The sequence below is a fragment of the Cotesia glomerata genome, linkage group LG4 (assembly GCF_020080835.1).
Source record: "Cotesia glomerata isolate CgM1 linkage group LG4, MPM_Cglom_v2.3, whole genome shotgun sequence".
Lineage (NCBI taxonomy): Eukaryota > Metazoa > Arthropoda > Insecta > Hymenoptera > Braconidae > Cotesia > Cotesia glomerata.
In genome coordinates this window covers 8,199,183-8,460,301 of record NC_058161.1, presented here as the reverse complement: position 1 = coordinate 8,460,301, position 261,119 = coordinate 8,199,183, and the positions used below count along the sequence as shown (strand labels likewise).

The 261,119-nt window shown below is 28.9% G+C and overlaps 31 protein-coding genes, 3 long non-coding RNA genes and 1 other non-coding gene across 64 annotated transcripts; 13 read left to right on the top strand and 22 right to left on the bottom strand.

Annotated features, from left to right (window-relative positions):
* Positions 1-31,619: 31,619 nt before the first annotated feature.
* Positions 31,620-72,983, bottom strand: LOC123264121 (cell adhesion molecule 3-like). 2 transcript variants are annotated; one of them, XM_044727231.1, is made up of 6 exons: positions 72,618-72,983; positions 64,930-65,138; positions 44,445-44,580; positions 43,242-43,375; positions 37,797-38,103; positions 31,620-31,914 (listed from the first exon to the last, which is right to left on the bottom strand). In XM_044727231.1, the coding sequence occupies exons 1-6, from the start codon at positions 72,652-72,654 to the stop codon at positions 31,796-31,798; spliced, it is 942 nt and encodes a 313-aa protein (XP_044583166.1). In that variant the 5' UTR covers positions 72,655-72,983; the 3' UTR covers positions 31,620-31,795. The 2 variants fall into 2 exon arrangements, with proteins under 2 accessions (XP_044583166.1, XP_044583167.1); XM_044727232.1 differs by lacking the exon at positions 72,618-72,983 and adding an exon at positions 65,441-65,572.
* A 9,688-nt stretch (positions 72,984-82,671) lies between these two features.
* On the top strand, positions 82,672-92,957 carry LOC123262657 (probable Na(+)/H(+) antiporter nhx-9). 6 transcript variants are annotated; one of them, XM_044724972.1, is made up of 16 exons: positions 82,694-83,981; positions 84,632-84,895; positions 85,808-86,004; positions 87,325-87,581; positions 87,809-88,026; positions 88,219-88,421; positions 88,617-88,706; positions 88,793-88,863; positions 88,967-89,182; positions 89,285-89,420; positions 89,684-89,824; positions 90,259-90,334; positions 90,478-90,582; positions 90,711-90,827; positions 90,906-91,229; positions 91,401-92,957. In XM_044724972.1, exons 1-16 carry the CDS (start codon positions 83,504-83,506, stop codon positions 91,640-91,642), a joined length of 3,135 nt encoding a protein of 1,044 aa, XP_044580907.1. In that variant the 5' UTR covers positions 82,694-83,503; the 3' UTR covers positions 91,643-92,957. The 6 variants fall into 6 exon arrangements, with proteins under 6 accessions (XP_044580908.1, XP_044580905.1, XP_044580904.1 ...); XM_044724971.1 differs by having other exon boundaries at positions 89,669-89,824; XM_044724973.1 differs by lacking the exon at positions 91,401-92,957 and adding an exon at positions 91,311-91,347 and having other exon boundaries at positions 82,672-83,981; positions 88,967-89,420; positions 89,669-89,824.
* A 2,451-nt stretch (positions 92,958-95,408) lies between these two features.
* On the bottom strand, positions 95,409-97,451 carry LOC123263792. Its single transcript, XM_044726762.1, has 5 exons — positions 96,646-97,451; positions 96,289-96,568; positions 96,155-96,223; positions 95,990-96,079; positions 95,409-95,899 (listed from the first exon to the last, which is right to left on the bottom strand). Exons 1-5 carry the CDS (start codon positions 97,311-97,313, stop codon positions 95,816-95,818), a joined length of 1,191 nt encoding a protein of 396 aa, XP_044582697.1. The 5' UTR covers positions 97,314-97,451; the 3' UTR covers positions 95,409-95,815.
* Positions 97,452-102,032: 4,581 nt separating this feature from the next.
* LOC123262959 (40S ribosomal protein S29) lies at positions 102,033-103,335 on the top strand. The gene is made up of 3 exons (XM_044725471.1): positions 102,033-102,183; positions 102,473-102,572; positions 103,147-103,335. Exons 1-3 carry the CDS (start codon positions 102,122-102,124, stop codon positions 103,153-103,155), a joined length of 171 nt encoding a protein of 56 aa, XP_044581406.1. The 5' UTR covers positions 102,033-102,121; the 3' UTR covers positions 103,156-103,335.
* A 1,333-nt stretch (positions 103,336-104,668) lies between these two features.
* Positions 104,669-104,789, bottom strand: Trnal-caa. Its single transcript has 2 exons — positions 104,752-104,789; positions 104,669-104,713 (listed from the first exon to the last, which is right to left on the bottom strand). It is a non-coding gene; the product is annotated as a tRNA-Leu (tRNA).
* Positions 104,790-104,983: 194 nt separating this feature from the next.
* Positions 104,984-109,068, bottom strand: LOC123262958 (mitogen-activated protein kinase p38b-like). 3 transcript variants are annotated; one of them, XM_044725470.1, is made up of 10 exons: positions 108,766-109,068; positions 108,376-108,671; positions 108,040-108,169; positions 107,881-107,939; positions 107,638-107,779; positions 107,391-107,553; positions 107,232-107,303; positions 106,302-106,381; positions 105,964-106,042; positions 104,984-105,797 (listed from the first exon to the last, which is right to left on the bottom strand). In XM_044725470.1, the coding sequence occupies exons 3-10, from the start codon at positions 108,064-108,066 to the stop codon at positions 105,541-105,543; spliced, it is 879 nt and encodes a 292-aa protein (XP_044581405.1). In that variant the 5' UTR covers positions 108,067-108,169; positions 108,376-108,671; positions 108,766-109,068; the 3' UTR covers positions 104,984-105,540. The 3 variants fall into 3 exon arrangements, with proteins under 3 accessions (XP_044581405.1, XP_044581404.1, XP_044581402.1); XM_044725469.1 differs by lacking the exons at positions 106,302-106,381; positions 108,376-108,671 and adding an exon at positions 106,743-106,822 and having other exon boundaries at positions 108,766-109,067; XM_044725467.1 differs by lacking the exon at positions 108,376-108,671 and having other exon boundaries at positions 108,766-109,067.
* Positions 109,069-110,817: 1,749 nt separating this feature from the next.
* LOC123262730 lies at positions 110,818-112,593 on the bottom strand. The gene is made up of 3 exons (XR_006509035.1): positions 112,506-112,593; positions 111,096-111,198; positions 110,818-111,011 (listed from the first exon to the last, which is right to left on the bottom strand). It is a non-coding gene; the product is annotated as an uncharacterized LOC123262730 (long non-coding RNA).
* A 30-nt stretch (positions 112,594-112,623) lies between these two features.
* Positions 112,624-122,263, top strand: LOC123262728 (activating transcription factor 3). The gene is made up of 4 exons (XM_044725100.1): positions 112,624-112,729; positions 119,912-120,184; positions 120,291-120,427; positions 120,604-122,263. The coding sequence occupies exons 2-4, from the start codon at positions 119,944-119,946 to the stop codon at positions 121,057-121,059; spliced, it is 834 nt and encodes a 277-aa protein (XP_044581035.1). The 5' UTR covers positions 112,624-112,729; positions 119,912-119,943; the 3' UTR covers positions 121,060-122,263.
* LOC123262729 lies at positions 113,438-117,058 on the bottom strand. 4 transcript variants are annotated; one of them, XR_006509033.1, is made up of 8 exons: positions 116,531-117,058; positions 116,360-116,443; positions 116,070-116,188; positions 115,591-115,988; positions 115,186-115,528; positions 114,894-115,103; positions 113,811-114,115; positions 113,438-113,724 (listed from the first exon to the last, which is right to left on the bottom strand). It is a non-coding gene; the product is annotated as an uncharacterized LOC123262729 (long non-coding RNA). The 4 variants fall into 4 exon arrangements; XR_006509032.1 differs by having other exon boundaries at positions 115,186-115,470; XR_006509031.1 differs by having other exon boundaries at positions 115,186-115,988.
* A 1,156-nt stretch (positions 122,264-123,419) lies between the features above and the next one.
* On the bottom strand, positions 123,420-124,931 carry LOC123264327 (protein transport protein Sec61 subunit gamma). Its single transcript, XM_044727563.1, has 4 exons — positions 124,790-124,931; positions 124,390-124,496; positions 123,895-123,997; positions 123,420-123,666 (listed from the first exon to the last, which is right to left on the bottom strand). Exons 2-4 carry the CDS (start codon positions 124,481-124,483, stop codon positions 123,657-123,659), a joined length of 207 nt encoding a protein of 68 aa, XP_044583498.1. The 5' UTR covers positions 124,484-124,496; positions 124,790-124,931; the 3' UTR covers positions 123,420-123,656.
* A 1,401-nt stretch (positions 124,932-126,332) lies between these two features.
* Positions 126,333-137,674, top strand: LOC123264326 (NPC intracellular cholesterol transporter 2 homolog a). 3 transcript variants are annotated; one of them, XM_044727561.1, is made up of 4 exons: positions 126,333-126,488; positions 129,556-129,669; positions 129,776-129,954; positions 137,590-137,674. In XM_044727561.1, the coding sequence occupies exons 1-4, from the start codon at positions 126,419-126,421 to the stop codon at positions 137,671-137,673; spliced, it is 447 nt and encodes a 148-aa protein (XP_044583496.1). In that variant the 5' UTR covers positions 126,333-126,418; the 3' UTR covers position 137,674. The 3 variants fall into 3 exon arrangements, with proteins under 3 accessions (XP_044583496.1, XP_044583497.1, XP_044583495.1); XM_044727562.1 differs by lacking the exon at positions 137,590-137,674 and adding an exon at positions 130,057-130,278 and having other exon boundaries at positions 129,824-129,954; XM_044727560.1 differs by lacking the exon at positions 137,590-137,674 and adding an exon at positions 130,057-130,278.
* On the bottom strand, positions 131,107-140,129 carry LOC123264325 (serine/threonine/tyrosine-interacting protein-like). 3 transcript variants are annotated; one of them, XM_044727557.1, is made up of 6 exons: positions 139,952-140,128; positions 139,699-139,806; positions 139,441-139,592; positions 139,056-139,244; positions 138,858-138,970; positions 134,109-134,224 (listed from the first exon to the last, which is right to left on the bottom strand). In XM_044727557.1, exons 1-6 carry the CDS (start codon positions 139,979-139,981, stop codon positions 134,124-134,126), a joined length of 693 nt encoding a protein of 230 aa, XP_044583492.1. In that variant the 5' UTR covers positions 139,982-140,128; the 3' UTR covers positions 134,109-134,123. The 3 variants fall into 3 exon arrangements, with proteins under 3 accessions (XP_044583494.1, XP_044583492.1, XP_044583493.1); XM_044727559.1 differs by lacking the exons at positions 134,109-134,224; positions 138,858-138,970 and adding an exon at positions 131,107-131,214 and having other exon boundaries at positions 139,952-140,129; XM_044727558.1 differs by lacking the exon at positions 134,109-134,224 and having other exon boundaries at positions 137,963-138,970; positions 139,952-140,127.
* A 614-nt stretch (positions 140,130-140,743) lies between these two features.
* Positions 140,744-146,088, bottom strand: LOC123264324 (probable serine/threonine-protein kinase nek3). The gene is made up of 5 exons (XM_044727556.1): positions 145,958-146,088; positions 145,761-145,875; positions 145,570-145,634; positions 145,336-145,440; positions 140,744-143,512 (listed from the first exon to the last, which is right to left on the bottom strand). Exons 1-5 carry the CDS (start codon positions 145,974-145,976, stop codon positions 140,877-140,879), a joined length of 2,940 nt encoding a protein of 979 aa, XP_044583491.1. The 5' UTR covers positions 145,977-146,088; the 3' UTR covers positions 140,744-140,876.
* LOC123264329 lies at positions 143,425-147,864 on the top strand. 2 transcript variants are annotated; one of them, XR_006509307.1, is made up of 8 exons: positions 143,425-143,515; positions 143,605-143,759; positions 144,376-144,646; positions 145,197-145,413; positions 145,514-145,620; positions 145,753-145,889; positions 145,960-146,254; positions 146,731-147,864. It is a non-coding gene; the product is annotated as an uncharacterized LOC123264329 (long non-coding RNA). The 2 variants fall into 2 exon arrangements; XR_006509308.1 differs by lacking the exons at positions 143,425-143,515; positions 143,605-143,759; positions 146,731-147,864 and adding an exon at positions 143,808-144,259 and having other exon boundaries at positions 145,960-146,047.
* A 1,101-nt stretch (positions 147,865-148,965) lies between these two features.
* Positions 148,966-151,278, bottom strand: LOC123264322 (type 2 phosphatidylinositol 4,5-bisphosphate 4-phosphatase). The gene is made up of 6 exons (XM_044727555.1): positions 150,964-151,278; positions 150,630-150,814; positions 150,289-150,498; positions 149,949-150,089; positions 149,806-149,860; positions 148,966-149,718 (listed from the first exon to the last, which is right to left on the bottom strand). The coding sequence occupies exons 1-6, from the start codon at positions 151,046-151,048 to the stop codon at positions 149,633-149,635; spliced, it is 762 nt and encodes a 253-aa protein (XP_044583490.1). The 5' UTR covers positions 151,049-151,278; the 3' UTR covers positions 148,966-149,632.
* A 744-nt stretch (positions 151,279-152,022) lies between these two features.
* Positions 152,023-154,412, top strand: LOC123264321 (major facilitator superfamily domain-containing protein 1-like). Its single transcript, XM_044727554.1, has 7 exons — positions 152,023-152,354; positions 152,428-152,704; positions 152,799-153,215; positions 153,290-153,601; positions 153,684-153,796; positions 153,885-154,123; positions 154,187-154,412. The coding sequence occupies exons 1-7, from the start codon at positions 152,213-152,215 to the stop codon at positions 154,229-154,231; spliced, it is 1,545 nt and encodes a 514-aa protein (XP_044583489.1). The 5' UTR covers positions 152,023-152,212; the 3' UTR covers positions 154,232-154,412.
* A 238-nt stretch (positions 154,413-154,650) lies between these two features.
* LOC123263289 (ATP-dependent RNA helicase DHX33) lies at positions 154,651-160,805 on the top strand. The gene is made up of 7 exons (XM_044725917.1): positions 154,651-154,981; positions 158,468-159,085; positions 159,171-159,403; positions 159,466-159,816; positions 159,889-160,087; positions 160,155-160,437; positions 160,518-160,805. Exons 1-7 carry the CDS (start codon positions 154,758-154,760, stop codon positions 160,668-160,670), a joined length of 2,061 nt encoding a protein of 686 aa, XP_044581852.1. The 5' UTR covers positions 154,651-154,757; the 3' UTR covers positions 160,671-160,805.
* Positions 160,806-166,250: 5,445 nt separating this feature from the next.
* On the top strand, positions 166,251-171,412 carry LOC123262987 (neuroligin-1). Its single transcript, XM_044725494.1, has 6 exons — positions 166,251-166,824; positions 167,706-167,852; positions 167,952-168,394; positions 168,463-168,609; positions 168,706-169,127; positions 169,212-171,412. Exons 1-6 carry the CDS (start codon positions 166,257-166,259, stop codon positions 170,329-170,331), a joined length of 2,847 nt encoding a protein of 948 aa, XP_044581429.1. The 5' UTR covers positions 166,251-166,256; the 3' UTR covers positions 170,332-171,412.
* Positions 171,413-172,661: 1,249 nt separating this feature from the next.
* Positions 172,662-180,601, top strand: LOC123263885 (sodium/hydrogen exchanger 9B2). 2 transcript variants are annotated; one of them, XM_044726918.1, is made up of 6 exons: positions 172,662-173,947; positions 174,027-174,416; positions 177,283-177,547; positions 178,074-178,274; positions 178,365-178,529; positions 179,956-180,601. In XM_044726918.1, exons 1-6 carry the CDS (start codon positions 173,637-173,639, stop codon positions 180,478-180,480), a joined length of 1,857 nt encoding a protein of 618 aa, XP_044582853.1. In that variant the 5' UTR covers positions 172,662-173,636; the 3' UTR covers positions 180,481-180,601. The 2 variants fall into 2 exon arrangements, with proteins under 2 accessions (XP_044582853.1, XP_044582855.1); XM_044726920.1 differs by having other exon boundaries at positions 172,665-173,947; positions 174,042-174,416.
* A 693-nt stretch (positions 180,602-181,294) lies between these two features.
* Positions 181,295-185,739, bottom strand: LOC123263884 (probable G-protein coupled receptor Mth-like 10). Its single transcript, XM_044726917.1, has 7 exons — positions 185,113-185,739; positions 183,245-183,542; positions 182,885-183,125; positions 182,465-182,773; positions 182,210-182,397; positions 181,961-182,138; positions 181,295-181,885 (listed from the first exon to the last, which is right to left on the bottom strand). The coding sequence occupies exons 1-7, from the start codon at positions 185,698-185,700 to the stop codon at positions 181,543-181,545; spliced, it is 2,145 nt and encodes a 714-aa protein (XP_044582852.1). The 5' UTR covers positions 185,701-185,739; the 3' UTR covers positions 181,295-181,542.
* Positions 185,740-187,342: 1,603 nt separating this feature from the next.
* Positions 187,343-189,540, bottom strand: LOC123263889 (deoxycytidylate deaminase). The gene is made up of 6 exons (XM_044726930.1): positions 189,408-189,540; positions 189,226-189,308; positions 188,778-189,022; positions 188,304-188,514; positions 187,778-187,909; positions 187,343-187,696 (listed from the first exon to the last, which is right to left on the bottom strand). Exons 2-5 carry the CDS (start codon positions 189,249-189,251, stop codon positions 187,855-187,857), a joined length of 537 nt encoding a protein of 178 aa, XP_044582865.1. The 5' UTR covers positions 189,252-189,308; positions 189,408-189,540; the 3' UTR covers positions 187,343-187,696; positions 187,778-187,854.
* A 2,438-nt stretch (positions 189,541-191,978) lies between these two features.
* On the top strand, positions 191,979-195,693 carry LOC123263881 (TBC1 domain family member 25). Of its 3 annotated transcripts, none has more exons than XM_044726914.1 (6): positions 191,979-192,361; positions 192,433-192,542; positions 192,629-192,724; positions 192,806-193,993; positions 194,067-194,798; positions 195,103-195,693. In XM_044726914.1, exons 1-6 carry the CDS (start codon positions 192,311-192,313, stop codon positions 195,470-195,472), a joined length of 2,547 nt encoding a protein of 848 aa, XP_044582849.1. In that variant the 5' UTR covers positions 191,979-192,310; the 3' UTR covers positions 195,473-195,693. The 3 variants fall into 3 exon arrangements, with proteins under 3 accessions (XP_044582849.1, XP_044582848.1, XP_044582847.1); XM_044726913.1 differs by having other exon boundaries at positions 191,984-192,361; positions 192,436-192,542; positions 195,067-195,693; XM_044726912.1 differs by having other exon boundaries at positions 191,985-192,361; positions 195,067-195,693.
* Positions 195,694-195,890: 197 nt separating this feature from the next.
* Positions 195,891-198,110, bottom strand: LOC123263887 (growth hormone-inducible transmembrane protein-like). Its single transcript, XM_044726926.1, has 5 exons — positions 197,973-198,110; positions 197,305-197,523; positions 197,096-197,207; positions 196,106-196,744; positions 195,891-196,017 (listed from the first exon to the last, which is right to left on the bottom strand). Exons 2-5 carry the CDS (start codon positions 197,498-197,500, stop codon positions 195,933-195,935), a joined length of 1,032 nt encoding a protein of 343 aa, XP_044582861.1. The 5' UTR covers positions 197,501-197,523; positions 197,973-198,110; the 3' UTR covers positions 195,891-195,932.
* An 824-nt stretch (positions 198,111-198,934) lies between these two features.
* Positions 198,935-201,238, top strand: LOC123263888 (ras-related protein RABF2b). Of its 2 annotated transcripts, none has more exons than XM_044726927.1 (5): positions 198,935-199,083; positions 199,206-199,329; positions 200,153-200,280; positions 200,350-200,681; positions 200,795-201,238. In XM_044726927.1, the coding sequence occupies exons 2-5, from the start codon at positions 199,287-199,289 to the stop codon at positions 200,946-200,948; spliced, it is 657 nt and encodes a 218-aa protein (XP_044582862.1). In that variant the 5' UTR covers positions 198,935-199,083; positions 199,206-199,286; the 3' UTR covers positions 200,949-201,238. The 2 variants fall into 2 exon arrangements, with proteins under 2 accessions (XP_044582862.1, XP_044582863.1); XM_044726928.1 differs by lacking the exon at positions 198,935-199,083 and adding an exon at positions 199,098-199,116.
* A 1,299-nt stretch (positions 201,239-202,537) lies between these two features.
* On the top strand, positions 202,538-219,616 carry LOC123263880. Of its 2 annotated transcripts, XM_044726910.1 has the most exons (13): positions 202,538-203,793; positions 203,870-204,152; positions 206,733-206,868; positions 207,003-207,719; positions 207,794-207,876; positions 211,295-211,433; positions 213,424-214,142; positions 214,229-214,658; positions 216,732-216,919; positions 217,148-217,286; positions 217,396-217,610; positions 217,691-217,841; positions 217,925-219,616. In XM_044726910.1, the coding sequence occupies exons 2-13, from the start codon at positions 204,008-204,010 to the stop codon at positions 219,405-219,407; spliced, it is 4,545 nt and encodes a 1,514-aa protein (XP_044582845.1). In that variant the 5' UTR covers positions 202,538-203,793; positions 203,870-204,007; the 3' UTR covers positions 219,408-219,616. The 2 variants fall into 2 exon arrangements, with proteins under 2 accessions (XP_044582845.1, XP_044582846.1); XM_044726911.1 differs by lacking the exons at positions 202,538-203,793; positions 203,870-204,152; positions 206,733-206,868; positions 207,003-207,719; positions 207,794-207,876 and adding an exon at positions 210,704-211,213 and having other exon boundaries at positions 217,925-219,613.
* A 1,448-nt stretch (positions 219,617-221,064) lies between these two features.
* LOC123263886 (DNA-directed RNA polymerase II subunit RPB1-like) lies at positions 221,065-223,182 on the bottom strand. 4 transcript variants are annotated; one of them, XM_044726923.1, is made up of 6 exons: positions 222,481-223,182; positions 222,380-222,438; positions 222,114-222,205; positions 221,865-222,050; positions 221,480-221,807; positions 221,065-221,245 (listed from the first exon to the last, which is right to left on the bottom strand). In XM_044726923.1, the coding sequence occupies exons 1-6, from the start codon at positions 222,967-222,969 to the stop codon at positions 221,149-221,151; spliced, it is 1,251 nt and encodes a 416-aa protein (XP_044582858.1). In that variant the 5' UTR covers positions 222,970-223,182; the 3' UTR covers positions 221,065-221,148. The 4 variants fall into 4 exon arrangements, with proteins under 4 accessions (XP_044582858.1, XP_044582859.1, XP_044582856.1 ...); XM_044726924.1 differs by lacking the exon at positions 222,114-222,205 and having other exon boundaries at positions 221,066-221,245; positions 221,865-222,012; positions 222,379-222,438; XM_044726921.1 differs by having other exon boundaries at positions 221,067-221,245; positions 221,865-222,205.
* A 1,113-nt stretch (positions 223,183-224,295) lies between these two features.
* On the bottom strand, positions 224,296-228,751 carry LOC123263882 (piwi-like protein Siwi). 2 transcript variants are annotated; one of them, XM_044726915.1, is made up of 10 exons: positions 228,606-228,751; positions 228,149-228,220; positions 227,876-228,071; positions 227,575-227,798; positions 226,692-226,877; positions 226,433-226,606; positions 226,060-226,342; positions 225,632-225,984; positions 225,064-225,472; positions 224,296-224,971 (listed from the first exon to the last, which is right to left on the bottom strand). In XM_044726915.1, the coding sequence occupies exons 2-10, from the start codon at positions 228,215-228,217 to the stop codon at positions 224,322-224,324; spliced, it is 2,544 nt and encodes an 847-aa protein (XP_044582850.1). In that variant the 5' UTR covers positions 228,218-228,220; positions 228,606-228,751; the 3' UTR covers positions 224,296-224,321. The 2 variants fall into 2 exon arrangements, with proteins under 2 accessions (XP_044582850.1, XP_044582851.1); XM_044726916.1 differs by having other exon boundaries at positions 228,681-228,713.
* A 328-nt stretch (positions 228,752-229,079) lies between these two features.
* LOC123263254 (ESF1 homolog) lies at positions 229,080-232,245 on the bottom strand. Its single transcript, XM_044725863.1, has 3 exons — positions 231,962-232,245; positions 229,360-231,574; positions 229,080-229,277 (listed from the first exon to the last, which is right to left on the bottom strand). The coding sequence occupies exons 2-3, from the start codon at positions 231,571-231,573 to the stop codon at positions 229,167-229,169; spliced, it is 2,325 nt and encodes a 774-aa protein (XP_044581798.1). The 5' UTR covers position 231,574; positions 231,962-232,245; the 3' UTR covers positions 229,080-229,166.
* A 731-nt stretch (positions 232,246-232,976) lies between these two features.
* LOC123264441 (putative uncharacterized protein DDB_G0277255) lies at positions 232,977-236,251 on the bottom strand. Its single transcript, XM_044727741.1, has 4 exons — positions 235,922-236,251; positions 235,710-235,827; positions 233,349-235,626; positions 232,977-233,182 (listed from the first exon to the last, which is right to left on the bottom strand). The coding sequence occupies exons 1-4, from the start codon at positions 235,922-235,924 to the stop codon at positions 233,047-233,049; spliced, it is 2,535 nt and encodes an 844-aa protein (XP_044583676.1). The 5' UTR covers positions 235,925-236,251; the 3' UTR covers positions 232,977-233,046.
* Positions 236,252-236,705: 454 nt separating this feature from the next.
* LOC123264445 (probable palmitoyltransferase ZDHHC24) lies at positions 236,706-237,905 on the top strand. The gene has a single exon (XM_044727748.1). The coding sequence runs from the start codon at positions 236,740-236,742 to the stop codon at positions 237,592-237,594; it is 855 nt and encodes a 284-aa protein (XP_044583683.1). The 5' UTR covers positions 236,706-236,739; the 3' UTR covers positions 237,595-237,905.
* An 853-nt stretch (positions 237,906-238,758) lies between these two features.
* Positions 238,759-244,582, bottom strand: LOC123263014 (hydrocephalus-inducing protein homolog). Its single transcript, XM_044725527.1, has 6 exons — positions 244,467-244,582; positions 244,343-244,410; positions 244,066-244,271; positions 242,073-243,987; positions 239,718-241,976; positions 238,759-239,543 (listed from the first exon to the last, which is right to left on the bottom strand). The coding sequence occupies exons 1-6, from the start codon at positions 244,517-244,519 to the stop codon at positions 238,759-238,761; spliced, it is 5,286 nt and encodes a 1,761-aa protein (XP_044581462.1). The 5' UTR covers positions 244,520-244,582.
* Positions 244,583-245,664: 1,082 nt separating this feature from the next.
* LOC123264447 (hydrocephalus-inducing protein-like) lies at positions 245,665-246,594 on the bottom strand. The gene is made up of 4 exons (XM_044727751.1): positions 246,407-246,594; positions 246,129-246,327; positions 245,922-246,060; positions 245,665-245,865 (listed from the first exon to the last, which is right to left on the bottom strand). Exons 2-4 carry the CDS (start codon positions 246,262-246,264, stop codon positions 245,730-245,732), a joined length of 411 nt encoding a protein of 136 aa, XP_044583686.1. The 5' UTR covers positions 246,265-246,327; positions 246,407-246,594; the 3' UTR covers positions 245,665-245,729.
* Positions 246,595-248,804: 2,210 nt separating this feature from the next.
* LOC123264443 (TPR-containing protein DDB_G0280363-like) lies at positions 248,805-251,347 on the bottom strand. Of its 4 annotated transcripts, none has more exons than XM_044727744.1 (3): positions 251,138-251,346; positions 250,961-250,983; positions 248,805-250,906 (listed from the first exon to the last, which is right to left on the bottom strand). In XM_044727744.1, exons 1-3 carry the CDS (start codon positions 251,200-251,202, stop codon positions 248,928-248,930), a joined length of 2,067 nt encoding a protein of 688 aa, XP_044583679.1. In that variant the 5' UTR covers positions 251,203-251,346; the 3' UTR covers positions 248,805-248,927. The 4 variants fall into 4 exon arrangements, with proteins under 4 accessions (XP_044583679.1, XP_044583680.1, XP_044583677.1 ...); XM_044727745.1 differs by having other exon boundaries at positions 251,068-251,336; XM_044727742.1 differs by having other exon boundaries at positions 248,805-250,983; positions 251,138-251,347.
* A 157-nt stretch (positions 251,348-251,504) lies between these two features.
* LOC123264444 (speckle targeted PIP5K1A-regulated poly(A) polymerase-like) lies at positions 251,505-254,265 on the bottom strand. Its single transcript, XM_044727747.1, has 4 exons — positions 254,009-254,265; positions 253,833-253,921; positions 253,445-253,753; positions 251,505-253,108 (listed from the first exon to the last, which is right to left on the bottom strand). Exons 1-4 carry the CDS (start codon positions 254,263-254,265, stop codon positions 251,658-251,660), a joined length of 2,106 nt encoding a protein of 701 aa, XP_044583682.1. The 3' UTR covers positions 251,505-251,657.
* On the bottom strand, positions 254,159-255,969 carry LOC123264446 (tRNA 2'-phosphotransferase 1). Of its 2 annotated transcripts, none has more exons than XM_044727749.1 (2): positions 255,681-255,969; positions 254,159-254,913 (listed from the first exon to the last, which is right to left on the bottom strand). In XM_044727749.1, the coding sequence occupies exons 1-2, from the start codon at positions 255,714-255,716 to the stop codon at positions 254,332-254,334; spliced, it is 618 nt and encodes a 205-aa protein (XP_044583684.1). In that variant the 5' UTR covers positions 255,717-255,969; the 3' UTR covers positions 254,159-254,331. The 2 variants fall into 2 exon arrangements, with proteins under 2 accessions (XP_044583684.1, XP_044583685.1); XM_044727750.1 differs by having other exon boundaries at positions 255,705-255,967.
* Positions 255,970-261,119: the final 5,150 nt, after the last annotated feature.

Sequence of the window (261,119 nt, the reverse complement as noted above, 5' to 3'; positions counted from 1 at the left end):
TCATTTGCAATTAAATGAATTAATGTAAAAAAAATTTTTTTTTAATTAGTATTACAAATAAATTAATCGTTTAAATGTCTCACACATTTATAGCTATAAAAACCGAAAATTGATGGTACCATAATGGTTTTGTTTTTTTTTTTTTTGGTTAATATAAAGTAATTTAGCCTCCGGTGAATAGATAAAAAATGTGAACATTTTAAAGCACAATTATTTCAATAAGCAGTTTTGACAATTTATTTATCTACGATAAAAATTTGTTATCACTACAGTGACCTAATAATTTTAAGATTAAGACCACTTTTTCGGAGAATTATTTTTTTTTTCGTATTTTGTATATTATATATGAACTTAAATGATTTTATAAAGATGAAGTTTCTACGATTATTAGTAAAAATTATTCTTAATTATTGATAATTTCACCAAAATGTAATCGAGGGTTGCGCATATTTTTAGAATGAAATTTATTCATGAGAAAAAAAAATGACCAATTTTACACATTATGTTAACATGAAATTTTTTTGGTGTTTTTTTTTTTTTTTTTTCGTAAGCAACACGTAATTTTTCAAAATATTTTGAAAGAAATGATTGTTTTCTCAATTATTTATTGGTCTCCGATGCAAATTAAATTCGTTTTAAATATTTGTATCACTTAAAAAAAAAAGAAGTTACATAATAAAATATATCAAACAAATGATTTATTAAAAATATCAATAAATCATAAATAATGCATCGGTAAATATTAGTGATGCAAAAGAAAAACTCTCGACTGTCCATGAATATTTATTTGTGTACACTCGTTAATGAACCATTTCTTAATCATTAAAAAACCTGCTTAAATCTTATCAATCTAAAACAACGACCTTTTTTCAGTAAATAAATTCGCATCGGAATTAATTTTGCCCCTCCTTTTTTCTGGGATATAAACATACATAGAGTAAAACAGAACAGAATAGAATAGAATACATTGAATACACTTGTTCATGAGTGGTTCTATTTGGTCTTCATGTTACATTACACTTTTCACTCGTATTGTTCGTAGAGTATCCTCAATCCTTGATTTTTTTCGGTTGACTAGAAGTAAACTCTTGTCTGGCTATTACTGATGTAACTTTAGCTATCCTGATTTATCCGTTTATTGATTTAAGTTTAAGTGGAATTTACGTTTATTTAAACCTGAGCACACATTTATGTTAGTTTGCTACGGTCATGCAGAAGAGAAAGAGAAAGAGGAATAGAAATAGAGAAATATAAATATAAATATAACGAGGACTAGCCATTGCAGCCAGTAATTTATCAGATCAACATAAAAAGAAATCCAAATATGTACGATTGTTTTATTTCCGTACTCACTACTCACCATTTTATTGTTTAAATAAACACGTTGATGCAAATTTAATTGAAGGGCAATCTGTGGAAGATTTTTATATGTTGTTAATTTTTTTGTCCTTGATCATCTGCTGTGCTAACGTTACGTATGGTATAATTTTCTCGTTGGTTTCTGCTCTGACACATGCTGAGAGACACTTAGCGATGCATAACCTACAACACACGTGTCGTTTGACAAAAAATCAACACGATCGATCTGTTGAAATTATTATTATTATTATTATTATTATTATTATTATTATTATTGTTATTATTATTATTATTGTTATTATTTAAAAGTTTTCAATTGATATCGTGTTTTAAAGTATTTTTTCTTCTTAATTGGACAGGAAGATCGTTTGTTTTTCAGTAATTACCACACTGATAGAAGGATTTATTTGTATTAAAAAAATATTTGTTAATAGTTAACAAATCATTTATTAGAGACCATTTTTTAGTATCAAACAAATATTTCTTAGTATTTAAAATGATTTGTTTGTATTTAATAAATCTGATATTCATTTATTAAATATTAATAAATCTTTTTAAATACTAAGAAATATTTGTTAAGGACTAAAAAGTGGTCTCTAATAAATGATTTGTTAAATATTAACAAATATTTTTAACTATAAACAAATCCTTTTATCAGTGCAGTGATTGTTTTTTTGTTTTTTAATTGCCATCAGTTACTATATACATGTAAAATGATTTGATTTCAATAAATAAATAAGTAAATAAAGTCAATAGTATCAGTAATTAGTGTAATCCCGAGAAAAAATATTTATATGTAAGCAACGCTATTCTTATTGCCGAGGCTGAAGGCTGTCGAGTATCGTGAGGCCCGAGGTCTGTGACGTAAGGTCTTACCCCCAGCCCGTGACAAGACTCGCCCCCACTCAACGAGGGTTGAGAGGACTACGAGAGAGATTGTTAGGGGCATTCCGACGCCACTTTTCAAGAGGACCTCACGCGATGGGTCCTAGTACAACGTCACCCAGTCATTGTCATCCCTTAATTATATTGGCTTTCATTGGCTGTCTCATTCCGTAGTCATTGTCGGGTTATTACTTGTAGATGTATAAATAAATATGAGTGGTATACAAAATATAAACCTCGAGTCTTACATATATATTAGGGTGTGCCAATTTTAGGCGACTTTTTTTTTTCAACGAAAAAACAGGCTGAAAAGATAAGTTTAGAAAATCAGATAAGTGCACGTTTCATAACGCTTATTTATCACAAAAAAATCTGGAAAATGGTTGACCCTAAAGGCCATCCCTTCAACTTCCGCTAATTCCATATCTAAGCGCTTAAAATTGCACTTATGAGGTTTTTGAGCACTTCAAGTCAAAAGTCTGATAAAAGTTTCATAGAACACTATTTTTTAAACTTCCGAAGTTCAATAACTCTTAAATGAATCAACAAATAATCGAAAAAAATGTTTTTTTTTTACATAACGTCGACATTTCTTTTGGATTGTTATTGATGAAATAAAATAATTTTCGGTGTCTAAAAAACCACGTCGATTGTTGCCAAGAACATGAAAATCGGTTGATTGATCGGTTCGAAAGTTCAAAAAATAGTGTTCTTTGAAACTTTTATCAGACTTTTGACTTGAAGTGCTCAAAAACCTCATAAGTGCAATTTTAAGCGCTTACATATGGAATTAGCGGAAGTTGCAGGGATGGCCTTTAGGGTTAACCGTTTTCCAGATTTTTTTGTGATAAATCAGCGTTATGAGACGTGCACTTTTCTGATTTTCCAAACTTATTTTTTCTCTCCGTGTAGAGTAATAAATTGATAATTCCGTGAAACTTTTTAAAAATTTAATTCATTCAACTCGGGTCATGATTTTCTTACAGTAAATGAAATAAAGAAGAAAAAAATTTGATACATGAGTAATTTTTTTTTTAGCTTTATGGAAATGTTAGCGCAATAGAACCAATTTTACATATAAAAATAATTTTTAAGACAGTAATAAATTAATTTGTATCAGTTTAATACTTGAAAAATCAAAATTTTATACATTTAGAAGTTTACGTCTGAATAACTTTAGAACGGCTGTCTTTATGATAAAAGTGTAAGAGACCTTTTTTGTAGAGCGTTTAATTCTCTACAAGAATATGCTATAGACTTATTTATATGAAGTGCGTATGCCGAGCTAGAAAAATAAAGAAAAGAAAGAATTTTTTTTCCTATGTTATTTAAATGGGAAATGAAAAATTAGGGACAGACACCTCTAAATATTAATATTAAGAGCTCCGCTTTAAACAGGCTTCTGTTCTCACCTTCATGCAAGTTTTTAGCCTGTTTTTTCGTTGAAAAAAAAAGTCACCTAAAATTGGCACACCCTAATATATATAATTATTTATATTTATATACAAATTGGTTATATATATATATATTATATATATATATATATATATATATATATATAGGAGACTTTCTATAGATATAGTCACTCATCACGATATCTCTGGAACTATAAGACCTAGAGACTTGAAATTTGGTAGGAATATTCCTTTCGCCGAGTAGAGGTCAGCTAAGAACAATGAAAAATTCCCGTTTTTAAACTATAGCTCCTATCGACTCTAAATTTGGTAAGAATATTCTGTAAGAGATATAGAAATAATCTATAAACAAATATTACGATATCTCACCCCAGAAAGGGTTACGGAGGTGGGTACTAACATTGAAAATTTTTAATTTTCAAGCTATAGCTCCTGCAGACTCTAAATTTTGTAGGAATTTTCTGTAAGAGATGTAGAAATAATATACGAACGGATTTTAAGATAGCTCATCTCACAGGAGTTTGCGGGGGTGGGTGTTAACAATTAAGATTTTTAATTTCCAAGTTACAGCTCTTATAAACTCCAAATTTAGGAAAAGTCTTCTATATGTGATATAGAAATGATCTAAGAATGTATTTTACAACGAATCAACTCCAATGATGATCGTGGGGGTGGGTGTTAACAATAAAAAATCTTAATTTCCAAAATATAGCTTCTAAAAATTCTAAATTTGGTAGGAATCTTTTATTTCTCATGTAGAGATCATCTCAAAATGGATTTCAATAAATTCTATTTCCGATAGGAATTGCGGAGGTGGGTGTTAAAATTTAAAATTTTCATTTTCAAATTGTAACTTCTACAGACTTCAAATTCGGTGAGAATCTTCGTGTATGATGTTAAATTTCAACTTCAAAAGAGATTGCGGGGGCGTTGATAATGAAAAATTCCCGTTTGTAAAATATAGCTCTTAGAGACTCCAAATTCGGTAAGAATCTTCTATATGTGATGTAGAAATAATCTAAGAGTGGATCTTACGACGAATCACCCCCAATAAGGATTGCAGGAGTGAGTGTTGACAATAAAAAATCTTAATCCGCCCTTAACCTTGAAAAACCACGTCGATCACCGCTAATCCGGTGAAAATCGGTTGATTCGTTCGAGAGATAGCGTGACCGAAAGAAAAGCGAAAAAAGTGTTTTTTTCATATAACTTCGACATTTCTCATCGGATCGTTTTTGATAAGATAGAATAATTTTTAGAGCTTAAAAAACTGCATCGATCGCTGCCTAAAACGTAAAAATCGGTTGATTGGTTCGAGAGATATCAACATAACTCCGACATTTTTTGGAATAACTTTTAAACGGCTTCACTGATCAATTCCAAAAACTAATCAGCTCTTAACATAAAAAAAAAACCACGTTGATCGCCGCCAACCGCGTAAAAATCGGTTCATTCATTCAAAAGTTATTGCGGCTTAAAAATTTGAAAAATTGTGTTTTATCAAACTTCTATCAGACCTTTGAGCTCGAAGAGCTCAAAAACATAAAAAGTTATCTCTTTAAGCTCAGAGAGCTCAAAATAACATATAAATAGTATCTTTGAGCTCGGAGAGCTCAAAAACATCATTAGTGCAATTTTAAGCAACTAGGTATGAAATGAGCGGGAAGTTGCACGGATGGCCTTCAGGGTCTACCGTTTTTCTAATTTTTTATACTGAATACATAATAAAAAAAATTCAAAATATAAAACAAGTAAGAAACATATTGAGTTTTTTGGGGGGCCCGTTTTACCCCACCTTTCTCAATTTTTTAATTTTGATATACACAAAAAAATTAATACCATAAACTCAGTAAAAGGCAAAAAAAAGTAAAACGAGCTGAAAAACTCATATTATAAAAATTTTCTGAAGGAGGCCCATTTTGCCCCACATTTTCAATTTTTCATTTTTAATGAACAGAGCAAATTGAGATCGAATACTTGGCAAGGGACTAAAAAAAAGTAAAACCAGAGAAAAACACTAAGGATATCAACATTTTTTTCTTAAGGGGCCTATTTTGCCCCCCTCCCCCTTCCCCTATATGACCTCATATGGAATTCCATATATAATCATGTATGATTATATATAACTATATATAATTATATATGGAACTATATATAATCTTACTTGGCTGTATATTGCTCCATATATAGTCATATATAATTATATATAATCTTATATACAATTCCATATATAATCATGTATGATTATATATGATTATATATAATTGTATATAATTATATATGTGATTCCAAATATAATCATGTATGATTATATACAATTATATATGATTATATAGAAACATTTTTTCTCGGGATTTTTGTTTTGTCTATCAATCGGGCAGCACAGTAAATAATCTCTTAAAAATAATATTAATTGTGAGTTTTTATTATGGAATTGCTGCATAGCAGACAAATGTAAAAACTTTCAAGCGAAATATCGTGACGGATAAAATAATTAAAATATACCGTGACATTAATAGAAGCTATGAATAATATATAACTAACAATCTCAATATACAATGTATTAAGATTATTTGTAAAGTTATACACTTTAGAGAGGTAAGGAAAAAAAATCAAAAGAAAATAAAACTTTTTTACGTACTGACAGCAGTTGAATTGTTGCTTTTTATAATTACTTCACTAATACTTGAACAGGGTAGTAAGAAAAATTATAAACTTTATTAAAATAAAAAGAAAGAGCGATGGATGATTAAAAAGTTTACAGTTTATAATTTCTATTTTAATTTTATCAATTACTTCAATCCAAAGTTTTATATTATTTTATTATGTGCATTGATATTTAAATTTGGAAATTTCGCTGGGATATTGAATAAGGAATTTTAAATTATGAAAAGACAGAACTGAATTTAGGATTGTGTGAATATTTTATTTTTGCCAATAGTTAACGACACTTCATATTTTTGTTTATCTGAATTGTCATATAAACGGTTTCATCGACTTAAACACCAATCGTTTTATGTTTTTTTTTTTTTTTTTTTTTGGTTAGATACTGTCATCATTGCATATGCAGATGTAAATAAAACGTTTATAAAGTCAGAGAGAACACGGAAATAACTCGGCTATAATTGATTGATAGAAACTAAATATTCCATCTAATTATCAGATAGTTATAAATATAGGTTTTTTTTTCATTCATACCTTGGTTAAATAACGTAAAATCAACTTTCAAAAACGTCAAATGAAAGCTGATATTTGTTAGAATAGTTGTTAATATTTATAATCATTTATTTAATTTGTGCAGCATGAATGATAATTGAGCTGTCAACATTTGTTTTGTACCAATCGATATAATTTTTCACTCGTTCTCTGTTCAATTAAAGAGTTTTTATACGAAATGTAAACGAAACTTTGAAAATCAAGTGATTTCTTTCTCTCTCGACTCAAGAAATGTGACAAACTTTAAATAATTTAATGTTCAGTTGAATTTTATTAAAGTTTCCTAGTACTAAATTTAAAAGACGAAATATTTTTACAGCTTCAAGTTAATTTTATCGCGGTAGTTAAGCTGTAATAATTATGTTAATTAACGCCATAACTTTTCAATGTTCTGTTGAAGATTTACAACACGCTTTTATTGATAATTATTTAGTGTTAATAACGTTGAAAATATGCATCAGAAAATTGATAATTGTGAAAATAATTTTATAATTTCAACTATCGAAATAATATTTTACTTAATTAATATTGACTTTCAAATCAGGGCGCCGGAAGAATCTGATTGAAAAAACACAACAAGAATTGAGGGCAAGTAAATATAAATTAGTTTTGTTTTATTTGCTATTCCCTTTTGGTTAAAATAATCGATAGAGCACATTTTACTCTTCAATCGAGTAATATTTATTAGAAACGAAGGAAGAATTATTCTCAGTGACCTGGATTTACTTGACATTGTAGAAAAATATTTATTCTAAAATTCTCTCCACTTTAGTTGGTTATTAGTTTTTTATCCGAAAAAAACTCATACGAAATAAATATATGCGAGTCAATGAATTTGTTCAATACGGATTGGATATTTATCTACATTCAAGTTCACGAAATTTTTTTATCACCTGTAATTTGAAAAAATAAGAAATACCGATGTCTATTTTTACGCGGATATGGATGATTTAATAAATAATCTTAATTGTGATGAAAAAAGTTCTCTTCAAAAAGTTTAAACTCAAAAAACTGTATTTTTGGAAAATATTAATTTAATGAGCTTTTGAATATTTTATTCATTAAAATTTCGAAGAATAAGAAGATAAAAATATGTTGTTCCAAAGCAACCTTTAAAAATTTGAAAAAAAAAAAAAGATATTATTGATAAGTCTGAGTTAATTTCTGATCAACAAAAATTTGTACAAAAATACTAAAACTGAACTGTGATGACAACAAAATTTCAATAATATAATTTGTATTTAAAAATTTTTTCTCAACATTTCTGTTTAAAATAGGGCATCATATTTCTAATCAGAATTTAGTCACAAAAAGCAAAATTATTCGTAACATTTTGAGTACACGAAAAAATAAAACTTAAGTGTCTCTTGACAAAGTTTGATATTTGAATCAGCAGTTTACACTATTCTCAAATCGATCAATACAGTTTGATATCATATTGCACACTCAAGTTCGAAGCGCTAAAGTGTTTTATGACCGTTGAGAATTTTAAACCTTATACAGGGATTTTTACGGTATAAATATTTTTTTCAATTTTTTTGTAATACGTATCACGCATAAAATTCATCTTTTTAAATAAAAATAGCTGATCAATTCCGTTAAATGCTCCTGAATAGAAGAATTACTAAGCCTCCAATAAACCTAGACCTAATTTTAGAAACAAAAAGAAATCATCTTTTTAATATTTCAATAACTATCGATTTATAAATCGTGTCAAAAACATATGAATACAGTATCAAGAAAATTGCAATATTCAAGAGTGCACATCGAAAATGCTCATTCTTTAACAAAAGATGTAGTTCCTCCATATGTACATCAGAAAATCTTTTCAACTCAAATTTGATTTATGATAAAAAGTTGACAAATGTAACGGAAATGATATTCAATAGCGTCCTATTTCTCATAAATCCGAATACCATAAATAAAAATTAGTCCAAATCAGGGCGTAATTCGAGCTTAATCGTAATTACTTTCGTTTGTTCGAATTATAGATCAGATGACGTCATTATCACAATATTTCAATTGTATGTTTTGTAACATAATTTCTACCAAAAAACTCTTTACACTTAATAATTGTCCAGTTTTTTAACTTTCTTTTTATTTGTAATCATTTAGGTTCTGGTCAAACATATTTTATTTTCAAATTATTCTATTTTACGGCGAAATCGCGATAATGATCGTGGCAATTTTTCAATTAGTTTTAAAACTTTTAATTTAGTGTCTCTAATATTATTATTAAAGATATTTTCATGACCGATTGTATATATATGTAATAGCTTCCCTATTTGGGAATGTTATTTCCCCGCGGTTTCCCGCTTCGTTATACGGGGTAAACTCCTATTCTTTCCCGCTTCACAGCATTATTTATATTTGTAAAAATGCTTGCCGTAAGATGGACGGTGTGGCTTAATGTATATAGAATAAGCGAAAGGAAATTTAGTGTAGACCGGATAGCTCAAATGGTAGAGTAGCCGACTTGTCTTCGGAAAGTTCTGGGTTCGAATCCCAGTCCGAGCTATCTAATAATTTTTTCTCGCATATTCTATAAACTCACATTAAGATGATCCTCTCCTTATTCCTTTCTCAATCCTTTCCTACCAATATCCTGTTACGTGAATGTGGAACGCTTCACGTAATAATTACGGTAACTCCTATTCTTTCCCGCTTCACAGCATTATTTATATTTGTATTATGAAATATTTAGTGAAAGTTTACGTATTAAGCTAGTATCTACTTTAATAATTCCTCTTTTTGATTATTGTTTTGCGGCGTATACGAATATGTCAAACAAATTATTATTAAAGATGCAGCGTAAATTGAATTCATGTGTTAGATTTATCTATAAAGTACCAAAATATGAACATGTTACTCCATATTTCAAAAAGTTAGGTTGGCTAAAGCTTGCAGCGAGAAGAGATTGTTTCATTGCTTGTCTGTTTTATAAGGAAATTCGACTAAATTATCGGCAGCTATTCGGCTCAAAACTAGACTTTTTGCCTGTAGCACTGCGTAGAGGTGATGTCCGACAAGACTATCTTCGTATACCGCAGGCTAATTGTGTCATGTATGATAATTCATTCTTAATTCATGGCATACGTATCTGGAATGCACTGCCAGCTGAGACTGTGGCTGTAGATAATTTGGTTGAATTTAAAAATGCTTGCTTCAATCACTTTTTTGAACATGACAATTAACAATTGCAATCTTTATTTTTGATCTTATTTAAATATTTTTTCTTGTAGAATTATTATGACTTTAAATTAAGTTATTTGTTTGTATTAAATAATCTATTTGGATTTTATAACATTTGAAATTAAATCTAATTGTAAACCTTTAATTAGTTAAGTAATCTTGTAACCTATGTAAACCAATGTAATTTAAATATTGATGGCTTTGAGGGAGCTTAGGTTCCAGAGCCAAATAAATTTTTTATCTATCTATCTATCTATTATTAGATAGCTCGGACTGGGATTCGAACCCAGAACCTTCCGAAGACATGTCGGCTACTCTACCATTTGAGCTATCCGGTCTATACTAAATTTCCTTTCGCTTATTCTATATACATTAAGCCACACCGCCCATCTTACGGCAAGCATTTTTACAAATATAAATAATGCTGTGAAGCGGGAAACCCCGTAACGTAAAATACGTAAGCGATATAAAGCGGTAGAATGTAAAGGGGAAGGTGGGATCCGAATAGCATATATATGGTCTCTCGACCAATAGGGAAGATGGAAGTGTCCATCTCTTGGCTTGAATTAGATCCACTAGTCATTTGACCAAGATGGCAGAAAACTTTTAATGTTAACAAAAATTTTATTTTCACCGAAATCGTTCATAAAATGTGTCAACCTAGGTTTATTGTAATTTTCAGTATTTTTTCCGAATTTTAGATTAAATAATTTTTTTAAATGTCAATTTGTGTGTGTTTACATGTATGTATGTATGTATGTACGTACGTGACCCTCTTATAACTTTTGAACGGCTCGACCGATTTCATCGCGGTTAGTGCCATTTGAAAGAGCTTAACCAAACTTAGTTTTTGAATATACTTTGGACCGATTCGAACCAGTAGATTTTGAGAAATCTCAAAAAAACTACAAAAAAAAATTTTTAGAAATGTGGTTTTTTTGGAATTACTTTTAAATAGCTTCACCGATCAATTCCAAAATCTAATCAGCTCTTGAGATAAAAAAAAACCACGTCGATCACCGCAGGCCCGGTCAAAATCGGTTGATTCATTCATGAGTTATCGTTGTCGAAAGAAAACCGAAAAAAGTGTTTTATAGAATTAATTCGAAATTCCTGACTCGATCGACTTAAACTTGAGGATTCTTCATGGGGCTTCAAAAAGTGCACCGCATGCCACCAAACGCGTTAAAATCGGTCCATTCATTCAAAAGTTATTGCAGTTTTAAAATTCAAAAAATGCTGTTTTATTAAACTTCTATCCGACTTTTGAGCTCGGAGAGCTCAAAATGACACGAAAATTATATTTGAGCATGTACAGAATTAGCGGGAAGTTGCAAGGATGGCCTTTAAGGTCGACCGTTTTCCTAACTTTTTTATTCATGATCATTTAGAATTTTTTTTTTTAACTTCCCGCTAAGAAAATTGAAAATTTTCGAAAATCGAGAAGTTATTGGTTCTACCCGGTTTTTCGAGAATCGAGTTTTCATCGAATGACGACGTTTTGAGGTCCTAGAAAGCTTTCCTGACGATTTTTACGATGGTGTGTGTGTGTGTGTGTGTGTGTAAGTATGTAAACTTCCTATAACTTTTGAACGGTTTGACCGATTTCATCGCGGTTGGTGCCATTCAAAAGGACTTGGCCAAACTTAGATTTTGAATACAATTTGGACCGATTCGGATCGATAGATTTCGAGAAATCTCAAAAAAACTGTGAAAAAAAAATTTTTTTAAGGTGGTTTTTTTTAATAACTTTTAAACGGCTTTATCGATCAACTCCTAAAACTAATCAGCTCTTAACACCAAAAAACCATATCAATCGTCGCCGGGCCGGTCAAAATCGGTTGATTCGTTCGTGAGTTATCGTTGACGAAAAAAATCGAAAAAAAGTTATTTTTTCGAATTACTCCAACATTTTCGGTCTGATCAATTGTGATGATAGTGATGAGAGGTTTACATTCATCTATCCAAGCACACACACACACACACACAAACACACACACACACACACACACACACACACACACACACACAGATATCATCGTAAAAATCATCGGGGAAACTTTCTAGGACCTCAAAATGTCGAGATCTAATTAAAATTTTTAATTTTCTTAGCGGGAAGTTGAAAAAAGTTATTTTCTCGAATCACTCTAAAATTTGTAGTCTGATAAATTTGTGTTTAAAAGTAAATTATAGGATACAAAAAACTGCGTTGAATGCTGCCAACCGCGTGAACATCTAATGTAGAACAGCTAACTTTTTGAGCTCGGGGAGCTTAAAATATCACGTAAATTATATTTTTGAGCTCTTCGAGTTCAAAAACGTCGTAAGTGCTATTTTAAGCGTTTACGTAGAATTAGTGATAAGTTGTAGGGGTGGCCATTAGGGTCAACCGTTTTCCTAATTTTTTTGATCGAAAAATTGATTCTTTGGGAATTTTTTATCAGTTCTATTTTTGATCTATTTTAAGAAAAAATACAAAATATCATTTTTATCGACTGGTTTACTGTAGGCTGTGAAACTAAACAATTTCTACTTTTTAAATCAGTCGAATCGTTAAAAATAATGAGTCAATTTGATGTCTAAAAAGATATTTCGCTTATTTTGAAAGTCCGGAAGATCTAAATGAAGTCATATGTTGAACTCCAAAGTGGAAACATTAATAAACATTAAAAAATAATACAAATATTAAAATTTAAGTTAAAAAGTAAGTAGCTAGAGAAATAAATCAGTAAAAAGTGACTATGAAGTAGCCGTGATGATGCTCACTTCCCGTCCATCATTTTACATGCATTGTGTAATTTAAACTGGTACTATACCTTTACTTCTCGGACAATAAATTCAAAGTAGTGGGCTAACCGCCAAGTGGATGATTGAAGGTATTATGTCGAAATATCAGATGTAAAGTACTCTAGCTGAAAATAATATTCTCTCGGTAGTATACGCCTCAAGCCTAAGCTTTTAATATTTTTATCTTTTGCATTTATCATTTAATACCGACGCAAATTAAATTTTAATATTAAACTATTTTGTATGTATAACTATATGTATACTCGAGCGGTATACTCGAGCACGTAAAGTGGTTTATACCCTACAAAATATCTCCAGACTAGACTGTATATCGTTTCGCAATATCAAATTAATTACTTTTATTCATAGTTTGATCCATCAGTTAATTAAAAATCATAATAATATTTTCTTGAAATTTAATTTAACAATTACCTACTCTGAATTTTATTTCTATACGGAGAAAATAAAATAGTAATATTTATCATCCTACATAGTAACTAATAACTAGCATATATATATATATATATATGTAATCGTAAATAATACTATATAAAATAGGATTCATTACTTTTCTGTGAATAATTATGATGTTACATCGTAACCACAGAGAAGGAAGATATTCTTTACAGGAGAACTAATTTTTTTTGCTTCGAAAAAATATTTACCCTTATTAAATAAAAGGCCATAAAAGCATTTTAAAGAATTTGATTTTCAATTATTTCGAATTCCTTCTTATCTTTCGAATTATTTTGAATGCTTCCTCTTATTGGTGTTTAATTTAAAATATAAGGAATAATTTTTAATTATTTTGTTTTTCCAAGATAGAATTTCTTTTAGCTGAAATAAAGTTTTATTATAAGTAAAAAAATGTTTTTATTTTAAGAGGAAATTTCTTTTTATTGCAAAACAACCTAGGTCTTCCGGAAAATTTTCTTTATTCGAGTAAACATTTTTTTCTGTGTATAAGTAAAGAGTAAATAGTACTGTAATGAATAGAATTTGAAGCTTTGTAGAGTGCTTTTCAGTACTATATCACATAGATATCATGTTCATTATGATGAATAATTGAACTACGACATAACCATAAAATATTGATAATTGTAGAATATTATTTATTGATCGAGACAACATCATAAAAATGAATAATTACATCAAAATTAATATTTTAATTCTATATTTTGAAAATAACTAATTTACATACTGTTGAGTTTTTATTGCGATCAATTACTCAAAATTGTTTATTTCATTTAATTTGTTTTGAGTCTATGCATGATAAAGTTTATTACTTTTCAGAGTTCTCATTATCAAAATGTGGTAGCAATAAATAAAAAAATTGTTTGTTACGTTTCGATTTAATGAGTTTATGATTATTGTCAGTTTCTTTTTGTCAAAATTTTGTAAATAATTGAATTTCTATAAATACATCCATGATTAATTTATTTGTTTATTTATGTATAATTTTACTAATTGAATTATAACTATACAGAGTATAATAAATTCAGCTTGTGGAATTTTTACGATGATGTCCGTACGTCTGTATGTGTGTGTGTGTGTGTGTGTGTGTATGTGTGTGTGTGTGTGTGTGTGTGTGTGTGTGTGTGTGTGTGTGTGTGTGTGTGTGTGTAAACCTCTTATAACTTCTAAACGGCTTGACCGATTTGATCGCAGTTGGTATCATTCGAAAAGTCTTCGCCAAACTTAAATTTCCTGTCAGTTGGAACCGATTCGGACCAGTAGATTTCGAGGAATTGCAAAAAAGTGAAAAAAAAAAAGTTGTTTTTTTTTTCATTTTTTTTAAATATCTCCGAATTGGCTGAACCGATCGCCCTCAAAAACTAATCAGCTCTTAACCTTGAAAACCCTCATCGATCGCCACCAAAAGCGTCAAAATCGGTTGATGTGTTCGTGAGATCGGTTGATTCATTCAAAAGTTATAGCAGTTTGAAAATTTTAAAAATCGTGTTTCATCGAACTTTGACAACCCGGGAAAAAAAGTTTAGATCTGCTCTGGTCAAATCAGATCAAATTCATCAGATCGGAGCAGATCTGCATTTTGGCCAGATCTGTCCAGATCAAATTTGATCTGATTTGATCAAATCTGATCTGTTCAGATCTGTTTCGATTGAAACAGAATCAATTTATAAAAAAGTTTATAAAATAAAAATAATAGTAAAATTTTTTTTATTTTTACTTGCAAATTAAAAATTATGTATCTTATATTAATTTTCCGTGATTTGAAGTCGAATTATCGTTGAAAAACAATTTGCGATGTTGGGGAATTCGAACCTGGATCCTCCTGCATGTCAGTTCCAGAGCGTACCCTTCACCTACTATAAGTACCTGACTGAGTTACTCTTCAGATAATAGTGTAGGCGGTGTATTATCTTTTCGTAAAATTTTGAGGTCGGTGTACAAAATATGATTACTATATGTATTTTGACCCCCTGAAACGGAATATCGCAGTCATTTTTGTGAAATCCCGGGCCATCTATTGTTTATAGCCATTTGTTTAAACAATTATTTGAGAAATAATTTTTTTTGAGATTGGATATTTTTTTTTCAATATTTTAGGCAATTTTAAGATGAAAATTACTCTTATAAAATTTGCCGTAAGTTGATAGTTTCTGAGTTATAAATTTTTGAATATTGAAAATTCTTGATCTTTAACAATTTTGATGATTAATTGCAAATAAATAAATTACTTAACACAGGTTTCATGCACGTGATTGTAAAGAAGTATACTCAAAGTTTCTATTGAAACAATAACATCCGGTTATAATTTGTATTAAATAAAAAAAACGTGATCAAAGTTAGTGCATTTGTAAGAGCTATTTATTAGAACATAAAGTATATAGCTATTTATTAGAACATAAAGTATAAAAAGTCGTACCTAAGTAGATCTGATCAGAGTAGATCTAATTAGATCTATCCATATCACCTTTATGATTACATATATTCATTAAGCTTGATCTGATTTGATCTAACTTGATCTGATCATATCTAAACTTTTTTTCCCGCGTAATAATCAGATTAAATTAGATCTGCATAGATCAAGGCAAATCTATTTATATCTAATTTTTAATTTAATTTTGATCAAACTTGATCTGGATCAAATTTGATCAACTTGATCAGAGCAGATCTAAACTTTTTTTCCCGAGAAGAGTTTTAAGCTCGGAGAGCTCAAAAGCGTAGGAAAGCTATCTCTTTGAGCTCGGCGAGCGCAAAATAACACATAAATTGTTTTTTTGAGCTCGAAGAGCTCAAAAACGTCATAAGTGCAATTTTAAGCGCCTAGGTATGGAATTAGCGGGAAGTTGCAGGGATGGCCTTCAGGGTCAACCGTTTTCCTAATTTTTTTAAGTTTCTTTTATAACTTAATTTAATAACTTTCGAATGTAACATCTTATCGAATTTCTGATAATTGTATCTAAAAGCTCTCTAAATAAGCTTCAATGAGAGTATTATAATGTATATTTAGTATCAAAATTGCGTCTTGTTTTACTATAAGCCTATTATAAAAATTTGCTGTGGCACTGATTGCTTGGCAAGAGAATCTGTGAAAGTGAATAAAGTATTTCATTGAGTAGCAAATCTACTTCCATTTCGGCAGTCGAATAACACTTTTTAAAGTTAGATTTAATAATCCAGAATTTAACATTCTTTATTCCACACGGAAAAAGAAATATTGCGACTGGACCCATCTACTAGAGAGCTACTCGTAGAGCACTACGACAGCAAAACGTTTTCCTACGGTAGCAATAGTTAGCTAGAATCGCTAACTACAATTTTCAACGGCGCGTCAAACATAACCACATACACACGTACCAATATCTATTAACTGAACAACAATATTTATAAATAATGATTTCAATAAATAATAATATTTATAAAAAATTAGAAAAACGATTCACCCTAAAGGCCATCTCTGCAACTTCCCGCTAATTCCATTCCTGATGGGCGCTTAAAATTGTACTTATGACCTTTTTGAGATTTTTGAGCTCAAAATATAATTTATGTGATATTTTGAGCTCGCTGAGTTCAAAGAAATAATATTTCTATGCATTTGAGCTCTCCCAGCTCAAAAGTCTGATAGAAGTTTCATAGAACACTATTTTTGGAATTTTCAAACAGCAATAACTTTTGAATTGATCAACCAATTTTCAAGCGGTTGGCGGCATTCGACGCAGTTTTATCATCCTCATAAGTTATTTTCAGGTTTTAATTGATCGAACCAAAAATTTCGGAGTAATCCTAAAAAAACACTTTATTCGGTTTTCTTCGTTCACGATATCTCTCGAACGAATCAACCGATTTCGACCAGCTTGGTGGCGATCGACGTGGTTTTTCAAGCTTAAGGGCGGATTAATTTTTAAAGTTGATCGATAGAGCCGCTTAAAAGTTATTCCAAAAAAACTACTTTCAAAAAAAAATTTTTTATTATTTTTTTTGAGATTTTTCAAAATTTCTCAAAATCTATAGGTCCAAATTCACAGGAAATCTAAGGAAACACTTTAGAACGCCGTTTAGTAGATTCCGATCGGTTTAGTCGTTCAAAACTTATAAGCGAGTCACATAGTCTCACACACACACACACACACACACACACACACACACACACACACACACAGACACACCTCGTGTCGGGCTTGCTGGGTCCCGCATCGGGCGCCTCCCCAGGTGGCGGATAGGGCAATGCCCGGCATATCTGCACGTCAGATGCGTCGGGTACCGAGGAAATAGAATACTCGGGGTGGACCAAAACCTAGCAAAAGATGGTATGGAAATGTCAGAACAATTTCAAACATCGTCTACGGTGCAGAGGAAGGATACCTCAGTGCCGGCGAGGGAAGGCGTACAAACGGGCCTGAACTCGTCGTTATCAAGCGACCGTTTGAACAGTGGAGTAGACCCCATGGCTCTGCTGTCTAGCAATGCTACAGGGAGTAAAGAAACAGCTCTGATGGAAGTAGACGCACAGCAAACAAACTTTCCTCCAATAGGTGGAAGACCTGTTGCTCCCGTCAACACTCACACATGCCGAGGGAGGATAAACTCTCTACCGACTGTCACCGGTCAACAATCGCCAATGGAACGGCTCGGTAGCAAGATCGAAGAATTAGCTGAGTTCATAAAGGATAAACGAAATCTCCACCATGAACTCAGAAAAATAGTAGCGTCCATTGCCACGGCATATAAGTTGGCCAACAAACCAGCAACGAAGTCGGCGAGAACCACGCAAACATCTCCGGATCTGAACAAAAAATCCCAGACGTTTTCGGTCACTCCTGAGAAAACACAGCATAGAGAAGAGAAAAACAAGAAGAGGCCGCTATCCACGCCCAGCCCTTCCTCGGAAATCGATAAGCCAGCACATAAGAAGACAGCCCGGGGTGATACCTGGACCAAAGTGACTCGGAAAAACAAGAAAAAGGAAGAACAGGAGCCAGTGGCTCAATCTGCTACAGCCCAAAACCAGCCAAGCAATGTTGGCTCCAAGAAACCGAGGAGGAAGAAGATAAAAACTAAAGCTGTGCTTGTCCAACCTGCTGAAGGGCAAACATACGCCGATCTCCTGGAAATCAAAGCCAAGGTTAATCCGACAGAGACTGGAGTAGACATAAAGTCTATCAAACAAACGAAGCGAGGAGGCGTTCTTCTAGAAATAGGTCGCAAGACTGAAGACACTACCGCTTTCACGGCTGCGATAAAAACAGCAGCTGCTAACATCGGTACAGTCAGAACGCTTACACCAAAAGCAACGATCGAGATCCTGGACTTGGATGCCATCACTACTGAGAACGACGTCCGCGAAGCACTCAAACGTGACTTCACCGACAGCCTGGAGATCAAACGGGTAAATTTGACAAAGCCTACTCGACGGGGCAACCGGGCAGCCTTCTGCGAGATAGACGAGGCTAGCGCGTTCAAAATCCTTGACAAGGCTCGTATAATGATCGGATGGGTCAACTGCCGCATTCGACCAGTTGTAAAAGTAACACGCTGTATCAGATGCCTCGGATACGGGCACGCGACGAACTCTTGCAAGGGGCCTGACAGAAGCAAGTGCTGCTTTAAATGCGGGGGAGGAAACCACAAAGCTGCAGACTGCGTTGAACAGCCAAAGTGCTTCCTCTGTACACAGGAACAAGAAGCTCCAGATAGCTTATGTCATATTCCAGGCTCCGGGGCTTGTAAGGTATTCCGCACCGCACTTGCCGAAGCTACGAAAGGGCAGAAATGTCACGCATACTTCAAGGAAACCTGAATAGATGTGCGTTGGCGCAAAATTTACTTCGCCAGCGAGTCTTTGAAGAGAGGATCGACGTTTGCTTCATCTGTGAGCAATATCTAAACCTCCAAGATAGAGCATGGTTCGCAGACAAAACTGGCACGGCGGCAATCTGGATTGCAAATACAAAGAACGTTACCACCATCAACAGCGGAAGTGGAGCAGGTTTTGTCTGGATTCAAACCCCATAACCTACTTCATGAGCGTCTATCTCTCACCTAACGAAGGGATTAGTGTGTTCCGACAGAAACTGGCAAATATAGAGGATGTGATCACCAAGTTCGACGGCGAAGTTATCGTAGCTGGTGACTTCAATGCTAAATCGGCTGAATGGGGCGCTGATTTCTCCGACACCAGAGGCAACGAGGTCGCTGACGTCGTGGCTAGACTCGACCTCATAGTGCTAAATACTGGGAGCACCACGACTTTCAGAAGACCGGGGTACCAAGAGTCCATCCTCGACATTTCGTTGGCGACTCCAAAAATTGCCAACATGATTGAAAACTGGACAGTATCCGAAAAATACAGTGGCAGTGATCACCAGTTCGTGACATTTAACGTTGGATTGGCATCTGCTCTGGTACCACAACACGACCTTTCTAAGCGAAAGTGGAATGTCAGGAAGCTTGATCCAGAGGCACTGCGAGCTTCACTTGCACGGAGCTGGTCTACCCTTCAGAACAACCCGACTCCGGATACTTGCAGCGAGACAGAAAGGACAGTACTAAATACGATGAAGGAGATTTCCGCCGCATGTGACGCCTCTATGCCGCGGTTGAAAAACCGGAGTTTTCGCAGGCCGGCGTACTGGTGGTCAACAGACATAGCGGAACTTCGCAAAATGTGCCATCAACTACGTCGCCGCGCAACGAGAGCCGCCAAACGCTCCTCAAGCCAGGACTTGTATTCAAAAGAGTACAAGCAGGCCAAAAAGACGCTAAATCGAGCCATCAAAGCAAGTAAAGCAAAGTTGTGGAAAGAGATCTGCAACGATCTCGACAATGACATCTGGGGTAAAGCCTACCAAATTGTCGCCAAACGACTTGGAAAGGCTTCACCAGAGGCGCCGAAGTCTCCAGCCTTAATGGATAGCATCGTAGCGGAGCTTTTCCCCAAACACCCGCCGCGGGAGAAGAAACACTACACTAAAAACAACGAAGTAACGTCCTTTACAACTAAGGAACTACAAGACGCGGCCAAGTCACTCAAAACAGGAAAGGCACCTGGACCTGATGGCATCCCGGCATCGGTGATCAAGATTATAGCCCTGGAATACCCAGACTTACTCCTGAACACCTACAACGCATGCTTGGCAACTGGCACCTTTTCCGCGGTCTGGAAACGGCAAAGGTTGGTTCTCTTAGACAAAGGTAAGGGAACCCCCATAACACCTTCGTCGTTTAGACCACTCTGTATGCTAGACATTGCTGGAAAACTGCTCGAGAAGCTCATACAAGGGAGACTTCGCGACGACATCTACCGTGCTGGAGGTTTTGCCACCAACCAGTATGGCTTCCGGAAAGGGCATTCGACAGTCGGAGCGATCAAGAAAGTCATAAAGACAGCAACACAAGCATGGTCTGGTAGCCTCAAAGCTCGTAAAGTATGTCTTCTCCTCACGCTAGATGTCAAAAACGCATTTAACAGCGCAAATTGGGGAGACATTTTAGACGCTCTGGAGCACAAGTTTGACGCGGAGCCAGAAAATCTGGCACTAGTCGACAACTACCTTGACGATAGAAAGCTAATAGTGGAAACTACTGAAGGCCCACAAGAATACGCCATAACGGCTGGCGTGCCGCAAGGCTCAATAATGGGGCCTGATCTATGGAACGCAGACTACGACGAGCTTCTTGAAATCCCGTTGCCAGAGCAAGTAGAGCTAACAGGCTTTGCAGACGACGTTGCAGCCACTATAGTGGCGGACAGCGTGGAAGAGGCCGAACTGCTAGTTCGGGAAACCATCGACACCGTCGAGACTTGGCTCGATAAGCATCACCTGAAACTCGCCAAACAGAAAACCGAGATGGTCGTTTTGACCCGTCAAAAATGGTTTCCAAAACCATTCGCTGTGGACATGGGAGGAACAACGCTGACGTCAACAAGGGCCCTGCGGTATCTAGGGGTAATGATAGACGAGAAACTATCTTTCCGTGAACACCTCGACAGTGCATGCAAGAAGGCCAGCAAGACTGTGTCTAGCCTAGCACGAATTATGACCAACACCATGGGACCAAGAACAAAAAAGAGAAGAGTTCTTCTAGAAGCAGTCCACTCGGTACTGCTTTATGGAGCGGAGATATGGGCAGATATATTAAAGCCGAAGACCTACCGGCGAAAGATCGCAGCAGTACAGCGGCGAGGCGCTCTCAGGGTTGCCTGCGCCTACCGCACAGTTTCCGAAGCGGCTGTATTGGTCATTGCAGGAGCCGCGCCCATCGACATATTAGCGTTCGAAAGAGCAAAACTCTATGGCGCTAAAGACAGTGATGATAACATGAAGGACGCAAGAACGAGGATAAAGGCGGAAACGCAGCAAGAGTGGCAGGACCGATGGACATCGGGAGAGACGGGCAGATGGACGGCGCGCCTGATCCCAAACATCAATGTCTGGCTCTCTCGGAAGCACGGGGATACAGACTTCTTCCTGACCCAGCTATTGACAGAACATGGGCAGTTCAATGCCTATCTTTTCAAGATGGGTTTGCACAGCACACCAACGTGCAAATACTGCCCGGATAAAATCGACGACGCCGAACACACATTCTTCGAGTGTGCTCGATGGAAGGACTACAGAAGAAGCACCGAAGAGATCATAGGCACCAGGCTCTCCCCCTCAAGCCTGGTGACCTATATGATCAAACAAGAGGAAAACTGGTCTGCTGTTGCAGTTTATGCACAGCACCTCCTGAAAGACAAAATCGCAGAAAGGGACCAGTAGCCAGGAGTAGGCGTCGTGAGACGCAGCACGACTGGATTGAAGTAATGCTAACGCGGTTCCAATCCAGTCCTCTCCGTACCATCTAGGGGAGAGGGGAAGAGGAATGTTTTTTTTAGTGGGTAAAAATCTCCACACTACCGACTATCGATATCTGCCGGAAGATGGGCGGCAGAGTTAACGATACCGGTGTCTTTTGAATATCTTTTTTCGTACCTCTTTACAAAAAAAAAAAACATACAGACATAGTGACAACCTCGCGGGGATAGTCAGGGAAGCTTCCTGTGACCTTTAAACGTCGAGATCTGAGGAAAACTCGATTTTTGCAAAACGGGGTGAAAACAATAACTTCCCGATTTTTGAAAATCTTCGATTTTCTTAGCGAGAAGTTAATAATAATTTCAAAAATTAAATTTATTAATTGATGAATTTGAAATTATTTATTTAATTTTGATTGAATAAAAAAATTAAATTAAAAGACAAAAAAGGTCAATAAAAAATGTTGACAATTATCATAATAAATTATAATTTAAATAAATACATGGTTCCATATTATTTATCACTAATAAATATAATTGAAAATTAATTTAGCAGATATTTAATAATTTTTAGAATTTTTTTAATAAATAAATTATGGTAAAAAAAATGAAAAAAAAAAAATTGACATCTAGAAATTTTAAAAAATCGTAAATGCAATTTTTTTAAAATAATTTTTCAGAAAAAATTTATTTGTTTAATAAAATTAAAAAATTATCAAGTGACTGTTAACTTTAACCTCATTAAATAAAATTATAATCGGAAGTTTGACAATTTAAAAAAAATAATAAATAAATATACGAAAATAGCAATTAAAAAAAAAATGTCTAAAAATTAGAAAACAAACTTTCAGTATATTTTTTTCTTTTTAACTCAGTTTAAATTTGTTTAAAAATAAAATAAAAAACATAAGCTATGCACTAATTTATTAGTTATCCATTACTATAAAATTGATTTATTACTCGATATAATAAATAAATTTGCATTAATCCATAAATAATATTTTATTTGGTAGTCATTAGTAAATTCACGATTAACAAATATTTTTGAGGTTATGAAATATGTCAACACACAAGACTGCGCGCGAAATCTGAGACTACAGCGAGGCGTTTACCGCTCTCGGCAATCCCGTTTGGCTCTCCCAGTAATACGGTTTAGCTACAGTCAACGCTCTCTGTATTTGACTCGCCCGTACAGGACCATTCTCTGTATTTGAATCGTCCTTGTCCATAAGAGCTGTGTAAAATCGTCAAATACAGAGGAAGAATGTGGTCAAATACAGAGAGTGGTCAAATACAGAGAGTGGTCAAATACAGAGAGGTCCAATACAGAGAGCGTTGACTGTATTTTAGCTAACTAATGTATTCCTGTCAGAGCGATCTACTAGATGGCTCCAGTAAGAATCTAACAGTTAGTAAAGTGGAAATAGCTACAGTAGCATTACAGTATGGCTCTGAGAGCGATATTTTTTTTCCGTGGCATGCATTATTTGATTTTCATTAATTATTATGAAAATTACTTTAGTTTACTTTCTGGCTATAAATCTTAAAATTTTTATTAGAGCGTTTTATATTACTTTAGAAAAGAATTTTTAAACTAAAGCAAAAGAATATTCGAAATTACAAATCGATAAAACTTGAAACATCGACTTGTTCCGTATAATACTTCAGCTGCTCTGGCAGCTGGCGAGCTTGGTAAGTTGGATATGATAGATGTTTTCAAATTTTGTTTTGATAATTAACTCTAAAAATAAGGTTATAATTTACTATTTGGATTAAATCTAATATCGTGTGATGTGAAGAATTATTAAGACCATTTATCATAACTCATGACCATCACGATTGTTGAAACTTTCATAAAATTTATTGTGTTTTTTTTTTTTATCGATAAGGAGTGCTGACATTAATCAGTGAAACGTCATAAATATTTTATGGATCATTATATGAAAGAAACATTATTATATTATGCGTAAATAATAATCAGTGTTATTCAAAGTTGCTTACAACAATATTATCGACACTTTCTTGTGATATATTGTTCGTTTTAATATTTTAATAGTTGTATAATTGAAAAGCATCAAAGTTAGTAGCATTTTAAAAATATTTTTTAGAAACCTGAATAACCCTCAATTAACTTGATATAAAATTTTTAATTTATTTATTTGACCTAAAATTGAATTTTATCTAACAACTTTTCGGTTATTAGTACATAACTAAGATAAATGATCATAAAAATTTGAAATTAAAATGAAATTTGTATAACTGTCTACTTAAAAAATTTTAAGATTTTACTACACTTTGTAACGAAATTTGACCCTAAAATTAGTGTTAAAAGTAACTGATACACTGTGAAAAATTGATAGTGCATTCGAACTGAAAAAATACCACACTCTGCGTACAGAGTAATTTTGCAGTTTTTTTTTTTTTTTCAATCAAGTGATCACAAAATAAATATGAATTTTAATTCGAAAAACATCGAGGTAAGAAGTTTTTTACATTAAAATAAATTTTCATTATAGCTGAAACAAGTTTCATATGCAAAATTACTAACAAATATTTCAAACAATTTATCTCAAGTTTAAGTTTGTTAATATTAATAACATTCTTCTAAAAAATTTGACTTTGGAACATTGAACCAAATTTTCATAAAGGTTATTTTTTTTTTTTTTTACTTTGATTTTTTACCAAATAAAATATTATAAAAAGAATTCATTAAAAAAATGATGCAATTTTTTCAGGTATTATAATTTAATTGCTACATCAAACTTAAGGAAAAAGGTTATATTAAATTTAAAAATCTCTACATGTACACAAATTTAGTAACATTTTAACAAATAGCAACTATTTTTTATTTTCATTCGATAAGTGAAAAATATATCATCCACTCTGAAAATTTTTTATAGTGCATTGCAGAGTATGAAAATATTCATCAGTTTATCAGGGATGCACGTATATGTACATAAAAAACCACTACTTACCTTTTTAACATAGCTTTCTTCATCTGCTATAAAGTTATTTCTTAAATAATAAAATTCGTAAATCATTCGCTTAATAAAGCTAAATTTACAATCGAATAAAAAATTAACCAGCTCTGTAAGTATAGCTATAACCAATTTGATATTACCAATTTGACGGTAAAACATAAATAAAATATTGATGTAAAAGTTTTAGCTCCCTAAAATAGCATTACACCCCGAAATAGAGTGTGTCATCCCCTATTGGATGCAGCAGAGCAGCAGCAGCAGTCACTACACTACACAAGAACACAGTGATGAATTATTGCTCCGACAAGACTTTAATACTGTAGAGTTGTACCGATCAATGAATGACTCGGGATCGGAATTGGGATGTAACATCATGTCCAACGTAAAAGGGCGTGCTTTTAGGGGCAAGAAAAGTTAACCCACCGAGTAAAAAGTTAAGTAAGGAAAAAAGATAAATTTATCTTTAGTGTCGAGAACAGTAGATTTTTAGCGGACCCTCTTAACAACTTGGCCAACTACGCCGATATTGAGTCAAACGACATGCTAAATCCTCCGTTTATCTTATATTCTATGATTCCTATTCTTATACTTATAACTTATAATATAACTATAACTATATAAATCTATATAAAAGGACTAAGGACTAAGGACAATATACAACGTAGAGTAAGAGATGTTCCTGTAATGTAGAAAGATGATTCACACCCGAGATGGATTCATACAACCCGGTTGGAGGGACCAAAGAAGGACTGCAATAAAACTTTGTGGTATTGACCCCGTATTCGGATAAGCGGCGCATGGATTCTTTATGCTTATACTTATACTTATACGGTTTATATTACATTATATATGACTATACCTTAGATTGAGCTTTATTCCTTTCCTTTCCTTTTCTTTTCCCCATGTCAACACTTAGATCATCCACTCGGTTTTATATTTAAGGGATTTATATACTACCCGTCGCCCGTCAAGCTTTTCCATTTTCATTTATATTATTTTCATTCTCTTGTGTTACTCCATCTACAAAATGAATAAAGCGTCGACGCTCTGTACCAGTGGTTCAAAAAGACAAAGGAAAAAACAAGTAAAAATAAAATGAACGGTTGCATTATTCAAGTTCACCCGTATTTTTTCTTCACTCGAAAACCTGTCGAAAAATAACACCGTGATTTTATTTCATCTCCTTTTCTTATTTTTTCTTATATACTTATTCTTCTTCTTCTTCTCAACTAACCTAATACTACTACTACTACTCCTACTACTACTACTACTACTACTACTACTACTACTACTACTACTACTACTATTACTGTTACTATTACTATGACTATTACTACCACAACAATTTCTCTGACTTGAACAGCTATTGAAGAATTGAGAGTACTTTGAACTCAACTAAAAATGGGCTTTGATACTACCCCTCACGTGCTCATTTCCCATTTTCACCCTCCAAACTCGGGTTCATTCTGATATCGTATTAATTCAAACGTCACCATTTTCTTACTATAAAACCTTATATACATATACATATACATTTATATAAATGTATAAATTTATCCGACAAACCAAAACCAAAGTCAGAGAAATCGGACCGCACTAGACTGAAACTGTCGCGATGATTCATCAAGTTAAGTAATAGATTTTATCCCTCGCTGTACGTTTTCCCGTGTCGATCTGTTCATCGGTTCGTACACACCTACTACATCCCTCGAGATTTATCTGTGAAACTCCTACACGAGTGTGCATGGATTTGCGGTCGAGTGTTGACTCAAAGTCTCGTCACAAATTTGTTTTATTTATTTTTATATCTATTTACCTAAATAATTGAATAAAGCCGTACGAAAACACGATAAACTTTTTCAATTTATCCCCTGCAAGCATTAGGCAATAGGCGAACATCCTACCTTCGCACACACATCTGGGTATTATCAAAATAACAATAAATGTGCAGACAGGATGTGTATAAGCGGTTGGAAATGTTAAATTTTAATTGATTCAATGGACACTTGTATTTTAAATGTGAATTCTTTTCCTTCGTTTTAGTGTATTTAACATTCTTTCCAGGCTTCGTTTAATTTTTTTACTTCCACTACAAGGTCATTAGTGTTTTATTTATCAAAGAATTTCATTCTTTTGGATGTTTTGGTATTTCTCAGGCAATCCTGAGTAGTTCTTCGAATTCCTGCTGATGGTTCAATGAGAGGCATTCGATTCATCAGGAGTATTCAGGTGCATTTTTTAAATTTCTCAAGAGTATTAAATTATTGTTAAGATATTTAATTTGAACATTAATGACATGTTTTGCCTGAAAAAAATTTTTCTTTAACCGAGAGCAAAAAATATTACTCAATTAGTTTAATTTGCAATATCAAAAACTAAAGAAAGAAAAACAGAGAAAAAAAAATCATTTTTGAAAATTTTTTATTTAAATAATGTCTACATGCTCTGAATCTGTATTTTAAATTATGAAAATATTGAATGTGTAATCTTTCCGCATTACCTCAATTTCCATTAAAATTTAAACGGTATTATTTGTAAAATAAAACAAAAACTGATTTCTCAGATAATACTCAATGTTAAATATAAAAAGTTCATAAGTTCAATATTTTTAACTTCCCGCTAAAAAAATCGAAGATTTTCAAAAATCGGGAAGTTATTGTTTTCACCCCGTTTTGCAAAAATCGAGTTTTCCTCAGATTTCGACGTTTAAAGGTCACAGGAAGCTTCCCTGACTATCCCCGCGAGGTTGTCACTAGGTCTGTATGAATGTGTGTGTGTGTGTGTGTGTGTGTGTGTGTGTGTGTGTGTGTGTGTGTGTGTGTGTGTGTGTGTGTGTGTGTGTGTAAGTATGTGAATCGCTTATAACTTTTGAACGGCTAAACCGATCGGAACCAACCAAACGGCGTTCTAAAGAGTTCCCTCAAACTTAGATTTCCTGAGAATTTGAACCGATTCGGACCGATAGATTTTGAGAAATTTTGAAAAATCTAAAAAAAAATAAGAAAAAAATCATTTTTGAAAGTGGTTTTTTCGGAATAACTTTTAAACGGGTCGATCGATCAACTTCAAAAACTAATCCGCTCTTAACCTTGAAAAACCACGTCGATCACCGCTAATCCGGTCAAAATCGGTTAATTCGTTCCAGAGATATCGTGAACGAAAGAAAACCGAAAAAAGTGTTTTTTCCTCCTAACTTCGACATTTCTTATCGGATCGTTTTTGATAAAATAACATATACTAATATTAATATACTATATAATAATTTTTAAAGCTTAAAAAACTGCGTCGATCGCCGCCAAGATAGTAAAAATCGGTTGATTGGTTCGAGAGATATCCTCGACAAAATATTTGAAAACAAGTGTTTTTTCAACATAACTCCGAAATTTTTTGGAATAACTTTCAAACGGCTTCACTGATCAATTCCAAAAACTAATCAGCTCTTAACATAAAAAAACCACGTCGATCGCCGCCAACCGCGTAAAAATCGGTTCATTCATTCAAAAGTTATTGCGGTTTAAAAATTTGAAAAATTGTGTTTTATCAAACTTCTATTAAGAGCTCAAAAGCATAAAAAAGTTATCTCTTTAAGCTCATAGAGCTCAAAATAATACATAAATGGTATTTCTGAGCTCGGATAGCTCAAAAACATCATTAGTCCAATTTTAAGCACCTGGGTATGAAATGAGCGGGAAGTTGCACGGATGGCCTTCAGGGTCTACCGTTTTTCTAATTTTTTTTACTGATTCTTTGCAGCTCTTTAAAAATTTAACTAGGTTATTATATTACCATAATCTACTAATATATCAAATTGAACTGAACTCTGATCTGTAATTCTATGACAGACAATACTATCTTAAGTCAATCAATCGAAAAATCAATTAGAAAATTATCATACAATAATTTCATAGTCTTCAATATAAACTATATCATATTGGCTGCGATCAAGTTTACTAAGTTCTTAGCAGATCTGAGCATATCTTGTAGTAACAACTTAAAATAACTATATTATTTTTTTTTTAAATCTATAATAAAACAATGCAAGGTATATTTATTTAAGTGTATCTAAAATTAATTTTTTTGGTAGATAAAGTCAGCCCTGCTCAGAACTTAGTAAACCTGAACGCAGCCATTCTTTATTGTTTTATTTTTTATATGAAATTAGTTATATACATTCAGGATATTGTATAAAAACAAACGCAAGAAAGGCAAAAAAATTACAACGAATAATACTAGCTCTTTTGACTGTAAAAACAATCATGGATAAAATTCAAGAACTCCTTGAATATACATTACCCATCATTACATTCTGAATTATAAAATTTCAATAAAACATTTTTGACTTCAATACAATGACTACCGTACATAATAGTTTATCATTTACATCTCTTATTTTTAAAAAATCTATTCATTACTAAATTTCACAATTTTTTTGATCAAATTACTTACAAGATCCAAATTTAATGAAACCGCGTCAAATTTGCATCAAAAAATTTTTAAATCCTAACCATAGCTTTAAAAATACCATCTCCCCTTAAAAATTTTAAATCTCCAGAACCCTTGATCCCGTATAAAAAAGCATAAAAAATCCTGATCAAGAATCCCGCCGCAATCCTCCTTAATTTACCATGAAAATTTATCCCGGAACAACACATCCACGAAAATCGATTTGTTGTTCATTCACTGTTGTATCAGCATCAACATCAGCATCACCGATGCAGGAATCTCTTAGGAGCGTGTTTTTCTCTCCGTTCAGAATCCCCCAATGGCTGTATCGACGCGCATGACTCTGTCGAGTCATTCCCGACGATTTGAGAAAGGGATGATTCACTTGGTTCCACTGGGTGCTCTCGCCTCCCGACAAATCGTCTACAGAAAAGTCATAGCAGTCTTTTTCCAAGGGGTGGAATATTTCTCTTCTCGCCACTCTTGCACTCTTCCACTGCACCCCTCCACTTCTATCTTCCAATCTTCATCTACTATTTCCTATCCTCTGTTCTATTTCCCGCATTCATTCTCTTACTTTCTAAAATCCAAACTCTCCCCATCCCTAGCTTCTACTTTGGAGTATGAGATTCTCATGCATCTCAATCCATCTTTCCACTATCTGGGAATAGTTTGGTTAGTGTGCGCGCATCTCCACACATGTATGTCCTCCATCCAGAACCCTCTCGACTCCGGTCCTTCTTCTTCTTCTTCACATCTATATACACAACATATAATACAACATACTACTTATATTACTCATACTTATGCTGATGCTTACGTGCTAGTACATATATGCACATAAATACATAGATACACTGGTAGACGGTCTACGTCACCGTAAAGTAACTCTCATAAAGTTTACCCGCGGATATAACATACGCACGGTAATCGCGTGGTATACGAGCTGAGCACATACACGTCGCTTAAGCCAACATCGATTAGCCATCAGAGCTTCTGCGCTTGGACCCGCGAATCAACGCGACTGAAACCCAACCTCTATCTGCTATTTAAACTGGCACTCGTGCTGAAATTCATCTCTTCCACTGCATGGAGTCACCTCTACTCATCCAGAGCATAAATTCCTATCCTTGATCCCATCCGCTCTAGTTTTTGGTTGCTGCCCATCAAAAAATATCCAGCCCAGTCCGGTCCAGTTATAGTTACTTCACTCAGTGAAGAGAACATCTCTCACAAAATTTTTTATCACACCCACACCAAAATTCTTTTTTTTTACAATATAGTTTTATACGTCGTTTCATCAATTTGGGTGTTTATCGATTATCGGGTACACGTCGATCTGATGGACAAGCTAATGTAATACGCTCGCAATGGGTGTCTGACAATGCGTAAACTTACTCGGTGTATCCGTGACAGATATATTTTCCCTAAACTCTATTGGTCTGTTCTGTATGGAACATAGTATCGCATCACATATCAGTTCTTACTAACTTTGAATGAGTGGAAATGACGGGCTGATGTGCCGCTGATGGATACGCCACACGAGAAATCGACCCTGCAAATTTAAACTTTTTAAACTTGTAGTTTTTTATTATTATTATTATTTTTTTCATTGTTTTTCATCCATATCAAACTTTCATTTATGTTCAAATAAAAGTAACCTAAAAGTAACTTGGCTATTTGCTGAGTGGATAACCGAAGTATTATGCTTACTCAACCACCGTAAATCCATTGTAATCCGTTATGTGTTGGATAAAAAGGAAGTGTTAGATTTTTTGAATATATATATATATATATATATATATATATATATATATATATATATATATATTTATATTTATAATTTACTATTTTTTCCGAAGATCGGTGTTTTTACTAATTAAAGAGTTCTATATTTCAAAGCCATTATCCCCGATCCAAATTGATGTTAGACATATATATATATATATATATATATATATATATATATATATATATATATATATATGTATATATATATATATATGTGTGTGTGTGTGTGTGTGTATACATATTTAAAAAAAAAAAGAAAGAATGAATAATCAACACGTTAAATTGTACGAGAACTTTTCTTACAAGCACGTCAATTTATATAAAGAGCTCCAAAGCACGCATATAATACAGAAGTTTTTTTTATTTTATTTTATATTTTATTATTTAATTATTTATTAATTTTATTTGTTTTTCTTTTTTTTGGTTTTTTTATTTTTTTTACGAAGTAGGGGTATTAATCATTAATGGATGACGTTGATAGCCAGTCGTAGGAATACGAGCAATTCAAAAATAAATTGCCAGGACCCTCGTAGTCTTGCTTGGGATGACGGCGACGATGACGACGAGGAAGATTCGATGTCTGAAAATAGATTAAATCGTGTTGTACTTTGGATGTAATAGGATTTATTATGAGTGCTTTATTAATTATGAAGGTGCAGAATTTAAATTAACTTAGTATATTGTTTGAATTAAATAATAGCGCAAAAATAAATTAGACTTTATAATGCATTTTTGGTGATTGAAATAAAACATTTCGTTAAGAGAAAAGTTAAGGAAATAAGAAAAATTTCGCCTCCCCGATGTATTTTTAAGATAAAATTAATTTTATTAGTTAAATTTAGTATCATTGTGAAAGTCTTGATGTTAATTTGTCGCTTTTATGGATTTATATCATTTTCAGCAATAGTTAATTTATTTTGATAATTTTTCAGAGTTATTATATTTGAATTCGAATTTCGTCGGAGATAAAATTTGTTTATTTATTTATTCTGTTATTATATATTTAGTTGTGAATGTAATTATATATCAAATAATAATCCATATAATTAAGAGAATAAAGAAAATATTGTGACAGGCATGTGTTTATTTCAAAAGGAATTTTTTTAGCGAAATTTATTATTATCAAAAAAATCTTGACCTGAATTTGTGTTTTTCTACAGTTTTTTTTTTACTTTTTTGTGATAGTCAATTTTTCCTGTTATATTTCTGGAGGTGTTTTTAATAGTTTGTGGGTTCTCTAAGTTTATTTCGTGATATTTTTTCATTAAATAAATGGTAATTAATCCTGTCATAGCAACATTATAAATTCAATTTGTTTAAAAAGTACCCGAACCATGAATATTTTGATTATAAATATCGAAAAATTATTAAAGTAAAGTTCTTTTTTGTCATCAGATTGTGACTGCAAAAAGTTAGAATTCGTTAAAGTCAATTTTAAATAAAAGAATTGTTAAATATTAATCAGATTTTTTTTTAATTTTAATTTCTTTAAAATAAGAAAACATTTTTGGTATTGTAATTTTTATAAATATTTTATGTATTTCTATTATGAAATTTCTTGTGAAGACAGGTACAGGTAATCCTTTTGTATTGTATTGGAGGTTATTTCAAAGTAACATCTTATCCTATAAAATAACAAGATACTGAAAATAACTGACATTCGACAATTCTGTATGTTTATAAGTTTACTGATATAATTCTCGAAGAGGAATATTGAAATAATTCTATTACAGGCGACTTAAATATTTCTGTAGGGAAGGGGGGGGGGGTAAAATGGGGTACTTAAGAAACCGTTATGATTTTAAGGACTTAAATATGCTGATTTTTCTCGTTTTCAGTCGTAATTGAAGGAAAATAATCAAATTTCAAGTTGCCGTAGAAAAAATTTTTTTTTTTTTTGCGGGCAAAATGGGGTATCCCTTGAAAAAGTGAAAAAAAATATCATTATCCGAAAATGAAATGTCGTTAAAAAAATAACATTGTCTTATCGATAAGTCTACGAAAGAACCCAGAGAGATGAACAAATCACCCAAAAAAGAAACATTGTTATAGTTGACGCAATATACTCCTAACAAAAATTGAGGTAGCAAAAAAAAATTTTTAATTTTGTAGTAATTTTTGACGGGTTTCGCTTGAGTAAAAATAATATCAAAATAAAAAAAAGAGTTCCCTTGAGAAGATTCTAATTTTTGGATCTCCCGGTGAAAAATTTTTTAGACATAGTTCTCACGCAATTCCAAGCAATAGCACGAAAAAAAACATTCGTAATTTTTTTGCACTCTCTTTCTTGGTTTAAGGATTCAGGAAAATTTTTTCAAGTTGAATAATCTTGTAGGCCTGAAGATCTTACTTTTTAAATTAAATATCTTACAAGCCCACCAAATGATTTTGAAGAAATTGGCGGCCTCTGACACAGTTTTCTGAGCATTGATAGTTAAATTATGACATCAAAAATTATCCGAGAATAAATTTCGGAGTTAATTTGAAAAAGACATTCTTTTAGAATGGTTAGTTTACACAGAAAAAAAGGTTCACTTGAGCCAAGAAAATATTTTTCTTCCTAATTATTTCCTTGAGCGAAAAAAAAATTTTCTTTTTGACACAAGAAATTTCACTTATTCCAACAAAATTAACTCTCTTGTTTTAAGAAATATGTATCTTGATCCAAGAAAATTTATTTAAGTCAAGAAAATCTTCTAGTTTTGAGAAAATTCAGCCTCTTGCTCCAAAAAATTAAATATAAAGATAGAAGTAAATTTTCATTAATATTTTTATTGATTAACATATCAAATGGGAAGATCAAATAATGTTGAATCATTTTTTTTCATTCAATATGTATAATTGCACGCTAAAATAATATAAAATGGGTATCAAATATTCGAGAAAAATTTTCTCAAGGTGAGAAAATTTTTTTCTCAGCTGAAGTAGGTAGCACTGCTTCCCTAAAGTATCTAAAAATCTTGATCAAATGTAAAAATTTATTGCATCAAGTATTTATGATAATTTGAATTAAGAAAAAATTACTTCCACCAAGAATAGAATTTCAAGAAAAATTTTTATTTCGGGCAACACAACTTCAGTCTTCCTTCAGGGACCTGAAAATTTTCTTGAGCCAAGAATTTTGTTCTCCAGTCATGAAATTTTTCTTTCTGTGTAAGATTTTTCTTCGACACATTAGAGGTTTACACTCACATACACACACGCCGACAGATATCCTCGTAGGAATATTAAGAACTAGTTCCTAGGACCTTAAAGATGTGAAGATCAGATTAGAACTTGATTTTTGAAAACTGGCATGGAACCAATGACTGCCCGATTTTTTTTTTTTTTTTTAATCATTAATTTGTAAAGCGAAAACTTAAAAATTTAGAAAAAGTAATCGTAGATGTGAAAAAAAATTTAATACGATGCACAATGACGATAAAAATTACTGTAAGAAGTTAGAAAAAAAAAATTTTTTTTGTTTTTTTAATTAAAATTTTTTTTTTCTTTTAAATTGTAGGAAATGACGTTAAAATATATTTTAGGAAGCTGAAAGAGCTTTTTGGAAAAAAAAAAATTTTCTTACAAAATTTTGGAGGTACCCCATTTTGCCCCCCCCCCCCCTCCTCCCCTATATCTTCGAATAATCTATACTAATAAATGGAGAGCCCCTTTTTTTGTCCGGTTATACTGCGAAAACTACTGAACCGATCGGAATAATACTTATACCATAAGATGCAGCGTATTTCAGAGAAGGTTTTAGTATATGATATGTTGGTGATTACTTATCCGGAATCTATATTTTTTTGACTTAGAAATAATGAATTTTTATTGTAACTAAATTTATTCTGTTCGATTGTCATTTGTTTAAAATAAATTTTTTAATTCTGTTGGTTATGTTTATATACTAGGCAGATTTCTTCACTTATGAGACCTGCAATTTCTTTAACTAAAACTTTCAATGCTCATTAAAAATTTTTTTTTTCATATCAATATTATTCATTTTCGTAAGAAAGTCACGGGAATGTTATAATGATTGCACATGAAAGTTACAATGAATATTAGCTATAATAATTACATGGATAAAAGGTGCATGCCAATTCGATAGAATTGGAAATCTGTGCAAGTCAAAACAATACGCTAATTAAATTTCAAGTCTAGAGCTAAAAATCCAATTCTATAAAGCGCCCAGCGAAGCGGGCGAGTAACAGCTAGTTTCTTAATATAAAATAGTATTTTATATTTATATACTTTTAATAATTATCAGAAAGCTATTTCCAGTATTATGAAGCAACGAAAATATTTTTCCGATAGATGTACTTGCTATTAATAAAAGAGATTAATAATGCGATTATTGTCGATGGAAATATTTCAAGTTTTTTTTTTCTTTTAGACAATGAAAGGAAAATTTCAATCGTATAATGCTCGAAAAAAGTGACCGTGCATTTCAAAAATATCTTAACAAAAATTTGATGTTACTTTTTTATCGCTGATTTGTCGGTATAAATTTTGTGATAACACTAAACGAATATTTTGAATATTTTTTCGAGTAGAAAACAAATGAATGTTTGAGAGAAAACAAATAAATATTTCACAAAGCAAATGAAACTGTATCCGAAACAAATGGCTTATTTTGATTGAAAACAAATGTTTACTTGATAAAAAAATAATGGTATTGACTTGAGACAAAAAAAAAAGATATTAAAAAAAAAAATTTATTTTCAAAAATTCAACAGTGTTGACAACATTTTTAAATAATTCTGCCCATATTTTCATTAGAAATATATAAAGGTGAACTCAAAAAAATGATTCCGCGTTCAGCTGTTAAATTTTATCATAAAAACATTAATGAAGAAATATCGATAAAATAAAAAAATTCGTAGCTTTTTGCTACCGTTAGCAATCGATAAATGAACCCTAACCTCAATAAATTTATACATATATCTGCAAATCGGACTCTGATAAAGAGGATTAAATATCAACCGTTCAATCATGTATTTCATGTTTTTTTTAATCAGATGAAATATTATTAAATTTCTATCCGAAAATTGCTGAATTTTTCAATAATAAACAGTTTAAAAAATAAATTGTATTTTCGAGTCAGGATTTCTTAAATAATAGACAACACTATCGAATTCAATATTAACAATTTGACGGAGAAATTCGCGTGATCGGTCACGACATCATTGATTTCTGACACATAGTGTTTCAAATATTTTATTAACTTTCCACTGTGTCATTTTTTTGTAAAACTACGGAAGCATCTGTACAACAAAACAATATATTTTTCGAGTCCCGAAGTTCCAATGTCTTAGCCCACTGAAATATTGGAGAATAAAGTAGGGCAACTAGCTTCTAAAATTGCCTACTGAGCCGAAGGCGATACCCTGCTCCCTGTCATATATCCACAGAAAATTTTAAATTTTTTCATTGTCATCAGGAAGTTGTTTTAGCCATTTAATTTCATTTGTGTTCTCATAAGTCATAAGAGAAACATGGCATCTCTTCCCCATAATTAGGTAAGAAATTAAACTTTCAGTGCAAATAAGGTGAGAAGACAATTTCAGAACAATGCGAATGCTAGCAAGCAGAAACTGAATAGTTGCTTTTATTCCTTAGGGAAGAAACTGACTGGTTTCAGCCCACTGCATTAGTTTCTGAGTTAATTTCAGTTCCGGTGGAATCACGTTTCTTTATTGCAAACCTCAAAATATCCAAGTTGACAGCTAAAAAATTCGCTATCGATCTCGCATTGTCGTCATTCAACTGGACAGATATATTAAACCTCCAAGTTTCAATGCAATTCAAGTAGTTTTTTTTCTTGAAAACTATTATTGAACAATCGTTAATTTTATTTTTTTTTTCATAAATATCAAAGATAAAATAATTCAGAACAAAAATTTTTCTTATAAGCTGTAAGAAAAAAAATTAACTAAGTTGATTTTTCGATTTTTATAGCCGAAGAAAAACTTAAGAATCGAAGCGGACAGTTTTTTAAATTTGAAAATCTTTAAGCAATTATTTGCACGAGGTTAGTCATAGCTGAAAGTTTCGAACTGGCCTGCGGGGTTGACTGTTTTTCAGATACTTTTTAAAGTGATAATGACAATAAAAAAAATGTAGGAACTTCTGAGTGAAGAGAGTATTTATTTTCTATCATCAATATTTTCCGCGCAGATATTTTAAGAATATTTCCAATTAAAAAAGCAATATTAAATTACAATTATAAAACAAGTGATTCCATAAAAACCAATAGAATTTAATTGCCCTCATTCTTCATTTCTTATTAAATAGATTGCAATTTAAATAGAATCATTGTGTAATTGTGTAATTGCAAATGGTATTTCTGAAGGATAAAATAATAATAGTGGAATAGAATAAATAATAAAAATATAAATGGATAATTTGATAAGAAAACATGCAGACAGGGTGTGGTCACGTGGATAGTTCCATTGGATAAAATATAATAGGGTCATTTACCTTTAACGTCAAGATGTCCATCGGGTTTTCGTTGGCCAGTCTGAAAGTTCGGGGGAGGTTGAAGATAATTGATGCCCACTATAGTTGCCGCTGGCTCCAATTGTATAACTCTCGGTCTCTCTTCTTCCGCGCTCACCTCAGTACTTTGCCAATATATATCGTATATTGAGGCGCTGCACCGGATCTTGAGCTTCCCCGACATAAAGTGGTCCGGCGTTACGAGAAATTGCAAGCTAGTTTGTGCGATCTGCCACTCTGAATCATTTGTATCAAGTGGACTGTACGTGCGCACGTGAGATTGTAATGGCTGAAAATTATATTTACTTTATATTACCCACTTTTATAACAATATATATTTACTTATTTATTTACTTTTAATTATATTTATTTTTTTTTCATTGTTCAACATTTTTCTACATTCTTTCCATATTGAAAAAAAAAAAATAATAATTGATGAAGAAAAATTTTCTCTTTAAAATTTTATTTTTGCATCAAGAAAATAAAACTCGAGGATTAATAAAAAAAATTCCTTAATCGGAGAATTTTTACTACTTTCAAGAATACCAACTTTCAAATTTCTCTCACTTTGTACACTGATAAAAGAATAAATTTGATGAAAGAAAAAAATAAAATTTGAAAAATCCAAAAGTGTACGACGGATAATGCTCATTTAATTATAAAATAAAATTTTTCGATCGTAAAGCACTCTCTGATGCTTCGCATCATGAGTCGTGCAATTCTTGAACTAAGAATATCATTTTGAAGAGCTTAATTATATTAATTAAGTTCAAAAAATTTTTGAATCAAGAAATTGTTCTTAGATTAAGGAAATTCTACTTGATTCAAAAATTTTTTGATTGATTCAAGATAATCAAACTCTTCAAAATTATGTTCTTGGTTGAAAAATTTTTTTCTTGATTCAAGTTCATTTTATTATATATCATCAAAAATTAATCTCAAAGACGTTTAAAAATGAGTTCAAATACAAAATTAATGTTTTTTTTTTTCTATTTTGAACAAAGAAACTATTTCATAAAAAAAGAATATAAAATTTTCGGAAGAAACGAAAATTTTTGCTCATTTTGAAAATGATCGTTTTCCAAAGTAGAATTCGATTTATATATCTGACCTGTTCGTCAGTCGGTATGTATACGTCTCGACTTGCACGTATAATGATGATTATTTTCAAGAAGTGGAAGCAGATTTATTATCTGGATTGTAAAAATTACATTCTCGATCGTAAAAGTCACTAACTACACTACATTTTTCACCGCTCGCTTAAAAATATTCACTAAGTTGAGTCGTAAAAATTATCAAATATGTGTTAATTTATACTTGGATGACTATAAATTTTAATGAGGTGCAGTATTTGTTGTTATTAAAATTCTTAAATAACGTTCGTTCACGGAAAATAAACTGTAGTGGGAGCAACAGCGGTTGTAGTTCCATTTATATCGAGAAAAAGAATGTCTTGCGCCAAAAAAATTTTGACCAAAATTATTGTAAAACATTAAAAAATTTTCTTGGCTGAAGAAAATTTGACTTCGTTTAAAAAATTTTTAGTCTTCCTTAATAATTTTTTGAGCCAAGAAAATTTACCTTCGAGTCAAAAATTTTTTGTTTCTGTTTACAAAATGGAATATAGCAGGGAGACTTAAATTGAAATTTCCAAAGTGTAGTAAATGGAATTACAGCCGCTGTTACACCTACACTGTAAAAAATCCGGAGTGAATCGGGAGTGAATTTCACTCCCATCACTCGGAGTTCCGGAGTGAAGTAATTAATCATCCCGCGTAGGGAGTGAATCCGGAGTTTTTATTTGCGGAGTGATTTCAGAGTGATTTCGAATTTCACTCCGAAAAACATCCGCGTTCGGAGTTTTTAAAATAAATAAAATACGGATGAATTTTCGTTCTACAAAAAAAATCTCAAAATTAATCTTTATAGATATATTTCTTCTGTGCGTGTGGTTGTCACTGAACTCCTCCTAAACTAAAGTCCACTTGAAACAAAAAAAAAATTTTTCCTGTGTTATTTAAATGGGAAATCGAATTTTTTGATGAGCTAAGCCGCTATTGGACTTAAAACCTTTAGCTCAGCGGCATAATTTTTTATTTTCTTTATACTACCAGATTTTCTGGTATAGCAGTAAAAAAACAATATCGCCTAAAAATGACACACCCTAATATATATATATATACAGAGTGTCCCAGAAGTAACGGACGCCATTGTAGCATCTGATAAACAAAATAATTCTGAGACGAAAAGTCCTTAGCCATTTTTTAATCAGACGCATAGATAATTAATTATTAATTAAAATAACGTCCTTTTATGCGTTAGAGAGAGAGCACTAGTGTCAAGTCAAGTGCGTTCCAACGAAGACGCTTGTACATGTGAATGTGTAAGTAAATATGTGTGACTACGTTAGCTATAGCAACTAGTTAGTCATACAGTTAGTTATTAATAATTAACTATCTATGCGGTTAATTGAAAAATGGCTAAGGACTTTTTGTCTCAGAATTATTTTTTTCATCAGATGCTACAATGGCGTCCGTGACTTTTGGGACACCCTGTATATATATATATATATAGATATGCAGTCTTTTGGCTTTTATTAATTTTATTAATTGCAAATAAACGATTCTGAGTTACCTAGCCATTCGCATTCGGTGACCTACAATTCTTTCAAAGAATTAACGAAAAAAATTCGGCTCAATCAATGAATTTTTTCGTAAGTTACGGTGTTTTCAGAGTTTCTTACATGACGGACAGGAAAATTTTTTAAACTTTTTTAATGTTTTTTTCCGTTTCTATTACTCTTAATAAATTTTTGAAACGTATAGAGTTAATCTCCATTAAATTATCTTGACAAAATATCTTGATTCCGAGAGCTAACAAGGCTATAATAATAAAAATAGTTGCCGAAATGAGGCAAAAAAAGTTTTTCGATCGTAAAACACTCTCTGATGCTTCGCATCATGAGTCCTGCAAAATTCATATGAGTACCTAAATAAAAGTTCTCAATGATGTAATATCAAAATGAGCTTATATCATTAGTTGACAAGATACATTTTTCATTATTTAATTATTGATATTTTCAAAGATATAAACTCTTTAAATACCCACGTAAATCTTTCAAATTTTTCATATATATGATATTTGTGAAATATATAAAATAATATAATTAATATCATGATAGTAATCATTTCTATCGTGATGGTACTGATTGTAATAGTTGTTATTGCAAGATTTTTACCAATAACATGAAAGTGAATAATATTTCAATTATCATCGGGAATTGTAATCATGAAATATGAACGATGGTAATCGTTACCATAAACTCCTCAGCGTGTATATTATTAAAATGTTCAACAAACTATTTTATATACAAATAATATTAATATAATTAATTCAGAATAAAAATTAAGTAATTAGAAACATTCAATGATCAATTGTAGCTCATTAAATAAAAATATATCGAATAACAAGCAATGGTGTAAAAAAAGTAGATTGCACCGTGTTAAAATTACACGGATGAAAAATTTATACCGAGAGAATTTTACACCGTTATTTCATACTGCACGGCCGTGTAAAGTGCTCCGTATCTATATTTACACCGAAATTTTCTACAATGAATGATGTAAGGTAAAAGCCCCAATAGATGATCACGTACCAGTATTTGATCACTTCATGTATTTGTATATCTACATTCACAAATATAGGTATACAAATACATGGAGTGATCATATACTGGTACATGATCATCTATTGGGGCTTTTACCTTAAATGAATATTGTAATTTTTTTTTTTTTTTTTTTTTTTTTTTTTTTTTTAATAACTTCAATGGACGAATTGTTTTTTAGTTTTTTCTTTTCATTATTTTTAAAGACAAAGAAGAAAACTTGAAAATTAATATAACGCATAATAGTTATACGAGGTACAGCAACCTCTAAGAGAAAATTACCGCTTTAGATAACATTCTTATTAGATACTTCTAAGTAGTAATTTTTACCGTTTCAACGAAAATTTCTAGCCGCACAAAAATTAAATACACGAAATAAATAAAACCTTAATTTTTACAATCCAGAATGTATCTACCCGTAACTTTTTTAAATTCTTGCATTTTTATTATAAATTTCATCAATTACTGACTAAAACCACAATATTACTATTTTATTTTTCGTATTTTTTTAACATCACACATCTGATTAAACCGAGAGTTTTCATCTGTTTAATTTAATTCAAATAAATTTTTTTCCGAGAAATAAAAACTGACACAAACATTACAAATTAGCGGTGAAAGTAAATAATGCGGATTAAAATAAAATCCACATTGACTGAAATGATTTAATCAAAAAGAGCTTTCTGTATATATTACTCATTCATGGAATTCCAGAGTATTACAGTGAGCTACTTTGTTGAAAAAACATAATACACTTTTATCCTAATTAACAATTCCGTAGGTACAATTTACGGATTTCCGTGATAAATTTTTTTGATATTGCCTAGTTTTGGTCATGTATGGCCATATGAGGCTATATACAGAGTGTCCCAGAAGTAACGGACGCCATTGTAGCATCTGATGAAAAAAAAATTCTGAGACGAAAAGTCCTAAACCATTTTTCAATAAGACGTATAGATAATTAATTATTAATTAAAATAACGTTCCTATATGTGTTAGCGCCAGTGTCCAGTAAAGCACGTGCCAAACAAAGATACAACAAATTGTATGACTAACTAGCTACTATAGCTAACGTAGTCACACACATTTACTTATTCATTTACGTGTGCAAACGTCTTCGTTTAAAACGCACTTTACTGGACACTGGCGCTCTCTCTTTAACACATAAAAGGACGGTATTTTAATTAATAATTAATTATCTATGCATCAGATTAAAAAATGGCCAAGGACTTTTCGTTTCAGAACTTTTTTTTAATCAGATGCTACAATGGTGTCCGTTACTTTTGGGACAACCTGTATAATAATCAAACTAAGAATAAAAAAGTAACTTATTATAATTTTTTATTTATTTTAGACATTAAGCTAATAATTAATTAATATCAGATAAGCTTCTCAAGAGAGTAAAAAAAAATAGTTTTTATTTTATAACACCTCAGACTTGACTTTCTTCTAAGGAGAAGATTCAGCGATCATGCGCTCACCGTCAGAGATTTTTAACACTAAAATCGGTCGAAAAGCTATAAAAAAGCTAATTGGAAAATTTTTTTACGGAAAGCTTATCTGTCATTCGTTTTTAGTTTAATTAACTACCACAGCAATTTTTGTTTAATAATAAATTTTAACTGACAAAAAAATTTCTATATGGAAAAAATATGAAATTGAACGTTTATAATGAGTTTTTTTTTTATTCACATATTTAGTCTTTTTGGTTAAAAAATAATTGACACAGCCAAAAAATGTAAAAACAAAAAAAGTAAACTAACCTGTCTGTCATTGACGTACCACGTCAAATTAGCAGCAGGTTTACTTCTTCCTAAAGTACAATTAACCCTAAGTGTATCGTCAATCCTGTACTTTCTCCTCAGTCCATGTATTTCAGGTCTCTGAGTGGGTAATTCTGTAACAAAATAAATCACTAAATAGGTAACAACCCGGTGTACACCAGGAAATAATGTTTCTGCATTTAAAAGAGCTTATGTTATTTTAAAAATGCATCCGGACGAACAGAAACCAACTACAATACGAAATAAAATAAAATAAACAAAATAAAATGAAATAAAATAGAATACAGCGTACATCATAGTAACTACTGCCAGAGCGTAAAGTGTAAAGGAAATGAAGTTTATACCGGCATAAATAAATAACCAACAACGTAATGATGGTGTATTTAAGTTTGTTTAGACTTTAGCAGCATCATCAAGGCAATCTTTCCCTATCTCCCCATTTCGAGTCGGTATCTGTGCTAGGACTAGCAGCTTAGTACAGAATGTAGTCTAGGGAGGATACAATAGGATAGGACAAGATGAGTGTTCCCTGCGGATCAATTATAAACGAACAACCCGACGATAAACTCGCCACAAAGCTAATCACATTTCCGTACTCATCAATCTCCGTTTCGCCGCATTACCAATGTACGTGGCAAGTGGTGGTTGCGGTGTGTGTACACACATCAACCCCTTCGAAAATCCCGCATAATAACATTTTACCGTTCATTAATTACAACTTCAGGTTGCCCAGGAGGTGGTGCACCTAGAGCGTTTCATTAATTAGGCACTACTGTATTATACTCCACTACACTATACTGTGCTGTATTATATACCTACGGTATTTTCATTAATTAATTACACCGTCAGATGCCCTTTTTTATAGAATGCCTTTGAGCTCTTAACCATGATACTCGCTTACATTTATTCACCGAGATTAAAAAGAAATATATAGTCTTTATTTATTTTATTTGACATATTTTTAACTATTAACATTTTTATTATTTTTGTTCGCGAGGAGTTGGTTGTTATTTATACCATATTCAGAACTTCTTTATTGTTTTCCGCAGGTTTATTATTATTATTTTTTTTATTTTTGTTTATATTTATAACCGGAATTGTTTGTTTTTAAATACCTTCCCTTTATTTCAATGCAAGATGTATATAAATATAAATATTTAATATTTTTAATTCTTTACTCACCAGCGACATTCATTGTCGCGTATACAATGGCGGTGTGAAAGGATGGTGCGTCAGCCGATACCTCACAGCTGTATTCACCAGCAGCGTCGAGCTCCAGATTCTCCAGAGTGACCTGTGTCGCATTGCTCTCGGTCTTCTGTTAACACAACGTAACATAATGCATAACAACACTACCTATTATCCATACTTGACAATGTATTACATTTATATTATATTATGCACGGGCTTGTTTGTTCCCGAGATATTAGATACATCTAACATCTATACTGTGTATTATATTGCTTATTATATTAGGCTTCAGGACACTCGATACATCCTACATCGGACCAATAACAATATGTATTTATGCCAAATTTAATATTTATTTTCTTTATTAGAGAAACTTTATAATTACTGTTAAAAAATACTTTTAATTATATATTGAGCATAACAACGAAGTGATCGATCTATTGAATTAATAAAAAATTCAACCAAGTGCAGTGGCTTAGTTTGGAATATTAAAAGCCGCTGTTGAAATTATAAGCAAGAATAGACATGATTCTCTAAATGCATTATCAATGATAATGTCAATGACAGTAAACTAAAAATAGAAGAATGAGCGGAAGAGACGATAAAGATGGAGGAGAGGATATGGAATAAGAGAAAAAAAGAACGATTAAACTATACTTCTTTATAAAGAAGCATTTAATAAAATTATTAAACACTTAGAACCATCGAGATGTTGATTATTTATTTTTTCTATAGAATTGAATTAAAGAAAAGTAGATAAGAAAGAGACTCACGTTATCAAAATAGACCAAAGTTTACGATTATTTTTGTTAATAACTAAAAATGCGTTATCTTAAATGATTTCTTCTCTACACGGAAAGAACAATAACCCACTATACATCCTCGTATAGTATACTCCGTGGTATTTGTAGTGAAAAAAAATTTCAGACTATAGTCAATATCCTTCTAAGTATACTAAATTATTTTTGGACTGTACTCAGTGAAGTCTCCGATTTAATCGATTAATTTTTCTGGTTATATCGCGTAAAACTTCATGGGATATAATCTGAAAAATTATTTCGTGTAAATTAAATTATACTCTGTTGAAATTTGGATTATGCCCACGGTGACTCCGCCAATTTTTTTTCTAGCGCCTGCGCACTTAGCATTATCATATCTATTATGTATTTTAAATATTAGGTTAGTCAAATATTGTTTTAAATAATTATTACATACATCAAAAACGTTTAAGGAGCATTAAAGCACAATTTTTTCGATAATTTGGGGTTAAAAAATTTTTTTTTCTTTTCTTAGACTCTTCGAACTTAAAAATGTTAGGCTAAGAAAAAAATATTTTTACATATCAAAATATATAAATAGTCACACACTCATATAATTCACTGATTATATTTTAATTAATGTCCAATATGCTGATTGACTATAATTCACAAATTATAAACAGCACTAAAAAATTTGTTGGTGAGTAAAAAATTGATTTTTTTTATCTTTTTACGTGACTTTTATTGAATGAAAAATATTGTTTACTGATCAAAAATATTTATTATAGTGAAATGAGTTTCTTTTTCAACTTAAATAAATATTTTAAATGCAAACAAAGCTTTTTTTTGTTAAAATAAATATTCCCGTTCCAAATGCCAAAAGAGCGTACAACATACTTTTTTGCCAATCACTTTGCAAACATATTCTAACCCTAAAAATGAAAAAAAAAAAAAAAAAAATCCAAAGTCAAAAGAACGTAAGTCGCAAATTATACGCCCTTTTGGCTTTAGGAATTTAAAAATTTTTGTGATCTAAAGCTAAAAGAGCATTTATATTTTTCGTGCCATCTCAGTTTGCATTAATCCGTTGTGTACGTTCTCTCTACAGTTGATTTTCATATCCTTCAGTATTTGTGTTTGATCTAGCTTTATTTGTAGAGCTGTTTAAAAACCTGATAAAAAGCTGTTTTATCAAATAAATACGCCGTAGACAAAATTTTCTTTATTTTCTTATTTATACATTAGAATATTTGACTCTTGCATTGTCTTACTAAAGTAAGTTTATACTACTTGCGTTGTAAAATGTGTCGTACGATAAATCGGGAAATATACAATATTATTTAGACTTTGTGGATTACGATGTATGAGTTATTTTTTCTTAAATTTACCTGAAAAATTAACTACTGTGAGAGACAGAATGGTTAACTAAGTTTTTTTAAAATAGACTATTTCTGATAAGAGTGTATATTGGTTATTCAATAACTTTTTATTTTTAATTCTGTTTTTGAAATAAAATTTAGGTGTAACTTTTTTAAAAGCTGACCTGTTTAATAGTCTATAATTCACTTAAATATTCATATACTAAAATATAAAAGACCAAAAAAATTCACTTGAATCAAGAGAAAATTCGTGAACAAAGACCGTCATTTTGAAGAATTTACTTATCTTATATCAAAAAGAAAAAGTTCTACTTGGATAGCATTTTTTTGATTTAACTAAACTTTTTTTTAGTTAGAGAATTTTTCTTTTTGAATGGAGACGAATAAAATCTTCAAAATATTATTCTAAGTTCAAATTGTTTTTTTCTAAATCAAGCTATTTTTTATCGATGGATTCTTATAAAAAATTACGTATGAGGATAATATTGATTACCGATAAAAGTTAATGTTTAAGTAAATTCATGGATAAATAATTTTGTTATTATTATTTTTATTATTATCATCATTAAAAATTTTTTTTATACCAAAAATACCTTTGCTTAATGATCTAATTAATTAATTAAATTGAAAAAATCTATATTAGACCGGTCAATGTACTCCCAATGATATCTGACAGTTTATCAGACGGCTTAGGATAATACCTCTTACGTCTCCATTCTTGTTCTTGTTATATGTTATATATACATATGCATTAATACGTTATATGTACCTTGTGTATAGATATAATATGAACCGGTACTTAAGGCTATTCAATGTCGTCACGCAACTACCCCCGTTGTGTGCACTTTGGCCTATACTACTTGTGTATGCCACGGGATCGAGAATAATACACCTGCCCGAAGACGCGTGTATTAACCCTCTCATACTCCGAGGTAAGTTATCAATGATTACATCCGACCATTTATTTAATTAAAATTTTTTTGGTTTCAGTAATTTCAGCAATTTTATTGATAAGACGCTAGTTTGTATATTACTTCAATACTCAGGTAAATATGTACATAAATAAAATATTATTAAGAAGAAAATAATTAAATAAAAAAAAAACGAATGATTTAAAAAATTTTAACTCATCTGAATGTTTTATATTTCATACTGCCGATGTTTATGCACTAAATTGTTGACTGATCAAGTTTCTAATTAATTTATTATCATTATATGTTCATGAATATAAAATTATAACTAAAATAACTTTTAGCAAGAAATGATGAATGTAGTACCTACTTTATAAATTTGGTTCGTTAAACTCGAAGAAAAAAAATATAACGTCTAAAAAATTTTTCAATGTACATCTAAACATATATATTTCAATTTAATCAATTAAAAGTTTTTTATTGATAGAACTCTTGTGATAAAAGAGATACTTGTATACGGACGGTAATAAATAACATCTTTAAAAATATATTTTATAACATTTTGAGGTATGCAATTATTAATTAGGAAAATTATTGTTTATAAAAAATTATTATCACTATTATAGTGTATAATTATTAAATATTTGATAGCGAGTAATATTAAAAAAGTATCGATTCATTACAGATAAATTATTTAGTTAAGATTGCAAGGTAAGAATCTTGTTAAAGTTTTTATGAGACTAGAGACTGAACGTAGTCTTTAACATTTGTTCTCGGCTATGAATATTCAATGAATTGTTTTACGTATTAGAAAGACCAAGAAATATTTTTTAAATTATTTCACCCGGAGGTAATTATTTTATTAATGTGGTCTGTATTCGGTGAATATGGGTCATTTTCGGTTAAAACTAGTCATTAATACCTCTTTGAAAGTTCAATATCCGAGCGTTGTGGTGCAAGTAGTGTCACATTGTTGCGATAGTTGACCAAACTATAGAAAAAGTTCATTTGCTGTAAAGAGTATATAGAAATTGTATATGTAGTTGAATTATAACGTTTGATATGAATTTTTTTATCGATTTAGCGACTGTAAATAACAACAGAGTAAGAAACGATGTTTTTGCATCCATTGAATAAATTCTGACGTTAATTTATAGTCTTTAAACTCTATTGACGTTAATTCATAATCTTTAAACTCTACTGACACTCAAGTGGAGAATTAAAACGGAAATCGTGTAAATATATATGTAATTTAAATACTTATGATTTGAGCGAGAAACCATTGTTGCATGCACTGAAAGATAAATTTTATATGTACCCAAAAAAGACTAATTGAATCAAGACGTTCTCTTTGTTGAAACAATATTATTACATTGAAGATAATTTCAAGTCTTCTTAATGTTTTTTCGAAGCAGATCATTAATGTTACAAAAGGATTTTAATGGAATTTAAACTGAAATCTGTGAGTTCAAAACTTATCACCTCAAATAATTCATGCAGAAACTCATTAAAGCTCAAACAATTAGTGATAATGAATGGAAAAGTGAAGTTGAATACTGAATAGAAAACGCATGAAGTGTAACCGATGCAAAAACATTTTTATTACCCTGACTCATTAATTGTAGAGAGAAAAAACTTTTCAATGAATTGTAATTCTACGGAACAATAAGATCAAATATTTTTCAATGCACTCAGAATAGATAGTAATATTCACGGTACTACATGGTACTCAGCCTCACTTTTTATTAAATCGTAAATAATGCTTTAAAATAGGATTAATTACTTTTTTTCTGGTAATAATGACTATGTCATATTGTGACTGAGTAAATAGTAAATAGCTCTGTAACAAATAAAAATTGAAGCTTTGTAGAGTGCTACTCTGTACCATGTTACATAGATTTCATTATGATGAATAAATGAGTTACGACATAACCATAAAATATTGATAATTAACGTAGAGTATTGGTTATTAATTGAGACAATATCATAAAAATGAGTAATTACGTCAAAAATAATATTTTAATGATGTATTTTGCAAATAAATGGTTTAAATACTGTTGAGTTTTTATTGCAATAAATTGTTCAAAATTGTTTGTTTCATTTAATTTATTTTAATTTTATAACAAAGCTTACTACTTTTTAAAGTTTTCATTATCAAGATTTAATTGCAATAAATACAAAAATTGTTTGTTACATTTCAATTTAATAAGTTTATGATAAATTTACTTACTTTTTTATGTATAACTTAACTAATTGAATTATAAATATAAAGAGTATGACGAATTCAACTGTGTAGAATAGGAATTAGTTGCATATATATTAGGGTGCTTCATTTGAAACGAAAAAAATTTTTTTTTCGCTGATACATGAAAATTTTGTTCCTTTTATCGAAAAAAAAAATTCCCTGAAAATTTGAGCCCCAAATTTTAATTTTAAGTGGTTCCTTTCGATCGATGTATATTTCTCATTTAAATACCATACACGGAAAAAAATAAATAGTGAATGCAACATGATGCAGACTTGGTAAATAAACATGATTAAATCATGTTGCATCCACATGATTTGTCATGTTCCGGCTACATGACAATCATGTTGCGGTAACATGAGAAAATCATGTTACGGTAGCATGAAAAAAATCATGTGACAGCAACATGATTTTCATGTAGCCTCAATAGCATAAAATTAAGCTGCAACAACTAAATATTTATGCTTCAGAAAAATTATTTATTATCAAGCAAATAGATTTTTTCGGATTTATAATATTGTAGATGAAAATTAGAGTAAATTATCAAATTAAATCATTTGTAATGATATTTTTGCTTAAGGGGTTAGGGGTAGTCAGGATTTTCAAAAAATCGATTTTTTTTGCATTTTCTTTAAGTGTAATATCTTAAGAATATTGTCTGAAAGTTTGAAGTGAATCCGACAAATACTTTTCGAGTTATTCGACAAATAACAAAGGACGCTCAGGCACTCCAGAACGCTCGAGAGCAGGTAGTGTAAAACTTTAAATGCGTTTTTCTCAAAACTATGTTTTTTAAACTGATGACCACTGTAACTCGAAAACCGCTCAGTAGATTTCAATGAAACTCATACAGTTTTTGGAAGACATAAAAATCTCGTGTCTGATCAAAGAATTTTTTTTTCTTCGAAAATTTTTATTTTTTATAAACAATTAACTGTTGGTTTTTTCCTTAAAATTTAGAGAAAAATTTCTTGAGGCCGCCATTTTGTTAATGTTAAACAAAAAAGCATCGATCAGGCACTAGATTATCTATTAATGAAACTATTTTTTCTCGTCCGATTGATTTTATATGAATCTTTAAGGATTTATGATGGTCACCGTAAGGACGTTGTTTTGAATTGGGTCAACACAAGTAGTCATAACTTTTGAAATAATTAATTTTTTTTTTCAAATTTTCCTAAACTCAAGTAAAAACATTGAGTAATGATGCCATACTATTACTTTTTGAAAAAATAAAATGATTTGCTAGCAAAAAAAAATTATTAAAAATTCTCATTTTTTCATGTCTGACTACCCCTAACCCCTTAAATAAATTATGTTATTTTTTTGACAATTTTTTTTTAGTCAAAAACATTAGTACGTAGTAAAAATTTTTTTTAATAGAAAAGAATAAAATTTTTTCAAAAAAAGCTCTGCGAGAAAATTTATTCAAATGAGAACCAATCACTCAACATTTCAACTGCGCATGCGCAAGAAGACAGCGATCTACTGTAACTTTGCAAGGTCAAACTGCATTTGATAGACGAAAATAATAACAATTAATAATAATTTAATTACTTTTATCACAAACCAAAGCTATTGGCGATAAGAATTGTACATAATTTTAATAAACAAAGATATCGTTCACAAATTATATAATTCAATAATTTACTCTTATGTTCATTTGCAATATTATAAATCCTAAAAAACCTAGTTACTTTATAATAAATAATGTTTTTGAAGCATACATATTTAGTTGTTGCAGCTTAATTTTATACTATTAAGGGTACATGAAAATCATTTTGCTGCCACATGATTTTCTCATGCTACCGCAACATGATTGTCATGTGGCCGAAACATGGCAAATCATGTAGATGCAACATGATTTCATCATGTTTATTTACCAAGACTGCATCATGTTGCATTTACTATTTATTTTTTTCCGTGTATAAATCATGATTTTTTGAATTTAAATTAATGTAGCTTTGTTTGATTTGATGGTATTTCATTGCGATCAGTCGGAATTTATAGTATATTAGTGACTCTTTGAAAGTGCCCTCTAACATTTTTTTGTATTTGAACCCGTCTCATCGGTGTCGGCCTCGAAACCCCTATTTTCTCAAAAATTGTTATATTTTCGTTCTTATCAACAAAACAGTTGAAGTTATGAGGAAATTGTCAGAAAATAATTTGCAGGAAATTAAATTTCCTACAAAAATACCCCTGTATGGATTTTCTGAGGTGCGTAGTCTAAAAGGTATTAACAGGTTAATATATTAAAGTCTATAAAAAATATGAAATTTCAATTTTTATTGTATGATTTTTTAACTGACGCTTTTTTTTAAACAAAATCAACCTTATTCAACTTTTTTTTTAGAAAAAAATATCAGTAAAATCGAGAAGAGATATTAAAAAAATTTTTGCAATGCTTTATCTTCAAGAATAAAATGTCTAATGTGAAATTCTGATATTTTTTGAGTATAAAATATTTTTTTTTATTCTTAGTACAAAGATATATACCAAAATTAGCTTTAAAAACAAGTCAAATTTGAAATAGTATATATGCGAGCACAAAATTGGGGTCCAGGGGCAAAGCCCCGGCAGAGGGTTGGGGGGGGGAGCCCATTGTTTCAATGTGTAATATTATTGTTGTTAATGAATATTCATTACTTTGCATTTATTATCTAATATATATTTGTTTCTTTTTTTTTAACTATTTATTTGTTTTTAGGGACTGGAGCCCCCCCCCCAACCCCCCGCCGGGGCTTTGCCCCTGGACCCCACCGGGGCTCTGCCCCTGGACCCCGATTTTGTGCTCGCATATTACGCCGCATTTGTAATACAAAATAGTATGTGCAACTCGTGCGACGTTGTCAGTTGAAAAATCATACAATAAAAATTGAAATTTCATTTTTTTTTTAGATTTTAATACATTAACCTGTTTATACCTTTTAGACTACGCACCTCAGAAAATCCAGACAGGAGTATTTTTATAGGAAATTTAATTTCCTGCAAATTATTCTCTGACAATTTTCTCATAACTTCAACTGTTTTGTTGATAAGAACGAAAATATAACAATTTTTGAGAAAATAAGGGTTTCGAGGCCGACACCGATGAGACGGGTTCAAATACAAAAAAATGTTAGAGGGCACTTTCAAAGAGTCACTAATATACTACAAATTCCGACTAATCGCAATGAAATACCATCAAATCAAACGGAGCTACATTAATTTAAATTAAAAAAATCATGATTTATGTGGTATTTAAATGGGAAATATACATCGATCGAAAGGAACCACTTAAAATTAAAATTTGGGCCTCAAATTTTCAGGGAATTTTTTTTTCGATAAAAGGAACAAAATTTTCATGTATCAGCGAAAAAAAAAATTTTTTCGTTATAAATGAAACACCCTAATCTATATAGTATTATCCTCAATGTAACATGGTACTGAGTACTATATTTTTAGAGCCAAAGTTGGTAATTAAAATTGGAGACATTATAATGTCTCTTCAAATTCTTGCCTCGGGTACTCTGTCGAATGAGTCTCGTCACTGAAAAATACTCGATACCCTGATTAGAAAAAAAGATTTGAAAAGATTTTACCATTCTATATTGAAAATTTATCTTTTTTTTTTTTTACCATCTAATATTTTCGTATCTTATATTTACAAAATTCTATTTATACCCGCATCTTCATTCAAGAAAATTTCGGACACTAAAATTAATAGTCGATCATTTTCTATGAATATTTGTAACAATTATCAAATTAAACTTCATTTTTCATTTAATCTATCCGTGTTCATGTTCTAAATAATGCATTGCGAAACGTATGAATAGTTAAACACATATAATCCATGAAAAAGCGATATTGATAAAATTTCTTTTTAAAAATTACATTTAATATTCCTCAATATATTGTTTCTTATTCTATAAATTATTTCATTTCTATTTATTGTTTTAAACATTATTTTAGTTGGTCTCTTTGGTCTCAAAATTCTAAATTTTTAAAGAATCGAAAAGTTTTATTACATTAAATCTAAATTATTATCATTCGACTTTGAAAATATAACTAGTCTTCTTTGTCCGTGCGTATTTTCGAAATAGGTTATGCCACACTTCACTGATGAACCTATTCATTTATTTTACGTTAAAGTTTGGAGTTCCGTAATAAAAAAATTATGACCAATCAAGGATTAAATAAAATAAACTTCAATTCTCAGTAAAAAAAATTTATTAAATTTCTTATGCGACATTAATTCCAGTTTATTTACTTTGAGAAGAAAAGAGATAATTATCTTATTTAAAATTTTTATTCCGTCTCAATTAAGGTTGAGATTAAAACGGTTAATTACACTTATAAAGGAATCTTTGAAGGGTATATTTTATTTGAAAGACGTTACTTACGCAAGAACTTTAAACAAGTATAAAGTATTATGTGAGCAAATAAGATACAACTTCCCTTGTGATTAGTTTGTTAAACCTTTACAAGGCAGCAAATATTAAAGTAATCTTATAATCAAAAACTTGCAATAAAGTTATTATCGTCATCTTCTCATATTTACATGAAATTGCCCTCTTAAAATCAAAGTTGCATTCACGGTCTTTCATATCTCTAGTTATCACTCCAAAGAAAATTATATTTTCATAATTCCAATACTTCATTCTTTTCTATTATATGTGAAATTTGTTTTCTTTTCTATTCACAAAATACCTTAAATAATAAAAAGAACGACGGCTGAAAATGATCATAACAGCATGAAAAATTCCACTAAAGTTAATAGTATCCCTTTTCTATAACTGAAGAAACTTTCAGCTTCGAATGTCACTAATTTAATCCGTAAACTTTTTCGTATCTTTCTTGAAAGCTAAACAACAAAAACATGTCAATTTTTTTCTGAATCAAAAAAATTTGACATTAAAATAATTAAAAACGTCTTAAGTGAAGTTAAAAAAAAAATAATTTTTCTCTACGAATTACTTAAAGATTCCTTCAGGCGTAAAAAACATCCTTCAATTATTTTTAATAAACGTAAATGAACATTAGTAAAATGAAAATTCGAAATGAAACAGTTTAATACTTATTTGACATAAACTGTCAATTTCTTAAACTTAAACTCGAACAGTGAATACAAATTCATGTTTTATTAATTGTACTCTGTATAATAGCAATATCGACTTCAGAATTTAATTAAATCTTCAAACAAGAAATTCTTATTCAAGCTTATTGATTTAATTTTTTTTTCAACTTTTGTTTATTGTTATTTAATAAAATTTTATTTGTATTTTGCATGTAATTGATGCAATAAATTAATTTTGTAAAAAAAAATTTCATTATAAAATATTGCCTTTCACGAATATATTGAATATTCATTATTTATCGTGACGTTTCATAAAACTTTGAAACTTATAATATTGTGAAATGAAATAATTTAACTCTCAAATAAGTTTGAACGATATTTCACATTTATAAAAATAAATTAAATGTCAATATTATATTTCCCAAAAGCATAAGTTAAAAAAAAACATTCCATGTTTGAATATCACAAAGCTTATTAAATATTTTAAATAACTGAATTAATAGTAAAAAAAGTGCTTACGGTTTAAGCTATTGATTTTAGAATAAATTATAGTAACAAGTTTATAATTATAATGTTGACTGGCTAACTCGCTATAATTACTTGAAGTGACGTTGACATTAAAGAAAACAAAAACCCCAAGATAAGTTGATTAATTGAACTTAAAAGCTCGAATGTCCTTTTCTTTTAAATTTAAAAGCATATTAGCGTAGATTTTTAATCTATAAATAACCACCCAGCCTCTATTAGTTGCCTTTTACAATGTCGGTTAATTATAAATAGAGCTTTCAAGAACATTTTACTGTCAATATCGCCGGTTGATTAAATATTTATTAATTAAAAAATTTACTTACGGTTATGAATTTGGAAACACCGAATGAATTTTAGATTAATTAAAAAGTGAAACGTCGTTTAAATTTACACTGATCAACTGATGTTTACAATGCTCTTTAAATTCACGTGAATATTTAAATTATATTTTAACCTTTGACATCAATTTTCCTTCATACACTCGAGTTAATATTCATACTGGACATTTCATGTCAAATCAACGGCTTTCAAGCGTTTTTCATTTGTGAACATGCATTGAAGAGTCCAATTTAGAAATTTTTTAAAATACTGAACACTTGAAAATGTATTTGATTTGTATTTGTGCTTTTGTACGTCAATCGAATGTGGCTATTTTAATTATTACAAATTATTTGTTTAATTAGAGAAAACGCAAGTTTGATTCTGAATGCTAAAATGTTTTAATCAATCTCATTTTTATAACTTAAAAGACAATTTAATAGTCGAAACAGGCCTACCAAGTGTAGAATAACAAGTAGGTGTAAAAATTTAAATTTATTTAATTAACTTTCAGGTTCATTTTACAGAAATTTGATAAGTGATTGCATTAAGGTAGTTGTCATGGTACAATATTGTCAAAAAATTAGAGATTAGCCGCGCCGCAAACGTATATGAGCTTGTAGCTAAGTAATCCATAATTTTTACTCAAGACTGTACCCATGGAGACGCAACCCATACAATTGTTTCTATCCGACTCCGTAGATATATACTTTTTCATAAATTAGATTCTAAATTAATTCTAATTTATAATAATTAGACGGTCAAAAATTTTTTTTTATTTTTTTTTAACTAAGTTCTTATAACTAAGAAAGTGGTATAGAATTGCAGAGAGTGTACAATCAATGTTAAATATCCAATTTTTAATTGAATTCATCTCGGGTTATAGGTGGTGAATCGACTTCAAATTTTTAGGGTAATTGTATCATCATGTTCTTAATAAGTATACAAAAATTTAGAATTTTTTGACGGTGTGCCTTAACCACGACAAATATCTTAAAAAGTTATTTAAGAACAAAATTTTTCAAAAGTTCTGTCATGGAGACAAATTCAGTAATTAGATTTCTATAAAATCTACTAAAAATAGTATCTTAAAAAATTATGAATTTGGATACTGCTATTATAAATGAACAATTATTCTCGAATTTTAGAATTTACAAAATTATTATTATTTTTTACTATTTTCTTCAAATAACATCTCATACCGTAAGGGTACTTTTAGAGTGGACTTCATTTCCCACAGAATGAGGTTGAAAACAATAAAAAATCATTGAATAGAACTGAATAGAATTTTTCTCAAAGGAAAATCTTGTAATACTTTCCCGTTAAATTCATAACATAAGAAAACTTTAAATTCAACCGCGAGCTTTGAAAATTAAAATTATAATTAAAATAAAATCTCAAGAGAATTTTTATTCTAACTCGTACAAGTACGTATAGTACATAAGAGTAAAAAATGTACATTTTTTCGAAGGAAAATATAGATACCTTAATGCAAACTACATAAATATAGATACTTTGATACAAACTACATAAAATTTTTCTTCAGAAGATGATGGTTCTATCATCATGAAAATCAAGAAGCTCCTGTCAGCGAATTTATAGCAGTTTATCTTACGCAATGACTAGGGGGCGAATAATTTGACGATCGTGTTGTCACAACATAAGCTTAAGGTTTATGTCGCATTTACTTCAGCAAGAGTGTGTTTGATAATGCTACGAGCCGTAGGCGAGCACTCAAGTAAAAGCTACATAAACCTCTCAGTGAATGTTGTGATCATGATCATATGTACTTTTTAGTTCACCTGTAGGATATATATTATTTTTTGCAAGCTCGGCTGTTGAAGTTTAATTTAATAAGAATTTTTTAAAGGAACAATGAAACATAACAAGTAAAAAATTTCATTTTCTCGCTCTTTTTAGGTAAATTTCTTTAGGAATTTAGATATTGTAACCAGACTTGTGTTGCAATATATATATATATATATATATATATATATATATATATATATATATATATATATATATATATAAAGTTTATCTAATTGCTTTCAATTTAAGCTATTAGTTGTTTAATTCTGATAATTTTTTTAATTCATTTCGTGATTTTTTTTTTTTTTTTTTTTTTTTACAGATACAGATCAATATATTTACATGTACATAACTATATTACAATCTGTCCTATAGAGATGCAAACCACCTGTGCACAGGACTGGTATAATATTTATTAATTCAAGATAGCGGATTTATATAAACTAAAGAGATAACAATTATGTTACTAGAATATTTAACATTGCTAATTAAAGTTTTAAAGTAAAGTGCCAAAATACAATTACTAGCCTTCATATATTTATAATCCATTTCAGTAGATTATTTTTGTTAGATTTCTTATCTCCTTTCAAACACTTTAAATTATTGGGTAGTTTATTAAAGTATTTAATAGCAGTGTATCTAGCACTCTTGCTAGCAATTTTTTTATTTATCTTTGGTAAGGGAATAGATCTATTTCTAGTATTAACACATACATTTTCATACTCAACTTTGCATTCATCATAAAACATTGACAATGAACTGATAATATAGGTTTTACTTATATCGAGTACATTAGACATATTATCGCCTAATTTATTTATTATTTTTCTCTGATTTATCAAAATTGATTTTAGAATATTATTATATGCACTTCCCCACGCCGTTATTCCATAGTTAATAATGCTTTCTATAAGGGCATGATATATTATTTTTAACGTTTTCTTATTCATGAAACTACTTATCCTATGGAACAGAAAAATGAAGTATTTTAATTTTTTTAATAGCTCTTTTATCTGATAGTCCCATTTCATACGACTATCGATAATTAAACTTAGATATTGATAATATTGCACTCGTAGCAACATTTTATTATTGATATTCAGTTCAAATTCATTTGGTACACTGTCAAAATAACAACCAAAAGTTATGAAATAGGACTTATCAATGTTGAGCGATAATTGATTACTACACAACCATAGATTTAAATTACTTAGCCAATAATTAAGTTTAGATCTGACGTCATTCCAATTTTTGCCAGAGCACAGTACCGCAGTGTCATCTGCGTATGAAATAAGGGATCCGTTTGGGATAACTTTGAAAATGTCATTGATATATAGAATAAACAACAGTGGTCCCAGGATAGTACCCTGGGGCACTCCTATTTTAACAAGCATCCTTTCACTTAATTTATCATTTATTTTTACACTTTGATATCTCTCGCTAAGATAACTTCTCATAAGCTCCAAAACACAACCCCTTATTCCATGTGCTTCTAATTTCTCAAGCAAAATTGAATGGTTAACTGTATCAAAGGCTTTTGCCAAATCCAGGAAAGCTATCGCAGTTGGGCAGTTTGTATCAAGATTTTTGTATACGTATTCAGTAACAAAGCTGATTGCATCGTTAGTACTTCTGCTTTTGACAAAACCGTACTGCCTATCAAATACAATTTTATGTTTGTTTAAAAAGTTAATTAATCTTTCATATACTATTTTTTCCATTATTTTAGCAACATTGGATATTAATGAAATTGGCCTATAGTTTGAAGGCTCAAATTTATCACCAGCTTTAAAAACTGGAATAATTTCCGCGGTTTTCAAAGCACTTGGCCAGATGCCTTTATTAAAACAGATATTAAATATATGTTCAAGCGGACCACTAATTTTTTTATTTAAACACTTTAAGACCTTACTATTGATACTATCAACTCCACCAGTTTTGATTTTTAAGTTATTAACAACTTTCTCAATTTCATCAGTGGATGTTGGCTTGAGAAAAATACTAAACTGGTTTAATTCATATGTTTTCTTTTGATATTTAATTTTATTATCTATTTTAGATGCCAGTTCACATCCAATGTTGCTAAAATACTTTACAAAAATATCTGCAATTTCTTTTTTATCAGTTATATTGTTATCTTCATTAACTAAATACTCAATATTACTCATTTTACCTTCTTTTTGACCTAAATTAATTCTAATAAAACCCCACATTTTTTTACTATCATTATTGAACTTTTTTACCTGAATCTTTATATAATTTTGTTTTGCATTTTTAATAAATTTATTTAATATCTTACAATAATTATTATATTCGGCCTTAAGAGCTGAATTACTCCTATCCTTATTCCAACATAAATATAGAAGTTCCCTCTTTTTGCATGATATGTATATTCCCTTTGTAACCCAGCTTTTCCTCATTTTATTTGTATATTTATTGTTTTTATTCGTCACTCTATAAGAGTTTTTAACAAGAGATTGAATATTTTCTATAAGCATATTTATTTCAGTATTAGGTTCTTGTTCTCGTGATATAACGCTCCAATTTACCTGATCACTTATAAGACTCAATTTGTCATAGTTGATTTGGAAATCTTAAATTTTTCAACGAATTTATTTCGGGCCTTTTTCTTTAAATAATCTTCAAGCCGTAAGAAATAGCTTAAATCCATTAATTTTATGTTAAAGTTCACATAATTTTCATCAATTTAAGCTATTGTTGGTCGAATTTTTATTCGTTTTTCAATTTATTTCGTAGTTCGATAAGTTAAAAATAAATTAATTTTTGGCCTTTATTGTCAAATAGCTTACATATGTTAAAAATCTTATTTTTTAGATGATAGATTTGTTTTTCAATATTCATCTCAGAAATCTACCTGTTTTTTTCAGGTGTGGCCGAATGACACTTTTTTAAAACATTATTCGATACATATCTTTTCTTTGTATGAAATATAAAACCTAGTAGCTTTGGGTTGACAAAATTTGTTTGAGATAATGTTTCATTTACAACAAAATCTCACACCCTTAACTCATGCGAACTAACGTGTAATCAATCCCATTGTAAACGCGTCATAATCTCATACTGTCGTCAATTGCCCACGGAAAACCTACGCTTTGTGTAAATGCATAGAAAATATTCATAGTGCTACAATTGAGCGATTATTTTATGGCATATAAATAATAAAGTTGCAATTTTTATATTTTATTATAAGTCACAAGTTTATTATAGAAATTTTTTTATAGATGAATGTTGAAAAATAATTTTATTTTTAATTAATAAAATTAAAAAACTACACTGAAAAAAAAGTTGTCTGCCCTGCACTATCCGTTGTATCATAAACGGCGTATTGCCATAGTCACGATCAAGTTTCGTAATTATTCCAGTACAGTTTTTAGTAGTTTACATGAAAATTGAAAAGCTTGAATAATTATTAATAACATTTAATTATGTGAAAATTAATAAAATACTAAATTTAACCTTTTTTTTAGTCCCACATTTTCTTCAGACAATAAATAAAAAATACTTATTAAAAATTTTGTAATGACTCATTAATATTTTTTAAAAATATTTCAATTCATGTTTATTCAATTTGACAGATACATGTTAAGATTTCTGTTTCAATTTATCAGATAAAAAATAACTTATTTAAAAAATTCTACTACAATTTTTCTATTAATTAAATATTGTTACAGATTAAAATACTTAAGACATCGATTTGTTAATATAAATCATTATTTATAACATAAGTAGTAAGCAATGCAAAGTAAGTTCCTACTCTATTGCCTAGTGTACGATTTAATAGATGGCTGTAGCAACAAAGCAACGGGATCGTAACCATAGAGGTCCGATGTTTCACAACGTGCGTATCGCGATAGTAGCAATATCGTATCGTGCAGAGCAGAAAACTTTTTTTTCAATGTAAAGTAGTAAGGCTTAGTCAAGGGATGTTTTTATAGAAGAAAATTATTGATAAATTTTGATGTTAATTATTATTTGAAGACATTTTTGATTCAATTATAAAAGAACAAAGACTATTTAGTAACCGAAATAGAAGTAGATTTCTCAAAGCGACCAAAAACTTACAAAATCATTAAAACTAATGTTATATTAAAATTTTATTGTATTGATATAAAAATAGGTAGTTTTGGTTTAGATAATTTTTCATGGATCTCATCAATTTTGTAGAAAAATTTTGATTTTCCGCATTTTAAAGCAATGTAACAAGGTAACCGATGAATTGGAATATGTAATGAGTGGAAAATAATTATTTTATTGTTTTAAATACTTTGAAAAAAAATTAAGTTGATTAAAGAGAGAAATTCTTGAACCAAAAAAAATCACTTTTATTTGAAGAGTTCTATTATCTTGAATCGAGATGAAAAATTCTTAAATCAAGTAAAAATTTATTTTTTGTTATACTCGCTCCATAAGTTCAATTTTTGAGCGCTGGGTGGCATCCGAAAAGATACTCATTTCTAGAGACTCTACCATACCGCCTTTTTTCCGCGACCTAGGCCGCAAAGTTTAGTTCCCCCTTTTTTCCGTACTGTCCTTGTGCAATCGGATAAAAATTAGAACGAAATAAATCAAATTCTAATGTACTGACCGATGAATTTGAGTAGATTTTAAACAGTTATAACTGTAAATAGTATACTATTGAGTGGCGCTAATTATTTCTCTGCACTGATAGAAGGATTTGTTTATAGTTAAAAAGATTTGCTAATATTTAACAAATCATTTATTAGAAGCCATTTGTTAGTCCTAAACAAATATTTCTTAGTATTTAAAAAGGTTTATTAATATTTAATAAATGAATATCAGATTTATTAAATACAAACAAATCATTTTAAATACTAAGAAATATTTATTTAATACTAAAAAGTGGTCTCTAATAAATGATTTGTTAACTATTAACAAATATTATTTAATACAAATAAATCCGTCTATCAGTGTGCTGGCAGTTTATTACGAAGCGGACCTAATGTTAATAAAATCATAACCACGCCATAATTAAATATTAATAAAAAAACAATTAATATAAAAGTTTGTTGACAATTAATATTAAGTTTGTTTGCTCTTGTGAAACTTCGTAAAATTTGAATGTGTCCTTATTTGCCTCCTATCCCTCAAAAGTTAAACTTATGGGGCGATAATAACAAAAAATATCGTATGTCATTTGGCCACTAAGTGGTGACTTTGACAACGACGATTTTACGATATTCGCTATAACGTTTATGACGGGAATGTACAAAAACGAGCGTAAATTTCCGTCCTCGGCTTCGCTTCGGACGTTAAAATTACGCCCGTTTTTGTACATTCTCGCCACGAACCTTAAGCTCATATCGCAACATCGCCGGGGTTGCAGTCAAATAGTCAGATTGACAACATTCCGAATTAATAAATTACTAAAACTTAGAAAGTAAATATAAAATATAATTTAAAATAAATAATTTGACAAATTTTAAAATTCCGAAAAATATAAACTTGAATAAAGAAAAAACTAAAGCTATATTAATAGAATCTTTCAAAGTCACAGTCTCAATAAATTAAAAAACATAACAACAAAAATTTTTACGCCAAAATAAATGAACAGACGAACACTCATTTAGCCGAAAAATGTGAATATATAGTTATTTGGATGAGTAATTTTCGACCGAATCATTATTTATATGGATGAGTATTCGGATGAATATACGTCGGAACGAACTTTTTTCGAAATTAAATTAATTTTAACTCTTGAGGAATATAAGATTTATGTTTACCTATATTCGATAGCTCGGTGTTTTACACTGATAGAAGGATTTCTTAGCATTTAAGAAGATTTCTTTGTATTTAAGAAATCATTTCTTAAACATCATTTCTTAGCATTTAAAAAATATTTCTTAGTATTTAAGAAATATTTCTTTGTATTTAAGAAATATTTCTTAGTAGTTATATTTCTTAATATTTAAGAAATATTTCTTTGTATTTAAGAAATATTTTTTAAATACTAAGAAATGATGTTTAAGAAATGATTTCTTAAATACAAAGAAATCTTTTTAAATACTAAGAAATCCTTCTATCAGTGTATAATTTACAAAATTGTTTTTCGGCTAGTATTCTATTTAAGTTAATGTATTTTATAAACTTTGAATGTAGCGGAATTCTTAATTTTCTAAAGTTTTGATATTTCGGATTGCTTTCGATCTGACTGGTTGACCGCAACCCCATCGCCGTTGTCAGAAAATCGCCACTTTCCGGCCATATGACATAAATTACTATTTCGGTTCAAAAATTTTTCTCTGATCAAGTTAATTATTTTTTTTCAGTTTAGGAGAATTATCGTAGAATTTTAATAGATTTCATCAAGTTCAACGAAAAATACAATTTTTTACGCATTTTAATCCAATGTTACAACTATCATGAAAAATTAGATGGTAATTAGTGGGAAACAACCATTCCATCGTTTTAAATATGTCATTTAGTATCTGGAATAGCTTCAGAATTTACATTGATAAATTTTTAGGGTTTTTCGTTCAGTCAAAACTACAAACTATCATTAAAGGATTAAAAATCGTCATAAAATAAATAGTAGAAAATGTTATTCCACAGAAAGGATTTTACTTTTACCATTCAAAAAATATTAAATAAAAATTTTTGAACCAAAAAAAATTATTTCGAAAATTTCAATAATTTTAAATCAAGCAAAAAAATTCTTGAACTACGAACTTGTTTTTGAATGAAATAAATTTTACTTGATTCAATAATTTTTTTCTTTAATCAAGTTAATATTTTTTTCAGTGTAAGGTAATAAGGCTTAATTGAGTTGAGCATACTTATTTAAATAATAAAACTATAGTTAATACATGTAAATATGTGTGTTAGTAATTGAAATGAATAATCATGTTAATTTCGTAATAATGAATCTCGAATACTAAAGATATTTAAACTATAGTGCAAACTATTAAATCGTATTAAAGTAGCCCGAAATAATCTGACTATTGTAAAATATGTCTCAATTGTTACGGTTTTTTTGAAATGTACAATTTTATTTTTATTTATCTTAAAAATTACTATATTTCGTTTATATTTGATATTTTAAAATCTATTCAAATAGCTCTTCCCATTAAACAATTTTTAGCAGTTATCAGTTACCAAAAGTAATTAAAAGTAAAACGCAATATCAAATAATTTTGAAAAAACATTGTTTGATTGAACAGTGTATTGTTTCACCGAGAATTGAGTTAATTAATAATCCCGGGCAATATCACCGAAAGTTAAACTAAAACAAAAGTCGTTAGTGGGGAAAAAAAATTTTTTTAATAAAAATTAAAAAGTGCCCGGTTGAGGTTAGTTCCATTGATCGACGTTCTTGAAACTGCGGTTGAAGAAATATTGTTCATGCATGGGAGATTATAATTTAAGTTTGTTCCCTTCCTGCCGTAGACAATAATAAATATTAAAAAGTAAATGTGATATATTTGACTTACATTAACTTGAAGATTACCAATGGGGAATGTTTTAGACGGTGGCGATTCATTTGGGGTGAAACGATAAAACTCTCTGCCGCCTTTGTACCACTTGACCGCATATAGGGTAGCGCCTTCTAAGTCATACCAGCAATTTAACACTGCCGAGTTACCCTTCTCAACTGCCACCGGTGTCTGCATGCGCACCTCGCGCAACCCCGAGCAGATACCTGAAAGAGGCAAAAACCCTTTGAATAAGATATCACGGCCGGTCTGTATTAAATGAAAACGATTTTTCTCCTCTTACATTACTTTACTATATCTTTATCTTTATTTTTATCTCTTTCTTCTTCTTTATCCACACACACACACACACACACAAACACACAAATCCATAATATATATTTTATATACATATATATACACACTTATATTCCCGACGATTGGATTTCGTATATACGTAATATACCTATATATATTTAAGTACAAAAGCCAACCAGTAGCGAGAAAGAATACCTATACTTATACTTACTACACCAAACACTGTGATTCTTTGCGCTTCAGTGCCTTATTCTCGTCGTCCAAATAATCCCGTGAGAATTGAGGAAATTGTGAATTCAATCCTATTATACTCACCGATTTTTCTTTTTCTTAACTTTTATTTTTATCTTTTTTATTTTATTTAAGTTTTATTGCTTTTTTCATCCGTGATATAAAATAAATTATTTCCTCAATCATTCGCTATTCACTGCTCTAAGCCCGACAAAGTTAATAATTAAAAATAAAATAAAATGAATCGATAATTAAATTTCTGCGGGTACTGAAAACAGAGCAATAGATAGTGAATAATGGATAAGTTGGATATTGGTAATTTATACCTATAGAATATATACGTATATAACAACTAACTAACAACTCTAAATGAACAGTTCCCATCAATGTAAATGAATAAATTATATTATAGTTCTGTCACCTCAAATACACGGCTCAAAAGCATCGAACATTTATATCTATAGAAAGTAGAATGCATTAGAAATGTCGTTAAATTAACTTTAATGTAAAACTTTACAAATGATGTTTCTTTCATTCAAGTAGTATAACAGTACTGTTGTACATACACTCATTTAACCGAGTTGTGCATGGAAATAATTCAATTTTCTGTAGCTTTTCAAAATACAGTGGCTTAACAATCACGGTAAATTAAAGCAAAATTTATTTTCTCCCATTTTCTATTTTATTTTTTTTTTTTTTGGTTTTATATTTTTCAGTTCTCTTCTTTTATTCTTTCTCTTTTCACATTTTTTGTTCATTTTATTTCAGTTCAGTCTCTCTGTAATTCCCTCACCATTCATCCGGATGTACTAGCGTGGTACTGGTCAGTGAGCTTTGAATAATTCCATAGCCTGTTAGTTCGGCTATGCAATCATAGATTGGCGTGATTTTCGTTTATGAAAGATGAGTCGATGTGAATCAAAGCATTCGAAATTCTAATAATAACGCTACAAATATCTATTTATGTATTTTTATATATATATATATATATATATATATATATATATATATATATATATAATCTATAATACAACGTCATTAATCATTCATAATATTTTACCCGTTATCTAATTTTGTATACTTGAACCTGCTGCTACTTGACATATGCTATTTATCTTATCGATAATAACATTGAACCACTTGTGACGCGGAAAATTTAGTATTGCTCAACTCTCAACTCTCTATTTCTTTTAACCGTCTTTGACTTTTTAATAACCTTGACAGTTTCAGCAAAAATAAACTTTCTCAACAAAAAATGTTTTTATTTTTTACTGTTTCAATAGTTTTTACATCGGCAAATAAAATGGTTACATTTTAACGCGAACAAACAGTTTTACATTGTCACGCTCTGAGCCAAAAATTAAAGTTCCACATCGTAAAAATTAAATAAAATTCCAGTGGTTATTTTTTGCAGTATACAAATTTAAAAAAAATTCATCAAAATTTGACTATAATGTTTTTTAATTCATTATTTTCTATAATTTTCTATAATAAATACAAACAATTCCTTTTTTATTTTAATTTGAAAAGGATAATATAATTTGTATTCGTGAACAAATTCTGACTGTAACTAGGCCAATGAATTGATGAATATCTCATCTCCATTGCCGTAATTTGAATGCTTATAATTTGTAAATAGATCTGATAAATCTCAATTACTATCAAATAATTTCGAATCACTGAATAGCTGATAACGTTAAAATTAGCAACTATAATATTACATGACAACGATTGTTCTTATTGATATCGATTTACATTTGCCAGGATTTCAATACGTAATAGTCAGCCATTAAGTTCCCCAGGATTTGTCACAAATCAGTCATTTTATTCCATTAACCCATTAAACTCCGGATGTAATTTAACAATTAGAGAATTATTATGATTACTAACAGCTAATAACTTTTATTTTGTTTTAATCTACATATCCATACCAATATACCCTCTTTGATAATCCGATAAGCTTTAAATCGCTTTATGCTCTTTTCTCAAAGAATTTATGTGCCTGCAAGATTACTTACTCCGGATATAACTTATTGGTTATTATTTGAAACATATATTTCCTATTGAATATCTTAGTATTTCGATGCTCTTTATAGTTATCTTTATACTTGGATATTATTTACTTTATTAAACTATTTTTTTTTAATAATAGTCTTTATATATCTATATAGTTTTTTTGCTTAAAAATTTTTGTTCGAGGACAGATTCATTTAATTAATTATATATCTTTATAAATTTCTTTAATTTTCAAAAAATATTTTACGGCAAAATTCTTTATATCCTTTGGAGTAAATATTAATAATATTTACAAACTAAAATCGAAAAGAAACTAATTATAAGTTAAATAAACATGATACTAGATGCTTATGTAAAATATCCGATCAATAGAGAAACCCTCTATTTAATGGAAAATGTTATATCGAGAAGTTTTGAACATATTCACATATTCACATGAAAAAAAAGTTTTTCCAACTTCAAGTTTAATATGAAAAATTATGCTTTTAAATACCTTTAAAAAAATATTGTTGAGTAAACATGCACGAAAAAAAGAACTTGAAGTCAGTTTATAGTATAAATTTTAATAGTTAAATGCTCCTAGCAAAAAACAATAACTTCCCGACTTTTGAAAATTTTCAATTTTTTTAGCGGGAAGTTAAAAAAACTGAAAAATTTATCAATTTAAAATAGAATTTTCGCAAACTCTATAAGGAGTACATTTCATAACTGTAAAGATCAGTACTAAAAATTGTATTTTATTAAAATATCATTTGAAACTTTAATTTTTTCAGTTTTTTGCTAGAGGCATTTTACTATTAAAATTTTCAGACATTTTTTTTTCCGTGCATCAGTCATTTTTTGAAAAAAATTTTTCGTTCATATAAAAAAAATAATATAAAACTTTATTTTATTTATTTATTTTTCAAATTTTTAACACAAATTTTACTAATTTTAAAATTAATTAACAATTATTTTTTATCAAATTGAACAACAGTAAAATATTACAAATTTATTTCGACTGACCGCGAAATATAAAAAATATAACACTGTTGTTTTTAATGGATTAATAATTGAATATTAAAATATTAGTATTATTAAATTTATTAGCGAAATGAAAATATTTGTAAATTATTACCACATATTTTATTTGTTGAGTAATTAGTTCTATAAATATTTAAACTATTCATTATCAAATTTAACGTTAAATTCTTTTTGTTATAAATAAACCGATAAGAGTAATATTTTTAGCAAGCGTTAATCTCTTGAGTGACGGGTGTCTCTCCACTGGATGTTTTGTTCATCGACTGGGGACGACCTTTTGTTTTAAATTTCCTTTTTTTTCATACAATATATTTTTATTATATTTATTTATTTGTCATGTTTATGTATATTACCACTTTATGAAAATTGTATATTATTTTTTCACTATATCAAACATTTTCGCTTCATAGTGATTCTTTTTGTTGTACATATTTATATTTTGCTGCGATATTCCTCTGGAGAAGTATAAGAATCTACTTAACCGTTTATGTATGGATTGAATTACCTTATCGCGCTATTTTATTCTATTTGCTATCCTATTTATTAATTTATTTATTTCCCAAGAAAAATATAAAAAAAACAATGTACATACTCTATAAAGATAAAACTTATCTATGCATAGGTCGGGAAAAAAAGAAAAATACAAAACAACCGAGGAAAAACATAATAAATAATAAATTATAATATTCAAAAATAAAAACTTATTTTCACTTAAATACAATAAAATATTAAAACAATAATTTATCAATCCGACTGTCATCCGAAATAGGTTTTTTACTTTCTCTACATAGAAAAAAAATTCAGAAATCATCACAATATCAGAGAAGAAAAATAACACAATTAAACTGTCAGAGATTCACGTTGTCTGACAGAATTCAAACTTCTGCACATAAAACCACTTGAAAAATATAAATATCGATATAATTGTAACGTCAACTAAAATATAGGAGTATACCGGCACCAATATCTCAAAACATATCGGATTGTATATCATCATTACATATTCGTACATGTGTTCATCGGGAGTAACAAATAACACGTTAATCAAATTTAGAGCAGTTACTATTGGTCTAAATAAAACACTAGTATAAGTTAATAAATTCAATGACAGTTTTATTACCTTTTTTCCTCCCATACATTCCTGTGATTGTTTCAATATTTTGACTAGTATCGTTTGAACATCACAAATAAAAAAATATTCCTGTTTTATGTGTTGATCTATTTCTAAATTTTTGTGCGCGAAAATTAAAAAAAAAAAAAAACACTATAATTTTTGGAAAAATAGGGTTTTGAACTATTTTTTTTTATTTTGAAGGGAAAATGATTCGAATAGAACCAAAACAACTATTTCCCGGGAAAAGCTACAAAAATAATAAATTTCCCCTATCACCCTTACAACTAACAACTATTTTTCGTCCAGTTTGATCTAGAGCTTGTTGAAATACCGAAGCTGTAAAAACATCTGTGTTTGGGTTCGTAATAGGCTTTTACCATACCGTAGATACTCCGGTAACTTAACGACGTTGAAAATTCTAGTTATTGACACTATAGGGTTGGAAAAACCAAAATTCTGGCCAGAACAAGTATTAAAACTTTTCTCTTAAAAATTTTTATCTCTTCTTGTTTTTATTTTATTATTTTTTCGGTGCATAAACAAACTAGAACTGGGAAAAAAGGTAGTTCTACTTATCACGCGACGTCACTTGAATTATTTTAATAAAAAAGTTTATAAAATTTGTTTGAATTGTTAACAACGAGTCATTTGGGAAATTTGAAACACTTGTTTTGACTTTTTGTAGAAAAATCGACGGTAGTATGCAGAAGAATATTGTTGCAACTAAAACTTAAATTTTTATTGCTGTTATTGTTATTATTACTAAAGTACAACTTTAAAGCAAAAACTTCTAATAACTTGAGATTATAAATTACAAAGCTAGAATCACTGTTTCAAATCGTATTTATATTTACAATTGATTACTTTGATTAATTATTTGTTTCTTTTTGTTGCAATTTACTTGGAATTTTACTCGAGATTGCTTTAAAATTCTACATAAATAGAAAAAAAAATATGTCAACGAAATTTCTTTTTTCTTTGTCATAAAAATAACGATCTCAACCAATTGTTTTCTTCCAATTATACTTGACAATATACAATCGATAAAAATATTTCTCGTTGAGTTTCATAGCTTTTTTTATCTCGAATTTTATTGTCGGTGTATTTTGGTCACGGAAATCCTTTGTCAGTGAAGTTGACGTTGATATTTTTGACCATATGCATCAAACAACCCAACAACACATAAAACACATCAATATTTACAAAAATCATTCACTTTGATAGTCAAATTAATCACTCTTATATAAAAATTTAAAAAGACCGCTTATAAATTCCCGAAATTCTATTTGAATTTATAGAAATAAAACCACAAGACTCAAACTTATCGACTCCCGGACTAAAGTTAAAATTAATTCCAACTTTTGCCAAGAAATACTTCTGAGTTCAAAAAAGATAAATCTTACGTGAGTTATAGAAAATTAAGCGTTTAGTATAAATAAAAATTAATTGACGTGATTTTATCAAGCATTTTCAAATTTACTCATTCAGGAATATTTATAAAAATTTTTCTAATTTTACCAAACTTTATTATTTCAAATTTCTGTAATTTTATAATATCATATAATAGAGTTATCATATAATAAGTATAATAATATTAACATTCACGAATTGTGATTTTATCAAATACATATTTTAGTCTATATTTATTGATAAATATCGCTGAATATTTGTTGTAATATTATCAAACGAGCTTTTTTGAATCGATTTGTAATTTTACCATGAGTTATGATTTTAAAAACAATTTTTCAAAGTTTACATAGAAAGAAATGGTTGTTTTGGGTTAGAATATATTAACAGTGTCTGTAAAAAATCAAAACTTTAAAGTAGTGTAAAATTACGTTGTTGAAAACGCTCAAGAGGGAATATATAAAATAGGGATTTAAGAGGCTTTTGGGTCGAGTCACAAGGGACGAATTCGAGGTAACATCAATTCCGATTGAGGGGAATCAGGGGTAAGTAATAGGTCGAAGAAATAGTCCTTGATGATATTTTTTTATTTTTCCACGGACTATTAATTTTACCTTGTTAGACACCGTACAACAATTGTATAACTAAATTGTTAACGATGTATACATTACTTACGTTAGGTGTTTATATATATATATATATATATATATATATATATATATATATATATATATATAAATAAATGTGTTTGTGAAATGTTAAACCCAGAAACACGTAATTTGACAGACTGACCACACTAGATGCGTGGGTCTTGAGCTATTTGAAATACCGCGGAGGGTAAACCACACTTTGTATATTGTATGTATACCGATACACAGGTGTATATATATATATATATATATATATATATATATATATATAAATACGTGGATATACATTCACCTTATAGTATTATAGTTATATGGATATATAATAGCAGCAAGGGCCTAGAAGTTAAGTCACGAAAGCCTTGGCACGCACGAGGACAATGTATTAGGCACCTTATCGCTCATCCGGTCGTTTACAAAATCCCTATCGCTGTACATCGCTTTTAAAAAGTCATTGCAATACAATCAATTCCTTTAAATATATACCCCACTAATCAAAACACAATAATCATTATAAAGCAATCTTCTCTCAGTGTTAGAACCAAAACCATCATCAATCACATAGAAATAAAAATTAATACAATAATTTTAATTAGCCACAAATAAAATGTAATCGTATTATAAAATAAAAAAGATTCCAAAACTTTGGTTCAAATAAAAGTACAACGTGAATATATTTTTATTAACTATGTCAACAATTGTTCACAGTCACACACAGTAGAGAGGAGCTAGCTCTTGGCTTACATTAATCGCGTTCTCTCAAGTTGATACAACATCACAGAGACATGAAAAGACGCCGGATTGCGGACGTGCGGACAAAGGAATTGACAAAAAGAGTGAGCGGGAAGTTTAAAGAAGAATTTTGAGTATGCTTTTGCAAGTATTATACCAGACGAACTAAATCTACTTTCAGCTGCTTTTTCATGCTTTTTACAAAGGATTACACTCACCGATAATAAAAGCGAGCAAGACGAGTCTCAGTTCCATCGATGTACCGATTGTACTCAAAAAGAGATTTAAATTTGAATTTAAACAGGATAAAAATGAAGAAATAAAAAATAAATAAGTATATTTTTTTATTTCTTCTCAAGGACCGTTGTCTCGCCACGAGTTGTCGCAGCGCGATTTAAACGTTATAATAAAACTCACTACTGTTAAGACTCGCATGACGTTACGGGAATCGTTAGCACGATGACAGACAGCGTTACGGAGCGACGGTTTCTACGGAGCATCGCACAGTAGCAACATCCCTTACGTAATAACTGAACTCTCGTCTCGCCGAGGAGTATCTCAGCAACTACCCTTCGCGATTGTCGGCGTTTTGTACGTTCGATGAATCCGGTCTCTGGAGGAGGCATCGCGCAGAATCTATTTCGGCATTCGACGCGCACGCGCTAATTCTCAAATCCAAATTCCACCCCCGCTTTGTGCTTACAGATTATGTATATCTATATCCATCCATGTGTGTGTAATTATAAATATGTATGCTGCACTGAGTATGTACAGATCTATATAGATATATGTAATGGTATTTATAGTATATGTGTATATATGTACACTTTGATATCAAAATAACGTCAAAACTGGCCCGATAAAGCAACCCGTCGCCTGCCGTGAGATATCCTGTGAATACAACCAATACAGGAACATACAGAGTACAGCCCTCATCAGTCTTGGTATCTCTTCATTCTATATGTGCTTCTTTTACCCTGTAGTAACACCATCATCTATACAGACATCCACTTAGAAGACACACACATGCACGTGTGGTATGGGTTTACTCCTACATATTACATTACAATTATATATCTATATCTATATATATATATATATATATATATATATATATATATATATATATATAAATTTCATCTAAATTATTATTATTATTATTATTATTATTATTATTATTATTTATTTTTTTTTTCTTCACTTCTGCGTTATGTATAATGGCACATTTTATTTTTATTTATGATTTTTTTTGTCCATTTCATGTGTACTGTGTACGTCCCGATGCTCCATTCTTTTACACTTTTTATATTCAGATACTCCCGTGTGAATTTTTTAGCATTAATAACGAACGTCTTTCGGTTTTTGTGGGCGAGCGTGCATAAAATAATTATTAATATTAATTTAATAAGTTTTGTCAGCTCCGGCTGATGAAGTAATAAAAACATATTGATTTTACCGATAATTAAAAAAATAATAATTACATTATAAATTTTATAACTTTGATTTCTTTGACGATCACCTCTTATGTATGCAGAAAAGAAAATAAATTTTTGATTAGAGAAAATCTGTTTAGCAGTTAAACTTTTTATACTCTTTTATTATACGGTCTTTGTGTTCCAATCAAATATTAATAATGTATGACGAAAACTTATGTTTATGTTTATTTTAGTTTAGTTTTTAAAGAAAATTTTTGACAATATGTATGTATTGGTTATAATATTTTAAAAAAAGACCTCTATGGATTACGGATTTATAAAATGGAAATTCATACATATTTGATTCGTTTTTATTTTTTTATCACTTTTTATGGCATTTATTTTATTTAAAAATTTTAGCGGTAACTCTTGCGGAAAAAAGCGTTTTTTTTTATTTGAAATAGAATTTACACAAAAATACGATTCTACTTTTTTTAGTCTGTTAACATTTAGGTATTTTTTTTTTTCGTACGTAGATGTTTTATAATAGATTTTTATTTATATAATTTCTCAAGTCGGTATAAATACGTTCTTTTATTAAATGAATTACCATAAAATCAATTTTATGGTAATTATTATACAGATATAGATCTAGGAAAGAGTAAAAAAAGAAAAGTAAAGCCGTATTATTTTATTTAAACGAAAAATCTGTTTAAGAATAAATAAAAAAGAGGTAAAACTTTAAGGCTTTATTTAATGTTTATATTTATTCAATTTTGCTCAAATATCCTTCGTCTAAACGAGTTATAGAAACTCAATCCCCAACTCTGAAATTCGCGGCAACTCTCGAAAACAACACACCAACCCGTAATACAAAGTTGAGTTTCTACGGAAAACGGAAAGGGTGTATTTTAGACAAAAGACATACATACATTTCCACAAATATATGTCTATATATACCTATATATTTCAACTAAAATATACCTTTTGTCTTTACTACACACATCTACCCGCATATAAATTATATGGATATTTTATTTGAAATTCGACACTCTCGTCTAATAGTATAGCTGGTACCGAGCACGTTACCTCTCTAAATCCTCAAGCCAGTTTTTATGGTGAAAGAAGAAACTATTCAGACGAGAGTTATTTGTTTGTTATTATTTCATCTAACTATAAAGGTTTAAATACCTTTGTATTAATAAAATAGCGCAGTGTATAAAATAAATGGTCTTCGATGCGGTGTGAAAATTTTAAATACAGAGTGAAAGTCATAATAAGGAGCATTTAATTAATTATTTGTAGTGTAAAAGAGAATTATTTGTAAAATTTACGATACGAATTGAATACGGAATGAAATATTGAAGGTACAAAAAAAATTTTGTGTGAATTTGATTTCCTATGAAAAATATCTCGATCAATTTTTATGGCTTCTTTTCTTTCATCTTTCCGGTGGGATTTGAATTCAAAAGTGATGAAGTAGATTTTTTTTAAGTAATCGGATAAAATATTGTTTGTAAAGAATTTAAATTGAAGTTACATATTAAGTATTGAAGATGTGGAAAAATTAAACTTTTTAAAAGTCCTTACAGTATAATTTTAAATTTATTATTCTGACTTGATAAGAAAAACTGTAAATAAATTTCCCCAATAAAATATTTACTTCACTCTAAGTACAAGCATGCAAAGATTACAGGTTAGGATTTAACTTGGAATATTAACACCCCAGTGAATGCATAAAAATGTCTAAATATTTTAAGATGGGATTTGCACACTTAACTTTGTTGTTTTAACACACTTGGATTTAAAGTGATATTCTTTGTTTACTTTTTTAATTTCTTAGTTTATTATATCAGTAAAATTTATTTAAATTTTTGCGGATCAAATAAAAACTCAGAAACCTGTGCGAATATTTTTCACAACATCTTAATAAAGTAACAAATGTCTATTTTACATTGTACAAAAAAGACTGGTATTCATAACTACTGTTAAAAAAAAAAATTATTTTTCATTAATAAATATTTGCATTTACTTATTGAAAAATTATAATATGGCCACTCGTTTCTTTATCGCAAAATTGTGCAAAATATTTTATTGACTTTACTTGAGTATGATCTGAGTAGATAAGGCTTTTAGCACTCGTGTATTAATACTAATTAGCCCACACGCTTCGCTCGTTGCGCTAACTCACTCATAGCTGAATGCTCTATCCACTCAGTTACGTATTCTAGGAAGGTGCGTATTCTCAGGTACGTAGATCCTAGGAAGCTTCCTTGATGATTTTTATGATAGTGTGTGTGTGTGTGTGTGTGTGTGTGTGTGTGTGTGTGTGTGTGTGTGTGTGTGTAGATGAATGTAAACCTCTCATAACTTTTGAACGGCTTTTACTGATCGATTCCAAAAACTAATCAGATCTAAACATCAAAAAACCACGTCGATCACCGCCGGGCCGATCAAAATCGGTTGATTCATTCGTGAGTTATCGTTAACGAAAAAAAGTTATTTTTTCGAATCACTCCAAAATTTTTGATCTGATCAATTTGTGTTTAAAAGTAAATCGCAGGATTAAAAAAACTGCGTCCAATGCTGCCGACCACGTAAAAATCGGTTTATTCATTCATAAGTAAATAATTTCAGTTTGAAAATTTAAAGAATCGTATTTTTTTATTAAACTTCTATTAGACTCTGAGCTCGTAGAGCTCAAAAATATGGAACAGCTAACTTTTTGAGTCAAAGATAACACATAAATTACATTTTTGAACTTGAAGAGCTTAAAAACGTCATAAGTGCAATTTTAAACGCTTAGGTATGGAATTAGCGGGAAATTGCAGGGATGGAATTGAGTTTCAACAGTTTTTCTACACTGTAAAAAAAGCGGTGTTAAAATGGACTCATTACACTACATAACACCGGTGTAGCGGTGCTCTTTTGCGGTGTTAAAAATCCGGTGTTAAACCGGTGTAATACCGGTGTAATAGCAGAATATTTAATATTTATCAAAATGAGACAAGTAAAATTTATTAAAGAATTTTCAATTTATAAAATTACGCAGCAATCGATTTAATGAATGTTATACAACAAGTTAAATAATATTTACAATATTAAATGTTTAGGAACAATATAATAATTATTTTTATCGTAACCATGATGTTTCTCACAATATAATGGATATTTTAAACATGATAAATTAATAATTTGATAACTTTGCTTTTTTTTTTAATTTTTAAATTGTAATTTTTGTAAATTTTTAAATTGTCCCAAAAACGCCCTAAAATTGACCAAAAAATTTTTCATCCATTAATTTCGGGACAAGTCTACAGCTGTAAAAAAAAAGTTATCTCTATGAAAATCATTTAAAAAACGTTCAAAATGGTCGTAAAATTGTTCTAAAAATGTTTCAAATTTGTTGTAAAAACACTCTAAAACTGTCCAAGAAATGTTCCAAAATTGTCTCAAAAATATCCGAAAAATGTCTCAAAAGTATTCAAAATTTGTTCTCAAATAATTAAAAAAATGTTTTAAGATTATTTAAAAAAGGTTCCACATAAGATTTAAGAAGAAAATTTCAACTAAATTGCTTCAAATAAATTGCATTGATTCTAAAATTATCTTAGAAGTATTCCGAAATCTTAAAAAAAATACTTAAAAGTTATGAAATAATTACTAAAATGCACTATTTTACAGTTTTCGATTATTACATAATGTTCTAAAATTGTCCATTAATAATGGTGTTAAAGTAACACGGATCGAAAATTTACATCGAGAGAATTTCACACCATTATTTCACACTACACGGCTGTGTAAAGTGCTCCGGGTCCATTTTTACATCAAAATTTTTTAGTGTATTTATTTTAATTATAAATTTTTATCTACTTAATATTTTATTATTTTAAACTTTCTAAATAAAATATTAATTTTTTTTGATTAGTTATTGCACGCCTCATAGCGCGAAGCGCGTTAGGTTGTGCTTTATACTAGACTCGTCAAGGTCAAGCAATTTTGTGATCTTTAAATGCCTCTATCACAACCATATTACACTTATACAATGATATAAGTAGATGTACACCGAAAAAACACTTAAATTCAACCATTTTTTACTTTCTAAAATCATTTCATGTTGCTATTTTGAAAAAAAAAACGTTTTGAAAAAAATTTTACGTGGGCGTCAGGATGTCACCCCATTTTGGATGTATCAACGATTACTCCCGAACAAATTGATATTTCTAGACCGGACCTTTTTTATTAGTTTAAGAATTCGATGAACTGGGTCCGTACTTCATATCAGTGGCCTAGTTTACGTATTTTTTTTTTTTAATTGAATTTTTATTAAAATTCACTACGATACAACCGTACGAAGCCAAATTAACTTTCCTTATTTGTCACGTGAAAACTATGGCGCCACTTGATCAAACTAGATTTTTTTAAACTGCGTGCGAATATGACAAGAAAAAGGGGTGCCGATATTTAAAAAAAAATAAAAAATACTCTGTAAGAAATTACTTAACTATAATTTTTTTTTTTTAAATCAATTACACAATTAATTTTTTTCTTAATAACATGTAGGACAGAGAATATTCAAATTTTGGACAAAATACTGAGATGCTTTTTGACCAAGTAATTTTTGAACAAAAAATCATTAAACTTGGCAGGAGTATGTTTATAATAGTCCTTCGTAAATTGATTCTTCTATTTTTAAATTTAATCATTGAAAAAAAATAACAAAATGATAAATAAATAGGTAGAGTTCGCGCGTAAAACTGCCTTATCTCCGGGCCCATCACATATTCAAGTAAATAAACTTTACTATAAAGAAATTACTCATAAACTTACAACCAACATAATCTTTGAGATTGATTTAATTTTTTGGTTAATCTTTACTTTAGTTTAGATTACTTATAAGACAGAATTATTAAAATGCAACTAGGTTTGAATATAAAACTAATTATCAACAAAAAATTTCATTTACTATAGTAAATAAACTATAGTTTAATTTTTTTGAACAGTGTTGGGAGTATTGACAGTCAACCTGATAATCTTCAGTGCATTTTATGTGTTTCAAATAAACAATCCGATATATTCAATTGGCATTTGTTATCACTAGTCCAAACTGAATTACCGACAACAGACTGTATTACATGCTCTTAAGAAATGAATGAGCGTTATGAGGCGTGCACTTTTGGATTTTCCAAACTTTTTTTTAATTATTAAACATAAAAACTTTAATTATAAAAATTGTGTTAGTTAAAATATTATCAACACCGGAAAATTTATAACACCGGTTTAACACCGAAAAAAAAATATTTACACCGCGAACGGTGTTACTGCTACACCGATTTCGGTGTTGAATTTAATACCGGAATTTTTAACACCGTACACCGCATAGACTCACACCGGTTTTTTTTTACAGTGTAATTTTTGTTAACAAAAAATCGAACAAAAAAATAAAATTTAAAATCATTTTTCCCAATCAAATGTTTCCAATGGAACATAACTTCATGTTTTTATTCGATCATATCTTTTCGAACGGTTCGATTGCCAGTTCCAGTGACTGCCCTCTCCCCTGTGGAGTTTATCGACGTTCGAATTAACGAAATTTAATTTCCAAAAAGTTATTTGGTATTAAACCTACACCAGTACTGGATACTGTGTACTCGGCACTCAACAGCCATAAACCGGGTACAGCAGAGAGACTATCTGGCGATGTTAATCGGATTTGTCACCTACTGTTAAACTACCTTGGTAGATGTTTGCACATGTAATCGGGTACGCATATCACACACATTAACTTGAAACTCATATCGAATGAAGAGGTAGAGCTCAAAGATGACCATAATGGATAATAGGCATCAAGTTAACTTGGGATGCGAAGTAATCCTCTAAATGGAATCCTTTGATCATCGAGCATCTTGCATTTGATTATCTTATAATGCCATTGCAATTACGATTACAATAATTAAACCTAAGTCTGTCTATTGGGCTTATCATCCAGTCAAGTTGACTCTCTGGTCTTTGCTGCTGTGTATTGTGTACTGTGGTTGTATACAAGACTAAGACATGTGTTTTCAATGGACACACACCATCTTGTCACTAAGTTATTCCGGTATCCAGGTTATCTTGACCTGTATCTCTAGTTCTACTTTGTCTTACCTTTACTGTACATATCTACTTATATTTCTCGGCACCCTCTATATCACACGATATACCTTATACATATACCTTACCCTACCATACCATACCCTATACCGCACAATACTTGTCATAATAATAACCATACAACAAAAGTACATCATCAATCATACTCATATACATACTACTTTTTTAGTCTATAATCATAAGTATGCTAAACATAAATCATCCGTCCAATTGCAAAGCACGCTACAATTGATGATCAAATTATAAATTTATTTCAATATAAATAATACTAAATTTTGGTATAACTTTAAACTTAAATACGAGTTTAAGTTTAATGTATTACTAGTACTCTATATTTTCAAGTTATAAGGATTTATTAACTCCTTCAAGAACATTATTGAGTACATTTAATCAACCTCTGTTTGGTCTTAAATAAATACTTGCATACTAATAAAATCTTAAGTTGATTAAATTGAAAAATTGTCCTTGATCTGAATGAATTTTTTTACTTAATTCAAAATAATTAAATTTTTCAAAATGATCTTTGTGGTTTAAGACTTTTTCTCTTGAACCACATTTTATATGTCATCAGTTTAACATTGTAACAAAGTTTTCTTATAATAAAACATATTTATTTGGTACAATGATATTTTTTTATGGTACTAAAATTACCAGATAGTAATTTTTACGACTTTTCTTAACAAATTAAAAAAAAAATTATTAAAACGGTTGACCCTACAGGCCATCCCTGCAACTTTCCGCTAATTTTAAATGCAAAACGTTCCAAATTTAACCTGTTGGGACGTTTTTGAGCTCTTCAAAGTCAAAAGTTTAGTTTGTATTTAATAAAAAACTTTTTTCAAAATATTTGAGCTACAATAATTTTTGGACAAATCATCCAATTTAAGAACACTTGGCGGCATTTAGCGTGGTTAAGAGAGCTTTCTTAAAATGCTCAGAGAGAAATCTGTTCTGATAAATTGAAAAATTATATTAAAAAATCATGTTCTATTGTTATATTTTTTTTTTTCTAATTACTAAAAATTAGATATCTCTCGAAAAAATCAATCGATTTTGATGCAGCTTGCAACAATCGACGCAGTTTTTGAAGCGTAACAAAAAAAATTTGGGACAAATAAATTGATTTGACTTAAATTTTTCAAGTTATTTTGAAAAAAACCTTTTTCGGGATTTCTCTCGACAACGATATCTCTCAATTGAATCAATTGATTCTGTTGCAGTTCACGGCAATCGACGTCATTTTTCGAATAGAAGAGTTGATTAGATCATAGAAAAAATCATTTTTCGAAAATTAAAACAACTCGAATTTTTGAGGTTTTCTCAGAATCTACTATGTTAATTCGGTTTTAATTCCCAGAAAATCTAAGTTTAAAGAGGCCTTTTCAGATGCCTTAAACCGCTTTTCGATCGGATACTTCGTTACAAAGTTATAAGATGTTTACATGTTTACACACACACGTTTCCGATATGTTTTCAGTACTAGTTTATTTATAAAATAAAACAAAAAATTTTTAGATGTCTTTTTATTCCAGTACCATATTTTTTGGCGAAAATATATCAAGTCATCTTCACTTATTTCTTTAAATATTTCAACTATAGTTTTTTCTCAATACTTTTTTTTCTTTATTTATGTGTTTAAATTATAAAAAAGTAAAAGTATCATTAAAATCGCTGTGCTTGATATTTTTTTTTTTTTATAAAAAACGTATAACCATTGGACTGAATTCTCATCAATTGATGTACCCTAGAAAATACGATCTACAATATTTCATTCAATTCAATTTTAATAATAAATATATACAACTATTGTAGACTCACGTAATACCTAATGGTTTTTAAAATATTACTCAGCAAAATTTAAAGCTTCAATCTCAATATTATTAATTTATATTTTCAATAGACCTTTGTAATAAAAAAAAAGAAATAATTTTTAATGATTGTTTTCTTCCTTTTTACTTAAATCAATCTTGATTAATAACAAAAAATGTATTATATCAATACAAAAGCGCTTCAACGAATGATTCGTTATCTCGTTCTTATCTGTAAATAAAAATTTATCAGAAAACGTTAATAAATTTATCAAATATAACCAAATTAAATCTAAATAAATCTTAAAGCATCAGCGATGGTAAGAAATAAAATGGAAATGGATAAAATCAAGCCAGCGACCCTTTGATTGCCGAGAAAAGATCGATAGATATACATATGTCTTCTCTCTCCAGCAGAAGTGAGCTTCAATGCTGTTCCATCTGCGTTTTTCCTGGAGGGTGTTCATCTCTTATCCATCTTCTGCAGAGTAACGGAGGTCCTACATCAGATTGTGTTGAGCAAAACCTCATATAACTATAATGGTATACGCGTGTCTGTTGTATTGGCTCGTGGAAGTGTAGAGACGATCTGACGATACAATGTACGTCAATGTCGACACCACTACACCAACGATGACGAGGACGATGAAGGTAACACGGCAACATAACGACGTCTGGTGTGGAAAGTCGCAGGGGTAAAAAGAGGGTAAACGGGCAGACATGCGCGTTTGAGCCCAGCCGACCCTCGGCAGGGGTGTTCAGCAGTCTAGATCTTCTAGGGGATCAAGGAGGCGAGGGTGTCCACTGTTATTCATATTGTTAATACATACAAGGTTAAATGTGTCCGTGTATGTACACAAAAGCGGATTTTCCGTGTAGTCGAACGCCTGCGCGGGTTTAATCGACGATCAGCTGTGAACAGGCTCGAAGAAGAAGAGAAGCCTCAGTGGCGCCGCGCAACCCGTCGGCACCGATTCTTATTTATGGGTTTTCATTTATTTATTTACACAATAATAATTACCTCGGTGCCTCTTTGCACTGTGTTTTAATAGTTGTACATTTAAAATCAAAGTAATTATGTCATCGTGATAAAAATGACACCATCAGCAGCTTCTGTATGATAAACAGTTACTTCAGTATAACTAGGAGAGTAGTAACAGCACTTGCCGCAGCAGTGGTGATGGTCGTTACAAAGTGACTCGGGGTTGTTGGAGTTTTTAAATACGAATAAAAAAGGTCACATGCGTTTAGTGGGTGTACGATTACCATGAAACCAAGGGGTCTTGTGTTGAGGAAACAGTCTCGTCGAATTATTATCGAGTCATCTGGCTCCTCAGCATTATCATCATCATCATCATCAAGTACTAAAGAGGAGAACGAAGACGCAGCGATGTTTAAAGAGCGTCGCTTACGCGTCACTTGTTATATCTGAATTATTTTTATTTAGTATTAAATACATATTTCTTCATCAGTGATTTTATTTTCTTGAGTTATTTTTGCGTGTCGCTCCTGAATTGTAAGAAAATAAATAAATATTAGTTATTTTTATTTAATTTAAAATAACTAACTCGATAAAGTAATTGACGAATTAATAAATAATTAATTTAAATGAAATAATAAAATAAAATATAAAAATTTTAAAAATTACCAAGAAGATAATGAGTGAATAGTGTCCACTGCCTGGGAGCGTATGCTGCGCATACCCCAACAACCCACGTGAAAAATAAAATGGCAACCCATGAAAAGAGTACTCCGTGTGTTTTGACACTGGTGTTGTTATTGTTTGCGAGTGATGTACTGCATTGCGCAGCACGCTCGTACGACGACACCAGACGACTGGGCTCCTCCGGAGATGATAATAATGATGGCTCGATGATCCAAGTACTGCCAATGCACGGGCCCAGCGCTGATAATCATGATCTTCCTCAGGATTTGGGAAAACCGTATCCTGGGAAGAGCTTCGGACCCATGGGACCCATCGATCGCACTTTCCTCGACGAATCGCTTCGCAACCTAGAGAGCGGTGACGACGGTGGTATTGTCGGTGGTGATAATGCTAATTCTAATCAAAATTCAAATGGGAATGCTAATGTTGGTGGGCACGCCAAGAAGCGAGAGTACAAAGTATTTAGCGTTGAGTTTCATCGAGTTGAAACACCGTTCATTATTGGGATCTGGATATTCTTCGCCAGCCTTGCTAAGATTGGTGAGTGATCATCTGGATAAGTCTTGAGAAGTTTACGCTCTTGCTCTCTGTCTTTTATTTTATTTTATTTTATTTATGTTGTACTTTAATTTATGATTAGACGTTTACATTCTCTGCAATTACAAAAGTAATAACTCATCGCTCATAAGACTCAAGGGGCTGAAGCACTTGAAGTTTAATCGAGCTCGTGATGGCTGTTATTAGTTACGATAGATATAGTTGCAAAACAAGATTAAGTCTATAGCCCACTACTGAATAAACCGTAAAGCGTTTTATTATCTATCTCTAGAGCTGCTTTTTGAAAAATTTAACTCCTGTTGAGGCTTCTTGTCTGTTTTTAAATCAACAAATAAAACCGCACCCTGAATCTTGTGGCGTGTAAAAGGTCAAGACCTGGTTGCTGCTTTTATTTACACTCCGTCTCTGTATTAGTCTAGCCTTGACTGTCGGCACGAATTGCTGCATATTCATGAAAACAATGTGCCACAGCAATACTTTATCAACTTTCAAGTAGATTCTTATTCATATATACGTCTTCTTTTTCTTTATCGTATAATTTACATCCCTGAAACATGATTTTACTTAATATAAATATAAATGTAATAAAAAAAATAATAAAAAATATTTTTACCTTTTTTGTTTACGAATAGGTTTTCACATGGCACCTAAATTCAGCAAGATGTTTCCCGAATCCTGTCTACTTATTGTCGTGGGAGTTGTTATTGGTGTCCTGCTGTTCCATGCAAGCAGCGTACATGTATCACCACTTACACCGGATACATTCTTCCTCTATATGCTTCCTCCTATAATACTTGATGCTGGTTATTTTATGCCCAACCGATTGTTCTTCGACCACTTGGGAACCATCTTGTTATTTGCTGTTATTGGAACTATATTCAATACTCTGTCGATAGGTAAGGAAACAAATTTAATGTAATATATTTAAAATTTATTCGTAATCGAGAATTTGTCATCACCAGAACTTATTTTATTTGAAATATTGCCGTTTAGTTTATAGCACCGGTATTTCACAACAGACACAGCGAAATTGAATATAAAAATATGTTTTGAAATCTAAATTATATATGTCAGTCTTTTCAGGATTTCTAGGCTTTACAAAAAATCGTTCTCTGTAATGCTATTGTTGCGAAATGCAGAATGCATGCTCATTTTAATTCAACTATTTTTTCTATTTTCTGTTATCACCTTACTTATTCATTTTTATATCTATTTTCTGTGTAAACATGTCCTTGATGTTTTTGTTTTCATCGTGCGAACGAGCAGAAACAAGATTGGATCTAAATTCAATTTACTTTTTACATTGTTCGTGGTTTTACGTTTATATTTATAAAATTTTTTTATTATCGATATAATAATAGAAAAAAATAATAATTGTTTTATTCTTTTCTTTTGAAATTGTATTTTTTTTTTGCTCCACACACTTACTGCTTGGTTTAATGTGTTTCCCTACGACTTTACAGCTGAAACCAAATTCAACAGATATATTGATCGTGCTTCACCAACATCAGCTTTATAATTTATTTACCTTTGAAGTTAATTTAAAGTTACGAAAGCTTTGTTGGTAAAATACGGAAAAAAAAAGACAGGAAACATTTAATGTCACGAGTCAGGAGTATGATACTTATTATTTTGTTTTTTGTTCAACATCTATTTAAAAGTAAATTTTAAAATCCAAATGCTCAGCGTAATCCCCGTGTCAAAGAAAATTTCAAAATAATTGCTGACATTTTAAATTATGCATTCTTGTTTTTAAATATTCATGGGTTAACAAACGTTTTTTTTTTCTTCTCTGTTTTTAAATTTAGGTGCAACACTCTGGGTTTTAGGAAAGAGTGGTCTTTTTGGTTTTACAACACCACTTCTCGACATGTTCCTTTTTTCTGCACTAATAAGCGCCGTTGATCCAGTCGCAGTGCTTGCTGTCTTTGAAGAAATTCACGTCAATGAAATTCTTTACATCGTTGTCTTTGGAGAAAGCTTATTAAATGATGCTGTCACTGTTGTAAGTACTAGAAATATTATTATTATTATTATTATTATTATTATTATTATTATTATTATTATCTCATTATTATCTCATTATCTAGTACATCACCTCAACATGAACATATCCAAAACATCAAATGACAATAGTACCCGATTATATTCCTCAAGTAAGTTATTAATGTGACCTACTTACTGAAGAACCAATTCACAATTTGCAAATCATCTATTCACTGTATATGCTACTGACGTAGACAGACATCAAAGACATACCGAATTGTAAACTTTGTATCATACTCATATATTTACATCATTAAAACTAATATTATTGTTATGTGTTTCAAATAAGAACTAGGTTATGTTCTAATACCTTTTAATTGACAGGTGTTAGATTATTTATCAATATTGGGTTGTATCTTCTTAAAAATACTACATGGTCTATACTGTTTTATATATTTACAATATATTGTACCTTCAATTCGAAATTATTAAGAAATTTGTAAAAAATATCATCTTCTTTTACGGTAAAACTAGATGTCAATCGCTTCCCTAAGCTTAAGTTGAAACTTGTTTTTTTTTTTTTTAGTAAAACAATTTTTAACTTTACATCAGCGTTTACTCCTAATTTCGTTCTCGTGGATTTTTTTAAATAATTATAAATTTTGATTTGCGATAATAAATGGTGACAATATTATCAAGATGTCTTAAACTTAAAAAATATTAAATTAGTCAAAAATTATTATTTTCTTAATTAACATAAATTTAGTCTTCTTTTATAATAAAATTTATTAAATTCCTAACAATATTTTACAAATAATGGAATTGACAGCATCATGGTACGGACAACTCTGTTCTTATATAGAAAATTAAAAAAATATTTCTATTAAAATTCAAACAGTAAATTTCATTTATAAGATGAATTTAAAAATTTTCAATGGTTAACTAACAATATCTTGATCATAAAAAATAAAAATTTGAATAAAACAAATCAATAGAATTAATTTATCGAGTGAATTTAAAATAAATTTTTGATTAAAGAATATATTTTATTGGTGATTAATACAACACAGCAGGATTAATAAATTATACTTTTACAAAAAGTTTGTTCTCTGCCTGTGTAATATTAAAGAAGATATTTTCATCTTCTACATCTCCGCTTCTCATTAAGAATTAAAAAATTTATTGGTACTACATAATTAAAAATAATTTGAAAAACCGCCCGAGTTTCTTGAGGTGTTTAAACTGAATTCATTAAATAAAAATCAATCAATGCATAAATTTTAAAATAATCGATAAATATTTTAAGTCGCATCGTATATAAATGTTATTATTATTCCAGGTGTTGTACCATATGTTTGAAACATACAGCGAAATGGGTCCATCAAGAATAACATACATGGATCTACTATCAGGACTAGGATCGTTTTTAGTAGTAGCCATCGGCGGAACAATAATTGGTGTAATATGGGGCTTAGCTACCGGGTTCGTAACACGTTTTACCAATCAAGTACGCGTGATCGAGCCCATCTTTATCTTCGTCATGGCCTATCTGGCTTACCTTAATGCTGAGATATTTCACATGTCTGGAATCCTCGCGTGAGTATATACAAATAACTTGTCAACACTTTAATACATGTTTTGTATATGTATATATCCACGTACATAAAAGCTCATCCACCATATTATCTTTATTTACATGCACATGCACATATACAACAATGAGGATTCGAGGGCTATAGGCCATCGATCGTAGATAATAAGTAACTGGATAAAAATTCAATCAACAGTATAGTATAACATGTGTTATTTTTACCCTTTTTCAGCATTACTTTCTGCGGTATAACCATGAAGAACTACGTTGAAGCTAATATCTCCCACAAATCTCACACCACTGTCAAATACACTATGAAGATGCTGTCAAGTAGCTCTGAGACAATTATATTTATGTTTCTGGGTGTTGCGACAGTAAATAACAGGCATGATTGGAATACGTGGTTTGTCGTTATGACTATTGTACTGTGTTCAGTCTATCGGATTGTCGGTGAGTCGTGAACAAACATACTCCTCTATAAATAATTATATTTATTCAGTGTGCGTGAAATGGTACCTACTACTCGCCATTAAATTATATAATCCATTATTTAGACGTTTATTGATTTTCGGACGACCGAATTTCATTTCATTTTATTCTATTATTATTTTTATTTAATATTATTTTCGCGATTCTTCACAGGCGTAATGGTACTCACGGCAGTGGCTAATCGATTCCGGCTGCATAAACTGGACAAGGTAGAAAAGTTCGTGATGTCGTACGGAGGGTTGCGTGGGGCCGTGGCATTCGCCTTGGTTCTTCTCATCGACCCGAAACACGTGCCTCTGCAGCCAATGTTTGTAACAACAACTATCGCCGTAATTTATTTCACTGTTTTCATTCAGGTTAATAAACAGATTTAAACTTTATAACGGACTAAAACAGTCAAATATTTAAATACAGTAGTTAGTATAGCAGAATATCGCACAATTGGTCACTGAACCAAACACTGTTAAGTGGTTATTGTTCTATCGATTTAATTGGCGATAACTGAAAGGCTATTGATATCGGCTATTTTAACTTTATTGCTTTTTTTTTAGGGTATAACAATTAAGCCATTGGTAAAAATATTAAATGTTAAAAGAGCTGAGAGACGGAAACCGACCATGAATGAAAGGATACATGAGAGAGTAAGTTACTCTATTAAATCTTGATATTTATTTGATTGCTATGCGATTTATAATCAATTAATTTAATAAAATTCGTTACATTTTAGATTATGGATCATATAATGGCTGGTGTCGAGGACATTCTCGGAAAACACGGAAATTATCATTTAAGGGATAAGTAGGTCATCCAGTAATAATTAAATTAATTTGTTAACTATTTTCGGGTTTGTTGTTTAATACATATATGTATGTATGTATATATTAACTTTTAATTGTCACAGATTCAAAAGGTTCGATAATAAATTTATACGTCCGTACTTGGTGCGAAATCATTACGGTGCTGAGCCAAAAATATTGGAAACATATTCTAAGCTCGCGATGAAAGATGCAATGGATTACATAAGAAGAAATGCCTCAACAATTGGAAATATAAGCGGGACTGAGAGCATGTCGGCGATATTCCGAAACTACAGCAATCCTGGACAATTTAATTCAAGGTGGGCAGTCCAGAAGAAATTGAAAATAAGTCAACACCGTGTGACACCGTTATTAGCTAAGGGAAGTACATGTTCCAGTAATTTTCCTTTTGTTCATTCAAGTCCAAGTTGCAGTCAACTCGAGGCTGGGTGGAACATTGACCTGCAGGAACTCGAGTACTACCCCTCAAAGAAAGACTTGACAGACGCTAAGATCCATCACTTGCTTGCTGAAGAACTCTGCAAGCCGTACAAACGGGTAAGCTTGTCGACTGGGGTAAATTTATTTATATTTATTTTATCAGTCTTGTCTCATTTATGGAACTTTGTTCTTATTACTATACTATACTATACTATACTATGTTCTTATTCTTAACTTATATCTTATTATTTTTTGACATATCTGAACTTCCAACTGTCTAACTATGTGTTTATTTGTTTTATCTGTGTCATTGGTACGTTATGTGTAAGACTATTCCTTCATTTATATTGAACACATTCGGCTAGACTTACGTGTTTCAGCATCGCCGACTGAGCTATAGTCGTCACGCAGTTAACGATCGTGATTTATCAACACAAGTCAATTATAAAATGCACATGAACATTCGTCGGATGATGGGTGAGCACAAACACCGACACAAACGCAGTAAAAAAATACTCAAGGTAAGCTTGTTCCATAGGATTCCTTATTAATTATTTTATTTTTATTATAAACATCACAGTTATTGTTATTGTTTATATAATATACAATTTTACTATATTTATATTTATATACAAGCTGTTAAGTACTAACTCTAGTAATTTATTAACAACACATGGAACAAAGATGTTCGTTATCATTATCACATAACACATTATGGTTTTATTTATTATTAAAGCTTGTCACTGTAATTTACACCCTCGTATTATATTACTGTCTTAACTATCAACTTTAGTAATTCATTATGGACCTTTTTACTATCTAAGATTCGGGCTATTTTATTTTATTTTATTACTAAAACAGAGTAATACAAAAGATAACGAAAAATTTTGTTTCATGCTCCGTAAAAAATATTTTTCTCACTGTTATTTTTATAAATTTATTGGCGTTTATACAGGACGGTAGTAAGCAAAATCACGTGAGTTTTCCTGAGCTTCAGCAACAAAATGGTTCAACCAAGCTTTTTTCTCCAGGTATTTATACGATGTATAAAAAAAGTGATGATCCTTATTAATCATCACTTTTATTACAATCCTTGATTCCCGGCTTTTTTTTCTTTTTTTTTTTTTTTTATTCCTCCTCTTTTTTGTTTGTTCTTTTTATCTAATTATTTCAGATTATATAGATGGTGATTTGTACAAACTTGAAGACGAAGAAGAAGATAAACCAACACGTGATCCAGACTGGGATTCAGCGATTACTTTTACAGCTCGAACTTCAGGTAATAACCTGTTTAGTAACAACCGCGATACACGATCCGATAATAAAAAATTTTATTAGTTGTATACACGTAATAAATATCAAACGAGCTTCCGCTGGTAATAGTAAATGGTATTGGATTCTGTGTAGATTCTAATCAATACGGTGAGGGTTCACGATGTGATAATGGCCATAGTGATGATGATACTGATGACGATGACAACACAGAATGCGGGATGATGCGACGACATCGTGGTGAATCTGAAGGTTTATATTATTTATTATCTATTAATTTAATATCACGGATCTACTCACCGTAAAAGTTATTTATTATTGTAATTTTAGGTGAGTCATTTCGAGTAACAACACCAACGGCCACTGAAACAATGTTACCATGGAAACGCGAGGACGATTATGAAGATTCTGCAAGGCCGGTTAAGCAAAATGAATTTCCGGCTTGGTGTTCTAACAAAGAATACCTGGCTTACAGCTCACCGTCAGCGACATTTCTGGGTGGAATTGAGCAACCAAAAGTACAATCCGTTATTGGTCTCTTTCGTAAAGATAGCGGTGGAAGTCCAGACCTCGCGGGTTACCGGGATCTGGATGAGAGTGATGAATTCGCGGGGATGGGTTTTACAAATGGAACTTTTTCACCGAGAACTTCAGGTAATAACTTAGATATATATATTTTTAGTATTATTTACGTTTATTTTCTGTGGAAGATAAACGTTAAACTTTGTATTATAGTAATAAAGTAGATCAATGGCTTAAATAAAGAGAAAAATATAAAAAAAAAAAAAAAGGTTACAAAAAGGAAAAAATAATTTGGCCTTGTAGATAAATTGAGTAAAGTTAAACGACGAGGATCAATGATGGAGCTAAGTTCTGCAGAGTCAATACACAAAGAAAAAGTAAATAACAATGGCTCGCATTCGTTGCCAGAGTACTGGAACTCACAAAGGTTACGTCTACAACAATCCCAAACAACTTTTCCATGTTCAACGGCAAATGCTCCGAGTTTATCGACAGCACTTATATCCTCGTCTACAGAATCGTCCGAGGATTATGAAGAGGATTGACCGTGGATAGAACTGACGTCTTCTTCCTACGAGGAACGTCCACACCGAGAAAGTGACCTTTGTTCGGTTCTGTCGGGATTATTCCGCCGGCCGAGTGCTCCTGTCTAAATAAAATTAAATTAATAAAACAAAATAAACAACAACAAACAAACAAACAAACCAAAAAAAAAAATAAAAAAAGACAAAGCCACACAGATGAATATTTTTTCACATTGCGGACTCGCGGGAACTTTTAAAACACTGCTGACTAAAAAATAAATATAAATAAAAAAAAAAATGAAAAATAACTAATAAAAAGGAGAAAAAATCAAGTAACTCGATGCAGTAAACGTTTAATGAGAATTTACTTAATTTAATTAACGCCGTAATTAAACGAGGTTTTTTTTAAACTTTGAATAATATAAAATAAAACGCGAATAACTTTTATTTTGCATTGGAATTGTAAAAAGAACTAATTAATTAACAAATGGAATTTTATTTAATGATATTAAATTTAATTATCGAGCGAAGTATATGGATTTTAAGTTTTAATAAAAGTTTGTCAGTTTGTATAATAATAATTTTAAAATAATGACGCTGTGGACCGCTTTGACATGGGTGCCTTCTATACAAACACGCTGTTTGATTAATGAAGTTCACTATTAGGACAATGATGGCAACGACTGTAACTAAATGATAATACTCGATAAAATAAAAGTAGGTAATGCTGAATAAGTTGATGGAAAGAAGCTAAATTTGCTCTGAGAGCACAGAATGAAAATGACCGAAAGCCATATCATACAATTAAAAAAAAAAAAAAAAAAAAAAAAAAAAAAAAATGGTGTAACATTTATTAGACTTGGATCAATAAATAATAAGGCTTCGGTTTGAATTTTCTAATACCTCTCACATCGCCCGGATAACGTCAGTTATATTTTTAGTCAATTTTAGGATTAAATAAGTGTATCACTCAATGGTACAATTAAGACAAACATTGAATAATAAAAAGAGTACAACAAGTTGGTTAATTTTCCTGGGTAAATTAGTAGGAAATTTAAAGCAGCCAATTTGATGAAAAAGATTTAAAAACGAATTGTGTAATAATTGTAATTATTTATTGTTTATTGTCAACGACGGTGTCTCGTGTGGGAGCGGTCGTGTGTGACTGAGTGAACGGATTTAAATTGTAGATAATATAAATAAATTAAAATTGAAAATGATAAGTTAAAATAATAAAAAAGTAAATAGTGAAATTTAGACTACACCATCAGTGACTAGAATCTGCTGGAGATATCTTTACGCTGTTGATTTGTTAAATAAATGTTTTATTTCATAATTATTATCAAATTTTTTTTATCATTACATCCCATTGTTTTTAATTATTACTTGCACATACGACATATATTTAACTGAAAATATTGTGATTAAAATACTTTTTCACAGAAAATTATTTTAATTTTTATCCAACTTTTATACAGCTTTAACTTCCTGAAAGTATTTAAAAACAAATCTAATATATATATTTATATTAACTAAGTTGATAAATAGCAATAAAAATCATATTACAAACAATGTATAATCAGCGAGTGTGATCATACATTTGAATTAATAAAATTAAATTAACAATTGACTCATATATTGCTGTGATGGTCTTTTATATTTATCACTTGTTCATCAAGCTGAATCATTTTTACTAACTAATTCATTGGGCTCGTTCAAGTTTACTAAGCTTTTGCCAGATCTTGTACTAAAAACTAAAAGTGACTAATCTCAGGTCAGCCCAGCTAAGAACTTAGTAAACTTGAACGAGCCCATTAATATTCACAAATTATCAACGTATAAGTAAAAATTGATCGTTGATTAAAATTTAAAATTTTATTACTTTCTGCAGCAGCTGGTGATTTAGATTCATTGAGTCATTTAATTTTATATTATTTCTACCAGGTCACAATTGATAAAGCGAAATATTCTTCGTCTAAAAAACTAAAATTAATTTTCAACTTCACCGTGCTATTAATGATACTATAAAAATTAATTTCAGTTATACTAACAATTTCTTTAGAACCATCTGGTCTTTTCTTCACCCGCAGTTCGTTCGAAAAACTCTCACTATTTTCCTATAAAATATAAATATCCATTTTACAAAAGTATCATTCTATTTATTTCAGCGACAATTACCTTCAGGCGTGTTGAGTCTCAGGTGTTAACAATATTGAGCAATTCCAGCGATTGCAGATTATCAACCGGAAATTTTTTTGTTTTTTATTTAAACAAATATTTCTTTCATTTATAAATAACTAGAAACCAATGAAAATCGCCAATCAATCACGAACTAAAATAATACTATTATTGCAAGCAGCAACGAGACTAATCCATTAATTAATTCAATAAGATCTCTGAATTGGAAATAAAGTTCGCTTGAATCTCGTAATCACTTGTCTACTTGACGTGGATTTAACCTAGAATAATTAATAACCAATACGATGAAGCTCTCTGTGCCTTCAAATTCGCTCTAATAGTCGCTATTATTGATGTTAATGAGACATGCGGGCTTCTAAAAGAACATCTACAATAATTCAATTTAATTTAATTATTTCTTCATTGATTAACTATGAAAATAAATTCATTTGATTTCATTGATTTCAAGTGAGGTATATTTTATCTGTAAATTTTTTTTTGCGTCTTTTAATCTTCAAATTTATTTAATTTTAATTATTCTATAAAATATAAATTAACAACAACTATCAGATGCATTATTCGGGCATTAAATGGTGTTGCATATTAATATCACTAGATGGCTTAAATTTCTCGTTTTTTTTTTCTTCTCACAAAAGCTTATTTTGCATTTGATGCTTATAAAAGTCCCAAAATCTGCTCGGTAACAACGCGCCTGAAATCTGAAGCATTAAAATGGGACTATACTGGCACATAACTTAATTATATCAACTTAAATTTTTTTAAGTGATTTTGGTACTATTGAAATTTTTCTCACGGTTTAACTTAACAGTTTACAAATATTTTTCAATTTTTCATTATGTAAACTAATATAAAAATATAGAAGAAATAATTGAAAAAAAAAAGCCATTCGGCATCCGAAATGGAAGTAGATTTATTTTTATTTCATTTCTGTGGACAAAACAACTGCAAAAGTAAAATTTCTTAAAAATTATCCTAAGATGGATATTTTTTGATTTAGAAAAAAATGTAAACACATAAATTGAAGCTTAATTTCTCAGCTTTTAGATGCATTTTACAGAAATTGAATATCTCGACGCGTTCAAAAATTATTCGAAGGAGAAGTAGTCGGAGTATAAAATTTTCATACTCTCAAAATTTTAAAATGCTGTAATTTCTAAACTAATTGACCAATTGAGCTCATATTTGAACTTGACCTTTGTAATCGTCTATAAAAAAGTATGTTGAGTTTCATTAGGATCCCTTAAGAATTGTTGACGCTATCGTCGTGATAAGCCGCGTTATATCGTATATATATAAACTTTGGAACCATAGGTTTTTTCTGTCTTAGCTTGTCGAGTTAAGTCGAAATATAGCAAAATTTTTGAAAAGTTACATCATATGGACAAATACAATAGTTAGATTTTTATGAAGTCTACTAAAAAGCGAGTAATACCTGTTGTTTTCCATGAAAATATAAATGATAAATAAAATATTACGACATTAATGTATATTACACTGGATAGTTGCAATTTAAAGCGTTTGTTATTATTATTTTATTGAGAACGTAAAGAAAATAGCCGAGTAAAATAAAAATACTAATATTCTTTTATTGTTTGTACGCATATTTTTTGTTAGCCTATAAATTTAAATTTTTATGTAGAGCGTATAATAGTTAATTTACGTTTCCACTTAACTTTAATGTTGCAGTATTTTATGATAATTTTTATTAGTTACGTGACGACGTCAATATCGCAGATTATAAATAGAAGAAATGCTCAATTAGTTAAGTGGATTACTGTAATTTATTGCACGAGAATGAAAAAATTCCGTGATAAAAATATATTTTTCATTATTTATATTTGATCAATTGAGGTCATTCTTCAATTAATAATATAAATTGTTTTTTATCAATTTTAAAACAAAATACTTGAATATATTTTCGTCCTTTGATAACTAGTCTCAAGTTCACATCTAATTCAAATGATAATTTATTATGAATTATAGACAAACATCAGTTTATATCCGGTGATTATGACTATGTTGTACTTGTTGATCAAGTTGTATCATAATTATCAAATACGTCGTAGTTACGCCAGCCATCTAATTAAATTTAAATCACAATTATATTAGTAAAATTTTTCCTCATAGTATATATAGATTTTAGAAACCTCAATAATTTCATTGAATTACTTTATAAAACAACTTGTGGTTCAGTTTCAACGCATCGTGAAATTTTATTTCTACAGGCTCTTGAAGTTGGTGCAGAGAAATACTTTTCAACTTGAAAAAAAAAAAAAAAAATAATTAATTTTATATTATTGATGTACAACATTAGTTAATTAAAATGATACTTACCATTTCTTTGAAACCATCTAGTCGTTTCAAAGCCCACGACTCATGCAAAATTTTCACTTTTTTATTTGCCTTCAATTATAAAATTTCAATTTATTAATTAAATATTAAAATTTGTTAATTTATCGTTACGTTACCTCTTCGCATACTGTGTGACAATTATCAATAAAAAAAAGTAATAGTAACATTCGCATTAAAATCCAACTAACATTAATCAAAATTGGCCAAGAAAAAGCTTTGTTCATCATGGAATTCATAAATAAATACAAATTGAAAATTGAATGTGAAAATTGAAGCAATAACACTGTGATAAATGGTAACGCGAATATCTCGTTTGACATTTTTATTTGATTTCTGAGGTCCAGATCAAGTTTATCAAATTTTCGTAATTTTTCATCTATCTCACGTGGCTTAAACCTAAAATTTTTGATGATTTGATATTAACTATAATAAATTTTCTGTACACGTTTTTTGTATACTTAATGACAGCTTACCTTATTTTAATTATTTCCATTGAAGAATCTTCATCAGCATATACTTCAGGCAGGTAACCAATGTTTTTGTTGAGAAGACAAAAATGTCTTCCTAAAATTTTTACAAAATATATATGTACCATTGCGTAATTCAGCGGTATAACTCGTGGATAATTGAATATAATCCAAACAGGAAAATCGTAGTCTTTAATTTCACCGTAACAAATTATCAAATCGGTTGTTACAGTAATTATGAATAATATGTTCAAAGATAATACAAAAATAAACATTTCTCGCAGTATGTCATCATAAATTTTCGTCATATTAATTTTCATTATCACTGACGTACTTTCTAAAGTTTTTAGAAACAATTTTAAGATACCTTGTACTTGATTAAAACGGGTTATTGAATAAATCCAAATCATTGATATTGCAATGTACTCCAACATAAGACTGACTAAGTCAACAATAACGGCAAGGATTGTTTCTCGTGGACGTATAAATGATGATCGCGACAACATAACATTCATCACATTTTTACTGTATCCTAATGTGAGGATCACGGTGTAAATAGTTGCACTTTTAGATCTTTTTAATATTCCAGGTTTGTAGTAAACGTACGGGATGAAACCAAGAATTTTAAAGTAATAAAATAATAACTTTAATATTATTTTACTGCTTATATTCATGATTTATTGAATTTTCTGTTTGTATTTGAACTCGCTTTTCAACTGCTGCAGAAATTTGCAATAACTCTCATCAGTTATGCGACATCGATTTTGAATTAAAAACCTTTTATCATATTGCATTATTAATATTCAATTAAACTAAGTGTTTTTGCCGCAGTTTACTATATTAATCAAAGGAAATGAAAAATAATTTCTTAAAAATTAATTTCCCGTGCAAAAAAAAATTTGTTTCGTTATGAATTTCATTGTGAATTTGATAATGAAATTCAGATTTTGAAACAAATATGAGTTTGATAATGAATTAGCTATAAAAATCCTCTAATTTTCTATTGCAGCTGAATCTAACAGCTAACCAACAGCTGAAATCTAATAATTTAATGGGTTATTTTTAAAAACTTACTTGTCACTTTAAACAAGTGATAAGTACATTATAAAAATCGTATACTTCCAGCTTTGAAGAAGATTCAAAATTGTTGAATCTAAAGAAATTAAGACAACGAAGAGGAGTAATTCATGATGAATTTGATGATAATGATTATCAATTTAGTACGAGAGTCATATTGAATTAATTATAAGATAAATATGTTTTATTATATAATTGTATTTTTTGTTTTTACCCCCGAAATTTCAAAAAAAAAAAAAAAAAAAAAAAAAAACTATTTTATTTAACTTAGAGGAAATGTATTACTAATTTAACAGTAATCAACAAAAATCATGGAACCATATAAAATTAATACTTGATTCATAATAAATTTATCATAAAAAGGTTATAAATTTTATATTAATTTGATCTTACCTTAATACTTGATTCATAATAAGTTTATTATAAATCATAAATAATTATCATAAATAAATAAATAAATAAATAAACTTAATTTAATAATGCAGAATGAAATATATTTTTTAGTTTCTTTCTTTTTTTAATTATTCAATAAATAAATTTTTTTTTGTAATAGCACAAACAACGAACTGTAAACAATAGATATATATTTTTAAAAATAAATTTTAAATCTTGTTAACGCTTACATAAGAGTCACAAATAATTTTTTTTAATAGATTTATTATCATCAAATTCATCATGAATTACTCCTCTTCGTTGTCTTAATTTCTTTAGATTCAACAATTTTGAATCTTCTTCAAAGCTGGAAATATACGATTTTTATAATGTACTTATCACTTGTTTAAAGTGACAAGTAATTTTTTAAAAATAACCCATTAAATTATTAGATTTCAGCTGTTGGTTAGCTGTTAGATTCAGCTGCAATAGAAAATTAGAGGATTTTTATAGCTAATTCATTATCAAACTCATATTTGTTTCAAAATCTGAATTTCATTATCAAATTCACAATGAAATTCATAATGAAACAAATTTTTTTTTGCACGGGTTATTGAGTGTATTATGAAACTAAATTTTTAATTCAGTTCTGATATAAATCGTACACGGAAAAAACAAGATGACACTGAATATCATCCCAGATTATACTCAGTGATATCTGTGGCGAAAAAAGATTTCACATAGTAGCTAGAAAAATCCAGATTATACTGCGTGATATCTGGATTATACTCATTGTAATCTGGATTATACTAGCCACTATCTGAAATTTTTTTTCACTCAGTATAATCTGAAATAATATCCAGTGTCATCTTGTTCTTCCCGTATACGCTGAAAAGAAAATTAACTTGATTCAAGAGAAAAGTTTCTTCATCAAAAGGATCATTTAAAAAATTTCGTTATCTTGAATTAAATAAATTTCATTCGATTTGAGAATTTTTCGTTCTGATTCAAGACAATGAAATTCTTCAAAATAATTTTCATGTTTCAAAAATTTACTCTCTTGAATCGAGTTAATTTTTTTTTACATTTAAAAAATAAATGGATTCTATACCTGCGCTCTTGAAGTGTTTGATAATTAAATTAAAATAATTTTTCAACTGAACGATGCTATTGAAAATCAAATTAATATTTTTCTGCTAATGAGTTTTGTGCTTCTCTTTATCTTGTACTTGCTGATCAAGTTGGATCATAATTATCAAATACGTCGTTATAGTCCCAACCACCTAATTATTTATAAATGATATATTAATTCTTAAACTTTAATTAATTTAATTCAATCACCTTATACAACAATTCGGGGTTCATACTTAATGCATCATATAATTTTATTTCCACCGGCTCTTGTTGATGCAGTGAAATATTCTTCAGCTAAAAAAAGAAATTATTATTAGTTTTCAATTAGGAAATTAAATTTACACTCACCATTTCTTTGAAACTATCTGGTCGTTTCAAAGCCCACAACTCATGTAAAATTTTAGCTTTTCTGTTTGCCTCATAGCATATTGAGTTACAAGTATCGACGGAAAAAAATAATTGTGAGATTCGCATCAAAAGCCATCCGATGGTTATTAAACCTGACCAATAATAATTTTTCCTCAATATAAAAATTAACAGAAAATAAATATAGAGAATAATGTTTAAGAATTGAAGCAATAACGCTGTTAAAATCGGTAACGCTAATAATTCATCAGACATTATTATCAGATCTCTCAGGTCAAGATAAAGTTGATTGAATTCCCTTAATTTTTCATCTATTTGACGTGGATTTAACCTGAAATCAGTATTTTAAATTAAATAATTAATTAATTTCTTTAATTTCAATTGATTTTTCGAAATTATCTTACCTAATCGTTATTATTTCCATCGAAAAATTATTCTTGTCAGTATATACTTCTGGTAAGTAGCTAATACTTTTATTCATATTTTATATAAAATAAAATTTTCTTTTCAAAATTTTCAGGAAATATGTGTATTATATCATTACGTAATTGAATGCTATAACTCGTGGATAATTGAAGACAATCCAAGTAACATTATCATAATCTTTATTTTCCAAGTAAAAAAGCACGTGGTCAGCTGACATGACTGTTAAAAAAAGTACATTCAAAAATAAAATAACCATCTACATTTGTCGAAAAATATCATCATAAATATTTGTCAATTCAATTTTCATTGTGACGGATGTATATTTTATTGTTTTTATAAATAGTTTAACAATACATTGTAATTGACTGCACCGTATTATTGAATAAATCCATATTATTAATATAAAAATGTACTCTAATCCGAGTATCGCAAAATTAACAGTTGCGGATAAGATTGTCTTTTGTGGACGCACAAATGATAATCTTGAGATTAAAATATTTACGAAGTTAACACTGTATCCTAACATTAAAATTAAGGTGTAAATAATTGTTTTTTTAGATTTTTTTATTACTTCAGATCTGTCATAGACATAAGGGAAGAAACCCAGAATTTTAAAGTAATAAAACATCAACCTTAATATCTTTTGATTGTTTATCCGCATAATTCCTTTCATTTTTTGTTTCACGTTTCAACTTAGTCACTAAACTGCAAAATTAACAATAACTCTTATCAGTTAAAACATCAATTACGAATTATTATTAAATTATTAATGCTTAAGTGTTTAAGTGTTTATTTAATACTTAATTAATTACATTAAGTGTTTTACTTCAATCTATAAAATTAATGGTAGAAAATTAATAATTGTTTTCTGTAGTGATATAAGAATCGATAAAATATATTTGAAACTTAATTTCTTAATAGAGCAACAAAATTATTAATGACTTTATGACATTTCTTCCAAAGTAATTTCTATCAAAATTTATTTCTTTAATTAATTAATAAATTGAAACTGTAAGACATTCGAAAAATGTTTTTTTTTTTTTCAATAAATTAATTAAATAAGATCATATGCATATTGTTAAATTAAATTTATTTTTTTACAACATACTATTTCAGCCAAAATATTAGTGATTTACTCTATTATTACCTACAATTTTACCAAGTTTATGTTTATATTAATATGATGTATATTCCTGATTTGCGTTTACTAAATAAATAGTTTGTAGCAAAAAATAAATTTAATTTAGAAATATGTACATGATGTTAGTTAATTAATTTATTGAAAAAAAAAAATATTTATTAAATGTCTAACGGCTACGTAATATAATACTCACAGACAAAATATCTAAACATTGATATTTTAACAATTAATTATCGCACAGAAAATTAAAAAATGATTTTTAAAAAAATACAAAAAATTATCTACAAAAATCGGTGATAGTTTTTTGAAAAAAATTTTTTTTCCTTTTCTCTACATGAACCTGGGTATTTTATCGTGATGCCAAAATATTTTGATGCAGTTTTTTTAAAAAGCGAGCAAAAATTCTGATATGATCCGTAACAGAAATTCACTTATTTAAAAATACAAAATGTATTACTAGATTTCTTTTATTCTTAGAATCATAAAATAATTTTTAAATGTTCACAGTGATTTTAAAAAGTTGTTTTATCCACAGTTTTGTACTTTTATTTCTTCTTTATACTTTTTTTAAAAACAATAAAATGTGTGTCTGTTTTCCATGATGAACAAAATAAAAGTCAACTGAAAGAAACCTCCATTCACAACAATACTATTGAATACCTGAAACAATAATACATAATTAGTACTTAAATAATTATTTTGTAAAAGTTAATTTAAGTTTTAAAAAAAGAATACCTTGGATTAAATTTTTTTTCTAAACATTCAATTCACAATGAATGCTAGGTGGTTGTTAAAATGATGAAATCAAATTTACCCGCTTCAACTCTACTAGCGACATAATTTCTTATCGGCGTTGGTAAGGTCGAATTTTTCATTATCGATCATTATTCACATAAACCCGACATATTGTATAGCGTGCGTTCCTTCTTTCTCGTTCTAAAACTCTTGAACACGGTACCTAACAAAATGGGTTTCCAGAATATTTGGTATTCTCACCCACGTAATTATGGCCAAGGCTCACGATCATGGTAAATTTATAAAAAATTTTATTATTCTGTTTAATTAAAACATTATTTTTATGGATTTTTTTTTTCAAGTTTTGTAAAATATCCATTTGAGTGCCATCGCCGTCGCCACGTGCGACATAATTATTTAATTGCTAAAAACTAGTTTTACTTGTGATATTTTAAGTTTATTAACATTTAAAATACATAAAAAATAATTTATTTTACTATTAATCGTTAATTTGATTTGGATTCTGCTCATATTTTACAGATTGATTTAGAAAACGGGTTCTAACCTATTTTTAATTTTCAGTCGTGCCTGCGCCAACAAACATGGTCTAATCCGCAAATACGGTCTCAACCTCTGCCGTCAGTGCTTCAGAGAGTATGCCGCCGACATTGGATTCAAGAAGGTAATTAACCATTTTTATTTGAAAACATACACAGCGCAAATCTAATAATAATAAAAATACGCTCTTAAATTGCTTTATTTAGGGGAAAAAAAAAAAATGTATAAATTTGATGATGCCGAAATCAGCAGACGTCCATACGTTTTTCGATTTTTTATTAAATTAAATTTTAGAAATATAGAAATACTTGCGAAAAAATGCATTTATAGTTTCTTCAAACTTGACGTGTAATTAAAAAAATTTTTTTTGATAAAAAAAACTTGAAAAATTGTCAAATGTCTGCTAATTTCAGTGTCAAATTTTTTTGAATAGAAATTTTAAACACTTCTTATGTTTATTTTTTTTACAATCGTATTACATTCTAATTTATTTCAAGTAATAAAATTTTCAAATTTAATTTTAAAAAATAAGTAAATCATTAACAAAATTTTTGATAATATCAATGTACATATTTCCGAATACATTAAAATTATAAATTTACATTTTTCATATTATACATTTTCGATACTACATATATCTATTAAAATGTAATTTATTTATACACCTTAACTAATAATTACTTTCTTATATTTTTCAGTTGGATTAATTTCAATGTAACGGAGGATTTCACGCCTTAAATGGATCCATTAACTTAACTCAAAATCATTAAAATAAACTACCATCAAACAAAATGTTGCTTTTAACTGAGTAAAAAAAGTATAATTTGTAAATGGCAAAGATCCAGTAAAGGCGATTTAAAAATAAATAATTTTTATTTATTAAAACAGAAATAATTTTTTTAGATTTTTAATCCTTCATTTTTTGGTTTTACATTTAATTTTATTTACAGTTTTAATTAGAATCAAATTTCAAGTTGAAATATTTACAATCAAGTTCACTTTATTAACTCGTAAATTATTTTTAACGTTCTTAGTAAAATAATTATAATTATATTTTAAGTCCAATAATAATATTTATTTTAAGGAGCTTAAGTTACTTTAGTACCAATACAAAAAATACAAGGAAAGTTTAAGTTTTTTTCCAGGATGAATTTTATGGGTTATTGGTATTGGATAACAAAACAAGTGAGTGAGTTAGCGACCTTGCTAGCCCTTAGTTCACTTTCTTTGTTACCGTTGTCTTGAGTGCGACGCGGTCAAATCGAGATTGATCTGTTGTCATTAGTTTAGTTTCAATTCAACAGCGGTGAGACGCAGTCTAGTTTTTCGTGCAATTGAGACAAAGAGATAAGTATATTAAATAAATTAAATTAATTTATTTTTTGTACTGCTTAATAATATTTCTTAGTTGGTGAATAATTAAAAGTGAATTTGTAATAATCGTTAGTACGTGCGGTAGTGTTATGTGTTATTATTGCGTTAATAATTGCTAGTTAGCGTCTTGGAAATATTGGTTATAAAAAAAATTTCGTCATGCTAAACTTTTATTAAGTATATCACAGAGATATTTCTTTTAGCATGTGATAATTTTTTGTTTCATGTTTAATCTGTCTTTAATTTAATCTTACTAAAAAAAAAAGGTGTAACAATATTTTATTAAATTCTATTAATTCTTTTGTTCATAACCGGTTTATAACTTTAAATTAAAAATTTAATTCGTGATAATGGAAGTAACAGACTTGATCATTTTTTTTCGTGTGACAATATATTTATAAATCATTTGTGAAAAAAAAAATAATAATTACGAAATAACTTGAAACAATTTTTATAATCTTTAACCCTTCAGTACCCAAGTTCTTTTTAGTGTCTCACTTGCACTGCGGCGACATCCTATAAGTTAAATGTTGTTGCGTGAGTAAAATTCTTATAGCGAGGGTACTGAAGGGTTAATCTTTGTTAAGGATGCAGTGAATAGTCATGAAAAGTAATTAATTTTCAACTGTTTTAAAGAAAGCATTTTTTTTTTGAAGTGCATCAACCAGAAGAATTTAACAAAGTATGAAGTATCTAGTGTATTTATCGCAAGTGCAAGTGATTTTTTGTTTTTTTTTTTTTAACAAAAATGATCGAAATAAATTGTGTATTATGATTGAAATAAAAGAAAAAATTTTTTCAAAGCAAAAATTTTTAAAGTTGATTAATTTACAAAAGACAAAAATTTGTCAGAAGTGGGATTCGAACCCACGCCCTCAGAGAGGACCAGAAGCCTCACACCACTCAGCTTAGCTGAGAAGGAACATAACCTTGAGTCTGGCGCCTTAGACCGCTCGGCCATCCTGACTTAGTGGCAAAGTTCCAAAAGTCGTATTTAAACAGAAGGATCTTAATCTAACAAAAAAAAATTCATAAATGAGCTTTTTATTGTTGAAAAAACATCAATAAAATAATATACGTTTCATTATTGTTGAAATGTATATCATTACACGTCATGATATACACAAATATAGGTTTATGTCAAAAAAAAAAGTCTTTTAGTAATATTCTAAATATATATTTTCAAAAAATTGTTTGAGTATAATCGTAGGTGAATAAATGATTATCAATTTATATAAATGATCGCTTAAAATTCTACTATGTTGGAAAAAAACATATTTCATTAGATAATTAAACAACAGACTATAAAAAAATAATTAATAGTGATGATTTCATGTGGAGCATATTAATTATTCAATTAATTAATAAATTAATTAATGATTTGCAGAACAAGGCCTTACATCGCCTTACGTCTGACTAGAACTGTTAATGTAAAATGTTAAATAGTACGCTGCAAAAATATATTTCTATACATTTTTTTTTGTTTTTTTTTTTTTGTTTTTCGTAACATTAATTGATTTTTTTAGTACAATTAAACATATCAATTTGATTTAATAATAATAATATAAAATATACACTAGATTGAACAAAAATAAGCTCGACGTTTATCAGTTTCTACATTGCCTACGATATTATTTACACATTTAGTTAATTATATTCTTCGTGAGTATACTGTTTTATAAACAGTACCTAATTATTAAAAATTTATATAATTATTATTAGATAGAGGACGGATCGGCTGCTGCTGACGTAGATGGCAGTTGTTGAGGTACAAAATTAACAGCTTCGTGATAAATGAGCTCCTTCCATTTTTCAACCGGCAGCTCCATGTCTTCAAAGCTCTGATCATAGGGTAGAGACAGCGGTTCATCTGTTGGATCTGCGTACTGAGCTAGATATGGGTGTGCTAAAGCTTGTTCAGCGGTGATTCTTTTTTCAGCATCCAATTCCAACATCAATTCAAGTAGATTGATAGCTGAAGAACAAACAAATTTTTTTACTGCAATAAGTTTCACTCTAATTACACCATTATTATATTAGATTACACCTATTACATTTAATTACATCATTACAAATAACTAAAACTTAATTTTTGTACTTAATCAAAATAATTAAAGATATTAAACTACAAAATTAATTACCCAATGGATTAGCGCCTCGGAAAACCTCCTTGAAATTTTTCTTCTTAAGAGGCGGAAGACTTTGTATATAATTTTTAGCCTGAAATTTTATTTAATATCATCAATATCTCATTATTAATTATTCAATTAGCTAAATAGTTTACAAATGATTAAATGCTTAGTAGCTGTTGTTAATTAAAAAAAAAAAAAGTTATTGTTATTAACAGAGCGAAATGATTAATGAGTACATAGTATTGTGACAAAAACTTATTTTAATAAAACACTTTATATAAATTAATTTTAAATGTATTGTGAATGAATAAAATAAATAAGTTTTTTTTTTATTCTATATCAATTACCTCTTGACTTGTTATTTTGCTTATAGTTTCTTCAGAGGGAGTGCCACAAAGTACAAGTACTCGCGTTAGATGATCAACGTCTGCACACGGTTAAGGCTTCACTCATTCCGATACAAATGCGGCTTTTTTTATTATAATTTTTAATTGCAGTTGTTTAATTCTACTAACAATTACCGTGTCGCTAATTACAGTAACTACCTTCCCCAGTGAAAATTAAATAGAATAATATTAATTTGATTAACTCATAAGCAGCCCATGCTCATGACACGCTTTCAGCCCATGCATTTCTAACGAAGCGTTTTATTCATGGACTTTTATTTTAACCAATACAACAATTCATTGTTAACATCATATTTTTATTGGTTAATGAGTGTAATGAATAATGACACGTGCGTTTTATCGACATTAATGTAAGGAAGTGGTCAAGTTAGCATGACTTACCGACTCGGATGATATTTTCAGCATAAACTCGTCTCGAGGAGTACCCAGGACCTCCATTATTAGATTTAATTGATGAATATCTGCTGTTGCTAAGGCTCCACTACAAAATTCTTGATAAATCTCTATTCTTCCCATTATAAATTAATTGATTTCTTAACTTAGTCTCTTTCAAATAAAAGCTTAATCGTTTATTGCTGCTTGTGCGCGAAGCCGATGATTCATGACTAATTAAGCATTTGAGATTAAAGCGCGAAATAATTTATTTAACTTTTGTAAAGAATTTTAAGAGCAAGTAGAAAATTTAGTAAGCACTGTAGACCCTTAGCAAGAAGCAATTGCTGAATTAGTACGAGTATTTATTAGTATTAATGGGAGAATGAATGAGTGACGGGCTAATTTTGTTAATAAAGGTCTTCAAGACAGTAAAAAGTGCAGAGATACTGAAGATTAAGCAAAATTGTCTAACATAAATAAAAAAAAAAAGGATACGATCAGTTCCAGGGAATAAAGTCCTTCCGGTGAGCAATTCGGCCATGATGCAACCGACAGACCAAATGTCAACTGAGGAAGTGATAAATAATGTTAATAAATAACAAACGAATAAATTATCAATTAATTATATTATTTATTGTTATTATCTAAACGAACCTGTTTGATTGTAATGCATCCAATTGAGCATTATCTCCGGTGCTCGATACCATCTCGTTGCCACGTAACCAGTCATTTCATTTTCCGTTGGTCTCGCTAGACCGAAATCTAGAATTTTCAATTCACAATCTTCATTGACCGCGATATTCGATGGCTTCAAGTCCTGAAAAATAAAAGTTTTAATTTTTTTTTTCATAACATAAATTAATCATGAAAAAAAAAATAAATAAAGAGAATAAAGTATTACTCTGTGAATAATTCCTGCTGAGTGAATATACTTCAATCCTCTCAGGATTTGATAAACGAGAAATTGGACGTGATCATCGGAGAGTTTTTGGGTTCTTACAATATTATTGAGATCAGCTCCCATTAAATGGGTTACCAGGTACCTGTTAAAAGTGAATTATTAAAGCCATTATTAATACGCTTGAAGTATAACATAGTTGTTGCTTGAACAACTTGTGTTTAAAATAAGTATTTTTGTACTAACAATTGTTGAAAGTCTTCTAAAGAAGTTGATGGATGAAAAACATCCAAAAGTCCGATCACCTAAAATAAATAACAATTGTAAATAAATATTGATCTTATTTATCATTATCATTTAAAGTGATAAAATAAAAATTATGTATGATAAAAAAAAAATTTTTACATTCTCGTGATTCATGTGTTTGAGCATTCGTAATTCTCTGTAGGTTCTTTTCGCATGTACTGCCGATTGAAAAGGTCGGGCCAATTTTTTGATAGCTACTTTTTGATTAGACACAGTGTCAACGGCTGAACTAAAAATAAAATGAAAACAAATGATTAATTGGTGCTATTGTTGTTGTTGTTAATATTGTAAATAGATAAGTTGAATCAACATAGCATAATACAATAGTATAAATAGTTTAGTTAAATAAAAAGGAAAGGTGAATGTATATGTACATATAATGTATTTGAATGAGTGTCAAGGTTTGAAACGTCAACGACATTCACTTAAAATTACCAGAATGAAAATGCGACCTTGACTAATTGACGACAAACAATATATTTTATCACGATTAAGATATAAAATAGTTAATTATTATCAGCAGTAATGATAATCAATTAGATCCTGATATTGTTATTATTTTATGATAAATATACCAACAAAGATAATTTAATACTATCGCACGCTTTCTGTTAAGTCCATCAATTGCGTAGACTTATTGGTTTTTATTAGCTGGGATTTACAAGAATAAAACAATCAGATTGTTGTCACAAGTTCTTGAGTTATGTCAAGGCCGCGTTATGTTCTAATAACTGAGAAGAAAAATAAGTATTAGTGATTTTTAATAGGTTATGATTAAAGTTATAAATAATAAATAAATGATGGTAAATAATATTGTTTTCTTACCACACTTGTCCGTAAGCACCTGAACCAACTGGTGTTAACATTTGATAACGTTCAGGAACCTCCCATTCTGTTTTATTAATCTCAACTTTATGAAATTTCGGCATTTTTAATTATTAATATACGTATATACTAAGCGTTAACAAAGCTGCAATGTTAGTCTATTATTGTAATCAGTTGTCAAATGAAAATGAATCACTTGCCGGGATCTTGAAGCTACTTTTGAGTTCTCTCAAGTACCACCACACACTATTTCCTAATTAGTCTTTATACTACATGTGTGTTCGACATACGACTACGTATATTTATATATACAATCGAATTAATTGAATAATTCTTTTCGAGATATCGATATATCGTCGTTCAATTGCACTTCGGCATTTCAATTATCTACAGTTGATAAATTATCGATTTCAGATAAATCGGCGGGAAAAAATTTGGTATTTAAATTAAAATTTTAAAGTAAATTTGATTTTATTAAAAAAAGATTAATTTTTCAAAAATTTTGAGACTTAAAATTTTAAATATATTATGAAAAATATGTTAAAAAATTTATTTTTGGTTCATTTTATTTTCAATTGATTCCATATAACTTTTAAAAGTTAAAAAAAAAACAACTAATCATGTTATCAATTATATTTTTATAATTATGTTGACTTCATAAATCGTAAAAAATTTTATTCTTTCAATTAAAAATTTAAATCAAAATTTCTTTACAAAAAAAAATTTGTAACTTTTATGAATTTGAAGGAGTAAAAATTTACGATTTAGAGCGTTTTTATTAGAACCCCAAATGGAGGTGAATGCAAATTATGTATTCAAAATGCTGCATCTTCTGGTAATGCAACTAATTTAAAAAACTCTTTAAAAAGGTCACGTTATAACAGCTACACAGAAAAAAAATTTTTTTGCGTCAAAAACATTTTAAGGAAGACAAGTTATTTTAGATCAAGAACAAATTTTCTTGGCTTAAGTAATTTAACTTCGTTTAAGAAATTTCGACTTCATTCAACGAACTTTTAGTCTTCGTTAATATTTTCTTAACTGAAATGATATTTTTAAAAAATTCCAGGTTCCAGTTCAAGTTATCAATTATAAAAATAGTTTAATCAGAGCAGCCAAGAATTGATACAAGTTTTAATTAAATGTCTTCATTTAAAAGCTAGTTGTATAAATTTCGATTTAAGTCAATTCGATTTTCTATGATCGATCTTTTTTACGATACCATATATCCCTATGCCATAGCAAAAACCTCACCCGCATGAGCAATGCAAAAAACGTTACCCGTTGATCCTCGACACTATTCACTGCAAAACTACGTAACCTACGGAATATTTCTATTATTATTCACATTGTTTAGCATATCTAATCGATAATCATCCATACAACTGGTTAAAAAATTTTTCTAAAGTGAAAAAAATCCACTATATAATCCTATAAAAAACATGTCTTTTCATTTTTATTACTCATCATCATAATGTCCATCCTGCAGATAATCGCCAATGAATCAAATATATACTCGTAATGTGTAGAAAATTAAATGACTAAACTTTTCTCTATTACATTATACATATGTCTTTATATTTATATTTATATACTTGAGAATAATTATGGAATCGCCGCCGGGAAACAATGATTTCATATACAAGATCCGTGTATGCTCGCTTAATACCCCAACAAAACTCGTAACATAAACGGCGTTGTGGTATATGTCTCACTTTAAGATTGTTTATTAAAAATTAAGTTGAGTTATTTTATATGCGTTGTAATTTGTAATGGATATACATAATACCTATATCTATAATAAATATCTGTCATAGATTTTTAAAGCTCACGAAATTAATAGCAACGGTAAATCGTCATGGTATTAATATTATTACAGTCATAAGTTTATTACTATCATATTTATTACCATTTCCTTATTTCTAAAACTCCATAATAGTAAAAAGAAATAATAATAATAATAATAATAATATATTAACAAAGCTCTTAATAACTAATAACTTTATAACTATGATAAAATATTAAGAATTAACACATCAATTCTTCGCGTTAATAATTCAGCATTATTTACTATTTTTAAAATTATAATTTTGCTGATTGAAATAACATTGCTATTATACTATATATAGTATACTGATTGTATTTCTCTATAATTATCCTATTAATCATTAACTTCAGCAGGTATATTGATACTTTTTTTTCTTCACTTATATATTTCATTCTATTTGTGCCCCCTGAAACGTCATCTGTAAAACATAAAAAATTTGTAATAAACTGAAAAATATTTCATGTTAATAAAATAAGAATATTGTTATGATGGAATTTTTTACCATGTCTCTTCATTCATATTATATCATTGATTTGTTTCGTTGTAGTAGATTTTTGGCAATACATATATCGAATAGCGCTTTTATTTAATTTTAGTTTTCCTTTCTAAAAATAAAAATAAAATACAATAACATGTTTTTGTTAAAGTTGTATAAAATTTAGAAGTTTTTTTTTTTTTCAACTTATATGTTGAACGTGGAGAATAATAAAAGGCTTAAAATTTACGTTTTTTGACAACGCGTATATTTTCGAAAATCAAAAAAACTTCATGTCGTAAATTAGACAAACATATTCAGAAAATTTATAGAAATAACTACACATTTTCTTCAATAAATTTACAATAGCTATAGCGACAGTGATAATGACGCTAACTTTTGTATTTATCAGAACAATAACATTAAAAAAAACTTCATAAAATAAACTTATTTTTACATGTTGCTTAAAGAAGAAACAAAACTAGGAAAATAAGGTCATTTAAAAAATATATTTTTCTAATCTAGTACATTCAAACATTCAAAATCTGAAACGTTTTAGCATTTGCAATTCATATTTATCATGTAATAATTGTCCAGGACAGAGTAATATTATTATTACTATCACTATTACTATTATTATTTTTATTATTACATGCATCTAGTGTCTAATATATCAGTGTAAGTAAGTGTTTGTATTTGCATTTACATATATATTACTGCTTATATGTATGTAGAAATGAAAGAAATCAAGAGCATCCCAAGTGTTACTTCATAGGTGACGCCCACGTTCGCGCGGGAGTCAACCCTGGATTTCATTCTCATTGCTATTGTAAACACCGAAGGACAAAATAAAAACTACAATGCAATTACTGTCAAAAAATGTAAAACAATCATCAATCATACAACTACTTCACATATTATTGTACCATTAATAATATTTTTTTATTTATCATCTTAATATATTTTTTATCTGAGCATTAAGATGCAGCGCATCTTCTGACATAAATTACGAAATCGATCTCAACTGCATTCTTAACAAGTAACGGTAAAACTTTATCAGTTGAATAATAAACGTTTATATTTAATAAAAATTTTTTATTTCTTCTTGATATTCTGAAAAAGAAAGTAATGAAGATCTTGAATGAGAAATCGAAAATTTTTCACATGCATTTTTAAATTATATCTCAACAAATGTCGCACCCGCGAGTCGCACCCAGTAGACTAATGTTATTACACACATGTGTCAGTATATGTTATGTATTTATTATTATCATTATTATTGTTATTATATATTTTATATGAAGTATGTAGTATAGTGTAGAGTAGATCAGAAGAAATAAAAAGAAAAAGGAGACAACCAACAGACAGAAATTAAGAGACAGACATATGTATACAACACACATATGTGAAATTTACTACTCGTATGTGTTAACTCACAAATTGACCAATCGCAGGACACCGTCACGTCACCATCGACCAATAGTTTCACTTTGAGATGACGACAAAGCTAAAAATAACTTGTATATATCTAGGCCGGTTGTCGTTGCAGAATATCCACAGTCGCGCGCCGGCAGCCGACGACGAATCATTTATATTGATGAGTTTATAACAGTGTACTGTGCTTTTTTTGGGAAATAACATATTTTGATGATTATTAAAAGGTAATTTAGAATTTTTTGTTTTTGGAAAATTTTTTTCCACTTGAAAATTGAATAACTTTTTATTTTTTTTTTTAGATGAAACTTTTACTGTTATCATTTAAAAATGTACTAATTTAAAAAATTTTAATTTCGGAGATTGATTGAAAAAATTACAATGAACAATTGTAATAAGTACTCCACGTGCGTTTGAAGTTTGAATTATTGATTACTTGGAATTTGAATGTAAATCGGTAGATAGCAAGTTGCTAGTGATAACGATAAGATTTGAATTTAATAATACTTGAAAAAGGCCCAATTATTATTAATATTATTGAAATTTACCATCGAAAGTTAATCCGAGATTCATAGAAGTCTTTTGTGTAGAAATTTACAAATTTTATATTGTTACTTAGTATAATATTTATAATGAAAAAAAAATGCTAAAAAGAAGAACTAGGACATTTGTGTATAAACACTTCTTTGATGAATGCGAATGCAATTGTTATATATAATTGTGAATAGCAGCCACTTTTCTTGGAGCAACAGACGATTACTTTTTAAAAGCTGCCTTTTGCCATGCCGATGTAACATTAACAATACGAAGATAACAATAGGATTTTTTAAGCGCTTCAATACATTTGCATTTTAAAATTAATCGCAGTTTCTAAAATATCAATCTATTCAATAATTGATCTGTAAGAAGCAATGTAAATTATTCTGTCTCAGGTATAAGTTAAATCGAAAGTTTTAATTGTTTGTTCAAGTATTTCTTCGGTAGATTAACAAAAATAATAAAAAGTTGTTCAAATATTTGGGAATTTATAACGTAGTAACTATAAACTCAAGGTTTTTAATGACCATGGCCTTGCCTTGTGTCCTAAATAGTTATTAATTCAAATTAGTATTATTAAAATTTTAATTACTTTGTCTTTGTGTTTATTTTTGATGTTTTTGTTTCGCTCTGTAGCACTGCGAATTTGCGATTTACGATAGGAATATCTGATTTCAGTGTGAATCTGGAAAAAAAAATCTTGATTAGGCTCGCAAGTAAAAAAAAATTAAATAAAGTTATAAGTTGGATTGGTGTGAAAATATAAAGTACCTCATTAATGCAAATATTGAACGTAATTGTGCGTTCTGGAAGTTCATTAAGCTTTTAGTATGTAGGTGAGACTTCAGGGTCGCTTTTGAACGCTTTTAAAAAGTAGTCATTTATTTTTGACTTATTTCCTTACATTACATTACATTAGCTTGTTAAAAGTGTATGTGCAATAACGTAAACGTGTTCTTGACTCCAAGTTTGGACACAGCACTGGACAAATTTCATAATGTAATGTTCCTTCATAAACAAAATTTCATATTATTATTACTATTTTTATTATTACTCTTATTCCCAATTTTTATTAACTGAAAGAAAAAATTTAAGCACAATTACTTATAAATATTAAATTAACTCCAACTAACAGAAAAATAATTGATGCAAAATAAAATAAATTGATTATTATCGATAGGTATATTGGACCCTGTTCGTTTTTCCGAGGTCAAGAAGAACATCTTCTTTTAAATATTTTTATTATTCTTCTCAACTCTCGTATTTTTTACTACTCTACTGTTTAGTCTTCATTTTTTTTCTTCATTAAAAAACAAATACAGATGTAGTTACTATTGTTATTATCATTGTCATTATTATCAACTTTTTTTTATTATGAATTAATTATAAAATTATTATATAAACGTAATCCAAAAAAAATAATATAAAATCCCTCTCTGGCACACGCTCAATCTCTTTCACTTTTATATTTTATATTTCTCAGCCTTGCGTTTACGCGCGTGCGGTAAAAGCATTTATTATCCACTCACTCGAGAGTTGTATTGGAGTTTGCGTCCAGTCCGCGATAAAAGGAGAATTTTAACGTGCCGAGATATCATGATCCCCAGACGAGTGTAAACTTACGTGTCTTGTGTATCGCCTTCTTTGGAGCTGAAGATGATACACAAATCTTTTAATTAATCTTACTCTTTTTACGTTAATCAATTTAACTCAGTTCAACTGCATTTGTATTATTATTTTATTATTCTAAATTAAAATCCATTATTAAGTTAAAAAAAAAATACTTGTTAAATTAAAATTTACGGCTTTAAATAATTAACTAATTTTATATAATATGTAATAATATCTAAATACCATTTCAACCCTCATGGACGAATCCAATGATCAGACCCGCGGTATGCGGGTTACATTTAAAAAAATAAAATAAACACGTACATCAATCTCTATTAACTTTTCTGACATGCCCGTGTTTAATTTCTAAGCCACAGCCTCTTCTCAGCAATCCTCAATCTTCTCACCAAAATCTTATCTTCACATATGATGAGAATACTTTTGAGATCAGGTCTAAAAAACGTAGCATTATATTAAATTATTTTTATTACAGTAAATTTAAAGTTAAACGAGGAAAACTTTTGAGATATTATACCTAAAAAAGAGCCGCAGTCTGAAGACATCTACAGCAAACATGCAGGCTGGTTTAAAGCTTCGGTTCACGTTTAACCATGTGTGTGACTACATTCACATGTACATGTATACATTAACAAGCGAGCACATTGTAAGAGTGAACAGGAAGCATAAATTTTATGAGCACCAAACATAGAAGAGTGGGCAAACGCGAACAACAGAATAGACATTGAGTTTTAATGAAAACTTAGTCCTTTTCACGGAGCCTTTGCCATTTATCATTCATCATAGATCATATCCATATCCTCTATTAAACAAACAATCGATTAATTAAACTGTCTTTACTTTAACTTGATATTTTTAGCCTGAAAAAAATGTAAATTTACTCAAAAGAACTAAATGGTAATCTTAATTATATACTTCTTACCTCAATTTTTACACCTATTGTCTTGATAAATTTTCTTTTAACAATGACCTTGTATTGTTCATACCACACAATACACTAGTCACACTCGTGTACTGTAGCTATTTCATTTCCTTTGTCCGTTTCCTCTTCACTCAACTCATCTAGTGTTTTAAACATATTTTGTCTGTTGCTATTAACTTTTGTTGTATACCAGTTACCAGTATAACCTAACGCACCCGAGTCACTCAGCCACCGCATGTAGTTTTATGTTGGTTTTAAATTCATCGTTGGTCCTGTATCTCATTTTTTCATCGTTTTATGTTCAGCTTGATTCTATTATACCTTATACCTGTATACATTCACCACAATTTTATTTCCATACTCAACTAGTTTTCTTTTAAAACTTTTAACTCTTCTACCTTAAAAAAAAAAAATAAAAAAAAAAAAGTAGAATATAAAATAAAATAAATACTAAAAAAATTAACAAAACAATAACTTACCTTTTTAAATATTTGTTAGCATAATTGTTGACTATTCTCATTGTCTAATTTTCACAGTAAAACTTTTATCTTCTCTCAAGAGAATTCTCTTGTTTTATATTCTTGAATTCCAACCTAACCTAAAAATGATTTTTATTCAAAACCAACTTTTTCAATTTAAAGTGTATACTTCCAGACTATTATCTAAATAAAAAACTTTTTACTAAATGAAAGAATGAGTACCGCCTACAAAGTATGTTGACTAAAAAAAAAACAAAACAAATAAAATTAACTTGCCAAACTCAACTTACGTAACATCTAAAAAACGCGTGAAACCATTCCGCGGCGCTTTTGTCGTCAAAAAAGGGTTCTTACTTGTTTTTTACAAATCCTCCCTAAAAAATTTTAAATCATCCAATTAAATAATCTCGACTTTGCTGCGTATGTATATTATTCGTGATATTTTTTTTTTTAGTACATACTTATATATTATTTGTTGATTCTTAGTTTTAATCCCATGAATGTTCCACGAAGCCATCTGATCTCGAACCAACGCTCAGAGAAGTTAACTCAAGTATATATTTTTTTTTAATTTAACACGCAGCGCTGCGAGTTACAAAGAAGCTTTGTGCTACAACTAGTGTATAAGGTTATATTATTATATGGAATTCTATAGTTATCGTTAATGAATTCTTTTACGTGCAGTAACTTGTGTGCTTTGCTGTAATTTAATACTTGTACCTTTACTTGATAATTCTGCTATTTAGTCTCGGAAGTATTGAAAATAAATAACTATAATTATTATTTTGTTGATGTATAAAGTACAATATCTCAATTTTTTTTAAAGATAAAATTGTTAGAAGAAATAAATTATATTGATGATTAATGAAGCTGAAGATTATGCAGTTGAAATACAACGTTAAAGAAACCCTCGAATTCCGCTGATCCCAACCATACATCAAAATTAAATGATTTCTATTTTTAGATTTACTGATGTGCAATACCGTTCAACTAAAATTAATATTTTAAATTCGCTAAATCTCAAATAGTTGACGCCTATTAATTATTAATAATTCAACCTACTCAACTATCAAAATTTTTATTTTATAAATTGAATATTTTAAAAATTTTATACTCGAGCTTTAAATCAGTTTTATTTTCTATCGGCTCAAAATTTGACAAGTTTATGATGCACTAAATAAAATTTTATTTAAGAAAAAAATGAAATTTTAATTTTCGGTAAATGAATTATTGTTTTTGGTTTTGTAATAGTAAGCAACTTGAGTCTAGGAGATAAACAGACGATGAAGACTCTTTTGTAAATTTGATGCGTGTGTATGTATTCTTTGCTATGTAATGTTTTGTACATTGTATTATATGGTATATGGGTCACTGGGGATGCCATTTGCTTAGTCGTTTGTCTGGCTTTGTGGTAAAAGGCTCGGGTGAAACCCTTTGTAGATTAATATAAACAGCCGTAGACGATTTGTGTCTGTCAGAGAGAAATGCGACTCCTTGATGTAATAGCCGACAAAGAGAATAGAGAACAGAACACATCGAACGATAGAATGTAATAATATCTGACATATAAACGTGTGTGTATATGTGAGTGTTGTAAACTAATGGTATGTGAGTAAATAATACCGAATAAAAGAATTATATATTATTCGCGAGATATTAGATGGGATCAATACTATTACTATTCATAAGGCATTATAAAATAAAATGATAGATCAGAAAGGGCAAAAGGAAATTATTTTCTACAAGGTCGAAAAGGGACTGAAAAAATTTTGTTATGCAATACTGGTTGACCCTCAATTAAATAACTATAAATTTAAATTATTTATAAGATTATTTAGTTTTATTCCTTTTTTTAAATATATATAAAATTATAGAAAAATTATTATATAGCTTCATAGGCTATAAATTATTTAGTTACTACAAAAGTAAAATCTTAGGATTTCTTCTTTTGGAGATTAACAAATTTCAGGGAAATGACAGGAAATATATATTTTTTTTTTAATTTTATTTTATTACTCAAATATTTGTTTCTATTTCCCACGATTTTAAAATTTTGTTATCTTCACTATCTTAATACCTTGAAGTCCGGAAAATGACAATCATAAAAGTAAACACTGGTTATTGTTATTTTCCAAGCATTTTTAATCAAAATAATTTTCACATACATTTTTTTTTAATTAAATTAAAAATTTTGCGATAGAGAAAGTATCCGCTTGATAGAAAAAAACGAGCTCATTAAACTCGGAAATTTATCATTAGTCATGAAGTGCATATGCGTTTGAAAATCCATGGGTTTTTCTGGAATATACAGCGTTTAGTCACAAAAAGAGAAGACAAGTGACCTCAATTTGACTATTTCTTTTTCTCTTTTGAAATATTCAATGAATTACTTGTGATAGAAAATCACATAGTCATAAAAATATATTATTAATTAATGTTAATTATTTTAATTGGTACAAAGTTGAAGTATTGTTCATAATAACTTTTTACTTTTTTTTCAATTAAACATTAATTACATTACATTAGAAATAATAATAATAGTAATTACATCGTATTATTTTTAGTCCAGAATAGAATTTCTTACAGAAGTACACTGAAAAAAAAATTAACTTGATTCGAGAGAAAAATTCTTGAACCAAGAAAATAATTTTGTAGAGGGTAATTGTCTTAAATCAAGACGAAAAATTGTTGAATCAAGTAAAATTTCCTTAAATCAAGAAAAATTTATTAGGTTAAGAATTTTTCTGCTCAAATCAAGAAGATTAAGTTCTTCAAAATTATATACTTGATTCAAGAACATTTTTTTTTTCTGTGTAGTTAATTAATTTATTGATGATTAATGATTCCATATTCTTTACTGACTGCAAATATTATTTAACATTTGAGCCCCATTTTTTGTATATTAATAACCGTGTAAGAAAAATGTATTTTATTTACGTTTGCATAACTTAAGCATCTAATTTTATTTGACATATTGTAACTAACAAATCGTGTAGCATATTTACCGTCAGACAAAAAAGCATTTCACCTAGATTCGCTTAACTCTACTAAATTAACGATCACCATTACTAGGCGGTTTAACGTCCAGAGTAACGACTAAAATCTTATTATAGAATAACTCGATGCTGAAAATTTGCTAAGGAACAACTAAACCGAACCCGATGAAAATAGTTTTGACAGAAATTGACAGGCCTTTTAGTTTTAGTTGCGGAAACTCGACCACCCAAATATTATTTTGCCACCTTTGTTTACCGCACTTGTCATTAACATTACATTTACAATATATATATTTTTAAACATTCATTTTAAGATAATCTCTTTCATAATCATAACATCAATAATATATTAACAAACAATTATTTATTTTTAAGTATACTGAATAAATATTATTTTATCTTTTTAAAATATTTAAGACCATTTTAAAGTTTAAGGCCGAAGTACAAAAAAGAAATATAAAAAAAAAACTCAACCGGAAGAACAAAAAAATTGAATTATTTTTAAAAAATAATTTTAGTAGACAAGTTAAGCCTAGCTATTAAATAATTCATTATAATTAAGGTCACATTTATCTCAGTCACTAAACAAAACTAAAATAACAAAATCGCGGTCCCTCAGGAAAGATGTGACCTTGGATCTAGCTCGTTATATCACAGTTACCTTTCTTGCTTTTAATCTGAAGGTCAGTGTTGGGAATGGGAATCCAATACTGTTAATATAATCTTTCTTTGTTCATTGGAGCGGAAGATCCAAAACGAGCCAACATTATTATTTACAATATAAATTAATTTTAGTTATAAAAAAATAATATTTCATTATTAAAATCTAAATATATTTGATTTCAGGTTCAATGATAAATAAATAAACCCGCCACACGATGTATAACTTAAATGTTAATGTAAATCCTAGTCCAACGGCTACTGCGGGTCTTCTCGGAGTGACAGCGGGCGAGGTAACACCGCGAACTCCGGAGATCGTTAATTCGCTGATCGCAATGACAAACCCTTTTGAGAGTTACTCTCATGATCGTTGTCGAGATAGGACGGATTCAACGAGTAGCGGTGGTGATCTCAGTCCACCCAGTGTTCAACACACCTGCAGTCAACTAATAAAAGAAGGTAAAATGATAATTGTATGTTTATTGATAGTTGGTTAATTTATTATTTATTCCTTGTTATATTAATATTTAAATTAAATCCAAGGTATTGTTTGATTGTTAATTAGGGCTGAAGTTGACGCTACAAACTAAGAGAAGAGCTCACAATAGCGGAGACGAAAGTAAAAAGAAGACTAAGAAAGAGTATGGCAGCGCTGATGATGAAGAAGATGATGACTCTGGCAATAATAGTAGTCGTGTTGGGGTAAATTTTTTTTTTGTTTTTAATTTTATTGTTTAAAAATATCAATATTATTAAATTGCCATAAGAGGACTAGAATAATTTTTTGTCCGAAGTTGAGACTTGAATTTATTTCTTCTTATGGTATTAGAAGGAATTTAAGGATTATTTATTCAACTAACTAGTTTATTTGATTTCAGTTGACGCCTGAAGACGAGGAAAGACGAAGAAGAAGAAGAGAACGTAATAAAATAGCAGCAACAAAGTGTAGATTAAAAAAACGTGAGAAAACAGTGATCCTCGTTCAAGAGTCTGAGACTTTGGAGTCACAAAATCACGATCTCAAGTCACAAATCCAAGAACTAGAAACCCAGAGACGTAGACTTGTTGATATGTTGAGTCTTCACGGGCCGACGTGTCTCAAACAAGGGAACACCAATACCAATAATACTGATACGGCTTATCAGCAACCATATAATAGTGATCCTATACTACTGCCATTTACCGACAATTATTCAACGACGCTAGATCAGCCGCAGGAGTGTATCACTATTGATTATCCGGTTAAAATAGAAAACTATGATTCAACGCCGCAGAATTATTACAGACAAGACAGTCCTTATGTGCCTACTTCAGATGCTGGGTGCACTGTTTAGTTTATAACTTTATTATTTGTTTTTTGATTTATTTTATTTTTTTATTATCAATTATTTTTACTACCATAAAATCTATCGCATGTTTTTGGATTAAAAGACAGCGAAATAATTTATTGATATGCATTCCACCGACCGTTTAATTATTATTTGGAATGACTCGAAAAGTTATAATTACCATTAATTAGTTTAATTTACTAAGATCAAATTAAAATCATTAATTATTTTTAAATTTGGTTTTCTGATAAATATCAAAAATAAATAATTAATCTTTATTTGCTCTCTTGTTGACCACTGCAACGTTCTTCACTAATTAAGTAATTAACTTTTTAATTAATTAATTTGTAATAATTTATTATTATCAATAATTTGAATAATTAATTTTTCGTTTAATCAAAAAACATTCCGGCGTATCAGTGTTACTGTGACATTCTAATATAAATATATTGGCTGAAAAATCATTTCTTTATAAATAAAATAAGATATACATTAACATTATTTAAATCAAAAATATAAATAAGAGCCAGTAAATAAATTGAGCTAGTGCCGGTTCACTCTCAATCTCAACCTCCATACAAAACTAATATAATCAATAGTTATAGACTCGATTTATTTTTCATTCTTTAATTCGTCTTCCGTTTAACTAAGATTTATAAGATAAAATTTATGATATATGACGTAGCATAGTATAAAAGTAACACGAAAAAGAAAAAAAAAATTATACTTATATTGTTAAAAAACGAATAGATATTTAATAATATTAATAACAAAGTAATGCATATAAATATTTTTTACTATAAAAATAAAACCGTATAAAATAGTTATTAAGACATTTTTATTTAAATAAATTATATATGTATGATAGTAGTCATATTTACTGACTTAAAAATAATACCGTATTATTTTTACTATGCAAAAAGAAATAATTAGAATTTGTATTACCTAACGATATACCTCAGTATAATTTGTAATAGTATATTACATACCGAAGGAGGGAAGTAAAATATTTCAACCTGCGTGTGAAATTGCCTTCAGAGTTCAAGGCAAGGGTGGAAATTATGCAGATTGAGATATCATACTTTGCTGTCTGACGTCTATACTATTTTGTTATCAGTTGTAAAAATTATTAAATGTGCCTTATATTTTATTTATGGTTTATAACTAATATTCATGATTATGAAGAAAATAAATTATATTGAATATTAAATATTTTTTTTTATTTAAAAAAAAAAGAAAATTTAAAAGTATAGCAAAATAATTTTACCTAAACTTAGACAATTTAGACGTCAAAATAAACAAAATATAGATATTTTGTTTCCAGAAAGATGTTTAAAAATCATCCGCAAAGACAGACGACAAAGATAAATATATTTGCAGTGATGTATAACCATGATTATCTGTAATATTAATTGTAAAAGTGATATAAAATGCAAATTTTATATTTGACTTCATTTAGTTGCAAATTCATGCGTTAATTCATACTAATCAAGTGTCATATTACATCAAACTGCTTCAAAGTTTGACTTTTAGATTAGAAATGAAGAAAATTTTGCGATATTGAACAAGACTTTAATTAGCTAAATCTGAAAAATATAACAATTATTAAATATGGTATGACATTGACTAAGAATAATGAACTGAAAAATGAGTGTTACAAAGAATTAGCAAAAACGTACCGTGTTTATAATTAAAATACTCGAAAAAGTTATGTTCTTCTATCAAATTTTTGTCGATGAAATAATTTTCCGAAATCGATTTTCCACATGATTGCTTTAATCTTTCAAATTTTAATTGATGACCTACTTTCAACAAACGATGATACAATTTTTTACATCGTTTTCTAAAAGCGGACATTTTAGAGATGATCTGAAGGGTTTTTTTCAAGGATTTTTTATAATTTTAACAACAAAAATAGACAGGAATATTAATATCGCCTACACAAGACAATTATTTAGTCGTTTATAAAAATTAAGTTTATACTTGAATAAATATAAACAATAAATGTGCATTGTTACCATTAATAAATGAAACAATTTAAATAAGATTTTATTGCGCAATTATTTAATATCTATCATATATTTATACCACTTAATAGTTTATCATTATAAATTACAATATTATATATATATATATATATATATATATATATATATATATACAATAAAAATTTTATTTATAGTTGCCAGCGATTTTTTTTAGTAATTAATTTTTGATTGATCAAAACATAACTAATAATGAACAGTTTAAGATTTACCTAACACCTGTTAATCTATTTGCTATCAGTTGTAAAAATTGTGAGTGTCTTATACTTTATTTATAATCTACGACTAATATTTATGATTATTGATTATAAAGAAAATAAATTATGTTACATTTTTTTTATTTTATTAAAAAAAAAAATAATTATTATTACACGCATTTATAATTACTTTCGTTTACTTCTCAATATGATTTAAATTCTGAAAGTCGTAATTTATGGAGTATAAATATTATTATTAAGTAAGCTAATAGTTTATTTTTATTTCCATTGTGGGAAGTTTGCCGGAAGTAATCAGAAAATATATCTTAACAATAAATAAAATAAAATTTTCATCCTAAATTTACGAACCCCTGAAAAATAAAAACAAAAATATATATTAATTTATCTTTGAAAATATAGTATAAATTGTAATAATGAAAAAGCAGCAATAATCCAAAATTGTTTTTCAGTAAACGAAAAATTGTAAACCAATATCAATAATTAATCAAATTTAATATAAATTGTCGATCAGATCCTAGGTCTACTTATTTGCTGTTTTCATTATCATTATTCTTGAATTAAAATTAATGAATACTTACACAATGATATTATTAATAGGAATGTGAATAAGTTTAACAAAAAATCCAATGAATCCCATTATACAGAATCCAATAGCTGTAGCAATTGCAATTTTCTGGAATTCTGAAAAATAAATTTATTTATTTAATTAATTAATTGCTCGCAACAACAATGTCTGAAAAAAATGTTTTATTGTAAATTTTAAATAATTAATTTAACTAATACTCATTTTATTCACACAACCAATTAACATAATAATAGTATAAAAATATATAATACTAAAGTTAGCCGACGTTTTAAATTTTTTGATTTTTATTTAATAATTAAATTAAAACAAAAAAATATTTTTTTTTAATTTGACACAGTTTTTGAAGTTTTTTACAAGTGAAAATTTTTTTTCAATTTTTTTGTAATAATTTTTTCAATAAAAAAAAATTCTAAAAATTTTTAAATGTCGGCTAACTTAATTTTCATTAAAAATATATTAACACTATTTACAATAAATAATTGATTACCTTTTCTATCGGGTTTCGTACATCTTTTAACTAATCTGATGCTGTCCTTAGTAAATTTACGGCTTGGTTCAACGAATTTCTTGATTTGATCCATTGCAAAGTAGTAACTAAAAAATGATAAAATCAATGAATTTTTGCAATTAATAACACATCATTAAATAATAGTTAACCAAAATTTATCGAATGAAATTTTTAACACAACCCGATGTACATATGTTATAAAAAATTGACAAAATTTACTCCAAAGTTAAAACACAAAAACAATCACAATCAACAATAAACATGCAATAAATGAAATGGATTGTTTATAAAACTTATTCTTCAACGATACTTTTGGCCATTTATTATTTATTTGCACATTAATTTTTAAAAACAAAGTTATAAATAAAATACAACTCACGTTCTTTACTGCTGAGGTCTATCTTGTGAAATGTAATGTATTTGACGTCTCATAAAGCCAACTTCAATACTTAACTGTATATTCAACAATACGTGGACACAAGTTCATGCAATCGTCACTTCCGTTGATTTGGCGTGACGTTGGATCGTTGGACGTTGTGATGTAGCAGCACATGCCGCCATCTACATAGGATATAAATTAGCGGCTTATTTAAATTCAAATCAGACAAATAATTGATTAATAATATAATTATAAGAATAATTATTTGTAGAAAAATAATAACAATAATATTAAGAACATCGTAACAAAGAAAATAAAACATATGGAATACTTAAATATAGAATGGTCACTCGAGAAGAAAATAAAATATAATGTCTCGAGAAAAGCTATAAAAAGGAGAAACTAAAATCTTAAATAACAAATACATCTTTGTTTCTTAGAGACTCTAGCAAAATACTACAATTTACGACTTTGAATAAAGGACTTTATTATCCTAGGCTAAACTAAATATTCCCTTTTTTATGGCTTTCCTTCTAACCAGGCAACGACTACGACGCCATGTGTTAAACACATGGTTAGTTTCACTTTTCCGAGAGAAAATTAAGCGAAGGCGTCACTTTTACTTTTGAGTCCCACTCTTGAAGAAATCGACCAATTAGAAATCATTCTTATAATAAATCCAACCCTAAAGCTAAAATCTCCCCTCTAAAATAAGTTATTAACTCGATGTAAATCTTAGGAAAATTAAGATATAGCAGTAAGCAAGTAACTCCTGTATATGAAACATCTTACAATATATCCCATATAACTTGCATATAAAATCTCATCATTCATAATACCGAATGCCAAATCCTCATCCTAACTAGTATAAATTAATAATAATATTAATTATCATTCACGAAAGTCCGTAACAGGAATACTTTCGTATTCTTTAGCGAATTTTAAAGAGCCCGCCGATCTGAGCCGAATCTAACTATAATATTGAGACATCTACAGCAGTAAAAACTTACTAAACATCGGATCAGATCATACAACAACCCAAACAACGTAAAACATTGTCAGGGAGACCAACTGATAAAAAATATAAAATCAGATCTGTCAAACAGCGCTGTTGAAAATCCCGCCAAAATTCAAAATTTAATTTCTGTCAGAACATTTTAGAAATAAAAAAAATTTTAATTCAAATAAAATATTAAAATTAAAACAATAATATATTAAAATTAAAATATTAAATATACACTTGACATTACAAAAAATATCAATAATTAATAACACATTTCTTTTTTACAATATACTCACCAAAATGACGTAATTTAAGATCTGGATTATCGTATCTGACGTTCCTTAAGAATTTAAATATAAAATTACAATAAATCATAAGTAAAAAAAAATTATCAGTAATTAAATTACAGTAGCTGCCAGAGCTGAGTCGACTCATCACTCAAAGTTTTTATTAGTATCCAATTTACCGCGTTGGGAACTTTCTTATCATAGTGGGGGTACTTAGCCATATACGTGTAAATGTATTTGCTGTATACATGAGGGACTATATATATTTGATGTGTTGGTTTAAATTGCAGTGCTCGATTAAAGTAAATTCAATAGAGGAAGAAACTTTGAGCCGACAAGATGTATCGTATTACCTTGGGTCTCGTTTTATACCTCGCGGTGTCTGCTAACGCTGCTTTTCAAGACTGTGGTATGTTTTACTTATTCTATATTTATTATTCATTTAAAAGTGTAAGTATTTTAAATTAGATTTATTTATTACGGACCCGTTATTTTATTTAACTTTCTAATATCCTTTAACGGATCGTGTATTGCCTCAAAAAGAAAAAGATATTAATTTAATAATTAGTTTTACTGTTTTGCTAAGCTGATTTCCTGCTTTTTAATATTTAACTTTGTAATAACAGACTACTTAAGTGATACCTTATCGATGTTTTACGTCGAAAAATGCTTATTTAATAACACATTTATTTTTAACTTCCCGCTAAGAAAATCGAAGATTTTCAAAAATCGGGAAGTTATTGTTTTCACCCCGTTTTGCAAAAATCGAGTTTTCATCAGATCTCGACGTTTGAAGGTCACAGGAAGCTTCCCTGACTATCCCCGCGAGGTTGTCACGGTGTCTGTATGTATGTATGTATGTATGTGTGTGTGTGTGTGTGTGTGTGTGTGTGTGTGTGTGTGTGTGTGTGTGTGTGTGTGTGTGTGTGTGTGTGCGTGTGTGTGAAAGTATGTGAACCGCTTATAACTTTTGAACGGCTTGACCGATTTCATCGCGGTTGGTGCCATTCGAAAGGGCTTGACCAAACTTAGATTTTGAAAACTATTTGGACCGATTCAGATCAATAGATTTTGAGAAATCTTCAAAAAACTGAAAAAAAAATTTTTTTCAAATGTGGTTTTTTTGGAATAACTTTTAAACGGCTTAAAGGTTCAATTCCAAAAACTAATCAGCTCTTAACCTCAAAAAGCCACGTCGATCGCCACCAGTCCGGTCAAAATCGGTTGATTCGTTCGAGAGATATCGTGAACGAAAGAAAACCGAAAAAAGTGTTTTTTCGGAATAACTCCAAAATTCCTAGTGCGATCAATTCAAAATTTAAGATTCTTTGTGAGGCTTGAAAAACTGCGTCGAATACTTCTAACCGCGTAAAAATCGGTTTATTCATTCAAAAGTTATTGCGGTTTAAAAATTCAAAAAATAGTGTCTTATCAAATCTCTATCAGACTTTTGAGCTCGAAGAGCTTTAAAGCAAAGGAAAGCAATTTTTTTGAGCTCGGAGAGCTCAAAATAACCCATAAATTGTATTTTTGAGCTCGAAGAGCTCAAAAACGTCATTGGTGCAATTTTAAGCGCTTAAGTATGGAATTAGCGGGAAGTTGCAGGGATGGCCTTCAGGGTCAACCGTTTTCCTAATTTTTTTATAATGATATTAACTTTTCCTATTCTTCTTTGTAATTATTCACATTTTAGTTAACTGTTAAGTGTTTTTCAATTAAATTAATCATCTTTTTTTTTTTACAAATCAAGACTCATAAAAGTTTAATACTTTTTTTTTGTTACTTCGTTACTTACTTAACGATGAATAATCAATTATTTATCAACTTTTTATAATATTTTTTTTCAGAGAAAGACTTTGGTCACTATGCGTAATTTAGCGACGTATAAAAATAAAAACAAGGATTTTTTGTCTAAATGTTCAGTCCCATTGGTGCCGTGAATAATTTTACAGGATAAATCAGTTATGAAGTTGTGTAACATCCAGATATATAGATATTTGTCTGTAGTTATTACTTATTACCCGAAGATATAATCAAGTTAATTGACACGATCCGTTCAAACGCAACAGCACATTTTTCAATAAAATAATTTTCACAAAGATATTGGTATCAGTAGAAATTAAAATAAATTGTTGTTATTTTTTTTTTATTCGTCATCAGACCGGAAAAAATTAAAATTTTGTTGGTGAAGATAAAATAAATTTCCGGTGTTTGAATATTTTTTTGTCTAGCAAACAAGATTAAGTATCTGATAATATAGTATATTACACTATTGGGGCAGAAAGTTTGAGATTTCTGCACTGTGCGCAGTTCAGAGCTCTCAAACTTCTGCCCGTGTAGTGTATACTATTTTTCTTTATAGTATAGGGGGGAGGGGGGGGGGCAGGCATCAAATAAAAAAAAATTAATGTAAAATCAAATAAAAAATAATTAACAAACATTTTTTTTGAAAAATTTTTAGATTAAATAAAACTGAAATTTCTTGAATTCAACAAACATAATAAAGATTATTCTCGGTCAAAAATAAAAAAAAAAAAAAAGAGCATATTATCTGAAAATTTATAAAAATTAAATTAAATAGTTGTTACTGCGTACATTTTTCTAAATAATTCATTAATTAAATAAAGTTGATTCATTTTACACACGTCACTGTCAAACTGAATCTTAGTACAGTACAACCTGATTATAAGTTACACCGGATGATCTACTCACTCTTACGGCAGTTATATCTTTATCTGTATCTCCATTTATACATAAAATATTTCATGTAAGTAGAAGAAATAAAGAAATATAACCAAGTTGTATTGTACCATCAATCGTAAATGATCAGCGTAAACAAAACATAGTTAGTAACAAATGACTAATGTCAGTCGCGGTAACGAAAGCATTTTATGCTCCCGCTGTTATAGAGAGCGAATGTGTAGCTTTACCAATGTACGAATGTTTAACTTTCTGCATCGAAATAGGTGCAAAAGATGCGTACTTTCGACCGAGGTATAAAGAAAAATTATTTACAGAATAAGTTTCAAACTAAATAAATAGTATATTACACACCTAGGGAAGTAAAGTAAGAAATGTCTCAGATCACATGTAATTGTCGGCCGAGGCGAAGCCGAGGTTGACAAACATGTGATCTGAGGCTTTCTTATTTACTTCCCGTGGAGTGTATACTATTTTTTTGCTCGACGAAGGCAGAAAGCGGCAACTTCGTTTAGCGCAGCGGGCCGAAAGTTGACGCTTTCTGCCCGTCGAGCAAAAAATTAATTTTAGGCATATTAGTTCAATAGATTTATCTGTAACCGTTAGATATAAAGTTTTGACCTTTGATCGGGTCAATTTTAAACGAAATAAAGCTCTACTTATAAATGCTTAAAATGAATGTGTTAAATCCTCTACAATTATCTTTGATATTTCCAAATTAAAGGAAAAAAAAAATATTATTCCGCAAAATACTAATGAAAATAATGTTTTTTCAGGTTCAAAAGTTGGAAGTTACAACAATGTAACTGTTACTAACTGTGATCCTGATGCCAGTATATGTACATTAACTCGTGGTAAAGACGTATCAATTAACATAAACTTCGAATTAGGTAAATTATAAATAAGAACTACTATTTTAAAATATCTCTTTTTAAAATTCTGGAGTTTCTGATTTTTTTTTTTTTTAATTTTATTTATTTATTTTTTTTTTCCTAGATAAAGATATCAAAAAAGTGAACTCTGTCGTTCATGGAATTATTCTAGGTATTCCACTATCGTTCCCAATCGCTCACCCTAACGCCTGTGAGGCATCAGGATTAAAATGCCCGATGACTAAGGACGGTGGTCCGTATGAGTACAAAGCAAGTTTACATGTTGAAACCTTTTTTCCCAAGGTAGTTATTTAGCATAACTAAAAAACTAATATGAGTTTATGTTATTCATAGTCAGAACATGAGTAATTAGCAATATATATTTACAAGGATATTATTTTATAGCTCAAGGTTGACGTGAAATGGGAACTCAAGGATGAAAACGACAGCAACATCGTCTGTGTGTTGGTACCTGCTGAACTTAAATAAACACAAAAAAAAAAATTAATTATTGATGGGCATTTTTCAAAAAATACAAAAAAATCGATGAAAATACTTATTTAGTTATTGATCATGGATAGTTCAGGATTATTTTGACGACAAGAAAAATAAATTTATTGGAAAATATTTTGTATTTTTAAAACTAATTTTTCTTACATTTAATAATAACGGCGTTAAAAAATTTAATAAAATACAGAAAAAAAAATCCAACTATTACTATATAAAATTAAATTATCATATATTAATGTATTTTCTTGACTATACTTTATTATTCAAATAACCCTTGGCATTTTTAAAATAAGACTACAATTACTTTAAATGTCATAATTCAATTCGGGTATCATGAATTTCGAAATTAAGTATACAGTATCATGTAAACACAACATAAAATAAGTAACTTTTAACTCACATAAGTTAATTAAAACAATACGACTTAATTGGCTATCTTGGTTATTTCAAAAATAATAATAATAAATTTACAGAACGAGTAAAATTTCACTTAATTTTCGGTTTATTAATTAAAACTTTGTTGATTATTGTATTATCGATTTAAAACATATGAGTAAACAATTTTATCAATATCATCTTATCTTAATATTTCATCAGAATTATCGAGATTTAATAATGAAAATAAAATTTGATTGAAACAAAAGTCACTCGAAATTCTGTTACAATATCTCTATATATATTTAGATAATAATACTTTTATGTTGCTAAAGTTTCATTATCGAATTAAATGGAGTTGATCATTAATATTTAATAAATAAAAATAATAAATTTATAAAAGTTAAGGAAAAACATAAATTAATATCTAAATTCTAGTATAATAAGTTTTTTGGTAACTTTGGTAGTTTCATAAGTAATAATCGACTCTTCATAGCTTCAACTCGCTCATCGATCCGATTAATCGTTCTTTTACTACGGTTTTCAGAAATTGCGTTATGATGACCGGTCTCCATACTTTAAGCTTTATAAATAGGCTCGTACTCTCGTAACTGAGCCATAAAACCGTCGTTGGGGTTGGTGCAGAATCTTCTGTTTTGTACTAAAACGTAAGCTTGACTGCAAAATAAACAAAGAAATTATCATGATTTTTCTTGAACGAATTAACCAATTTTGATCGGCTTGACGGCGATCGACGTAATTTTTTCATGCTAATAGCTGATTAGTTTTTGAAATCGATCAGTGCAGCCGTTTAAAAGTTATTCCAAAAAATGTCGGAGTTATGTTAAAAAAACACTTGTTTCCAAATATTTTATCGAGGATATCTCTCGAACCAATAAACTGATTTCCACGTTTTTGGCAGCGATCGACGCGGTTTTTTAAGCTCTGAAATTATTCTCGATCATTAATAACGATCCGAGAAGAAATGACGAAGTTATGTCAAAAAAACACTTTTTTCGGTTTCCTTTCGTTCACGATATCTCTCGAACGAATCAACTTATTTTGACCGGACTAGCGACGATCGGCGTGGTTTTTCAAGCTTAAGGACGGATTAGTTTTTGAAGTTGATCGATAGAGCTGTTTAAAAGATATTCCAAAAAAACCACTTTCAAAAATGATTTTTTTCTTATTTTTTTTGAGATTTTTCAAAATTTCTCAAAATCTATCGGTCCGAATTGGTTCAAATTCTCAGGAAATCTAAGTTTGAGGGAACTCTTTAGAACGCCGTTTAGTACGTTCCGATCGGTTCAGTCGTTCAAAAGTTATAAGCGAGTCACACACACACACACACACACACACACACACACACACACACACACACACACACACACACACATACTTACATACATACAGACATAGTGACAACCTCGCGGGGATAGTCAGGGAAGCTTTCTGTGACCTTCAAACGTCGAGATCTGATGAAAACTCGATTTTTGTAAAACGGGGTGAAAACAATAACTTCCCGATTTTTGAAAATCTTCGATTTTCTTAACGGGAAGTTAAAAATATCCCTACACGGAAAAAACAATATTGTTAAAATGACTATCCAATTTATCCTCAAAATAACAATCCGTTTTTTTGATTTAAGGATTCATTTGTTAGATTCAAGCATACAGAGAATAGCTCTTGTGAAAAATAAACAAAAAAATCATTTTAATGCACGATAATGATAATAATTAATGTAGAAAATTTTAGAAAAAAAAATTTTATATTTTTTTTCCTCTTAAATTACAGAAAATGACGTTAAAATATATTTCTGATAACTATAAAAGTTTTTAGGAGAACAAAAATTTTTCTACAAAATTTTTGGGTAGTCCCGTTTTGCCCCCCTTCTATCCCTAATTGATTTACAGAGGCCACCTGAGCTGTCGATTATCACTCAACATTTTTATTGGTATCCAATTTACCGCGTTAAGAACTTTTCTTATAGCAGGGGTATTTCGTCATATGTATATAAGTGTAGTGGTTGTATATACATGAGGGAGTATATACAGTCGACGCTCTCTGCATTGGACCTCTCTGTATTTGACCGCTCTCTGTATTTGACCACATTCTTCCTCTGTATTTGACGATTTTACACAGCTCTTATGGACAAGGACGAGTCAAATACAGAGAATGGTCCTGTACGGGCGAGTCAAATACAAAGAGCGTTGACTGTATATTTGATGCATTAGTTTAAATTGCAGAGCTCGGCTAAGGTAAATTTAATATAAAAACAAATAAGAAGAAACTTTGAGTCAACAAGATGTATCGTATTACCTTGGGTCTCGTTTTCTATCTAGCGGTGTCTGCTAACGCAGCTTTCCAGAACTGTGATATGTTTTACTTGTTGATATTTATTATTCATTTAAAAATGTACTTATACCTGTAATTTTATTGACCACTCTAATATCCTTTAAAGGATCATGCATTGTCTCAAAAAAAGAAAGATATTATTTTATTTATTAGTTTTACTGTTTTTCTAAGCTCATTTCTTCTTTGATTATGATTCATATCTTAGAAAACTGTTTAATGTTTTTCAATTAAATTAATCATTTTTTTCTTTAGTTACAAATCAAGAGATGTTTATTATTTTTTGTTACTACGTTATTTCCTTAACGATGAATAATCAATTATTTATCAATGTCACGAACGGAGTGATTGATGGGCGCAAGGAATATGAAATAGAAATCTCAAATATCCGAACGTTGTCACTTTGTCCGTTCGGGAGCCAAATTAAAAATTGCATTGGAGTGTGGAGCGGTACACAAGCTCGAACGTTATCTCTAAGTGTTAACTTAGAGAGAGTAAGGATGATGGATCCTGCTAACTTCGGTCACGAGTAACCTATTCTATTGTTTAGTTGTTGCTTTATTTTGTAAAGGAGATCTTATTTTATTTTAAAAAAAGTAAAAATGAAAGAATCGACTTGTTTATTTGTTTGAATTTATTGAGAAAAACAAGTGAACGTGTTACAAATTTGGGTTTATAAAACGGTTAATAAAGGTAGAGATAAAAAAAAGGAACACAAATGTTAGAAAAATAATAATGTCTTAAAAGTAGATAATGTTTTGGGCTTACCCTGGAAGTCTGTAGAGAGGCTCAAATTTAATGGGCCCTTTTACCTTCTATGGGTAGTTTCACTATCAAAATACCGTATCTCGTGTATCACGGAGAAATTAAATATTTACTAATACACTGATAGAAGGATTTATTTGTATTAAAAAAATATTTGTTAATAGTTAACAAATCATTTATTAGAGACCATTTTTTAGTATCAAACAAATATTTCTTAGTATTTAAAATGATTTGTTTGTATTTAATAAATCAGATATTCATTTATTAAATATTAATAAATCTTTTTAAATACTAAGAAATATTTGTTAAGGACTAAAAAGTGGTCTCTAATAAATGATTTGTTAAATATTAACAAATATTTTTAACTATAAACAAATCCTTCTATCAGTGTAATGATATTATTTTAATCTTCGCGACTTTACGCGGAAAACTTAGCACTCAATCGACGCTCAGGTATTTTCGCTACCGAATTACCGGATCTCGTGTATCACGGAGAAATTGAATAATTTCAAATAATGAATTAACCTTCGCGACTTTAAGCGCAAAAACCTAACACTACTCGACGCTCTTCGGCGGAAAACAATATACTTCGCGATTCTCGCGGAAAAATCAACGCTCAACGGCGGAATAATCAACAATCGACGCTCAACGGCGGAAAATAATAAAAATAAAGACAAACGGAATATAATTATGGCATATATCGAATAGCCGATGAATCTACCACGTTAGTGCTACTAAGTGCAGCCTAACCACGAGCAAGGCACTGTCTCGTGTATCACGGAGTACTTTGTGCTTCCGAAGAATTTGATGCCCGGAGCCGATTGATGCGGAGCTAACCAGTGGTATCCTGGTCGAAATCGAACTGTTGAAAAATGATTTTCAGGCAGTTTATATATGGTTAGCGACACCGGCGTCTGTATGGGACTCATAGAAAAATTAATTCAAAAATTGAGGGAGAGCTCAAGGGTATTTTGCATCATCGCGTTTCTAGATTTTTCGAAACCCGGATAAACCTATGCGTAGTTTGAACTATTGCCTTATAGGTCTTACTTTTACGACTTTAAGCGGAAAACGTGATGGTGACTTCACCATATTACAAATTTGAAAGTTAGAAAAACAAAGTCGTTAAATTCTGATAGATACAAAGAGATCCGGGTAACTCGTGTGAGCGTCATCAAATCGTGGGAAAGATAGGCCAGATTTCTCTTCTACAGACTTCAAGGGTATGACAAATTGTATACTAAAAATAAGAAGTTACATATATTTAAAAATAAACAAAAAATTTTGAATTTTAACAGACGTCACATCAACTTTTTCCTGTAAAAACTCTGATTATTCTTTTTCCTCTGAAGACTTCGATTACTAGGCGTTATTTAGCGACGCATAAATCAAAACAATAATTTTTTGTATAAATATTCAGTCCCATTTGTGTCACGAATAATCTTACAGGATAAATCAGTTATGAAGTTGTGTAACATCTATATATATAGGAGGCATATTCCACGTCATATCCACCACTTTTGACCCCGACTCCTTTCGATTTGGTTGAAATTTTTTTATCCTTTCCTACCTTATAAAAGACATTTTTCAAAAATAGTAATCGAAAGATTTTTTTTTTTTTTTTCAAAAAATTTGAAAAAAAAAAAACATCTACATAAGTCGAATTTCGAAAAAAGTTAGCCATTTCAAAAATATATAAAAAAACCATTCTTTTGTAGTTCATAATTTTTTTTTGATTGCGTAAAAAATTTTTAAAAATTCTGAAAAATGTCTTTCACAGAGTAAGAAAGGATAACAAAATTCAAGAGGTTAAATGGGGTTTACTTGGGGGGATAAAAGGCATATTTCCAACAATTTTTTTTTGTATAAGTAATTAAATTTTTAATTCAAACTTTTTTTTTAAATTGAAAATACATATTTAATAAACATCTTCTGAAATTTTCGTAGAAAAATATTTAAAACTCAGCTACTGCGACGTTTTTTCCGGAGACCCCTCCGAAAACAAGTGCTTTCGCGTTGACAGCATAACTCATCACAGGATCATGTGAAATTTAAAAATCAAATTTGGTCTTTTTTTTAATACCTAAACGTAAAATCATCTGGACGATCGAAAAAAAATTTTAATTTGGATTTTCGGTATTAGAGTTTAAAAAAAATTTTAATTTTGCTTAATTTTGCACTACATTTTGGTCTTTTAAAATTGGTTACGATTTGAAAAAAAAAAAATAATCCTTCGTCTAAGTTCTTGGCAATAGTATCTCGAAGACTCATACCAAATTTTATCAAGATCGGTTCAGTCTTTAAGAAATTTTTACAATCAACTTTGAAAATAGCGTTTCGAGTAAAACGTGTTTAAAGTTTTGAGCACTGAGCCAAACTGGCCTTGAAAGCCAAATTCCCAATGCACTATCTCCTAAACCCTTACTCTGATGAACTTAAAAATTTAGAACAATATTCTAGACGTTTTAAAGATCCCAAACCCCTTAAGCCAAATCGAAAGGGGTCGGGGTCAAAAGTGGTCGATTTGCAGTGAAATGTCCCATAGATATTTATCTGTACTTATTACTTACTACATGATGATATAATCAAGTTTATTGATGCGATCCATTCAAATGCAATAATATATTTTTCATTTAAAAAATTTCACAAAAATATTGATATTAGTAAAAAATAAAGTATAATAGTTTTTTTTTCTTCTTCTTTATCAAACGAAATATAGCTCTACTTACTTATAGATAAAATCTAAAAAAAACCTATTAATTGCTTTACAATTATCGTTGTTATTTCGAAATTAACAGAAAAAAAAACTATTATTTCGCACTTAATTAATGACAATAATTGGTTTTTCAGGTTGAAAAATAGTCCATAGTTATCATAAATAATTTTTTTTTTTTTTTTTTTTTATCTCAGGAATGTGGACAAATAGAATCATAATAACAAATTACATTATTATTTCTGCTCAAATAATAATGTAATTTGTTATTATCATCTTATCTTGTCCACATTCCTGAGATAAAAAAATTTATTTATATGTAACTATTAGACATAAATTTTTGACCTTTGATCGAGCAAATTTCGAACGAAATATAGCTCTATTAATAGATAAAGTTTAAAAAAATTAGGAAAACGGTTGAACCTAAAGGCCATCCCTGCAACTTCCCGCTACCTCTATACCTAAGTGCTCAACAATTCACTTATTTTTTAAGCTCTTCGAGCTCAAAAATATAATTTTTGTGTAATTTTGAGCTCTCCGAGCTCAAATAAATCGCTGTTCTGTGCTTTTGAGCTCTTCGAGTATCAGAATTCTAGGGGCAAAGGAACTCTTCAGAACGCCGCTTATTTCGATCGAATCGGATGATCCGTTCAAAAGTTATGAGAGATTTACACACACACACACACACACACACACACACACACACACACACACACACACACACACACACACACACACATACATACATACAGACACGGTGACATCACCGCGGAAATAGTCAGGAAAGCTTCCTAGGACCTCAAAACGTCGAGATCTGATATCATATCAATTGAAATAAACTTCAATTTAGGTAAATTACAAATAAGAACTATTATTTAAAAATATCTCTTTTTAAAATTCTGGAGTTTCTGATTTTTTTATTTATTTCTTTTTTTTTAAAAGAGAAAGATGTCAAAAGCGTGAAGGCTGTCGTTCATGGAATTGTTTTAAATGCTCCAATGCCGTACCCAATCACTTACCCTGACGCCTGTCAGTCATCAGGATTAACATGTCCATTGACTAAGAACGATGGTCCATATAATTGTAGAGCAATGTTACTCATTTTAAAATCTTTTCCAAATGTAATTATCTAGCATAACTAAAAAATTAAAATAGCTCTAGGATAATTATAATAAGAACATGAGTAATTGGCAATATTAATTAACAAAGATATTATTTTATAGATCAAGGTTGACGTGAAATGGAAAATCAAAGATGAAAACGACAACAACATCGTTTGTGTGTTGATACCTACTCGAATAAAATAAACACATCAAAAAATCAATTAATCAATGGTGGACATTATTCAAAAAATACAAAAAAACTCACGAAAATATTTAATTATCTATCATCGATAACTTAGGATTATTTTGAGAAAACAAAAATCAATTTATTGGAAAATATTTGTATTTTTAAAACTAATTTTTCTTACATTTAATAATAACAGCGTTAAAAAATTTAATAAAATACAGAAAAAAAATCCAGCAATTATAATAGAAAAACGAAATTATTATGTATTAATGTATTTTCTTGAATATACTCTATTATTCAAATAACCCTTGGCATTTTTATTATAGTTTCTTCAATCAGATTACAATTACTTTAAACGTTTTAATTCAATTAAAGTATTTTGAATTCCAAAATTAGGCATACAATATCATACAAACGCAAAATACCACATCGTTCTTGAAAACTCACAAAATCGTCACATTCAATGTTATTGATAGTCGGCTGCAGATATTGTCGTAAGTTATGATAAATTTGTCATCTTAAGAGATATTTTATAAACTAATAATGATTTAATTACATCAAAGACTCTTATCCGCTTCATATATAATAAGAAATTTTTAACCCACATAAGTTAATTATACAATACGAATTACTAAAAAAAATAAAAAATCCACAGAACGAGAAGAATTTGAATTAATTTTCGGTTTACTAATTAAAATTTTGTCGATAATTGTATTATCGATTTAAGCCATATGAATAAATAAATTTATCAATATCATCTTATCTGAATATTTCATCAAGATTATCGAGATTTGACAATAAAAATGAAATTTAATTGAAATAAAAATTACTGTAAAATTTAATTAATCGCTTTTAGTTTTCAAGCCTTCAAGTCTCTAAAATCCTAATCTTATTGTTTTGATATTCGAAACTCTATGTTACAACATCTTTACATATTTTTACGTAATAATAATACTTTTATGTTGCTAAAGTTTCATTATCGAATTAAATGAAGTTGATTATTAATATCTAATGAATTAAAATATAAAATTTATAAAAGTTAAGAAAAAACATAAATTAATATCTAGATTCTAGTATAATAAGTCTTTTGGTAACTTTGGTAGTTTTATAAACAATAATCAACTCTCCATAGCTTCAACTCGCTCATCGATCTGATGAATCGTTCTTTTGCAACGGTTTTCAGAAATTACGTTATGATGACCGATCTCCATACTTTGTGCTTTATAAATAGGCTCGTACTCACGTAACTGAGCCATAAAACCGTCGTTGGGATTGATACAGAATCTTCTGTTTTGTACTAGTACGTAAGCTTGACTATAAAATAAACAAAGAAATCAGTATGAAGTCATTTTAATAATATAATAATTTACTATTATTATTATTATATTATAACATTTACCTAGGTGTACAATTATATTTTTCCATAACATATCCAAGTACTAATGCTGCCGATCGTGAAATACCGGCATTTCCATGCACCAAAACTCGTCCTCCAGAAGCTAATGCTCTGTTGATAAAATCTTTTACATTTCGAAAATGTTGAATTATGTTTTCCGTAACTGTATCAGCAATGTTAAGAACTAAGTATCTGTAAATTTATTTAATAAAGTTAGTAAACTCTTTTACAATTTGTTAATTTATAAAACAAATCAAAATTCACTGGTCGTAGACTACATTTAAAAATCTTTTAAACTCTAGTTTTTGTTAATTATAACAGTGATAAATTTTTTGAACAGTGACGTATTTATTATTGTTAAAAAAAAAAAATAAATAAAATAACTTACTCGAATTCGTTAGGAAAATTTGGCTTAATAAATTGACTCTCAATGTCTTGTCTCACACAAATAATGTGTGTGATACCTATTTCTTTCAATGCTTGTAACTGAGAACGACTTGCTGAACTATAAGGCCCAAGGTATAAATGAGGAGCTACTTCCTGTAAAAAAAAAAGTAAAAAATTATTCATGAATTTTTTTACTCTCAATTATGAATAAATATAAAAATAAAAAATTAAGTATTAAAATAAAAAACGTAATTTTTACCTGCATGCTTCGTCGCATAGTGTATGACCACTCTTTAGTAGTATTGGGAGCCGACATCATTTCGGGTATGTTAAAGTAATCTTCGAATCCGTTTTCGACGACACTTCTCTATAATATTAAAAATATTTATTTAATATTAAATAAATTAAAATTAGACGCAATGTTATTATTATATATAATAGATTTTCAAACATTTTAAGCGACATAAAAAACTGTTCCAACCTTAAAATTCATAGAAAATTTTACGACATACCTCATCCACACTTACGATATTACATGACATGGTGGAAATATTTATTATTCAAAATCTTACTAATACAAAAATGTACATTCAACAAACATAAGAAAATTTTCCTTATATATTAAAAATGATTAATCAGAACAACCCGACATTGTTGTTTATGTTCACAAAAATACCTAACTGAGCACAATTCAAAATCGATTCTAACTAGAATCGATTCTTCACAGCAACTCGAATCGAAAGATCGATTTTTCAGCGTGGTGACGATTACCGGAAATTTTCAAAGAAAGTGTTTTTTACGTTATTCAAAAATTTTCATAATTTTGTGATATTATTATTTTATTTAAAAATTTTGTAATATTATTATTTTATTTAAAAATTTTGTGATATTATTATTTTTTTTAAAAATAATTTTTTATCCATTAGTTTACAATGATTTTTTTTTTTTTAATTTAAATGTAATAACTCATAGTAACTAATTAATTCACAGTCAACACAACTAATACTTTTATGTACGTTTGTGAATTGTTCAGAATAAACTAGATAATTTTGATGTTTAATTAATGTGTAATGAATTTAAAAGTCTCGTGATTATCATCTTTCAAATTCGGTTCATAAAAAAAAATATCCTGAACTATTCTATTCACTTACAGAATGAATGTATGTATTTTAGTATAATTATGACTAACAGGCAATTACAATAACTAAAAATTTAAGAAATAAAACAAGTGTTTTAAAAATTTATTCTTCACTTATAAATAATTTAATTACGATTAAACAATGAATTAACGTTTTTCTGCATCATTTATTACTTCGTTTTCATTTATTTATAGTACAATAATATTTAAGAGCTATAACATTACATTTATTTTTTTACAGGCTTAATATAAATATAACAACTGAGGAAAACTCAAAAATAATTGCAAAATCAACGCTTTCAACTTTTAAGGTCACCATCCATTTTTTTCTTGACATTAGATTCGGCTGAAACGTCTGAAAACAAACCATGAAGAACAGCATGAGCAAATTTTTCTCTTTCTTCATCAGTATTAAGAGAAAATCCCAGCGCAGGAACTAACTGTGTCTCGACTAAAACTTTGCCTTGAGTTTCAACTTTAGTCTCATTTTTCTGGATAACTGGCTCATTTTTTTCTTCAAATCTTTGCGGTAAGTTATGACTGCCTTGAAAATCTGATAATTTGTCTTGCTTAGGTAAGTCAAATAACGTATGAGAAGATTGCAAAAGTCCTTCGTGTTTAGTGTTACCGATTTCATAATTATTTTTAACAACTGTTTCAGTATTTTGTATTCTTGATGGGTGTACTGGTCGTGGTTCTATGAAGTCAACAGTGGGTAGCGTTACATCAGAAGAGTATGAAAGTGGTGACAATGAAAATGGTCTTGGAAGATTATCAGTAGACGAATCTTCAGTTTTTAATTTAAGTTTGTTTCTTCGTTTGACAGAATAAGTCGGTGGTTCGGTATTAACTCTTGCTCTTGTTCTAGATCTTTGTCTTATTCTGTTGTCAGCGGCAGCAGCAGTCACAACTTTATTTCTCCGATAATTATCAATGACAGAAGAAGGTCGAGAATTAGATCTGAGTATTTCAATGTCTCTGATTGAATCAGAAGACGTGGGATCGTGCTGAGCAATGAGACTTCTTATCAATTCACCAGTCGGATCTAAATCTTCACCACTATTAACAGTCAATGTCACTTCAACCGGAGAACTTTCACCAACAACAGCGTCTTCCACCTCCTCAAAACTATCTTTCGCTGAGTTATTTTCAAAGCTAGACAACAAAAGATCAGATATTGTTGAAGACTCTTTACCACTTGCAGTACTTATATGAACATTTTTATTATCAACTAATGTGTACTCATAACTTTCTGGTGGGTATGTTGAATTTTCAATCTCAATAAGTGAATGTATAAGAGGCGGATTAAAAATTATAGACGGAGGTTCTATTATTTCCCGCTGAAAATCCATTCCCGTGGTATTTATTGTTGAAGATGATGATTTTTCAATACTTTTAACAGTTGTTGTGTACGCCTGTTCTTTAATCTCAACCTCATTTTTTAATAAAGGAATTACGTCAGTGACAGGAGACTCCAGAGTAGTTTGAAACCACGAAAGTGTTGTAGGTATATTAATTATTTCGGGTGAAGATGTAGTTGGAGATGGAGATAACGATAAAGATGTTAACGATGGTGTTGATAGCAACAAAGAATGATTTCCCAATTCTTCTGATTTATCAAGTAACACATTGTCATGTTGGTTAGCGTTTGAATAATAATAAAATGGTGGGAGAATACTTGAAGAAGGCCTGGTGATAGCTCTGTCATTCTGTTCTAAAGAATTTGATTGCTCATCAGTGCTATTGTCATTATAAGGATAAAATTCGATGCTTGAAATCTCGGAAACTCGTTGAGATTTCTCCGTACCAGAAACTCTGGTGTATGCATTAACTTCAGTTGATTCCGAAGCTTGTTGAGGTTTATCAGTGGAGGTAAATATTGAGAAAGGATTCAAATCAATGGTTGAAAATTCAGAGATAGAGTTAGACCTTTCGGTGCTTATATCATCATTCTGTTTCGCTCGCAATCGAATTGCTGGTCGTGGAAAAGAAACTTTATTCAATTTAAAACTACCATCTTCCTTTAAAATTGGAGGAACTTCTAAAATAAACGGCGAGGTTGATTTTATAGAAGCTGGAGTTACAGACGTGACTTTTTCGGTCGTAGTCGTGGTAGTCGTCGTCAATGGCCTAGGAGGAGTAATTCTTCCACGATTTTTCCCTTTAGCTGAATACAAATGATCGGAGCTTTCAAATTCTAAATCGTGCCTTGAACGTGACGGTGTTGACCTTACAATCGTAGGGATCGTTGGTGAATAAAATCTTCGCGTTGTTGTTGTAACCGTTGGTACTGTTGGTGCATAAGAAGGTCTAAAGTCATTGTACCTCGTATTGACTTGATCTTTTCTATCTCTTCCAATAGTATGGATCTTAATTGAAGATTGATCATCACCATCATTATAATTATTATTATTATCATCATCGTTATCGCTATTACCATTATTATTTTCAATACTATCACTGGACTGTTGTGAATAATAGCGTGAATTACGACCTCGATTACCTGACGCTGAATTCGAATTTGTATATCTTGAGCTGTACTTGTATTGCGAATAATCTAAACTTCGATCGTTCGAGTAATCTGGAAAGTGCTCGGAGCTGTGTAGATCATTAACGTGCGGAGTTTCATTAATTAGTTGATCAATCGGTGTATCTTGAGGTTCTGCAGAAACACCATTCCCGGATGATTGAAGACTAGTCATTTCGTAAGCCTTGCGAAGATACTCATCGTCGTCATCAATAACTTCACTTGTCGTTGAAGTTTCTTTCTGGTAAAATGATTTTGTAGCGGAACAGTCAACTTTGTTCCACCAATCACATGTCAAATAACGTTGACTGAACGTTGAACCAATTGGACATAAGAATGAAGATACCAAAAAATTACCATCGCAGACGTGAAACAATTGACATCCAGCTTCTTCATCTGCATAGTAACCTGGTAAAGATAATGATAAAATAATAAATAATAAATTACAAATAATATTTCCTTGATTTCTTCAGCTTGTGTAACTTAATTTCTCATTTGAGTTAACGCCCGCCAATGACGCCTGCGCTTATGAATGAAAAACTAAATATAATAGAAGAAATGAAATGAATAATGATACTTTTAATTATTGTCATTAATAAATTTAATGCTTTATTAAATCAGCATCCTGAATATTCAAAAAATTTTTTAATGACAGGTAATTATAATATTTAAATGATGCTTTAATAACTCACTAATTATTGTATAATAGCGCTAATTAAAAGTTGCAATAATGTTTAAGAAAAAAAAAAAACACATCAATGGTACTTCATATAGTAACATCATCTTAGTATGTTCTTTCTACAAATATAAGCAAGAGTTAAATACTAATAGCTCTCCTATTTCACAATCCACGTGCGTCGGTATAATCTATATCTTTAAGAGACTAGTTAGTATAAAAAAGATTTCTGTCAGATAAATCCGAGAAGAATATTTTATAATTTATTTTATTTTTATTTACCCGGAAAGTCGTCTCGTATCGATGGTTACATTTAATGAAGCGCTGTGATGATGTTGCAAAATCAGCTTCAGAGCACTCTTTAATCAATATGCTGCTTTCATATATAAGTACATATAATATATATAAAAGCAACAAAGATGATAATAAATGATGCTACAAATTGTTTAAATACCATATAATAAACTAGATGTAATCTGGTGAGTATTTATTTATGTATATGGATAAAGAATGCGCAAAAATTCAATTCATATACATTAATGTATTATATATGTATTGTTTTGACTTATAAACTGTATTTGCTATACATTTTTAGGTTCAATAACGCCGATGAAACTTAAGACTGATTCACCGACTCAGTGACCTATTACGAAAGCTAATAAAATGTTAGCAACAGATATTCCGTGATATCTCTTAGACTCGTAACGCAGTACCATACTTAACATCCTGATGCACTTCGTTAGTATACATACACCACGTATTTTCATCCTTGACATCGATGGTAAAGGTGACAAAAAGCCAAAGTGAATGACATATTTTAACTAAATGCACACTACGTTCAGTCAAGACGACATCACGTGTATGAGGTGATCAATTATGTTTTAGAGATAATTATTCTTTCTCAAACCGGTTTTTTGTTTGGAGTTAGAGTTAAAGTTTAAATTTTTTTTTTAATTACCGAGCTATCTAGTCATCGTAAGATGACAGTGTAATTAGTATAGCTAAATTTTAATTTTTGCAATAATCAATTGCAACAGATCCTCGTGTCAACCCTGATTAAAAAAAAGTATTGAGACAAAGAAAAAAGTATTGAAAAGAATTGGTTTTCTAGTCAATCCAATTATTTTCAATACTTTTTTCTTTGTCTCAATACTTTTTTTTAATCAGGGAATGTTTGGTAACTATTTACATGCATTTATTTAATTATTATTTTCTTTAACTTTACAAAGATATTTAATGAATTATGATACTGAAATCAGCAGACATCTGATAATTTTTAGTTTAATTTGAAAAAAAAAATAAAAACTACATTTATTGTTTTCTAAAATTTCTACATGTGAAATTTTTATCAAATTATTTTTTACAATTTTTTGTTGAATAAAATTTTAAAAATTGTCAGATATTTGCTCATTTCAGTGTCCCAAAAAATTCTATTTGCATCTCATAGCGTGCTTGTAAGTTATGTGGAGATAGAGTTACAAATATATTTTTTTCCAAGAGTTTAACCTTGAGGAGGTCACGAGAAAGGGTCTGATGATTTGATAAATGACCTCACCTCTGAATTGACGCTCACATATAAAACTAGTCTGTGGAATCCTCGTGTAAGATGGATAATCAACTCCCGGTTCTCCAGGTACGTTGATTCTGTAGTCCGATAAATCTAGTAAAAACAAAGTTTATTTGGCTTATGTAATGAAAGAACACGTTTTTTTTTTTTTTTTTTTTTTTTTAAGAATACTATATTGTTAAAATTATATAGTCAAGATGATTATAACAAGAAAATTCTTACCAGTCTCTTCATCGTACCGATCGTAAATGTCAAAGGAATCATCTACCGCCGGTTCGTAATACTTGCTGCAATTATTTACCAACATATTTTAATTTATACACTAATAATTAAAGTAACAACATAAGTAAATATCGAATAATAATGACAATGTGTTATTTATTTATAATAATTTTTTTTTTTCAGAAATTTACTTTCCACGTGATCCGTCAACCGCTCGACGATGCGCATGGTTTTTCCTTGGAGTGTCATCCTTAGTTATAGGGTAAAGTCCATGAATTTTTTGACAAACGATAAGAATAACAAAAGCTACAAGAATAAAAGTAATTATTTATCTCAGTGAAGAAATAATTTTATAATTGAAACTAAAATTTTGAATATTCCAACTTACAGGATACTAAGCGGATCATTTTCAAAATTTAATTTTTAACATCGGCAAATAATAATAATAAAAAAAGCACTATTAGGATTATTAGTAGTATTATCAGTAACAGTGAACAAAAGGAGTATCGCGATTCACTCAATGACAATAGATCACTGCACTGTGACTCTCAATACTCATCTCCGGCACTTCTTCTGGGCTTCTTTGCCTTCTTACTACAACAACAACTACTATAACAACAGCAAATCCAGAGTCGTAGTATAAGAATCACGTCGCACCCAAGATGGGAAGAAGGGATGAGTATAGGTAAGTTGCCTCTTACCTTTTCCCCATTACTTTCCTACCTCTCACTTGATACTGCTGTCTCTTCTTCACTCGTTATATTATAAACCGCGGATAGACTCGTGCTTATCATTGCTATTCCTCAATATAAATAAATAATATGATATGTGTATAGTCATATACAATAAAAAGTATTATACCGCAGATTTAACATATCTCAAGTACTATAAATATAAGATCATTATCCTCGGCAATATAAATCCTTGAACTATCATTCGGGGTCGCGCCATTGCTACCTATAAGCTCGTGATGCAAAAATCATCGGAATAAACAAGATGCAATTATTATTGCAATTATTTACTTGAAAGTTACTACAGACATCTGACCACTCAATTTTTTAATTTACTTTTAGAAAATATCAATTTTCCCTTCATTTATTTTTTCTTAATTATTTGCTCCATTATGAGAATACTCATTAGTATTATACTGATGCTTTTTAGGCAAGAACCCGAAGAAGAATAGCGACGAGATATTATTCAAAAATTCCGGTAAAGAAATATTCGATGACAGTTTTTGAATCCAGTCATTAATTATTTGTAAAGAAAAAATGGTTGATCAAAGGACATTGAAAAGAAAATAAATGAAAGAAAGCCGAAAGTAATTGTGTATCCGTAGCGTTTTCTGACCATTGAAAAATTACTAGACACTTAAATGTTTTTTTTTTTTTTATCTCAATTTATAACTATAATTATGGTCGAATACAAATAGAAATAAAAAATAAACAAACAAGGAAAATTATAAAAAATTTCAACATTAGTAATAATATTCGAGTTTTAACATCTCTCGAACTTTCTTTCCTTTGTGGTAATTTTCTATCTGTTAAACCATTGTAATTGTCCGAGATTGAGAAAGCTTTTAAGAAACTTTAAAGTGTCCTATTACAAGATGGGAGTTTAAGACATAAAACAATGCTTAAAGATAATAAATTTATGGTTTAAAAATCATTGTATTTGTATCTCGCAATTAAATTAAATGAACCCCTTTATTATAATGTTACGCAAGCGATATCGAACTCGACAGTTGAACACTTGGAAGTATAGAATAATCCTCGTCGCCATAATCAGTGTCTAATGAAATAGTTAATCCTCATCGTGAATTAACCGAAAAGAAATATTACTTTTATCTCTCATCTTCCATCGTCTTCAGTTAAACTTGCAAAATTTATTGCAATGTTACAAGATACAAATAACCGCGATCGACCTATATTTATATTTATTATTTAATATTTACCCACTGAAATTACAGAACGAAAGTTTTTTATTAAAAAAGAATAACATTTTATAGTTAGCCCATTTATAGACGTAATTATGTAACTTTGATGACATTGTTTAAACTCTTCTTTCTTCGCTGACTCGGTTCGCATTCTTTACTTTATATCATGACTACAACAACAATAAAAATAACAATAATAATAATAATGACGATAAATAAAATCGTCCCTTGTGATTAATCTCAAGCAGATACGACTTTCGCTTTCCACTCACGCATATCAATATTCTGACTTTGATCTTCCTCATTTTATTATTATTGTTATTTTATCTTTTCTTCACTCGATAAGACTGGTTGTTATTTTTATTAACTTGATAGTTTATTAAATAAATAAATAAATTAGTTAAATATCTTTACGGATGTAAGATGTGAAAAAATTAAGTCATGGATGTAATAAAAAATAGTATAGAATTCACACGATTTCCATGTATGTAAACGAGTCCCGTCAGTGATGAATGAATCGCCGGGAAATAGTTGTCAAGGTATATATATCCAAGATTGCTGTTTATAGATTGTTACTTTAACTTCATACCAACAGCGTGGGAATAATTGCGTAATGATAATCGGTAAACAAAATGTACTGTGAGAGAAAAATAATAACGGATTCTTCTTTAATAGTTTTTCTCAACGATATACATATTTATCTAGATTATTATTACCATTATTATGTTTCCGTTTTTAGAATTTGGATTTTTCTTAAAATCTACATAATTATATTCTGAAATACCGGAGACGAGATTAAAAACAATTCTTAGAAATAATTAATTCAACATTTTGGATTGTTGCTTTAAATTTATTCGACTGAGACGGCAATTATTTAATAACTGTCAGATCCAATAATTTTTTATTTATGGCACTCCCTTTCCCTTGTTACTTATTTATTAAAGGATATAAAAGATCATCTTTTATTGTTAAGTTTGTCGCTATAAGGGTAAAAAAATTAACGTTTAAGACGATATCAAAAGGTCCTTTGAAAGTTCTATATCATGTCCTTGTAATACTTATAATTATATATATTTTATTCTATTGAATTTATATTTACAATTTTATAGAATATATATATTGTAAAACAGTATTATTAAGCTAAAACTTCAACTAAAATTTTTGTATTTCATAAATAATTTATAAAAAAACTCTGGTGATTTAATCGTGTAATGAAGCAATTAGTCATTAATAGATGAACAAATGTAAAAAAACGTTTTAATGTTCTTGAAGTGTTTAAAGAGACAATTACTTTTACTTAATTATGATGAAAGCTGATGGCTAATTTTCATTTATTTTCTTTTTAAGACTTTGGTTAAAAATTATTAACTTAATTTATTAAAATAAAAATATTTTTAATGACATAAAATGATTTATTGATATCCCTAAAATTAACTTTGAATACAATAACATATACATTAATATATATTTTATACATTTAATTTTATTTAATTAATTAATTCATTTATATCAATGCAATAATACGGCACAGGCTTTACAAAATTAAAAAAAAACACAAATGAACCCACGCGTATAAAGGAATGACGGATAATATCACGCGCGTGATTGTTACGTATAAATTGGCATGCATACGCGTGATATAGTTAATGTATAAATCGAAATAATCGTAATTATAATTATAATCATAATTGTTCTGTTAGAAAAAAAAAGTAACCGAATATTATTTTTAAAAAATTTAAAGTGAACATAAAATTTTATTGTAACTGTTGGAGGTAAATTAATTGACCCTGCTCTCGACTCATTACATATTTGCACCATCACTGGACCAGTCGCGTATATAAAAATTAAAATTTTTTTACCTGATATCCAAAGGGTTGTTGAGAAACAAGTGATATAAATTTACATTGTACGAAACTCTATTTTAAATAATCGTCAAAATAAATCTGTCATTGTCATTTAATATTTTTTGTTATTTGAAATAATTGTTATTATTATGATTAATTATGGTAATTAATTTAAATCGATTATGCAACATTTAGCAGTAAAAGTATTACGGTTTTTTTCTTTGTTGTTATCCTATATATAATATATCTATAACTTATCATTTTTTTATTAAATCGTCGACTACTCCTACAATGGACCCTCAATCAGACTGTTCTTTAGTGTACAGTAGTAGACACTTCGTGCTAGACAGATTAGCGCAATCAAAAATGCACCTAGAAATTTATCACAATTAAAATTATATCAAAGCGTATTGTTTATACTTCATTTAATTATGAATAAAATGAACTAATAATACTTACCAATGTATACAACGTAAATTCCACCGTTATCACGGACAAGACTGTACGTTCCGGCCTATAATAAACACTTTCTTAGTAAAGCTTTCTACTTAAATTATCATAAATCATAAATATGGATTTTAACTTAGACAAATAATACTTACTGTTACAGAGATACCAATAATAAGGGCTATAATTCCAATTGTTATAAACATTATTCCACGTCCTCTAGCGAAATCTGGTCCAACGGAAGACACTTTGCGACAATGTGGACATCGCGCCAATGCATTATTGAGAGTATTAAACTGTAAAAATGAAAAATTCATTAATTACATTCTTTTCACCAAAAATAAGTGTCGAAAAATTAAATTTATCCAATGTTTTTCTTCTTTTATCCGACGATTATAATTTAATTCTCTTAATCTTTTGTTTATTCTCAAATTATTTTTAGCATTTATTTCAATCAGTAATCTTGTTTATTATGATTAAATAAATATTTATTACCAAAAATGTATCATGACAATGTGCACAGCATACTAAACACATCCCAGGCATCGATCGCATCGGTGGAGTAACCGGACTAGGCGCAAGGTTTATGATGCGTTTGCAATTTGGTCTGGGACAAGCAATACGTTGTGATGAACTCTTGCATATTAACAAACAATTGCAAGGACATCGAACGTATTTTTTACCCGGTGGAGCGTTTCTTATTGGCTGTAAAAAATTATTGCTATTTATTATCATTAAACAAATAAATAATAACAATAACAATAATGAAAGATGAAAAAATTGAGTATAATTAAACAATGATTTTCAGGTTTATTATCAACACGCAATAAAATTACCGTAGCTTCATTACACTGGTTACACTTGACAACATGCTGATCTTTTTTTCCGGAAATATCAATCATTGCCTGGCACACTCTGCAGGTGACCATCGGCATGCCGCTTTGGTTCGCAGATTGATAGGGTGGTGGCACCTCGTCAGGACCAATTGGTGAAACTGTGTTGACATTTGATTCTGTACCATCTACAACAATAAAATAATAACATAATAATCATTATTGAACATAATTTTGTCAAAAAAATATAAAATCAATACATCAAACTCTAAAATATGTGAAAAAAGTTTTTAAATGACAGTAATCTAAATAATTAAAATTATAAAATATAAATTACCAATGGCATCACTGGTACGTGAACTATAATTGACGTTTTCATTTTTTAAGAGCGGTTGTCGCTCGCCCTCACGACCATCACCCATTTTGTTACAACAATAGAATTCAAACGGTCAGTTTAACAGCTTATATATCAACCACTCCGATTAATAGTTTGCTTATTAGATATTGCTGTCAGTGTTTACTATAGATACAAATATATAAATGTATTTATATACTGTATTTTTTATTGACACTCGTACATCTATGACACAGTTATGAAGCCGCCATCATACTGTTACTCTACTGTCAAATGTATGATTCGATGTATTTACAATCAACTACACTCACACAGTCACACACATGCTAAAAAACAAAATATCACTTGGATTAGATGACACATTCGCTAAATCTAGAATAAAATTGCAGTGTCATCTGTTATTTTTGTTTTAATTACATATTTTATTATTCTACCAACTGCCAGTAATTTTCTTTTTGTTTTTAGATCCAGATAGGAGCGTTCTTTTGAATTTCAATGTTGAGCATCACAAAATGGAAAGTTTTTTTTTTATGGATAAAAAAAAATATTTGTTTATAATTATTATTATGAATTTTTGTTAAAAAAAAAAAATCATTAGTTTTATAAGCTCTAATTTGTTGTTTTCAGTTCTAATATGTTTTTCTAATGGATTTTAGGTTGAATCGGGTCGAGTAAATGAAAAAATTCGTTCAGAGGACAGCTTGCGTGCACACATTATTTCTAGTCTTATTAAAAGCTGATTGGTAGACCAGCACAAAAAAGAGACCAGCGACAAAATCTAACAGCGGAATAATTATTAACCCTCTGATGGTTTATGGAGTAAAAAATTTTTTTATTTACAATAATATTTACTTTGTTGTAGCACTAACTGTATTATGTATTTAGAATGTAAATACGTATTATTACTATACTTCGTATGGAGTAATGAGAAGTGTCATATTGTGTAAAATTACTATTGATGACAAATCTTTAATATTGTTTTAAAAACCAGTGCAGTAGATTATTTTATTCTCAAGAATTTATTTTTTATTTTTTTATTTTATAATATAATATTACAATTATAGATTGTAAAAAAAAATATTGTGTGTTTTTTATTAATACAAAATAAAAAATATGATGATAATTAATAAACTGTGACAGTTGTTAGATTCATTTATTCCATATTTATAAAAAAACAGAGTTCATTAGACAACAAAGAAACGTAAACGGGGTCAAAACTAGCTATTGCATTATGGAAGGCGGAATAATGGAAACTCCAGATACTACTCTTAGTGCATCTAGTTATAATGAAGAATCTTCAAAAGTTTGCTGTCATCCTAAAGGACGACTATGGAGATTTTTAGGTTTAGCCCTAATGTGTCTTCTGGGTTTTGGTAAATTTTGCTATTTAAAAAAAAATAATAATTTTACATAATTTAATTAATTATATTTTTTTCTTTATCATAGGTTCATATTTTTGCTATGACAATCCTTCAGCATTACAAGATAATTTTAAAAATGATTTGGATTTGTCGACGAGTAAATTCGTTTTACTATATTCAATTTATTCATGGCCAAATGTTGTTCTTTGTTTCATCGGAGGATTTCTTCTTGATCGTATATTCGGTATTAGATTGGGAACGATTATATATATGGCCTTAGCATTAGCTGGACAAATTGTCTTTGCAACTGGTGCTATAGTTAATAAATTTTGGCTTATGATGCTTGGTAGACTTATCTTTGGGTAATGATTTTATTTATTTATTTTCTTGCAATTAATTTTTTCTTTTGAGTCTTGAAACTTTTAAAAATTAAACATTATATGATTATTTTTACAGAATTGGTGCTGAATCTCTGGCAGTTGCACAGAACAGTTATGCAGTTCTTTGGTTTAAAGGAAAAGAATTGAATATGGTGTTTGGACTACAGCTGAGTTTTGCTCGAGTCGGATCAACGGTTAACTTTTTGGTGATGGAGCCAATATACAATTATGTTGCTAAAGATTATTCTGGACCAGAATGCATAGGTATCGTTTTATTCCTTGCCTCACTGACATGTGTATTTTCCATGATATGTGCTAGTTTACTTGGACTCATGGATAAACGTACAGAAACATTATTACGGAGAGGTCATAATGAAGAACCAAAAATTGTAAGATTGACGGATATTAAAGACTTCAAAGGAATATTTTGGTTGATTGTTGTTATTTGCATAGCGTATTATATGGCAATATTTCCGTTCATTGCACTTGCAAAGTAAGTTATTGAAACTATTGAATAATCAAGTGCCGATTAAGTAATTTTTATTAATATTTATTTTTTTTTTTTAGAGTATTCTTTGAAAGAAAGTATCAGTACAGTCCAGCAGCTGCTAATACTGCAAATTCATTGATTTATTCTATTTCAGCAATAGCATCACCGCTATTTGGTTTTTTAGTTGATAAAACCGGAAAGAATGTACTTTGGGTGTTTATCAGCATTGTGGGAACAATTATAGCACATGGCTTATTAGCATTCACATATGTTGATCCTTACACTTGTATGATAGCAATGGGATTATCTTATTCTATGTTAGCTAGTAGTCTCTGGCCGCTTATCGCACTTGTTATTCCAGAATATCAACTGGGGACTGCTTATGGACTGTATGATTAAATTTATTGTTATTTAAAATTATATTGATAAAAAATAATAGAATAAAAAATAAATTTACAATATTTTTTTCAGTGCTCAAGCTGTTCAAAACTTGGGATTAGCTGTTGTCAATAGCCTGTCTGGAACAATTGTTGATGAAAGTGGATATTTCATGCTAGAAATGTTCTTCCTCGGTTGGTTATGGAGTGAGTTTACGATAAAATATTAAATATTTATTTTTTTTTTCAAGAAAAGAATTGAATCATGTAATAATATAATTTTATTACTTTATAGTTTCATTAATAACCTGCACGTTGATATGGGTGGTAGATTTTTCAAAAACTGGTGGTTATTTAAACATGACACCAAAACAACGCGAAATTTATGAAGAAAGTCAACCGTCTATTAATACCACGGAAAGAGAAAAACTATTATCCGCTGGATCAACATCAGATTTATCTGGTGATGATTTATTACAGCCACAGTCTGATATTAATATTAGGAATCGTTATTTATCTCGCATTGGCCCAATAGTAAGTTAAATGTTAACTTATTATAAGCTATAACATGCAAACGAAAAAATTTTATTTTTCTAGTTGCCAACACAAGCAAAAGCAACGACATATCGTGCACTACGATGATCTGCATTTAATAAAAAAATATTATATATATATAAATAGCTAATTGTACATAAAAAAAAAACAATGTATTAGATTTTTAATGTTCACTGTGTCTTCCGGTCGCTCATTAATATTCTGTGATACATTTAAGACCAGTTAAAAATAATATATACATATATAAATACATAATAAAACTACATTAAATAATGTAATTTCAGTTTTAATGATTTTATAAATTCTTATTAAAAGTTTTAAATAAACATAAATTTTTATACAAATTGTAAGATTATTTTTATTTACTGACTGATTTTCAACTCATGATTGATATTTAATTGTCAATTTAAAGAACGAAAATTCAAACAAACTTAAGTCCTGTTTTCATTTGCGCATATTCATAAAGCGAAAAATTCCATGTAAACAGGTGTTTTACAAGCATGCAACAGCTGTGTTGTCAGTCTCAAATCAACACGTGCTTGTGTTATACTCGTAAAATTAAACTAGTTCTAAAAAATATTATCTCATGGTAATTAAATTTTTTAGGTGAATTATGGGTGTTCATGATAATGCTGATTCCAAATACAATGTGATAAATGGTACAAGTTTTTCGAAACTCACACCAAAAAAACCGACCGTTGTAAATTTTGGCGAAATGTCGAATAATAAAATAACTGAAAAAGAAACAAATCAAAAAAATAAGCTTATAAATGATAAAAATACGTTAAATTTACAACAACAACGAAAATCTCTTCCTGTTTATAAGTTACGCAAACGGTAAGCATGTTTTTCTTCTAAACAACATAATTTATTCATATAAGTTGATATAGATGTATTTAAATGTTATCTGTGATCTTATTAATTATTTACAAAAATATATGACACTGAAGTTGAGAAAAATTTTATAATTTCTGGATTTTTTAAAAGAAAAAATTATCCAAACAAAGATTGAAAAAAAAAATTCCGTATTTAAAAGTTGTAAAACATTATAAATACAATTTTTTTAAAATAATGATCTAGACTTAGTTTATTTGTCAAATAACATCTAAAAATGGTCAAGCGTCTGTTAATTTCAGTGACATAAATATATATCTGACGTGTTTTTTAATGAATTGGATTGACGCAAATATAAGGTAAAAGACCCGGTTATTGACACTTGCAATTTTATTTTAATTAAAAAAAAAAGCCAATTCCAATAAATAAATAAATACAATTTGTGAATTGTAAATTTTTAGATAATTGGTTTTGTGAGAACATTTTATTTTTTAATTGAAATAAGATTGCAAGTGTCAAACAACTAGGCCAGTGTCAGTAACCTGGTCTTTTACCTTAAGTTTTAATTTTTTGAACTACGAATAAGTTTTTGAATTGAAGTTTAAAAATTAAATTGAGATATTTTATTATTTTGTTTACAATTGATTATTTATTGTCATACTCATTGTTGAGTATGACATTGTCGGGGGATATTTTGTCAGGGGATGTTTTGTCGCGGAATCGCTGGAAAAAAAAAAAAAAAAAAAAAAAGAATTACAATCATGATAATATTTTATTTTTTATGATACTAAAATTAGCAGACATATGTGAGAATTTTTATAACACATCAATTATTAAAAAAAAAATATTTTTGAAAATTCGTACTTAAACTTTTTTTTAATTTCTATATGTGCAATTTCTTTTATTACAATTCAATTGTTATAAAGATCTAAAAAATTGTTAGATTCTTTAAAATTGAGAATCATTTTTTTTCAGTTAATATTAATAAGAATAGCTTCAGTTTCAAATATTCACTATTTATATGTTTTTACATCGCATGTTTTTACATTTTTTTTTTTTGAAATGTCGAGTGTAGAGCACAACCTCAACGCTTCGCTTATGAGGCGTGCAAAATGATACTGAAATTAATCTGTAAATTTTTTGGATTTTTATAGCTGAATATGTATAAATAAATCTTATCGAAAAATTCGATATCTATAAATTTAAAAGAATTATAAGTGCGAACTTTTTAAAAATATTTTTTCTTTGTAATCGACTTGTAATAAAAATATAAAAGTTGTCAGATGTCTGCTGATTTCAGTATCATAATAAAAAGTATTTATCACTTAACTTGCTGTCTAAAGAACTTTTAAATACTGAATAAGAAATTGCTATAGTCCAGTTAAAAAAAATTAGATGATAAGTAAATTTTGAAGTTTTTAAATTCTATATTACTACTCCTAGTATTTTCAAAATAATTCTCTAATTGTTATAATTTAAACAATTATAAACTGATTATTTCTTTAAGAAAACTTTCATGAAGTAGTCTGTTGAAAGTGCTTCAAACTTTCGATCAATTTGCGAAGAAAATTTAAATTATCCAGACGAATTAGTATATTACATACCTAGGCCAGTCAAATAAGATAAGTCTCAGATCACATATAATTGTTGGCCAAGGCGAAGCCGAGGTTGACAAACATGTGGTCTGAGACTTTATTTTTTACTGGCCAATTTGTGTATAATCTTTTTATAAATGTATATTTTCAATACCACTTGATTAATCAAACTTCATTGAAAATTCCAGATTTAATTGAAAGCCTTAAAGTGAAAAAAAAAAAGAAATCAAAATTTATAATTACCGATAATTTTCCATGGTTGATTGTTTTGAATACACTGAAATTAAATACTCTAAAAAATTAATTAAAACATTTCAAAGCTTTGATTTAAGCGCGTGTTGATTAATGGGAATAAAATCATAAGGAAAGTATTAAGCAAAAAAAAAAAAAAAAAAAAAAAAACTTTATTACTCATCATCATCGTTGCAACTTCAAAGCTTTAATTATTTTAAAGGCTCTCGGCTACTTAAAATCCTCTACTAAATAATTGTTGTAACTACTAAATATGTTCCTTTCATCTTATCGTAATTTTAGTACTTCAATATTTTCTTAAACATTTATCTTTTTATATTTTTAATTATCATAATTCTACTTTGCAAACTATAGAAATGAGATTCACGAAAATTTTTCAATAATTTAATTCGACGAGAAGCTAATACACTAAGAGAAAAAATTTCTTATGACAAAAATGGACATTATTGTGACAAGAAATTGATTAATTAAAAATTTTAAACAATTTTATTTTTCATTACAACATTGCTCAATTTTTCCTCTTAGGATAGATTTCGAAAATTTCGCAACTTAATTTTATCTGACAATGAATGAACAGTCCATAAAAATAAATCATTAAAAACAAACTATTTGTCTGTACTGCATGTTACTGAACTTCAATTACAATGATTTAAAGTAACGGGCTAGGATAAATTATTCTTCTAACTGATCTGATGAATTATCGGTTAATTAGAAATAAATGATAAGATTTATTTGAAATACACATAATTAATGTTTACGATTCATTGCAGTTAAATATTGATTATATTATGACCTTTATCCAAATATTTGACCTATTTGTAGATTTAATTTCTTCCTATTCAATAATTTAGAAAATTTCATTTATTGATGTTTTCGGCAAATAGATATTGAATCAATTTGTAAGTAGTATTAAATTTAATAAAGCACGTACTTATAGCAAAGTTTCAACGTGAACTCAAATAGAAAAATTAAAAAAGAATTAGAAACGTAAAAATAAAATAAACTGAAACTTTCAAAGAAGTTTATTGTATACCACATGAAATAGTTCATTCTAATTATTTTTTTTAAACTGTTTGTAGGTTGACTGATTAAGGTAACTTTTGATTTATTCTATCTAAAATTTTTTACTTTAACTTTTCCTATGATCAATTGATTTATTTTTATTTTTTTGTAATCAAGGGACATTTTAAATTTAATTGACACAATTTTTATTAATGTGCGGCGCTAATATTGTGGTAAAACTAGTGTAAGAGAAAAAAAGAACCAAGTCGAAGCTAATAATTTTTAATTAACCGAATCCTTTATAATCATAGTAAATAATCGTCAACGATTAGGAAATTTTTGGGTTGCCCGTAGAATATTTTACTATAATTAACAGAGTACTAATGTTCTTTATAAGAATAAATTTAATTAAAAGTAAAAATTAAATACTATCGAAAAATATTGCTTGTACACAGAAAAAAGGAAGATCAAAATAGTTTAATTCAAATAAAATTTTTTTTAAGCAAGAAAATTTGATTTCGTCCAAGATAATCATAGTCTAAATAAGTATTTTCTTATGCAAATAATTTTTTTTCGAGTAGAGACTCGCGAACTTAGTAAAAAAGTGTAATTATTTATTAATAAACTTTTTCTTTTCTAGATTGTTGGAAGAAATTCGTAATTACAATAGTTTGATTATTATTGGTGAAACGGGAAGTGGGAAAACAACGCAGATACCTCAACTTTTATTGCATAGTGGTATTGCCGGTTCATCTGGATGTATTGGAATTACTTCACCGCGCCGAGTAGCGGCTGTTAGCGTAGCACGTCGAGTCGCTCAAGAACAATCTGTTGAACTAGGAAAGCTCGTTGGATACTGCGTACGTTTTGATGATGTAACTAGTTCACAAACAAGAATTAAATTTTTAACAGACGGTATGATGGTTCGAGAAGCAATGACCGATGAGAATCTATCAGAGTACTCAGTTGTAATTCTTGACGAAGTACACGAACGATCTGTATCAACTGATGTTCTTCTTGGGGTTGCTCGGCGAGCCCAGAATATCCGAAAGCACAAGAATTTACCACCGTTGAAACTTATAATTATGTCCGCTACAATGGACGTCGATAAATTTGCCAAGTATTACCAAGCTCCAGTGGTTTACCTCGAAGGCCGTCAACATCCTGTTCAAATATATCATGCAATAAAGTCCCAAGATGATTATGCATTTTCGGCATTAGTGACGGCTTTTCAAATTCATCGTGAAGCACCAGCAAAGTCCTGATAAAATTTTTTTTTTTATTTAGAAACATTCACAGTAATTATGATTTTTATTAATAATTTTTTTTTTCTTTTTTTACAGTGAGGATATTTTAATATTTTTAACCGGTCAGGAAGAAATAGAAGCCGCTGCAGTTGCAGCTAGGCAAGTTGCAAAACAATTAGATGGTAAAGGGTATCCAAATCTCAAAGTATTTCCACTTTATTCGGCACTTCCAACTTTCCAACAATTAGAAGCATTCAAGAGTTCAGCAATCGGAATGAGAAAATTAGTTTTATCGACTAACGTCGCTGAAACTTCGGTCACTATCTCAGGTTAGTAAGAATTATTAATAAAATGAATAAAAATATTTTAATACTTTTATAATTATTTTAAGGTATTCGACATATTATCGACACGGGTGTAGTAAAAGTAAGAACTCATCACCCGACTACAGGATTAGATATACTTAAAATAGAAAAAGTTTCGAAAGCACAAGCATGGCAGCGCACAGGCCGAGCTGGTCGCGAATGTCCTGGTAAGTGCTATCGGACTTATACAAAAGACGAGTTTTCACAAATGAGAGAAATGCCAATACCCGAAATTCAGAAATGTTCATTAGTTGGAGTTGCTTTACAACTATTGGCAATTGGAATTGATATAACAACATTTGAATTTATGGATAAACCACCTAAAGAATCAATTGATGTTGCTGTATCTTGTTTAGAAAAACTTGGAGCTGTTAAAGGTAATAAATGGATGAATTAATTCAATTATTATATCATATATTAATCTAATAAGCTGAATTAATCATTAATAGGTAATCCTCCACAATTAACAACGCTTGGAAGAACAATGTCTCTCTTCCCACTAGATCCACGTTTTACTAAAGTTCTTCTTGCATCCGTCGAACATCAATGTCTTCATGAAGCACTTACTGTAATCGCAATTCTTTCTGGTGAATCTATATTTACAGAGCCTCCAACGAAACGTGAACAAGCCTTAACTGCTCGTTTAAAGTAATTACCTAAAAATTTTTCAAGTCTTATTTATAAATCTATTTATAACCGTATAAAATTTTTTCAGGTTTATTTCTCCTGAAGGTGATCATGTAACATTGCTTAATGTTTTTAAAAACTATACCTCCTTGAATGACAATAGAAAAAAAACCTGGTGTTTTGATAATTTTATGCACCACCGAAATCTAGAATATGCCACTGAAATAAGAGCGCAATTAGCTCGATTGACAGAAAGAGCGAATTTAGAACAATCAAGCTGTGGATCTAATACTGAACGTTTAAGAAAAGCTCTTTTAGAAGGTCTCAGTGGAAATTTAGCCGAATTACAAAGAGACAATACTTATATGATTGTAATTATCTGATCACTTTATTATTTTTTTTCTTAGAATTTATTTAAATATTTCTCTAAAATGTTTTTTAATATTTTTAGCTTTCCTCAAGACAACCTGTGACAATACATCCCTCATCGACACTTTATTCTTCAAAACCTCCATTAGTTTTATTCACAGAAGTCGTAGCAACAGGACGATGCTATATCCGCAGTCTCTCTGTAATCGAATCATCTTGGATTCACGAAAAATAATATATAATTTATGATTATCATAAATTTGAATATGTTAAAAGAAGGTTATCATGTAAAAAATTACAAATTATTATTAATGAATAATTTACGAAATTAACTAGCTGTTGATAATTGATAGAATAAAAAATTTATTGTAAAATTAAACTATAGAAATATAATTGAATTTTTTGTACAATAAATCATTATTATTTCTTAAAAATTGGACTTGTCTAAATTATTTTTTATACCTTCCTGCGTGTTTTTTTTTTTTTTTTTAAATAATAAAACCCGATATTTCTCCGCAAGTAAACTATTGTCCGATTAATATTAGTAAAAAGAGTTTCCAAAAAATAATCAAATATTCATTATTTTCTTTTTTTGAACAGATATTTCTTACTCATGTGCATAAAAATTTTTTTTCTCGTTGTAATTTTTAAGTTTTCATCGTCTTAAAGATGTAAAAAAATTATTTTTTGAAAACTCGAAAATTTTTTATGAATTTATCATTTGTATACTCTTGTTTCTCTAATTTCTTACAGATAGTATACTGGAAAAAAAAAATACTTTTATTGAGAAAATTTTCTCCACACAAAAACCCATATTCTTGATAATTATCGAGAATATATTTTATTGTCTACAGAATACTTTGAGTTAATTCAAAGTAGTTTTTACTTAATAATTAAGACAGGTATTGAAATATTCTTGTAAAGAAGTTAATAAATTTAATGTAAAAGACTCAGTTACTGACACTTATAATTTTATTTTAGTTAAAAAAAAAAAAAAACAAATCAACTCTCATAAATTAATAAATAAATATAATTTTTGAATTATAAATTTTAAGATAATTAGTTTTTTGAGAACATTTTATTTTTTTAGTTAGAATAAAATTGCCAGTGTTAAACAACTAGGCCAATGTCAATAACTAAGTCTTTTACCTTAAATAGTTTATTTTAAAAAATTCTCGAGCTAAGAAATCCTTGTCTTGACAATAATTTTTCTTACTCTCAGTGTAAGTTTGTGTAAATTTATCTGCAAGTTTATCAATTATTTAATCTTCAGCACGTGATTCTATCTATAAAGAAACAAATTTACATTTTTTTTCGCAGGCCAAACGCAAATAATTCAGATGTGCAACAAATTTATAGAACGAAAGATAGCATTTAATATAGCGCTTGAAATCAATGTATAAATAGTAAAGATATCTTTCTAGCTTATCAATATTTTATTTTATAAACTGTATCTATCCTATCGAATATTCCAAAGGTGTTAAAAAAGTCTGTTTTTATTTTAAAAAATATGAAAAATTAAATTTCAATCTTTCATAAGTCAAACGTGAGTCTTTAAAGTAAACATAAAAATAATAATGATATTTCTATAAGTTATTATGCGATTCAAGATATCATAAAGAAATTTTTGAAATGGAAGCAGTACAAAGATGAGTAAAATGCTGAAAGTTTTCGAAAGTTCTGCAAATTTAAGTGACTTTCAGAGAATGAAAGAGAGCTAAACGCTTCGAAGCAGTCTCTTCTCTATGCTTGTATGGAAAAAAGTGAAGAATGAATAGAAGTAAAGAATGAATGAAATAAAGACCTTTCCATTTATAAAGTGCAATTGCCTTATAAATATTTCCAGATATCATGGGGTGTGTAATTTTTATCTTGCAAATTTTAATAGAAGTTCTTGGTCTTATTAATTGGACATCCTACGTATGAAAAGAAAGTTATTTTTTTCATGAAAACTAGCAGTGATGAACCCAAGGGAAAATGTCGCTACTTTCTTTGAAGATGGATACGTTTTTTCTTCTATCCGAAAGGGTCGCTATAAAACAAAAAAAAAAAAGTAGCACTAGCGGCTATTCCCGTGGGTGATCAGACCTCGTCTTTGCGTAAAGTTATGTCAACAAAATGGATAGAGTAGAATCTCTTTTTTTTTTGAATGATTTATGAACATTTGTAAACATCATCTAACGATGACAAAAACTGAACAATTGTCAATCATTTTTTAACTTTTTGTAAGGAAAATTGAAAAGTTTTTAAAACAAAATGTTTTAAGTCCGATTATTTTTAAATTAATAAATCTCATTGAAAAATATTCTAAGCAGATGAATCAGAAGAAATAACTTTTTTTTACTGTATTAAATAACTTGTAAATCTATATTTTGCGTTATTTAGTCTGAATTATAAAAATCTGTGGTGTAAAAATTAAAATTTTGAAAATTCGTATACGTATTTTAAAAAGAGTTTATTCATTGTAAAACATTGTATTATCTTTTAATTTGTATTTAATGACAGAAGAATAAAAATTCATTGTATTTAAAAATAATTTAAGCAACAATTTTCTAAATTTAATTTTTTAAAGTAGAAAATTTAACATCAATCATAAAATATTATACAAAATATTCATAAATTAAGAGAATTTTTATAAGTGTTGTATTAAGTTTTGTATCAAATTGTTGGAGAAGACATTAAAAAATCGAAGAAATAGTAAAATTTGTATTTTTAGATAATTCAAATTCTATAAAAACAATTGTTATTATTATTTTACAGAAATTGAATCAAATTACAGAATTGATCGCACTTAAAAGAATGCAACAAGCTCAAAATTTAAGAATAAATTTAAAACTGAGAAAATTTCACACTGTTTTGACGTCGAAATTTTTTTACAGTGTATTACCAAATACTAAATAAAGCAATTTTATAATTCTGCAATATAAAAATTTTATTGCAATCAATCTCATATCGATTCGTACTAAATACATTAAATTCCGTAAATACTTGAGCGAGTTGTCATATTCAATAAAAAGTTTGTGAAAACTGAAATTTTCTCATTAAATTCTGCTTTTTTACATCAATATTCTAGACTTTTTATTATAGTCTCGAGTGTAAAAAAAGTGATAATAGCTACACTGTAAAGTAGATTTCTGATGTATATGACTTTCTCGATGATCCTACGACAAGGACTTGTGAGTTGATCCCTGTCGATTTTACAAGTGCAACAGGTGGTTTTAAAAATTGATCCGTTTTATGCTTTTGACTTTGCTTGAGACGATTGCACTTGATATTTGTTTGTTGAGCTCTTTACTATTCATACTTTATTTATTCGTCTCTTTTGTTTAATTTTATTTTATTTGTTGATTAATATTTAAAAAATTATTAGAGTTTTATATAATATTATAATAGTATAATTACATAGATGCATAAATTAATTTATTACAATGAAACAATAGATGATCTTCTGCAGTCTATATGAAATATATAATAAATAATAATATAATGCTTGTAATTCAATAAGCTACCATAAAATAATGAACGTATTCATCAGCACCTGAACTTTCAACTTCGTAAATCAGTTTTTCCAATGTTTCATCAGTTAAATTATAATTTCTTTTCTCAACTACCATCACCGGAAACTGTAATCTCTTTCAAACTGGTTAGCTCGTGACACGCAATAATGAGACTAATTTTTCTTTTTCTGACTTTTTCTCCTTCAATAAAAGTATTTTTTATTATTTTTTAAATTCTATAAATACTGTAACGTGTAACATTTTTTTTTTTTTTTCATAAATCTATCATCTACCTGGTGAATTTTCATATTAAAATTACACTTTTTAGTTGAATTAATAATAAAAAAAAACTGAATTTTAATGAGAATAGTTTTTATGAAATATCAATAGAAGATATGACATTTAATATTGTGATGAAAGTTTACTTACTTTTAAATCTAATAAAAAAAAGTAATGAATATCATTACATTATTTGAGGAATTTATAGAGAAATTTTATATAGAGTGATAAAAACAATAAAAAAATATAATTAGAATGAAAAGAAGAATTAAAAAAAAATTTTAATTAAGTTTTTTGCATGATAGTTTTAAGTAAGAACTTAAATATTTATGCGTCATTTAAAAGAAATAAATTTTGAGAAGCTGTCGGTGAGGATCGATCAAGTTTTACTTTTGGTGGACCACAATTTTTTTCTTTAAATGGTATATGGATCTTGTGCCTGAAGTTATGACGATGGATTGAAACTTTTAATAATTTCTAGATTGCTGGCAATCTGAGCAGTCGGCGGAATACGAGAGAAAGATTGGCTAACAGCCAAAGATCGCTCCGGACGCATGCCAGAATTGAAGAGTTTCAACTCTTTGTATCCTTGTGATATTAAAATAAATATAAAAAAAAAGTATTTCGAGATGGCTATTTTTTCGACGTTGTTAGATAAGATGAGCACAAGTACGAGAGGAGGAGAGATGAGATGAGATGAGAGGGGAGTATGATAGTTCATCAGGAGGACAGAAGAATAACGAGTGTAGTGGTAACGGAACTAAAGACTGAAGAAAGAGAAAGCGTGGGAGGATAGTAAAAGGTAAAGAGGAAAAGAGAGGAGTGATGAAACGACCAGGGTTGTCGAGGGTTGCCGTGGAGCTATCGATCGTCGCGGGGGTGCTTGTAGAATACAGCCGGGGGTAAAACCCGGCGTCAGCGTCGGCGCCGTCGTGTGTCGTTTCATCCTTGAGTACTGGAGAAAGATGAGGCGCGAGCGTTTTCGCGGTAGCGCCAGTACTGCCCGGGACGGTCACGATACAAAGATATTCAATGGGAGAACTACCCAAGTTACACTACATCGTATACTACCATAAACTCTGGTATAAGTAATCGGCATATACCTCACGGATGGTTAGTCGTCGATGCATCTCTGGAGCTCACTAACCTTCCGGATCCTCCTAACTTGCTGCTGATCTCTTCTCTAATTCTGTCTTCTCTCTGGTGTTGAAACATTTCAGTTTATATTCAATACTCAACACCGCTGGAAAATATCTTCGATAAAAATGAATATTTTTGCAAATGGATAAAACTATCCAATTAAATACAGCAATCAGAAGGAAGGTCAACAACAATTAATGAAGTAATGAAGAAAAGGAAAAGAAAAAGTTTTTACGTGAAATTAAATTAATGGAAATAAATGATAGTTGAAAAAATAATAATAAAAATCTACTCCTAAATTAAAAAAATAATGATGATGATGATGATGATGATGATGATGATGATGATGATGACGAACTGATGAGAAACTGACTGATGAAAACTATAGAGAATAAGTGTAAAAATTTTAGAAAGTGGATGGTGCAGGTGCAGGTGAAGGTGCAGATGCAAGAGGTGCAAGTGTCAATGTTGATAAAGTCAACTTGGACTGGAGAAGTGTCATACTGGCGGACTTTGTCAGATGATGGAACTGAGCTGGCTAAACGGAGTAAACACAGTGAGCACGAGGTCGACTCGCTGGAAATTGCAGTGGGATCCTCGTTGGTACTTCCAGGAAGTGACAACAGAGGAATCCAAGTGTGAGTGGATTGGTAGTAATAGGATTGAGAAGAAGAAAGAGGATTCGAAGCATCATCCTCGAAAAAAATCAAGTGTGGTGGCGCGGCGTCGGGTGCCGCCACCAGAAACACAACCAAGAAGTGAAGAGAAGAAATCAAAGGAAGAAGCATTGTTGGAGACCACCAACAAGACGGCAAAAGAATCAGAACCAGAGGCAGGAGCAAAAGCAGGGAGAGGTTCTTACAGATGCGGTGCCCGGTGGGGCCAGCCCGCGGCGGCGTGACGCGATGCGGACGCGCCCCTCCTGCACGACTCTCGGGAATCTTGGGAGAAAAAAAAAGCGTCGACATGGTGAAACGGTTTCACACCAAAAAGAGAAGTCGACGAATCCAAGAAATGCAACGCTACTTATCGTTGCTATTGGATTACTGTGGACAATGCGAGCCTGCGATGCTCTCACTGCACCCGGCTCTTCATCCCAGCCGCAGCCGCAACAACAACAGCAACAGCAGCAGCTCAAGTATAGCTCTCGTCAGGTCAGGACTCGTTATGGAACACTACGCGGCATTGTTGCCCGCTCCATGTCCGTGGAAGGTGTTGAAGCTTACCTCGGTGTACCATATGCTACGCCACCATTGGGCGCACTTCGTTACATGCCACCCGTCACGCCAACTCAATGGAGAGGCACCAAACTCGCGGATACCTTACCTCCCGCGTGTCCACAAAAAATACCTGGTTTGGAGCCAAATCTGCCACGTCGTCGACGTGCTTATATCGATAATATTATTCCTTTACTCACTAATCAAAGCGAGGACTGCCTGTACCTCAATCTATACGTACCTCGACCACAACACGGTAAGTTTTTTTTTTTTTTTTTCATTTTTATCATTCTCCAGTTTATTGTTTAATTAATATAATCTAAAAAAAAAAAAAAAAAAAAAAAAAAAAAAAAATGTTTTATAAAGTTCCTAGTTTATAATATGATATATATATATATATATATATATATATATATATATATATATATATATATATATATATATATATATTATTTAATGTATTCACTGAGTTTGTTGACGGCTGAATGCTGTTCAGTATTATCGCAATCTCTCATTCTGAATCATTATTCCTCTCCTTTTCTTCTGTTTTCTTGTTCTTGTTCTTGTTCATTTTCACTGTTTCCTCTCTACTTAATAATCTATAGAATTTCGAATAAATGATATCAAGTGAGTCAGACTGAGACCAAGAAATGAAACGAAGAAAAGGCCATCAAATATCAAATACCAGAAGCGACAATCAAACAAGATATGCATTTAGGTGAGAAGGAAAACTACCAATCTATCGAAGCGCGTTACCACTTCAATTCCGTAGTGCATTGTAGTTGATTCAATACAACATAAAACCTGCAAGCACCGCGGGAGTGAGGTGGTTTCACGTTAAATCAACGTTTCTTCATCGACTAATGTATTTAACAATCTTCGGTATATTACAGTGAAAAATAAAAAGTCTAATGAAAATTTTTTTTTCAATAATATTATTGTTAATCTTGAAAACTGGTTAATTTTATCATTATTATCGTGAAAATAGTTTCTAGGATTTATCTTCAACAGGTGGAAATCTTGTGACTTTCCTCACTCTATTTCACTTTCATCTCGGGTTCATAATCCTTCAAAAGTGATATCCTTGTTTGAGAGAATTACTAATTAAACTATATTATATCTATAATGAATTTTCAGGCAGTAGCACAGAATTGCTGCCAACTTTACTTCTTATTCATGGGGATTCTTACTCTTGGGGAGCGGGTAATCCTTTGGATGGCACTGCCTTGGCCGCTCATGGTCGCATCATCGTAGTATCAATTAACTTTCGTCTGGGTGTCTTGGGTATGTTTTATTGTCTAAATAAAAAACAAAAATATAATTATTATTTGTTAATTATTGCTTGGGAATGAAAATAGAGCTGAAATTATTTTTCTATGATAGGTTTCCTCAAAACTGGTACAAAAAGTAGTGCTCAAGGTAATTATGGTCTTATGGATCTTGTTGCGGGTCTTCATTGGCTACGTGAAAATGTGGAAGCATTTGGTGGCGATCCTGAACGTTTAAGTATTCTTGGGCTAGGAACTGGAGCAGCATTAGCTAATTTTCTAGCAGTTTCGCCAATGGCTAAAGAACTTGTTGAGAGAGTTATACTATTAGGCGGTTCTGCATTATCGCCATGGGCAATACAACGTGATCCTATCACAATTAAACGTCGAGTTGCTGAACAAACTGGGTGTCTTGGGGATGTTGAAACTGATGACATTGCAATATGTTTACGCTTGAGAAGTATTGATGAATTACTTAATGTTAATCTTGAGACTCCAAGATTTACTTCTGGATTTGCTCCTTTTATGGATGGTACTGTGTTACCATTGGGTTCTCAGGTAGTCTGTTTATTTATTTTAATAGCATATTTTAATGAACGATTTTTGTAAAATTAATTTTTTTTAAGGTAACACAACCTACTGCTTCATCGGCGGGTATTTTGCCATTGGTGCCGGGACCCGGGAGTGAATTTGCTGCTTTAGGAAATCGAGATCTTCTTATGGGATTAACATCATGTGAAGCATGGTTGGATTTAAGTGAAGATGATTTAAAAGTTGGTTTAAATTTGTTTTTTTTTTTTTTTTTTTTTTTTAAAATGAATTATTTTATAAAAACTGTTTGTAAATATTTAAATATAATTTTATTTCAGAATGGTATTAATGCAACTAGAAGAGACCGGATATTAAGAACATACGTTCGAAATACTTATCGGTATCATCTTCATGAAATTTATTCGACATTGAAAAATGAATATACTGATTGGGAAAAAGATGAACAAAGCCCTAATGCAATTCGAGAAAGTTTATTATCTTTATTGGGGGATGGGCAAGTTGCTGCTCCACTTCTTAGATTAGCATTATTACATTCGGCGTCTGGAGGACGAGGTTACCTTTTTCACTTTCAACCTGGTGATCATCCCAGCCAACGAGGGGATGAGCTTCCATTTCTTTTGGGTATACCACTGCTTAGGAATGAGCCAAGCCGTTGGCTATACTCTGTTAACTATACTATTGAAGATGAAAGTATTTCACGCATGCTAGTGCGATACATTGCAAATTTTGTACGTCGAGGGTAAGTTAATTTGATTTGTTTTTTAAGTAAATATATTTTTTTACATCCTTTCGTTTATTTTTATTTTTATTTCTATTTTTATAGAGATCCTAATGAAGGGAATCCGAATAATGAAAAATTCATGAAAAATTCACCTTTTTGGGATTCATATGACTCGATAAATCAGCTCTATCTAGAAGTTAGCAAATTAACTGAAATGCATTCTCACTACCGTGGTCATAAGATGTCATTGTGGCTAAATCTTTTACCGCAGTTGCATCGTCCAGGTTACGAGATCAGTATGCGTCATCATCATCTGGCAGAGAGCCCAAGTCTTTACGAGGGTGCAGTACGGCCTCAAACAATGGCTTTACCGCTTCCACCACCGCCACTTTCCGTACCTATGCCCACAGAAGCTTCTATATCTTCAAAGCCTATTGAAAGTACAGAATGTACTCCCAACATTTCAGTTGTGCCTATGAGCACAATTATTCCCACTCGTTCTACTCAACAACCATTACCTAAATTATCCCCAGGGCCTAACAATCTTTTGCGTAAATTTGCATCAAATCATTATCAGAGTTATACAACAGCCTTAACTGTAACAATAGCTGTTGGTATATTTCTGTTATTACTGAATATTCTTATTTTTGCTGGAATTTATCATCAGCGCGATCGCAATGCTGCGGCTGCTGCAGCAGCCTCTATAAACCCATCATTATCATTGGGTTTTGTTGAACATAAAAAAAAGGAACGACTGCTTGAAGCTGGATGTTCCGGAGTGGAGTCAATAAGTGCCAGTGGAAAACTATCAAGACTGTCTTCTTTTGTTCTAAATGACTCATCTATTTCATCAAGTCCTTCAATTCACAAACATAAACTTGCACAAGAACTCGAATTACAATTACAAGAGTTTCAATGCTCACCACCACCCGGTGGAGGTAAACGGATGTCTCTAGATCCACCGTCCTACGCTATATGTAAAAGTCCGGGCGTTAATCGCAGTCGAACACCTTCACCGTGTGTTGATGTTGCAGCACAAAATAATCAGTTGGAACCTCATGATCGAGGTATAGCTGATGATGACGATGATGACGAATTCTTGCCTGATCCACCTCCACCGCCAAAAGTACCTGCACCCAATGTTTGTTCAGGAATTCTAAGACAACCCGGAACACCGGGTAGTGCTAAGAAGCGTGTGCAAATTCAAGAAATTTCAGTGTAATTAAATAAAACATTTATAAACATAATGGATTTGATGAAATTTCCCATCTCAGGGTAGAGATATAAATGATTGAATGCTATTTGCGTTCAATGTTAATGCCGTGTGGAATTTTCCAATGACCGAGGAATTGGACTTGTGGTATTTTTCAAGAAAATGATCAATTTGTTATACTAAAAATGTTTTTCATTGTGGAACGCTTACAAATATTTCAATCAAATGACGAGTATACAACTGCCCCTTTGTAACAAATGCACGTTATATACTTATAAATCATTGGTATAAATACTGTAAAAATATATAATGGCATTTTGTTAAAACGCAACATTGTATATTATACCCTTTACAGCTTGTAGAAAATTCAAAGATAAAAGAATTTTTAAATCTTGAAAATATTTTTATTTAAATAATTCCATTTTTATAAAATTTAATTTATAAATTCCAAAGCTGTTTTACTGAAAGATTCAGTAAATTATATCTCCATATATTGTTTTTGGAGTTAAAACATTTTCAAGGTTTAAAAATTGTTTCTGTCATTGAATTTCTGACAGGTTGCGCCAACGTACGTTGCATTAAAAATTGAAGTGTCATTTGGATCATCAGTTTATTGAAACAAACGATAACGAATGAATAAACAATAATTTACTACGCTGTGTATGTGAGTGTATGAATCAATATGTATGAGAGAAAGAGAGAGTGAGAAATTTTTAAATGGTAAGTTGACAGTGAAATAACTTACTGATTTAATAATAATAATATTAAAAAAATAAACATAAACATGTCTTTGTGACATTATAATGTCTTAGGTAAAGTAAATAAATAAAATAAGTAATTAAAGTGATAATATAAATTAATACCCGTTCGAGGGGCCATTCATTAACACTACCAGTGAATCTTAGCCTATATGATAGTTTCGAAAATGCGCTATATACGTAAACATTGTAATCGCTGATTATGTGATTATGTTTTCAGTAATCGATCATTTTTATGCATCCACCGATTGTTCTCCATAAAAAAATAAATGAATAAATTTATGAATGTTTCAAATGTTGAATTTGATTAAATAAAGAATTAATGCATTAAACGTGCGTATAAATAATCAAAGTTTTCATTTTGTCATCCTTTTTTAATAAAATTTCCTCAACACTCTTTGAAGTCACCACCGAAAATAGAAAAATGCAATAAGCTCTAGCTCTAATATTCGATTAAAAGCATCTTGATGAAACTGGTGCGAGCGACAATAACGCCGGTTAAAGCTGACAAAGTATATCCGGAACATACCAAGACCTGTTCATACACATGCTTATACATCAAAATTTACTATACATATCATACCCATTATATCGTTCTTCAACCTCAATTTCAAATACCTGCCTCTAAATTCTTTATATAAATAAATAAATTCATTTAAAACTTAAAAAAAATTTTTTTATAAGTTAAAGTGATATTTTATAATTAAAATAATTATTAACGGTTATTTATTACATTTATCAGTTGTAAATAAATTTTTGCTAATTAGTTTTAGGTAATAGCTATTTGATTGCATATCTAATTTACATCCATTTATATTTTTAATTTTTTATCTTATACTTATCCTCTAGATAATTACTGCTGAGCTCAGTAACTGAATTTTCTCATGAAAAAAATTCCACAGTGACGACTAACAATTTACAGGAAAATTCATTTACACACTCACAATCACAATAGACAGATATTATCAATGACATTTATAATAAAAGTAAATGATAATCTAATAATTGACTAATATTCGTTTATCTTATCTTAATCATATTTGTCATTATCGCATTAAAATTTAAGCACATGACTATGAGTAACACACGGAGAATATTTGACAATCTTATTTATAGCTTAATAATTTCAAAATTACATTCACATAGTAATCTTCATGTAAATAGTTTAGTAATAATTTTAAATCTTTAAAGATACTACGGACAATAACATTGAAAAATTTAAACAAATGGAATATTGTATTGTGAATACAAGTTGTTTATTTAACAATGTTTTACAGCTTACTTACATTGACATAAATTCAAATTAAGATTTTAATAAAAAGCACCTGATCATTACGTAAATTAACAACAGTGTCATTTATTTAAACAAAAATAAACAAAACAATGACTTTCCAATTTTTTTTAATCTGAAAAATGCTGACAATTTGTCTGGCGGGAAGTTAACAAGTTGATATTTTAATCGAGTTATTTTAACCAGGATGCTAAACAGGCTTTTTTCAACAATGTAGTGAATAGTTGAAAATTTTTTAAAATTATTTATAATAAAAAATAAAATAGTTACAGCGAAATGTTAAACATTTAGAACTGATTTATGAAAAGTGAATAAGATTGAGTTAATCTATTGCAACTATCTCAGACAAGTGATATCCCACCTTATTCTTTACTATTCCTTCCATACGTCAGAAGAATATGAATCGGTGTTATGCCTTACGTCCCGTATACACAGACAATCATGTATACAAGTCTACAACGAATCCGAATATTGTTTCATTAGTTAAACTGTCCTTTATACGAATTAGTTCTCGCTAGCATTTAAGCTCGGCGAGGATGAGTGCTAATTGAAAGAATAGCAATGTGATGTAACTTTGTATTGTATATATAAGTGGTAGTAGGTCATCGATAATCACGCGCAAAAAGATATTGTATTTTATATATGTATATGTTTTTTTTTTTCTTTTAATATATTTTATTTAAAAGTGTTTTTCATTAATCGGATTATTACTGTTCGATACATTTTACTGAAAGTTCAGATCATGAAATGAACAGGCAAAGGCGCAGCAAACAATTTAGTGTCCGGTGTGCACCCATCCTGTGTCCCGATAAGCTGACAATTATACATAAATGCAAGTGTCCCCACCAAAGCAACTCGAACTAGCTTCATCAAACGATCTGACTAGCAAGCTATCAAGCTAGCTATCCATCAGTGAATCAGTCATTGACTTGTCAACGTAAGTCATTACCGAAGATACTCGCGTACCGACGTGCATGGGTAACTCAAGTACTACATATAGTATACTCTACAGTTTTTTATTTATATTCTGAATGTAGACCAATGATATTATAGTATTTGCTTTCATCATTTATCATTGGATGCATAGCTGTCGAGAAAAATGTATGATAGTGGAGAAGGAGTACAAGTTGATGAAAAGGGGATAATTTTTGTTAGTGGATTTAAAGTTTTGTTAAGTTCATCATTCAGCATCATTTGTTTCTCGATTGAGAGTTGAAAGCAAGAGCTAGTGAATTTTAACCAACTCTTAAATTATAAAATAAATTATGGATAATATTGGACAAAATTTACGATCTTTTGAAGATACGACACGAAGCCGACGAGTTTCTATAAGTGATCAAGTTATTGGTATTGATAATCCAATATTTGATCATCATAGACAAATCAGTGTAAGCTCTGATCATAATTCAGACTGTCAAAAGAAAAAATCTATACTTCATCACAGTAGTGTTGAAAATCTCCAACACAAATTGGATCTTGATAATGGGCATACCAATAATCAAATCAGGAAAAAATCAGCAATGAGTTTGTCAAGTTCAATTAGAGATAAAATTGAATACACCGAAGAGCTAAAAAGGTATTTTTTTTTTATTTTCAAAAAAATATTTATTTTTATTTCTTGATAATAAATTTACTTGTAAAAAGTATATTGTAAGCCCATGCTTTTCTAGGTCATGGCTGTACCTATTTTGCACAAGGTGTCACGGTAAAGACGATACACCGTCCTGGGAACCACCAGGTTGGCGGCGAGCGTGTCCACGTCCATTTTGCCCGTCTTTTAGAAAATTTGCAAGAATTCTCTGTCTTGTTCTTCTGGGCTTAATGATTTGGGGAGTAACTTATTCAGTAATAGGTGCAGATGCTGCTCCAGGTGGTCCATTATTTGGACTCGCAACTTTAGCAATTGCAGCACACTTTGGAGGTTGGTTATTTTCTCTTACAACACTACCAGCTCTCATTGGAATGCTTCTAACGGGTTTTGTTATGCAAAATACTGGTCTTGTATATATTGAAGGAAGATACTCGGAGGTTATTGCGAATCTTCGGTAGGTATTGAAGTAAATTATCATAATAGTAATAGCGTAATCTTAGAGCATGAACAAGCACTTTTTGTTCTTTGATAGAAAGATTAACTTGATTTAAAAAATATAAGTCTTAAAATATTTTTCTTGGTTAAAAATTATTTCTCTTAAATCAAGCTAATTTTTCTATCAGTGTGCAATAATTTAATTTCATAGTATGAATGTACTTGAAAACTATATTTCTTTTAAGGTCGAGTGACTTGATGCATAATAAAGTGAATGAGAGTTTGATATAAATTAAATATTTATTCAGTAAATAAATCGCTGCAATGATTATAAGGGCTGGTTGATGTACAAATTATCTTTTTAATTTTGACGTTATCATTGATAAGATAATCACATTTCTATCGATTACTTCAGTTTTTTTTAAATACCCCAAGGTTGTTTTTTTGTTTTCAATGATTATATTTTAACTTGCTGATAATTTATTGTATTCCAATAGAAATAATATATACTTGTTAATTCAAATCACAACTTGGTGGCAATGAGTAAAGTAAAATGCTAAAAAAAAAAGTGTAGACGTACTACTAAAGAATTTTAAGTATTTAGGCAACTATTATTTAATAAATTTTATGTACAAATTATTAACCGGTATGATATAACAAATTTTTATATTTATTGATAAAAGCTTTTTTAAATGAAGTAATCGATAAAATTTATCAATATAACATTCTAGGATCAATATAATAACATTCTAGGATTAATTACACAGAAAAACGATCCATGGAAATTTTAATCCCATACTTGACTTAAACCGGCGTAGATTGTGATTTATTATTTTAAAAATCTACTTGTTGTGATGTTGATAATAAAAAAATTATAAAAAACAAAGAAAAAAATAAAAAGATTGTTGATAGAACTCTGAGTAAATAAAAGTAGATCTATGTTAAGATTAACGTTGATCTGAAATTTAAAGCGGGCAGCTCTCTTAATAACATATTTTTAAAGACGTACTTATGTGTTAAAGAGCACGTGCTTGCTTATTGCTTGATCTTGGTGGCTTAAAGCGCGTGACAACCTTATGTTAGTAATCAATTTGTCAAACGTCATTTCCAAACAATTTTTACGGCTTTAGTTATGGTCTTAGTCTGTTTTAACGACTTTAAATTGTCGTTAGCCTTTCACGTCCAGTTGCAAATTTATTGTGCATCCGTGGGTAGTGAGAAAAAAAAATGATAAATCAATAGGCGTATATTTTTAAATTATTTTAACTAATATTTAAATGCCACAATCTGAGTTTATAAATAAAAAATAAATAAATATTTTAAAAATCATCAATAGTATAATAAAATAAAAAAAATAAATTAGCCATTAAAAGTAATTATGAGAAAAAATGTAATAAAGCAACAAAAATATTTTAACCAGAATTAATATTAATATTTTGTGCTCAAGGTGTACATTTTATGTATGCACACACAGTATTCGCTTGTCTTTCAAAAGTAAACATAAATCTCTGTAAATGGAATAAAAAATGAGTAAATAAAATAAAATCGATCGCAAAAATAAATAACTAACCAAAAAGCAAATTTACATAAAAAATTTTTTTACTGTGTATATTGCAATTTACAATAATTAATAGATTATTTGTTGTGACATACGTCAAGCCTGTTATAACATTTATCCGTGTCGTCGAAACTAATCTTATTCGTCTTTGGAGATTACGTTTAGGGGGAAGACTATTAATAAAATATATTAAATGGTGCAAGAATTACAGATATATATATATATAAAAGGATCTGTTTGAAATGTTGCGCAACAAATCTTAGCAATAGATCTGAACAGGAAGAATATACATATATATATATATATATATATATATATATATATATATATATATATATATATATATATATATATATATATATATATATATATATATATATTTATATGTATTTTTCACATAACATCAGAAGCTATTTCACTGAAATCTTCTAAATAGAACTTGAAAACCTCCCACGCTTACATCATTATTATCATCACCATCACCAAATAGCAGATAATTCTATCACATGTGTTGTATGATGACACCACAACGATAAATGTTTTTATGTAACTGTAACCGTAAATTTAATGTATAGAGTTTACATTTTACAACGAGTACAAGTCTTACATTGTAATTAGTAAGCTGGGAGACATTGAAAAGTCTCGTGACTCTCCGAATTGAAAAAGTGGGGAGACAAGGATCGGGAGTGTTAATTGATTACCAGCGAGTTGTCAAGCCGAACAAATATATGACTATGTAATAGTCTCGTGACTTTGTCACAATGTTTTTATTCTCGCGTTGAAATCGATAACTGATTGTCATTTAAATAAATATTAATTGACGAATCACGCGGTACCTCGTGTTAACACTTAATCTCAGCTTTGTTTACTTTATCTCTTTTTTTAGGAATAATATTTTCGGATAACTTTATTTTTTTTTTTCAAATATTATCATTTCAAAAATAATTATTTTTAAATCTAAAAAAAAATCGAATAAATTTTTTTTTTTTTAATTTTTTTATAATTTTATAAAAAATTCGTAAATGTACGTATTGATCTTTTACCTTATCATTTCCACTTTCATATATAAAGACTTGTTAAACGAATTTACAAAAGTTTTCCTTATTTATAAAAATTCTTTTGATTTAGTTTGTTATAATTTTAATGGTGAAGTAATTTGTACGAACAAATTCTCACAATTATATAAGTTTTATACATAAGTACTGCGTTAAAAAAATATGGACCAGTATATTTGGATTAAAAATAATAAAAAAGTCGTGCTAGTGCTTTAAATTATTTTTTCCCTTTATATTGAATAATTAAATTTTTGAAACATTATATATTTCAGAAAAGTCGCGTTAGTCATAATATTAATTCGAGCTGGCCTCGACCTGGATCCAAATGCCCTCAAGAGACAAAAAATAACGTTGCCAAAGATAGGGTTGATACCTTGGACAGTGGAAGCTACGTTAGTTGCAGTCACAACAAGATATCTTCTCGACTTACCCTGGATATGGACTTTTTTAATTGGAAGCATTGTTGCAGCAGTATCACCAGCTGTCGTTGTTCCATGCCTTTTTAGACTTCGAAGAAAGGGTTACGGCGTTGCAAAAGTAAATAAAACCTTTTATACTAACTATTATCATTATTATTATTATAGTAAAACCTCAACTTCTTTTTGTATAACTAAATTTTTAATTAAACGTTAGTTCTGTTTGAGCGTTTACAACTGAAAAACTTCAATTAAATTGATGAATTTTTTAGACAAAAAAAATACTTTTTAGTTAATCCAGAGCAGGTACACGTTTTTTTTTGCTTGTTCTTTTTTTCTTGTTTTTATTACGCTATTACTGTTTTATTTTATTCTTTTCTTCCCGAATCACGAGTTTTAAGTTTAAATGCAAGATAATTTATTATCCAATTGTTTTTGTACTTTTTTTTACAGTTTTACCTTTATCAGAGATAAAGTAATATATAAGTTCAAATTGTATTTTTTCATGTAAAATGATTTATTTTTATCTTCAATCTTTTTGTCACAAATAAAAATGAAAAAGCATTTCTTCTTTGAACTTTTGTATTGTAAATTGAGTCTTTGAGCATTCAAATTTCTGGCTTATTCAATTACATAATTTTTCTCAGGGGATCCCAACTCTTATAATTGCAATAGCAGGTATCGATGACGCTGCGTCAGTTGCAATTTTTGGTATTATAAAAAGTGTCCTGTTCTCTCATGACTCTTTGTGGTATCAAATTCTTCAGGGACCAATTTCAATAATTGGAGGTCTTGGATTTGGTATTCTTTGGGGTTATCTTTCCAAATATGTTCCAGAAAAAGGAGACGTAAGCATAATTATACATAATTCCAAATAAATACTATGACATGTAATTCTTATAAAATTGGTGCTTTCATAAAACTATTATATATTTTAGCCTTACAAGATACCGTTGAGAGTTCTTATGTTATTATTTGGTGGACTGATATCTGTTTTTGGAAGTGAAGCAATAGAATTAGGAGGTGCAGGTCCACTTGCTGTAGTTGCAGCTGCTTTTGTTAGTTGCTACTTTTGGCAGGAAGAGGGATGGGACGTCGAAGATGTGAGTATTTTAATTTATAAACATACCTATTGTAGATACTTCTGAAGTTTTGAAAGAAATGTTTAGTTGCATTATGCAAAACTTGAGTGCAAAGTTTTATATCAACTTTTCTAAAGAATAAACTTAAAGGAAAGAGGGATGACAACAGTGCGCATCATCTTATTCATTTTCTCTGAAAATTCATCGTTTGAAAGTATAGAAAATAGTTTGATTTTTAGTTTCGTAAAGGGTGGCATAATTTGGAATAAAACTCAAAGGCTAGAAACAGACAAGAATATTTTTTGCCAACGCGTCAACGTTCTGAGTAGACTCACTCTCGTACAAGATGAGAGGAAAAGAGTGGTAAAGTAGAGAGGAACGTTGGGAAAAATTGAGGCCGAGTAAGGAAAAAAAGAAGCAAAAAGACGGTTTATAACGATCTGCCGACGCTCAAGAGTTGACTTAAGTTCTACTTGAAGTTTTACTTGGCACTGTTATACACGGACTGTAATTTTGTCTATTCCATCAGTATATTATTTCTTCACCGGATTCAGTTTAACTGATATTTTTTATTTTGATTAAAATAAATCGGTTGGAAGTATAACAGAATTTACTTTATATCGTCTATTCGTGAATTTTTTCATTCATTTTAATTCTAAATAAATTTCTTACTTTATTTATCAATTAAAATTAGGTATCAATTAAGATTTTTGTGAAAAATCTATTAATTTTCAAAAAATCGTAATTGGAATATTTCTTCAAGTAATTTAAAATTCACATTGTAATTAACAGTAAATTGATAAATTAATTAGACGCATCAAATCTCAAAAGTATACTCTCAAAGCAAAAAAATTTAATTAAAATTTATTACAATGTTTTCGACAAAAATCTAATTTATTGATTATTGAATAAAAAGTAAAACATTTAACGTATATTTTATGAGACGAAACATCCATATATCTATATAGTCGAAATTATTATTATGATTTTATGTTAGTCTATTTAATAACGACAGTAACTTAGTCTATTAGCACGTACTCTTAATAAACGATCCGCAATCTTGTTAAGGAGAATTAATTTGAAGCGAATGAGTATTAGTGTTTAGTAGCGCTTCTTTTCTAGTTAGTTTATTTTTGCTTTATGCTTTATTCTCTTTCTACAATCAATTATTTTCGCTCTATACTAGCCCACATGAAACTTAAGTACGTACAATTTTAGCGGAACTTGACGATTTATCCGTATTAGCTTGTATTGAAGGCTACGCGAATAACTAGTGTCAAGCGAGACTACAGCATTTTGTGAAGATAAGCACTAAAGCTATTTTTATGCGTCAAAGATTTGCTGTAATTATTGTATAAAATATGTTTCAAATTTAAAAATTTATGAAACGTTGATCTAGTTTAAATGTATGTCTGTATAAATAATTATTTTTTTTTTTTTTTTACAGAATCCGGTGGCAATAGCGTTCGAAATATTTTGGATGATATTTGAACCAATCTTATTTGGTATAACCGGAACGCAAATCAAAATAGATGAGCTAGAAGGTGAAACTATTTACTTGAGTGTCGGTTGTCTTTTAATAGCAATAATTTTGAGAATTGTTGTAACATTCGTAGTGAGCTTTAAATCAAAGGTTAATAACAAAGAAAAGATATTTATTGCTTTAGCTTGCATGGCTAAAGCAACCGTTCAAGCAGCTTTAGGGCCAGTAGCTTTAGACTTTGTAAAAAAGGATGATATTGAGCAAAAACGTTATGCAGAAACAACTCTTACTTTTTGTATTCTTTCGATACTTTTAACTGCACCGACTGGCGCTATTATTATTTCATTAGCTGGTCCTAAGCTTCTTACGAAAACAACAACTCCTGCAGAACCGCAAGAAGGTTGGAGGTCACGAAAGCCTTCTATCAGAGATATTTCTATCATCAATGAAGATCCGGATCTTGAGGAAAACTCTGTGAATAATCATTGAATTAAATCAAGTACTTGTGATCATTTTTATTTATTTATTATATCACTACAGCTGATTGCCGAGTATTATATTTTATATTTATAAAATTTGTACATACAATAAAATAACGAATAAGGTAAAACTAATTTTTTAAATAGTAGATAAGTGATGAACCGCAATGTATTGTGAAGTTACTTGAATTTTTTTAATACTAAAAATATACAAGAAATTTACAATTTTAAGAAAAATTTATAAAACTTGGCATAATTAGCGCCACGAAATAACATTTACTCAATAAAGTTATAGAGCAGCAAGGCTCTATTTATTTTTAGCCTGCAAAAATTTTTATATTTTAATATTAAAATATAAAAAAATTGCTATTATTTTTTTTTTTAATTTTCACTATTTCACTTACTAAGTAAATTAAAAGAGAATACTAATAACTACATTAAGAAAATAGTTAGTTTCATACAAACTATTAATGATAAATTTTATGAAATTTCACAGTTTTTTTTAATTCGTTAAGAAAATAAAAAAAAAAAACGTTACTTCTGAATATTTTTAAACATAAAATATATTATAATTTTTTTATTATTCTCGATTTATCGTATTATGTGTTTAAATTGTACTTTATTTATTTAAAAAAAAAAAAAATTTTTTTTTCATTCACTTCGTTGATTGTATCAAAATTAGATCAAGGTAAAAAGTTCAGCTTTTCAGAATCTTTTTTTTCTTCAAAACTAGTGAGTAAATATTTATCAGACATAAAAAAATCATAACATTTGCATCAACGGAAAAATGCATTTTTTGTTGAAAATACATATACTTTCCTAAGTGAAATGAAATCTTAAAATATTACAACACTTTTAATTAGGGTAACTTCAGCTTGGTTAAGGTATTTAGCATTTTGAGACATATTCTTCTCGTCGGATAGAATATTTTTACTGAGATTTTAAACTGTTAGCTAATTATATTAATCTCATTCACTGTAGTATTCATTAACAAGAAATGTTGATAGATAAATATATACAGTGTTAAATTTATGATAGCTTAATAAAAATAAATAAAATAAAAAATTACACATTAAGTTTGAGCATTGAGTCGGTCAACAGTAGACGACATTAATGTACTACAACTCGTATATTTTGTCATTTTGTATGGTTCTTGAAGATTGACAGCCTTTTGATTAATTGGCGCATTAATTTTACGGCGTCCAAGTCGATGCATTAATGCAATGTAGACTTTATTTTTTAGTACAAAAAGTAAAAAAATAATTAGACCACGAAGACAATTAAAAACATCAAATGCATAAAATAGTTCTACACGGCAGCTTAAATCTGGTGCGCAATGATTGATTACATATGAAATTATCTCGAAAATCCAAGATATGCCCATCAAAACAAAAAGTTTTATATTAAGTATTAACCTGAAATATTTTTGAATAATTATTTTATAATTATAAATTTTTTATAGTAAAATAGAAGTAAATAAAAATCCTTACTTAGTTTTGTCAGCTTTAAATCGTCGACTATCGGTATCTGTTTTCATAAACTTCGATATATCAGCCTTAACACGATTACAATTTCTCAAAGTCATTATAAAAAAAATAACATTGACTATCAGCAAGAAAGTAATTGGCCCAAAAAAAAATATTACTTCGCCATAACTACTCAGATGATCTGTAATAAATTATTTAATTTTTAATTTCTTCATTCAGTTACATTAACAGTTAATACGTAATACTACATACGATCAAACCAGCATGAATCAACTCCTATATTAGGACGTAAATCTTCGGGTATACTTTGAGTCCTATCTATGGTTATCATAACTATTAATATAATCATTGGAAGTCCCCAAGCGAAACAAGAATAAAAGAAAAATCGTTTTTTACGAGCTTTTTTTCTACTTGACACATAAGCTGCTCCGCTACATCCGCTTCAAATAAAATAAATATTCTATTATATTCAAGTCTAGATATAATTTCGTTAATTTTATTACTTACCCAAACGTCCACCAAATATCAAAACACATGATACTTAGCCAAGAAAAACTCGCGAGGAATGCCACAGCCATTGTATAACCCAGAGGCTTACACATTGGTTTATTTATTATAAAGTCATCATCGATTGAGTCTTGTAACGACGATAAAGTGATGGTGGCATGACAAGCAAATGCAATAAAAAGACTTGCTAAATGGCACATTAAAGTTTTTCCATGAAGATTCTGCAGTAATGGTAAGCATAAGTAAACCAAGAATGTTAATAAGAGAAAAGTGCAACTTATCAACTCTAATACTGCATTCACTGTAAATCTAAAAAATATTTAAATAAAACTATAAACAAGCAAAATTATTCATGTGTCCAGAACTGGACTTCAATGTATCTATAAAAAATGTTTTATCTTATTTATTTTTATTTCATACCGTTGGGGGCTTATTTCTTCATTTGGTTCCGGATAACCATTATTAAAACACAAACATGGATATAAACCATCACTATAATCTTTACTTCCATAAACCATTTCCAAACAGTATTCATCCAAGCTGTATTCATCCTGTTTTGGTACATAAATATATCCCCGAGAAGTAATAGACCAATTTTCTTCTGGTTTTATTGGATACATACTATCGTTGCAGAATTTCTGTCCAATCATAAGACCATAGCCTTAAATTAAAGAATAAATGTCACAATTTTGACAATTGATAACAAAAAAAAAGTGTGTCGGAGGATAAATACAGTATGCAATAATTTAATTTTTATTAAATTTTATAATTATTAGTAACCTGTAGAATTTAAAACGTCCAATGAAGTTGTATTAGAAAGAGTAGTTTCCATAACATTTTTTAACACAGAATGAAAATGCGCATGTGAACTTCCAAAAGAAGATATTTTTCTGCATCGATGATTAATCCAAGCTTCGTCTTCTAGACAACATTTTCGTAAACAAGCATTTTGCTTGCAATATTCAGAATTACTGCATGTTCTTAATACAAAAGTATCTTGAGATGACCCAAAATCAAGACATGAATTGTCTTCGTTGATAGAAATTTTGCTAGATCCAGTATTTGATGAGATTGATATCTGAAAAAAAAGTTACAAAATTGGTAAATGACGAAAATTGCTTACTAGCATGTGGAATATAAATTTTATAAGTCAGAAAAAGTTTTTTTGTTTGTTTCTTTAAAACTCAAGTCTAAAAAGATATCGGTACGCACTTACGCAGAAAAAATAAAAAGGAAAAAATTGCATTATAAATTGTCGCTTCAAATTTAAAACTAAAAAAATTGCAGTTCGAAATAACATTTCTAAAATTCAAACTTTGAATACCCGTTGTTAGATTTTTTTAAATATCAAATTCGACTTAAATACATATATAGTAATTTTAAGTTTTATCTAAACTCGTTAAGTCATAATTACAATTTAAATAAAAATACTTAAGCTAAAAAATATTATCCGGGCGCCTATGTTCTCAAATTTTTTTTTTTTACCAATAATATAATCTTAATTTATTTAATGAAATGTTATTGATTAAGAAAATAAAATTCAATTTAACGTAGCAATTTCGTAATTCTACTTAGAGTTAATCGACGTCTCAATGAACCCTCTCAGTAGATATAAAGATCAACTAAATCGTTATTTAATTCGTCCAAAGCGAATGGAATTAAGTATAACATAAAAAGTCACTAGTACAATCGTTCTCGAGCATCATCCTAAAAATAAATGGAGCATTATTTTACATTTTTTATAGTGGGAAGTTTAATAAAATTTTTCTCAAGAACTTTATTCTTTTTAGGTTTTATCGCAGTTGGAAAATATTACTGTCATAAGTATATGTTTAAATTTTATCATATTTAAAAACTGATCATTAACTACCTATTTTTTTTTTTTTTTTTTTTTTTTTTTTTTTTAGCTACTTTAAGATGATAATAACTAATAACTTAAAAGTTATAGAAGTTTTAACTTACAACGAATACGCGTATCAAGTCTTATAATACGAGTATTATACAGCTGTTGAAGATATTTAAAAAGTTTTATTTACAGAATCTTTCATCGATTGTAATTGAAATCATATATGAATATCATTTATAAAAATATAAATAAATTTTCTATCCGACTAGTGGCAAAAAATCATTCAAATGTAAATGAATTTTTTTATAATTTTAGTTTACACTCAAGTATCATATTTTATCTTATAATCTGTATTTGAAATGTCTATGTAAGTTTTTTGTTAAAAAAAACTTGACACAAAAACAACAATATGAAGTTTTATTTCTTGGACAAAATCTTAAATTTAAATAAAATATCAATAACTTGTAGGCAAATAAATTGTACAGTTATTAAAGAATATTCTCATTGAAAATTTTATAGCTATAATGTAAAAGATCGATAAATATAAAAATACATAAACTACTTTCTATAATTGTAAAAACAAAAAAAAATTGCAAAAAATGTTTTATACTAATATTATTTCTGATTATTTAGTAACTAGGAAATCCTTCGATAAGATATCGAACCTTTTTTTTTAACAAGTTCTTCATTGAAACTAAAAATATCTCAGAATATAATGCTAACACAAAAGTGAAACGTAAAATATCGCCAAGGTTACTTGTTTTGAATAAAGCATTTAAAAATGTAATAAATTAAAACATACCTTAATAGTGTCATTATAGAAAGATAATTGGTCGTCGCGGCTAATCGTGTAGTCAATTATAGCGTATTTACAAATGGGAAAGCCCTTGATAATCGATAAGAAGTTGACGTTGACATTAAAGCTATTTAAAACTTTTAAAATACTTGAATCGCCTGATGTAAATTCTATACATTCTCGAATTTCAGTATCATATCGTTGTCCTATGGGACAACATTTTCTCATATTCATCACTAGTGAAGCTCCATTATTTTTACTATCTTGTTTACAATAATGAATAAATGAAGCATCTAAAAGATCTTTATTACGCAAAAGATCAATACAAGTAATCGATGACGCTATCGTTGAATTGAAACTGGATTTTCGTGAGGTAACATTGAAACATTCTTTCAAGTATTTTATTTCCCAATCTTCGTTTCTCGCATCGTAATAGCCCGGTGAATTTTCATTGTATGAAATAAAACACCTGGAGCTCTCTTTTACAGAAAATATCTCTTGCGGCGGACAACATTTTTCGTTATTATTAAAACCATTTACACTTGAATTGGATATTAAAGTTATCAATATTAAAAACGTCTCGATAAAAACCATTTTTTGTTTATGGAAAAATTATATTCCAAACACTATCGATGTCCTGATTAAATTTTTATTCTTTCGTAGTCGATTTTTACTCATATTTTTAATTATTTTATAATTAAATTTATCAGAGTAACTTTATCACTAATGCAAAAAAAAATTTTTTAATTTATTAAACTTCAATTAAATGGTATAAATTATTGATTGAGTGCGTTCACATCCAGGCGATCGTAGTAATTCAACTGACTAACGGAATTCGAAAAACGTATTGGAAGATGATTCTCACACATACACGCGGTGTCTTCAATTTACCACCTCTACTGTATAACTATATGTTATCTTATTCACCTTACAAATGAAGTTTTTTTTTTTTAAATTACTTTATTTAACTAACTTTTCGATGTTTACACTATTAAAAGTTCAAATAGATTCAAAAAGCGGAGATAATTTACAAGAATTGTTTTCTTTCATTCGATTCTTTAAAACTATTATATTTTAATACAGCAAATAATTGCGATAGTTAAAGAGACAACCGTATAATAATTTCATTTATTTTTTAATAAATAATTTATTTGAAGAAAAAAAAAATTGTGAAAAAAAAAAGTGAAGAAATTTTCAAAATTTTTATGCGTGTTTTGATCAGTTTTTTTTTATTTGTAATTTTGCTCAAGAAGAAAATCTTGAATATTTTCAGATTAATGTTAATTTGAGGATCTTATTTTTTCTTCACTGTGATTTATCATTCTCTACATATATACTTGTTTGTGCAAAAAAAAAAAAAATAGAAGAATGAAGTATACTTCATTTTTCAATTTATGCATTGAAGTACTCTAATAAATTATTAAAAATGAGCGAAGAAAATTTTTTTTATATGCAAAACTAATATTATCATTTCCGTGAATATTGTCAAAATATGACATGACATTATATTACAGAATAGAAAGCAGGAGGGAGAAGTTACGAACATCGTATCATATCAAATTTCATTCTTCCCTCTTGCTCCATATTCCCTTTGCTCTAGTCTCTGTTTAAACTAGGAATCTCAATTTACGTCGTTGGATGTATATTAAATGGCCATTAATATAGTAAAATTTATCGATATTATTTCGTTTATTTAACATGAAATTCTATATATTGTATCAAATGATCTCATAATTTTTCTCATCTTACGTTGACGTCATTTTATATTCTAAAAATGAGAATGTATATCTTAAAATGCGTAAAGACTAATTGTTTATGATTCCGTTTATAACAGAAATACTCCGGTTGGTTGTAATAAGTTCAAGTACACAAGAATTTCTGTGCTATTCTCTCGAGAATATTTGTTTTACAATCATTCAAATTGAATGAAAATTTCTTAAACTGGTTCATTCTATTGTTTTATACTATCAGAAAAAAATAATATGTTAAATTTAATTTATAAATTAAATAATGTTAATAATAATTAACAATGAATCATTTTCATTTTTACATGATTGATGTTTTTGTTATTTATAGTGTAAATTTAATCAAATTATTCATAGATTCTGACAATGTAACAAAAAAAAAAACGATAGCGTATTTTCCCGAATTGTATATCAGTATATACGTGTGAAATAAAAAAATATACAATTTTAAAAGATAGATTAAGTAAATTATGACATAAATACTGCGTATATTACTGTGTACTAATCATAAACGTTTATTTCAGTTCTACTGAATGTGTTTTACAATATTTTTTTCAATTATAAAGAACTGGCTTACAATCAAACTTATTTCATAATCATATGAGTTATAAATTATCTTAAATAAAACATACAAAAGTAGTGTCGAGGCTAACACTGACTGAACTGTTAAAAAATAATTAATCTTTTTTTTCTTGTTAACATAACGAAAATAATTAGAAATAAATAAAATTTTTGATGAATTTCAAAATGGCGGTAACTATATGTTTTAATGAAGTAATTTTTTTTTAGACACAAAAAACCTTTGTCAAACTTTAACGTTAAAGGAATACATCATATTATTTTGTCTGTAAAAATAAAAATAATTAATAAACACAAAAACACATCTAAAATGATAGAAGTATTCATAATAAAAATACTATACATACGATTAGATAGTAATAAAATTTCTCTTCAAAAAACAATTTTTCGCCATGGTGTCGTTTGTAAAATAATCTTATGAGAATCAATCAGCGTTTTTTAAATTGATTCTGATTATTGGAGTTTTGGGAACATGTTGTCTAAAAATAAAATATTGATTATTTTTTTTATAGCAAGCTTTCTTTTTTTTTTTTTTACGGATACTTATAGAATTATTGCATAATTGATTAACTTATAAACTTTGACTTGTCGATTAATTTTTTTGTATAGTAATATTCTCTTCCGATGTCACAGTCATAATTTATTAAGCTAGCTATTATTTAAATTGCTACTTTAAAAAAAAAAAAAAAAAATATTACATCTTGAAAAAATTTTAAATTGCTATATTTACTCAACTATTGTGATAAAACATAATTTTAAATAATTTTTTCTCTTTCATTAATCTTACACTAGAATTAATTAAAAAATTTTTTTTTTATTTCATGATGTTTTTAGAGGTATAATATGTAAACTGTAAGAAAAGATTTCATTTACCTGTATTCAATGGACGCAGCATCAAACATAATTTTGGAAGCTTCAGAATTTGTTTTTTCAGGTTCATCATAGGTGTAGACAATTTTTTTAACACGCGCTTGTACAATTAATTTTGCACATTCACTACACGGGAAAAGTTTGAGGTACATAGTACAATTTTCCAAATTATGTGAATGCTTGTTTAAAATTGCATTAGCTTCAGCGTGACATACTAGAAAAAGGAAAATAAATTAACTATTTTGTTAATATGTAAGTGAAATTTAGAAATTAAATAAGTAAACATCCGAGAATTTGAAAATTTCCAACAAAGTAAATGGAAGTGAAAAAAAAAGTTGAAAAATATTCCTCTCAGAAGGTTCATCATTTCTTGAGCAGTTTTAAATTTATATGTTGTAATAATTAATTAAATAATCGGAATAAAATATCAGATGTTTACTTTTTTAGTATTATAATAATTAATAATATATTGCTAACCAAAGGTACTCTTGTTTTGTAATGGATCTTCATTGTGTTTTCCCCATGGAAATTCGTCATCATTACAGCCAAATGGCATTCCATTATAACCGGTACTTACAATATGCCCATGTTCATCAACAATACAAACCCCAAGCTGGGTACACGGATCCTTACTTAGTTCTGCCACAAGATATGCAACGCCCATAAAGAAATCGTCATCTACTAAGTAATCTTGCTTTGCAACAAGATTGTCACCTCCGTTGCTAAACAGAAAATTATCGTTGTTAATTAAAAATGAAATATGAATCAATATAAACGCAATAAATAGTTTTAAAAAAATCTAGATACAACGTAGTAATTTTTTTTAGTTTTAAAAAAATCTGGATACAGCATAGAATTATTTTTTTCCAGGCTTATTTAATTACTTTGAAATAAAATATAAATAAGGATTAAACTATGAACTTACAGTGATTTGTTTGGAATTCCAACCATTGTGTTATCAATTACTGGATAGATACAAATTTACTTACATAAATAGTATCACTTAACCTGAAAAGTATTAATTTATTAATAAATTATTGCAGTTGTTCAGTGGTTTTTTTGTGAGCGTAAATCAATATTCAAATTAATTTATAAATCTTTACTTACAAGTTTTAATTAGATTGTTAATAAAAATTTCAAATCTAACCAAGTCTTTGTATTATTTTATGGCGGGTAAAGGTAAGGACAACAGTTTAGTAAGATGAGAGACGAGTTGAAAAAGACTAAGCATGACCAAGGGTCTGGCGGTAAACTGCAAATTATAGTTCAGAAACTCACCAAAACAGCGCTAGCGTAGCACAGAGCTTTAATAAATATGAAAAGGAATTTACTGTTAAAATGAATATATAGAAGTTTATCTACTTTTTTAATATTAAATAATATTTTTTAGATACTCCACATCGATATTTGCCTATGTTATAATAATTTTTGACAAGTGTATTACTCTAATAACTTTTACCGCTATTTTTAATAGTAGTATTATATATTTATACGAAAAAAACAAAAAAAATTACGCAGTTTAATTCAGATCTAATGCTTAAATAGATAAAATACATTTATAGTCTTATTTTTCAACTTTACAATACACTTAAAATCCGTGTCTTCATTTCAAAAACATGTTGAATATTTAGTTTTCCATAGTTGTCATTTTTCGAAGTGATTAGCGATGTTACTGAAAAAAATGAAGTCTTTATTTTTATACAAGAGTAATAATTTATATTAAGTAAATGTACATTAAATTGAATGGCATTTTTAGTTTAGCCAAGTAAACCAAATATCTCTCCGAAATTTTTGCATCCTAAATTAATTTTTTTTTGCGTACATACATCTTCACCAACTAAAATTTCTAGTGTACTTATCATTAAATTACTCAATCTGTCATGTAAAATTTGATGCTAGCGGAAAAAAAATAATTACAATTAAGATTAAATAAGGTAATTTTTATTTTTTTTCGAAATAGAGAAATAACAATCTGGTTCGCAGTCATCTTTACTATGTGTAACTTGATTGGACTCTTTGAATTTACCGTACAGAATTACACAAAATTAATATACTTCAATAATTGTATTTGCTTAAGCAATGTGTTGATAAAAACTAATTGATGAATAATATTTATGAGATACTAAGATCGAAAAATAAACGTGACTTGATTGAAGGGAAAAAATAGATATGTAGACTAAATGCTTAATTAATATACTTGAAGAAATAATGTATTCTAGTAAACGGATACAAATTTATTTCTTATAATGAAGAATATTTATTTCATATTTAGTAGTTGAATTGTAAACGTTTACAAGAATAAATTGAATAAATATCGGAGTACGATTTAATAAAACTTGGGATTATGTTATTTATTTTTTTTTTTTCCAAACTCTTACAATTTTAGTTTTTATTTTAAAATTTGAACATTGAAATTAACAAAAAAAGAAACATTTTTCTAATTCAGTAAAGTCTAGAAAAATAATTCAAAGCTCTTACCTTGAGAACTACAATCTTATATGGAGAAATGGAATAAGTCTTTATTCTAAAATTTGAAAGAATTTTACAATAAGCAAACTGGATAAAAAAAAAACGAAGTCTGTTCTTATGACCCTCAGCATATTTACGCTAAAATAAATTTTATATGAAAATTAATTTGGCAGATGTTCAATAATTTAAGAAATTTTTGTAACAAATACATTATCCCAAGCGTCACAAAAAAAAATGTTGATATTTTGGGAGATTTTATTTAACAAGAAGTTAGAAATTTATAATTGTCAACTTAAATTTAACAAAACATTAACAAAAAAAAATTTGTGCCGCTTGGGATGATAAAAAAATTGACATGTAAAAATTAAAAAAAAAAAAAATGCAATTTTTTGGAACAAATTTATCTCTTAAAAAAAAAAAATAAAAAATAGTCAAGTGATTGTTAACTTCAATATCATAAATTTTACAGGTAACTTTTTTTCAATTCTTACAATTTTTCTAAAGTGGAAATTTTTTTTTAATTCGTTGTCTGGGACTTATTTCTTTAAAAATTAAGTGCACAATACTTTGTCCTTGTCAGAAGTTTTTTAGATTACATAACAAAATTTAATGAAAATCTCAATTTTCAAAAATTTAAATACTCATATTCTACTATAAATTCTTTAACATAAGAAATGATACTAAGTTTACATAAAATAGTTTTGAAGTAAATTTTTTTTAAACTTTTAAACAATGTTTCAAATTCTAAATGTCGTTTCAAACAAAATAATTTTTTCTTACCAGCAAGTGATCATGTAGATAGTTTGTGTTTTTAAAAACAACTTTCTATACATAAATATAAGTATAGATATACACGTGCATATATGTATATATGTGTAGGTTAATTTAATGATTTTTCCGTCGGATACCACCAATAACCGAATAAATTATTAAAAAAAAATCGTAAATATTATAAACCCATGGATTACTGAAAATAAAATAAAATTTAGTAATCGAAAAATTTTACTATCACTAATAAAAATAAATAATATAATATAAAATAAAATTTTACAATAGCAATAACTAACACTAAAACTCAACAATGTGATCGTGTTCTAAAGTAAATGAAAAAAAAAAGTGATCTTGTTTGTTTGAATTTAATAATAATTCAATGTGATATTTAAAGCAATACTAAATAATTTTAATGATATCTTATACGGAAGTTATTTGATGAATAATTATTTTTAATGTTCATTTATTCGTTAACGTGTAACCTTTTTTCCATATGTGTTTTATAACATTCCTCTTTGATCTTTTTTTTTCTGAGAAGTAAAATAATTTTTGTATTATAATTTTATTTTTATCAAATTGATTCAAGCAATTTAATTTTTTATACTTATTATTCTTTTAATTTCAATGAATATTTCTCAACGAGAATTACAGTCTGTGATGGCCTTCACGGTGTCCTGGATAAAGACTAATATCAATGATTGTATGTGATGTATAAATTTACTTAAAAAAAAAAAAAATTAGCTAAGGAATATTAAAATTATTGATATAAAATGACTGAGATGTTCGGCTCTCCTCGTGAGGCCGTAAGAGTTAAAGTAAAGGTAAACCCATTCAATAATTTAGATAGTATTTATCTTTAGCATTTGATAATTAATTAAGAAATTTTTTTTAGAAGTGTGAGACAAGACATCAACCAGAGTACCGAAAGTTTAGTGTTGACCCACAAATAACATCTATCGAAGTATTGCAAAGTATATTGATTAAAGCCTTTGATATAAAAGGGTAAGAATGCATTTTTTGTTTTTAATTATTATTTAAAAATCTGCTTTTAAAAATATATTATTGAAGAATAAATTTTTTTTTGACAGAGAATTTACCGTTTCATATCGAGCGATAGATGACTATGGCTCAGAGACTTATTTATTTTTACTTTCTGACTGGGATTTGGATGCTGCATTTATCAGGTAATATTCTTCATTGTTGAATTTAACAAATGAATCAATGAGTCTTATTAAATAATATGTATATATAAATTAATATTTTAGTGCTTCGGAGCCTTACTTATATCTCCAAGTAAATTTAAAACCTTTTGGAGAATCTGGTGACTGTGGTTGTGATTGGGAACATAGTAGTCGAGAATTAACGATAAAACAAGAGTCTGGTTTTCCATACAAGACTCCTAAACTTCCAGGCTTAATAATGAACAAAGTAGAAAAGACATTGAACATGGTTCAAAGAGCACTAGGAAACTTAGGAGAAGAATCTTCTCAACAAAATATTCAACCACCAAGACCACCATTGACTGATGCTGAATTTCGAAAGTTTCTTGATCCAATTGGTCAAGTAAAACATTCAAAAGAATTGCGGGCGGTGATTTATTTTGGAGGCATTGAACCAAGTTTAAGGAAAGTAGTATGGAAACATATTTTAAATGTTTATCCGGATGGAATGTCCGGTCGAGAGAGAATGGACTATATGAAACGAAAAGCTCAAGAATATCAATCACTTAGAGAAAGATGGAAGTCACTGATGCAGAAAGGTCAAAATGTTGGTGATTTAAGTTACGTTACAAGTATGGTGCGTAAAGATGTTTTAAGAACTGATAGACATCACAAATTTTACGGTGGATCAGATGATAATCAAAATACTGCAAGTCTATTTAATATTTTAACAACTTATGCATTAAATCATCCGAGTGTAAGTTATTGTCAGGGTATGAGTGATCTTGCGTCTCCACTTTTAGTCATTATGCGCGATGAAGCACAAGCGTATATTTGCTTATGTGCTTTAATGAGAAGACTCAAGGATAATTTTATGCTTGATGGTATTGCAATGACAACTAAATTTACACATTTAGCAGAAGGTCTTCAATGTTATGATCCTGATTTTTATGCCTATTTAAAATCTCATCAAGCAGACGACTTATTATTCTGTTATCGTTGGTTATTGTTGGAAATGAAACGCGAGTTTGCATTAGAAGATGCCCTGAGAATGCTGGAAGTTCTCTGGGCTGCACTGCCGGCATCACCGCCTAAAGATGAGCTTCACCTTGCCGAAGTTCCATTTCCACCTCCAACACCACCACCGAGTCCAAATATTAAACACATCAGAGAAAATGCATACACTAAAGTTTGTGCTATCAGACGGCTTAGTTCATCTGCTAGTATTACAAGCGGAAAGAAGAAGTTTTCCAGTATTGATGATCACGGTGAAACTAGTATTATTGAAAACAGGTAATTAATTAATAATTATTACTATGCATCGGAATTTATATAATTAATTTTTAATTATAATGTTTATTTTAAGATCAACATCTCCAAAAATTATTGAAGCTGAGATAGATAGTCAAATAACTTCAACAAAAAACCGAAAAAACAATATATTAGTAGATAGATTATCTAATAACGAAGCATTGGAAGGTAAATCGAAAATAAGTAGTAATTCTTATGAAATAAAAACCACAAAATCACTGGATGAAACAAAAGTTAATGAACTAACGGAAAATGAAAAGAAATGTGCAAGAGTTGTAAAAAATCTCAATGAATTTCTTAATTTTACATCTTTAAACCGAAATAAAGTAGGCCCCAGTGATAAACGTGAACTTAAACGAATTTCTAGTGAGAATGGTGTTATTCGTGTCGTACGAGATGATGCTGGTTCACCAGATGACCCTACTGACTTTTATCCTATGACTACTTCAATGACGAGAGAACTGAGACTAGAATTAGAATCATTAGATCGACAAGTTTTTGGTTCATCTACTTCAAATGAAGCAAATGGTAGTGATTGTACTACGTCTAAACAAGATTCTGAAGAACCTGACAGTGAAATTGAATTTGATACTGAAGTATCAAGGTGTAGTCCAGCAGCTGACGTCTTTGTTTGGGAAAATCCACTCCATTCCTTGAAAAATAACATTTCAGCATTCGTCACTACTCCTGATGAATCAACTGAGACGGAGTACGATGGTGAAATATTAGAAGACCAAAATGGTGTCAAGTCTGTGACTCCTATCAGACTCTTGAAACGCACTGCTCGGTAAGAATGTTTTATTTTAATACTCTATAATTATTATTAATTGAATAATTTATTTTTAATTTACAATATCTTTTGAACAAATCAGTAGAATCAGTCAATGTTTGTGCAATCAAAGACGTTTTCAAATCTTTAATTTTATTATTTGCTAAATATATTACATTTCATTTTAAATATCATAATAATTACTCAAATTAATCAAAAGATTTTGTAAAAAAAAAAATTATTTTTTAACAGAAAAATTTATTTATTTTATTAATATTTATAACAGGACGGATTGTACATCTGATAATGAATCTTCTGATAGTTGGCGAGAAAGTGCAATAGCCTTAGATAATCAATTAACTGTAACACAAGAGCAATGTGAAGAAGCGACAGAATTAACAGCATTAATCCCAGCTGGAACATGTGATGATCAACTAACGGGTTTGTTACCGCCACCATCCGAGTTTGGTGGTGGTAATCCTTTTCTTATGTTTTTATGTATTACAATGCTTTTACAACATCGAGATTTTATTATGCGCAATCAAATGGATTACAACGAAATGGCGATGCACTTTGATAAAATGGTTCGACGTCACAATGTTGCTCGAGTACTTTCACAGGCACGACAATTATTTGCTGGTTATTTGAGAAGATATTCAACTCCTGGCCGACCTGATTACGTCAGTGCTTAATTAAATATTAAAAAAAATTAATTTTTTTAATGCGTTAAAAATATGCGAAAATTATCATTTAATTATCACCAAGTATGTATTAGTGGGATATCATATATTAATAAATACCAATCTTCCCTTTTAAAAAAAACTAACTGTTCAAAATCTCGTTTATAAAATTTTATTTTATGTTATTTATTTTTGCTTGGTTAATTAATCGACAATAAAATTTATTTATTAATTTAAGTTTGCAAGAATTTATTCTATATTTTATGATAATTTACATGCAATATTTCCTTAAATATAAATACGTAATAATTTACAATAGATTCAGATTTTTGCTATTATTACTATTGAACATGGTTAATTTTAATATTTACTTAAATATAAATACTTAAAAGTTTACAATGGATTTAAAATCTTGCTACAATTAATTTTAAATATGGTAAAAAAAAATAAGATGATGGATTAGGTTTAGCATCTACTTGCGTTTTCCACCATTCCCAGAAAATATGTATACCATCCTTATAAATATATTGACAGTATCGAGATAAATAGAGATAGCACTGAAAAAAAAATAAAATTAGGATTAAAATTTTAATAAAGCTTCATTCATTTATACGAAAAAGTTTTTAAAAATTAATAAATAATTACTTATTCACGGGATCGAATGGCAGCACAGCGTTTGTTTGGTAGCCATAATTTTGATAAGTTACTGGGTGAGTTTCAGCCCGCTTGATGATTTTTTGTGTATCATAAAGTAAAAATCCGGAGAAGAGTACAAGTCCACCATATATAACTATACCATGTAATCCAGAACCAATAACTGTGGTAGGTGGTAAAAACATACTTCCAATTGAACTTGCAAATACAACTCCTAAGCCAATACCAAGTGGGCCTCCAATTTTAAGAAATTCATCACTTGGTGCACATGCTGCAACTGCTGATAGACCAGCAACAATTCCTGCTGTATAGCAAGCTGCTCTTATAAGAACAGGTCCACCGACAAGTGAAAGAGGTGCAAGAACGGCACCGATTACTCCAGAGTGAAGCATCCATGCAGCTTGTTTAGCACCAAAACCTTCTTGGTAAGGTATATTTCTAACTAAAAGTCCTGCTCCAATCATTGCTGCTAAAGTTCCTGCGAAAGCAAGAAATCCTCCTCGAGACATTATCCCCATAATAACTGGCGATCTCAAACATAAAGCTGCAGATGCTGCGCTAATAGCAATTGAGCCTCCGAAGTACATGTATGTTGAACGTATACGATCTTTCACATATTCTGGCCAAAATCTGATGAAATTAAGATTGAATTAAATTAAAATTTGGTCACAAAACATCATATCTGAGAAAACTTGTATTTTTATCTCTTGATAAATTATACTGAATTCAACAGACATCTAATAATTTTTTAGATTGTTATAACAATTTAATTGTAAAGAAAAAAATTTAGCTAAATAATTTCACATGTAGAAATTTCAAAAAATTATAAGTGTGAGTGTGAATTTTAAAAAATATTCTTTTTATAATAATTGATTTGTTATAGAAATTCGAATAATTGTCAGATGTCTGCTTATTTCAGTATCATCTTGATAACTGTAAAGATGGAAAATTTATTCGTATTTTATTAAAGTAAGCATTTACCTAGCGTGGTCAATGGCACCAGTTCTATCAGCGAGACCTGCTCCATAATAACACAAAGCTCCAATTCCGATGACAGCAGAGCCAGCAACGAATCCTTTGCCAATATTAGTCGCTTAAACATAAAACACAATACGTTATTTTCGGAAAATAAGAAATGAAGATTATTACATCATATTTTAAACATGATTATTATTATCATAATATTATACCGGTTTCACCAGCTGGTGCAACTGCATCCTCGATGATCGTTGCTCTTTTACGAGCTGATCTTGTATAAAAAGCTTTCCCATCGCTTGCAAATAATCTAGATCCTTGAATACGAGGAACTTTAGGAACCACGGGTGTTTTCAGTAGAGATATCACTTGGGGTGATACTGTAGTTCGGCAAACTCTTGCCAACAACATCGTTATTGATTTTAGTTCAAACTCTAAACAAAAAAATAAAAATAAGATAATTAACATAAATTTATAATTCTTATTTTAATAATGTTAATGATAAATAAAAAATTATTAAAGTAAAAGCCAACTATTTTTTTAATTTTGTGATTTTATAAATTAATAATTTGCTATTATATTTTTATTTAAAAAGAGGATTCTAAAGCACCGTGCTTAAAAATGCAACGATTTTATAAAATCTCGTGTAGACATTTCTTATTTCTATCAATATTAATAAAGTTCTAGATATTTAAACTGCTGTTATATAGAGGTTACCTTTACCTTCGACAATAATATTTACTTTCGACTTTCAGTATATTGTTAAATTTATTCACTCATTAGAGTACAAAAAAAATAGTTTTTTTTAATTAAAATATTTTTTTTAAAGTTGAAAATTATCGCAAATATTGATATAAATGAAATTAAAAAAATATTTACTTACATGACGCAACTTTTTCTCTTTTTCACAGAATTTTCCAGACCATTCGATCCAAGAGTTTTCGGGTACTGTGTACTGCGTATGAGTTTAGCTTGGTTATACATATGAGTGTGAGCAGAAAATACAGAGATAATTGAAATCTCAGATGAAAAGAGCTTATAAAGTTACCTTTGGTCGTTAGATGTCGTCAACAGTAAATTTTTGAATCAAAACTCAATATAAAATTTTTATATGCCAGCTGTTATTTCAGTACATATGTATAAATTTTTTAATTAATAAGTTTTTTTATTTTATTTGTAATTTTTATAAGTAATATAAGATTTAGTTTATTTTACTCGTTTAATCAATTTTGAGGTTACCAAAACAAGACAATTTTGTTTGGAGCCTAATAAAAATTTATAAGGTCAAAAGCAATTGTTTTAAATGTTTTATGACATTAAATTTAGCTGTCACTTGACCAATTTTTGATTTTATTTAACAATTAAATTAATTAAAAAAAATTATTTATAAAAAATTGTATTTTTAATTTTTAAAAATTTCTACATGTCAATTTTTTTTTGCCATAATTTATTTGTTAACAAAAGTTCTAGAAATTATTAAATATCTGTCAAATTAATTATCATAAATACTTTCGGTCTTTTATAAAAATAAACTCAAACAAGTTATTATGTACTACTTAATTGAAATTAATTCATTTGTCTCATGTTTTGAATATATTTTTTGATCATGTACCTAACAAATAAATAACTTACATATGTATTTATATCCTCTATTAACTAAATCTTAAAATGTATGTCAAAAATTCCAACAATACATAATAAAAAAATACTATAAAAATTAATAATTAAATATAATAATGTAAGAACTCAATTTCTTAACTCTTTATCATTAAATTTATTTTTTATAATACAATATACTCGAAAATTGGTAAAAATTTACCGCTGTTTAGTCAGCTGACCAGAAATTTGCAAAGGGCACACTCTAGTATTCAAACTACGCATTAACCAGAAACGATACCTCTTTCCTTCTCTTACTTTTTGCTTTTTATTAACTGTCAAAATCTGTTTTCGTCTATTACAGTGTGTGTTTTGTGCTGGTATTCAATCACCACAAGGTTAGTAAACTCATCAACATCAACAATAATGCCGTAAATAGTTATATAGATTAGACTATTTAAATAATTAAGTCATAAATGTACATAAGCATATTATTATCATTTAATATTCATTATTTAAGGTCCTTAAGGTTACAATCAATAACTTTGAAAGTAAGCAACCTGTTATTTAGTATGTAGCGAATTATTTCGAGATAGTCATCATGAACACAGTAGATGGAAAATTAGTAGTGCTCGGTTCTCAAGGTATGTATTTTATGTTCTTTTTCTTAAAAAAATTTATCTATTTATTCGTTTATCATCATTTCAATATTCGATAATTATATAATAATAATTACGTGTTCCTGATAGGGTCTTAAATTTTCATGACGTATTCGGATGTTATCACTATGTCAACAACTGGACAACGCAGATATTTTAAGATTAATCGTTTGAGAATTTAAGTTTTGAGATTACTTTAATCCTCCAAGTGTATATTATTAATATCATGGATGATTAATTATAAATATTATTAACATTGAATTATTTATTTTCTTGTCAGGTCAAATATATATTAATAATTACTTCAATAGAAGACAATAAAAAGATGATTTTGATTTCTATTTATGAGTAAAAAATTTTAAAATACTATCATTTATATTTAAATATTTAATTTATCAAATCTATTTTTTTAGTCAGTGCTATTTAAACGGGAAGTCTCATCATTCGCTATTACTGATTTATTGTTATCACAACACAATAGTGAAACAATGTATTCGTCATATCATAAAGAAAATGCGTTTTATAAAGTTGATTAAAATAACTACTATTATTTACTTTAAATAAGAAATTCTGATTTATAAATTGAAACATTCATTGTATATTAAATATTTCTTAAATAATTAATTAAAAAAATTACACGACTCAACAAACAGAAATTAGTAAATATTATTCACATAATTATCTATAATGTTAAGGTGATATTTTTTGCACAAATTACTTAATTTAATTATCATTCATACTTAATAATTATTTTTTTTATAGTTATCTACTTCAATTTTATTAAAATAAATTTTGTACTAATTTACAGGTGTTGGAAAAACCAGTATGATAAGTCGGTACTCAGGAAAAACATTTAATCCACATGCTAGTCCCACAATTGGTGCATCATTTTTTAACTGTAATATAAATTTGGAAAACACAAGGGTAAAAATTCAGGTAATTATATTAATTAATTATAAATAATTATTCAGGATAGCAGTTTCATCATTAATTAAAATTTAATAGATATGGGACACTGCAGGTCAGGAAAGATTCAAATCAATGGCACCAATGTACTACAGAAATGCCAACGCTGCTCTTTTAGTCTTCGATATTACTCAATACAACACATTTTCTGCTGTAAAATCGTGGATCACTGAATTACGAAGAAATGTTGAAGGGCCAATGGTATTGGTTGTCGTAGGAAATAAAAATGACCTTTCAGATCAACGTAAAGTTGATTCGGAAGACGCTCAAAAATATGCAACAATGATTGGAGCTAGTTATTACGAAACTTCAGTACTTCATGATGAAGGTATCCTGAGAGTATTTCAATCTATTGCCATCGGTCTAGTTAGGTAAAATATAATTACGACTGCAATTATTAGTTATTAGTTTAATCTAAATTTAATATTGTTGTAAGTAATTTTTAATAGTATTGTTAAATAAAAAAAATAAAATTTATTTAAAGATTAAAAAATGGCGAGCATCATACATCGAGAGACTCACCAAGTTCAGGAATAGGCAGTTTTGATTCAGATTTTCCTCTTACACCATCGAGTGAAGAGGCTCTTGTTAATTCTATTGCTCATGGAATACATGAAAAACCACCAGCGTGTTGCTAATGCATTAGCATCGCAGTTTGTAACCAGCGTGCTGCTGAAATCATACAATCGTGTTTTTTTTTAATTTTTTTTATTGTTAATATAGCTATTATTTCACAAAATAACAAACTTCGACTTAATGGTTGAATAAAAGTACTTTATCGTGTTATATTTTATAAAGATTTAACAACTGCAAATGATTTACATAGACAAGCTGATAAGCGCAAGACTGCCTTTGCATTTTCATTATTTTTCAATCTAAATAACATAACAAATTATTTTTTTATGAATCGTTATTTTTTTTATTAAAAGAAAACTAGATATTGAACAATTGAAGTTTCCTTTTTTTACTCAATTCAAAACTGCTTTATTCAAATGTTTGATTATTTATTGAATGAAGCTATATGAGTTATCTATGAACCAAAGTCAATTGTAAATAGTTCAATATAAAATATGTAATCGTTTATTCATTTCAAACTATAGTACAAAAAATATTAAACGCTTAGTGTAGAATCGTTACATTATTTACAGAAATTGAATTGTGGAATTTGTTGAAATTTGATTTATTAAAAAATTGCTAATTAGAAGTAAAAAAGTAATGAAATATTTTTAAAATTAAGCTATAGTCGATGTGTCATACCGAGATATTGGCTGCGTTCAAGTTTACTAAGTTCTTGGCAGATCTTAGCATGTCTTGTAGCAGCAACTTAAAGTAACTATATTATTTTTTTTTTAAATCTATAATAAAACAATGGAAGGTATATTTATTTAAGTATGTCTAAAATTAATTTTTTGGTAGATAAAGTTAGCCCTGCTCAGAACTTAGTAAACCTGAACGCAGCCATTATACTCTCCCTAGGAAGATTCGAGGTGCTAAACAATTTGATAACTAAACTTTTTGTATATTGTTTTTTTTTTTTTTTTTTTATTTTTTGTATTTATTTCAGTCAATTTAGTACTCATTTTTGTTCTGCTGCACTTGTTGTTATCTGAAAGTTTATTGTTAAAATTAAATTATATAGTATAAAATAATTGTAAACCATATTGATTGTATAATTACTGAATTGTTTAATTGTAGAAAATATTTTCAAGTCTATAAATTTTGTTGCTAAAGTAAAAACTATTTTTTAAAATAACATTATGAAATAGGTATTTCATTAATAAGTACCTGTTTACATTCTACGCTTTAAAAATCAAAATAACTTATAAGAAATTGAAATAAAATGTTGTGAAAAGATATAGAAAACAGAATCGTGAGAATTGAAATACAATTGTCATGCTAACGAAATAAATGTTTTCTCATTATTCTCACAACAGTGTGTCGACTGCTTGTGTTAATTTCATATGTGTAAACATTAGATAGTACTGAATACTGAGTAATAATTATTATACTTAACTGAAGTTCGCTTTAAAATTGTATAATATCCGATTAATAGGAAAGATAAGTTTCTTTCACGTACCGGATGTCGATGGATGAAATTTGTACGCAGTTGTTTACGTTTTACTCTATAGAAAAGAATATATTTTTTTAATTCTATAGTTATATATTATTAATTAGAAATTAAGCTTTGGAAAAAAATTTTTTTTTCATAATATTTCTTAAAAATACATATTATAAATTTAGGTAAAATAAGAAATAATTATATTCATATATTTAGAATACTATGATAGAAGAATTATGAAGAATAGTTCCTTATCTTAATTATTACGAGAATAAGATTAGAAATAATTATTTTAGCATTCAAAAATGCGTGTAACATTATTAACTTGTTATACGTGATGCGTGTTATTCTGACAAAGCAAATAATAATAATAATAATAATAATAATAATAATAATAATGATAATATTAATAATAATAAGTAAAATCGAAAAAACAAAAATTTAGATAGTAGATGTATAGGCTAAACTGAAACGATGCGTCATCCGGTAAATACAAAACTGTTAGTTTGTACACGAGTTTCTTGAAGCGTGACACGCTTTTATTTAGATCCGTTCAATTCTCGTGGACAAGGATCAAGGATCTATTCTGCGTGTTCATTAAAATTATAACCGAGATATTCTCAAGGCAGAAATTTAACTCTGTTAAAATATGCTAATGAAATGAGTTGAAATTAAAAAAACTCCAAACCGTTACAAAAACGAAAAAGAGTTATTTTATTTATTTAATCTTCATGTAAAGTGAATGATTGTCAAAAATGTCAAGAGGCGTGCGTGCGTCTAATTATTTTAAAAATAACTAATTTCCGTTTCTCAAACGTTGATTTGTACAAACAAATCACAAGTGTTTCGCAAACTTAACTATTCCCCAAGACAATGCTATTGATGATAATGTTTTAAGTTTAGAGTCTCATTATTTTGTCGTGCTTAAATTACACTAATTAGAGTTATTACAAACTTTTTTAAAGGCTTTTATGCAACAAATTACTCGCCACGCCTTTGTACTTTAGTTTATTTTTAATTATTGGTTGTTTAAAGGGTGCAAGTTTATGATAATACTAATTTTTGAAAGTGTTGCGAACAGACGGATTGTCTGTTAAATTGTCTATTAAAAAAAACTATTATGCATAGCTTCCAATAGAATTTAAGTTATCGGTTGACGACCCATCCTTTCGTAGTAAAAGTATAAGAAGAAGAGAATAAGTTAGAATGTACAGAAGGTACTTCTTTAGCGTGGTATAAAATGGTGATACAGTTACTCGATCCAGCCAGTTGATCCGAATTGTACTCTAGTAAACAATTGCTTGTTTTTATATCCAGCTTGAAATTATAACAAGATTTCATTAATCTTTTGTGTTTTAGTATAATAAAAAAAATCACGGGAAATCAATCTTACGTGACTAGTAATTAAGTAGTGAATACGTAATGTTTGTAATTTTATATATTAATTTTTTTATGTAAATAAGTATTTTTTCAAAAATAATAAATTGTTTTGTTAATAAGTGTTAATGTTCTTCGGGACTGATCAGAGATAAATAGTTGAGTCAGACAACCTTCAGGGCGAAAAAGCTTCAAGACTTTATGTAATAATAATTATCGGAATGAGAAAGTCATGGTTTATGCTGATGTCAGATTATAGAGATGATGGAGAGACGTAGAATTATAAATCCGATGAGGGAATATACTTATTGTTTTTTATTATTTTTTATGGTTTATCTTGGTATTTTCAACTATGCCCATGCGTTAGATCTTACTATTGATAATCGTTTGTTTGTTACTCCCAGCGGTAATTCGTTTTCATGTTAAAAAAAATAACATAAATGAAAATTAAAGTTATTTTCAAACGAAAAATCTCACTTTTTTTTTTTTTAATTCAATCACCTTGAAAAAATTATTTCTAGATCCCTATAGTAATCTTGATCAATCCTTAAAAAAGTCTTATTTCACTGATAGAAGAATTAATTTTATTCATAATCAAGAGTCTTAAATCATTTTTAAAAATTGAATGTCTTGAAACAAGCAGAAAACTTAGGCTTAAGATATCTTCAAAATTATTCTCTTGGTTTAAGATTCTTTCTTTTAACTCAAGCCAATTTTTTTATCAGTGTATAATTTTAATAGCAAATTGAAAAAAAAAAAGTTACTAATGAAAAGAATGTAAAATTAGTTACAACTATGCTGAAACACAAATTTTGAAAAAAATTTCTAATTATTGTTTACTTGCAATCAAAGAACGTTTTTTTATATCATCATTTCAAAAAAAAATGCTCTAAAGAATTTTTATAATAATTTTTTTTTTTTAATTTTCACATGTAGAATTTTTTTGTGAAATTTCTTTCATAATAATTTCATTGCTATACAAATTCTAAAAAAAATCGTGTGTGTCAGCTCCGACGCACGACTGGAGTTTACTCCTTACGAACGATTATATTGAATATATATAGATTAGTAAATGATGGTAAATGGAATTAACTATTATACTACTCGAAGCATACATGATACATTTATTTTCATTAATTATGCAATTAATTCGTCAAAATAGCTAACTCTATTAACTTGTTAATATTTTCAAATCGCAAATTAATATCGATAGATATAAATAACAAAATTATGTGTAAACTCCAATAAACTCCAAAAATTTGTTTAATGAACAATTTTTCGTTTAAAAATCATTATGTGTATCAAAGATTGAAATTTCATAAAAAAATTTTCAATCACCTTATAAACAACGCATTTGTTTATAACAATTTTTTAAACAATAAAATATAAAAATTAAAAAAAATTATTTCCGTGCAGCTTCTGACAACATAAAAACGGAACATTAATAATATTTTGAAAAAATAAATTTTTTTGATGATTAATTTAAGTTTTTAATTTTGTAATAACGAAAATTATTGATAAAAAATTGAAAAATAAAAATTTTTTAATTTTTCGAACGGGGATCTATTCTGAAGCCTTCCAAGAATTGCTCCAAGAGAGGAAAAAAATCTCAAATAGTTATAGTTTAACAATTATCACACTTGCAATGTACATGTTCAAGCCGAAAAAAAATTATTAATTAACAATTGCATAACTAATTGAAAAATTGTGATAAAACTTTTTTCAGGCGGATTATTATTCATTGCTCTATCCAGTAAGCCCCTGATTTTTTTTAATTCTTAAATTTTATATTTAATATGTTAAAATAATTTTTATTAATCAAGTGTTCAAAGTAGGCATGGCTTACGCAAGCCAGAGCACCCATTTTCGGCCGTATTTTCATCCCTCTGGGAAAATTATTAATATTGGTTCTACAGTTCCGGGAGTCCAGACTTTTTTCTAGGAAATTTCCTCCTTTTTTTGAATTTTTTTAAAAGTTTTAAAAATCTTTATTAGTTGTTAAGATATTTGTAAAAAACTGAACCCCCTTTTTCAGTTAATTCTTAATAACCTTTGCAATTAATTGTTAATTAACAAATGCGTTTTTAAGCAGTAAAAAAATTTTTTTAAAAAACTGTTTTTTTTTTAAATCATAATTATCAACAAAGATTATATAATCAAAAAAAATTTTGAATTATCTCATAAACAACGCATTTGTTTATAAAAGTTTTTTAAACAATAGGAGGTAAAAATTATTAATAATCATTTTTAAGTAGCTTCTGATCATAAGAAAATGGATCAATAATAATATTATATAAAAAAAATTTTTTTTTCAATGTTTAATAAAGCTTTATAATTTTTCACCTTAGTAAATTGTTAATAAAAAAACGAAAATTAACAATTTTTTAATTTTTCCAACGGGAATCTTTTCTAAGACCTTTGAAAAATAGCTCCACGAACGGAAAAAAATTCTCATATTAATAGTTTAACAATTATCGCACTTGCAATGTTAATGTTCATGTTACAAAAAATTGTTAATTAATTAATGGATAACTTATTGAAAAATCACGATAAAAATTTTTTGACCACGGATTATTATTCATTGATCTGTCCTGTAGGCGCCTGAATTTTTTCAATTTTTAATTTTCATATTTAATAAGTTTAAATAATATTTATTCATTGAAGATCAATAATGCTGTGAAGCGGGAAAGAATAGGAGTTACGGTAATTATTACGTGAAGCGTTCCACATTCACCTACTCTCCATATTTTTCTCATACCGGGCGCCTTATATGAATATCGATTCTTAAGGAGTAAACTCCAAAAATTTGTAATGTCTGTCAACTTCAGTCTCATAACTTAGACCAAAATCTTGAAATCAAAATTCATTATCTTAGTAAGGTAGTAATTTTATAAAATATAATTTAAAAAGTGAGGAGTATTGTTTGAAAATACCTTTATGCATATGTTAATATCAACAACTAAAACAAAACTTTTATTTTAATTAGATTGTTATAGAAGAATACTAATTGGATCACGTCTTACAAATTCTTCAGTGACAGCGACATTTGAAGCATTAAGTATTTCAGATTGCGAGATAGCATGTTCAGCAAATAGTACATCGTGCAATTATTTCAGTTTTGGGTATACTGTTATTGTTATTTCTTATATTTTCTAAAAAAAATGATAAAAAAATTTTAATCTTTGTGATTTAATTAATAATATAAAGTACTCACTTTTTTTAGATTATAAATTTATCTACCTGTTTTTTTTCACAGCGTGGGAGCTAGGGGAAATGGTACATGTATGCTCGGACAAAATATAACGCAAAACATTACCACATTCACTGCTGACACGAACTATGACGTTTACGCCAAAGGACGTGTGTCTTTACTCGGCTGTCGAACTGGTCAGAATATTTCACCAAATTTATCCCAAACAGTTGTCAACAGTCAAAATAACGGAAAAACGGCTCCTATTTTGACTATAAATAATAAGAATGCTGGAAAAATTTTTGGGAATTCAAATTGGGAAAATACCTTTGGAAACTCTTTTTTTATAAAAAGAATAAATCAGAGCAATTCAATATTACCGTTGCGTGAAACTCCGACATCTAAAAATGATGCTCAGACTAGAATACTTGACATTTTACAAAATAAAAGAACAAATAATTACAAACACAGTAATCCTTTTAAAATAAATGCGATGAGTCACCCTTCACTACATCAAGATGATTTTGAATCTTATTACTCGAATAATTTTAAAGTAAAAGATAATTCAATACCTAAAATAAAAGAAAAGAAAAGTAGTGAATTATTTTTCGGTCAAAAAATAGCCCATCCGTTAGAAGATTTTGAAACGTTTTCTCTTCAAAAAGATTTTGATGATAAGAATTATCCTACGGCAATCGAATTTTTTTCGGATTTTGGTCAAAAAATAATTGACCCATCGAATTTTGAATTTGCATCTCATGATGACTTTTGGCTGAATTCCGGGTAAATTATTTGTGTGATTTTTTATATTTTTTCAATGATTAATAGATATGATCAATAAAAAATTATTTTTAAAGTTATCAAAATGAACCAAATCTTTCGGAAAGTCCAGAAGTACAATTGTCCGAGTCAAATGAAGTTGAATTAAAAGGAGAAAAAGGTAAGAGAAAAAATTTTTTGCTGATCAATAACGGATTAAGTAAATACATTAAGTACATAAGTTTTTCAACAATTAAAAAAATGTAAATGGAAGAACAATTATCGGTGTTTATTTATTAGACTTTACATTAATAACTTAATCGACAAATCACTACGAAACGATGGCATTGACACAGTTTCTACGCTCAAATCTACGTACATTTACCCTATTACATTCTCTCACTTATATTAACTTCCGGTGAGGATCGTGCGAGCGGAGAATAATGGCAACGCTCATCATTACACCGTTAATGAACAATGTAAATGTTCATTTTTTACACCTACATCTTTCTTCTTTTCTTCCACATACGTCATAAACAAATAAATACTCAATTAAATTCTCTTATACTAGCCAATTTGTTAGAACTGTTTTTAGTTATTTATAGGAGGTGTTTATTTTTATTTCTTGATGTTTCCGTAATGAAATGGATAGAATTTTTTAGCCAACAATTTGATGTTTAGAAAATCAATAGCTCTTGGTTAATATAATAGTTATTAATTTATATAAATAAAAATTCTTTTTAGAATTTTTTATTAAGACAATTATTAATTTTTCAAAAGTTTCAACAATAATTTCTTCCAATTTCTTCAATTATTTTTATATTAATTTATTTGTTAAAAAAAAATCTTAAAAATTGATCACTGAAATTAAAAAAAAATACATTGATTATCTTGAAGACTATTGTCGCTTATAATAAAATATATAAAAATATGTTACCTTTTTTTCATAAAAATTAAATCAAGACTTCGATGTCTTCATTTTTAACGAAATAGTTTTTTTATTCTGAAGATTAAGAACTGTGATTATAAAAAATCCGATTTATGGAAACATCCTTTATTAGTAGATTTTATAAAAATCTAACTATTGCAGCCGTCCTCATGGCGCAACTTTGAAAAAATTTACAGTCGACGCTCTCTGTATTGGACCTCTCTGTATTTGACCGCTCTCTGTATTTGACCACATTCTTCCTCTGTATTTGACGATTTTACACAGCTCTTATGGACAAGGACGAGTCAAATACAAAGAGCGTTGACTGTAGTCGTTTTCTAACTCAGTTTGTCGAACTGAGTCAGAAAATGTATATAGTTCAAAAGTTTATATATGTATGTATTTATATATATATATATATATATATATATATATATATATATATATATATATATATATATATATATATATTTATATATATATATTTATACGATATAACGCGGCTTGTCAGCACGACAGCGTTTTCAATTTATAACCGATTCTTTTCAAACTCAACATGCTTTATCTATCGATCAAGACCAAGGTTAAGTTCGAAGATGAGCTTAATCGGGCGAGTAATTTGGAAATGACAGGATTTTGAAATTTTGAAAATCGTAAAAATTGATGTTTTTACTACTTCAACTTGATATAATTACTGATCGAGACAAGATATCAAAATTCGGTAAAATGCATCGTAAAGCTCTTTTAATAAGCTTCAATTTCCACTACTCAGAAGTGGTAATAGCCTCAATATTACTCCTTTTAGAATTCGTTTAATGAAACAGTTTCACTGTTGCAGCCGTTTTAGAATTATTGTCTACATCATAGCTTAATCATGATGTAAATTCAATAATTACGATAATGATTAGTCTTTCGTGTAATGTTTTCAGGTAATTCGTCAGTAAATATGTCACAAATTAGTTCTATATATTCTTTTCTTCAATTAAAATTTTATCCGGTTTCAAACATCTGATTGATTTGCAAATTGTTGTTCCTAAGCAGTTATTTAAAATTTGGTCATTTATAATTCAAATTTTATAATCTTTGCAATTCTTTGAGAAACTTTTTCTTCAAAAGTTAATTTTTTTTCCAAAATTTGTTCTAAATAGTTTTAAATTTATTATTGAATTTTGTTTTTAATTCATAAATTAAGTTATACATTAATAGTGTTATTATATTATTTTATTAAAAATCAATTTTCTTTATTTGAAAAATCTACTTCCATTTCGGCTGCCGAATGGCCTTTTTTTTAAATATATTGATTCATATATCGACCACTTAATGCAAATGTTTGAATATGTAACAAGTAACAAAAAAATAGTAAAATTATTACGGAATATATTAATTGATAATATTGGGTTACATTTAACGACTCCTCTTAATTACACATGTGATTAATAGATGTAGAAAGGAATAAAGGACAGTGTTTAAATGTAAAAGTGTTTCTGTATAACTAAACTTAAAGCTATAATTTACCGGAAGAAGTAAGAGAAGCATCCTGTATTAAATGCACTTTTTTTTGTTTTTTTACATTTCACATAATTTCTACTAAAAAAAGCTTCACTAATAAAAAAATGAATAGATTAATTATACTATTCTATTTGTTAATGAAGGAAAACTAATTTTCAATCTCAAAGTTTCATACCGTAACTTTAAAAATATATTTAATTGGTTTTATATCGATTTAGTTTGGAAAAATAAATAGAATTACGACTTACAAAAAAAAAAATAATTAAAATTTTTAATTGGAGATAACGTAATTATGAAGTTGTTCACAATTCTGGAACGTAATGGTCTTAAAAAAGGAAGTTTAAACAGTTGAGAATAAATACTTAGTTGAAATAATTTAAAGAACTTTCAAGGTCAGCTAAAAAATATTTTTTTTTGTGTCATGACAATTAAAACATTTAATTTCTGGTTATTTTGTTTTCAATTTATATATGTAAATGTAAAAATACATATAACGTTAAGCCGGTAGTTTAATGGAGGAATAAAAGTTTGTAGGTGTTAAAAATCATGTATACACATACGAAACTCATGGTAAGTGATAATTGCATCTGTAATAATAGAGTGTTAATAATTACAATGATGAGGATTATTGTCAGTAGCATAACTTGATTTAATCCTGTGATACATCACACAAAGCCCCTCCCGACTATGTAATAAAAATTCTCCCACCATTTACAAACCTTCACTTTTCCATATATAATAACGATGTACGTCTTATAATTTTGCTATTATTTTTCATTTCTTTCCACGGTCAGTTTGTTACTTTTATTAATATGTTTTCACATATTTGATTACTTTATTTGCTCGATCCAAACGATCCTTTTGATTTCCGTGAGCTTCGTAATGATAATTTACAAATTCAAAAATATAAATTATGTTGACACCTGATTTATTTAAAAACAGATAATTATTGTTTTTGTCTATTCATTTATCAACATGCTTAAAATGCGGATTTTTTTATTATTGTTATTATTGACTTTTGTATCAAAATCAATAAGCGTTGATACTGTTATTATAGTGCGTGATCCTGATTGTAATGATCGTAAGTCGGCTAGTAATATGGATTTTAAAGTTAGTGATGAATTATAATGTTTTGTTTTTAATTTTATGATTTATTTCTCAGCTTGTTTCCGAAGAATGGTTTCGGGTAAACGTATTGTCCATGCGTTTGTACAAAAATCAATGGATTGCAATAAATTGCAAGATTGTTATCGGATGTGTGAGCACGAAAGATCATTTAGGTGTGAAGGTTTTAATTACAGGTAAATAAAATTTTTTAATTTACAATCTTTTTTTTAAGAATCTCAAACGATAAGATTATTTAATTGAAACAAATGTGTTTATAAAATTTTTCGAGAATAAAAAAAGTAAATTGAAAAAGAATAATACTGAAATCAGTAGATATCTAAATATTTTTTAGTAATATTTGAAGAATAAAGAGCATTAGAAAATTACTTCTTTACGTGAAATTTTTTCTATAATTTTCTTTTCTTTATACCTCGGTCGAAAGTACGCATCTTTTGCACCTATTTCAAGGCAGAAAGTTAGATTCTTGCATTGGTAAAGCTACACATTCGCCCTCTATAACAGCGGGAGCATATTAGTATATTACACACCTAGAGAAGTAAAGTAAGAAATGTCTCAGATCACATGTAATCTGAGGCTTTCTTATTTACTTCCCGTGGAGTGTATACTATTTTTTTGCTCGACGAAGGCAGGAAGCGGCACTTTCGTTTAGTGCAGCGGGCCGAAAGTTGACGCTTTCTGCCCGTCGAGCAAAAAAATGCTTTCGTTACCGCGACTGACATTTGTTATTAACTATGTTTTGTTTACGCTGATCATTTACGATTGATGGTACAATACAACTTGGTTATATTTCTAATATTTCTTTCTTTCTTCTATTTACATGAAATATTTCATATATAGATAGGGATATAACTGCCGTAAGAGTGAGTAGATCATCCGATGTAACTTATAACCAGGTTGTACCTACTGAGATTCAGTTTGACAGTGACGTGTGTAAAATGGATCAAGTTTATTTAATTAATGAATTATTTAGAAAAATGTACGCAGTAACAACAATTTAATTTGATTTTTATTAATTATTGTTAATTTTCAGATAATATGTTCGTTTTTTTTATTTTTAACCTAGAATAATCTTTATTATGTTTGTTGAATTTAAGAAATTTCAGTTTTATTTAATCTAAAAATTTTTCTAAAAAAATGTTTGTTAATTATTTTTTATTTGATTTTACATTAATTTTTTTTATTTGATGCCTGCCCCCCCCCCCCCGACCAGCAGCACTCGCTTCGCTCGTGCCGCAAATGTCGGAGGCAGGCATCAATTTTTTTTCGATGCAGTACATTAAATATTTTACGTACTTTCGACCGGCTATAAAGAAAAATAGTATACACTACACGGGCAGAAGTTTGAGAGCTCTGAACTGAGCGCCGTGATGCCCTCGACTACGCCTCGGGCATCATGGCGCGCAGTGCAGAAATCTCAAACTTTCTGCCCTAATAGTGTAATATACTATTTAAATAATTTGAAATTCAATCGAATATTCTGTAAAAATTTTTGTTTTTTATCAAAAGTCAAGATAAATATCTTTCAAGTGTATAGTACAACCTAAGAATCAAATCTTATGGAGACTATTTTTTGAACGAAATCTAAAATAATAAAAAACTAAAATAATAAAGAAAGAGCATCCTTAAAAATGTATGCTTTTTTTTCTTTTGAGAGACGGCCGATCATCAAATTGTTCTTAATAAGCTGTTATTTATTGCGTAAAAATTTAGGAAAATTATTTGAGGCATTTAGTAAATTTCACACCAATGGTTCGAATAACTTACAAAAGTCACGTTATTCATATAGATATGCGTAAGCGCAAAATCTACTTATTATCTTACTCTGAAAACAATTGTTTCATCATTATTAACGAAAAAACGATAACGATAAATTTTAACGATTATCCACGCTTGGCGTGACCATATCCTAGGAAGGGAAATATGTAGGTTAAATTATAATTCATGAGCATCATGCATACAAGTGATGTGCATTATTCATCCGGTTTAGGATTGCATCATGCAGTGCGGATGCAATTTTTCGATACTTGCGTGGACAAAATGCCCAACAATTTCACCATATGAATATCCATATTTCTTATAAAAAATATTAAATTAAATCTTAAGCAACCTACTACGCAAGTTTTCAACATCTTTATCAAATTAATATATTTTATTCATTTACAGAGCTCAGGCAAGCGGTAAAAGTATCTGCGAACTAACATCTACGCCGACTAATCGGATTAACATCCACAGAGACTTTACTCAGGATCGGCGATGTGACTTTTACGAACGAGATTGGACACATCACTGTTTTCACGGGCAAAATGAGCCCAAACCATCACAGAATTGGTGGTCGACTCCCCAACCTTGGAGTACAGGTGGACAAAAAGAGTACCCTTTAATTCCAAAAGATTTCCGACCTTGGAACACAAACAGGCCAAGAGATTATCCGTTAATTCCAAAAGAGCCACGACCGAGACCTATTGCTCCGCAGCCAGTACCTTATGGAGGATCTTTCAATGAAAACACTCAGCTTACCATTGACATCAGACCAATCGACTATGGAAGGCGACCAGTTCCAGAATCGGATTCAAACCACGATCATTCGTGGTTCCGACCTGGTTCAAATGAAGATAGACCTTTGCCAGTGCGTCCTATAGAAGATTACTATCCTCCTTACGATAACAAAAGACCTGAACGACCAACAGGAAATGATTTCTACAATTATAATCATAAAAGTCGCGAGCACGAAAGACCTTATTTACCTACGAGGCCTGGAGATTTTGGTGGATACAATGGAAACGGATATTCTTATGGCCATCCCGGATCAAATAGATGGTTAGGATCCCATATTCCGAAGTATCCTCAAAGAAAATATGGATATGAATATGGACCTGATCCAGGTAAATATTAATTCATTTATTTTCGTTAGTTATAAAGTTTTTGATCAAAAGTTCAACTTTTAATTAAAATAACTTTTTCTGTTTAGAAACAAATGAAATAGCTCCGTACAATCCAGAACGTAGAAAACCATCAAAACCAGGATATTGGGATTCATATGGTCCTTCATATGCTGACGGATATCGCGATCATTATGCTGGAGACTATAAACCCCTAATTCCACTAGACCGAGAACACATACCTCCCCCTCCGCCTCTTCATCCTCCTCCAGCTAATAAAGACCGTGACTATTCTGGATTGTACAATAATTACGGAGGAGCTTACGGGTACTCAAATAATCCAATTTTGCCACCGAAAAATTCACCACCTCATTCACGACAATGCTCCGTTAGGTCTGCTGGTGGTTTCAGGCTGGCACGAGGTATTATACGAAAAAGTTATCTCACTCCAAATTTAGAGCAGTGCCAAAGTTTATGCGATGAACAGCAAGATTTTTCTTGCCTTTCATTTGCTTACAGGTATTTTTAATTATTTATAAATGCCTTAATTTAAAAGTCAACTAGGGTAAATGTTCCAGTAGTTGACCGGGCACCAGTAGTTGACCGCTTTCATAAAAAAGTCCGAAAATTATTATTAACTGCATTTTTTATGACCCTGAAATTTATTTTTAACTATTGTTGAACTTATAATCATTACAATGAATAGGTATTCCAAATTTTATTTAATTTTTAGAACATCGAAAATAATTCATGAAAATTTTTCACCGCATGATCTGACTAAAATCGGTCAATTACTATAGTAGAGTATCCGAGAGGCGACTACATGTTTTAGTTAACAAAAAAGTTTCTATTAGGTTAATCTGGCCAAATTAAATTCTGAAGTAGTCTTTAATAGTTTCTTAACAAATCTCTCAATAAGATTTGACAAAAACAATCAAATAAATACCAATTCAACGACCGGTCAGATACTAGCACAATAAAACACCGTTGTACCATCAATAAATGACTTCGGTCATCTATTGGAACCTGCTATTTTTCAAAATACCAGTAGTTGACCGCATGCACAGTTGTAAGTTTTTAACCTATATAAAATAAAAATATAAATATGTTTATATACGTGATAACATTATGTTTACATAAGTGTTGTTATTTAAAATAATTTATAATTATTAAATTATTAGTAATAAAGAAGTATTTATGCTTATTGTTCAATGTGTTTCAAATAAGATGATTGTTGAGTCAAGTTTAAATTTGTACACTGATAGAAGGATTTATTAGCTATTAATAATTTAATTTATTTAGGAGAAAAGAGTACATTTATTAATAGTTAATAAGTATTTATTTATATTTAACCAATATTTATTAACAGTTAATAAATATTTTGTTGAGTGAATTTGTGTTTCGCTTGCAATCTCATACTTATGTTATGAAGATTGCTTATAAACAAAAATCATCTTTACAAATTATTTACATTAATTATATTATTTTATAATAACGTTTACTGCAACATAACAAATTTTATCACAGCTCATAATTATCTTTTATATCCCTGAATAAAAAAAAGTATTGACACAAAGAAAAAAGTATTGAAAAGTATTGGATTGACTAGAAAACCAATTCTCTTCAATACTTTTTTCTTTGTCTCAATACTTTTTTTTTATCAGGGATATTTTAAAATATTAAAAACGTTAATTTATTTAGTGAATTGAATTATTATCATGTATTTCAGCTGTAGGGTTATAAAAAGTGTCAAAAGAAAATTGCTATTTTTGCTTTTGATTTTAAATAAATATTTGTTAAAAGTTAACAAATATTCATTAAACATTAATGAATATTTATTAACAGTTAATAAATATTTATCAAACCCTATGATATTAACAAACATCATTAAATATAAACAAATCCTTCTATCAGTGTAACTAGTTTAAATATGAATTTTTTTGTTGATATTAGAAATATATAGACATAAATTTATAGTAATTAATAGTTTATTTTAAATAATAGTTATTATTTTTAATAATTGCATACGTGTGCCTCAAAAAAATATTTTGCTTTTGTCATTATTGAATCGAAGTTTAATTTACTAATCTGTTACTTTTTTATTATTATTAGTTTTGTTCTAAACTAAACGAATTTTGTTTACTAACAATACAAATCTAATTTAAATAAATAAGCATAAAAACATTATACATTAAACATAAAAAACTAATTAAAATTTGCAAAATAACCAATGTTTGATAATCGGTCAACTACTGGAACACTCCGGTCAATTTACTGGATCAAGCCGGTCAACTACTGGTGTTTTTATCTTACCTGCATTTAAATGTGAACTTATTAGTAATTTTATGAATAATTCGATTAAATAACATCACATATCAAAAACTTGAATATTTTAAGTTTAAATAAACTTAAAATTTTTATTTTTTGGCGTATAATAATTAAATTACGATCAATTGAAATGCCAAAAATCTTTAATCGGTCAACTACTGGTACATTTAGCCTACTTTCTAATTTTCTTCTGTTAATTTTAAGATTGTCTTTTTTAAAATATTTTATTGAATGAATCTATTTATTTACTCATATATTTTATAGGTATAATTTAGCGGCCACTTCACCATCCGATAATTGTCTTTTAAGTGACATAGTCTTTGAGAATCTTGTATTTTACACCGACCTTGAGCCCGATCGTGATTATGATATCTATGCAATGACAAAAAACTCTAAGTTCTGCCAAGCTTATACAAGACCATCAAATCCTAGACGTCCCCATTCACCAGATGGTATGCAAGCTTAATTAATTTAATGTGAAAACTGACACCAGATTTTTTTTTATTTTGGGATCAAAAATTTTATAATCGTAAAAAAAATTTTTTAAATTGAAAGGAATAATTACAAAAAAATGAAATTTTCACGCCAAATTCATTATATATTATGTAATTTTTTTTATAAATAATTCAACATTATTTTCACACTAATTTCGTTTATAAAAAATTTTGATCTATTTTCAGAATGTTTTTGGCGCGTTAGAAGTGGTTTTAGTATGCCGCCTCCAGTAATAAAAAAACCAATGCGCGTCGACGGTATGGGTGAATGTCAAGTTCATTGCGTTGGATCACGAGACTTTACATGTCGGAGTTTTGTCTTTAGGTAATTATTCAATGTTAGTTAATTGAATTATTATAAAAACAATAAGTTTTTGATGTATTTTCTAAAATCTATTTCACTTTTTTTAATTTTATAAATAAAAATTTGAAAGGTACGAAACTCATTTACCCATTGGACAACCAAATTGTTTCTTGAGCGATTGGCCAGCAGTTGAAATCAAACAAGAAACGATGCAAGATATGAACGGCGCTGAATTGTACGAAAGAGGTAGTTTTGGACGTGGTTGTGAGCCTCATTATCCAGTAGCGCATCCAGATCCTGTTGGACATCGTCCAGTTGATCGTAAACCTCTGCGTCCGGACGATGGTAAAGTTTATTAAGCAAAAAAATTAATTAATTGGAGGATACTTTTAGTACCTATGGTAAATAATTATGGTCATAAATAGCTTTCTGTTATACTGGGTTCGAAAGGCCGTGCAAATTAACTCCGTATGCAATAATATTAACACTGAAAGTCGGATCTGAAGCTGAGTGTCGTCGAAAATGTTCAAGTATGAGACATCGAGATCCATCGCCATGCATGTCTTATAATTACAGGTAATTTTTATTAATTATTTTTGTAATTATATTAATTTTTATTTAACTGATACTCAAATTTAAATGAATTATTTAAATTACAGAATTGATAACAACCCTCAAGGTGACAATTGTTACCTCAGTGATGTATCTTCACGAGATCTACGTCCCGGTTTGGACTATAATCACGACGACGATTATATACTTTACGTTTGGAAAGAATTGGAATCGAGGTGCTCAGCAGACGATAGCTATGACGATAAGCAACCGAGCTACTATCCACTTCCTAATCCATCGAGACCAAATATTTATCATCCATCATCAAATATACCGTATGCAAAGCCAGATGATCCTTATTACTACGATACAGCTATTCCAGATTCAGTAAAACCAGGAGTTACTGCATTGGGGCCAGCTTATGACATTGGTGGGCATCCAGAAATTCACAACAACGTTCATGAAAAATTTTTTTTCTCAACACGTCCTGATGAGTCATCGGTTTTCCGTCATTATACTGTCAATGGTTACCCGTGCAAAAGAGGAACAAAGTGTGAAAGAAATAGATTGGCAGGATTTTGGACTTGTGAACCGGAAGGCTCTGAGCCGGGTGCTTGGGATTACTGTTGTGATCCTGGTCATCAGTGCGGATTTTCACAAGGTTACAATTATCCATGGTGTTACGTAGGACCTTCCGTAGACCAATGGAGACCTTGCAGTGAAAGATACTACCCGTATCAATTTAATCCTCGGCCGTTGAGGCCACCGATAATCAATCGACCTCTACGACCTAGAATTGATGACTGTGATTATCAGTGCAGACACTGGCCTATAACTTTTCTACACGGTGAATCTCCGCCTAATGGTACTGAACCTATTCCATTATCTGTCGATGCTTCCGATCGGAGTTCAAATGAATCCAATGACAAACCCAATGAAGTATACGGAGGATTAAAAAATTCAAGCAGGTATAGGCTTCATACCAAAAGACGGGAAATAGAGCCTGTCTTTTCATCTTCAACAATATTTTTATCAACTTCAACTTCTTCTTTGCCATCTTCGTCGCCATCGTCTTCATCGCTACCATCTACGACACCATCTTCAGCATCTACATCTATTTCGTCTTCTACTTCAATTTCTTCATCTTCAGGTCCTACAATAAATAAGCGTAAAAGAAATAAAATAAATCTTGTACCGATTAGAATAATTAGAAATAAGTCTAATAGCACTGGAAAATATGTCATAAGAAGACTAAGACCGCGGTTAAAAGGATTTTCTAATCCTAATACTTCGTTGGACTATTCTACAAAATTTTCACAAGATGAAAATACTGGGCAGTATTATATTACGAAAAAATTAAACGCAGAATTGTCGACAGCATCTAATGGTACAAAACGCGCGCAAGCTACTGCTAAAATTGAAAGAGCTATAATACGAGATAACTCAATTAATGACAATAATAAAATAACAGAATTGCAACCTATCACTGTCGCGTCAACCAAATGGTCAAATAATTCTGAAGTCACTGCCCCGAGTGTAACAGTGAGAGTGAAAAATGACACTATTCATTCAAATGACACTACGCAATAGACAACTTTTTCATCAGTATAATGTGTAAAAAAGTTATTAATTATTGGATGAATATTTCAAATGTTAGCATGAAGAATTTGCATTAACTAATTAAGATTTTTTTAATAAATTATATTAATTGTAATTAATTATAGAAAGAATAGTTGTTATATATTCATGTAGTAGAATTAATTTCCAATCAGTTCATTCTCGCTATGAATGTCGTTTGAATATAAATTTCGTAATCAGTTTGTATCTGATATTTTATGTCAATTCTAACTATAATTGACATAGTTGATTTTTAATTAATATTTTATTAATGATGAATAAATTAAGTAAAACAGTTTTTTTTTTACGAATAAAGAAAACAAATAATTTTTAAGATAATTTTTTTTTTTTATCTGATAGCTTATCCAGATAATTTACACTCTTACTTCAATTACAATTAACTTCCTCTTACTTCAATTTACAATTAACTTCTTGGTAAGTCTATGATGGATAAAATATTCAGTCAGTTCATCAATTACAATTGTTTTCATTGATGACGAGGCATTTTATCGAGCTAAAGTTCTTCGAGCCATATTTGGTGTTTTCGTTGTTCGCTACGTTGACTTTAGAATACAGTTACAGTAAAATCAAATGAAATTTATTGTGTCGGTAGAAAATTCATGGATTTACCGAAAAAAAACTGTATCTTGTGTCTTGAAAAATTTTTTTTCTAGAAGTAGCTGGTTGACACAGATCAACTCTTTAATGCACTGATTAAAAAAAAATAACTAAATTTAAAAGAAGAATTTTTTAAACATGAATATAATTTTGAAGAATTATATCATCATAAATAAAGTGAAGAAATTTCTTTTGGTTCAAGTAAACTTTTCTCGGTTCGAGATTTTTTCTACTTGATTCAAGATTACCAAATTTAAAATTATGTTCTTGGTTCAAAAATTTTTCTCCTGAATTAAGTTATTGTTTTTCGACAAATACTTGGTTTCTTTCACTAACAATTTCAATAACAATTAATGCAACTTGGCTGACATTTTGGTGCAAATAAGCTTGTCAGCTACCCCAAGTTCTCATGATAAACCTTTAACACATAATTAATTAATATTTAATTGATGGTTATTATTGTTACTATAACTGCCGTGAATTCTGTTGGTGTTATCAATTAATGGATTAGGTATGTCTAATAAAATAAAAAGTATCTAAGTTAATATATCTTTTTTATAATTGATTAATTATTCACATGCGTATTTAATATTTTTACAAAAATTTTAAATTTATAACTCATTATTTTTAAAAGATTAAAAAAATATTTAAGTTTCATCTTAAATTACATACTTATAAGTTATATCTTTCACAATCTTATGCATTGTTTAAATGTATTAAAATAATTCAACATACACATTTGTTGTTATCGTATTATTAAACGATATCATCAGACAGCATTATATAATAATTCGTAGTATTACATAATTTATTCGTATTACTAACGCATAATACAAAAAGTTTAAAATGAATAAAGAATGATATTAAATTGATAAATACAGTTATGTTTAAGATATCTATTGAAGATTATTCCATTTTAGATCTTTGAATGATAAGAAATAATTTAATAATACAATTATTCAGGGTTATAATTTTTTTTATATTACGTTTTATTACAAACATAATTATAGAAAATAAGAATTTATGATTGTTATACTATTAATAATAAGGCAATAGGTTTTAATTATAAAAAGGCGACTACGAGAAACTGAAAAAATCATTGGCAGTTTGTGGGACTCGTTGGGGAGTAAGAATTTGTTTGGCTATGAGAAGGTGGACTCATTGGAGAGTACGACGGACTTGATGGAGAATAATAGTAATTAGTTCGGTTATGAGAAGGATTCATTGGTGAACAAGAATTTGGTCGGCTATGAGAAGAAGAACTCATTTGAGAACCCGACGGACTTGATGGAGAGTAGTAATTTGTTCGACTATGAGAAGTTTCTGTTGGCGGACTCATTGGAGAATAAGAGGGACTCGATAGAGACTAAGAATTTGTTCGGCTATGAGAAGGTTCTGTTGGTTGATCAAGACTCATTGGTGAATAAGAATTTGTTCGGTTATGAGAAGGCGGACTCATTGGAGAATAAGAATTTGTTCGGCTATGAGAAGGAGGACTCATTGGAGAATACGATGGACTTGATGGAGAATAAGAGGGACTTGATGGAATGTAGTAATTTGTTCGGCTATGAGAAAATTCTGCTGGCGGACTTATTGGAGAATAAGAGGGACTCGATAGAGAGTAAGAATTTGTTTGGCTATGAGAAGGTTCTGTTGGTTGATCAAGACTTATTGGTGAATAAGAATTTGTTAAGCTATGAGAAGGCGGACTCATTGGAGAATACGCCGGACGCGATGGAGAATAAGAATTTGTTCAGCTATGAGATGGTTCTGTTGGTTGATCAGAACTCATTGGTGAATAAGAATTTGTTTGGCTATGAGAAGGAGGACTCATTGGAGAATAGTAGGGACTTGATGGAATGTAGTGACTTGTTCGGCTATGAGAAGGTTCTGCTGGTGGACTCATTGGAGAATAAGAGGGACTCGATGGAGAATAAGAATTTGTTTGGCTATGAGAAGGTTCTGTTGGTTGATCAGAACTCATTGGTGAATAAGAATTTGTTTGGCTATGAGAAGGAGGACTCATTGGAGAATAGTAGGGACTTGATGGAATGTAGTGACTTGTTCGGCTATGAGAAGGTTCTGCTGGCGGACTCATTGAAGAATAAGAGGGACTCGATGGAGAATAAGAATTTGTTTGGCTATGAGAAGGAGGGTTCATTGAAGAACACGACGGTCTCGATGGAGAATAGTAGGGACTTGATGGAATGTAGTGACTTGTTCGGCTATGAGAAGGTTCTGTTGGCGGACTCGATGAAGAATAAGAATTTGTTCGGCTATGAGAAGGATTCATTGATGAATGAGAATTTGTTCGGCTATGAAAAGTAAGATTCATTGGAGAGTACGACGGACTTGATGGAGTATAAGTGGGGCTTGATGGAGTATAAGTGGGACTTGATGGAGTATAAGTGGGACTTGATGGAGAGTAGTAATCTCTTCGACTATGAGAAGGCTTTGAAGGTTCTTTCGGACTGTAAGAAGAACTTGCTTGAGTATCTAGATCAAACCTTTGTTTATAATTAGGTATTGACGCTTCCTTTATGCTATTTGCGATTTTCTTACAGACTAAGTCTGAAAGTCCTATAATGTGAAGGTAATCAGCAGCACTGACAATGTCGTAGAGTGTGGAATAATCAACATCTATGAACTTACTATCCCATTCACTGATATCGTCGCTCCTCTTCCTCTCGATCTTGTTTTCTTCTATCAACGGTGGGTCTTCGTCTTTATGATGCTCTATCCATTCGAGTACTTTTTTAAAAGTAACAGAATTAATTTTTAGCAGTGGAATAACCACATCATTCTCGTCGTCTTGAAGAGCTTCTAGCATAGTTTTTATCATCACTGAGAACTTGGCTGCTTTAACTTCAACTTTGAACTCAACATCATCATTAGTCTTGAATTTTAAGAAACTCATTTTTATTGATTAAATTTCAATTCTTTTATTAATTACTGTTTATTCAAGCACTTCACCAATTTCGAAATTATTAGTGTATATTTTTGGGTATTTATTAAATCGTATTCAATCAAGAATAATTTTTGTCACGAACTTGTAAAGTTTTAAAACTTGAGTTATAATAGGCACAATTGTTGAGAATAAATACTTCAATTCACTCGAAGGTTGGAATGTGTCTGAGAAGATTTTCGTTTTTGAACGTACGTTAGAGAGGTTAGAGTCAGGTATAGGTAAAAATAAATATTGTAAATTTAGAGGGGCGTAAATACTTACATTAAATACATGCACTATTTACAGTCCAAAATTTATTCTTAGAAATATAATAATATTCAATTAAATTCTTATTCAATGGAATGTAAATGTATAAAAATAAAATGCTGACAAGTTTGGAATTTCAAATAAAAACAACGAATAAAATGCAAACTATTAATTTAAATTCAAGCGCCACCTCCTAATTCTTGAATACTAGTAATTCTTTCGATTAAATTTTTTTAAATCTTAAGTATTTAATTTTGACATTTTGTACTTAGTTTTGTCATTAAAAATTATTTTTTCAAAAAAAAAAAAAAAATAGAACTATTTTAATTTGATAGTTTTTTATTATAAATTTATTCTGTTAAAAAAATAATTAAATTAAATGCATGTTATTTGCAGTGATTTTTATTTAAAGAAAATAGTCACCAACATAATTTTTTTTGTTTTATTACGCAGTTTAGATTTTACTTATTAATATTTACCATTTACTTTAGGTTATTTATATTATTTATCCTAAAAAAAATAAAATGTAATTTATTATTTTATGAAAACTTTATTTTCAAAGAACACTATTAAATGAGATCGTTTGTCAAACTATTACAAATTGATGTTCTTAATTAACTCTAATACAATAATTTTAACAAATTTTTTTTATTTTATAATTACCATAACTATTTTAAATTAATTTAAATAGTAGTTATGATCATAATTAATATTCAATATAGATATAAACATTTAATATTTATTAGTACTTTTAATAATTTGAAATTATTAAATATTAATAATTCCAGAATTATATATACTGAACACGATAATCACTCATAATTATAATAATCATAAATTCTAAATCACTCAAATGATTAATAGTCAATAATATAAAATATTTTAATCTTAGTAGTAAAAAATCCATAAAAAGACAAATTCATTTAATTAATACGTACTAAATTTACGAAACACAATTGTATGATTTTGACGTTATTTACGAATAATAATAGTTGATATATTATTACAAAAACAAATTATAATTTTTTGTCTCAAATTATGACAAAAAAAAGTATTTAAAGGAAATACAAGAGACTTTCCAAGTGACTGCTTGGTGGTCGGTGAATACTTTGAGCCACCAAGAAAGCTAATTTGTGAGCGTACTGACAAGGTGCTGGAACTCTCACAGTTCCGCTCCAGTTGAAGTACATGTGAGTCAACTGGAATGTCAGTCTCTGGATACTCGTGACATTCAACCCCGCATTATCAAAAATAACGTTGTATGCAGTGGGTGAAACAGATCCTTGTTTAACACACTGAGATACAATGAAGAAATCGTACCTCCATGGATTGGTGATAACATCGTCGACGACGGTCCCAGGAGGTGGATTTTCACGACGATTGTAGAACAACCTTGTGTTAATTCGCTTTGTGACGATGATGAAGGCCAGTTTTACCAGATCAGGTTTTCCGTACAGCTTGGCAAGTGCTTCACGCAGATGCTCAACTTCATGTTCCAACACGTAGGGAATCTGTCCATCGCCGACACCATCACGGTAGACGACAATCCGCGTCGGGAATGTTCCTCCGTTCATTTGAGAGTATTTACGCAACGCCTTGACCATGTTGATGCTAAACTCGTTAGTCAATTCTTCATTGCTCCGATGAGAGCTGACTGCTGAAAAGTATCTGGTCATTCCTCGATCAAGTGATGCAACCATAGCACCTAAAAATTAAAACCATGTTGATTAATTTTTTTTCTATTTTAATTGGTGTAGTAACAAATAAAAAATTTTAAATATTGATAAAATAATTTACCAAAATCAGTTCCACGCTGATTAGGATCGTGACAGACATCGAATCCAACCACCATTAGTCCTCCCATTCCAAAATCAATACTCCAAGGCGCGCCACCAATTTTGCAATTCATTTGTATTGCTATTTTGGTCGCAATTGACATAGCGCCTTTAGACGCCAAATTTTTCGAAAGAACAACTTGACTTGGGACGGGACGATCAAGACAGCACTTCTTTTTAACTGCTGCATAGACATCAGCACGTGATCGCGCGGAAATACAGCAAACGAGTTGTGGAACATTGTGACTCAGTACGCGCTCCAATTCTTCGGCGTAAGACTGAGCCGAGTCATTGCGAATCTCACGAATTTGAGGTTGACTTATCACGAATGACATTCCTTGGCCAACTTTTACGACGTTACTGATGAATGACTGAAACAATAAAATAAATAATTATTCGAAAATTCATTTTCATAATGAGTGTTAGTGAATAAAAAATTTTTAATTATAGTACATATTGTTTTAAAAATAAAAACCACTTTCAATTAAAGAAAAATAAAAAGAGAAAAAAATATAAACTTAAAATCTTACATGTGCATCACGTCTAATTCGCTCTGGTACGATAAGAATCCAATCAGTTAATTTGGTGCAAACTATTAGCCGCGCACTGCGGAAATGTCTTGTCCAGTCAGCGGTTTGAGTAGCAGATTGCTTCATGTTTCCGAATACAAGATTTTCAGGTGTGATTACACGAGCTGGAATTTCTACGACATTAGTATCCAGCTTCAAGTTCCATTGACTGAATTCTTCAACTACTTTTGCGTCACTTTGGAGTCGTTTGTTAAAATGCAGCAGTCTATCGATACGTCTTTCAGGAGTAAGACGAGTGTAAGTTGCTAACTTTGCCATCAATTTATAGTCAGTTCTCATTTCATCGGTTAATCCTGAAAATATAATAAATCAGTTGTATTAAATTTATTTTTAGATACTTATAATGATTGTATGTTAAAGAAAGTTACCTGTCGCTTTACAAAGTTCAGGAATTAGATAAAGTAACTCATCTTTTCCAGCACGGCGGTCTCGCATAGGTAAGCGAGCAACAAGAAGCGGTTGTGTTCTATTATTTATTCTTATACCATATTGGTTATGATAATAATCCATGAAAGTGATTTGTGTTTCATTTTTTTTCAATCTGAATGTTGACATAGGGTTTTTGCTGAAGTCAATGTCATCAATGCGGTATGTATTATTGTTGTAAGCAGTTAATACTGTTATACCAATGACTTCTGCTTTGCAGGCTCCCTGTAAATTAAAAAAAAAAAATAAGATAAATTAATAATTAACTAAACTAAATTTTATAAATATTAAAAATAAAAATCCGATAAAACTTACTTGAATGTCACCTCCACGAGCAGTATTTTGAGTTCTTCCTAAAATGTCTAGTAAAGTTTCCTGACGCATAACTTTGTGAGTTATTTCAACTCCCATCAAGACATCACGTTCATGTTGACGAATTGATGTTTGATAACCAGGCCACAATTCAAATCTGTACTCAGGAATCTCGACCTAAAATTAATAACAAAAAATTTATCATAGAAAATTTTTATTGATTATTATGTAAAAAAAATTTAATAGTTAATTAAATATTAACCTTTGCTTGAGCATCGAAATAATTACGTCCAACTAGTTGAAGTCGAAGATGCTCTAATCCTTTGCGGGCGATTATGTTGAAAAATTGAGGATAATGCGGATCGCCTCTGGTCAGATCTCCAACCAAACGGATACTGATTTTGATTTTAGCGTTATCAGAATTCCGTTCTGAAAATAATTCCATTGCCTGCAACACAAAAGAAATTTTATTAGTATGTATTTTCGGTAATTATTTACAAGTGGGGTCCACCCTATTTTTGGCCGTATCCTTTAATCCTTTAAATTAAAATACATAAAAGTCTTAAAGTTAGTCAAAGGTCGAAATTCGCAAAAAACAGGCCACGATTCATTATTGGTTAAAATTTAGGCGCGCGCGTAGCACGCTATTCCAATTTCTAATCTAAGTAAAAAATTAATATTTTATTTTTATTCTGCTTGCTTTTACGACGCATTTATGATAAAAATTGTCATGAAAGAAAAAAAAAATTTCGATAGCTTTTTTGCATTCAAAAGTTGGAAAAAAATTTGGCTCTCGTGTTTTTGGATAAAATTTCTATTTTACGTTTTTTGATGTTTTTGATATATATTTTTTTGAAAAGTACATAAAAAAAGGAACAATTAAAAAAAAAAAAAAAGCAGAATATCAAATCTATAAATTTTTTTGAAAATTGGTTAAAATTGTGATAATCAACTTTTTTTTTTTAAATTGTTCATTTTTTTATGCATTTTTCAAAAAAAAATATATCAATAAAATCAAATCGAAATTTCATTCAAAAAAATGAAAATTAAAATGGTGGACCCTACTTGTAAATAATTACCGTATTTTCGTTTAATATATTCAAAAATATTGGGGAAAAAAAAATTTGACTAATTACAAAAATTACCTGTGTTTTAGAAACATTCGAATAACGGTTGCAAGAATACATAGCACTGCCATCAAACATGTAGATCCCTAATTTTTCTTTGTGAAGACGTAATAGGCCCTTTCGAACAATAGTTCTGTCTTCTTCAGGAGCAAAATCAACTCGGTACTGTAACAAGCACCAATCGGGTGCACTGAGAATCTTGAAAAAGTTGGCTTGAAGTTTAACTGCATTGCCACCGGTTCCTGAAAAATTATTTATGATAATAATTGAAGCAATTAAAATATAAATACAAAAAAAAAAAAATCAAAAATCTACAAACCTTTTTTTGAAGCTTGAACATGAACAGGCCTTGAATTAAGAAGATCCGCATTCATTAACTTGCGAGCTCGTGATGCTCCTCGTCCGGCAGTTATTGATGGTGCGTCAGTGTTACTGCCCGTTTTAGGAGCGGGATGAGATGGACCTGGTTGACGTTGATCAGAGGTCCCAGCAGGTTGCAAACGAGAATATTTGGTCTACGATATAATTATAATTTTGAAAATAATGATAGTAATAATAATAATAATAATAAATAAATAAATAAATAACTTACTGCAGGAGGACCCTCAGAAGGTGGTGTTGGCCCGGAGCGTCGAGAGGTATCACCATCTTTCTTCTCCATTGTCTAAAAAGGAAAAAAAAAATAAGACAACAATATTAATAATAATAATAATTATAACGGTAAAAATAAAAATGATAAAAAAAGAAAAATTACTAAAATTATCCTTAGAGATATTTAAAAAAATTAAATTAAATTAAAAACAGTAGTATTTCGACTAAATTTTATTTCCGGGTATGGAATTCGACGCGAATAAATTTGAGATTTAGAACAAAGAAAAAAAGACGCTTAAAAAAAACCTCGAACCCGGAAGTTAAGTACGCGAAGCGAAATGCTTGAAACCAGAAACCAATAATCGAATAATGTTAATTAATTAATTCAAAATGAAATAACTAATCAAAAAATTGTTAATGAACAATAAATGTACAAATATTATGTTTTAAATAATTACCAATCAGTAATAATGAAATAATTAATCTGAGAATTAAATGAATAAAATATTTTTAAAGGTGTCGAAGCGACCGACCCAGTCCGCTGCTAAAGAAGCTTTGTCCTTTGTCTGAAAGCTCGCGAGATTTTGGTGGCGTCTCTTTGATCGTAATTACAGGAAGGGATAATGTATAGTTAGCGTTCGATTGCGATCGGATAATCTCGGCAAAAAAATACAGATGAATCCCTTTAGCCAGCGGACAGCCAAGCGGTTGATTGGATTAAAATTTACATTAGATAGAAGAGGGAGATAAATGTACAATTTATCACCATCCGAAGTGCAGCGAAGATTTAAACCCCTTCTTTGGTGTTACATGTATAGATATTTTATTTACTTTATCTATTATCTTTGTAAAAACATCAAATTAATTCATAATCATAATATTTTTTTTAATTCCTAGAAAATCCTATGGCAAATAAAGACAAAGAAAAAAAATTTTTTATCATTAATATTTTTTTTTATTAATTACTTTTTAAAAAGTATATACAATTTGTATATTTGAATAATGTTTTGAAGGGAAAACTATTTTATTTTTTGAGATATATTTTTCGTATTAGACTTGATACGTTTAACAAGAGCGTTGACATCATCATCCAATGATTTAGTATTTTTTGAACGTTTGATAGGTGGTTTCTGAAAAATAAAAATAAAAAAAAATTAATTTAGTAACTAAAAATTATCAAATACTAAATAGGTAAACAACAAAGAAAATTACCTCGACAGGAATATTATTGTCATTATTATGATTACTAATTTTCTGTCCTTGTCGTTTGAACTTTTCTTTTCTTATAAGTTCGGTTCCTTTTGTGTTTCTGAAATGCGGATCAGTAGGATCAATATGAAAGTCAGGAGAATCATAGACTGCAGCGAATCTAGGATCTTCAACGTTGATTTCGAACTTATCTTCGAATTCACTATTATTCCCTTTATTTTTTTTCATTAATCTCTTCTTTTTCGACTTTGACAATGTTTCATTCTGTTCTATTTTATTCATATCAAAATGATTTTTCAATTTGTCATCTTCTTTGTCTAATAGTAGCAATTCTAGTTCCGCATTCTCTTGTTTTTTTGCTTCATCATCAGAATCAACAGCATTCTTTTTAGATTTTTTATTTTTACCTTTATTAGGTTTCATGTTCATCATCATTTCTTCTTTGAAGTAAGGATCATTCATGTCTACATCCGACGGAATAGAATCTTCACTGTCAGATCCATTTCCTGTTTTATTTTTCAGTTCTTTCTTTTTTAATTTCTTCGCTTTCTTCTTCTCTTGAATTTTCAATTTATATTTTTCAAAAGGCGTTAATTTTTCTTTTTCTTTTTCATCTATTTTTTTCTTTACTAATTTTTCTGTATTTTCTTTCAAATCATTTTCTTCTCTCATTCCCCATTCACACTCAAAATCAATGTCAGATTTTTTTTTCTTTTTTTCATTTTCTGCGTTCTGTTGTAATAATAATTTATAAATAGCAATGTCATTTTTATTCTTTTTTTTACTCTGATTATTTTCAATCTCTTTAATTTGATTTGAATTATTATCATTGTCAATTTCTGGTTCATCTTCACTTGAACTTGTTGCCACATATTTAGATATATCATCATGATTGATTTCATCTATTCGCCCTTTATTCATTTTTTCCGCTATTTCTTGGCGTTCAAAACTCGTTTCATCCCAAGTCGATGCACATTTAACCTGCTGCATTGCTTTAGTTGTAAAAAGTCTCGGCTTATAATTGGTAGAATCTGGATATTTATCACATACTTCTTTGGGTTCTTGATCGAATACTCTATCATCAGTAACAACTCGCAGATCCATCTTATTAGAACTTGACTCATACTCGAATCCGTCGAGAGCTCGATAAATAGCTTCAGCAGTTTCTTTAGAATCAAGAACGATAAGTGCAAAATAATACTGAAGCCTTTTCAACTGATACAATCTTATTTTCTCCTTTTGAATCGCCGAATCTTCGTCATCAGTATTATTATCATCTTCTTCAATCTTTTTGCTTTCTGTTATTTCAATTGGTCCTTTTAATTCTTCTTCTTTCATGCGCTCAAGTCCAAATTCTGTTGGATAAATAGTGACTGATTTCACCAATCCACCTGGAGGTAAGAATGAAATAACTAATGCCATAACATCAACAGCACGTATTCGATCCCAATCCATATTACAAAGTGCTAAGCGCGTCGTTGTCTCATTAATTTCTTCAGCATCGTTATCTAACTCTCCCCACTTGTGGACAATATCTTCTATGTCGGATGCATCAGATTCGTCTTCTTCTGATGATGAACTGTCTGAAAAAAGGTTAGCGTGACCTCTGGCATAATCAACAGAAAGATCTTTAAGTTTTTGCGTTGTATTGGAATCCCTGTTTTTTGTTTCAATTTTATTTTTTTGAACTTTATCTTTATTCTCATCATCGTCATCATCCTCATCCCCATCAACTTTATTATCATCATCATCATCATCATCACTATCATGTTCATTTGAATCAGTTTCATTTTTTGATTCAGTTTTCTTTTTAAGTTTTCTTCTAGCTTTTTTCGTTGCTTCAGTTTTTAATTTATTAGATTGTTGTAATTCATTTTTTTCTTGTAATTTGTCACTCTTTTCAGAGTTGTCAGACTCAATTTGCTCATTATCGCTCTCACGTTCAGAATCATCACTATCTTGACTTTTATGATCTTCATTGTCATCTGTATCATCATCACTAGAACCGCCATAATATTTCCTAAGATTTTCTGCTGAAGATTGATTAACTGGCCTACCTCGTTTATCGAATTTATATTTTACACAGAATTCTTTATTTGTTAACATTGGACGAAACCTTTCATCTATTTTTATTTTTCGTTTACTCTTTGGCATACTTCTAAATTTCGGATCTTTTGCAATATTCCCAAAACGGGAGTCTTTTGACAAATCCGCCATCCTGAAAAAATAAATAAATTTGTATAAGTAAAAATAAAAAACACGAAATTTAAAAATTATTAAAAAAAAATGGAATAAATTTGTACAAGAAATTTTTGGAAATTTTATAAGTATATTTTCATTGTTGAACTTTGTTTATAATTAACATTCCATAAATATTTGAATTTTTTAAATGATAACAATAAATGAAAATGAAAAAAACTCAATAATTTTATATCAATTACAAAGATCAAGTTAAATAAAAAAAAATAAAAATTATTCACTAATTTCGATTAATGTTGGTATTTAACAGTATAAAATTAATTATTTTATAAATAAAAAATATAAAAAAATAAGACATAAGGTAATAAATTTATACTACTAAAAATATAAAAAAAGTAATGCCTACTTTGTATTATCCAAAATATAGAACAATGATTATTTCAACAATTTTTTTCCAATACAATCACAACGTAATTTAATAATATTGTTTAAACTATTAACAATCAGAAGGTTATAAACATGCTATACATGTGGTCCATGTAAATAAGTTCTGGCAACGAGGTTAAAAAAAGACAACTATAGCGCTATTCTCCATAACCTCTATAGTATCATTTTAATCAGCTGGCTCTATTAGTATATTTTAAAGGCGCTAAATATTAAATTTATAAACATTAATTCCATTACTTTTCGTTACGTTTTGATTATAATCATATAATATTTAATTTGACTCTCTGAAATTTTTTTGCTGAAATAAAAATACTTTTTTGATGAAGAAGTTTATTTATTTTTTTTATTGCAATGTATTTTTTTTTGCTAATAAGTAATAATGAAAACTAATAAGTAATAATTTATATTTGCACGGATAGAATGTGATAGATTAAAAACTTCGTTGTTTGCGATAACAATTAATTTCTTGTACGAATTATAATATTTATTCACTATTCATGGCAACTTCAATCTCAAATTAACTGTAATTCATCATTTAGTAAATATAATAGTATAAAATGAGTTTTTCTCGTGTGAGTGAAAATTCCATATTTAATTATTCAAATCATTTTCAATTATAACAGTAAATAGTTATATTAAAGTTCTAACAAATGCATAAAATTAACATTATCGTTAGGTGATGCAGTTAATAATTACATATTAAGTATTTTTTAATATTTATAATTCAATTTTTAATCTAACTTATTTTTCTTATCTGACATAATTATGTAATGATGATAAATCATAATAAATTCACCAATTTTAAAACTGCTTGCAAAAGTAAAAAGTAAAATGTTACTGTTATTAAAACAAATAATCTTACCCTAAGTAAAACAAGTAATTTTTTGCATAAAACATGAATTAAGAACGATATTTTATTACAAATATAAAGGATTATACCTTACTCACATAATTATAAATTTATGAATCATAAATACTAAAAAAAATTTTTATTAAAATAAAAAAAAAAAGAATTCTTAAAATTTAAAAAAAATAAAAATTATTTCAGTGTCGTCTTAATTTAGTTCCCAAAGGAGGTTCTCTTAAATTTTTAGGTGCTTTTCGTCTCCTTGGTCGACCAGAAATCTTACTACTGGCGTTGCTGCTATCTGAATCACTTTGTTGGTCCACTTGTAGTGATCTATCAAAGAGATAATAATTATCTATTAATAAATAAAAATGCTTATTGTAATAACAACAAATAAAATTAATTCAATAATTATTTTTACTCTAATTTACGACATTTATGATCACAATCGCGTTATTTTAACAGCGACAAATAAGTTTTGAATATAAAAAATACTCACGAAAAGGAATTTGAAGAAGTTCGTGATGTAATTGACAACATTTTTTTGCTTTCTTCCAATTTTTCAAGTACAACCTTAGCCGTACTGGGATCTTTTTTTTTAGTACTTTTTCGCTTGCATTTTGACGCAATTTCTAGAGGACTGGATGGTTCAGAATCGCTGGAAGAAATAAGTCGATGTTTATTTCTTCTTTTTCTTTTCAAAATGTCAGGATGGCCAATGAAAGACTCTTCAGAAGTCCTAGTAGTAGTATTGTTAAGTCTATCCATCTCTGTGGATGTACGACTCAACGTTTCATTTATTTGCGGGATTAACACAGACGAATTATCAATCAATGATTCTCTTATAGCTCCTCTAGGCATCGTTGAATTTATAACTCGAGTTACCATATTTATTTCAGTTGTAAACTCTGGTTCAGGATCAACCTGAGGTGTTTCAACAAGAGGCCCCTCTAAGACCGGTAAGTTTAATTCATTAATATCGAAAGGTAGATTACGACTAGGACAAGGTCTTTTTTTTATAATCATTGTAAAGTCTTCATCACTATCAATTGGTTGACGACTTCGCTCCGTAGTGACATTTGACGATATTCGTAATAAATGATTATTATCATTGTTGGCTTCATTATCATCAGTTCTCCTAGTTCGTGTATTAATTGAAGCCGCTAATCGACCCCAATTACCACATTTTTCACCGTCATCATCGTCATCAACTTCATCTTCATTGTTTTCATCGTTGTTATGTTGAGTGGAAAATTTACGACTCTTAGGACTTTCTACACTAGTAGATGAATATTTAGACACATTTTTTGATTTATCATGATTATTATCGCCATCAGAAACATAACTGTTCATTTTTCTATTTCTTGTGTTGACCGAAAAAAATTTTGAATATTGAATGTCATCAACATCATCATTAGAGTCTTCTTCACTATCACTACTCGACGATGAGATAGTACATCTGTTTTCAGCCCACTCAATCCGCGAAGAGTCGTTAGGATCATCTTCGTCGACAGTTTGATCTGCATTTGTTGCTATTTCTAATGTTGCTGCAGTTTCTGATGTAATAACAAACGTTGCTGATGAATTAACATTCGAACTATTAGAAGCTTGTAGAGTGCTTTGATTATTAGAATTATCTTCATCAATATCAAGAGATTCGGAAGTATGCATCCAACTAGAACCTTCCAATGGATCATCTGCTTTGTTAGATTTTTTCGAGTCATTCTTCCTTGAATCAAAACCATAAGTGGGAGCTGTCCATGACTCTGATAATTTATCAATATTATTCTCCGAACTTTCATCATTTTGTACAGAAATATTCTGATCATTAGTCGGTTCAACAATTGTAGATATTTCCATTGAACTTAAATTACCAGGAGTATTATCGTTTTCAAAAATTGTTTTTACATTGACAGTTTGTGCATTATTGCGAAGGAAACGGGATACATCTTGTAATGCAACACGCGGGCTTTTAAACATTTCCGGTAGAGATTCACGGTTGAAACGTGACTCACGGTTGACAGACAAACGTTCAGAATTAGGTGATTCCCGTCGTGAATATCGACTGGTACGTCTACTTTTAGATCGCCTGCTGGAATTACTTTCAGACAAATCATCAACTTCATCGCTTATTCTTGCTGTCGACCTACGTATCCTTTCAGGTAACAATCTTTCTACGCGTCTGGTTGGAAAACTATTCTGTTGATTGGCTGGCAATCTTACAAAATTAGTTGCTGTTGAACTAGTACCGGTTGCTGTTGTTTCTACTGATGAAGCGTTGTTATCAATTCGAAGTGAGCTGCGTTCAGGTGTTGATATACTTTCTTCAATATCACTTAAATTTGGTGACGTACGTATGCGGGGCATATTTATTCTGCTCAAATTGATGACTGGTTTTGTTATTGTGTGGCCACTAACCATCGGCTGAACAACTCCGCGTGCTGGTGATTTAACGGATTGTCTTGACGAGTCTCTTCGTGGCATTGGGCTCCGAGACAAATTTGTACGTATGTTAATTGGATCTGTTTGGACGATAGTTCGACAGGATTGTATTGTATCTGTGAGAAAACCAGTTGCTTTTACGAGTAATTCTAAACCTTGCTTTGAATTCTGCAGTATTTTTGATAATATTTCATCACGTTTATTTATTGCTACTTGCATATCTTGAATTTGACTTGTCAACGCAAGACTATGAGAAAACGTATATTGATGGTCTTGTTTTTCTTTTGATAATGCCCGTGCAAGAGCATTATTATTGGCTTTTAGTTTTTCATACACTGTCAAAAAAATAAACATTAGTTATATTAATATTAAAAATAATATGTAATAATAATAATAATCATTTTTTATTAATAGTTACATAAATTTCGTGGCTTGGAAATTGATTTCCTTTTCATTTGGTTTCTTTTCACCAAGACAGTCGGCCTTTTAACTTTTTTGTATTTATTAGACAGAGGCATTATTTTTGATTTTTTTGCCTAGATGAACAAAAAAAATTATGTAAGACCAATTTATTTTATTAGCTTGTCACAAAAACAAAAAATTTTAATTAAAGAAAAGTTATAAACTTACCATGAGAAATATCTTTTAAAAAATATTAAGGCAACAAACTTTTAATAAACAATGATAAAATATATTTTTAATAGTCACTGGTGTCATAAAAAATTATGGTTTTTTAATTTTAGTGCTACAATTATATGAGTCGCCCGACTTTTTAAATTAATGACATGGACTATTCTTAATGAAACTCAATATTCAATCACTAATAATTACGAAAACTTCAGCATACAATTACGTGATTTTGGAAGATAACATATGACACTTTTTAGCTTTTTTTAGACGTTAAATTATTCTAAGTTAGTGAATACAAAGACCGGCCATTGGCGTGTATTTAATTATAAAAAAAGCTTCAATCGTACCAGAAAAGATTGCTAGATCGCGCTCAAGTCGTATTTGAGAGAAAAAATTTTAATGGCGCGAAATATTAAATTTTGTTTTTGTTTTATTTTGCATTTGACTTATTTACTTGCAAACTATCATTTATTTAAAATTACTTAAAACAAAATAATTATTATTTTTCATACTATTTTTTAAAAATTCATTCATTATGTAGTTATTATAAAAAAACAATCGAATTATCAAGTTTTTCTGAACACCAAGTGTTAAAATACAGAACTAGTTTCAAGTATTACTATAAGTTGATAAGTCAATTTTGTTTTATTTTTTTTTACCCTATCTTGTCAAACTTATTCAATGATGTTTGTTTAATAAACAAATCAGAACATCAACTATATAAATAATTAATTTAAATGTCTAGAAAAATTGATTGAGTTAGTATTAGTGATTGAAAATTGATAAAGTGAAAAATAAAAAAATAACAATAATAAACAATGAATATACGTAAAAAAGTATTACCAAAAACAATTGGTGATGGGTTATCAATGTTATTTTTTTTAATAATAATACCACTAATTTATTGGTTTGAATTATGGATTGTATTGCCGGATTTATTTGAAGCTGGTTCACCATTGTATATTTGTCATTTTATATTTGGTAATTTTATAATGATAAACATTGTAGGCAATTACACGTATGCAGTAATGTGTGATACCAGTACAAGACCGGTAATAATGTCAATAAGCAAAGCTAAAGTAAAGGATGGTTGGAGATTTTGTTCATCATGTGAAGCAGTGTCACCACCAAGATCTTGGCACTGTCAAATTTGTAACACGTGCATTTTAAAACGTGATCACCACTGTGTATTCACTGGCTGTTGCGTCGGCTATTTAAATCATCGTTATTTTTTGATGCTAGTTTTCTACATATTTATTGGTGCTACCTACTCATTTTATTACAACAATTATTTTATTTGGAGTAAATTAGTATTTGAATTCCCTCTGTCTATTATAAAAATAATATTCCCTTTAGCAATATTTATATTTGGATTTGACGATTCGTGGGAACAATTTTATTTAATGCTTTACATTATCTCTGTTGTTGGTATGTTGTTTACTGGTGCATTATTTATTTATCATATAAGATTAGTATGTAATGGTACTGTTGCATATGAGAAAGATAAAAATATTTCAAAGTATAATATTGGATGGAAAGACAATATCAAAGATGTTTTAGGTAAAAGGTGGTATGTGTGCTGGTTACTACCTTACATTAAATCTGATTTACTCCACAATGGTTTGTTTTGGAGTACTGTTGGATCATGGAAAGATAATTCGAAACATAGATAATTTTTTGAGATTGTAATGGTAAGATTAACAATATTAACAAGACTTTTTAATACATACATTTGTATGCATATTTAATGATTTAAATATTTTATTTTCTCGGTTGTAATTTTTATATTGATCTTGCACAGTTTTCAGAGATGATTATTACATACATAATCAAGTCAGTTTAACTTATTAGGCTGCATTTTATAGCAATATAATGCAGTGAAAAAAAATTACTTTTTTTTTATCTTAAAAAAATATTTAAATACAATTTTTATACAATATATAGACTGGATAAACATTTTCGCACACAATGTAAGCAATTTATTATATATAAAATTTAAAAATCTTAAAAGTTCTTTATTTCTGTAAATATTTTTACATGATCACTGTTAGTAATCTGTTAATATTAAAAAAATCTACCCATTTAACTTCTAACATAATTTTTTTAAGAAAGCAAGAACTATTCGTTTATAATTTATTAAACTCACTTAATTTATATTTCAATACCAAATAAAATTACATTAGTATTAATTATCTCAATATTATAAAGCTAATTTACCTTCATTTACGATAATCATTTGCAAAAATCAATACTGTGTTCACGTCATATGCAAGTGATGAAATATTTTCATGAATATTGTTTCAATTACTGTTACTATTTATTTATAAGCTACTAAGAAATGTAAATAAATACTGTAAATGTACAACTGTTAATATGTGTGCTGGAATTTTGTGCGATAATGTTAATAGGTTTGGATGTTTTAAGAATTGTTGTAATGGATTCAAAGTATAGTTAACTGTTTCGAGTTGTCTATTTTTAATTTATATTCAATGCGGAAAAAATTTGAGCTTTGAACAATATTAATTGTTATGCAATTATTGCAATATTAATACAATTATTGGAAGATACTTTTTTTGTGATTGTATTTTATTTTAATTATATTGTAATTTTAAAACGATAATCAATACAATTTAATAATTTATGAGATTATTGTTAATAATGTTTTCTCTAATATTTTTGTTGTAATATTTTATTGTGACTTAAATAATTTATATTTTTGTGGGTTTATAAAAAATATTTGTAGTTTATGAAAATGAAACTATTAAATATCACACAAAAAATAGTTATAGTTTTATTTCAAAAATATTGACTGTGTTGAGAATATCATGAGAATTATTCTACAGAATCGGATTATCTACAATGCCGTTAACACTGATGCTATAAGTTTTATCATTCCCAATAACACCTAAAAAAAATTCTCGCCGGAAAGTACCGATATTTTCAGGATTGAAAACAATTTTAAAGTATTTAACTTCACCAGGTTGCATAGCAAAACGTGGTTCAACGCCCTCAACTTGTGTACCAGACATATCATTTGTACTAAAATTTGGTAAAGAATACAATTTGAATACTTGGTCATCACTGTTAGATAATTTTCTTTGTTGTGTTTTCGTTAGGACTCTGTAGAACTTAGAATTAAGAGTTAGACCTCGCATTTGTTCAATAGATAATTTATTGACAAAATCACTCTCGAGTAGTTGATGGATTATCAAATCATAAATTCGAGGGTCCCAGGGATCGCTAAATTTTGCATGCCATCGATGACCATCATTCATATCTGATGCAGATATCCAATTGTCTATTATTCTTAACATTGATTTTAAATTCGAGTTATAAGTATTAAACGCTTTAACCACAGATTTTGATTTCTTTTTCTTTTTGATTTCGTCTTCTTTATCACTCAATTCAAATAAAATAGGTTCACATAGGGATTGGCTTTTTGGACTTTTTAATTTTCTTTTCGATTCTTGTTTATTGCAAATGTTCGACTCCGAATCTGATTTTCTGTGGTTTTTATTTACTGTAAACAATTTTCCTGAACAGTTTTGTTCAACTGTTTTGATAATTGGATCTAAATTTTTTTCAGTAATGACACTTTGATCTTCAAAGTCGTGATTTGAAGCTAATGGAAAAGTTTTATTATTAGTGTTTAGAGTTTTATTTTTTTCTTCTATTTCAGTCAAGTTTTCCATTAATTTCCGTTCATATAATTCCAATGAATTATCAAAAGTTATAAAAAATAAAAAATTTATCGAACTGTGATTAATAATTAACGAAAATATTTCTACTTGGTTTTTTATAAAATTATTAGCTAAAGTTTGAAGAACAAAACCTTTTCTAAAATGATCACTTTCTAATATTTCTTTTAAAATTTCTTTAAATAGATTTAGGTCAATATCAAGAAAAGTTTCTCCATGCTTAGATTTAGATCTTCTTTTTTTGATTTTAATACTTGATTTATCGATTAATTTTTTTTTACAATTAATAATGCTTTCTATCAAATTTATTCCTTCGATTTTATACTCTAAACAACTAAATGGATCCATAGAATGTAATTCCTCAATACTAGGAATGGTTTGTAAACTATCAATGAGATAATTTATTTTCGGTTTAGAAAAGTTGAATAAATATTCATTTTTCAATTTGTTAATTTTGACTTCTTGATTGTATATTTTTTCTTTGTGAGTTGAATCATTAATTTTTGTGGTGAACTCAAAGTTTTCTAATTGATCTTTTACGGTAGCCAGTAACGCTTCGTACTTTTGATATATTATTTTCTTAATTTTGATCGCACTCGGTGACTTTTTCAAAGCAATAAATTCAGTAATTACAGTGTTCAAATTTAATAATGGTAAGTTCATTTTTCTAGCAGCTCGACACGCAGTTTCTTGATAAGAAGTAAAGGGTGCTCCGTGAAATACAATACAAATTTTTTTAGTCAATAATTTATAATAATAATAATCATCATTTATTTCTTTAATTGGGTCTTTACGAGTTTTCCAGAAGTCATCTTGGTTATGAAGATTATTAATATAAAAATAAATCAAGCTCTCAGTTTCATCACAAGAAATTGACTCTTTTATATCTTTATATTCTGAAGTCATACACGAATTGTTTGAATTGACAAATTTGTCACTTAGATTATTTATATTCTTTTTAATATTTCTACTTTTTGCATTATCAACCAAGTAATAATAAAATTCGTAAAGTTTCTGAGGAAGCTGTGATGCAATTTTCGTTATTGGTAGAAAAATTTCATTAGCCTGATAATAAGTAAGCAATACGTGAATAATTTTGTTTTCTTCATTACTTATTTTATCTAAATGCTCCCAATAAAATTCAATTGGACAAACATTTGGATTTTCAACATAAAAAATATGCTCTTTTGATGAGTTATGAAGATTTGCGAAGAAATCAATTGAAGGTTCACTGATATTTAATTTACGTTCTACTCCTCTGCCAATTAATTTTATTTTTATAGACTCACAGGATTGTTCTATAAAAATAATTAAGTCAGTCTCGTGGTAACCAGATTTATGTGGTTTGAAACGGATATTAATTACTATATGTTGTTTAGGAGAAGTGATTCCCTCTGTTTCAATTAAGTAAAACGAGCTTGACATTAAATTTTCATCAGACAATTTTATCCTCCAACGACAATCAATCAAACCATCATTTTCAATTAACAATGGTGTCTCTTTACATTCTCCAATAAAAATATTTTCAAAGTCAATATAGTTTGTGTTTGTTTTTAAGGACGGAAACGTGATAACTCCTATTATTAAGATAGAAACCTTACAACCATGAGCGACTTCAATAAAAATTTCTCTTCTAATTTCATCAGTTTTATCAAGAAAAATTTTGCTTGATGGATTAATTGAAATTTCAAGAACACAAAGTTCCGCAGGCTCTAGAATTCTGTTTTCAAATTTAATTGTAATGCCATACTTTGATAAATACTTTTGACTTTTTGGTTGCTTTAATTCGATGAATAATTTGCAAGGAGAATAATTTAATATCGTCAAAGAATGACTAGTCAATTGATCAGCCACAACATATCCTAAATTTAGGACATAGGTAACAATATAATCGTCTAAAGGTGTATTATTTTTTTTTATGAATTCCGTTGCAAAATATCTTTCAATAAACATTTTAATGTCCACAATTTGCGGTAATTCATAGCAATTAACTACATACCATCCATTTGAAGTAAGTCTTGATAGATCAGCTTCTGAAATTATTTGTGAGCTGTTTTTTTTGTTGTTTAATTCTCCGTTATTATTCAAATCTTCAAAATATTGAAGAGCGCAATATTCATCACAAATTAAATTATCATTATCAGCCCTTGGTAACGGTAAATACACTTGAAGAAATATTCCATGGCATTGCATACTAATTTTAACCGGCGATAAATTTTCAATGTCGAGGTAAAAAAATTCTTCAACGTATCCTGGAATAATTGGTTTATATTGAAGTATAATCACAGCAGTTTCTCCTGATTTGATGAACCCTTTCTTTGGATTTATTGAAAAAATTCTCGTAAGATTCTCATTCTCTTGAGGAAGAATATATAATTTATAATCAATTTGAATATTACAAATATTTTTAAGAGTGAATTTTTCATAATGATATTGAAAAATTAATTTATTACCGAAATTAATATTTTTTGTACTTAAATGGTATCTCACGGTATCTGCTTTTGCCTCAACTTCAATACTTATTAAAGGTCCTTTTAAAACTTGACATTGTAATTTCGCTTTTATAAGTAAAGGATCTTGAGTGTAAAATGTACAAGTAATTAACTTTTTAGAAATTGGCGGAACGAATCCTTCCATTGGCAACAGTTTAATAAAATTTTCAACTCTTTCTTCAGAAAGTTTCCTTTTAAATATTTCGAATCCATTTTCTAAATCCATTTCATCCGTCGTTAATTTGGTTGGGCTATTGACAGAAGTAAGAGAAACAGATTTTATTTTTAAATATTCAATATTTTCATTGGCCCAGTAAAATTGGTAATAAGCAGTGACCGGTCCTTCATTTATCAATGTAATCTCTTTCTCAACTATACTCCCTAAAATTAAGTCAAATTGTAGACTATCAGGGTCAATAATTATATTAGGATATATTATCACAGCTTCACATTCAATTTCGTCGACTTTTGGATACTCATACTCAAATTTTAAGATGTCTCGGTATATTTTTGAAGAATACTGCGAATCACTTATCAGAGGTGTAAAACAAATCTGTATACTGCTTGCTAAATTATGACAAAAATTTACTACAATGCTTTGAGTATATAAATTTTTATCTGTAAGCAAACTGAACGGTGTTCTGATAGAAACATGCGCTTGTAAATCTAACTCGGATGTATTTGTAATTTCAATTTTATCGATGAGCTTCTCTGATGATTCTTCTGAATTAGACCCAATGTTTATGAAAAACGAAAGTTTATTTTTATTAAAATTTATCAATGGTTTGATAAACTTTGCCGAAAACAAACTTTTTCCAATCAACTCATACATTTTTTGACCTGGTAATAAGCTATAAATCCACCATTCTTCTGAAATATTTCCAAGCTCTTCACAATATACCACACACTTTATTTTTTGTTTATTTCGTGGTAATAAATCTATTAAAAATGGCTCTACTAAAAATTTTTTACTATGCGTAATTAGTTTATCACTTTCCATCATTTTGATTTCTATTGAAGAAAAAAAAATTTTTTTTAACTGATTGCCTTCATTCGTGACCACTAATGATAAACAGTTTTTTTGTTTATTAAAAAAACAACCCATGTCAAATGTGGGGAAAATATTTGGATCAATAATAATTGGTGATCCGATGCCAGAAGCTTTTAACACAATTGTGATGGTCGAACCGTTCAATACTGAAACGAATATAATATCACATAATTGTTTACCTTCTCTCATAAATATTGTTGCAGTTATATTTTCGGATTTAAGAGGATTTATTTCACCAGAAGTTGTTGATAGTGACCAAGGTGATTTGCTATTGCTTATAATTGTTTCAAAGTAAGCTGGTACCGGAGAATAATTAACCAATTTAAATGACATTGATTTTTTTTCAAGAAGTTGCACTTCTCCCCAATCGAGTTCTGAAGGAATTGACAAAACAGTAGCTCCTTGACAATTGTATGCAATAGTTAAAGTTTGAGGATACAAACTACCAAATGTCATAATTGGTATCTCAATGCTTTGCCTTCCATATTTAGTTGGTATTAATGTTACTGATGAACACTTGGATTCATTTGATTTTAAATGCCACAATTGTCGTGACATTGAATAAAATATAGCCGAATTCTTCGATGATTGTTTTTTATTGTAAGCGAATCCTTCTATGTCTGATTTATTCTTGATCGTAAAGTGAAGCGTAAATGGAAAATTAATGTAGCAAAATTCAACCACATATCCAGATGGTTCTATTTCAAGAGAAGCAGCTTCGCTTTTGAAAACTATTGGAAGAGTTACTGGAGTACTGTCGAATCCATCAAATTTTACTTCGAGACATGTATTTGACACTCGGGCAATATTTGGAGTAAAATTGATCTAAAATTACAACTTTAATTAATAAATTTTATTATTTTTTCAAAGTTAAATTATGTAAAAATAAAAATAGGATAATACAATAATGTTACGAGAACTTTGAGCGCTGAGGATAAATTGTTGAGGCTGAATAAAAAATTCTTTGGGGTTTGATACTAAATTTGGTGCGGAATAAGTAAAAGACTCGTAAGTTACTGGAGACTCGTTACCATCTGGAATAGTTAAACTTAATTTTACGGATACTGGAGAGTCGTTTAAAAGTGTAACTTCATGTTCTGAAGTGAATCCTGTTGAAAAATAAACTGTCTTGTCAAATTGTAAGCGAATTTTAGATTCATTTTTAATTGCAATAAATTACCTAAAGCTGTTGTACCACAGTTAAGATGAGTTTTATCAAAATTTAAGGCTGGTAGAATGCTGTTTCCTCTAAAATAAAAGTCAATGTTACAAAATTTTACCTTATAAAGAGATTTATTTCATACTTAATGCAAAGAGTTATAATTTCGTCACTTTCTTCAGTTTTAAAATCTACCATTTCAGTAAATTGACCGTATTTTGATGATAAAAAAGTTATATTAAAAGAAGAAAATTCTTCTGCTCTAATTTTTTGTTGTTCTGGAGTAACGTTTATAGTACAATTGTCGTGATCAAGTTTTGTTTTATAAGATAACGTTACGGTACGCAGTCCTTCATTTTTACAAATAGCCTATTGTTAATAATAATAATAATCATAAATAGTTAGGATTATTGTTATAATTTTTTTCATATTTTTATTCTATATTAAAATACTGACTTGAACATTGTGTGCAGTAAATATATAAACATCACCAATGTTGATTATCGGATTTTTAAATTTTATAACAGGACCTTTAGAAACTCCACTAAGCCTTAAAATTAATTTCAAGGAAAATTTCTATCAAGTTTAATTTTAAAGCAAAATAATAATTTAGATCTGAAGAGCTGAATAATTAATTTTAGAAAAATCTTAGATCTTAATTATTATTCTTTGTCATTTTAATTAAAAAAATTATTCACTTTACTGGTATTCTTTCTACACGACCTGTAACTTCTAAGTAAGCAGTACTCGTTAAATTTCCAACTGAAATTGGTTGAAAGTCAACAATAACGTTTGTAAAACTTCTGGGTAATATTTTTCCTTTCTAAATAAAAAAGAAAATATAGATTTTATTAGATTATAAAATTAAATAAAAAAAAATTAATTTAATACGATTGGTGTTATTGAGAAATGATTATTCGAATAAGTAAAATTTTCTTTTAGTACTGAAGTCATTTCGTCTGTGTTAATTCTTTCACAGATTGATTCATAAACTTCTGGACGACAAATATCATCATGTTCCAACCCAGTGTGCTTAGTACTTTTAGCATTTTTCGTTACACCAAATTTTTTAGTCAGTCTAAAAATAAAAAAGAATTTAAATTTTGGAGGCAAAATTCTTAAATCGACCATTATACTTTTTTTTGTGACAAGCGTCTGTTTCAGGGTCTTTATATTTCACCCATTGGAATTCAATCAAGTAATCACTGTCATTATGGATTTTTAACCTTCCATTGGTTAATAAACCAATAAATGTATCTTCGATTCTTAATTGATCATTGTTTAAGTATATATTACAATTAACTGCATTTGCTTTTGCATCAATTCTTATTAGCTCTCCTGACAAGAATAAAGAACCATTACCTTAGTAATAATCTCGAAAAATTAATAATTAATAATTATAAGCATTTCATACACCTGTATCATATTGAAGATAAATAATTCCATAAAAGTTTCCAGAATTTGAAGTTATAAAATTGACACTGAATTGAACAGCTTCTTTTTCCATAATCATTCCACTCTCTGGTTCAATTGAAAAATACTCGCTAAAATGATAAAATTAAAGTAAGTTAAAATTTAATATTATTAATGTATCTCAAACCTTTCAGAAAACGATGTAAACTCTGTATTTTTATTTCCAATATTTTGAATTAAAAATATTTTTGACGACGGAATTTTTACAGCCGTCTCAGGCATCCATATTTGATCAGGAAAGTCAAGAAGAGCTCGTGGTCCTATTGCTGAATCACTATAGTTAATAAATATGTAAGTTATACCGCTATTAATTAAAATAAATAAATATTTATACCAATAAGAGGAACTGAAAAAGTTTGACAATCAGTCACAACATCAAGTTGATGATAATAATCTTTTTTTTCTTCAGGTATGAATTTTATATTGTAATTTAGAGACATTCCCGGGGCTAATTTCTGGTTGATCAACATTTTTTTAGCATTTACATCAAACGGTGAATTTTTGTCATAGGTCAAACGGAATACATGCGAGATCTATTAAAATTTAATCACGTACTTAAGTATGAGAGTTATTATTTTATAAATGTGATTTAAATGGAAGATTTGTTTTTACTTTATCTATATTCGTTATAGTCAATGGTGTGTTATAAATATTTCCTGGAGTACATTGACGAAAAATTATTTCAGTTGGAACAATTTTGAAAGTGCTTGAACACTTTGTGTCAGAAAATGTCAATTTTGTTGAACAACAAGCTGAATTATTTTTCTTTTTTTCATCATTTAACAGAAAATTTTTGTACTCCGAAGTGTAAAGTGTGATCTATAGTTGATCATATTATATAAATGAAAATAGTATTTCTAAAATGTCTAAAATATTAAAGATAATTAAATCTTAATATACTGACTAAATTATTTTTCGTTTTATTTTCTTCGTTTTTTCTTTTTCTTTTACGGACGATAAGTTCAAATAATCTATTCATGATATTCAGCATTGACTCGGATTTTTCATTTAATTTGTTCCTTGATTCTTCAATATTCATAATTATTATTAATAAATATTTTCAATTATAGATAAGTCAATGTTGACATTTATAATGATATGAAATGAGACTAATATGAAGTTGACTATTTAGTTTAAATATTACTGACAACTATTAGTGAGTCTTTTTTTTGTAGTATTACTTATGATCTTAGATAATGAAAAAAATTTTTCATCAAGTGTATTCAATTAAAAATATCTAAGGTCCAGTTTTTCAACCCAGGATAAAAGTATTATTATTATTGCCAGTATATTCATATAAATGAAATATATAGATATATTTCACCATTGGATAAAATTTTATCCTGGATTGAAAAACTGGCCCTAAGAATATAATTAATAAGAATTAAAAATAAGGGAAAACTCTTTTTTGTTGCCAGAATATATTGTGTGATAGTTTTTTAAATACAAATATGTTTTCAACTTTAAATTGCAGGCATAAAAAATTATAAAATTACAGGACTTTAGTTAACTTTGTAATATCATTCTGCTGTACTGATTAAATTGTAAAATCATAAAAATTATCTGAAAATATAAACGTATAAATTAATTAATTATAAGTAGTAGTACTTTAATTTTTAATTTTAAATATCTACTGCTACATAGAGCAAATTATCATAAAAGTTAGTCATTTTGAAACTATTATTATGTCATTATAAATATAAAAAATATTATATTTAATAAATGTATTGGTAATTTTATTTTTTTAGATTTTAAAAATGTTCTCTTTAAAAATTCATTCTCAACATTTTTAATTAGCGAACAAAATATATCAATTAACTACTTTTTTATGCTTCTAAAAAAATAGAATGAAAAAATTCATTCGTCAAAGTTACTCAGAATTTATTTGTTGTAAGGTAAAAGCCCCAATAGATGATCATGTACCAGTATATGATCATCTATTGGGGCTTTTACCTTACATTTATGAAATTTTTAAAATTTTCTTCTGAATTATATTAAATAATCCTCTTACCGGAATGGAATAGATACCGTCTAAGATTGCGGGCATGATTTTTGCTCAAGAGTAGGCGGCATAGAATTTTGATTTTTATGCGACTGACTTATGGAATTCAAATGAGACGGCTGAAACATATAGTGCTGATGTAAATAGTTCAAAGGAGTAGACTTGGAACAATATTGTTGATGATTTTGGATGAGAGAGTTATTCGGAGTATGAACTGGCGGATAACAAATTTCAATCAAAGATTGAGAGTTGGGTAAAACTCGAGATTCAGGCTGTACACATCTTGGTTTTGTCGATGGTACTTGACACGTAGAGATCAAAGACAAATTTTTATTTTTATCCGAACAGTATGTTGATGAATTTTGTGACACCTGTAAAATTAAGATGTATTCAGGACTTAACGTATGTTAATGAAACCGCATACTTCGGTATTCATAAATTGTCCTGGACAAGGTTCTTCAGGACACCCAAATGGGGGACACGAAATATTACATTCTTTTGACTCCATTTTTCTGCACATATAACTTTTTGGTTAGTTTGATTTTTTTTTTGTCAAGTAATAAAGTATCAATAAGTACACTTACAAGTTTTCCATTTTATGTATAATAAGTCGCATGTCTTCCATAAAATTTTTTTTATTGTGATGAGCCATGTTAATTTTTTTAATCTTTATATTGGAACTTAATACTAAAAATTTATAGCAAACAGATAATTTATTTTTAATTTTTGACTTCCATGTTTGAATTGAGTTTCTTTTGTTTAAAATTCAAAATAGTAAATTTTTATTCAAAAACTCGGATTTCATTTTTAATTCATTCAACATCTAAATAAATATTTTTATTTCAACATTATAAAATTACCATGATTGGCTGCAGTAAAATTTACAACTAGTACTAAAATCTATATAATATTTTATTAGATCTATCATCACAAAAATATTATCAATATAAATTTAAAATTAATCCCACTTTCAAGCTATTATCAGTTAGTATTTGAATAAATACTTTGTTATCATCTTAATACAATCCTATTCGCTATTGCATTAAGATTTATCTTTATTCTATTTAAATTTCACGCTTCCCAAACCCTTTATGACATTTATCAAATAATAAATATGACTTCTTTTACTGTTTATACATCCTGCAGACCATTGTTTCTTGGATTTTTTCCAGCAGCACTCTTGCAATGACTAAAATTTACAGTATTAGGTGTTTCTTCAACTTGTTTTCTTTGTTTTTCATTCAAATTACCTTCCTGTAAATTTTTGGACACTTCAAAATTGTGAGGTTGATTATATTGCTTCAAATGCGGATTGCTCATCCAATTTTGCTGATAACCAGCACCGTTTTGTTGATAATTACGATAGTCATGCGGGAAAGGATGATGATTAGATTGAAAAGTAATCTCTCTGTTATTTTGATGCTGATGACTGGGATCGTACAATATAAAATAACCATTACCGAGAGGATTGATCTCTGGATATTGTTTATGTGGATGATATTGTGCTGGATAATGTCCAGAATTCATAGGAAAATTTTGTTGATGAATAGGATATTGTTGATGTTGAACAACGCTGCGCTGATGACAATTACATTGACGGTCTTCAGTAGAAGTACCCTCATTGTGCCAAGGCTGATAATTTCGACAATTTACGTACATTCCATTTTGCCTATCATTTGCCTGCCAATATTGAATCGTTTGCTCAGAGTTTTTATTTATATTCACTTTATTATTACTATTAAATCCAACATTTTTTTTCTGTTGTTGTATTATGGTATTTTGACTGGTTTTAATTTTATCAACAGTAGCGTAAGTAATTCTAGGTGGGGTGATATGGGCCATCCACTCTGGTTTTCCATCTTCACTGTTCCTACTTATTTTTCTTTTTGTAACAATTTTATTTGATTTTTCGGGGTTTTCCGGCTGCGCTAATTGTTGAAGGTAACTCAATTGTCTTTTTTGCTCAGTTAATAAAGCATCAAACTGACGTTTTATTATTTCTTCACTTATTCCCTGCTGCTTTAACTTTGATATCAATAACTCTTGGTCATGTTTCATTGCGGGAGTGAATTGGATTACTTTTTTTTTTATTTCTTTATTTTGAGATCCAGGTAATTTTTGCGGTGGATATTCATGATACTGTTGACTACTCGAACTTTTTGTGGTATTTTTACTCTCCAATGAATTTTCTAAATGTGGGTATTGTCGAGGTGTATTAGGATAATTTTTATGTGAATATTGTTGATTTTCAGCCTTATTACTGTGATTAATTCTCAAACGATTGATCATCAAATCTTGAGGTGAAGTCATTCCATAAGTAGATGTCTGCTGATAGTTCGGCTCGTAATTCATAGCATTTAAATACTCTGGTTCAAGATGATGGTGTGCAAAAATTTGTGGAGGGACTTCTTGAAGAGTATTTTGTTGATGCAATACTTGTGGACTTTTATACTGCGAGTGAGGTTCAGGATGTATTTGTATACTTGTATTCGCAATCTTTTGAGGAATAAAATCACGAATTTCTGATTCTTTTTTATACTTAACCTGGTTGAAATCATCCATAGAAGCTTTTGATGCTTGAAGATTACTTTCATTAGTATTTACAAGCATTTCTTTATTCTCAATGCTGTAATTTGAGGCTGGAAAATTATCAATATGGTTATCAAAAACAAAATGAGGTTCTTGAATATTTAAACTTCGAGACATAGGCACAAATGGTCTGTGAATCTGTCTATCTGATTTTTGATAAAAGTTTGAATCTTCAGGCGGTATTTGTTGATACTCAGTAGAAGGTAAATGTTGCTGATTCAGTGCAAAATTCTTATCGGACAACTTTAATGATTCAGAGTACAGAGATTGAAGGAAACCATCACCTTGACCATCATTTTGTTGATAATTTAAATTAGTTTCGGGTTTTGGTGATTGCTGAATCCTTCTGATTTCTTCTGCAGGAAAACTTTTCAGCCTTGATGATGAAGTAGAAAAGGACTCGTATGATTTTTTAGTCGTGAATTTTGTTTTTGAAATAGCTGGTGGCTTACTTTCTTTTTCTTGAATTTTATTGGGTTCATCATCGTGCTGGATCGCTTTTTCTGCATATTCGATAGTGTGACTTAATTTGGACTGCAAACTAACTTCACCGGAATATTTGTCATTTCTAAGGTTATTGATTTCGTTGGATACTTTTCTGAATAAAAAAAATTAATTGGTTAATTAATAAATTATTATGCATTAACCTATAATAACTTAATTACATGATAGTAGTACATACTTTTTGACCATGCTTGAATTATGAAAAGTTATAAACTAATTTAATATTAACTTAAATTTGTAATGCTAACATTTTTTCACACGAATTTTTAATGAAATATGGTAAGTCTGGAACATAATTAATGACAGTAGTCATTAATAAATTGAAGTATGTGCCAATTACTGTCAACCTTAAAAGACACACCTAGTAAATTTTCATATTTAACCTGTGCCTTTAAAACAAAAACTTACGCTAAATACTTAAGAATAATTTTAATTTAGTTCTATTTTAGTCAAAATTAAAATAAATTTTTCGAATAATAAGTTTTATAACTTTTGAAAACAAACTTTATTTAAATCGGTACAGTATAATATTTTGTACTTATAAATATATATTTTGTTTTTTTTTTAATAAAAAATAAAATTTTTTTCAACAAAGTTATAACATTAAGATTGATAATAGTTTTGTAAAAATAAATTTTTGCTCTATTAACATAGTCTTGTTCCATAAACTTAAAATGAATTTCTTCCATTAACTTAAAAAATTTCTACTGACCATGTTAAAGTAAAAAAGAAAAAAAAAATAATTCTCTTATTCATGTTCCGTATAAATTAAACTATAGTCTTTTTATATTGGATCATATGTAAAAATTCTTTATCAATAATTGTCGGAATTTTACTTCTCATATAATTACCAATTTCTGAAAACGCTTTATTTGAATCCTGTGCATCGGTAATTGTTATAAAAACGTGTAATGGATTAGTTTTCTTTTCCAAAATACAAGTGAACTTAATCATCGTTTCTTCTTTTTTCTCTTTTAAACCTTCTAGTATTTTGTCCGAAATAAGAATTTCCTTATCAATGCAACTTAGTGTAGGATCAAGATTACTCGAAAGTCTACCTTTTCTAGTACGACTTAGACAATAGTTACCATTGCACAGTAACATAATTTTATTGTTTTCATTGGTATGGACATCTGATTCTTGATCAAGTTTTATTTGCTTAATATTTGTTTCATCATAAGTAACGTGAATATTTAATTTAAATATATTTTCAAAAATTCTTTGGATTAATTTATATACAACAGAGAACCAATGATTCTCTTTATATTTTTGTTTATTATCAATGTCATCACGCTGTTCAAAATCATCTGGCAATCCAAAATCTTCAAATTTACCTGCTGGAATAACTATATGGATTGACTTAGGTTTCTTTGACTTGTGCTTTACTTCCGGATTGAGTAAAGATGGTAACAAAGACTTGTTATCATTGAGCGCTGAATCTTCGCAAAGCTTTACAGTTTCAGCACAGTGCTTTTGAAAATCTAACAATAAACGTTCATTCCACGAGTTAGCAATATTAAGATCCAACTCCATTGGATCTTGTATACAGACTGGTTTGCTCAAATTCAAACTTTCAATATTTATGCCTAAATTATAGGCAACTTCATTGTAATTAATTCTCGGATGAATAATACCATCGAGTGGTGTTATTAAATTTAGAGAAAAATTGAATTCTGAATAAAATTTTAAGAATCCATGCAATAGTTCAGGTATAGTAGAATTATTCTCTGTTTCATGTTTGTAATATCTATTAAAATCAATTCGCCATCCACTCGCAAATACTGGAGAGCCCGATGATTGGAGATCTGTTAATGTTGGCAACAAATTAACGTCTGGTTGTTGTAGATAAAATATTATTAACATTATTAGTGAATAATTTGTTATTTTATTAGTTCCGGTGATGTCTAAAATTTTAGCCCAATACTTAATGATCATCATTAATGGTCGTAATTTTGGATTTAAACTTAGAAAGTATTTTATAAGTAGACTATTATGTACTCCAAATCCATGTTTAAATGATAAGTCGCAGTTTGTCTTAGTTGGTATGTGGTCGAATTTAATAATAGGTATTCTAGCCAGTGGAATTGGTATTACATGATTAAAAATTGCTGGATTTCTGAACAGGATTGCTTTAGCCTCTCTAAATACTCTCTTTGATGTCCATTTTAAATTATGAGTGCCAGATTCATTTGTATCTAATGTGTCATTGATTGGTTCTCCTGTAAAAATATATATATATATATACAAGGAAAGAACAAGATGACACTGGATATCATCCCAGGTTTTACTGAGTGAAAAAAAATTTCAGATAATAGCTAGTAGATAGTAGTCAGATAGTAGTATAATCTAGATTACAATGAGTATAATCCAGATATCACGCAGTATAATCTTGATTTTTCTAGCCACTATCTGAATTTTTTTTTCACCACAGATATCACTGAGTATAATCTAGGATGATATCCAGTGTCATCATGTTTTTTCCGTGTATATACACATATTTTTTTTTTAAATTAACAGTTGCTTAATAATTAATAAAGTTATTTGTAAAAAATTACCTATATCAAGAAACACATCCATATCACTGTCTTTAAAGTGAAGTCCGGTGACTGTAGAACCAAATCGCAAGGCTTTGCAGTATGGGAATGAACTTCGGAAAACTCGATTGAGACTGATACAAACTTTATCACAAGATTCTTCTAATACATTATCGTCTTTTTGTACTAAAGATAAAAATTTAGTCAACTGAGATTCAAATGTCGGCTCTGCTTCCAACTCTAATCTTAATTTATCGTGAAAACTCTCTTCATCTTCTTTACCATCATCACTTGTACTTTGTTTTCTTGACTTTTCAGCTTTGTTTTGTTCTTTAAAAAAAAAAAACATTGCTTCAATCGAAAAATTAAGATATTTAAAAAAAAAAAAAAAAAAACATTGAGTACTTACGAGGAGTAATAATTTTTCGTGGTATAATCGTTAATTTCCAATTATTAAAATACACTACTTTTTTTGATAATACTTCATCTGCTGTTTTTCTGAAATAAAATAATAATGATTTAAATAATGAAATAAAATAATAATTTAGATTTCATAAAAATAATTATTTTTAACAATATACTCACTTATTTTTAAATTCGATAATCACGTATCTAGGTCCAAATTTATAATAATGTATTGGTCCATATTTTGTAAAAAATTCAATAATGTCATTGGTTTGAGCCCGCTGTGGTAAAGGCGATACAAATATGGAATTTTGCTCTTTTTTAGTTTTCAATTTTTCTAAATCAACATTTCTCAAATGTTTTTTACCTAACAAATGACCGTGAAATGAGTACTCGTCGATCAAATCTAATGAACAAATTTCGCATCGTCGAGCCATTTTTAATACTTTGCAGTAATTTCTTATGACTATCGATCATTTAAACTAATAATGCAGTAGGCTAATTTAATAGATACGATTTTGATCTTTGTCTAAGACTTTCAAAAAGAATTTCGGTTGAATAATACCATTGTGATTGCCATTGCAGAGTATTACACCATTCTCTGACTCGAAAAACTCTAATCCTACATCAGTCGCTTTTTTAAAATCAATGTAAATAAATACTTCAGCACTTTGTCTTAGTCCACAAATAAAATTTAAGCCTTTTGCGAAATGGATATAATTTCTGTTAACACGCGATAATCCTTGATATTTTATGTTCGTCCAATATTTATAATAAGTACCATGTATTATATCAAAATCAGGGTTTGTTTTAATCGGTTTTAAACTCAAATTGTCGACGGTAGTGATCGAATGTCCTTGATTGGCTTTGATTTTCCAAACTTTGTCACTAATCAACGTATATCGCTGTTTTTCGTCGTTTTTAACAATTCTTTCGATATCTTGTAATCCAATACCATCCAGTTTCAATAAAATATCATTGGCTAGTACAAAACCATCTTTTGCTATATTGAGACCTTCCCTGTGAGCCCCATGTCGCAGTAAATATGATAGCTTTTTACTGATTTTTACATCTCTTTCAATATCCTGCAATCATAAACAGAGCATTATTATATATATATATATATATATATATATATATATATATATATATATATATATATATATATATATATATATATATATATATATATATATATATATATATAAAACAACATAATGTTAAATTACATTAATTAAATTATTTATTAGATTAAGTTATTTGGCTCTCGTTCAAGTTTACTAAGTTTTTGGCAGATCTTGTATCAAAAAGTAAAAATGATTACTGATTACATTCTCTCTAAAGAATATTTATAAGAAAACAATGCAAGGTATACTAACCTAAGCTCCATGATCAATTTAAATAAACAAATAAATAAATAAGCTCAGTCCAGCTAAGAACTTAGTAAACTTGAACGAACGACTTTAAACTTGAACGAACCCATTTATAGTTTAAAAAATGTTTTATATTAACTACCTACAAAAAATTAATTTTCAATATTATAAATACACCAGCTGTAATTAAAATAATTAACCATCATATTTATCTACGTCATTTACTAATAAAAAAAAAAATTAGTTATGATTAACATAGTTGTAAATGTTAAATATTATAAAAATACTGAATATATAACATTGTTTAATTTTTGAAGCTAATAATACGTTAGTAAATAAAAATGTATCAATTAAGTTTTTTGAAATGTTTTGATATGCAATTTTGTTACTATATATCTGTTATTGTTAATTTATTTGTCTGTTAAAACATTGTCATACTTATGTTTGTTCCAATGATATTTAGTAAAATTATAATTTACGTCTGTGTTGGGGATAAAACTCACCGTTTTTTTCATTTATCGTGCAATTGAATATGGAGTATCAACTTACGATTGCACGCTGTTATTCCCAGAGTTCACGCTATGGAGATTATACACTGAGAGTATAAAATATGTTTACATCTACATTGTGCTCTGGCCTCCATTATTTGATCGAATCATCCTCGTGTTTGATGTGGTTGAGCTATAAAAAAGTTTCACAGGTTGTCTCTTTTGCTCTTGTTAGTAACTTGCTGAAAAGTTGAGACGTAGACATGTTTATTACGAAACTTTATTAAGATTTTATTGTACCTCTACCGTAGATAAGGAAGTGACTTTTCATGGTGAATGCGCATGCGTGAGTGCCATATTAGGGAGCGAATATTCGAAATATAAAGTAACGCTACTCTCTAGAGATTAATATGAAGGAAATTAAGTTAATTGTGACTTTAAGACGTTTGTTAAATACATTTATTTTTTTATTTTTTATGAATTAACTGAGCCCCATTTTCGGAGTTTATTTTTACAATATTTTTGTAAGAGTATTTCGAATGCGGGTTTTTTTTTGGTAAATTTACACCACAACTTACCACAACCGGAAAGAAAAAAAATTATGTACTCTGAGAGAAAATTTATTTTGAAAGAATGATCAATGTTATAATGAGCAATTAATTTATTGAAAATTTTTAACAATTTTATTTGTTAGTTGAAGAAATAAAAATTTTTCTCACCGTAACATTCTTGTTGAAAAAAAAAGTAGTTTTAGATAGACAACTTGCGAATTTTCATCCGAAATTATATTTTCTCAAATCTAGAAAACTTTTTATCAACGAGAAAGTTACTGTGAGAAAAATTTTTATTTTTTCAGATAAGAAATAAAATTGTTGAAAATTTTTAATAAATTAATCTCTTATTACAGCATTGCTTATTTTTTTCGAAAGAAATTTTTTCTCTCCGTGTATTTTGTTCCAAAATATTTTTCAAGTCATTTTTAACGTAATTGTGCATCATATAAATTTTTTTTTTTTCGAAGCTAAGGTTTTTCTTTTTGGAAATTTTTTTTTTTTTAAGACTCGAAAGAAATATTTTTCCTTATAGCTATTTTTAAAGACGTTGGACAACTTTTAAGAAGCAACTTTGATCAATTGTTTCAAAAAAACCACTTGATAAATCGATCTACATATTCAAAGGATTATTAGAGGTACATTGACCTGTAAGAAGAATTTTATCTCCCGATTCACATGATTAAAGAGATTTTTTGTGAGTATATCAAAAGTTCGAAATTTGAAATTAATATTATCAATAGAAGATGATAAAAAACAAAATAATCTAAGTTAATGATCTTTAAAATTTGTTTAATTATGATAAAAAAAGACTCTAAGTCCATGACTTATAATCTTAATAATTGTTGGAAAATTTTTGAGCGCATAAAAATTTCTGAAAACTTCTCTGGCATCTCTTAGACCACCGCAACCAACTCATTGATCCATGACCTATTCTAGTTAATTAATACTTACATGTTGACCTCGTGGTTACGCTAAAATAGAAATAGAATATCTTAAATCATACTTATCCGTTAAATATTCTTTTATTCTCATTTTAATCTAAAATAAACAACTAACATTTCATAAACAATTATTTCTATTCTATTTAGTGATTATAACTATTGCAATAAAATTTTTACTTTTAAAGATAAAGAAAATTTTTTAATTTAAAACGACATAAATTTTATTGAATCGCAATTACAATGTGTATTAATATTTTTATTTAATAACTATATTTATTTAAATTACATCTTACTTAGTTGCAATAATATTTTGCCTTGTTCGTTATCGTTATACTTTGAATTTTAATCATTAAACTTATAATCGAGTGACGGAAAGGCAGGGTTCTCACTTGCAGAGTTTTCAAGTCCAGTTTTTTTTTACATGATTTCTAATCATTTAATTTAATTCATTCAGCTACATTTATTATTTTTATTAAACTAATAATTATTAGCATTTATTTATTTTGCTTTGATTTATTTTTATTTATGCATTTTATTTACTTTCGTGGATGAGTGATTTCGATCTAGTAATAAATGATCGAGCTTTGACATTTATGGTTTCTATCATTTTAGTAGAACTTTTTTTTTTCTTTTAATAACATAATTAACTTACTCCAATTAATTATTATTATTATTTCAGAAGAACGTAGTTGCTTTTTCAAGAAAAAAACTAAGTGAATAAAAAAATAAATGTTTGGCTCAAATGGGAAAATATTACGAGCATATAATAATTTCTACTCTTTAAAATATCAATTTTCAGTTTGTGGACACAAAATTTACCATTTAAAAAACAATTAATTACTAAATATATAAATATAAAAACCATAAAATTATTATTACAAAAAGTTAAATATAGTTTTTTTTAAAAAGTTTATAGTTATAATTCTAAACATTCAAAATTTAATGTTACTGTCATAAATTACAAAAGATCAAAATGAAAATATCATTTAGTAACTAATGAATAGAAATGATGCAAGCAACTTATGTCTTTTTTTAAAAATTCTAATTAACATTAACAGGCGAGACCATCTTTTTCTCGCTTTGCTCTCACGGAGTTTAACGGAACTATCTCTGTCGCACTCCCAACAGCAGAGCAATCGCAGTTTCGATTGGTTTCACGAAACGAATGAAATTTTTGAAAAAAACGCTTTGTGGTGAAATAGTTTATTAAATTATCTATTATCTCTAAAAACGTTTTTTCAAAATTTCCATTCGTTTCGCTAAGCCGATTGAAACTGCAATCACTGGTCTCGGCTGTTAAATTAATATAAAAAAAAAACTAAATTTTAAAACATACAGCACTACGTAAATTCTCCCTTCACGTAATATTCAATCAAAGCGTATGACAAAGAAAAAAAAATACAGCTCATACCATAGCTATAAAACCTCCTCTACAAAGCTCATCTCTCGCAATATACCAGTTTTTTCTAATACCTTACTGTTAAAGTCTTCTACTATTTTTATAGTATATATTAATAATTAATTTTTTAGCAATAATTCAAATGTTGTTGAATAATAATAAATAAATTGTAACTATCACATTAATTCATTCAACTCGATGACTATTTCGAATAAAAGAGTATTTAAATAAGAATTTGGAAAAAATACCAACAATTACGATACAAATTAATTGGGATAATTGAAATAATTTAAATATCACAATAAATTTATTTTTCTATAATAATAATTATTAATAATAAATTTACATATATTAGATAACAATATATATTTTTACTATAACTTTTGCTTTTCTATTATAGAGAGAAAGATTTAGTTGATTACTTTTCTTTATTTTATAAAATTTAAATTTTAACATTGCTAACAAATTATCAATTTTAAATAATAAAGAAAATTTATTTTAAATCTCCTGTATTTTGCGTAAAGTTGAAATAGTTCCGTAGTATTTTTTTGCGACATAATTTATAAATGATAAGATAAATCTAAAAAAAAATCATCCTTATTTATGATGAAACATTTAAAACTCTTGTTCCGAGAAAGTTAACGAGATTTTTTTCATGAATGACAAAACGGAATATTGACATGAATCTGGTTGTCCGGTCACGAGGGATCGATTTTTGATGATTAATACCCGTAGTAGAATAGAAAAAACTCCATAAAAGTGAGACTAAGTTTAAATGGAAACTTTGAGGTATAATATTGGAGTTTTGAATTTAAAAATTAATGAGGTTTTAAAAATTCATACGAAAAAAAAATTAAAATAGTGGGAATCATAAGCTTTTGTTTCTACGTGATCAAATAACTTGTTTTTATTAGTATTAAAAAAAATTACGGGTTGGTTATTTAATTATTAAAATATCATATAATGGATTAAATATACTACACAAATATTTATTTTTTATTTAATAACTATCTTTTTCATCTTAACTGCGAATTAAATTGATAAAAATTACATTAAATCCTCGGATACTTTATGAATTTTTTATAGAGCGCTTCTATATTTAGAGACAATACATCGTATTAAGAAATACTTCCGATTTATTTTTACTATTGTATTGCGCATTTGGCTTCGATTCAATAATTTATAAAAATAATGAATTTTTTATCGAGCAGAAGAGTAATACTATAGTTTCAGTGATTTATGAAGCTCAGTACCAAGCCGGATATTAAGAATATTGATAAATTCAAGTTTTAAACTCATAAATAGATAATTTATTACAAAACAAATTGTAGATGCAAATCCTTTGTGAATATTTAACAAATGCATACAAAATGTTTGAAGATTAGAAAAAATTTGCATGCTTCAAACGCTTATAAATAAATAGAAATAATTAATTGAATAAAATGATTCAAAAAATTTACAGTTGACTAATAAAGTTTTTTTTTTAATTGTTTCGTATTCATTAAGTATACAAGTAAATCATTTATATGTAGAATATGAGTTTTTGATATTTCTGAATGTGTGAAAAAAATACAGCTTTTTGAAGTAAAAAATGCCATTTTCAAGCATAGTTCGTATTATTATCGTCATTTTAAGAAAATTTTAAAAAATACAATAGAAAGTAAAATGACTGCTTAAAATAAATATTGTAGTGTGCTAATTTAAAAAAATTAATTAATACAAAATGAAGAAAGACTGAGATGAGATTTACAAAAAAAAACATCTTTTTAATAATTGAACGAGTAAAATAAAACAAAAATTGTTATAATTTTTAAATTGTATTTTGATAATAACTTGATAAACTTTGACCAATTTGATGTCAAATAAATTGGAACGTGGTTAAAATTTTATTAAAATTTAAATTGATTAAAGAAAAAGCTTTCTTGCTTTAAGTATGCAATTGATTAATTTAATTTTATGATTGTTCATTATGATAAAAAAATGATAATGAAAGTAAATTTTTAAATAATATCGTCGCAAGTATTGAACAATTGGTAATATAATTCATTATCAATAAAATCTTTCTCATAAAAGTATTTATCTTATGTGCTTGCGCCTCAGGCCGAAGTTCGTTTTGTTTGTTCCTGATTTATTATTTCATTAGTATACTAAAACTTGCATACGATTTAAGTTATAATAATAACAGTAATGATAACTATCATCATTCGATTATTAAATTATTATTTACCTAAAATTACAATAAATTTATATAATAGTTATTTTATTTGTATTTTCATTATTTTATTCGGGCTTAGAGTAGAATTAGAACAGACAGTATCGATAAAAAACATTCTCTCTTACGATATAATATAATAATTACTATTCAAATAATTTTATCAATACAATTTAATTATCGCGCCCATTTATTTAGTTATAAATTTTTTTATTATTATTATCATTATTACTATGATTAGTTTTCATTAGTAAAAGTTTTAATAAATTTATGAATGTATTTTGTGTTTATGATGTGCGTGTACACTTATCGGTCAAGTGTTCG

Coding starts and splice junctions, on each gene's coding strand:
- LOC123262657 (XM_044724968.1), top strand. CDS start 83,504: ATGGCAACCCATGAAAAGAGTACTCCGTGTGTTTTGACACTGGTGTTG. Junction 87,582..87,808: donor CACATGTCTGGAATCCTCGC/GTGAGTATATAC, acceptor ACCCTTTTTCAG/CATTACTTTCTGCGGTATAA. Junction 89,825..90,258: donor GCAGTAAAAAAATACTCAAG/GTAAGCTTGTTC, acceptor GCGTTTATACAG/GACGGTAGTAAGCAAAATCA.
- LOC123262959 (XM_044725471.1), top strand. CDS start 102,122: ATGGGTTTCCAGAATATTTGGTATTCTCACCCACGTAATTATGGCCAA. Junction 102,184..102,472: donor GGCCAAGGCTCACGATCATG/GTAAATTTATAA, acceptor TTTAATTTTCAG/TCGTGCCTGCGCCAACAAAC.
- LOC123263254 (XM_044725863.1), bottom strand. CDS start 231,573: ATGGCGGATTTGTCAAAAGACTCCCGTTTTGGGAATATTGCAAAAGAT. Junction 229,278..229,359: donor ACAATAATATTCCTGTCGAG/GTAATTTTCTTT, acceptor TTTATTTTTCAG/AAACCACCTATCAAACGTTC.
- LOC123264445 (XM_044727748.1), top strand. CDS start 236,740: ATGAATATACGTAAAAAAGTATTACCAAAAACAATTGGTGATGGGTTA.
- LOC123262728 (XM_044725100.1), top strand. CDS start 119,944: ATGTATAACTTAAATGTTAATGTAAATCCTAGTCCAACGGCTACTGCG. Junction 120,185..120,290: donor CAGTCAACTAATAAAAGAAG/GTAAAATGATAA, acceptor ATTGTTAATTAG/GGCTGAAGTTGACGCTACAA. Junction 120,428..120,603: donor ATAATAGTAGTCGTGTTGGG/GTAAATTTTTTT, acceptor ATTTGATTTCAG/TTGACGCCTGAAGACGAGGA.
- LOC123264322 (XM_044727555.1), bottom strand. CDS start 151,048: ATGGGTGATGGTCGTGAGGGCGAGCGACAACCGCTCTTAAAAAATGAA. Junction 150,499..150,629: donor ACCAGTGTAATGAAGCTACG/GTAATTTTATTG, acceptor AATTTTTTACAG/CCAATAAGAAACGCTCCACC. Junction 149,861..149,948: donor TTATTGGTATCTCTGTAACA/GTAAGTATTATT, acceptor TGTTTATTATAG/GCCGGAACGTACAGTCTTGT.
- LOC123264447 (XM_044727751.1), bottom strand. CDS start 246,264: ATGTTGATCAACCAGAAATTAGCCCCGGGAATGTCTCTAAATTACAAT. Junction 246,061..246,128: donor TTTTTCAGTTCCTCTTATTG/GTATAAATATTT, acceptor ATAGTGATTCAG/CAATAGGACCACGAGCTCTT. Junction 245,866..245,921: donor TTTACATCGTTTTCTGAAAG/GTTTGAGATACA, acceptor TTATCATTTTAG/CGAGTATTTTTCAATTGAAC.
- LOC123263887 (XM_044726926.1), bottom strand. CDS start 197,500: ATGTTGTTGGCAAGAGTTTGCCGAACTACAGTATCACCCCAAGTGATA. Junction 197,208..197,304: donor TGCACCAGCTGGTGAAACCG/GTATAATATTAT, acceptor TTTATGTTTAAG/CGACTAATATTGGCAAAGGA. Junction 196,018..196,105: donor CCATTCGATCCCGTGAATAA/GTAATTATTTAT, acceptor TTTTTTTTTCAG/TGCTATCTCTATTTATCTCG.
- LOC123263882 (XM_044726915.1), bottom strand. CDS start 228,217: ATGGAGAAGAAAGATGGTGATACCTCTCGACGCTCCGGGCCAACACCA. Junction 226,878..227,574: donor CGAATGTTTCTAAAACACAG/GTAATTTTTGTA, acceptor TTTGTGTTGCAG/GCAATGGAATTATTTTCAGA. Junction 225,985..226,059: donor TGAACTTTGTAAAGCGACAG/GTAACTTTCTTT, acceptor TTATATTTTCAG/GATTAACCGATGAAATGAGA.
- LOC123263889 (XM_044726930.1), bottom strand. CDS start 189,251: ATGGTTGGAATTCCAAACAAATCACT. Junction 189,023..189,225: donor GGAATTCCAAACAAATCACT/GTAAGTTCATAG, acceptor TTTTCTGTTTAG/CAACGGAGGTGACAATCTTG. Junction 188,515..188,777: donor ACAAAACAAGAGTACCTTTG/GTTAGCAATATA, acceptor TCCTTTTTCTAG/TATGTCACGCTGAAGCTAAT.
- LOC123263886 (XM_044726921.1), bottom strand. CDS start 222,969: ATGAGTTTCTTAAAATTCAAGACTAATGATGATGTTGAGTTCAAAGTT. Junction 222,206..222,379: donor TCGTACTCTCCAATGAATCT/TACTTTTCATAG, acceptor TTCAATGAACCC/TCCTTCTCATAGCCAAACAA. Junction 221,246..221,479: donor TCTCATAACCGAACAAATTC/TTATTCACCAAT, acceptor AACTAATTACTA/TTATTCTCCATCAAGTCCGT.
- LOC123264446 (XM_044727749.1), bottom strand. CDS start 255,716: ATGAAAAAAACGGTGAGTTTTATCCCCAACACAGAC. Junction 254,914..255,680: donor GTTTTATCCCCAACACAGAC/GTAAATTATAAT, acceptor TTATGATTGCAG/GATATTGAAAGAGATGTAAA.
- LOC123263885 (XM_044726918.1), top strand. CDS start 173,637: ATGGATAATATTGGACAAAATTTACGATCTTTTGAAGATACGACACGA. Junction 177,548..178,073: donor AGGGTTACGGCGTTGCAAAA/GTAAATAAAACC, acceptor AATTTTTCTCAG/GGGATCCCAACTCTTATAAT. Junction 178,275..178,364: donor ATGTTCCAGAAAAAGGAGAC/GTAAGCATAATT, acceptor TATATATTTTAG/CCTTACAAGATACCGTTGAG.
- LOC123262958 (XM_044725469.1), bottom strand. CDS start 108,869: ATGCCGAAATTTCATAAAGTTGAGATTAATAAAACAGAATGGGAGGTT. Junction 106,043..106,742: donor TGAAAATATCATCCGAGTCG/GTAAGTCATGCT, acceptor ATAAAATTTCAG/GCTAAAAATTATATACAAAG. Junction 105,798..105,963: donor CCGAGGCGCTAATCCATTGG/GTAATTAATTTT, acceptor TTTGTTCTTCAG/CTATCAATCTACTTGAATTG.
- LOC123263888 (XM_044726927.1), top strand. CDS start 199,287: ATGAACACAGTAGATGGAAAATTAGTAGTGCTCGGTTCTCAAG. Junction 200,281..200,349: donor ACACAAGGGTAAAAATTCAG/GTAATTATATTA, acceptor AAAATTTAATAG/ATATGGGACACTGCAGGTCA. Junction 200,682..200,794: donor ATTGCCATCGGTCTAGTTAG/GTAAAATATAAT, acceptor ATTTATTTAAAG/ATTAAAAAATGGCGAGCATC.
- LOC123264326 (XM_044727561.1), top strand. CDS start 126,419: ATGTATCGTATTACCTTGGGTCTCGTTTTATACCTCGCGGTGTCTGCT. Junction 129,670..129,775: donor TAACATAAACTTCGAATTAG/GTAAATTATAAA, acceptor TTTTTTTCCTAG/ATAAAGATATCAAAAAAGTG. Junction 129,955..137,589: donor TTGAAACCTTTTTTCCCAAG/GTAGTTATTTAG, acceptor ATTATTTTATAG/ATCAAGGTTGACGTGAAATG.
- LOC123263880 (XM_044726910.1), top strand. CDS start 204,008: ATGATGGAGAGACGTAGAATTATAAATCCGATGAGGGAATATACTTAT. Junction 204,153..206,732: donor TTTGTTTGTTACTCCCAGCG/GTAATTCGTTTT, acceptor TATTTTAATTAG/ATTGTTATAGAAGAATACTA. Junction 206,869..207,002: donor TGCAATTATTTCAGTTTTGG/GTATACTGTTAT, acceptor TTTTTTTCACAG/CGTGGGAGCTAGGGGAAATG.
- LOC123264325 (XM_044727557.1), bottom strand. CDS start 139,981: ATGTCATGTAATATCGTAAGTGTGGATGAG. Junction 139,245..139,440: donor AATTTTCCTAACGAATTCGA/GTAAGTTATTTT, acceptor ATAAATTTACAG/ATACTTAGTTCTTAACATTG. Junction 138,971..139,055: donor AAATATAATTGTACACCTAG/GTAAATGTTATA, acceptor TTTATTTTATAG/TCAAGCTTACGTACTAGTAC.
- LOC123264444 (XM_044727747.1), bottom strand. CDS start 254,265: ATGGCTCGACGATGCGAAATTTGTTCATTAGATTTGATCGACGAGTAC. Junction 253,922..254,008: donor ATTATCGAATTTAAAAATAA/GTGAGTATATTG, acceptor ATTTTATTTCAG/AAAAACAGCAGATGAAGTAT. Junction 253,109..253,444: donor GGATGTGTTTCTTGATATAG/GTAATTTTTTAC, acceptor ATATTTTTACAG/GAGAACCAATCAATGACACA.
- LOC123263792 (XM_044726762.1), bottom strand. CDS start 97,313: ATGAATATAAGCAGTAAAATAATATTAAAGTTATTATTTTATTACTTT. Junction 96,224..96,288: donor GTCACACAGTATGCGAAGAG/GTAACGTAACGA, acceptor TTATAATTGAAG/GCAAATAAAAAAGTGAAAAT. Junction 96,080..96,154: donor TAGATGGTTTCAAAGAAATG/GTAAGTATCATT, acceptor TTTTTTTTCAAG/TTGAAAAGTATTTCTCTGCA.
- LOC123264324 (XM_044727556.1), bottom strand. Junction 145,635..145,760: donor GTTGACGGATCACGTGGAAA/GTAAATTTCTGA, acceptor AAATAATTGCAG/CAAGTATTACGAACCGGCGG. Junction 145,441..145,569: donor TCGGTACGATGAAGAGACTG/GTAAGAATTTTC, acceptor TGTTTTTACTAG/ATTTATCGGACTACAGAATC.
- LOC123263884 (XM_044726917.1), bottom strand. CDS start 185,700: ATGGTTTTTATCGAGACGTTTTTAATATTGATAACTTTAATATCCAAT. Junction 182,774..182,884: donor GAAGAAATAAGCCCCCAACG/GTATGAAATAAA, acceptor AATATTTTTTAG/ATTTACAGTGAATGCAGTAT. Junction 182,139..182,209: donor TGATTCATGCTGGTTTGATC/GTATGTAGTATT, acceptor AATTTATTACAG/ATCATCTGAGTAGTTATGGC.
- LOC123264443 (XM_044727742.1), bottom strand. CDS start 251,202: ATGACTACTGTCATTAATTATGTTCCAGACTTACCATATTTCATTAAA. Junction 250,984..251,137: donor AAAAATTCGTGTGAAAAAAT/GTTAGCATTACA, acceptor TTTTTTATTCAG/AAAAGTATCCAACGAAATCA.
- LOC123263014 (XM_044725527.1), bottom strand. CDS start 244,519: ATGGTAGATTTTAAAACTGAAGAAAGTGACGAAATTATAACTCTTTGC. Junction 244,272..244,342: donor CTGTGGTACAACAGCTTTAG/GTAATTTATTGC, acceptor ATTTTTCAACAG/GATTCACTTCAGAACATGAA. Junction 241,977..242,072: donor TACAAAAAATATTAATTTCG/GTAATAAATTAA, acceptor TTCTTCCTCAAG/AGAATGAGAATCTTACGAGA.
- LOC123264321 (XM_044727554.1), top strand. CDS start 152,213: ATGGAAGGCGGAATAATGGAAACTCCAGATACTACTCTTAGTGCATCT. Junction 152,355..152,427: donor AATGTGTCTTCTGGGTTTTG/GTAAATTTTGCT, acceptor TCTTTATCATAG/GTTCATATTTTTGCTATGAC. Junction 153,216..153,289: donor CCGTTCATTGCACTTGCAAA/GTAAGTTATTGA, acceptor TTTTTTTTTTAG/AGTATTCTTTGAAAGAAAGT.
- LOC123263881 (XM_044726912.1), top strand. CDS start 192,311: ATGACTGAGATGTTCGGCTCTCCTCGTGAGGCCGTAAGAGTTAAAGTA. Junction 192,543..192,628: donor AAAGCCTTTGATATAAAAGG/GTAAGAATGCAT, acceptor TTTTTTTGACAG/AGAATTTACCGTTTCATATC. Junction 193,994..194,066: donor ACTAGTATTATTGAAAACAG/GTAATTAATTAA, acceptor GTTTATTTTAAG/ATCAACATCTCCAAAAATTA.
- LOC123263289 (XM_044725917.1), top strand. CDS start 154,758: ATGGGTGTTCATGATAATGCTGATTCCAAATACAATGTGATAAATGGT. Junction 154,982..158,467: donor GTTTATAAGTTACGCAAACG/GTAAGCATGTTT, acceptor TTTCTTTTCTAG/ATTGTTGGAAGAAATTCGTA. Junction 159,086..159,170: donor CATCGTGAAGCACCAGCAAA/GTCCTGATAAAA, acceptor CTTTTTTTACAG/TGAGGATATTTTAATATTTT.
- LOC123264121 (XM_044727231.1), bottom strand. CDS start 72,654: ATGGAACTGAGACTCGTCTTGCTCGCTTTTATTATCG. Junction 65,139..72,617: donor CTTGCTCGCTTTTATTATCG/GTGAGTGTAATC, acceptor TGCCTCTTTCAG/GTATCTGCTCGGGGTTGCGC. Junction 38,104..43,241: donor GGTACGTCAATGACAGACAG/GTTAGTTTACTT, acceptor TATAATTTTCAG/CCATTACAATCTCACGTGCG.
- LOC123262987 (XM_044725494.1), top strand. CDS start 166,257: ATGCGGACGCGCCCCTCCTGCACGACTCTCGGGAATCTTGGGAGAAAA. Junction 166,825..167,705: donor CGTACCTCGACCACAACACG/GTAAGTTTTTTT, acceptor ATGAATTTTCAG/GCAGTAGCACAGAATTGCTG. Junction 168,395..168,462: donor TGTTACCATTGGGTTCTCAG/GTAGTCTGTTTA, acceptor ATTTTTTTTAAG/GTAACACAACCTACTGCTTC.
- LOC123264441 (XM_044727741.1), bottom strand. Junction 235,627..235,709: donor TTCCAAGCCACGAAATTTAT/GTAACTATTAAT, acceptor TTTTTTTGACAG/TGTATGAAAAACTAAAAGCC. Junction 233,183..233,348: donor ACTTCTTCAAATTCCTTTTC/GTGAGTATTTTT, acceptor TCTCTTTGATAG/ATCACTACAAGTGGACCAAC.
- LOC123264327 (XM_044727563.1), bottom strand. CDS start 124,483: ATGGATCAAATCAAGAAATTCGTTGAACCAAGCCGTAAATTTACTAAG. Junction 123,998..124,389: donor TACGAAACCCGATAGAAAAG/GTAATCAATTAT, acceptor TTTATTTTTCAG/AATTCCAGAAAATTGCAATT.